Source organism: Microtus pennsylvanicus, chromosome 7 (assembly GCF_037038515.1).
Source record: "Microtus pennsylvanicus isolate mMicPen1 chromosome 7, mMicPen1.hap1, whole genome shotgun sequence".
Taxonomy (NCBI): Eukaryota; Metazoa; Chordata; class Mammalia; order Rodentia; family Cricetidae; genus Microtus; species Microtus pennsylvanicus.
In genome coordinates this window covers 54,381,488-54,668,357 of record NC_134585.1, presented here as the reverse complement: position 1 = coordinate 54,668,357, position 286,870 = coordinate 54,381,488, and the positions used below count along the sequence as shown (strand labels likewise).

Genomic DNA, 286,870 nt, shown 5'->3' with positions numbered 1-286,870 from the left:
GGGGTGTGAATGGGGATAGCTATGTGAAATGAGAAAAGACTGCATTAAAAATTCTTACATAAAAAGAAAAAATATAATTCACTGTTTTCGAAAAATTATTTTTATTTTATATTTTATTTATGCATATGTGTATATGATTACTTATATGTGCACATGTGTGTGTGCCATGACTGCAGAGGATGGAAGAGGGCTCAGACCCCCAGAGCTAGAGCTACTGCTGACCCACCCAAGGTGCTGCTGGGAATGAAACTTAGGTCCTGCAGAAGACCAGCAGAACTCTTAACCACCGAGCTCTCTTTCCAGTCCCCATATTACCGTGGTTACCACTCCATTCTTGAGGATACAAAGAAGGAGAATTATAACCAAATGGGAAAGACTGACTGCCCACAGGATGTCAGTTACTGAGATCATTCTTCTCATTGCCTGGAAGAAATGGAAGAAGAAAGTGAAACAAGTCTCCTCAGTTTGAAGAGGGAAGCTGTCACTCCAGCAGTCTGTCTTCAACTGTACCATGCTTCTGGAGTGAGCACAAAATAAGATGAAGACCCCTTGAGACAAAACTCAGAGAGAAGGCTGGAGAGGTGGCTCAGTGGTTCAGAGCACTGACTGTTCTTCCAGAGGTCCTGAGTTCAATTCTCAGCCCCACTTCCTGTGACTCTAATTCCAGATGATCTTCTGCCCTCTTCTGGCCGCCACTGGTACTGCATGCAGGTGGTTCACAGTCATACACTCAGGCACATACACATACTTGTAAATAAAATAACCTTGATAAAATTTTATAAATAGAATTTAGGGCATCGAGTTTGGGGAGATGGCTCAGTGGGCGAAGTGCTTCTTATGTAGGCAGAGGTGTGGGTATTTCTATTCCTAACACTGGAGTGGAACTGGGTGATGGTGGAGGCAGAGACAGGTGAGTGCACAGAGTTCAATGGCCATTCAGTATAGCACACAGTGAATATTGGGTTCATTGGGAAACCTTGTCTCAAAGAATAAGGGTAGCTGGGTGTGGTTGTGCACACCTTAATCCCAGCACTTAGGAGGCAGAGACAGGTGGATCCAGATCTGTGAGTTTGAGGCCAGCCTGCTCGACAAAGCGAATTGCAACACAGGACTGTTACACAGAGAAACCCTGTCTTGAAAAGAAGAAGGAGAAGGAGCAGCTCTAACTAGAGGCATGATAGCACAAGCCTCTAATCCCAGCACTCGGAAGGCAGAGGCAGGCAGCTCTCTGTGAGTTCAAGCCCAGCCTGCCCTAAAATTGAGTTCCAGGTCAAACTAGGGTACAGAGACCCAATCTCAGGAGGAGGAGGAGGAAACTAGAGCTGGCCAGAGGGCTCAGTGAATAACGGAACAAATTAAGTATTTGTTTTATTTTTTAAAAATAGGGTTTCTCTGTATAGCTCTGGCTGTCCTGGAATTCATTTTGTAGACCACATTGGTCTAGAACCCAGAGATCCACCTGCCTTTGCCTCTTGAGTACTGGGATTAAAGGTGTGTGCTACTGTGCCTGGGAAAAATTAGTTAATATTTAAATGCAATTTTTAATATGTTGCCCAATGTGTAGACAACTGCTTCCACAGAAAACTTGACAGAGCTTGGGAAGTAATTCTAGACAGAAAAGAACAGAGTTAAGCACGGCTTATTGATAGCATCACTTTCTCAGGTGGGCTCTGCTTGCCAAAGGCAAGCACTCTCATTTAAGAGGGGCTTCCTGACTCAGCTTTAGCTGCAAAAACCCTGCAGCTATTTTAAGAGGTCCTGCCACAAAACACTTAAATGGTGTTGATAAAAAGCTGATCGCATGCTTTCTGATGGTGGCAGGGATCTTGAAACGCCATAGAGTTGTGGAAATAAACATGGCTCTGGCCAGTGACTCTGCCATGAGGCTAGACTCTCAGAAAAAAAGCTAAGGAATGGGCTGGATCCAGTCATCAAAGCCATGGCTTTAATCCTAGCCATATTGCTTAGTAAATTAAAGGCGCATGTGGTCAGAAAAAGAGAGATATACAATAAAGATAGATTCAGATGAAGAAAACCTCTAAATGTTTTACAGTGTGTTTAAAAATATATGTAGGCTTGGGAGAGAAAAAAAAAGGAAATTTTTAAAAAAAGAGAGTAGTTGGGTAATTGGGTATGCTGGCACACACCTTTAATCCCAACACTTGAGAGGCAGAGGTAGACGGATCTCTGTGAGTTCAAAGACAACTTGGTCTACAGAGTGAATTCCAGGACAGCCAAAGATACACAGAGAAACCCTGTCTCAAAAAGTCAAAAACTAAAAATAAAAATAAAAGAAATAGAGTTTAAAATAAAGCCACATAAAGATGAAAAATAGACAGAGAGTCTGGATACTGTATGTTTTTGTATTGTCTTTAAATTGTTTAATAGCTGAGGAAGGAGCAAGAGCTGCTAAAATATATTTGATTATAAATGCTGCTGGGTTAATCCAACATATGTATTTTGAAAATACCTTAACTTCAAAATTTAAGTAAAAAGATTTGCTACTTTGGAGAAGAGTTTTTGTTTCCACAGGAAATGAGAGGCTGTGGGTTCATTCTAGGCTAAGAAAAATCAGGTTTAAACAAGGAAGAGCCCCCTGAGAAATCTCCATTAGGAGCAGATGGTCCAGATGATCCAACACTTCAGAGGACCCCTGTTGGAATTTCCTCTGAGTTCTTCATCCAGAACAACTTCAAGACTGCTGGCTGAGATGATCAAGCCTCACAGAACACTCCATTCAGGACTTGATCATAATTCTAAATTTTCTTTATGTCCCCATAAGATTATCACCACCCTCAATCAGCAGGAAGTATCCAGAAAAACTATGCCCACATTCCCAAAAAATGGATTATGGATGTTTGCCTTTGTTTAAATGTTGGTTACAAGTTGTTATAGGTTATGGTCAGTAGAAAAGGTAAACAAAGGAGACTAAATACAGAGTTCTTGTTTTAAAAAAAGATAAGGGGAGTGTTGTGGGACAATGATCTGTACTCTGTCACTTGTATTTTAAATAAACATTGATTGGCCAATAGCCAGGCAGGAGGTATAGGCAGAGCAACCAGGTAGGAAGCAGAGGCTGGGCAATGAGAATTCTGGGAAGAGGGAAGTTTCAGTCTGCAGTCGTCACCCAGACAAAGAGGAAGTCAGACACAGAGCAAGCAAGATGTGACTGCCTTGCTGAAAAAGGTACCAAGCCATGTGGCTAACACAGACAAGAATTATGGACTAATATAAGTAATAAGAGTTAATAAGAAGCCTGAGCTAATAGGCCCATCAGATTATAATTAATGTAGACCTCTGTGTGTTTACTTGGGACTAAACAGCTGTGGGACCTGATGGGACAAATACATCTGTCAACAATGTTCCAGACGGTAGAGGAGAAAAACTGAATTTCTTAAACAGATACAGACAATATTTAAAAGGTTCAAAGTGTGAATAATGTTAATGTTGCTTCTAAACATTCTATTTCTTTTCTTTATAGTTTTATAAGACAGGATTTTTCTGCCCATCAAAATCCCAGCAAAATTCTTCAAAGACCTCGAAAGAACAGTACTCAACTTCATTTGGAAAAGCAAAAAACTCAGGATAGCTAAAACAATCCTGGGCAATAAAAGAACTTCTGGAGGCATCACAATCCCTGATTTCAAACTCTACTACAGAGCTACAGTACCGAAAACAGCCTGGTACTGGCATAAGAACAGACAGGAGCACCAATGGAACTGAATACTTCTACTCTACCTATCTGAATACCCGGATATCAATCCACACATCTTCGAACCCCTGATATTTGATAAAGAAGCAAAAAAATATCAAGTGGAAAAAAGAAAGCATATTTAACAAGTGGTGCTGGCATAACTGGATATCAACACATAGAAAAATGAAAATAGACCCATATCTATCACCATGCACAAAACTCAAGTCCAAATGAATCAAAGACCTCAACATAAAGCCAGCCACACTGAACCTTATAGAAGAGAAAGTGGGAAGTACACTTGAACGCATTGGCACAGGCAACCACTTCCTAAACAGAACCCCAGCAGCACAGACACTGTGAGATATAATTAACAAATGGGACCTCCTGAAGCTGAAAAGCTTCTGTAAAGCAAAGGACATGGTCAACAAGACAAAATGACAGCCTACAGAATGGGAAAAGATCTTCACTAACCCCATATCAAACAATTACAAGGGAAAATATGGTGGGGAAAGGAGGCTAGGGTCATAGAACAAGGTAGGGCTAGAGGTATGGAAATTTCCCAAAACCAGCTTCTTAGTGAAGGCAAGTATGCTGATTTGCAAAGACAGTTTAAATTTGACAATCATACCTTGGCCCTAGGCCATACAACATTTTGAGTGCTTGAGACAGGGCTGAAGAATCAGGAAATAGGACCGAGTCACTTACTAAAATTATACAAGGCCCAAAAGAAGCCTTCACTGATTTGTTTTTTTACAAAGACTGACTCAACTGTAAATAGAATGATATCAGATCCAGTAGCTAGGAAAATATTAATAGAATCTTTGGCTTTTGAAAGTGTTAATTCAGAATGTAAAAGGGTGATTAGGCCTTTAAAAGCAAGATCAGCACCAATAGATGAATAGATTAGAAATACAGCTGACATTGGGTCTCACATGTATAATAATACTTGGATAGGAGAAGTGATTCCTCAAAATTTTAAGAAAAATTAAAAAGTCAGATGTTTTGATTGTGGTAAACATGGTCATCGGAAAAGGGATTGTAGGTAAGGTCTTTCTAGAAACAACGCTTTTTTAAGAGATAATCCAAATAGAAGGCCCAAGAATTCTGAACTATGCAGAAGATGTGGCAAATTCCTGCATTGGACTAATGAATACAGACCAACATGGTACAGGCAAGGTAATCTTTCACCAGTAGCAAATTGGCCAATATCAACTTTGGTTCAATAATTCCCTGCCAGCATTAAGGAAACTCCTACACACAGCAATTAAAAGAACTAATGCCTGTTTGTTGAAAACCATGCTGCTCTGGATGACAGAACAGCTTCAGTAGATAAGACAAAAATTTTAGAAGAGAACATAAAACAAGTATTTTGGCAAACTTTTATAAACGACCAAATACCAAAGCTAAAACTATGAATAAATGGCATTGTAATTAAAGGTTTGCTAGACACAAGTGCAGATGTAACAACAATTTCACCAAAATCTTGGCATACTGATTGGCCTCTTCAGGAGGTAGGTGTTCAACTGGAACTTTATCTCAGGTAAAACAAAGAACAAAATGTCTTGAATGTCTAGACCAGAAGGACAGGCAGGTAAAATAAAGCCATGTGTGGCTAATACAGCAATAAATTTATGGGGACATAATTTGTTGTAGCAATGGTAAACACAGATTAACATTCCTCCAATCTCAGAAACAAACCCTAAAAGAATGTTCCTGAGAGAAATATTAAAAGATATTACCAAGAACAGTCACAAACCACTCAGGTTGTACATAAGCAGGGCACAACAGCTGGTGGTCTTTCAAAAGTACCAACAGCCCTACCTTTAAAATGGTTAATTGACAAACCTTTGTGGGTAGAACAATGACTTTTGACATCAGAAAAATAGCCGGGGCCGGGCGGTGGTAGCGCACGCCTTTAATCCCAGCACTCGGGAGGCAGAGGCAGGCGGATCTCTGTGAGTTCGAGACCAGCCTGGTCTACAAGAGCTAGTTCCAGGACAGGCTCCAAAACCACAGAGAAACCCTGTCTCGAAAAACAAAAAAAAAAAAAAAAAGAAAGAAAAGAAAAGAAAAGAAAAAAAAAATAGCCTGTACAGGAGCAGTTAAACGCTCAATATACTGACGAATCGTCCAGTCCTTGTAATTCTCCTATATTTGTCATTAAAAAGAAAATCTGGAAATGGAGAATGGTAACAGACCTAAGAGCTGTTAATAAAGTGATACAGCCAGTGGGCACTTTACATCCTGGAATTCCCCTGCTTTCTTTATTACCTAAAGGATAATATATTATAGTGATTGATTTAAAAGACTGCTTTTTTTTACTAGAATTTTAAAAGAACAGAATAGAGAAAAATTTGCCTTCACAATGCCTATGTATAATAATTCCCAGCCCGTTAAAAGGTATCAGTGTAAAATTCTTCCATAAGGAATGTTAAACAGCCCCACTTTGTGTCGATATTTTGTATAGCAGCCATTGAAAATAATTCATAAACAGTTTCTTCCATCTACAATTTACAAGTATATGGATGATATCTTACTAGCTGATTCAGACTCAAGTACTTTAGGAAAAAAAATGTTTGATAAGGTAAAGAGATTTGCCTTGTGGGAAATTACAAATTGCTCCTGAAAAAAAAATAAAAAGAGGAGATTCTATTAATTACCTAAGGATATTAAAAAAATAAGTTTACAAAAATTCAACCACAGCAAGTACAAATCAGGAGAGATCAATTATGAACACTTAATGATTTTCAAAATTTCCTTGAGATATTAACTATCCATGGCCCAATCAAATTAACAACTCAAGAACTAAGTAATTTATTTAAAACCTTACAAGGTGATAAGGACTTAAGTAGTTCAATAAAAGTATCAGCTGAGGCTGGGAGAGAATTAGCTTTGGTAGAGGAACAATTACAGGATGCACATGTGGATCCAAACTTGATTGTATTCTGGTTATTTTACCTTCTATTCATTCCCCTGCAGGAATTCTAATGCAGAGAGAAGTAATATCTTAGAATGGCTATTTTTATCACACAAACAGTAAAAATTTAAAGACCTATGTAGAAAGATTTTCTGAATTGACCTGAAAAGAAAATTGAGAGTTCATCAATTAATAGGAATAGACACAACAGAAATTAAAATACCTTTTATTTATGCTGAAATTGCCTCATTATAGGGAGAAAATGAACAGTGGCAAAGAGCTTGTCTCTCTTGGGAGAGATTAGCAACAAATATCCAAAACGTAAGAGACTTCAGTTTATAAAAAGTACTAATTGGATTCTGTCTCACATTGTGTCAGGAGCAGCAATATCTGGAGCCCCTACATTATAGAAAGAAGTTTCTGTCTTGCCCAGTCCCACAGCCATTCAGTCCCAAATAAACACACAAAGGCTTATATTAATTATAAAGTGAATGGCCTATTTCTCAGGCTTGTTACTAAATAGCTCTTATACCTTAAATTAACCCACAGTTTTTAATCTATATTTAGCCATGTGGTATAGTATCTTTTCTCATCTTGCTTCTGTGTCTGGGTGGTGATTGTGTCTCTGCCTTTCATCTTCCCAGAATTCTCCTACTCTGGTCTACAGAGGCAGTTCCAGGACAGCCAAGACTACACAGAGAAGCCCTGTACCAAAAAACAAACAAGAAAAGCAAGAGTAGAGGATGTTCCAAGACCACCCATCACTCCCACCTGTTTTCTTAGTTAAAGGGATCTGGATTGTCTAGATTCCATGTGGGATGGGACTGCTCAAGAATAAAGGGGATTGATTACCACAGAAAAAATTATTTCCTCAGGAATAGTAAGGAGTTTTCTGACTACATTATGGTTTAATGCTTTCAAATTTTAAGATATTGAAGGCATCTATCATAGAGAAGTTTTTGAGAAGCTGGAAAAAACCTTGATCTCACACACACAAAACTACTTTAAAAAATTAATTTTGGAGGCTAGAGGGGTGGCTCAACTGTTAAGAGCACTGGCTGCTCTTCAAGAGGTCCTGAGTTCAATTCCCAGCAACCACAGGGTGGCTCACAACCATCTGTAGTGGATACGCTGCCCTCTTCTGGCATAAAATCAATAGAACATTCAAAATACATAAGAGAATCCTTAAAATAAATAAATAAATAAATAAATTTTGCTCCATGTTCCAAATCTGTTCAACTTTAAGGCATAAAGGAGGTACAGGCTCAAGGAGTTCCTGCAGCCAAGACCCTTTAAAGAATGTTACAAACAGGCCTGGCGGTGGTGGCTCATGCCTTTAATTCCAACATTCAGTAAGGCAGAGGCAGGTCTCCGAGAGTTGGAGACCAGCGTGGTCTACAGCATGATTTCAGGACATACAGCTATTATAGTGAAAAACCCATCTCAGGAAAAAAAAAACCCACAAAAACAAAAACAAAAAATTACAAACTGATTCTAAACACAATATACTAACAGGAATCCTGATGGAGGAGGGTTGTCTTTTTATCTGTTGATTTCATTGGTTAAGCAATAAAGAAACTGCTTGGCCCTCATAGGTGAAAACATAGGTGGGTGGAGTAAACAGAACAGAAGGCTGGGAGAAAGAAGCTGAGTCAAGGAGTCGCCATGATTCTCCCACTCCAGGCAGACGCGGGTTAAGATCATTCCTGGTAAGCCAGCTCATGGGCTACACAGATTATTAGAAATGGGTTAGATCAATATGTAAGAGCTAGCCAATAAGAGGCTGGAACAGGCTGGGCCAGGCAGTGTTTAAAAGAATACAGTTTCCGTGTAATTATTTTGGGTAAAGCTAGCCGTGCGGGCGGCCGGGTGCCGGGGATGCAGCCCAGCCGCTCATATTACAACAGAGTGGTGCCCAGACGTGATGGGCTAAATCCACTTAAAAACCTGAGAAGGCTTAAAAATAAGGGAGAGAGAGTTTAACACAGATTTTTGCTGTTTGTTGGTGGCGTGCTGTAGAGAGATTTCCTGATTCGGCAACAGCAGCAGAAAAAATGCTGTGTCATTTTAAAGCACAGCTTCTTGGGGCTGTGCTGCCAGTGCAAACTCTGGCTTTAAAGCATTTCAATGGATTTTATGGGACTGGATGTTTGTGTTCCCACTTGGGATCAAAAGGAGAGTGTTCTGAGACCGTGCCAATGGCTCAGCGCTCCCCGCCTGCACCTGGGCAGACTGCAGAATCAGGCTCAGGCAGGCGGCTCTGCGTGTCAGATTTGGCTGTAACTTGAATGAAAAGAATTTCTGTGCTGCACGCTCAGTCTCAGAATTAAAGTGCTGAGTGCCGCTCCTACCTGGCGGCCCCAGAGCTAGCACAAAATGGTACGTCCTCCATTTTGAAATTTTCCTGACTCAGCAGCAGGAAAAAACTGGCTGTTTTAAAATGCTGGCTTTCTGAGCTGTGCTGCCATTGCAATCTCTGTCTGGCTCCTGCTGGAGACAGAGCTTTTGAATGGAGCAATTGGAGTAAAGTGCTACGATTTGTTCGATGGCAACTAGACTGCTGTGTGCCTAAAAGAGGGACATTGCGTGCCGCAGCTCAGAGGCACAAGCAGCTCTGCCATGCTAGTGGTGCAATGTGCAAGGATCAGAGGCACGAGCGGCTCCGCCATGTTGGACTGGGCGGGGCCAGTAGGCATTACCTGTTTTTGACCTAGGAATGTCACAGCTTAGATTCTTAAGTGCCTAGTGATTTAAAGGTGCAAATCAAAAGTGCTCCTGGATAGTAAAAAATTGCAGATTCACAATAGGACAGATTCAGACCACTAAATGAGTCACACTGTTGGATGAATGTACGTAGGCTTGGGAGAGAGAAGAAAAAGAATATAGAGAATAAAGTTAATGGTTTTAAAAAAAAAAAGGTAAAGTCTTTAAAGAGACAGAGTATAGATAGTTAAGAGATTAAAAGAAATAAAGAAAAATAAGCCACGTAAAAATGGAAAATTCACAGAGAGTCACAGAAAGTACATTGTGTTTTCTTTAAAATTTTTGACTGTGAAGGAGCTAAGTACAGAGAGACATTTCATTATATGGACTGCCAAGTGTAACCAGAACAGATATCATGAGGGTATGACTTCAGAATTTGGGTCTAAGGATATGATGCTTTGGAGAGAGTCTTCTTTTGTTTCCACAGAGGATGAGACTCTATGGATTTCTTCTATCCCAATTTGGTATGATAGACCACGACCTCCCGAAAAGTTGCTGCGAACACCCTCAAAAAATTACTTCACTCAACTGCCAACTGAGATAAACCTGGCACACAGGTTATACCCTAAATGATCTGATTAACAGCGCCCCCATTCAGCAGGAAGCAGTTTGGAGAGAAAAAACTGCGTCCATGTTCCCAAAATATTGTTTATAAATGTTCTTTTACATTTAAAGGGGGAAATGATATAGGTATGAATAATTTGCATTGGTATGGATTTTAAGGTCAATTTTGTTATATGTATATGTATTTCTTGATCTTGATTAAGGTATTGTGATTGTGTAGTTCATTTAAAAATGTACTGTATAATTAAGAAATATAGGTTGTTAATGGATAATCATTGATAATAGTAAAGCTTGTAGTCATGTTAGTTAGATTTTCTAGATATACAGAGATATATTTCAGATAGGCATTCTTCATATCTCTCAAAGGCGGCAGAATATGGCATTTAAAATATTTTAATAACTTAGGACTTTTCATGACAATGAGACATGTCTGCTCCTGGTGGCACAGTCTACTTCAAGAGGAAGATGGGCATCGAAGAGGATCCTTATGGAGTCTGATAGCCATTTGGGCAAGAAACTGCTCTTGCCTGGACTGATGCATAAACTGGACACAAAGAACCCACAGAGAGAGGACTGCTGAACTTGCCTAAACGTGAGATGGTCTTTTGGGGTTCATGACTCCTGAAAGAGTCTGCGAGACATTCTGCAGGACACAGCAGATAGTGACTGAACTGTCTTTGAAATTTCCTGCTTGATGAAAATGTCTGCTGGATACTATGGGCCTGAAGGCTGAAGATGGATGCCCCAACGGTACAGAGGATATTTGGGTGACTGTACAGGCAGTGAGATGTCTCTGTCATTTCTAGAGCTTTGGATTTCTTGTTTACTTAGGTAATATTATATCCTTCTGGAGTCTTTGATGGAGTTGAAGAATGGATAGGTAGTTGTAGTTTTCCATTGTTATGATAGAAGATAAAATAGATATAAATATTGTAACTGTGATTCTTGCTTAATAACTGTTTTGCTATATGTAATTTTACTATGTTAAAGTTAAAGCCTTTTTTGTTTAAACCGAAAAAGGGGAAATGATGGAGGAGGGTCATCTTTCTATCTGTTGATTTCATTGGTTAAGCAATAAAGAAACTGCTTGGCCCTCATAGGTGAAAACATAGGTGGGTGGAGTAAACAGAACAGAAGGCTGGGAGAAAGAAGCTGAGTCAAGGAGTCGCCATGATTCTCCCACTCCAGGCAGATGCAGGTTAAGATCATTCCTGGTAAGCCAGCTCGTGGGCTACACAGATTATTAGAAATGGGTTAGGTTAATATGTAAGAGCTAGCCAGTAAGAGGCTGGAACAGGCTAGGCCAGGCAGTATTTAAAAGAATACAGTTTCCGTGTAATTATTTCAGGGCATAAGCTAGCCATGTGGGCGGCTGGGTGCGGGGGACGCAGCCCACCGCTTTTATTTCAACAGAATCCCACATACATACAACAGGACCCCTCCTAATAAAAGCTGAAGCTTGGAAGGCAACAATGTAGCAAACTCTAAATTTAAATACAATATACTCCCAGGAAGCCCAAATAGGAGCCCTCTCAGTGAAGGCCCAGGATGTGTCCTCTCTTCTCTCTCTCTCTCTCTCTCTCTCTCTCTCTCTCTCTCTCTCTCTCTCTCTCTCTCTGTCTCTCTCTCTCTCTCTCTCTCTCTCTCTCTCTCTCTCTCTCTCTGTTTCTCTCTCTCTCCCTCCCTCCCTCTCTCTCCCTCCCTGCATTACTAAGGATAGCAGACCTGCAATGCTCCTGCCTCAACCTCCCAAGTACCAAATTTCTAGGATTATAGGCCCCAAGCTCCAGACCCAGATGTAGAAGAGTCATTTCTGAGACTGATCTAAGTCTAAAAAAATTTTCTTTATTCTGTGGGTTTTAAGAAAAACCTGAGGCTGGGTGTTGAGGAGATGGGTATCAGGTCAGGACCAAGTTCTCAGGACAAAAGAGATTTATTTGCCCCAGAGGGACAAAGGGCACGGAATAAGAGAGGATGACAGGAGATAGAGGAAGAGGAGAAGGGAAGGGGGACATTTGTCTGGGGAGCCAACAACAGCCAATGGCAGTTTATAAAAGTCAACGGGGAAACCCTGTGTTAGCATGAAGTGTTTAATTTTAATTGAGGGTGTTAATTAGGTGAGCCAAAGGGGACTCCTGATGGCTGAACTTCAACACTTTGATGGCTGAACCTTGGTAGTCAGCCTCAGCAGGAGGGAGTGGTCGCATCTGGGAATAGACCTTGGGCGCTAGCTTTAGGAATGTAACCTAATGGTTTTTAGCAAGGCAGAAGGAATGGGGGAGAAGGGCAGCTAGAGCCATATTCTGGAGTGGGCTCGTGTCCCTTCACACCCCAATCCTGTTCATTTACCAGTCCCTCTGCATCCGCCCCTCACCCCCGCAGCATCTCCCCAAAAAGCAATTTTCATAAAATATTAATTAAAAACAAAACAAACAAAACACTTTGCTCCGCTCCTGTCTTTCCTGCCTCTCCATCTCTCCGTTTATCTTGGTGACCTTAAGAACTGTGGTGCGTCACAGTTGTCAGCTTGACTTGCAAACATTTGTTGCGATGAGTTGTTGTTGGTCTGGTTCAAGGCCTCTGGCTTCTGGTACACCATCAATACAGGACCCTCACCCAAACACCAAAACTCTTCTCTGATATCCTGCTGTTGCCCTGAGTCATGAGATCCTGTGGCCATGGCTCCACAGAATTCATCCCGTCAAGCACTCTGGAAGATCATGGATGGGGTAGATGTTGGTGCGGGCCAACTCAAAGTCCCGGATGTGGGTCTCGGGGGTAGCTGATTTGGTCATTCCGGGCCACTGGGGCTAGCACCACACATCCCACCCATCCCTCCACCCCATCCCCCACCCCGACCCGGGTGAGGTGAGGAGTCAGCTCTTCTGCTGTAGTGGCCAGCCAGGGGCAGGGCCAGAGGTGCAGGGCCAGCAAGGGGTGGTGCTGGCTCAGCACAGCCCTCAGACTTCTGTGGTAACAAAGGCTACAGAGATCAACACAGGCCTCAGCTGCAGCAGAACCACAGACCAAGATATGACCCTTGGCAGCAGCTTGGGTCCAGATGTCACCATGGCTCCAGTGGTAGCATGGCCGCTGGGCACCAACCTGGCCTCAGGAAAGGAAAAACAGCACCAGGAACTAGGCTCAGACGATAGAATGCTTGGCTGGTGTGCATGAAGCCTTAGGTTCGAGTCCCAGCACAGTGTAGACCAAACGGGGGTGCAGGGATCCTGTAATCACAACACTGGGGAAGCAGAGGCAGGAGGATTAGAAGTTCAAGGTCACCCTCTATCCTTAGTGAATTTGAAACCAGTCTGTGCTACAAGGGAGAGACACCAAAGAAGGTACCTGATGCTGATTTCTGGTCCACACAAGCACATGCATGAATGCACACACTCACACACACACACACACATCACACACATACACACACTCACACACATACATATCACACATCACATACACACACACACACACACACACACACACACACACACACACACACACAGGCCCTTGGCTTTGGTTTTCATTGTCTTTCTTAACCTACCCCAGAGTATGACCCGGGCTTACCAAGTCTGAGTTTGGCCCAGTAGTGGTGGCAAAGCTGAGTCACCCCTGGGAAAGAGGCCAGCCCTGTAGATGAGTAGAAACCCCAGGCTAACCCATGGCAGGATTGGAGCACCTCCCTAGGCCGGTCCCCTCCCACAGTGCTGACTCAGTTCCCTTCATAGTTGAAGACTTTAATGACATTTGTTCAGCACGTTGCTGGATGCTGATTTTATCGAGAAGCCACCAGAGAGCATCTCCTGTGCCTGGATGGCGTGCCCTTGCCCTCACCTGCTCAATGGTGTGCCCTTGCCCTCACCTGCTCAATGGTGTGCCCTTGCCCTCACCTGCTCAATGGTGTGCCCTTGCCCTCACCTGCTCGCTCGCGGCTTCTTGCAGGCTATTTTAATCCAGTGCTTAATTTTGAAGAAATCGGTAATGAATCTTGTTTAATCTCTTAATCCTCTTGCCTAATTCTCTTTTACATTAAGGGATTAAGTCCTGAATAGGAGCCGTGGCCAAACAGTGACTCACTCTTCCTTCAACACTCGGTCCCCAAAGGCAGAGACAGAGAAGGCATGGGTGGTACACACGGCTCAGTTCAGAAATCACTGGAATCTGGGACCATTTCTTCGAACGTCCCTTTCGTACAGAAGGATTAGTCTTTAAGGGGTGCTCATCCTGTTGCTGTTGCATCAGCCGTGGAATATTCTAACACGAGACTGATCTCGCTAGCACATGGTCGTCTGCGGTCTGCCCTGAGCTGCTTGGCTCCCTGTGGGATGGGCCTCTGGCCCAGTGCCCTGAGAGCCCATTCATTTGCCTGGTGATGGACCAGGATTAGTGATGAAGAAGACTCTGGGGCCCACAGAAAGGGGCTGGCACAGGTGCACTGGTATAGTATGCTGCTCCGAGCAGCTTGAAGCTGAGAAGGATGAAGAGAGTTTGTCTCCAGCCAGCAGAATCGAGCCGAGCGCGTCCTACAGACCCTGGAAACGGTCGCGTTCACGGAGTTCTACCGGCCTCGCTATCGGCCCTATCGGCCTCACTACTCCCTGTTGGGGCCTCAGCTGGTGAAGAGTCCCTGTTTGGGGACCTGCAGCTTCATTGTGTCTGAAGAGTAGAATGTGCCTTCTCTCTGACACACGGCAGCCATGTGGTCAGGACAGTAAGACAGAGTTTGACATGCCGTGATTGAGTGATGTCTGTTAAAGCCCTTTCTTGGGGCAGCCGGGGATACAGTTTACACCCATGCCGCGGGGACACCCTCCTTTGAGGCAGGGCATTGAAAGCAGGCGTCAAGCATCAAAGGCTGGGTGCTCTACCATGCGAACACACACTTAGCCTTGCAGTTCACTGGGCTGAGCTGCCTCCCTGTGGGACAGTGGACCTTGGGCAGTAGCACTGTCCAGTTGTACGGAGGCTCTAGACTGCAGACTCAGAATTTGCCTGTTTCTGCTGGGAATTCCAAGCACACCTTGGCATTTTGTATTGAAAGTACTCAAGTCGATCACCAGCCACGAGCCATGTGCCTCATCTGGTTCAGAGCTCTGCTCCTCCCACCACGAGAAAGCAAGGGTTTTAACCGTGGACGAGCAAATGTGTGGCCTCCCAAGCATAAAAGCAGGAAAAGGAAAGCAGAAGGTGTCTAAGGAATTCAGAGGAGCAGGTGATGAGTATACCTGTGTCCCCTCCAACTCCTACCAAGCTCCTCTGGCTTTCCTACACCCTCCAAATGAGCTTTGGAATGCAGCCAACATCTACAAAAAAAAAAAAAAACCAGGGGGATGCAGGGGAAGTGGAGGAGAGGAGGAATCCTTCGAATGAGGAGATGGCTCTCTCTCAGAGCACTTTTGGAAGTTCTAGCACCCATGTCGGGAGGCTCCCTTTAACCCTTACTTAGAGAATCCAGCTTCTGTGAACAACCACATGAACATCTGCTTGAGCACACACAGACACAGACACTAAAATAAAAGAAGTCTTTCTTAAAAAAAAAAAAAGGGGGGGGGGGGGAATCCCCATCAGGTGTGGTGACTCCTGCACTGTGAAGGTGGAGACAGGCAGGAAGAGCTGAAGTTCAAGGCTTTCCTTGGCTTCCTGGCAAGTTCAAGGCCAACCTGGAACGCAGAAGACTGTGTTTCAAGAACCAAAACAATCAAAAGAAGGGTAGGGCGGATGGGAGAGGAAAAGAAAAGAAAGGCAGAAATTTTCTATTAAAATTCTAAGGTCTCAAAGTGGGCAAGTTTAATTAAGATGGGTCAATATTTGTCAGGTGGTAGTGGCACATGCCTTTAATTCCAACACTTGAGGATCTCTGAGATGGAGGCCAGCCTGGTCTACAGAGTGAATTTTAAAAAAAAAAGCCAGGGCAACACATAGAAAAATCAAAAAAATTGGGTCAATTTTCACTTACAACGCCTGGCTAGAGCTGCTTTGGATCTGCAGAGAAGGGCTTAGATGGTGTTCCCTAAGGACATCCCACCTCTTCAGCCTTTCCTGACAGGCTGGAGACTGCCAAGGTATCTATACACTCCACCATCAGGTCCACACCTCCCTCCTCAAGCAGGGCCCGCCCCTCAGCTCCCCCCCCTCCTCCCAGACCACATGACACAAAATGAACTATTGTTTTGATGTCGAACTCCAAGAGTGGGGCTGGTGGAAACAAAATGGAGGACAACCCATGATTCCTTTGGATGATCTCGTAAGAGAGTCACCTAAGCAACCATCAGACGGTGTAGGAGTCTAATCTAGGGGTTGTGAGCTCCCAGAGGAGTGTTATAAGGAAGGGGGGTGCTCCAAGGGACAGAGACTTGACATTAAGCTGCAAAGGACAAAACATCCAACTACAGGGGTTTAGGTGGCAAGATATTTACTATCTCACAGATCAGAATTGTGGAGGCAAAAGAGTCAAGACTGACTGGGTTGGATGCCAATTATTTATGCATGCCTATAAAAATGTCTGCATGGGACTGGAGACATGGCTCAACAGTTAAGAGCACTAACTGTTCTCCCAGAGGACTGGGGTTCAATCCCCAGAACCTGCATGGCAACTCACAACTGTCTGACTCCAGTTCCAGGGGATCTGGCGTCCTCCGACAGGCATACATGCAGGCAAAACACCAATGTACAAAGAACAAAAATTAATTTTTTTTGAAAAAGAAGAAGGAAGTGTGCAAGTGTGAACAGGAATTTTCATTCCTTATGAACTAACCACCTCAGGTTGTTCTCTGTGTGTGTGTGCGTGTGTGTGTGTGTTTGCGCGCGCATGCGCATGTGTGTTTAAAGATCTATTTCTGTGTCTCTGTATGTATCCGTTTCAAGAACAAAAATAACAGAAGTACAGAAGGATGGGACAAGATAAAGGAAGGGCCCTCCAGGAGGGCAACAAGCACCCAACTATTCCACCAACCTTTCCACCTTGTTGTGTGAGGCAAGGTCTTTCACTGGCCTGAAACTTGTCAAGCAGACTAGTTTGACCAGCAAGGCCCAGGGACTTGCCTGCTTCTACTTACCAATGCCTGCTGCCAGGCCTGACTTCATTTTCACTTGGGTTTTGACTTGAACTCAAGTCCACATGCTTTCCCAACCGAGCGATCACCTTTATATTCTTATTTTAAATCTTCCTTTATTTTTATTCTTCTCTCATATATTACATCTCTACTGAAGTTTCCTCTTCCTCCCCTCTCCCCCAGATCCACTCCCTCTCAATTTCCCTTCAGAAAAGGCCAGGCCTCTCATGGAAATCAACTGAACACAGCATAACAAGTTGCAATAAATCTAGGCACAACCCCTCACATCAAAACTGGACAAGGCAACTGGATTGGAGGAAAATGCTTTCCAAGAGCAGGCAAGAGTCAGAGGACACTCCCATCCCACTGTTAGGAGTTCTACAAGAACACCAAGCTACACAACCATACCTATATGTAGAGAGCTTAGCTAACACCGATGCAGGCTCCTCGATGGACTGCTTCACCTTCTGTGAGCCCTTATGAGCCCTGCTTAGTTCCTGTCGTGTCATTGACCCCTCTGATTCCTATAACCCTTTCTCCTCCTTTTCCATTGGGTTCCTGGAGCTCTGCCTTATGTTTGGCTGTGAGTCTATGATGTAGGATTCCTCTCTGTATGCTACGAATACGTTTTATTACCATTGGTTAATAAAGATACTACTTTGGCATATGACAGGGCAGAATATAGCTAGGCAGGAAAACTAAACTGAATGCAGGGAGAAAGGAGGCAGAGTCAGGCAAATGCCATGTAGCCACCCAAGAAGCAAGATATGAGGTATTAAACCATGAGCCTCATGGTAAAATATAAAATAATAGAAATGGGTTAATTTAAGATGTAAGGGTTAGTTAGGAATACACCTGAGTCATTGGCTAAACAGTGTTATAATTAATAGAGATTTTGTGTGATTATTTAGGCCTGGGTGGCTGGTAAACATAAGCATAGTTTCCATTTATATAATGGCACCCAAAGTTCAGCAATGTACATCTACATAAATTCTTAAAAACTAAAAAAGGGGGGGACTTCTAGACCTACAAAAATGGGAGTCAATTAGAGCTTTTTGGTAGCTGCATATTTTCAGATAGACTGTTTGCAGGCAGCAAGCAGAGGCACAGCTTCTTTAAGAGACAGCTTCCTGGTTCATACTGGTGGCAGGAACAGCTCTGGCTCTCCTGGAAGGTCGTACTACAGAGCACTCAAATGAGGTTTATGAGCAGAGTGCTACAAGTTGTTTAATGGTGACATAGACCTGCTGTGTCCCTGGAGCTGGGGTGGTGAACATACCTCTGTCATGTAGGACAGGGTGGAGCCAACAGGCAAAGCCACAGCATTAGTCCTAGCCATGACTGCTTAGCACTAAAAAAAAATATCCTGACCAGAAAATGATTACAGATACACAATAAGACAGATTCAAACAAAAAAGACCACTGAATGGGTCATAGTATTAGATAAATGTACATGGAGTAAGGAAAGAGAGAAGAAAGAGTACAGACAGTCAAAGATTGAAGGAGCAAAAATAATAAAATATTGAAAGTAACATAATAAAAATAAGCCACATAAAGAGGGAAAACTCACAGAGAATCTGAATTATGTGTGTTATTAAGTTTTCTTTGAATTTGTTGACTGTTAATGAGTGCTGAAAAACATTTGATTCTGGGGGCTGCTAAGCTAAACCAACATATATATTTTAAAGGTATCTTGACTTCAAAATTTAAGTCAGAAAATATGTTACTTTAGAGAAGATATTTTTGTTTTTGTTTCCACAGAAAAAGAAAAGCTATGGATACCATCAAAATTAATAAAGGTTCCATCTGAGTTAAGCAGTAGTGGCACACATCTTTAATCCCAGCACTCAGGAGTCAGGGGCAGGCAGATCTTGGTGAGTTCAAAACCAGCCTGGTCTACAGAGTGAGTTCTAGGACTGGTTCCATAGCTACTGAGAAACCCTGTCTCAAAAAAAAAAAGATTTGATTTGAACATTTGAACAAGAGACACCTCTTAATTAGAAAGGATGATAGTTTATCAAACATCATGGCCTTTTAATTTGAACTAACCTATAAAAATAACAAATGCTTTTCATTTGATTAACTACAATTTGTCAAAAAAGAATCTCCCCAAAATTAAGACTGGGGAAGGGTTTTTTTCTATCTTTTCAGGATAATAAAGGGTTCAGCTAAGGAATCTGAAGACCAATGGACAAATTAGACATCTGAAGAGAAGGTACAAATCATCCATAAAAAATGTCTCAAGAAAAATAGTAAATTGGCCTATTGGTACATCACATTTCCAACAGAGGAAAATTTCATAAATCTTCAAAAATATTTGAATCTGCTATCCTTTACTACAGATATATAATATAAATGGTCTTTTTGTAGTTCCAGTCCAACTAAGGATTAAAGTTGGCTTTGGAGTTGGAGTGTGGCTCTCTCTCCTTCTCTAAACCCAAATATGCTTATTAAAGTGAAGTCCAGGGGGCTGGAGAGAAGTCTCAGTGGTTAAGAGCATTGCCTGCTCTTCGAAAGGTCCTGAGTTTAATTCCCAGCAACCACATGGTGGCTCACAATCATCTGTAATAAGATCTGGTGCCCTCTTCTGGCCTGCAGGCATACACACAGACAGAATATTGTATACATAATAAATAAATAAATAAATATTTAAAGTGAAGTCCAAAATCTGTCTCATGTCAGAAAAGCCACCTGATATGGGACAGAAGGAAGACAAAAATTTAAGGACTATTTTATTGCTACTAAGCTCATAATCCTTTGGTTTTATATTGACCCTTTGACAGCTTTTCTTAAGATATAAGATTAATATATATTATTAATCATATCATATTAATTATATGATTAATATAATTATATGTGATTATATATAATATATTATTAATATATATTAATTATATAATTATATCATATTAATATGATGTAATATAAATATATACATTAAGCTTTTTGTCATGATAAAATGGTCATATAGAGTACTAACTAATTCTAGAAAAAGGTTTCATCTACCTTCCTGTACATGATTTTGGGTTTGAGTCAATATCAGTTCTCTGCAGTGAATCATGAGCCTGCCTAACAGTCACCTTTGAAGTCTCCATAAGGAGGATGGGACCCCACAGTGACAACTCCTCCAGGACTATGATAACACTACTAGAATGAAAACACCACCTAGAGATCAGCTTTGGACTACAAACTGCTCAGAATGATTTCGAGGTGGCTGACTGAGATGATGCAGACTAACAGACTACTCTAGCCAAGTCCTGCACTTTCCCATTACACAGAGACTGAACAAAAAAATCACACAGCTACCTCTTCCAGAACTTGACAATTAACCCAAAATTTTCTTCTCAGGATCCCCTAAAGATACCATCGCTCCCAAACAGCAGGAAGTAATTTTAGAATAAGATGCCCACATTGCCAAGGTAGGGTGAGTAGTGTTTGGCCATTCAATGGATTATGGACAATTGTCATTGTTTAGGGGTTTAGTTACCAGTTATTATGGGTAATGGTCAGGAAAAAAAGTTAAACAAAGGAAATTATATTCAAGATTCTTGTTTTGAAAAGAAAAAAGGGGGTATAGATATGTTTAGATATAAAGGTAGATTGTTGAATCTACTTTTAAAAAGCAACTCCTGGGCTGGAAAGATGGATCAGTAGTTAAGAGCACTGATTGTTCTTCCCAAGGGCCTGGGTTCAATTCCCAGCACCCACATGGCAGCTCACAACTGTCTGTAACTGCAGGATCCAACACCCTCACACAGACATGCATGCAGGCAAAACACCAACGCATACAAAATAAAAATAAATAAATCATTTTTTTAAAAAAGCAACTACTATATTCCAATAAACTGGACATGAGGAGAGACTGAGTTTGCGAAGTTGCTTAAAATAAGGGCTTTTTTCTTTTACAAAAAAAAAGCAACTATTAGTTTTCAATTCATTTAACAATGTAATATAAATTTCTAGTCTTTGAAAATTATTATTATCAACTGTTTAGGATAATCAGGATATATAGGTTTGTAGTTAGTCACCTAGTATGATAGAACTCATGGTTATACTAGGTATATTTTCAAGGTCAAAGCTATATTTTAGACAGATAGGCCATCTTCAAACACTTTCAGAGATCTATATAATATGGCATTTAAGATGCTTTAACCTAGGTTCTTTCTTATGACAATGAGACAGGTCTGTTCCTGGCAACACCAATCTAATTCAGAGAAGATAATGGGTATCAAAGAAAGTTCACATGGAGTTTACCTTCTTTGTGGTAAAAGTAAGCCACTAGGCAAGAAAATGCCCTTGCCTCAACTGTTGACAGTATGCTGTTGTAGGAGCCTGCTTGTTTGTTCCTAACTGCTCAGCCCCAAAATAATCACACAGAAACCATATTATTTGTAAAACTGTTTGTTCAATAGTTCTGGCTAACTCATATCTTAAATTAACCCATCTCCATTAATCTGTGTATCACCATGAGGCTGTGGTTTACTGGGTAAAGTTTCAGTGTCTGTCTCCGGTTGGGCTACATGGCTTCTCACTGACTCTGCCTCCTTTCTCCCAGCATTCAGTTTAGTTTTCCCTGTCTAGCTCTACTCTGTTGCCCTATCATAGGCATCAAACAGCTTCTTTATTAACCTATGATATTCACAGCATACAGAGGGGAATCCCACATCACCTCTCCTTTTCTGTTTAAATAAAAAGGAAGGTTTTAGCTTTAACATAATAAAATTACATATAATAAAACAGGTATTAAACAAGAATTACAGTTACAATATTTATATCTACTTTATCTTTTATCATAACTAAGGACAACTATAACAATAACTATATATTCTTCAACTCCATCAGAGATTCCAGAAGGATATAATATTACCTAAATAAACAGGAAGTGCATTGTAGGCAACCTTCAAGTCTCTAGAATTGACAGAGACATCTCGCTGCCTGGACAGTCACCAAAAGTTCTTCTCTACTATTGAGGCATTCAGTCTTCAGCCCACAGGCACAAAGTATCAGGCAGATTTTTCCATGAAGCAGGAAATTTGAAAATCTGTTCTGCCTTCTAATGGCAAAGTCCATCAGTTACTTTCTTCTGTGTCCTGCAAAATGTCTGGCAGACTCTTTCGTGAAGCAGGATCCCTGAAGGACCATCTCACTGTTAGGCAAGTTCAGCAGTCATTTCTCTGTGGGTCCTGCTTGTCCAGTTCATATAGCATAGCATCAATCAGTCAAGGCAAGAGCAATTTCTTGCCCAAATGGCTATCAAAGTCCATAAGGAGCCTCTTCGATGTCCATCATCTTCTTGAAGTAGATTGGTACTGTCAGGAGTAGATATGTCTCATCGTCATGAAAAGTCCTAAGTTCTTAAAACATTTTAAATGCCATGATGTGGGAGTGTCATATATCAATCTGTTGATTTCATTGGCTAAGCAATAAAGAAACTGCTAGGCCCATTTGATAGGCCCACCCTTAGGTGGGTGGAGTAAACAGAACAGAACGCTGGGAGGAAGAGGAAGTGAGGTCAGACTCGACAGCTCTCCTCTCAGGAGCAGGCACCTCAGAGAGAGACGCCATGCTCCCAGCTCCCAGGCAGACGCACACTATGAAGCTCCGACCCAGGATGGACAGAGGCTGTAATCTTCCCAGTAAGCGCACCTAGGGGCGCTACACAGATGATTAGAAATGGGCTAAATTAATATGTGAGAATTAGCCTAGAAGAGGCTAGATAGAAATGGGCCAAAGCAGTGTTTAAATGAATACAGTTTGTGTGTAATTATTTCGGGTTAAGCTAGCCGAGCAGGTGGCTGGGGTGTTGGGGACGCAGCCCCGCCACTCATATTACTACAATGCCACATTCTGTTATTCTTTGAAAGATCTGAAGAATATATATCCATCTGAAATATATCTGTATACATCTAGAAAACCTAACTAACATGACTACAAGCTTGTCTATTATAGATGATAACTACTAACCTATATTTTTAGTTATACATTACATTTTTAAATGAGCTGCACAAACACAATATCATTTTTTAATATTTATTCATTTATTATGTATACAATAATCTGTCTGCATGTATGTCTGCAGGCAAGAAGAGGGCACCAGACGTCATTACAGATGGTTGTGAGCCACCATGTGGTTGCCGGGAATTGAACTCAGGACCTTTGGAAGAGCAGGCAATGCTCTTAACCACTGAGCCATCTCTCCAGCCCCCAAACACAATATCTTAATAAAGAGCAGAAATATACATATAACAAATTGACCTAAAATTTGTATCAATAGACCAGAATCCATTCCAATGCAAATCTCAATAGCATATCCCCCTTTAAATATAAATAATCGTTTATAGACAATATTTGGTAGTATGGGCATAGTTCTCTCTAAACTGCTTTCTGCTTTTTGTTGGGTGAAGTATTTTGGGGGGTGATCATGGCGACCTTTGGGGATGTCTTGGTGCAACAAACCACATTAGTCTTGAAGAATTCCACAGGTTCTCATCCTCTGTGAAGACAAAAGAAGAGCCTCTTTCCAAAGCAACAAATTCTTAGACTCAAATTCTGAAGTCAAGATACCATTATGTTGGTTTAACTTAGCAGCCCATACAATGAAATGTCTCTCTGTACTCAGCTCCCACACAGTCAACAAGTTAAAAGAAAACACAATAATACACATAATCCAGAGTCTCTGTGTAGGTTCCGTCTTCACACAGCTCATTCTTCTTTCCTCTTTTTCTTCTCTCTCCCAAGCCTACGTACATTTATCCAATACTGTGACCCATTTAGAGGTCTTTTCCATCTGGACTTGTCTTTATTGAATATCTGTAATTATATTTTGACCAGAAGTGCTTCTTAAAATGCTTAGCATCCTTACTAACACTGAGGCTGTTTTTCCTTTTGGCTCTGCCCAGACCAGAATGGTGGGGTAGACGTCTGTTTAGCTCAAGTCATGCTCACAGCCCCATTTGCAGGCACACAGCGGATCTATGCTACCATTAAGCAAATTGTAGCACTCTGTTCACAAACCACATTTAAATGCTCCATAGCCAAACCTTTCAAAAGTGTCAGAGTTCATGCTGACAGCAGTGCCCAGAAAGCTGCTGTTTCAAAACTGCGTGGTTTCTTTATTTGTTTGTTTGTTTGTTTGCTACCACTGAATCAGGAAGACCTCTCTTTTTTTGTTTGATTGCGTTTTTTTGTTTGTTTTTTCGAGACAAGGTTTCTCTGTAGCTTTGGTGCCTGTCCTGGAACTAGCTCTTGTAGACCAGGCTGGCCTCAAACTTAAGGAGATCTGCCTGCCTCTGCCTCCTGAGTGCTGGAATTAAAGGTGTGCACTACCACTTGCTAGGGAGAATTCTCTTAAAGGAGCCACAGCAAGAAAACAGAGGCCATCTGAAAAAAAAAATGTGGCTAAACTCTTTTTTTTTTTTTTTTTTTTTTTTTTTTTTTTTTTTTGTGTGTGTCTAGAATTCCTTTCCAAGCCCTTTCAGGTTTTAATGTTGATTTAGCTAGCACATGTTGGAGCACCAATTTGTTGTAGGAGCTCACATTTTTTGGAATTCACTTGCTTGTACTTTCTGTTTATTCAGTAAATATTATTTCCTTCTTGGGTCTCTAATGGAGTTGCAGACTAGATTTTTTGTTTGTTTGTTTGTTTGTTTTTTTGTTTTTCGAGACAGGGTTTCTTTGTGGTTTTGGAGCCTGTCCTAGAACTAGCTCTTGTAGACCAGGCTGGTCTCAAACTCACAGAGATCCGCCTGCCTCTGCCTCCCGAGTGCTGGGATTAAAGGCGTGCGCCACCACCCCCCGGCTGAAGACTAGATTGTATAGTTTTCCTTGTTTTCCAGGCACAGAAAGCAAATTATGATAGAAATTAAATTAGGTACGAGCCTTTGGACTCACAAAGATGGAATACATATGGAGTATTTTCTCTGAATTTGTCAAATACAAATGGAGTAGACATTGTTGATCTACTTTTGCCTGTATACATTATATATAGTTATTGTAATTACTGTATATAGTTTTCCTTATATTAGTTATAGCTTTCCTTTTTTATTTTAGACAAAAAGGGAAAATATAGGGGTATTTTATTCATGTTTTATTTAATTTTTTTTGTTTTTTTAATTTATTTATTTATTAAGGATTTCTGCCTCCTCCCCGCCACCGCCTCCCATTTCCCTCCCCCGATCAAGTCCCCCTCCCTCATCTGCTCGAAGAGCAATCAGGGTTCCCTGACCTGTGGGAAGCCCAAGGACCGCCCACCTCTATCCAGGTCTAGTAAGGTGAGCATCCAAACTGCCTAGGCTCCCCCAAAGCCAGTACGTGCAGTAGGATCAAAAACCCATTGCCATTGTTCTTGACTTCTCAGCAGTCCTCATTGTCCGCTATGTTCAGCTAGTCCGGATTTATCCCATGCTTTTTCAGACCCAGGCCAGCTGGCCTTGGTGAGTTCCCGATAGAACATCCCCATTCTCTCAGTGTGTGGGTGCACCCCTCGCTGTCCTGAGTTCCTTGCTCGTGTTCTCTCTCCTTCTGCTCCTGATTTGGATCTTGAGATTTCAGTCCAGTGCTCCAATGTGGGTCTCTGTCTCTGTCTCCTTTCATCACCTGATGAAGGTTAATATTCAGGAGAATGCCTATATGTTTTTCTTTGGGTTCTCCTTCTTATTTAGCTTCTCTAGGATCACGAATTATAGGCTCAATGTCCTTTATTTATGGCTAGAAACCAAATATGAGTGAGTACATACCATGTTCCTCTTTTGGGTCTGGCTTACCTCACTCAGGATAGTGTTTTCTATTTCCATCCATTTGCATGCAAAATTCAAGAAGTCATTGTTTTTTACTGCTGAGTAGTACTCTAATATGTATATATTCCATACTTTCTTCATCCATTCTTCCATTGAAGGGCATCTAGGTTGTTTCCAGGTTCTGGCTATTACAAACAATGCTGCTATGAACATAGTAGAGCATATACTTTTGTTGTATGATAAGGCCTCTCTTGGGTATATTCCCAAGAGTGGTATTGCTGGGTCCAGGGGTAGGTTGATCCCGAATTTCCTGAGAAACCGCCACACTGCTTTCCAAAGTGGTTGCACAAGTTTGCATTCCCACCAGCAATGGGTGAGTGTACCCCTTTCTCCACAACCTCTCCAGCAAAGGCTATCATTGGTGTTTTTGATTTTAGCCATTCTGACAGGTGTAAGATGGTATCTTAAAGTTGTCTTGATTTGCATTTCCCTGATCGCTAAGGAAGTTGAGCATGACCTTAAGTGTCTTTTGGCCATTGGAACTTCTTCTGTTGAGAGTTCTCTGTTCAGCTCAGTGCCCCATTTTATAATTGGGTTGATAAGCCTTTTACGGTCTAGTTTCTTGAGTTCTTTATATATTTTGGAGATCAAACCTTTGTCAGTTGCGGGGTTGGTGAAGATCTTCTCCCAGTCAGTGGGTTGCCTTTCTGTCTTAGTGACAGTGTCCTTTGCTTTACAGAAGCTTCTCAGTCTCAGGAGGTCCCATTTATTCAATGAGGCCCTTAATGTCTGTGCTGCTGGGGTTATACGTAGGAAGTGGCCTCCTGTGCCCATGTGTTGTAGAGTACTTCCCACTTTCTCTTCTATCAGGTTCAGTGTGTTCGGACTGATATTGAGGTCTTTAATCCACTTGGACTTGAGTTTTGTGCATGGTGATAGATATGGACCTATTTTCATTCTTCCACAGATTGACATCCAGTTTTGCCAGCACAATTTGTTGAAGACACTCTCTTTTTTCCATTGTATACTTTTAGCTCCTTTATTGAAAATCAGGTGTTCATAGGTTTGTTGGTTAAACTCAGGGTCTTCTATTCGATTCCATTGGTCGACTTCTCTGTTTTTATGCCAATACCAAGCTGTTTTCAATACTGTAGCTCTGTAATAGAGTTTGAAGTCAGGGATGGTAATGCCTCCAGACGATCCTTTATTGTATAAGATTGTTTTGGCTATCCTGGGTTTTTTGTTTTTCCATATAAAGTTGATTATTGTCTTCTCCAGATATGTGAAGAATTTTGATGGGATTTTGATGGGGATTGCACTGAATCTATAGATTGCTTTTGGTAGAATTGCCATTTTTACTATGTTGATCCTCCCAATCCAAGAGCAAGGGAGGTCCTTCCATTTTCTGGTGTCCTCTTCAATTTCTTTCTTCAAAGACTTATAGTTCTTGTCAAATAGATCTTTCACTTCCTTGGTCAGAGTTACCCCAAGATGTTTTATGCTATTTGTGGCTATCGTGAAAGGTGATGCTTCTCTGATTTCCCTCTCTGCTTCCTTATCCTTAGTGTATAGGAAGGCAACTGATTTTTTGGAGTTGATCTTGTATCCTGCCACATTACTAAAGGTGTTTATCAGCTGTAGGAGTTCTTTGGTAGAATTTTTGGGGTCACTTATGTATACTATCATATCATCTACAAATAACGAAAGCTTAACTTCTTCCTTTCCAATACGAATCCCCTTGATCTCCTTATGTTGTCTTATTGCTATTGCTAGAACTTCAAGCACTATATTGAAGAGGTATGGAGAGAGTGGACAAACTTGTCGTGTTCCTGATTTTAGTGGGATGGCTTTGAGTTTTTCTCCGTTTAATTTAAGTTAGCTGTCGGCTTGCTGTAAATAGCTTTTATTTTGTTGATCTTGTTGATTTTCTCCAAGAACCAGCTTTTTGTTTCATTGATTCTTTGGACTGTTTTCTGTGTTTCTATTTTGTTGATTTCCGCCCTCAGTTTTATTATTTCCAGTCTTCTACTTCTCCTGGGCGCGTCTGCTTCTTTTTTTTCTAGAGTTTTCAGGTGTGTTGTTAAGTCCCCAATGTATGCATTCTCCGTTTTCTTTAAGTGGGCACTTAGTGCTATGAACTTTCCTCTTAGCACTGCTTTCATTGTGTCCCATAGGTTTGAGTATGTTGTCTCTTTATTTTCATTAAATTCAAGGAAGACTTTAATTTCTTTCTTAATTTCTTCCTTGACCCAGGTGTGGTTCAGCAGTTGACTGTTCAGTTTCCATGAGTTTGTCGGCTTTCTGTGGGTAGCATTGTTGTTGCCTTCTAACTTTAATCCGTGGTGATCAGATAGGACACAGGTGGACACTGATATTTTTTTGTATCTGTGGAGGTTTCCTTTGTTTCCAAGTATGTGGTCAATTTTTGAGAAGGTTCCATGAGCTGCAGAGAAGAAGGTATATTCTTTCCTATTTGGGTGGCATGTTCTATAGATGTCTGTTAAGTCCATTTGCTTCATTACCTCCAATAATTCTCTTAATTCTCTATTAGGTTTCTGTCTGATTGACCTGTCCCTTGGAGAAAGAGGTCTGTTGAAGTCTCCTACTACTAGTGTATGTGGTTTGATGTCTGCCTTGAGTTCTAGTAATATTTCTTTTACATAAGTGGGTGCTTTTATATTAGGGGCATAGATATTCAGGATTGAGATGTCATCCTGATGAATTGTTCCTGTTATGAGTATAAAGTGACCATCTCGGTCTCTTCTGATTGATTTTAGTTTGAAGTCAGTTTTGTTAGAAATTAGTATGGCCACACCTGCTTTTTTCTTAGGACCGTTTGCTTGAAACACCTTTTCCCAACCCTTTACTCTGAGTAGGTGCCTGTCTTTGTGGTTGAGATGTGTTTCTTGCAAACAGCAGAATGTTGGATCCTGTTTTCGTATCCAATCTCTTAGCCTGTGCCTTTTTATAGGTGAATTGAGCCCATTAATATTAAGTGATATTAATGACCAGTGGTCGTTTACTCCGGTTATTCTTATTGTTTTTGGTAGTAGAGATTGTGTGTCTCCCTTCTTTGAGATGTGCTGGTGAAGGGTCGCTAGATGCCTGAGTTATTGTAGGCAGTGTTGGCAGTGTTGGATTCCTTGGGTTGCGATTTTCCTTCTATTACTTTCTGTAGGGCTGGATTTGTGGCTACATATTGTTTAAATTTGTTCTTATCCTGGAATGTCTTGTTTTCTCCATTGATAGTGAACGATAGCTTGGCTGGGTATAGTAGTTTGGGTTTGCATCCATGGTCTCTTAGCTTCTGCAGTACATCTATACAGGACCTTCTGGCTTTCATGGTTTCCATAGAGAAGTCAGGTGTAAGCCTGAAGGACCATCTCACTGTTAGGCAAGTTCAGCAGTCATTTCTCTGTGAGTCCTGCTTGTCCAGTTCATATAGCATAGCATCAATCAGTCCAGGCAAGAGCAATTTCTTGCCCAAATGGCTATCAAAGTCCATAAGGAGCCTCTTCGATGTCCATCATCCTCTTGAAGTAGATTGGTGCTGCCAGGAGTAGATATGTCTCATCGTCATGACTGGGCTAGGCACCAGTCCTTGAGTACAGCAGAACACCATTAGGAATCATTCATTGTTTCTTTCTTGTTTCTGCCAATTGTTTGGTTCTGTCCAGTCTCTGGGCCCTGACCAGTGTCAGGATGGGTTCCCTCTCATGGTGTGGGCCTCAAGTTGGCCACTCCCACAAGTTCTTCTCCACCAGTATCTCAGCACATCTTGCAGGCAGGGCAAACTATAGATTGAAGGTTTTATGGCTGGGTTAATGTCCCAGTCCCATCACTGAAAGCCTTGCCTGATTACAGAAGATGGCTGGTTCAGGTTCTGTATCCCCCATTGCTAGTGTAAGACTTTAAGACAATCCTGAAGCCATTTTTGACAATTCTGAATCCTCTCAGCCTCTGTGCCATAGTGCTTCCCCTCCTCCCCTGGGAACCAAGGACCTAACTGCTACACTCGCACGTACTCAGTTCCTGAACAATTACCCATATACGTATGCTTTGGTTCGGTCCCCTGGGAAATGGGGTCAAAATGACCTCTTACCTCATCTGATCTGGCAACAGCTCTCCAGTCAATTATTGGTAATAGCCCTTTCAAATAAGCCAATCAGAATAGTCAAAGAACAACCCCCCTTGCTTTTGTGGCCCCTTTAAAAGTAGACTGTACCCGCTATTCGAGGTCCCTCAGCTTCCCGAATGCTGGGGGACCCTGTCATGACAGAATTAATAAAATCCTCATGCTTTTACACCGGCTGTGGTGTGTAAGATGGTCTCTGGGGGCGACTCCTTCTCGGTGTTTGGACGCTAGAGTCCAACACTAGGAGTCTTCACTAGGGTCACCCTCATAGATTCAGACCTATGGAACATGTCACGACTTTGCATGGCATCCTGGTGCGGGGACCACGCTAATCTTCTCTTTACAGATCCAGTGTGAGCACGTGTGCTGCCGAAGCAGGCACCCAAGGTGAGTTTGCATTAAGCAAACATTTTATTGTTCCATCCGGCATTTCTGATCCAACAGCTCTGTAATTTTCTGGTACATAAAATATACCTCACAGTTTCTAAAATCTTCTAAAATCTAACATTTATGCCAAATCTGTTTATTTATGAGGTTCCTGTAAACCAATACCTTTCGGTTCTGCGGGTGACTCCCCTGAGACTGTGAGCACACCTTCACCACCGCTTCCAAGCCTAGAGGCGATGCTTCTCCATAGCTACTAACAAAAAGATCAAGCTGGTCGGCTCCACCTGTCTTTGACCGCTAAAGATGCGATCTTTAAAATTGCTTGTATCTGTTTGATCACACGAGTGTGGCGCATCTGTGTTAAAGAAGCAGCGGGCAGTGAAGGAGGCTGTGCAGTTCCAGGATGTGAAGAGGAGTAAATGAGGCCTCTAGGTGCTGCTGAGTATTCAACCTGAGAGGCCAGATGGGGGAGGAAAATACCCCATGAGTCTACCTTTGGCCCACAGCAAAATGTTTGGGGGACAGTATTTATTTATTTATTTATTTATTTGGCTTTTTGAGATAAGATCTCTCTACATAACCCTGGCTATCCTGTAACTCACTATGTAGACCAGGCTGGCCTGGCCTCATACTCACAGAGATCTGCCTGCCTCTGCCTCCCAAGGGCTGGGATTAAAGACATGCACTACCATACCTGGTTTAAAGAGCATTTTGCTCAGTCCTTTGCAGCCTTTCTTTATGGTATATTGAATGTTTAAATGATATTATTGTGTCTACCTGTTCCATACCTGCTTTCACCAAATAATTCATTATGAATATTTTAATTTTAAGTAGTTTTGTTTGTTTGGTTTGGGTTGGGTTTGGGTTTTGAAACGAGGTGAGCAGCCAGAGCCAACTTTAGCTGCATGAGGATCACTCTGACTCCCACAGCTCCTGCCACCCCCTCCCAATGGCTAAAATTTCAGCTGTAATAAACAGAATGCCAGCATGCTCGTGCATGGCGCACGCTTTAAATCCCAACAGAGGCAGGTGAATCTGTATGATTTCAAGGTCAGCCCTATCTATATAGTGAGTTCCAGACCAGCCAGTGTGGTAATACCCTGTCTCAAAACACAAGAACAAGCAAAAATTTATGTGGTAATTTTTATGTATCAGTCACTATCTAAACCCAAAAATATCAACTCCTGACCTTGCACCAATCTCTTTGTTTCTCAAGGTCCCTCTTCCCTCCCTGCCCTGCTGTGTGCCCTCCTGACTAGATTAAGCTCTCCAACCCCCCATGTAGCCTGACAGCCTCATGTTTGTCCATCAACAAAATGTTCTAGAAGGAATTGTTGCTTCAGCTTCGCCTCTCCCTGCATAAGGATTTGCCGTTAGAGTTCGTGGAATGGAAGTGTCTTCCATATTTTTTTATTTTAGGTTCAGCCACCTGATCTGCTTTAGCTAGTGTAACATTTGTGGTCCAGGCATGAGTGCGGACCTGGGCAGGACCAGACTGGCCAGTTTGGTTTGACTCCTGATCCATATTTTCACTCAGACAGGCCCGCGAAGCTGATCTGAACCAGCCCTAAAGCCAGAAGCAAAGCCCAGTCAGCCTGGGAGGAAGAATAAAACTTAAGCAGTTTGAACCACTTAGGTGGGGCTGCCTGCCTGCCTACCTGCCTGTCTGTCTGCCTGCCTGTCTATCTGTCTGCCTGTTTGTCTGGCAGCTACAACCATCTAAGAATAGATGTCTGAGGAGGCTGAAGGCTGAAGGCAGGCTGTTTCCCCTCCGCACTTACCTCCCCTCCCCTGCTCCCCCTCTTCTCTCCTCTTCCCTTTCCTCCCCTGCCCTCTTGTTTCTCTTTTGTCCTTTTTCTTTCTCCCTCCCTCTCTCTTTCTTCCCCCCTTCCCTCTCACATTTTCCTGTGTCTACTCACTTCCTATGTCTTCCTGTCACCCTATCCTTGGTTCCTCCCTCTACCCCTGCCATGGGTCAGGCTAGCCTTGCCCCCCTCACCCTCAGCTGTGCAGAGTCCTGTATTACCTGCCCCCCAACACACACACACACACACACACACACACACACACACACACACACACACGAACACAGTCGGAAGAGATCATTTACTTGCTATCTGAACTCTGATGAAATTCCTCGTACCTGGAGCTGAAGCGGCAGCTCTATGGTTAAGAGTGTGACTGCTGCTCCCCCACCCCAGGACCAGGGTTCAGTTCCCAGCACTCATATGGGTGCTCACAACTGTCTGTAACTCCAGTTCCAGAGGATCCAACACCCTCTTCTGACCTTGGGCACCACTCAAACACATGGTACACTTACATTGTGCAGGCAAAACATCCTATACATGTAAAAAGGCATAATGATTCAATCATTGTTTTAAATCCTCTTAACCATTCTATGGATGGCTGCCATTGTCCCCACATCACTAATGAGGATAGTAAACCAGACAGGGTCACACTCAATGGGGCCCTGCAGCTGGGGAACAAGACATGCTCACTGGGCTCTGCTGGTGTGGCTCTCTCTAGAGCATCGTTCATTTACCGGTGCCTTTGGTGGTGGCGTTTAGATGGTTTTTCTGTTTGTTATCATAAATTTTCCTTTGCTTGTCTTTCTTCTCTCTCTCTCTCTCTCTCTCTCTCTCTCTCTCTCTCTCTCTCTCTCTCTCATTTTTCATGACAGGGTTTCTTTGGAGCTTGTCCTGGAACTAGCTCTTGTAGACCCGGCCTTGAACTCACAGAGATTGACCTGCCTCTGCCTCCCAAGTGCTGGGATTAAAGGTGTGTGCCACCACCACCAGCATCTTTCTTTTCTCTTAAGAATACTGCAGGGGTGAGCTACACAGAGAAACCCTGTCTTGATAAACTGTGAATCACTGAGTGAATAAGGAAGAAAATAAAACGTCACCGCGTGTGCATCCTGTATGTGTGTGCTGGCCCCTGTGTGCACAAGTAAGGGCCCGAGGTCAATGGCAAATGCCTTTCTCTATAGTATCTGCTTTAGCTTTGCGACTGGGTCTCCTGTGGAGCCTGGAGCTAGCCATGGAGTACCTCTAGGGCCCGAGGTCAATGGCAAATGCCTTTCTCTATAGTATCTGCTTTAGCTTTGCGACTGGGTCTCCTGTGGAGCCTGGAGCTAGCCATGGAGTACCTCTAGCTCTTACGTGTGTGCTCAGGACCCAGGTCCTCGTGGATGCACAGCCCACAGGGGCTCTCTACTACTGAGGCATTTCCTAGCTCTAACCCTTTCTTTTTAAAAATGCTGCATCCTTTTGAGTAGAAATCTGACCTGGTTCAATATACAAAAATTCATATATTTCAGAAGTAAATATCAGAGGACATGGACATCTCCATGATTCAGTAGCTGTCACAGGGGACCTGAGTTCTGTTTCCAGGCTATGCTAGATAGCCTCTAACTCCAGATCCTGGGGATGTGACACCCTCTTTTGGCCTCTTTGATTAAACACACACTCACAACTCTTTAAAAAAATGAACCCATACTTACCCAGCAGGGCAGATACCATGATTACGAAGGTGGTTTTCCCAGGGCGAGGCTTATCCATTGCACTCCCCATCTGGCCCTGCTGTTTCCCTAAATACAGGAAACTCGATTGCATAATTTGTGATGGTGGGGAACTCATTTGCATTCTCCCCTGGTTAAAAAAAAAATTAAAAACTGAACCCAGATCTGGAAAGTTCCCTTTAGCAACCATTATCATTATAATCATTTTTATTAGAAAACCTATTAATGTGTGCTCTAGAAACACATAAAAGTAAAAGAGACAAGAATCATTTTAATGGAAGATCAAGCTGTGAAAGACTAAGCACAGGGTCAAATCGTATACAGTTTGGTGACCGCCTTTTCTCCTCAGTCATGAGACACTGTCGCGGCCAGGGCACAGAATCCATAACTGCTTCCTAGCCCATTAATGCAGGTCACTATCGTTTATTTAGCTGCGCTCTAGAGCTAAATGTTCAGTTACTTCAATTATTTCTTCCTTTGAACCGTAATAGCTAAAACACCTCTGGACATAATGAGAGAGAGAAAGACATCTGCACAGATCTCTGATCGCTCCCCTAGAGCACATTTCTGTAGAATCAAAAACTATGCGCACTGATAAGGTCCTTGTTTGCAGTGACAGCCAGCCTCACTCCCACTGCCCCACCAGGACAGGAGAGATGGCTCAGCAGGGACGAGCCCTGGCTCCCCTTCCAGAGGACCTGGGCTCACTCCCAGTGCCCACGTGGTAGTTCACGATCCTCCATCACTCCAGCTCTGGAAAAGCTGATGCCATCTTCTGCCCTCCTTGAGGACGGCATATGCATGCTGCATACGCACACATACAAGCCAAACATCCACACATAGAAATTAAAATCAAAACAGCTTAAAGGGAGCAGAGCTTTCTTACAATTTGTTTCCATCTGGCCCCTCAAAACATAGAATTTTTCACAATCTTGCTGGCATTTATACTTCTATGCCTTGCCCCAGTGTCTTTTTTTTTTGTTATTTTGTTTTCTTTTTTACTTATTTATTTATTAAAGATTTCTGCCTCCTCCCCGCCACCGCCTCCCATTTCCCTCCCCCTCCCCTGATCAAGTCCCCCTCCCTCATCAGCCCGAAGAGCAATCAGGGTTCCCTGACCTGTGGGAAATCCAAGGACCGCCCACCTCTATCCAGGTCTAGTAAGGTGAGCTTCCCAACTTCCTAGGTTCCCCCAAAGCCAGTACGTGCAGTAGGATCAAAAACCCATTGCCATTGTTCTTGACTTCTCAGCAGTCCTCATTGTCCGCTATGTTCAGCGAGTCCAGATTTATCCCATGCTTTTTCAGACCCAGGCCAGCTGGCCTTGGTGAGTTCCTGATAGAACATCCCCAATGTCTCAGTGTGTGGGTGCACCCCTCGCTGTCCTGAGTTCCTTGCTAGTGCTCCCTCTCCTTCTGCTCCTGATTTGGATCTTGAGATTTCAGTCCAGTGCTCCAATGTGGGTCTCTGTCTCTGTCTCCTTTCATCGCCTGATGAAGGTTAATATTCAGGAGAATGCCTATATGTTTTTCTTTGGGTTCTCCTTCTTATTTAGCTTCTCTAGGATCGCGAATTATAAGCTCAATGTCCTTTATTTATGGCTAGAAACCAAATATGAGTGAGTACATCCTATGTTCCTCTTTTTGGGTCTGGCTTACCTCACTCAGGATAGTGCCCAGTGTCTTTTTTTGTCGTGACCTTTAACCCTTCCTCTAAATGTCTATCATAGAATCAGCAAGGGTTTCCCCCATGTCCTATTTTAACTAGACTTTTTACAAATGGATTTTTTAGTAGTCATAGTTAACCTGTTTTTACCCTGACGCTATCTACCGTTTGTGTTATATTTAGAAAGACGTTTTTCACAAAAACACCATGTAAATATGCATAGGCCTGTTTGCCCACATGTGAGTCATGAGTGAGGATATTAACCTAATTTATCTTCTAGTTTCAACTTCGTCATAGGTTCTTTTTTCTTTTTTTTCCAGGGTGGATATATGAATTCAGCTTTTTGAGTATTGAAGTAGAAAGAACCATGTTTGTACCCCAAAAGCATCTGAGGCAGTAATTGGGAAGTAGAAGAGCCATGTTTGTGCCCCCAAAACTTCTGAGGCAGTGACTGGGAGGTCAGGTTTCTTCGTGGCTCTGCTGACCATCAGCACACTGGGAATCACACGTAACTACTGCCTGAATACACCTGTGGTGCACACTCACCTACAAATAGGGAAATTTTTAAGAAGTTTTTTTGGGGGGAAGGGGTCCGTCACCTGAAATTCTTTCCCTTTCTTCTGTCAAGCACCCTGCTAGCCTTTTGTCATTGTTTGTTTTGTCCATCTGTCTGTCTTGTTTTTGAAATGGGGTCTGTATCAGTTACTTTTCTGCTGCTGTGACAAGAGGCTGTGGCCGCTGAGAGCAACACAAGGCAGATTTCCTCTGTCTCTGTCCTCTGGGGCTTCCCGAGAACTGGATGTCTGCAATGGTGGGAAGGCATGAATGACAGAGGAGCCTGAGATGAGATCACATCCCAGCCACCCTGGAAGCAGAGAGAGCAAGCAGGAAGTAGGGTGAGGCTGCAAATCCCCCAAGCTCTCCCCAGTGATGTGCTTCCTTCAGCAAAGCTCCCCCTACCAGAGGCTCCTCCACCAAGGCTCCAGCAGAGGACCAAGCGTTCAGGTGCATGGCCTATGATACATTTGCGGTGATGGGAGACTCACTCAAACCACCAGAGATTACACTGGGCCGCCCAAGTTGGTCTCAAATTCCTACGCTCACACGGATCCTCTTGTCTTGTCCTCCTAAGCAGCCTGATGACCAGAGCATGCCACCAGGCCCAGCTGCCCTACTATCTTGCCAAAACTAAGTCGTTTTTTTTCTGGCTGTGGGACTTAAGAAATAAAATGGGAGACATCCAAGGTCAACTGGAACAAGGCGTCCCTGTGGCCGTCAGACTCCCCCAAATGTGTGGGAGACAAGTGCAGCTCATACAGGGATTCTGGTCTGAGGGTGGAGTAACCGTTGGTGCTCTGGTGAGGGTGTGTGTGTGCTGAAATGTCCTGTAGATCATGAAGAGAGTTTGGTTTGGGCCCTAGGAAGTTGGTTCAGCCAGTGAAGTGTTTGCCATGAAAGAGGACCTGAGTTTGGATCTCAGTCCACACATAAAGAGCCCGGCATTGCTTAGAACCACAGTCTCGCGGGTAGGGCAGAGACAGGAGGATCCGTGGGGCCCTCTGGCCAGTCAGTCAAGCCAGGTAAGCTCCAGAGTGGGGGATGGATCCTATCTGAAACTACAGGAAGGTAGGAGGCTGATGGGATGGCGTGTGTAGAAAGGTGCTTGCTACCAACTCTGATCACCTGAGTTGAATCCCTGAAACCAACCCAATTGGTGGAAGAAGACGCTGACTCTCACAAGTTCTCCTGGGAAGTGCTGTGTGGCGTGGGGGCCTACAGACATGCATGCACATTTGCACCTGCACTCTTGCACATGCACACAATAGATAAATAAAAATAAATAAGTGAATAAGTAAAGCAATTAAAGAAGACACCTGATGTCTGCCTCTGGCTTCCACATGCACACGCAGTGCACAGGTGACTATCTATCCACACATAAGAACACGTGTGCAAAGAAAGAAGGCTGCTCAAACTGAAGAGCGGAGGACTTGAACTAGACTGAAGAACTGGAAGGAATGTTATGATGTGGGGTTCCAGATCTGAAGGATCAGAGAAGTATGACAGGAAGAGATGATTGACAGCACCCAGCTACCAGCCTACTACAATAGAGTCCAGGTACCACAGAGGGAAGGGTGCTTGGCAACCAGAATCACGATAGACATAGAGCATCTACTTAGGGTATCAACCATGGAGTTTCCAAGAGTGAACAATTAGGAAAGGGAGAAGGCACTGCGAGGCTTCTCCTAAAGCCTCAGTGAGGACCACCGGCAGGGTTCTGTGGGTAAGGCATTTGCCACCAAGCCTGACGACCTGAGAAAGGAGAGAATCAACTCCCACAAGCCGTCCTCTGTACTTTGTATTCATGCACACAAAATAAATAAATCAAATTTTAAAGACCTTAAGGCACTCACAGAACAATGTGGAAATCTTGCGACCAGTGTGTTGCTCCCTCCCTTCAGCTGCCCGAGCACCAGGGCTAAATTTAGTGTTGGGGCAGTATAGAGAGGCAGCTCCCACTGACTTCTGCCGCTTCCTCCGGCTAGGCATTGTTCTTTCATTTCCTGAAATATCTTACTTTGCATTTCTTAAGAAAAAAATACTACCCCAAAGATGCATTGGGATAAAATTAGATCATGAAGAAAAATGTAAAGATGAAAGCAAAGATTCCTGCAATTGCTCTCAGTTTAACTGTCTGTTGCTTTCCTGTGTTCTCTCCCTCTCGCAGGGACCCACTGACTTTTTCTGTCTGGAAACTGAACTGTGCATGTTTTCTTTGGGGGAGGGTGAGTTATGAGGATTTCACTGTGCAGCCCAACACAGCATAGCATGGAACATGAAATCTTTCTACCTCAGCCTCTAAGTGCTGGGATCTCAGGTGTGTGCCGCCACGCCCAACTCTGAATGTACTCGTGTGTGTGTGTGTGTGTGTGTGTGTGTGTGTGTCTGTGTGTGCCGCCACACCCAACTCTGAATGTACTCGTGTGTGTGTGCCGCCATGACCAACTCTATATGTACTCGTGTGTGTATATGTGTGAGTGTGTGTGTGTGTGTGTGTGCCGCCATGCCCAACTCTGAATGTACTTGTGTGTATGTGCGTGTGCTGCCATGCCCAACCCTATATGTCTTTTCTAGTTGGTGTGTTTCATATTTTGTTTTGTCTTGAAACAGGATTTCAGAGTAATACAGTCTGGCCTCAAACTCACTATGCAGCCAAGTTAGCCTTGAACGCCTTCATCCTTTGGTCTCGGTCTCTCAAACAAGGCTTACAAAACTGTGACATCATGCCTGGCTTGCTGAATGCGTTTTTCTGAGTCAGTCAGTGAGTTAGTTGATTGGCTGGTTGGTGGTTGTTTAATTAGTTGAAGCACAGTCTTCCAAAGCCCTGCCTGCTCTCAAACTCGCTCAGTGGTTGAGGATGACCTTGAACTCCTCATCTTCCTGCCTCTACCTCACAAGCACTGGAAGCTGGCACTACAATGCCCTACCTTAATTGTTTTTAACTTAACACTTGAAAATTTTTCCACCTCAGAAAAGTGTCTATATCAGCAGTTGTAGTGGTTATAATCTGTGGTTATTAGTGTTTGATGTCAACTTGTCAGAACCTAGTCTCCTCTGACAGATAGAGCCCTGGGCATGCCTGGAAGGGATCATCTCGATTGTGTTACTCAGTGTAAGAAGACGCTTCTTAACTATTCCCTCTACCACGGATCCTGGACCATACAGGACGACAGCAAGCTGAGTGGGGTTCTGCATACTCTCTCTGTTTCTTGGCTGTGCATGGGATGAAACCAGCTGCTTCATGCTCCTGATGCCTTAACACTTCTCCATGATGGTCTGCACCCTGAACGTGAAGAATCAAAGTTTCTCCATTTTGTCCTCGGCCCCATCTTGTGCCTTGTGTAAATTATTTCCCGTAAAACATTCCAGTCCTCAGGAATAGCTAGGGGCAAAAGTAACAGGGTAGCCCTCTGGGAAGTACAGACAACTGCAGAATGTCAACTGAAAAGAAATCTTGACAAGCAACAGGCGAGGTTCAAAATAAAATTTCTGAAAAGTCCCTAGACTCGAGCCCATCAGGACTGAACCCATCTCCCCACACTCTGCTAATGTAGCCTTTCTGGTTTTAGCATTTAAATAATGCCCCCTAGAAGGGCGGGGTACCTCCTCTTGCTGCTGTGCTGATGAGGTGCCTGCCAGCTTGTATCGTGCATACAATAAACCTTGCTTTTGCAATTAGGTGAGTTGGTCTTCCTGGTGGTCCTTTGAGGTCCGCATGGTCTGGGTATAACAAACTGTGAACCAGAATAAGCCCTTTCTCCTTTAAGTGGATTTTGTCAGAGTATGTTACTACAGCAACAGGAAAAGAGACTATGATACATATTGTCTCATTTATTTGACAATCTATCAAAATAAGGGCATTGCGATTGCTCTAAGTTTCATTAGATTCTGAGTTCTGTGGTTGCCTTATCCCTTCCTTCAATAAATATAACTAATAAGACTGTGTCAGGTAAATTTATTTTTTTAATGTGTATGTGAATGTGAAGATTCCTCTGTGTGTGTTCAGTTGGAACTTCCAGCTCCCTCTTGCAAGGTCTGAGAAGTCCCATTCCTGTCTCTACAAATCCTGCCTACCCAAAGAATCTCCGAACAAAGGGAAGGCACCAAAAAGTCCAGGTCTGAAATCTTGGCAGCTACAGCAGCTCCTCCCCTAAAGTTGCCAGACACCCAAGTATACAGCGTTCAGCTTTTGACCATACTTGACCACAAACCATCATCATGCCTTACCTATAACCTGTATAATCTCCCTGCTTTAGTTCAGGTGTGTGGCTCCTCTGGCCTCCATCTCTGGGGCTGGAGAGTCTGTCTGGGAGTTTCTTTGCTCCAATAAACCTGTTGATATACATTTTCAACAGGTTTCAGGGGGACAGAAAACCTATTCGTGTGTACAGGTGACCACAGAGGCCAAAGGAGGGCATCAGATCCCCTGGGGCTGGAATTACAGAGGTTGCCATATGTGGGTGCTAGGGACCAAACTCTGGTCCTCTGTATGACCAGCAAGGGCTCTTAACTTATGAGCCCTCTTCCCTAAGTTTATTTTTAGATAACACGTTTAGATATTAAAAGGAAGGTCCCAAAGCCTGATGTGGAGATGCACGCCTTTAACCCCAACAATGGGGGGGAGGGAGGAGGCAGGTCTGTCTCTGTGAGTTTGAGGCCAGCCTGGTTTACAGAGCAAGTTCCAGGACATTGAAAGCTACTAGTGAGGCCTTGTATTAAAAAGAGAGGGTGGGGGTCCTGGAGTCCAGTTGCCTAGGTTTAAATCCTTTCTTTTCTTTTTTTGTTTTTTTGAGACAGGGTTTTTCTATTTCCTTGTGTAGCTTTGGAGCCTGTCCTGCAACTAGCTCTTGTAGACCAACCAGGCTGACCTCAAACTCCAAGATCTGCCTGCCTCTGCCTCCAGAGTGCTGGGATTAAAGGTGTGTGTCACCACTGCCCAGCTCTGCTCTGTTCTTTGCTTCTCCAAATGGTCATTTTCATCTGAAGACAGGAATGACAATGATATCTACTGGGTCAGATTGTCCAGGAGCTTCTATTTGCATACCCGAGGGGCTTGCTTTCTCCAAAACATTGGGCCAATTTTTATTCATTGGGGTAAAAATCAAGTCCCCTGCACACACATATATATACATCGGGGATATCTGATAGGATTTAACTATCTCTTACATAAGAGTTTTGAAAATGGTAACGCACTAGGCTAACAGCTATAATTTATATAATTATAAGCAATTTCTCCTGGGAACTTATTGTCCCAAGCTGTTTCTGTCCCCCCTAGTGGCCCAGAGGTTGATTGACAGTCTTGGCCAGTAAGTCTAACACTGATAGACAACAAACTTGTCCTGAAAAGGGAAACTGAGCCCTCACTCAGTCTGTTGCTCCTCGTGTGTGTGTGTGTGTGTGTGTGTGTGTGTGTGTGTGTGTGTGTAGTTGTTGTTGTTGTTGTTGTCATCGTCGTCATTGTCATTGTTGGTTTTTGAGACAGAGTCTCATATAACCAAAGTGGAATATATAACCCAGGATGACCTTGAAACTCTGATCAACACCTTGGTCACAATTGAACTTTGGGATATGGCACAATCAGGGCTTCTGGAAAGATCCAGATTGAGCTGGACATTCATAAAACTAACCATTGAGATTGTTCAAAATCCTCAGGAGATTACAGTGGTCAACAGAAGCCAAGGCCCACTAGACTACAGGAAACAGGCAGAGGTGCTCTCAAACTCGGCTTTGTGATTGGTTTGGTTTTGTTTTGAGGTAAGACCTTACTATGGCCTGGTACTTAGCATATATCCCAGGGTAGCCTCAAATCAAAGCAATCCTCCTGCCTCAGCATCCCTAGTGCTAGAATTAAAGGTGTGAGTCACCACACCTTGATCTTCACCTCATCTTAAGAACTTTTCTGTGTGACCCTCAGTGGATAACTCAAGAAAACCTTCTCCTCCTCTGTTCTCAGAAGACCAGAGTTTGGCTCACAGAACCCATTGGGGATTTTCAGATTTCCTTATTGTCTTAGAGTTTCTATTGCTGTGAAGAGACGTCGTGGCCACAGCAACTCTTGTCAAGGAAAGCATTTAATGGGGTGGCATATAGTTTCAGAGATTTAGTCCATTATCCTCATGGCATCATGGCAGCGTGTATGTAGACACGGAGCTGGAGAAAGAACTAAGAGATCTACATCTTGAACCACAGACAACAGGAAGTGAACTGTGACACTGGGCATAGCTTGAGCATAGGAGACCTCAAAGCCCACCCCCATAGTGACACACTTCCTCCAACAAGGCCATACCTCCTAATAGTGCCACTCCCTTTGGTGGCCGTTCTCTTCCAAGCCAACACACTTACTATTTTTGTTGTTGTTGGTGGTGGTGGTGTTTTATAGTGTGTGTGTGTGTGTGTGTGTGTGTGTGTGTGTGTGTGTGTGTGTGCGCGCACCATAAGCATGCCTGGGGGCTGCAGAGGTTAAGGAGTACATTGGATCTCCTAGAACTGTTATGGATGTTATGGGTGGTTGTGGGCCACCATGTTGATGCTGGAAATCATCGAATTCAAGTCTCTGCAAGAACAAGTGCTCTTAACCTCTGAGCTAGTTTTCCTTCCCCTCAAACTCACATTTAAAAAAAAAACTAGTCATAGGGTCATTTTAAAATATGTTTTAAAAGACCATTACAGAAAACCATGATTGATCGAAATGCAGACAACAAGTGATTATGGGATGCCCACCCCAACTGAAACATCTTTACCACAAGTCCTACACCTAAGACTCAGGGAACATTGTGAAAGAGGAGCAGAAAGACTGAAAGAGAAACAAGGAGGTTGCTGTGAGATTGTCTCTCCTAGAAATGTCAAAGGAGCTGCACCCAAGAAGGCTCACCAACAAGGCCGCCTAAACACGACCTGGACGAGGATGACACCAACAGACACGCTAACATGGAAAAGGGAGTTCTTCAAGGCCTCAACCCGAGAAACAGTCTTCCCCGGGGAGTACTCCAGTGGATGATCAAATACCAAGTGGTCAGTCTGGAATCGGATAATCATATACATACACATAATATTATATGGATTGTACAGGGTGTGTGTGTGTGATCAACTAAAGAAAAAGAGCCCATGCAGCAAGGAGGGTTCATGAGAGGGGCTAGGAGAGGAAAAGTGGAGGGGGAATGATGTAATTATGCCCTAATTTAAAAACATTTAAAATTGGGCGGTGGTGGCTCACAGCCGTAATCCCAGCACTCGAGGCAGAGGCAGGTGAATCTCTGTGAGTTCAATGCCAGCCTGATCTATAGATGTAGTAGTAGGAGCGGCGGGCTGAGTCCCCGCACCCAGCCGCCTGAACGGCTAGCTTTACCCGAAATAATTACACGGAAATTGTATTCTTTTAAACACTGCCTGACCCATTAGTTTCAGTTTCTTATTGGCTAGCTCTTACATATTGATCTAACCCATTTCTATTAATCTGTGTAGCCCACGAGCTGGCTTACCAGGAATGATCTTAACCTGCGTCTGTCTGGAGCGGGAGAACCATGGCGACTCCTTGACTCAGCTTCTTTCTCCCAGCATTCCATTCTGTTTACTCCGCCTACCTAAGGGTTGGCCTATCAAATGGGTCTAGGCAGTTTCTTTATTAATAAGAAATCACTCCCACATCATACAGAGCAAGTTCCAAAACAGCGAGAGCTACACAGAGAGAAACCCTGCTCAAAAAAACAAAAACAAACAAACAAAAAACAAAACAAGGTTAAGTGGGTAGTGGGTTGAGCCTCAGAAAGAACCATGGAGGCTGTCCTCTGGACACCACACACACACACACACACACACACACACACACACACACAGAGGAAAATATAGGAAAATAGTCAGAAGGGGTGGTCCGCACCTGTAATCCCAGCACTAAGCAGTGGAGGCAGGAGAATCAAATGTTTAATATCATCCTTAGATGCATAGCCTGTTGGAGGTCAGTATGGGCTTTGTGAGACCCTGTCTAAAGAACACCAAGTATATAAACAATAAATAAGTAAATAAACAAAAAAAGCACAAAGAAATTTGTGTGGGACACAGAGGAGGAAATATAAGGAAATAGGGCAAAGGAAAGGGGACAGTCATGTGGTGATTATCCACAAAGTGGCTGCCCCAACACACACACACACACACACACACACTACACACACACACACCTGCGGCTATTTGGTATGCTCTCCGGGAGTTTTGTGATGCAGAACACCAGGTCCTACCTCCTGGAGACTGGGGTTTAATTGGCCTGGTGCACCTGTGGGATTTTCTTTTACACTTTCCAGCACTATTGACACCCAAGAAAAGAACCACATTCTAAAACAATGAATCACCCAGGTCACTGTGCATACCAACCCCGTGGAGATCTAATTTCCATAAAAACTCTGGTTCAGGGAGTCTGGAGTGGGGTCCTGATTGCGTGCCTCTGTCAAGCTCCAGGGTGGTAAGGATGCTGCACCCCAGCCAGCATGCGATTAAGGTTGCACACAACGGCCCTCAAGATGGCTCAGTGTTGCCAAGCTTGGTGATGGGTTTGGTTCCTGGGATCCACATGGTGGGAGAGAGAGCCAACTCCTTCATGGTGTCGTCTTGTGTTCACAGCAGTGCCATGACACACACAAACTATTATGCCTAGATCACAGAGTCCCCAAAAATCCAACTAGGAGACCAAGTCCTAAGTAAAAGCAAAGAGCCTTTCTTCTTATTCAAGTTTGAACTCGACCTCTCTGCATGTCCAGTGACTTGCACAATCGGAGAGCCCCAGCTAAGCTGGGGTGGGGTTTTTACAATAGCAGAGACTGGCGTGAGGGATCTCTAAGGTTCAGAACCCCAGATTGGCTGACATTTGTCTAGGGGTGTCCTGGTGAAAAGCGATGGGTATGTGCTGACAGGTGATCCTATCTACAATGGTTGGAACGTTAGGAATGTCCTTTGGATGGTCTGATCTGTTCCTAGGTGGTCCCAGTTTGTGGTCTCGGAACCAGATATTGCCTCAGGGTAAACTACTGAGACTCTGGACTCTATTGAGCTTGTCATGGCTGGGTCCTATTTCCCCCTTCACAAGTGCCATGACAGGACCCAATCATGGGTCTGCCTGTCCATGGGTTTAAGGGGACAGTACTGGGACCTAAGAACCTTAGGTAACAGATTTCTAGGGCAGTGGCCATCCTCTGCTACCAGGCCCTGTAGCTCTGAACCTTGAGAACAACCAAACTGTAATTATAATCCCAAAGGGGTTCTGCATAAAGAACCTGTGTCTTATCTTTTTATAGAACCATTGTAGTTAATAAATCCATTAATTGACAAGTCTGAGCCTATTTTCCTGGTATGTCAATGGGCATCATAGGTAGCCATTTTGTCCCCCATGCCAGGGAGTTCCCCCTTGTCTCAGCCTTTCAACCTATTCTGGGCAGGAAGCATGGGATGTGTTCTTTTCTGTAACTATTGGGGCATTGTTATTAGGGCCCAAGAAGGCTGAAAGGCTAGTCAAAGGCAAGGAGGGAATTCAGGCAATGGGGCACATATCAGAGACATCTGGTTCCCTAAGAGACTGGGAGCATTCACATCAGCAGGACTGGTCCACATCAGGTTTCAGCAAGTCCAGGGCTCAACGTCATTTGGAGCAGGTTGTAGACAGCAGCTGATGCTTGAATGTATCTGTCAGCCAAGTGGAAACCTGTTGAGACAAGTTTTTTTTTGTTTTTTTTTCTTTGGTTTTTAGAGACAGGGTTTCTCTGTGGCTTTGGAGCCTGTCCTGGAACTAGCTCTGTAGACCAGGCTGGTCTCGAACTCACAGAAATCCGCTCGCCTTTGCCTCCCGAGTGCTGGGATTAAAGGCGTGCGCCACCATCGCCCAGCTGTTGAGACAAGTTTAAATGAGGAACAGCAGTTAAAATTTATGAACTTAGAGGAAAATATTACATTTGAAACTTTCAGGAAGGGGAGGAGTCCCGAGACCAGGGGAGAGAAAAATATCATCCTCAGGTGAGGACAGGTGGGAAAACTTACGCTGTGCTCATCTGGAATCCTCTGACCTGTGAGAGTGGATCCAGGTGTGCTCCTCTGGAATTCTCTGACCTGTGAGAGTGGATCCAGGTGTGCTCCTCTGGAATCCTCTGACCTGTGAGAGTGGATCCAGGTGTGCTCCTCTGGAATCCTCTGACCTGTGAGAGTGGATCCAGGTGTGCTCATCTGGAATCCTTCTGACCTGTGAGAGTGGATCCAGGTGTGCTCATCTGGATACCTTCTGACCTGTGAGAGTGGATCCAGGTGTGCTCCTCTGGAATCCTCTGACCTGTGAGAGTGGATACAGGTGTGCTCATCTGGAATCCTCTGACCTGTGAGAGTGGATCCAGGTGTGCTCATCTGGAATCCTCTGACATGTGAGAGTGGATCCAGGTGTGCTCATCTGGATACCTTCTGACCTGTGAGAGTGGATCCAGGTGTGCTCCTCTGGAATCCTCTGACCTGTGAGAGTGGATACAGGTGTGCTCATCTGGAATCCTCTGACCTGTGAGAGTGGATCCAGGTGTGCTCATCTGGAATCCTCTGACATGTGAGAGTGGATCCAGGTGTGCTCCTCTGGAATCCTTCTGACCTGTGAGAGTGGATCCAGGTGTGCTCCTCTGGAATCCTTCTGACCTGTGAGAGTGGATCCAGGTGTGCTCCTCTGGAATCCTTCTGACCTGTGAGAGTGGATCCAGGTGTGCTCATCTGGAATCCTTCTGACCTGTGAGAGTGGATACAGGTGTGCTCCTCTGGAATCCTCTGACCTGTGAGAGTGGATCCAGGTGTGCTCCTCTGGAATCCTCTGACCTGTGAGAGTGGATACAGGTGTGCTCCTCTGGAATCCTCTGACCTGTGAGAGTGGATCCAGGTGTGCTCATCTGGAATCCTTCTGACCTGTGAGAGTGGATCCAGGTGTGCTCCTCTGGAATCCTCTGACCTGTGAGAGTGGATACAGGTGTGCTCCTCTGGAATCCTCTGACCTGTGAGAGTGGATCCAGGTGTGCTCCTCTGGAATCCTCTGACCTGTGAGAGTGGATCCAGGTGTGCTCCTCTGGAATCCTCTGACCTGTGAGAGTGTATCCAGGTGTGCTCATCTGGATACCTTCTGACCTGTGAGAGTGGATCCAGGTGTGCTCCTCTGGAATCCTCTGACCTGTGAGAGTGGATACAGGTGTGCTCCTCTGGAATCCTTCTGACCTGTGAGAGTGGATCCAGGTGTGCTCCTCTGGAATCCTCTGACCTGTGAGAGTGGATCCAGGTGTGCTCCTCTGGAATCCTCTGACCTGTGAGAGTGTATCCAGGTGTGCTCCTCTGGAATCCTCTGACCTGTGAGAGTGGATCCAGGTGTGCTCCTCTGGAATCCTCTGACCTGTGAGAGTGGATCCAGGTGTGCTCCTCTGGAGTCCTCTGACCTGTGAGAGTGGATCCAGGTGTGCTCCTCTGGAATCCTTCTGACCTGTGAGAGTGGATCCAGGTGTGCTCCTCTGGAGTCCTCTGACCTGTGAGAGTGGATACAGGTGTGCTCATCTGGATACCTTCTGACCTGTGAGAGTGGATCCAGGTGTGCTCATCTGGAATCCTCTGACCTGTGAGAGTGGATCCAGGTGTGCTCCTCTGGAATCCTCTGACCTGTGAGAGTGGATCCAGGTGTGCTCCTCTGGAATCCTCTGACCTGTGAGAGTGGATCCAGGTGTGCTCATCTGGAATCCTCTGACCTGTGAGATTGGATCCAGGTGTGCTCCTCTGGAATCCTCTGACCTGTGAGAGTGGATCCAGGTGTGCTCCTCTGGAATCCTCTGACCTGTGAGAGTGGATCCAGGTGTGCTCCTCTGGAATCCTCTGACCTGTGAGAGTGGATCCAGGTGTGCTCCTCTGGAATCCTCTGACCTGTGAGAGTGGATCCAGGTGTGCTCCTCTGGAATCCTCTGACCTGTGAGAGTGGATCCAGGTGTGCTCCTCTGGAATCCTCTGACCTGTGAGAGTGGATCCAGGTGTGCTCCTCTGGAATCCTCTGACCTGTGAGAGTGGATACAGGTGTGCTCATCTGGATACCTTCTGACCTGTGAGAGTGGATCCAGGTGTGCTCCTCTGGAATCCTCTGACCTGTGAGAGTGGATCCAGGTGTGCTCATCTGGAATCCTTCTGACATGTGAGAGTGGATCCAGGTGTGCTTATCTGGAATCCTCTGACCTGTGAGAGTGGATCCAGGTGTGCTCCTCTGGAATCCTCTGACCTGTGAGAGTGGATACAGGTGTGCTCCTCTGGAATCCTCTGACCTGTGAGAGTAGATCCAGGTGTGCTCATCTGGAATCCTTCTGACCTGTGAGAGTGGATCCAGGTGTGCTCATCTGGAATCCTCCTGACCTGTGAGAGTGGATCCAGGTGTGCTCCTCTGGAATCCTCTGACCTGTGAGAGTGGATACAGGTGTGCTCATCTGGATACCTTCTGACCTGTGAGAGTGGATCCAGGTGTGCTCCTCTGGAATCCTCTGACCTGTGAGAGTGGATACAGGTGTGCTCCTCTGGAATCCTCTGACCTGTGAGAGTGGATCCAGGTGTGCTCATCTGGAATCCTCTGACCTGTGAGAGTGGATCCAGGTGTGCTCATCTGGAATCCTCTGACCTGTGAGAGTGGATCCAGGTGTGCTCCTCTGGAATCATCTGACCTGTGAGAGTGGATCCAGGTGTGCTCCTCTGGAATCCTCTGACCTGTGAGAGTGGATACAGGTGTGCTCCTCTGGAATCCTCTGACCTGTGAGAGTGGATCCAGGTGTGCTCATCTGGAATCCTTCTGACCTGTGAGAGTGGATCCAGGTGTGCTCCTCTGGAATCCTCTGACCTGTGAGAGTGTATCCAGGTGTGCTCATCTGGATACCTTCTGACCTGTGAGAGTGGATCCAGGTGTGCTCCTCTGGAATCCTCTGACCTGTGAGAGTGGATCCAGGTGTGCTCCTCTGGAATCCTCTGACCTGTGAGAGTGGATACAGGTGTGCTCCTCTGGAATCCTCTGACCTGTGAGAGTGGATCCAGGTGTGCTCCTCTGGAATCCTCTGACCTGTGAGAGTGGATCCAGGTGTGCTCATCTGGAATCCTCTGACCTGTGAGAGTGGATCCAGGTGTGCTCCTCTGGAATCCTCTGACCTGTGAGAGTGGATCCAGGTGTGCTTATCTGGAAACCTCTGACCTGTGAGAGTGGATCCAGGTGTGCTCATCTGGAATCCTCTGACCTGTGAGAGTGGATCCAGGTGTGCTCATCTGGAATCCTCTGACCTGTGAGAGTGGATCCAGGTGTGCTCCTCTGGAATCCTCTGACCTGTGAGAGTGGATACAGGTGTGCTCCTCTGGAATCCTCTGACCTGTGAGAGTGGATCCAGGTGTGCTCCTCTGGAATCCTCTGACCTGTGAGAGTGGATCCAGGTGTGCTCCTCTGGAATCCTCTGACCTGTGAGAGTGGATCCAGGTGTGCTCCTCTGGAGTCCTTCTGACCTGTGAGAGTGGATCCAGGTGTGCTCCTCTGGAGTCCTCTGACCTGTGAGAGTGGATCCAGGTGTGCTCCTCTGGAATCCTCTGACCTGTGAGAGTGGATCCAGGTGTGCTCATCTGGAATCCTCTGACCTGTGAGAGTGGATCCAGGTGTGCTCCTCTGGAGTCCTTCTGACCTGTGAGAGTGGATCCAGGTGTGCTCCTCTGGAATCCTCTGACCTGTGAGAGTGGATCCAGGTGTGCTCCTCTGGAATCCTCTGACCTGTGAGAGTGGATCCAGGTGTGCTCCTCTGGAATCCTCTGACCTGTGAGAGTGGATCCAGGTGTGCTCCTCTGGAATCCTCTGACCTGTGAGAGTGGATCCAGGTGTGCTCATCTGGAATCCTCTGACCTGTGAGATTGGATCCAGGTGTGCTCCTCTGGAATCCTCTGACCTGTGAGAGTGGATCCAGGTGTGCTCCTCTGGAATCCTCTGACCTGTGAGAGTGGATCCAGGTGTGCTCCTCTGGAATCCTCTGACCTGTGAGAGTGGATCCAGGTGTGCTCCTCTGGAATCCTCTGACCTGTGAGAGTGGATACAGGTGTGCTCATCTGGATACCTTCTGACCTGTGAGAGTGGATACAGGTGTGCTCCTCTGGAATCCTCTGACCTGTGAGAGTGGATCCAGGTGTGCTCCTCTGGAATCCTTCTGACCTGTGAGAGTGGATCCAGGTGTGCTTATCTGGAATCCTCTGACCTGTGAGAGTGGATCCAGGTGTGCTCCTCTGGAATCCTTCTGACCTGTGAGAGTGGATCCAGGTGTGCTCCTCTGGAATCCTCTGACCTGTGAGAGTGGATCCAGGTGTGCTTATCTGGAATCCTCTGACTTGTGAGAGTGGATCCAGGTGTGCTCCTCTGGAATCCTCTGACCTGTGAGAGTGGATCCAGGTGTGCTCCTCTGGAATCCTCTGACCTGTGAGAGTGTATCCAGGTGTGCTCCTCTGGAATCCTCTGACCTGTGAGAGTGGATCCAGGTGTGCTCCTCTGGAATCCTTCTGACCTGTGAGAGTGGATCCAGATGTGCTCCTCTGGAATCCTCTGACCTGTGAGAGTGGATCCAGGTGTGCTCATCTGGAATCCTCTGACCTGTGAGAGTGGATCCAGGTGTGCTCATCTGGAATCCTTCTGACCTGTGAGAGTGGATCCAGGTGTGCTCCTCTGGAATCCTTCTGACCTGTGAGAGTGGATCCAGGTGTGCTCCTCTGGAATCCTTCTGACCTGTGAGAGTGGATCCAGGTGTGCTCCTCTGGAATCCTTCTGACCTGTGAGAGTGGATCCAGGTGTGCTCATCTGGAATCCTCTGACCTGTGAGAGTGGATCCAGGTGTGCTCCTCTGGAATCCTCTGACCTGTGAGAGTGGATCCAGGTGTGCTCATCTGGAATCCTCTGACCTGTGAGAGTGGATCCAGGTGTGCTCCTCTGGAATCCTCTGACCTGTGAGAGTGGATCCAGGTGTGCTCCTCTGGAATCCTTCTGACCTGTGAGAGTGGATCCAGGTGTGCTCCTCTGGAATCCTCTGACCTGTGAGAGTGGATCCAGGTGTGCTCATCTGGAATCCTTCTGACCTGTGAGAGTGGATCCAGGTGTGCTCCTCTGGAATCCTCTGACCTGTGAGAGTGGATCCAGGTGTGCTCCTCTGGAATCCTCTGACCTGTGAGAGTGGATCCAGGTGTGCTCCTCTGGAATCCTTCTGACCTGTGAGAGTGGATCCAGGTGTGCTCATCTGGAATCCTTCTGACCTGTGAGAGTGGATCCAGGTGTGCTCATCTGGATACCTTCTGACCTGTGAGAGTGGATCCAGGTGTGCTCATCTGGATACCTTCTGACCTGTGAGAGTGGATCCAGGTGTGCTTATCTGGAATCCTCTAACCTGTGAGAGTGGATCCAGGTGTGCTCATCTGGAATCCTTCTGACCTGTGAGAGTGGATACAGGTGTGCTCCTCTGGAATCCTCTGACCTGTGAGAGTGGATCCAGGTGTGCTCATCTGGAATCCTCTGACCTGTGAGAGTGGATTCAGGTGTGCTCCTCTGGAATCCTTCTGACCTGTGAGAGTGGATCCAGGTGTGCTCATCTGGAATCCTTCTGACCTGTGAGAGTGGATCCAGGTGTGCTCATCTGGAGTCCTTCTGACATGTGAGAGTGGATTCAGGTGTGCTCCTCTGGAATCCTCTGACCTGTGAGAGTGGATCCAGGTGTGCTCATCTGGAGTCCTTCTGACCTGTGAGAGTGGATCCAGGTGTGCTCATCTGGAATCCTCTGACCTGTGAGAGTGGATCCAGGTGTGCTCCCCTGGAATCCTCTGACCTGTGAGAGTGGATCCAGGTGTGCTCATCTGGAATCCTCTGACCTGTGAGAGTGGATCCAGGTGTGCTCATCTGGAATCCTTCTGACCTGTGAGAGTGGATACAGGTGTGCTCCTCTGGAATCCTCTGACCTGTGAGAGTGGATCCAGGTGTGCTCCTCTGGAATCCTTCTGACCTGTGAGAGTGGATCCAGGTGTGCTTATCTGGAATCCTCTGACCTGTGAGAGTGGATCCAGGTGTGCTCCTCTGGAATCCTTCTGACCTGTGAGAGTGGATCCAGGTGTGCTCATCTGGAATCCTCTGACCTGTGAGAGTGGATCCAGGTGTGCTCCTCTGGAATCCTCTGACCTGTGAGAGTGGATCCAGGTGTGCTCCTCTGGAATCCTTCTGACCTGTGAGAGTGGATCCAGATGTGCTCCTCTGGAATCCTCTGACCTGTGAGAGTGGATCCAGGTGTGCTCATCTGGAATCCTTCTGACCTGTGAGAGTGGATCCAGGTGTGCTTCTCTGGAATCCTTCTGACCTGTGAGAGTAGATCCAGGTGTGCTTATCTGGAATCCTCTGACCTGTGATAGTGGATCCAGGTGTGCTCCTCTGGAATCCTTCTGACCTGTGAGAGTGGATCCAGGTGTGCTCCTCTGGAATCCTTCTGACCTGTGAGAGTGGATCCAGGTGTGCTCCTCTGGAATCCTTCTGACCTGTGAGAGTGGATCCAGGTGTGCTCCTCTGGAATCCTTCTGACCTGTGAGAGTGGATCCAGGTGTGCTCATCTGGAATCCTCTGACCTGTGAGAGTGGATCCAGGTGTGCTCATCTGGATACCTTCTGACCTGTGAGAGTGGATCCAGGTGTGCTCATCTGGATACCTTCTGACCTGTGAGAGTGGATCCAGGTGTGCTTATCTGGAATCCTCTAACCTGTGAGAGTGGATCCAGGTGTGCTCATCTGGAGTCCTTCTGACCTGTGAGAGTGGATCCAGGTGTGCTCATCTGGAATCCTCTGACCTGTGAGAGTGGATCCAGGTGTGCTCCTCTGGAATCCTCTGACCTGTGAGAGTGGATCCAGGTGTGCTCATCTGGAATCCTCTGACCTGTGAGAGTGGATCCAGGTGTGCTCATCTGGAATCCTTCTGACCTGTGAGAGTGGATACAGGTGTGCTCCTCTGGAATCCTCTGACCTGTGAGAGTGGATCCAGGTGTGCTCATCTGGAATCCTCTGACCTGTGAGAGTGGATCCAGGTGTGCTCCTCTGGAATCCTTCTGACCTGTGAGAGTGGATCCAGGTGTGCTTATCTGGAATCCTCTGACCTGTGAGAGTGGATCCAGGTGTGCTCCTCTGGAATCCTTCTGACCTGTGAGAGTGGATCCAGGTGTGCTCATCTGGAATCCTCTGACCTGTGAGAGTGGATCCAGGTGTGCTCCTCTGGAATCCTCTGACCTGTGAGAGTGGATCCAGGTGTGCTCCTCTGGAATCCTTCTGACCTGTGAGAGTGGATCCAGATGTGCTCCTCTGGAATCCTCTGACCTGTGAGAGTGGATCCAGGTGTGCTCATCTGGAATCCTTCTGACCTGTGAGAGTGGATCCAGGTGTGCTTCTCTGGAATCCTTCTGACCTGTGAGAGTAGATCCAGGTGTGCTTATCTGGAATCCTCTGACCTGTGATAGTGGATCCAGGTGTGCTCCTCTGGAATCCTCTGACCTGTGAGAGTGGATCCAGGTGTGCTCATCTGGAATCCTCTGACCTGTGAGATTGGATCCAGGTGTGCTCCTCTGGAATCCTCTGACCTGTGAGAGTGGATCCAGGTGTGCTCCTCTGGAATCCTCTGACCTGTGAGAGTGGATCCAGGTGTGCTCCTCTGGAATCCTCTGACCTGTGAGAGTGGATACAGGTGTGCTCCTCTGGAATCCTCTGACCTGTGAGAGTGGATCCAGGTGTGCTCCTCTGGAATCCTTCTGACCTGTGAGAGTGGATCCAGGTGTGCTCCTCTGGAATCCTTCTGACCTGTGAGAGTGGATCCAGGTGTGCTCCTCTGGAATCCTTCTGACCTGTGAGAGTGGATCCAGGTGTGCTCATCTGGAATCCTCTGACCTGTGAGAGTGGATCCAGGTGTGCTCCTCTGGAATCCTCTGACCTGTGAGAGTGGATCCAGGTGTGCTCATCTGGAATCCTCTGACCTGTGAGAGTGGATCCAGGTGTGCTCCTCTGGAATCCTCTGACTTGTGAGAGTGGATCCAGGTGTGCTCCTCTGGAATCCTCTGACCTGTGAGAGTGGATCCAGGTGTGCTCCTCTGGAATCCTCTGACCTGTGAGAGTGGATCCAGGTGTGCTCATCTGGAATCCTTCTGACCTGTGAGAGTGGATACAGGTGTGCTCCTCTGGAATCCTCTGACCTGTGAGAGTGGATCCAGGTGTGCTCCTCTGGAATCCTCTGACCTGTGAGAGTGGATCCAGGTGTGCTCCTCTGGAATCCTTCTGACCTGTGAGAGTGGATCCAGATGTGCTCATCTGGAATCCTTCTGACCTGTGAGAGTGGATCCAGGTGTGCTCATCTGGATACCTTCTGACCTGTGAGAGTGGATCCAGGTGTGCTCATCTGGATACCTTGTGACCTGTGAGAGTGGATACAGGTGTGCTCATCTGGAATCCTCTGACCTGTGAGAGTGGATCCAGGTGTGCTCATCTGGAATCCTCTGACCTGTGAGAGTGGATCCAGGTGTGCTCATCTGGATACCTTCTGACCTGTGAGAGTGGATCCAGGTGTGCTCATCTGGAATCCTTCTGACCTGTGAGAGTGGATCCAGGTGTGCTCATCTGGATACCTTCTGACCTGTGAGAGTGGATCCAGGTGTGCTCATCTGGATACCTTCTGACCTGTGAGAGTGGATCCAGGTGTGCTCATCTGGAATCCTCTGACCTGTGAGAGTGGATCCAGGTGTGCTCATCTGGAATCCTTCTGACCTGTGAGAGTGGATCCAGGTGTGCTCATCTGGATACCTTCTGACCTGTGAGAGTGGATCCAGGTGTGCTCATCTGGATACCTTCTGACCTGTGAGAGTGGATCCAGGTGTGCTTATCTGGAATCCTTCTGACATGTGAGAGTGGATACAGGTGTGCTCATCTGGATACCTTCTGACCTGTGAGAGTGGATCCAGGTGTGCTTATCTGGAATCCTTCTGACCTGTGAGAGTGGATTCAGGTGTGCTTCTTGGAATCCTTCTGACCTGTGAGAGTGGATCCAGCGTTGTTTTGTTTGTTTGTTTTTTAAGCCTATATAAATTTTTGTTTTACAAAGAACATAAAAGTTTTACATGTATTAGTATCAACAGTCTATACTGAAATCCACATTGCAGAAATAAGCAGGTAACGGGTTTCTGTAAAACAGCAGGAATGCATTTATTTGAGTCCTGGCAGAAACTGCAGACTTGGGTTAGAAACATGCACATTTGTCTTCTGTCCTGAGAGCCAGTATGGATTGGACAGAGATGTCTTTGGTCTGATGAGAAACACCTTTAAGTTCATATTTATATGGCAACCAAAGTGAATGTAAAACCGTGAGCCATGACCAAGCAGTAACCAGTCACTGCTCGGCCAGCTTAACAGAACTCTAGTGTATGCTAAACGCTGAACTTTTATATCATAGAAAGGAAAGACAGTCTGAAACATGTTTATGTTTTAAATTATTTACTTATATTTTATAACTTGTATTTACATCTCAAATCATTTTCTGAGACCCTTAAAACTTATTAGCTTTTATATCCTAAGACCTTTATATATATTAAAACATTTCTTGGGCTGGAGAGATGGCTCAGCAGTTAAGAGCACTGCTTGCTCTTCCTAAAGGTCCCAAGTTCAATTCCCAGCAACCACATGGTAGCTCACAACCATCTGTAATGAGATCTGGTGCCCTCTTTTGGCCTGCAGGAAGAGTACTGAGAATATTGTATACATAATAAATAAATAAATCTTTTAAAATTTTTTATTATCAAGAGACTTAGTAGCTTTAGAAAAGGCAAGGCATGATTTTTATATATAGAAAGAGCTCATTAGCTGGCTATAGCCTTGTGGCAGGATCTAGTCTGATTCTGCCAAACTGACAACGTTATAGCTAGCCTATCCATCAATACTATCAGAGATCCCAGAAGGATAAAAAAAATTATACCTGAGTACAGACCAAGCAGATTCCGAATCTATCAAAAATGACAGGGATCAGTCTATGCACAGTTAGCCACACCCAGGCCTCCATAGCATTGGGGGCGGAACTATCAGAACAGCAGTCTTTGCTAGACCCATAGGTGAGAGGGTTTTTCCCCCCATGGAAGAGGTACGTGGAAAAGACTGACCTTATTTTGTCTAGGCAAAAGTGGTACAGTCAATTCTCCAGTGTCTTGTCACTTGTTCACAGACTGGACCAAGTCCTGGCAGCAGGGATGGCACTGGGGCATCCTGCCCAGCGGTCAACATTGTCATAATCCAGGTGGAGACATCATGGTGTCCCATAATCTCTTCTGGAGACCTTGGTTCACTGCTAAGATTTGGGAGTCTCTGTCTGATATAATAAGGTTTTTGATCAACATTTTAAATGCCATATTTTTCAGTTCTCTGAAGTATTTGAGAGCTGAATAGACAACTTTGTTCCTAGTTACTTGTTTTAAACTTAATTTCTGAAAACATATCCAGAGGACTAAGTAAGGTTTATTCCTGTAATTAATGACATCAGTAGTATTTACTTAGCAAGGTTACAATTAACAAACTCGATTATTTAAAAGGATAGTTATTAACTTGTATTTTTAAATATTTTATAACAAGATAGCAGCTTTGACAAGACTAGGATTTTATACACATTTCTGTCAGGTTTAGCTTTAAAATAGTGATTTTGAATCGAAACTCTTCTTATTGAAACAAAAATTCATATGACTCAGTTTATCCAAATAGCTGAAGTTTAGCAAACTTAGCAAATATAAGAAGGCTATACTTTAAGTCTGAATATACCTTGAGTAAGGAGAGACATTTTCTAAGTCACAGGTTCTCAACTTCTTCAACGTTTGACCTTTTAATATAGTTCCCCATGTTGTGGTGACCCCCTATTACTAAATTTTTCCGTTGACATTTTACAACTGCAGTTTTATCATTGTTATGAATCTCAGTGCAAACATCTGACATGCAGGTGGTCCTAAGCTGCCCCTGTAAAAAGACTCAACGAGCTGAGAAACTGTTTCAAGCCCTTCGCCAGAGTGCTTACCTCATTGTCTTGCTGCATTACAAGAAATGAACATCCCAGTTTCTGGGTACCATTTGGTGCTCCTGAATGTGACCCTAAGTTTTAGCCTTTTACTTTAAATCCAAATATTAGCAATATAAAGCATTTTATAATCACAAATGTACCATAGTCTTATAAATTTAAATTGTTTAAAAACTGTTCTTAAAAAAATTAAAATCCCTTAAATGTCTTTCTGCAACATCAAAAATAAAGTTCTTCTTTGGCCCCACCCTCAACAGCATATACATAGCCTGTCTTTTAGATCTCAGTCTGCTCCATTCCACTGTACCTGGTGCTTCTGAGGACTATCCCCTGCCATTTCTAAAACTGTTGAGGTCCGTCCTCTTTAAGACTCTAGTGCACCATATATTTGTAAGCCTCAGCTGTTTCCTATGACCCCTTTATGTCTTTAAAACCATTGCCACCTGGGTGACTCTTAATTACAGAGTTTAGCTGGCAGAGCAAAGTACATTTTTGAGTATAAAAGCATTGAGGTGCAACTTTAATAAAGTTTAAATCTTATTTCTTATAAATCTTGTTTTTAGGACAGGACATGAATTATCAAACAAAAATGTATCCCAATCCAAGTTATCTTGGAGATTTGTTGGTGTCTCCTAGCCAGGCTCATTTTACACGGTCACTTCTAATCAAGATGGCAGGGAAATACTGTGACATCCATCTTTTTTTAACTCCAGCAAAACAGCAACCAGCCATGTAACTGACTAAAAAATGGTGGCAATTCTAATTGGAACCATGTCATATGGTTGCTTTAAAATTGTCCATTTGTAGATTTTAAACCATCAAATTTTAGAGTTACTAGTTTTAACTTTTTAAAACTAGTTTTATTTTAATTTTAGCCATATTTAACAAAATAAACCCATCAATTTTAAAGTACAGAATGTTCACATAAAAAAAATTTTTTTTGGCTGTTCTACTTTGTTTTCTTCCTGTCACTGTGTCAAAGGCTTAGATTGACAGAGTCACACACAGGAAATGTTTAAATGTGCCTGGGCCCAGCGAAGGAAGAGCCATATCCAACTCCAGAGCCAGTTGTCCAATAAAGAACAGCACAAAACAGTTTTAATGTTATCTATGTTAAAAAGGCATATGGACTCTTACTGACCCAAATACAGTGACCAGAACTCAGTGACAAAAATTTTGAGTCCTGACCATAAACGTAGTCACAGCAGCAGTAGGTGGTGACTGGTTGCTGTCAACAAAAACGTCCAAACCATTTCTGGTTCACTCAATGCTTGCAACAAAATTTATGAACACACCAGAAAACACAGTCAAACTTTTCAACAAAACAAACATACACCACTTTCTTGAGAAATAGACAAAATTTTCTATTTAGGACAATATTTTCAAACCAGAATTAACCTAATATGGTCAATTAATTAAAAAAAAACCTGTACCAGCATGAGCATCCAACCTTTTTAAATGATATTTATAACCCATGGTATCTGAATGAGCAAAGCATCCCTGTGGAGCTATAAAAGGCCCTGGATACAGCATCACAACATGGCCATAAACATAGCTTAACAAACAGGGAGACAAATTGCAGCCAGGTTTGGACAGAAGTTGAGATGGGCAACCCCCAGGGGAGGCCGCAGGAGCCCCATCCACCAACATGGAAAGGGGGCAACTCACATTCCAACTATAGCAATTAACCCCAGATTCTCTGTTTTGTTTGAAATCCTATTGGACACACCTGCCTCTTGCAAGCTGGCTGGTTGTGACTGGCAGCTTTGCTACATTGTTACAACAAGGTTACATAGCCCAGGTGCCCCACTTGCACAAGTATGCTTCCCGACAGCCCCTTGCTTGTATGGCATACCCGCCTGAGTTGCCCCACACTACAGACCAAGGCTATCTCCTTTCAGTGAGATGCTTCTGACCCTCTCCCTAAAGTCTTGTAATGATGTGGAATCCCCCTCTACATGCTTTGATTGCCATTGGCTAATAAAGAAGCTGCTCTTAGCCAATGGCTTAACAGATAAAGCCAGGTGAAAAATTCAAACAGAGACTTAGAAAGAGAGAAGGCAGAGTCAGAGAGAAGCCACATAGCTGCAGGAGGAGAAGGACACCCGCACAGTGGTACTGGTAAACTATGAGCCTTGTGGTAAAATATAAAATAACGGAAATGGGTTTATTTAAGACATAAGAGCTAGCTAGCAATACACTTAAGTGATTGGCCAAGCAGTGTTGTAATTAATATAGTTTCTGTGTGATTATTTCAGGTCTGGGTAGCCTGGAAAATGACCAAGCAGCCTCCACTTACAAAATGGCACCAATGTGGTCAACTACATCCACATAAAACCTGTGAGAGCTTGGGAAATAATTCTAGACACAAAGAACAGACTTAAGCGCAGCTCCTACAACAGTGCATATTATGAATGACCTGTCAATCATGTGGCATAGACCTTACCCGTTCTTCTAAAATGTCTAAGAAGGGACTTCACACTGGTAGGGGCCTCCATTTCTCTTGAGAGTCTCTGCCATTCTGCTGTCTGTCTGACCATCACAGTTCATCAGACAGAAATGGGATTTATAGTTTGTCTGTGAAGTACAGAGTCTATGCTCTTCATCACATGGACTGTATCGATTCTCTCAACATTCGTGACAACCAAAGGGGGTGCAGAGGTGACGAAGCTCAAGTTAGAGCTGACTAAGTGTGCTAAGACTTTTTCCTTGGGACCATCAGTTTCCCAATAAGGAGCAGAGACTTATTATTAATTATGAAAGCTCAGCCTTAACTTAGGCTTGTTTCTGGCTAGCTTTTATAACTTAAATCAACCCATTTCTATTCATTTACTTTCTGCCTTGTGGCTTTAGTATCTTGTCTCCACAGTACCCATTCTGTTTGCTCTGCATCTCCTGGAGTCTCCACTGTCTTCCTCCCAGTGTCCTCTCTGCCGGGAAATCCTGCCTAGCTATTGGCAGTTCAGCTTTTTATTTAACCAGTCAGAGTGACATATCTTCACACAGTGAAAGTAATAGTCCCCAACAAATAAGCCCATCTAAAATATGAAAATATTTCCCGGTGGTGGTGGCAGCACATGCCTTTAATCTCACGCAGCACTCAAAAGGCAGAGGCAGGCAGGTCTCTGTGAGTTCGAGGCCAGGACAGCCTGAGTTACACAGAGAAACCTTGTCTCAAAACCAAACAATCAAATGTATGGCCAAGTCTTCAAAACCCCCTCAGTACATAGATCTGTAACCTGGAGAACGATGGTGAAGTTCGGCTTCAGGAGGCATCAGTTTCCGTAGGCCACTCCGGAAGAGGAGTCCCCTTTATACCAAACTTTCTAGGACCTTTTATTTCAGTGTTTCCTCCAGCAGGAGACACCGAGAGGTGCTGGATTAGACAGCTAGATCAGGCGACTACAGTACATTAAACCTCATCTACACAAAAAAAGGGCAAGGCATTAAAGCAACATAATGCTTTGCCGTTTGTCCATGAGTGGCAACCCCAGGCCTAGGCCTTGGCCGGTAACACACAGTGGACTCCCATGGTTTCTTGGGAAAAGCATCAACAAAATTAGAGACCCAACACCGCTAGAGCAGGTCCGGGGCTTAGGATATGGAATGGCAGAAATTCCATTGGCTTTGTCCTGTTTTCTCAGCCTTGTCTGGTGGTTGAGTGGACGAAAACAAGGTCTGTTGAGCTAAATTCTTGTCCAAACCACACAATCCACTTCCTCCTCCTCCTTTTCCTTTTCCTTCTCCTCCTTTTCCGGCTCCCCAAGGCTTCTAGAAAGTAGGTTCTGCAGCTTTCTTTCAATGATAATTCTTCCTTGGGTACCTGCTGAGCGGTGGTGTTCAGTGCTGCCATCAGGTGGGTTTGCTGGTGTGGAGGCATCCCCCTCCCTGCTGGGACTGAATGTGGAGGACAACACTAGCATTTATTGGATCCCCTGCCAACTATCAATGATGTCAACATTTTCAAAAACGTAAGAGAGAAGGCAAGCTTCCTGAATCTTTTTTTTTTTAAACAAAGCCACTATTACATTGATGCCCAAATCTGAAAGCTATGGCATCTAAAAGAAAAGTACAGAGCCAGAAACAGTGGTGGTGGACGCCTTAACTCTCAGCACCTGGGAGGCGGAGGCACGTGGACCTCTCTATGAGTTCAAGGTCAGCCTGGTTTACATAGTGATTTTCAGGACAGCCAGAGCTACATTTATAATGAGACCCTGTCTTGAAAAAAAAAAACCTAAAAAGCAAACCACTTATGAATTTCACTCCTGCACATTTTTTTTTAAAGCCATAGGGAAGGAGCTGTGGATGTAGGTCAGCTGGTACGGTTCTGCCTGGCATGCATTGATTCCATTCTGAGCAGACTAGCTAGTTGACTCAGTGGGTAAGGACACTTGCAGCCAGCCTGGTGTCCCAAGTGTGAGCCCCCAGGACACACACAGCCAGAGAAGAGAATTGACTCCTGCAAATTTTCCTTAGACTTCCATTAGTGCATGCACACACGCACACACACACACACACACATTTAATAATAACTGTGAAATACTGAGAGCTAAGTTTTTAAAAACCGATAGGGGCGTTTAAAAGGTTTTGGGATAACTTCAACATTCCCTTGTAACAAGAATCTCTGAAAGAGAAGGATGCTTCCTTTCCGTAGTGGTTTAGGCAACTGAACCAGCCTCAGGTTTACTAGGGAACAAGTCAGGGAAAGAGAAGGAGGCCCACATCACCAGCTCCCATCCACAACTTACAAAGATACAGACAGACAGAAATTGGAGAAAGGATAGGAACAGGGAGTGGAAAAACATCTACGGTAGCAAGTGGTCCTGGCTTGTTTTTTTAATTTTTTTTCTTTTCTTTCTTTCTTTTTTAGTTACCTACATCAGATTAGCCTGTAGGCAACTCTGTGGGACATTTTCTTGATTAATGTCTGATATGGGAGAACTCAGACCGTACAGTTCAGTGGCAAAGCAGTGGCCTAGCATACAAGAGACTCTGTGCCCAGTCCCCAGTTCTGCAGCAGAACAAACAGAAAAAAAAGGAAGTTTTCATATTGGAAATGTTTTGCTGTGAAAATTTAGGCACATACAATAAGAAAACGTGGGGTCTAAGAGACGGCTGACAGCAAAGTGCCTGCCATGCAGCACAATAGCTGAGTTGGCGACCCGGACAGAGCAGCGTGCCCCTCCAACTCCGAGGAGCCTGAGTTTGCCACCTGGGCAGAGCAGCGTGCCCCTCCAACTCCGAGGAGCCTGAGTTTGCCCACCCGGGCAGAGCAGCGTGCCCCTCCAACTCCGAGGAGCCTGAGTTTGCCACCCGGGCAGAGCAGCGTGCCCCTCCAACTCAGAGGAGCATGAGTTTGCCACCCGGGCAGAGCAGCGTGCCCCTCCAACTCAGAGGAGCATGAGTTTGAGTCCTGAGCAGAACAGTGTGTCCCTCCAACTCCAAGGCTGGGTGAGGGTGGAGACTGGTATATGCCCAGAGCTTAGTTGATGGGCTCCAGGTTCCATGAAGGACCCTGTCTCAAAAGATAAGGGGGAGAGCTGGACAGATAGTTAAGAGCTCTCATTTCGCCTCCAGAAGACTCAGGTTTGATTCCCAGATGCCCATCAGGTGACACCCAATATTCTGCAACTCTAGTTCCAGCGCATATACTCATTAACTAAATAAATAAATACATCTTTTTTGTTTGTTTTTTGTTTGTTTGTTTTTCAAGACAGAATTTCTCTGTGTAGCTCTGGTTGTCCTGGAACTCACTTTGTAGACCAGGCTGGCCTCCAACTTACAGAGGTCTGCCTGCCTCTTCCTCCTGAGTCTGGGGTTAAAGGCATGTGCCACCACCACCTATGACTTAAATAAATCCTTTTTAAAAGAAAGCATATTTTAAATAAATAAATAAGGTGTCATGGGATCAAGTAAAGCACCCAAAGTCAATCTCTGACCTTCACAAACATATATGTGTGTGTGTTCGTACACACGTGTCCACACCCACAGGAACATGTATATACAAAAAAACAGATATACATAACATACATACAGTAAGAAAGTGTACCAGTAACAAAATGAACACACAAAATTTATATCTGGGAAGGTGAACATCCAGACTGGCTAGGCTCCCACCAAGCCAGCACATTGCGTAGGATCAAAACCACGTGCCATTGTCCTTGGCGTCTCATCAGCCCTCATTGTTCGCCATGTTCCGAGAGTCCAGTTTTATCCCATGCTTTTTTTGGTAACAGTCCAGCTGGCCTTGGTGAGCTCCCAGTAGATCATCTCCACTGTCTCAGTGGGTGGGTGCACTCTTCGTGGTCCCGACATCTTTGCTCATGTTCTCACTCCTTCTGCTCCTCATTGGGACCTTGGGAGCTCAGTCCAGTGCTCCAGTGTGGGTCTCTGTCTCTATCTCCATCCATCGCCAGATGCAAGTTCTAGGATGATATGCAAGATATTCGTCAGTATTGCTCTAGGGTAGGGTCATTTCAGGTTCCCTATCCTCAGCTGCCCAGGGAACTAACTGGGGACCTCAGCTTGGGCACCTGGGAGCCCCTCTAGGGTCAAGTCTCCTGCCCACCCTAAAGTGGGTCCCTTAACTAAGAATTGTGGTTCCGTGTTCCCCTATCCAACCTTCCTTTATCCCGATCCTCCTGTTTCCCCAAGTCCCCCCTCCTTCCCTTCTACCTTTTCTCTCCCCATCTCCCCTAACCCCCATCCCACCCCACCCCCAAGATCCCACTTTTCTCCCCGGCAATTTTGTCTACTTCCCTTATCCAAGAGGATAACTATATGTTTTTCCTTGGGTTCACCTTCTTACTTAGCTTCTTTAGCTTCGCCTATTGTAGACTCCGTGAACCCTATTTATGGCTAGAAACCAATTATGAGTGAGTACATCCATGTTCTTCTTTTTGGGTCTGGGATACCTCACTCAGGATAGTGTTTTCTATTTCCATCCATTTGGAGGGGGGAGGACCTAGGACTTACCACAGGGCAGGGAACCCTGACAGCTCTTTGGACTGGAAAGGGAGGGGGAAAGGAGTGGGGGGAAGGGGAGAGGGGTGGGAGGAGGGGGAGAAGAGTGGGAGGAGGGGGAGAAGAGTGGGAGGAGGGGGAGGGAAATGGGAGGCTGGGAGGAGGTGGGAATTTGTTTTTTTTTCTTTTCTTTATTCTCCTTTTATCAATAAAAAAAATTAAAAAAAATTATATCTGTCTTATAAGTAAATGGCTTGGAACTGAAAAAAAAAAGGGATCCTAAGACAGCAAGGAAAGTTAAAAAGCAAGCTAAGATAGAGAATTATTTTTAAAAAACAGGCCGGAGAGATGCCTCGGCTCAGTAATGGTGCTTGCTCTGCAAGCATATGACCTGAGTTCAAATCCCAGAAGCCACATAAAGGTAAAAGGAGAGAGTCAACTCCACAAAGTTATCCTCAGGCCTCCGTCCGTTGGGCATGGCACATGTGCGTGAACACACACACACACACACACACACACACACACACACACACGCACACACGCATACACATCAAGTACACAGAGTAATAGTTTTCAGTACTAGAGAAACCCCTAAAGGCTTGGGAATTGGTAGACCAGTTACCAGTGGAAGTGAAGGGGTAAAGAGAATGGGTGGAAATAATGTTTCTGTAGCACGTAAAAGGCTCAGCGTGCTGGCGTCGGGAATGTCCATCATCAGCACAAAACAGCACAAAACCTGCAAGGAAATCACCACCCTCCCCCGCACACCTCAGCCTCACCCCAACAAAAGAGCTTGAGTTTGTCCTGTTGAAGGGTAGAGCAGGAGGCGGGGCAGTGTCTGGGTCACACTGTAGCACAGGGTTGCTAAGCGGAAGAGCTGGAGAATGAGCTCTGGAGGCCGCGCCTCAATGCTGCTCCTCCACCCCTGAGCAGCTCACTAGGGAGCTGACCTTGAAGATGTAGACACCAGGGGAAACGGAGAGAATCTGATAAAAATATACTATATTAGGTTCTCAAAGAATAAATAAAACATCTTTAAAAAGGATGTGGGCATCAATGCAGCTATCCAGTTAGAACGCTGCTATGCGCGCATACACACATGCACGTAGAAGTTGTTTCTCTTCCATGATGTTGGTCTCAAGGATTGAACCTGGGTCATCAGGTTTGACAGCAAGCATCTTTACCAGCTTAGCCGTCTTGCTGGCCCTAGGATGGGGGTAGGCGAGTGTAGAATTATCGTAAGGCATTCATTGACTTAGGCAGTTTTGAAAGCTCAGAAATCTCCCGAAGTCCACTGTCACAGCTTGAAGTTGCTAAGACAACAAATGGTTTCTTGTTCAGACATTTTGTCTGTTGGGCATGTGATGGGTTCAAAGTTCCCATAAATTGCATTATATTAGCCCTATGTTGTCTGCAGGAGACCCCAATGGATACCTGATGCTCTAGATGCCCACATACTTTATATTATATTTTTCTCTATCCATGCATACGGATGATAATGTTTAATTTATAAATTACACTTATCGTAAAATTGACAATTTACATTAAAAATGGAGGCTGGAGAGATGGCTCAGCAGCAGTTACAAGCTCTTCCAGAGGGCCTAGGTTCAGTTCCCAGCACCCACATGACAGCTCACTACCACTTTTCACTCCAGTTCTAGGGGACCTGATGCCTTCTTCTGAACTCCAAGGACCTCTGAGGGCACACATGAGGCACACAGGCATACATGTAGGCAAACACCCATACATGTAAAATAAAAATAAAGAAATCTTTAAAAGAAAGAAAAAACTAAGAGCCGGAGAGGTTTAACTCTTCCCAAGTCACCGAGTTACAAATGGAGAAGACAGGGTTCAAACACACATATACTTCGATTTATGCAAGAACAGTATCTAGAAATGCAGGCCCCAACCCTTCATGGTGACTGTTTCTGTAATGATAATGAAGGTATGAACAGTGGCTCTCAACCTTCCAAATGCTGAGACCCTTTGAGACCGCTCCTCATGTCATGCAGACCTGCAGTCATAAAATTATCTTTGACTACTTCATAACTTTAATTTTACTACTGCTGTGAATCATAATGTAAATACCTGACACGCAACCCCAATGGAAGGATCATTGGGACTCAGGGGTCACAGTCCACGGGTTGAGAATCGCTGACCTAAAGTCTTTAGACTGCGTCTTCTCCTCCCGTTCAGATTACCAGATAAAACATAGGTCACTTGCTTAAATTTGAACTCCTTTTCTTCCCTTTATTTTATTTTATTTTATTTTATTTTGGGACCATAGTCTCTCTCTGAGTTCTGATTGGCTGGAATTGACTATGCAAAACATGCTGGCCTGGACTCCTAGAGCTGGCCTGCCTTCTGAGTGCTGGGGTTGAAGGTGTCCCACACTGCAAGCTTGACTTTGAACAGAACAAACTGACTTTTAGTATTTACTGAGCATTTATATCTTTTAAAAAGTGAAGCTGGGCACAGAGGCCCACACCTTTAATCCCAGCACTTGGGAGGCAGGGGCAGGTGAATTCCAGGCTAGCCTGGTCTACATAAGGAGTTCCTGTGCAGTCAAAGCTACACAGTGATGTCTCAGACAAGCAAAATGAAACGAAATGTACAAGTGTGGTGTCTGAAATTCATGTTTAACTGAGTGTGCATATTTCTGTTTGCTGAGTCAGACAGGCTTGTTTTAAGCCATTCCTTAGTTCCGTCACGATGAAATGCCAGGTTTCCGGGAATCCTGCCGCCGTCTGATAAGACTATGACCTGATTCAGACATTCAAGTTACCTCACACAGTGGTGACATATTAACTAGGACTGATTTAACAACTGTGCCTGAACCTCTGACTTTGATTTATTTTTATATTTTATTTTATTGACAGAAAAAGAAGCTCCATCAATTGGACAAAATCTATAATTTGTCTCAGAAAAATTAAACCTGTACCAGGCAGGGTTTTCGATCTCAAGCCTCCTACTACGAAAAAACAGGCATGGATCTCAACTGGCCTCCTGGCTGCTGGCATGGCTCCAAGGCCTTCCAATCTACATAGCTCGGGAGGGGAAGGACTTGGTTTCTGATGTTCTGCCCTGAGGATGTCATTTTGAATGTCACTTCCTAGCTGCTTATGAAACCTAAAATAACAAAGTGACACAGGGTATTTCTTGGCCCCCAGCTGTGCCACCAGGTCACAGCTAAACAAACGAAAGCTCCATTGTTAAAGCGAGACCGCAGGCAGAAGAAAGCTGAGCCCTACGGAAAGTCGGTTCTGCACGGGGGCCAGCCCTGGTTGGGAGCGCCCCCTGCAGGCCCCTAGCAGTATCGCGGAGAAAGCGCTTCAGAGGTTGGTTCCAAGGTCATTTGAATCATTGCCCTGGCTAGTAGTCTCTACCTGAAGGGCTACTTTGAAAGAAGGATGAGAGGTGTCATTCTAGTGAGCAGAATCAAAGGCAATGGATCGAGTTATTTGAAATCGGGCTCAACGGAGAAAACAGGGCTTTCTACTTCTGCTCAAGTTCCCCGGCAAGGTTAATGGTCAGTCAGTCACCTGGGTTAGTGACTGACATTTTGCCTGCATTGATGGAATTCTATGGATGGAATAGATGAGTAATTCTGACAGAACCCTAAAGTTTGGGTTAGGAATTTCATGATATAAAGATGTACTTGTTCTGCAGGATAAGATAAAGAGGAGAAAGGACACCGTCTTGTCATGGGTCCACAGTGCTTATCGAAGCATCCACATGCTACTTATATGGTGCCAGGGATGGAGCCCAGGACCCTGTGCTTGTGAGGCAAGGCTACCTATCAACTGACCTGCATCCCTACTGCATCCCACACACCACTTCCTTTTTAAAAATTTGTTTATCGTGTGTTCACAAGTGTGTGAGCATAGGTGCACCCAGGCCATAGGGCACGTGTGGACGTCAAAGCACAAGTCACAAATCTCTCCAACCACCTTGCGGGTTGCAAGGATAAACTCAAGTCGTCAGGCATTTACGAAAGCACCTCTACATGGTGAGCCAGCCCTATGTCCTCGATGGCGCTGTGGGTCAGCCTTTCCCTAGTCTAGTATCTGCAGGTAATGGTTTCACCAGCTGCTAACAAGTAGATTGTATTTTACTGTTGCCCATTTTATAGCTACAATGACTTAAGAATAGATTGATAGCCAGGTGGTAGTGGCACAAGCCTTTAATCCCAGCACTCAGGAGGAAAAGACAGGTGGATCTCAGTGAGTATGGGGTCAATTTGGTCTCCAAAGGGCCAAAGGGTCTCCAGGGCTGTTACACAGAGAAACTTGAAAAACCAAAAAGAAGAAGAAGAAAAGAATAGATGTGATATATTCCTTTACACTGTGTGAATATATGTTGCTGAGGTTGGTTTTAATTTTTTAATTTTAATTTTTTTTGAGGTTGGTTTTAATAAAGAAGCTGACTGGCCAATAGCTGGACCCTAGGAAGAGAAGGGCAGAGTCAGAGGAGTTGCCAGCTAGACCCAGAGAGGAAACAGAAGGTTCGGATGAGTGGTGACACCAAGTGGCAAAACGAATATTAATAGAAATGGGTTCATTTAAGTCGTAAGAGATAGCTAGAAATAAGCCTGAGCTATCAGCTGAGCATTTATAATTAATATTAAGTCTCTGTGCATCTATTTTGGAGGTGGTGGTCCTGACAAAAACTCTGCCTGCAAGTAGATTTATAACTTAACGTTCTAAGAGCTCTTTTAAGGTTGGGGTGATGGCTCACTAGATAAAAAAAGCACCTGCCAGTCAGGTGTAAGGATCTAAGTTTGAATCCTAAGACTCCTCTAGAAGCTGGGCACAGCGGCAGACACGTGTCCTCTAGAAGCTGGGCACAGCGGCAGACACGTGTCCTCTAGAAGCTGGGCACAGCGGCAGACACGTGTCCTCTAGAAGCTGGGCACAGCGGCAGACACGTGTCCTCTAGAAGCTGGGCACAGCGGCAGACACGTGTCCTCTAGAAGCTGGGCACAGCGGCAGACACGTGTCCTCTAGAAGCTGGGCACAGCGGCAGACACGTGTCCTCTAGAAGCTGGGCACAGCGGCAGACACGTGTCCTCTAGAAGCTGGGCACAGCGGCAGACACGTGTCCTCTAGAAGCTGGGCACAGTAGCATGCATGCTCACTCACAGCTCTCCTACAGAAAGCTGAGACTGGGAAACAAGAGAATAGCTAGAAGCTCGTGGGCCGGGTGGCTCGGCATATCCAGTGTCTTAACTTGCTTGATCCGGCCTCAAACAAGGTGGCAGGTGAGGGAAGGCAAACTTCCAAGGTTGTCCTCTGACCTCCATGAACAGGCCATGACACAACCTCGTCCATGCTCACAGAAAATTAAAATAAAAATCACCCTTCAAATTCGCCTGTTTTCCCAGGAAGTAAAAGAGAAGGCTCTATCCCTCATCTTGCAAATGAGAATTCTCCCTAACTCAGGGATATGAAGCTGAAAGTTCTCTAACAAACCATTCATTTGCTCCATAAGACAGGGTCTTACATAGATCTAGCTTCCCAGGTACCCGAGGCTGGCCTAAACATCGGGTCTTCCTGCTTCCACCTCCAGATGCTAGAATTACAGGTAGGCACCACCATGCCCAGCAGAAGCCATATGGTCATAAGAGAATGGCTCCCATGCTTGGTGAGATGGCTCAGAGAGTAAGGATGCTTCATGCCAAGTCCAGCAACTGAGTTTGATCCTTGGGACCCACATGGTGGGAGGAGAGAACTGACTCCCACAAGTTGTCCTCTGACCTCCATGAGCGTGTGGTGGCACAATACTCCCTCACCCATAGGTAAATCAATAGTTCAAAAACGTAATGTAAAAATACCTAATTGTCCCTCACCACACAACTCCACAGCAGCAGGACCAAAGGATGAGTGTAACGGCGTAAATGAATGCAGACAGAAATTGTAATAGATATATACAGCTTTAATTGGGAAATAGACTTACAGAACCAGAGGTTTCAGCGGAGAACAGGAAAGCAGAAAAGCCCCCCCCCCCAGCGTGCCTGCAATCTTTATAAGTAAAAAATATCCTCGGGGGACCCCGCCCTACAAGTAAGGTGATTGGCTGGGTCTCTCCTACATCTCCTCTTTTGGTCTAAATAAGATAGAGCCAAACCAAATACAACTATATACAATAGTAACAAATAATAAATATAACAAACAATATTGAGCAAGAAACATATACAAAAGTTTTGCTAAACATTCTATCTCAAGGAGTCTAAATAATGTAGAGAGTAACTACAATTATATAATCTTCAACTCCGTCAAAGATCTGAGAAGGGAGTTAATATTACTTAACAAACGAGAGATATCCAAAATGTGCAACAAATGACAGAGACAACTGAATACCTGGTCAATCACCCAAAGTCTCGTTTGTAATGTTGAGTCAACCAACTTTGGCTAAGGCCTAACATAACTGACATACCATTATTAAAGGCAAGGAACTTTTTTAGAATTATCCTACCCTGTCTTGGCAAGATAAGACAATCCTGTTTTATCCACTTATGGATATTCTGTATCTTTGTCAGTAGCTGAGGTATGTGCTTTTCTTAACCCAAAGGCCAGTTTTGCCAAGAGACAAGTTCCCAGTGGAGTGTCTTTGGTGCTCAACGTTCTCTCAGGAGTAGAGTGGTGTCGCCAGGAGTGATTGTATCTTGTTGGCACAGAATTCTAGGTTAGATTAAAGGCCATTTTTTTTTCAAATAGATATTTTATTTTTTATTTTTTTTTGGTTTTTTCGAGACAGGGTTTCTCTGTGGTTTTGGAGCCTGTCCTGGAACCAGCTCTTGTAGACCAGGCTGGTCTTGAACTCACAGAGATCCGCCTGCCTCTGCCTCCCGAGTGCTGGGATTAAAGGCGTGCACCACCACTGCCCGGCAAGGCCATTTTTTACAGCTCTTCGAAGAGGCTGAAGATTATACTATCTATACTAAATATAATCTCTATGTATCTAAAAGACCTGATTAATTTTCAATACCTATCTAACTTGAAGACTAGAGAATAAACAACTGTGCAATATATGAAGACAATGATCTTTAACTGTAAACAATGTCATTACATATCAAATGTAAACAATATTATTATATAAATATTAGAGGTAGAAATGTACATTGTAATATGGTAAATGTATCAATACAATATAGACAAAGTTATAAGCATACTCTTATACAAAAATAGAGGTAGGAACACTCACATTCAATATTCAATATATCAATATACAAGAAACAGTACCAATACAATTTTCTAAAAACAGTAATTCACAAATACCAATCATCCCATCAAACCAGTTAATCCCCCCCCCTTTTGTTTGAGCACAGATAATGGAAACCAGGTAAAAGTGTCCCAGTGGGCTAGCCCTGGGAATATCTGGACTACCACCTACAAAGTAACCTGATAGACACTGGTAAGGATTTTTCAACTCTGCGCTGATAAACAGAAACCGGGGCAGGGAGTGAGGAGAGAATTAGAAACTCTGAGAGGGCAAACACGTGAAGCCAATGACACCACTTCCATCTTTAGGCTTCACTTAATTTGTTAACTCATCTTCCTATTCATTTGTTCATGTGTGTAATATGTCTGTGTGTATATATATATACCATGTGTGTGCAGGGGCCCATGGAAACCAGAAGAGAGCGTCAGATCCCCTGGAGCTGGGGTTACAGGCAGCTGTAGGTGTTGGAAACACAACTCCAGTCCTGGGCAACAGCACAACGCACCAAACCATCTCTCTAGCCCCCTTTTGGGGTTTTATAAAATGCCACAGTCGATCTAAGGATAATTCACTGGACTTGAAACAAACGTGGTTTCACCATTCACTAGAGAGCTTAAAGTAAAAATGGGAACTCCTTTAAAGTAAGCAGATAGATTTTAAAAGCAAGCTGCTTCTCTGGGAGTCACATCATGGAAGAGGGAGAAAGGACAAAGAGATAATTGGTTCATCTTTCTTTTACCCGAATGACTGTTCTGATCCCATGCTCCCAACCCTACCCCTCCCCTCCCCTCTACTCCCACCCCCTCCATTCCCTTCTCGACTTTCCTACCCCTTCCTCCTTTCCTTTCTCCTTCTTCTTCCCTTTTCTTTTCCTTATCTCCCCCTCTCTCTTTGGCAGGGCCTCATGTAGCCCAGGCTGACTTCAAACTTACTATGTAGCCAAGGATAACCATGAACTCCTAATCCTCCTGCCTCCACCTCCTGACTGCCAGGATTAAAGGCACATGCCACCACATCTGGCTTCATCCTGAGGCTTTCGTGACAGCTTCGGTTGGTCAAAGCCCAGCCCTCAACGATGAGGTATTTTATTCCCTCAGTGGGAGGGAGCATGAAGCATAAGCAAAGGGACTTCTCATGTGTCAGTTGTGGGCAGACTGAACACAGAAGATTCAGGGAGTGTGTGTACACACACACACACACACACATGAGAGAGACATTCAGTTCTACTATAGAAGGGTCTGACTACTTTTGCCACTGGAAAAAGAAATTAATGGATTGAAGAAAATGTCAGTCATAACTGAAAAAGGAGAATGTTGGGGTTTTTTTTAATTAATAGTTTACTATTTCTCAAACCTTGAAGATACATTTTCAGGTAGAAAAGGTCCATAGAAGTTGGGGAGACAGCTTGGTGGATAAAATACTTGCTTTGCAAGTGTGAGGACCAGAATTTGGATCTCCAGTCTGCCCATAATCCAACACTGCTGATGTGGAGATAGTGGAACCCATAGTGCAAGGAGCCTGGCGAAATTAGTGGAATCTAAGAGTTCCCAGCTCCACTAGTGAGCCTGTCTCAGTAAACAGAGTGGAGAAAGACCAAGGAAGACACTTGAGATGAACCTCTGGTCTCTCCATACACATGCACACTCACCCCCAAACATACACACATGCACACTCACCCTTCCAACATACACACTTGCACACTCACCCTTCCAACATACACACTTGCACACTCACCCTTCCGACATACACAGACATGCACACTAACCCACCCATACACACATGTACACTAACCCCCCCAAACATACATACATACACACATGCACATAGGTCACAGATATGTACATATATAAAGAGAGACTGAAGAAAGGAGAGAAGGAGGGAACAAGGGTGGGGGGAAGAAGGTTCTACTTGGTTCCAGCACCAATGTAATTAACCCTTACTGAACACATCACTGTGAAAACCAGAACTTAAAGGAAAAGATGACCCTGTAGGTTTCCTGAGATAGAAAACCAGGTCAGCAGCAAAGCATCAGACATCAAAACAGCTGTGGATTTCTTGATAGTCATACCAGAAGCTACGAGAATCCTGGAATGCTTTTTCACACTGCCTTTTTTTTTTTTTTGAGCTCTACATTTTTCTCTGCTCCCCTCCCTGCCTCTCGCCTCTCCTTAAGCCCTCTCCCAAGGTCCCCATATTCCCAATTTACTCAGGAGATAGTTGTCCCAGCATTCAGGAAACTGAGACAAGATCGCCTGTTTTAAAACAAACAACCTGGGAGTATGTGGAAAATAAAATTGGACCAATAAGGTATTTAAAAAGAAGGGTATGAAGCTAGGGGTATAGGGAAATGGGGATGGCTTGGAGATGTTAGGATGAATATTATCAAAATATATATTATGAAGTTATTAAAGAATTAACAATAATGTTTTTCAAAAAGCAAGCAACAACAAAACAAACAAGAATACCACAAAAAATTTCTTCAGAATTGCCCGGAATTGATAGTAGGACCCTGAAGAGACATTGTCTTTGCTTCTAGATTGCCCAGTCTTGGCTTTACACCAGGTTCAATTGGCCATGAAGAAGCACTACGGACAGCCCATACCGCAGCTCAGAAACAGCAAAAGGGAGCCTTTGAGAGACACTTAGAGTAAGGGGAGTGGGTGTGTTCAATCTTCCTTTCAAAAGGTATTCTTATTGATTTAGAATTATTTATATGATTTAGAAATATATATATCTTTCAGTTTTACATTTATTTATTTATCTATATGTGTGTGCCACAACACACATGTAAATGTCAGAAGGAAGCATGTGGGTGTTGGCTCTCTCCTTCCTCCATGTGAAACTAGAGAACTGAACTCAGGTTGTCAGGCTTGGCAGCAAGAGCTTTTACCCAGTGACTCCACGGCCTCATCACGGCATTTTCATACATATGTACTCTGTGCATATGGTTCCCCTGTTGGGGATATTTGATCACACTGTAAACCCCAAGTTAGAATTTGCATTAATTAAATAAATTAACCTTGGGCAGGAGGCTAAGCTAACAACTAGTTGGCAGAAAGTAATTACAGAGCATCAGAGGGCATCTGGAAGACAGAGGGGGGAGGGGGAGGGGAAGAAGGAGAGAGAGAGAGAGAGAGAGAGAGAGAGAGAGAGAGAGAGAGAGAGAGAGAGAAAGTACTGGGAAGGGATTTGGAGTGGTGCAGTAAAGTAGAACATGAATAAAGTAATCCCACACTAACTCAGAATTGGGTATAAGAGGGTTCTTTTTTGGGGGAAAGACTCACAGATCACCATCCTCTGCACGAACGGGGAACAAGAACCAAATCCATCATCCAGCGAGATAGGGGAGAGAAATAGAGTGTGAGCAGGCAGATGGGCACCTTTTTGGTACCCAAGGCCACGCCCAGCCTCTCAAAGGCCATTGGCTGAAGGAGGGTCCCTATCACCTCCCCCTTTTGTCTAAATAAGAGAGTTCCAAACCCAATACAAAACTAAATACAATAAGAACAGTTATCAAGTATAAAAATTAGAATTGCAACCAACATAAACAATATCAAGCAAGAAACATATGCTAAATGTTTCAATAATTATCCTATCCTAAGGAGTATAAGTCTTGTATTAGAAATGGCTTGGCAAAATCATGAGAGGAAAGTAACTACAACATTGAAGACCTGAGAAGGGAAATAATATTACTTGAATAGGCAGGAAGTGCAATCAAGTAGCTTTCAAAATGTGTAGTAGATGACAGAGACAACTGGCTACCTGGGCAATCACCCAAAGTCTCATTTGTAACGTTGGAGCAACCAACTTTGGCTATGGCCCACAGTAACTGACAGACCATTTTCAGAGGCAGGAACATTTTCAAAACTGTCTTACACTGTCTTGGCGAGGTTTGGCAGTCTTTTCTCTTGTATCCTGCTTGTCCAGTCTGGACACCGAGCACTTGTCAGTAATCGAGGCATGGGCAGGTCCTTGCCCAAAGGCCAGTTTTGCCGAGAAGAAAACAAACTCCAAGTGGAGTGTCTTCGGTGCCCAACATACTCTCAGGAATAGATCGGTGTTGCTGGGAGCAACCGTGTCTCACGTTAACAGGACCATAAGTTATTTAAATGCCACATTCTACAGTTCTTTGAAGTGGTTGAAGATTACCTATTTATGCAGAATACAATCTCTATGTATCTGAATAGTCTAACTATAAGTGTGACAAATATGGATGACTGTTGACCTATAATTCTTTTTTTTTCTTTTTTCTTTTCTTTTTTTGGGGATTTTCGAGACAGGGTTTCTCCATAGCTTTTTGGTTCCTGTCCTGGAACTAGCTCTTGTAGACCAGGCTGGCCTCGAACTCACAGAGATCCGCCTGCCTCTGCCTCCCGAGTGCTGGGATTAAAGGCGAGCGCCACCACCACCCAGCTGACCTATAATTCTTAATACCTCTATAGATCAAAGACTAAGACTTTATATTAGAATATTATAATCTTCAAACAACTGTGCAGCAAATAAGGGCAATGGCTTCAAGATGTAAACAATATATATCTTAATCAGAGGTAGAAATGTATAATTCAATATGATAAATATATCCTAAAACTGTATCAACATACAAAATGTCTTAAACAGAGGTAGAAACATGCATACATACAATCTGACAAAATAACTTTGTTTATAATATTTGTACACCTATGCAGAAATAGGAGCATATTCAAAATAACAAATATAATTTGAACTTGTATCAATATACAAGAATCTATACCAATGTAAATTGTCTTTAAAAGCTCACAAGTATTCACTCTATTAATCAATATTATTATTAGTGTGAGTAAGCTCACAGTAATCTACCTATTATCTCATTCAATTTTCTTTTTTTTCAAGTGAGATCCCTAAGGCTACAAAACTTCCACCCCAACCCTATAACAATTATAATCACTCCCTAAATGATGTCTCTAACCCTGAGAACAACTTTGTTGGAGAAGGGACGTCATCTTCTAGAATTATTTCCAGTTATCATGGGGGGTGATGTTCTTCCTATGGGATCCTGTGAAAGTAAAAATGATGACTGTTTCAAGATTACTGTCTGGTATAATTGCAAATGGTCTCTGAGTGGTCAATAGGGTTTTTCTGAAGTTCTTATTTGGATTTCTGGCCAGAATGTTGTAAGAAGGTGCACCATTTCAGCTAACCAAGTTGAAACCATCTTGAGCAGCTGGTACTTAAAACAGCATCATGATGTCATATCAACCAGGTGAAGTCATTGTTATGGGACCCCATCTTCTTCCTGGAAACTTTAAAGATTACTGCAGGAAAATTTATTGTTCATTATGGAAGACTTAAACATTATTAACATAGACATATATTCAATAAAAGGCACACTATAGACAAAAATAGGTATGGAGAAAAGTAAAATTTATCCTAAATTTCCTCTCCCCAAACACTCTCCCTTTACCCCTCTGTTTTCATGTAGTGCACCTGTGTGCACGTGGTCATGTCTGTGTGTGCGTGGGGGGGCGTGTACTTTCTTTTAGCCCCCTACCTCCCAGACAAATCACACAGAGCCTCATTTTTACTTATGAATGCCCGGCCTTAGCTTGGCTTATTTCTAGCCAGCTTTTCTTAACTTACATTATCTCTTCTACCTTTTGCCTCTGGGTGTTTACCGTTCTCTATTTTTGGATGCCTTCCTTTCTTTCTTTCTCCATAACTGGTTGTGTAGCTGGATGACTGGCCCCTAATGTCCTCTCTCCTTCTTTTCTTGCTCCTTGATCTTCTTTTTTCTCCTTCTATTTATTCTCTCTGCCTGCCAGCCCCGCCTATCCTTTCTCCTGCCTTGCTATTGGCCATTCAGCTCTTTATTAGACCAATCAGGTGTTTTACACAGGCAAAGTTAACACAGCTTCACAGAGTTAAACAAATGCAACATTAAAGAATGTAACACATCTTTGCTCATTAAAAAAATGTTTCACAGCATAAACAAATGTAACACATCTTAAAATAATATTCCACACAGGTTTTACTAGATAGCTCTGGCTCTCCTGGAACTGTATATATAGCTGTCCTTGAACACCACAGAAATTATCCTGCCTGTCCATAGAGTACTGGGATTAGAAGTGTGTGCCATCAAGTCTGGCAATAGGTTTTCATCTTTTTAAGAGTTTGGAAACATTATAATAGGTGGCAAAACCAGAAACAAAACAAAATCAGAAACATATTCTAACCTTGGTCTTGCTTAGAAGTGTCCTATACGTAAATCAAGCCTTCCTCTGGAATAAAGTAGCATACCAGATAGGCATGCAGACAATTCTGTAGCATGTTTGATACCCAAATGTTTTCTCTGCTTAGTATATTTATGTGCCATGTGTGTGTGTTGTGCCTTAGAAGGAAAGAAGGAGACATCAGATGCCCTGGGACTCGAGCTAGGGATGGTTGTGAACTGCCATATTGGTGCTGGGAGTCAAAGCTGGGTCCTCTGCAAGAGCAACAAGCACTCTTAACCACTGAACTATGTCACTAATCCCTCATATTTTCTTTTATAAAAATTGATAACTTCATGTATGTGTAAATGTGTGCTTACGCCATGCCATATATGAAGGTCAGAGGACAGATATGAGCCTTGTTTCTCTTATTTCACCACAGTCCCGGATGGCGATTCTCTAGTTGTTAAGTTTGTATGGCAAGTTCCTTTGCCCACTGAGTGTTGTGTGATGTTTTATTCTTTTGGCTTTTGGCTTTTGGGGGACCTGCCATCCAGTTTCCAAATAAATCACACAGAGAGACTTATTCTTAGTTATGAATGCCCAGTCTTAGCTTGGCTTGTTTCTTGCCAGCTTTTCTTAAATTGTCTCAACTACCTTTTGCCTCTGAGGTTTTTTTTTCCTTTTCTTCTGTTTATCTTACTTTTACTCTTTCTCCATGGATGGCTGGGTGGCTGGCCCCTGATGTCCTCCTTCCCTTGTTCTCCCTCCTTGTTTGTGGTCCTTGTTCTATTTATTCTCTCTGCCTGCTAGCCATACCTAGCCTTGCTCCTGCTTTGCTGTGGCCATTCAGCTCTTCATTAGGACCATCAGGGTGTTTTAAACTGCAATCAAATCACAAAATTAAACAAATACAGCGTAAATAAAAGTCCCACACCTGAAAATAATGGTCCCCAACAGCTGAGGCATCTTACAAGCCCAGCAGTAATATCTTTGTTTTTGTCTTAACTAGGAAATCAAAACCAAAACCTAGTACATGGTAGGCAAAATCCATCCCCTGTCCAAGAGCAGATTTTTTTATATGCGTGAAAAGGTTTTTCTCTATTTCAAAAGTAATATTTTGGGACTGTGGACATGGGTGTTTGTGGAGGGGGCTAAAAATCTGACTAACTTGTGCTAGCTTCCTCTTTGTTGAGGGTGAAGAACTCAAGGCTTCTAAAGAATGAATGCTGTCTCAGTTACTTCTGTTCCTGTGATAAGACATCATGACCAAGGCCACTTACAGAAGAAAGGGTTTGTTGCAGCTCAGGGCTTCAGAGGGTAAGTCCACATTGTGGTGGGGAACATGGCCGCAGGCAGGCAGGCAGGCAGGCAGGCAGGCAGGCAGGCAGGCAGGCAGAGCAGCTGAGAGCTTACATCTGATCCACAAGCAACATGCAGAGATACAAGTTAACTGGGAATGGCAAGAGCTTTGGAAACACAAAAGCCCTACCATAATGATACACCTCCTCCTAACAGTTCCACCCACCGGGGAACAAGCATTCAAATATATAAGCCCCTTCAGGAGCCGGTCTCATTCAGACCACCTCAGCTGCTCTTCCAGGGCCCAGCCCAGGGGGCTAATGCCTTTTCATTCCCTAGCGTCAAAGGCATCCATTATTTTCTTCAGGCCCGGCACATATGAGGTCATGCTGATGATGCATTTGTGCTCCTCCCTTTCGCTACCAGGCTATTAAAACAAAAGACCCCAGGGAATAGGAGTCTGGTATCAACCAGAGCTTATCTCCCACAAAGAGATTTCTTACAGTTTCTATAACTTGTCAGAGCACCTTGCAGGAGAGACTGGGATCAAGACAATGATGGATCAGCGATGATTGGGACCACAGGTTGACCAGGACTGCCCTCTGCTTACACCTAAACCTCACGTCAGAGTGGGCAGGGGGGGTCGGCGGGATATAAGGTCACTCTTCCCAATGTGGCTATATCGAAAAATCTTCCTTCTCTGCTTTTTCACTATTTCCTATCTCTCTAACTGTCCTGTTAAAATCAAATACCCAAGACTAGCTTGTTAGTGCTACCAGGTTCCAAGAGCTAACCCTAACAACTCCAATTAAAAAATTTTTTAAAAAATCAGCCTCTTCCTACAGGGCAACTAGAGTCAGGTCATCCGTGAGAGCCTTAACTTCTCCACGACGATAATTTAAAAGGTATTCAAATACAGTATTCAGTGTATAGACGCCCCTAATCATTCTGCTTTTAGAGAAAAACGATGGCAAAACCCTCAGGTGCAGTCAGTATAATCTTAAAGCAACGCAGCTGGAAAATATCCAGTACCTCTTCTAATGCTTTGTGGACTGCCATTGGACCTTAAAATTTGTTGCTGTTGTTGTGGTTTGTTTGTTTTTTCCCTTCAACCTTTGAAAACCTGCAAAAAACAATGGCAGTCCCAGCTCTACACCCCGGCTCTCCCTCCGCGCAGCCGCAGGACGCAGCCGGGTTGGACGCGGAAGTAAGCGCCCACTTCCAGGGCGCTTCTCCCGGAACCCGAGAGTGGGTCTTTCTCGTTAGGCTACCTTTCTTTTGCATCAAGTCTTGAAAAAAAAAAATCTCAAGCAGAGGTCATAAATTAAATTGCTTGAGAAGTTTTAAAAAATATTTCTTAAAACTTTTCAAAACCTCGGTACTAAATATACCTCGATACTGTAAGGATGACAAGGCAAGAATAGAACGTGCGGTTCATTCATTCTTTTGACAATTGAGGGCTTGTCCGACACCAGACTTTTGACAGACAGCTGAATGTCTATCGTGCCAGGAACGGTTCTTGGTGATAGGGAGATTTTTTTTTTTATGACAAGAATAAATGGGATTGAGAGACTAAAACGACAGTTCACACGTTATTTCACTCTTCTGGCGTCAAAGTCCCTTTCACGGATTCTAAATTGTCGTTTGCCAAGCTTCCGCCAGCGGATGTACTACAACTCCCATGATGCTCGCGCGCGGCCCCTTTTTTTAGAGGCTTCGCTCGGCTCCCTGGCCGCGCAGGGAGCGACTACAGTACCCAGAATGCTCTGCTCCCCCGTCTGGGTGTTTTTGCCCCTCTCCTTGCGTTGAACGCGGTAGTGGCCATCCGGAGTGCGAGGCCTGCGGTTCTCGGTGTCCTTCCCCGGGTCACGGGCAAGGCGGCGACTTGACTTCTGGGCACTGAGCCCGGGCACGCGCGCAAGCGACCGCCGTCCCCGCTGCAGGTTCGCGTCCCGCTTTGCTCCTTGCGAGACTCGGCTCGCGGCCGCGAGGACGCCCCGGGACTGACGCCCCGGGACAGAGGCGACCGTCGCGGCTGCGGGAGCAGAAGCGAAGCCAAGGTCCGGGGAGAGGCGACAGCGGCCAGAGCGCCCGGGGAGAAGAAGAGAAGATGGCGTCGGAGATGGAGTCCGAGGTGCAGGCCATCGACCGCAGTTTGCTAGAATGTTCTGCTGAGGAGATCGCAGGGGTGAGTGCGGGAGCCCGGGAGGGCGCGGCCTGCGAGGGCCGGACGTAGCCGGACGTAGGAACAGAGTCCTGGAAATCCCGAAGCGCACCTCTGACTTCGGGTAACAGCCGCGCTGGCCCTGTCCTGTAGGGTAAAAACCCAGGAGGCCATCGAGCCTGCTCCGCGCCTTCTGTGCTAATAAGTCCCTAGACCCCCCCCCTTGTACCTGGCCACTCGATCAAGGCGCTTTCATTATCCCTCTTTACCCTCACTCTCCCATTAAGTCTACAACACTTGGGCCTTTGCCCTTTCTGCCGGCTGTTGGAAGACGGGAGGGAGGGAGCGAGCCGCTTCCTAACGTTGTCGTACGGTCGCCCTACTTTATCTTCTGATTCCATTTTTTGGGCTAGACAGAGCAGTGTCTGCGCTGAGGCTTGTTGTCCTCGTCAACTTTGTTGCTGGAGCTGCGAGCCCCACAGGCCCCCCTCAATGCTTTTTTTTTTTCTCTTAAGTTCTTTTGCACTTGTTTATTTAGTTAGATGTCAACACTGGTGCTGGTGTGCGAGGTATCGTCTTGATGCGTTTGCTGAGCATTTGAGACTGGGAGGTTTTTTCTTAAAAAAAAAAAACATTTTTCTAAAAGTTGGGAAAAGTTGGACGGAGAACAAGAAACGTTATATAACTTTGAGAAAGCAGCTTTGGTTAACAGATGCAAGCTCATTAATGATAGTTGATCACAGTGTATCAGCAGCCCTTAGGCCCTAAACTTAAGCCATTCAAACTCAGGGAGGACTAGAAATGTAATAGGAACAGTGCTGATAGAAGTAGCAAAATTATAAAGACAACGACTTCAACACATTCAGTGTCGTCCTTTGCCAGTGAGGGCAGGGGACACCTATCAGAACAGATTGTCCACAGTGACTGTGAATGGCTCAGACAATTGGAGCCCAGTCTCAAAGACCTCCAGATGAAAAAGCTAGGAATTGACTCTTCATCAGCACACTGCATGCTGGGGCCAGTATTTGGGATGTGAGGCTGTTGAGGGTTTGAAGCGGATTGATGAGACCAAGGAAGTTCAGGTGGAAGTGAGTGAGAGAGGAAAGTTTTTTAAAAATACATTGTCTTTCCAAGTTTTGTAAATTTTTTTGTAAGACTAAGGTGTGCAGCTTGTTTTCGTGAACTTTGTGTGAAATTGCACAACCCAAGGATTTTCAGCCCCCATCTGCCTTTGATTTATCAATGATATTTGGAAAAGAAAATTAAAACCCTGCTATAAGAAAAGAGGAAAATAATTAACAACACTGACTTTGTATCTTTTTCTAATGTTGTCAAATCTGTTTGTCAAAGTAGTGGGTGTTTTGGTTTGGTTTGGGTTTTTTTCTCTCGCTCTGAATTTTTGCATCTGTTGGCTCATGACACTGTGTTAGTCCGTTCTAAAATTGATGAGAGAATCCTCAGTTTGTTGAGGTTCCTGAGGAAGCCATTTAGAAAAACCCGCTGCGGAGGCTGTTGCTCCCAGCTCTTAAGTGGTAAAGTTTTCAAGCAGATGAAGTGGAGGAAAACAAGGGAAATGCAACAAACCTTTAAAAAAATTTACTTCTAGCTATGTGTACTTGTGTATGTCTGTGTCAGCTATGTGCATACAAGTGTAGATGTCTGCACCCTGGCCGCAGGCACTGAATGCCCAGTGTGGGTGCTGGGTGAAGAAGTATGTGCTCTTAACTGCTGAGCCATCTCCAGCCCCAACAGACCCTTATTAACTTGTGCTTATTTGAAACTTGTGCCTGAGCTCACGCTGCTTTCTGCTCAGTTGACTTTTCAGTGGCTTTCTTGTGTAGATTTATGAAGTTAAACTTGAGGAAATGTAGTGTGGCGGCCAAGAGAAGCCCCTCAGACAGAGCAGATGCACATAGAAGCCATGCCTGCTCCCCCAGCCCCTAGAGGGGCTTCCTGGGTCTCTTTAATCAGGACAGTAACACTTACCACTGTCCTTTCAGCCTCAGGCTCTAGCGCGGCCCTTAACCACAGCTGAAATCAATGCACGTTTTCTCTTTGGTTAAAAGTAAATTTTAGTCAGGTGTGGTGACGCACATCTTTAATTCTGAGGCAGAGGCAGGTGGATGCCAGTTTGAGGCCAGCCTGGTCGGAATAGAGTTCCAGGCCAGTCAGGGCTATAAATAAAAGCCTATCTCAAAAAGAAAATTTTAAGTAATTGTTTCAGAATTTTCACCTCTGTGATTGATAATATTCTAGGACCAATCCCATTTTAACTTGATAAATACTGATGCCTTTTGTGTCGTTATTTTGAAATGGGCTTGCTGTGTGTCCCAGGCTAGCCTTGAACTCAGAATCTCCCTGCCTTAGCCTCCTGTATGCTGGATGGCAGGCATGTGACACCACACCTGGCCTCTGAGTACCACCAAGTCTTCAACACTGTTGACACAATGTATTAGAAGGAAGACTTGTCTACTGCATCCATTTCAGCTAAACTGACTCCACACTTGTGACGCTAGAGGATCGCAGAAGCCAGCTGGTGTCAGTCTTCTCTCTCAATAGAATTGATTCAAGCATGATTATTCCAGTATGTTCTAATGGGAGATTGCCGTTTTGGAAATATACATATTGCCCCCACCCCCACCCCCAAAAAAAGAAATAAATCTAAGCTGTGTTGGGTGGTGCGCTCCCAGCTTTCAGAGGCTGAGACAGCAGAAGCATTTGGAAGTGCCAGTCCAGCCTTTGCTATATAGGGGATTCTTGTCTCCAAAAAGAAAGGAAATTTGGAGCTCGGTAGATGCCTCATTCAGTCAAATACTCTTCTTCATGTAGGCATGAGGGCTTGCGTTCTCTCACCAGCACCCACAGAGAAAGTCAAGCACAGTGGTGTGTGCCTGTGATCCCAGCACGGGGGAGCAGGAGACAAGAGGATGCCTGGGGCTTGCTAGCAAGCTAGTCTGGCTGAGTCAGATTCTGAGAGTCTTGTTTAAAATAAGGCAGTGAGAAATTGAGGAGGATTCTGATGCTCCTTCTGAGGCATCGTGCACGCACACACACAGCAATTGAGAGATTTCAAGTTTCTTTCATGAACTTGAATTTCTGTGTTTGTGTGTATGTATGCGAAGAGTGCATGCCAACCACTCTTGAGGTCGTCCTAGAACATCATGTGGAGTCTGTTCTCCCCTTCCATCTTTATGTGGGAATTAAACACAGGTCACCAGACTTGTCAAGCAAGCTCCTTTAACCAATGGACCATCTTGCCAGCACTCATTATAGAGATTTTGTGTAGAGTTTTGTGATGTGTTGATTATTTCTGTCTTTTGCATTGTGAATAGTCTGAGGGAGGCAGAGCACACACTGTATGGTTCAGGGTCTAGGAGCACTGCTAGAGTTGTATGGCTATGACTTCCCTTTTATAATCTTTTCATCATTCCCCAAAGGAATATGTCCCCCCGCCTCAGATCTCCAAACTGTAAACAATTGCTAATCTATTTTTTGTCTCCATAGATTCGTTTATTCTGAACATCTCGTCTAAATGGGACCATACAATATTTTTTACAGTTTTTCTTCTTTTCACAAATGTTCATTAGTGTTGTAGAATGCATTGATACTTTATTCCTTTTCATTACCAAACAATAGCCCCTTGTACAGATGGATATAGCACATGAATGGATATAGTTTTATCCATTCATGAATGGGTAGATATTTGGGCTTTGATGCTTTTTGGATATCCGGAATGGGCTACTGTGAATATTTGTGTAGAGATTTGTGTGTGCACACTTTGATTTCTCCTGGCCATGTCCCTAGGAGTGGAACTGCTGGGTCATATGGTAATAACTCTTTTGAGGAACTGCCAGCCTGTATCCAAAGTGCTGCAGCATTTTTATTCCTTCAGCAGTGCAGGAGGCTCCTAGCTTTCTGCACAGTTGCCAGCACTGTCTGTCTTCCTGATTATTGCCCTTGTGTTAGGTATGAAGTGCTTTCTCATGAGTTGGATTTGCATTTCTTCCGTGGTCTTGATGTTGAGCACTTGCCACGAGCTTTTGCCCATTTCTGTATCTTTCTACCTACTGGCTTAATGTATTTCCCCCAATTCTGTAGTACATTTTACTAGTGGGGATTGCTGTTGCATAGCCTTGTTCGAAAGCCAATCAGATATGCTGGAAGGATGCAGCTTTAATTGGCTATAGAATACTTAGTTGCAGTAGCAAAGAAAGCTAACCTCTAGGGAATTGTTTGTGTGTTTCTGTTTTATGTATGTTCTCAATCTCAGGGCTCAGATTTAACGTTCAATGACAGGAAAGCTGGAAATGTTGTCATAGCATGTTTACTTTAGTGGAATAAGGGGACAGTTCCTTTACTTACTTGATGGGGACTTACTTATAAGGTAGTAAATGCTCCATCCAGTCCATGTTTCTGAAATAAGGACAAATTAAAGTACAGTCAAATGCAGCAATGTTTCACATGAAAGACTCAGCTGCATTTAGCAGGGGAGAATGGGTATGAAAAGCTGCTCATTTCATTCTGTTGAGAAATCTGGGAGCAGTCATTGTGAGAGACAGTCCTAAGTTTTTCCTGCCTTATATAATGATGCATGTTAAGTTTAATCATATTAAGATGCCTGTAATAGAGTCCAAATGTCTTAGGTGGCTTTTAATATTTCACACAACAGTAATAAACTTTGTATTTGTTTACTTATTTCTGCAGTATCGGTACCTAGGGCCTTATGAGTTCTGTACTGCTGAACTACATCGTCAGCCCTGGTAGTATACTTCTAAGCAATGGGGAACATATGTCAGCCTTCTTAGCTAGGTTTTGAAGTAATAGCAGATACACTATAAAAGTAGATATTTGTTTTACTAATGATATGCTTTGTGTAAGAATAATAATAGCCTTAACTTTTTTCTTAAGATTTATTTTTAATTTTGTGTGTATGTATGTGTGTGTTCATGTGTCTGTGTGCATGTGTGCAGATGCCCTCAAGAGGCCAAAAAAGGTCATCAGATTCCCTGGATCTAGAATTACAGGTGGTTGTAAGCTGCCGTGAGTGCTGGGACTGGCTGAAGTCAGGTGCTCTGCCCCTACCGTACCGTACCTTCTCCAGTCGAAGCTTCTTTTTTTTTTTTTTTCCATAGCTTTTTGGTTCCTGTCCTGGAACTAGCTCTTGTAGACCAGGCTGGCCTCGAACTCACAGAGATCCGCCTGCCTCTGCCTCCCGAGTGCTGGGATTAAAGGTGTGCGCCACCACTGCCCGGCTGTCGAAGCCTTTTCATTGGACAAACTTTATGGGCACATTTGATACATCTGCTGACGGAACCACAATGAATACTACATAATTTCTTCTAAGAACTACCTTATTTTTGATTACAATTCTTCAAAAGTGAGGCTTTAGGAGAGATGGGAGCATAAAATACGGAAAACTAAATTTTTTCTTTATTCTTTTAAAACAGAATTCCCTGTCGCTCCAACTAACTTTCATTCCTGAAGTAGCTGAAGATGACCTTGAATTTATGATATTCCTGCTTCCACATCCCAAGTGCTGGGATTACAGGCATGCTCACATTCCCCCACCTATTTCACCATTTTAAACTTAATCTTTTTTTTTTTAATTAATGTTCTTGTCTAGGTGGTGGCTATGCCTGCCTTTAATCCAGGCACTTGGGGAGGGAGAGGCAGGCCGATCTCTTGTGGGTTCGAGGCCAGCCTGGGCTGTGAAAGGAAGTTCCAGGACAAGGTCCAAAGCTACACAGAGAAACCCAGTCTTGACTGTCTCTCTGTCTCTGTCTCTCTCTTTCTCTCTTCTTTCTCTGTCTCCCCAGGGTTTATCAGCCCAGGTTGTCCTGAAACTTGCTTTATGGGCAGACTGGCCTTGAACTCATAGAGACCTGCTGGCCACTGCCTTCCCAGTGCTGGGATTTTCATTCATTCTCTTGTGTTTGCTTTCTTACCGTAGTGGAATGTAGGTACAGGGTCTTGCTCATGCTACGCAAGTGTTCTACCCCAAGCTATATCTCCAGTCCTCTCTTTTTTGAAAAATCTATTTATTCAGGACATTTCTGGCCAGATTTGCTGCCACATGCTTTTAGTCACAGCACTCAGGTGGTGGAGGCGCGTGGATTCCTGTGAGTTCCTGCTCTACACAGGGAGTTCTGGGCTAGCCAGGGCTATAGAGTGAGACCCTGTTATCCCCCTCTGATTTTCACTTTATTTTAAAATACGTGTGTGTGTGTAAGAGAGTATGTTCACATGATTGCAGGTACCCATAATGTCCAAAAGAGAGTGCTGGATCCCTTATGCTGGATCCCGAGTTGTAGACGGGTGCTGGGAACAAACTCTGGTCCTCTGTAAGAGCAGTACATGTTTTTTTTACCCTCTTAGCTATCTCTCTAGCCCCTGAATATATTTTTTAAGTGAGTATTTATTTATTTGGTTTTTCAGGACACAGTTTCTCTGTGTAACAGTCCTGGCTGGCCTAGAACTCAGAGATCTGCCTGCCTCTGCCTCTCGAGTGGATTAAAGGCATGCATTACCATTGCCCAGCTATAATTTGTTCTTACTTGTCCTGTTGTTGGACTCTAGAGTCCAACACTGTCTCCTACTGAAAAATGCTTTTAATAAAACCTTAGTGTTGTCAGTTAAAATTGTATTCAGATTTCTTACACTTTTTCATTCACAAAATATGCATAGAATAATTTGATAACTTTTATTCTTGTCTTCGCTCACCTGACAATGAATAAACAGTTGGACATTTACCCATGGATGTGGCCAATAAAGGTGTCTTTTAAAAACTCAGTGAATGAGGTGCACTGGTGCACACCTTTAATACCAGTACTCAGGAAGTAGAAGCAAGAGGGTCTCTTAAGGGTTCAAGGCCAGGCTGGTCTATATAGAGAGTTCCAGGATATCCAGAGCTACATAGAAAAATCCTGTCTCAAAAACAAACAAACAAAAAGTACTCAATGAGTAAGATTCCACTGCTTGCCCTTTTTATAACTATAGAGCTTAAAGTGTGTGTGCGTGCCTGTGTGTGTGTGTGTGCACGTGTGAGTTCATGCTCACACATTGTGTTCCTGTATGTATAAAATTTTGATTTATAGCTACTCTTTAAAAAGGGAGAATCCTTAAAATGTTGGGATTGTCTCCTAAGAAATACTGTCATTTTAACAATAATTTGCTCCCTTCCTGCTTACATGAAGCAAACATGAAGATAATTCACTTTTACTCAAGTGGTAAAAAACTTAGGTTTGCAGTTACGGCCTTTCTTTCAGTACCAAGCCTTATGAACTAAGGTACTTAGATTTTTAGCAAGAGTTCTATGGAACATGAGATTGGCTAAAAAGTTATTTAGTTTAGTCACAAATATTTCAAATGTTGTTTGGGCTGAGGATTATACAGATAATAGCTAATGAAGGTCTTAATTGACCGACTGTCTATGAGCATTTTCTCTTGATGTACACATGTGTGGCCATGTGTATTCCTGGTGCCCTTGCAGTTGAGAAAAAGGCCCCACATACCCTGGAATTAGAGTCACAGATGGTTGTGAACCACCTCGTGGGTACTGGGAGCTGAACCTGGGGCCTCTGCAAGAGCAAAAGTGCTCTTAACCTTTGAGTCATCTCCAGCTCCGCACATTGACTTACACTCTATCTTCCTGCTTCTGGAAGTACAGGTGCACACACAGCACTCTGCCTGGCTTGGAGTCCTCCCCCAGGCTCCCTTTTTGGTTTTTCAAGGCAGGGTTTCTCTGTGTAGACTCAGCTGTCCTGGAACTCAGAGGTCCGCTTGCCTCTGCCTCCCAAGTGCTGGGATTAAAGGTGTGCAGCATCAAGCCTGGAAAGTAGAAGCCTTTCTTAACAAGACTCTGATCGCATCTTGAGTAAACCCTGGGTTTATGAGTTGTGTTAGCAGTTCACTTAGCTGCGTTGTAGTAGAAATGGTCCCTTTATTTCATGTTGTGAGGTTTCTATCTTTTTCTTGGCTTAGAGCCAATATGGCACAAAGAAGTTTAAGAGAGCGATGGCATGTGTGGCAGAGGAGGCAGGGTATGTGGCAGAAGGCCAGAAAAGGGGAGAAGGAGAGAGGAAGGGCAAGGGAGTGCTTCGAGGGGTCTTACCTAGGGCTCAGTGGCTTCAGCTTTAGACTTAACTGACCTAAGTCTAGAGGTCTGGACCTCCCCTCCCCTTTCTTTCTGGAGTGTAAACAGAATGAGTGAAAACACACTTGTAGTCGTTCACCAGTCTAACCAAGTGCTCACTGCTGCACACCTGACGAAGGGCAGGGAGGAGGGAAAGGGACTGAGAAGACACCTCCTGGGAGGAAAAGCCAGTACACTCAGAGAGTGACCAGAAACAGCCAGAAAGCAGGGCAGTAAGCCAGAAGGACTTAGCAGGCCATTTCAGGGCCTTAATCATGAACATATTGGGAAGATGTATGACATGTCCAAGTGGGGATTTGTCAAAAATTACCCCAATAGTGAGGTTAGAAAAATTTGCAGAGGGACAAAGCTGGTGGGGACCCCAAGAAGTCCATGGCCATGCTGCTCCTGGGACGGGGTGAGGGTTCTGTAGAGAGAAATGAGTGGGTGCAGGAAAGTTTTTGGGTGCCTGTCTGACGGTGAAGACAAAGTGCCGATGTTGAGTGGAGCAGAGGAAACTTTTCAAGTCTAGGTAAATGCTGACTTGGAGAAAGGAGTAACAGATTCAGATGGCGGTGGGAGGTTAGGAGTTCAGTTTGGGACAACTTGTGAGATATCCAGATATATAAGTAGATGGAAGCAAAGTCGAGGCCCAGAAAAGGGAAGTGTTTTTGATTTTTGGTTTTTTTATTTGGATTTAGTAGAGAGAGCTAAGGGGAAAGGATTTAGAGAGAGAAGCTGGTCAGAGAAAGAAGCCATAGTCAATAGGCCAGGCTCTTGTAGGATAACGTTCATGAGAGACTACACACACACACGTACACACAGTCTATCCATCCAGGCTCTTGTGGGATGACATTCATGAGAGCACGCATGCGCATACACACACACACACACACACACACACATACACACACACTCACTATCTATCCATCCGTCTGTCCCTGACATGAAAATCCCTCTCACAATTGGAATAACATTTTTTGAGCAAAGCATTAGAAGTCAAATGAACACAACAGCTGTGGTTTGAATAAGGTGTGTGTGTGTGTGTGTGTGTGTGTGTGTGTGTGTGTGTGTATGTAGAGAGAGAGAGAGAACGAGAACCTTTATGAGGGTCCTGGGGATTGAAATGAAGTCATCAGGCAAGGACTTTAACCCATCTTGCTGGCCCTGATTAAAATTTTAATGTATAACAATATAAACAAATTATTATTATTATTATTATATTTTTACCAAAAAGGAAGTTGGGTATAATTGCTCGAATTTAGTACTCAGTTGATCTTATTTAAAACTTTTTTTTTTTTTTTTTTAAAGAAATGGCTGCAAGCAACTGACCTTACCAGAGAAGTATACCAGCATTTAGCCCACTGTGTGCCCAAAATCTACTGCCGGGGTCCCAACCCTTATCCCCAGAAGGAAGACACACTTGCACAGCACATCTTGTTGGGGCCAATGGAGTGGTACATCTGTGGTGAGGACCCTGCCCTGGGCTTTCCGAAGCTTGAACAGGCGAACAAGCCTTCTCATCTCTGTGGCCGAGTGTTTAAAGTAGGCGAGCCCACGTACTCTTGCAGGTAAAATACGACAGTTCTTCTCTGAAACCTTCAGATTTTTATTTCCAAATTATGAAACCTATACATTTAAAAGTACGCACCGCCAATACATACAGTTTAATTAACTGATTTAGGAGCAAATAGTCATGAAATGTTTTTTCCAGATCAAGAGCAGCCTGTGAGCAGCACAGGAGAAGGCCTGAGTAACTTCCACCTCTGTCCTGGCCTGTTACTTCCTGACGCATCGTGCTTACAATGATTCTTTTTGATGCTCACATTGTTCCGGAGTTGGCTGTGGAACCCCGTCACACTGGCTCATTTGTTTCTCTCCTCTGCCTTCATTAGCTTTGGGGTGTTGCTTCCCTCTCTGGCATGATGAGATGCCCACAGCTTTCTGTATTTGCTGTGACCTATATGGAGAATCAGTCATTTCTCCAAGGAGTTTCTTTTTAATTGGGAATGGTGGAAATTAGGATATGTTTGCTGTATGGGCCTACTAATACAAGATGACCTTAAAAGATTGGTGAAATTGAGTCTGTGAGAGAAGACAGAAGAACGTGCCCTGACCCCTTCTCACTTCCTGTGCTGATTATCACTGCTTAACACTCTGTCCTTCCAGAAATTCTCTGTGCGTTACTAGGCAACATGCATGCATGCGTATACACAGATGTACAGACTGTCTTAACTGTATGTGCAAACATAGGGTGGCAAGATGGCTCAGTGGGTAATGGCAGCTGTGCTAAGCTTGACCAGAGTGTGATCCCAGAGACCACTCAAAAGCCCATATACATGTGACCATACACACAAAATAAATTAATGTAATGAAAAGAAATATGTAAGTCAGGTGTGGTGATGCACGCTTCCAGCACTCAGGAGGCAGAGACACGCAGATCTCTGTGAGTTCGAGGCCAGCCTGGTCTACAGAGCGAGTTCCAGGACAGGCATGGCTACATAGAGGAGCCCTGTCTCGAAACAAGTATGTATACAGAACTAAATTTTCTAAAAGTTTAGCGTCTTTCCATTCAGTTTACACAGCTAAAGAGTATGCCATCGTGCGGATATACTGTTGATAGAGGCGTTGTTCAACTTGTAAAAAATATTTTGCTGTAAAATTTGAATTAAGCTAATTAAGGTATCTGGTTTTCCATGTTATTTTTTCCTTATCAGTGTGGTCAGAGTATCACTTCTGATTGTACTGTACAGTGAAGCGCTGTAGAGCGAGTTCTTGGCCTTATAAAGACCTCTCTGAGCGTGCTGCTGCTGCTTGGGGAGTAGATGGAGTTCAACCTTGTGATTCACAGATACGGAGGCTGCACTCCAGTGGCTCCAGTGGTGTCCTCTACCCAGAAGATACAATGCCAGCCGCACATTTGTCTGCCTTTAAATCTAAAGTCTGAATTTTACCCCAGTCTACTTGATTTTCTTTTTATGATCTTGATACTTTTGAAGATTACAAACTAGTTATTTTTGAAAATGCCCTTCAAGTTGGATTTGTCTGGTAAATAGACCTTGTACCTTTGGCCAGATTGCCACAGAGATGATGAGTCCAAGCCTGGTGTGTGGCCTGTGGTCCCATTGATCCTTGATGACAGTGCTGTCCGCAGCTGTTTCTGCTATAAAGTCATTCCCGCCCCAAGTAATGAAGAGTTGTGTGGGAAAGCACTCTCATGGTGTTAGCTGTCCTTTCCTCTGAAGCTTTGAGTGTCTTTGTTTTGTTTTGTTTTGATATTTTTGTAGTGCTAGGACTTGAACCTGAGATGTATTGATCCATGACCATAACAGCTGAGGCACATACGTCAAGGCTAAAGTGCCAGCTTTGTGGAGGCTATTTCCTCCGTCCACCTTTGCAGGGGTCCTGGGGATTGAAGGGGCCATTGATCCAGCACCATTTTTTTTTTCACTTAGCCACTGTGTCCTAACTTCACACAATAGGAGCTTTTGCCGTTTTGCCGCTGTTTGCTCTTTTTTTATGCTGCTAGTGTTCTCAGAGTGCTTACTTAGTTTCTGGCACAAGATTGCTGGGCATTGGTAGCACACCTTTAATCCCAGTACTCAAGAGACAAAGGCAGGTGGATCTCTGTAAGTTCAAGGCAATCCTGGTCTAGAAAGAGAGTTCCAGAACAGCCAAGACTACACAGAGAAACCCTGTCAGAAAAACAAAAAACAAACAAAAGATGACTCGGTGACATCGTAGATTTCTCCCTGTCTGCCTTGATCAATCGTTTTCCCTAGAAATGGTTTTCTGGGTCAGGAATAGTTTTTAGCATAGGATAGCGGCTGGATGGCAGCTGTGCTCATTGCTTTGAGGTGTTAGCCCTTCTAGACCCTCTTGTGGTCTGTATTCTATCACTGTCCAAGCACTAAAATAGATATATCTGGGGTCTATAGTGATTTCTCCAGTTCTTGCCCAACCCCTCAGGGTTCTTTCTGACCCCTCCCACCCAATTCTGAAAACCCATTTTTCAGGATGGGTTGATTTGCAATTGTTATTCCTATGGCTCTCACCTTGGGTTTGATTAATTTGCCAGAAGGAATTGTATTTCTTGGGCTACTATAAAGCATATCGCAAAGGATACAGATGAAGGAATATACAGGGCAAGATCTTGGAGAACCTTCTGTGCCCTCTGGATGTGGCTCCCCCCAGGTGTTGAGCATTCTGGAAGCTCTCCATGCTGTGTCCTTTCTGGTTTTTATGGAGCATGGGTGAAGCTCAGTCATGTGGCAGTGTGTTGAACAAAAAAGGGTAAGCCCTAATGCTCATAATAGACTGGGAAAATCCACAGAACCTGTCTGTATGGATTCTTCTTGGCCTTGAGCATTCCTTTAGGTGGTTTGGGGCAGGACTGTTCCTGGAATCTCCATTAGGATCCATTTAGGAGCTACTCTGTGAGGGTTTCTCTATGGCTGTCTTCAAGACAGAAAGGCTGGGGTGACTCACGAGTAGTTCAGTTCTGGTCACATGACTTAGAGAAGGGCAAGGTAAGAGGAAGGCAGCAGAAGGTCAGAAGGAGTTTGCTTTCTAAGGCCTAGAGCACCTCAGGGTTATTCCAGCCGCTAGGAAGCACGAGCCAGAACATCTGTGTCATGTCACACCAGGCCTCTGCTTGGAAAGCCCTTTCTTTTATTCTTACATGCCAGAATGTTAGGGGTTTTCCACTCATATATAATAAAATGTGGGAAAATGGGCTGTTTTTGTATTTTTTTTTCATGCAGCTAAATTTAAATGCTTAGACCTGTACTTTGTTGTTAAAAATATATGATGGCGGCTGGAGATTGGCTCAGCAGAGGTCCCAAGTTCTGTTCCCAGCATCCATATTGGTCATCTTGTAGCTACTGGTATCCCAGTCGTAGCAGTTCTAACTCACCATTGCCCTATGCAGGCAGCTGCACTCAGGTGCACATACCCAGAAATACATAAAATTTAAAATGCTGAAAATAAATATTTGAAAACATATGATATGCTGGCAAGATAGCTCAGCAGTTAAGGGTGTTTTTCAGCAAGCCTCATACCTGAGTTAAATCCCAGGACCCACCTGGTGGAAGGAGAGAGAGAATTGTGGTACATAGGCATGTGCACTCACACACGTGAATAAATAAAATTACATGAGTTGGTGATAATAAAAGTTTATGACTATTCTTTTGTTTTTTTAATGGACTTTTCTTGTGGGCACTGAAACTCAGACATGTGGCAGCTGCTTTTGGGACTCGTCCCTGGTAAAGGCTAGGGAGTCCCTGAGATCGAGAAACAAAACAAGACCTCTACCCCGTGTCTTGGGTTTTCTGTCACCCCTTAGAGAAAAAATTCTGAGGCCAAAGGGCTTTTGATTAATTTATTACAGAGCACAAGTAGGGTATGCAGGCTTCTAGAGAGAATTGTGTTGCTGGGGTTTTAGACAGCTTGTCGTATGGGCAGACTAAATGGAAGAAAGGATTATTCATCAGTTAGGGTGAACTATTCTAAGAGTGGGTCCACTCTCTTTCTGTCCTTACATGGGGTTTTCAGGTGTGTCAGGTACGTGATGGGAACAGCTGGTCCTGTGAGACTGAAGATACGGAGAAGTTGTTCTGCTGAAGCAAGGCTAGCAGTCGTCTCTGTTGGTCCCAGCCTCTTTGGGGCAGTACTGTGTTGCAGCAGTCAAGGGAGGCCTGCTGCAACATAGCTCTGAGGTTGCATCAGCAGCTAGCCTCCCTGTAATTTGACTCTTAGTAGAAAATCAAGTTGTATTGTGGCACTACTCTCTGTTACCACAAAGTACATGGAAGTTTAGTGCATAGACAGCATGCTTGGGCTGTAGAAGGAGATGTTGGTAACTCGGAACCATGGACTTGGCCTGCACCCACATCTCCATTATCCCAGGTTAGACTGCTCTATGAGCTGCTGTTTCCCAGTTGCAGATGTGGAATATTTATCTATTTAGTGCCTCAAACATATACTGTCAGAGACCTGTGCTACTGTTCAAAATACAGGGGACAGTTGAAAGTGACATTTTACTGCTCTTTAAGTTCCTTCAATATTGCTATTAGTTGTATAAGTTGTATATTTCCAATTCTTGTTCAATGGTATTTATTTTCAACCTTTTGAGAATGTTCTTCAGATTAAGCATACAACAATTCTTCCATTCTGGGCTTTTGCAGCCTCAGACATTTCACTCTTGAACCCAGTTAGTCATAGGGCAGTTGTTGGCTTAATATGCAAGACATCTGCTCTGGCATGGTGGTGCATATGTTTATTCCTGGCACTCCGGAGGCAGAGGCAGGCAGATCTGTGTGCGTTCAAGGCCAGCCTGGTCTACTTAGTGAAATAACAAACAGAAAAGTGCTACTATCTAACAACAGGAGTTCAGTACTCACGCCTGACCTTCATTTTAGATGCCACTTCAATAGAAGGTTGTAAGCTGTGGCTGCAGGGTGCATTAGCTTAATAGATCAAGTCTTCCCAAACCTGTGGAGCAGTGGACAGACCATTCTGGTCAAGGCTGTGCTGAAAGGTTCCATCATATACTCCAGCCTGAAAACATGGGTGATTTCATTGAGCAGAGAGCTGCAGATTTGGGGACTAGCACCTCCTATTTTGACATTTCCAGAATGGTTCTGATATTGAGGGAGAGGATTAATTTTTGATACCCATTTATTCATTCTCTTTTTCTTTAACTTGACAGGGATTGTGCAGTTGACCCTACCTGTGTTTTATGCATGGAGTGCTTTTTGGGAAGTATCCACAGAGACCATCGATACAGGGTCGGTAATGCGCAAATGGCAACCACACACAGTATTGAATTCTATACTGGGTACCTTCTGTCTCATTTTAAAGATCTAATGGCTGTGAGGGCAAACTGACTACACACCATTGCTCACCATGGTTGATTTGCTGCCCTGGCTGGCTACGTGGACATTCCCTTCCTCCCTTACTGCTCCACTTGGACTCCCTCCTAAAGCAGCATGCTCAGGCCCAAGGGCAGGGCCAGTCTGCAGTGAAGGAATGTGAGCAGTGAGCCCCTTGCTAGAGCATCCAAACAAATTCTCATTTCAAAACCAAAAGATTTAGAGGTAAGGGTGGGGGGAGGGGGAATGGTTTCCAAATTGTGGGATTTTGTTTTTGTTTTTAGGAAATGTAGCTGTTAGTATAGTATTTTCCAAGCGTAGAGAAAGCCCTGGGTTCTATTCCCAGAAGGGAAGGGGAGGTGTTCAGTATAGAAAGGGCTTTGCTAAGCATGGGTAAAGCCCTTGGTTTCGTCCCAGGGGAGGGAGAAGGAGAGGGGGTAGAGATGTTCAGTATAGAACTCAAAGATTTAAGAAAGATAACATAAAAACTGGATCTTCTGTGCTAGCTGTCCACTAGATTGATCTAGTACTTTAAATGATTATTAAAGAGGCCTATACTCCTCTGTCATTCAGAGCCCACCTCTAGCCCCTAAGACTCTTGATGATTTTATTTGAGGCTCTCCCAGACCTGCTCTGTCCTCTGCTGAGTGTGGGAGGTGGAGAAGGGACTGTTGTTTGAGGAACCTTGCATGCTCCCTGGATAGACTGTAGGAAGAGCTTCAGTCCTGTTCCTAATCCCAGAGCCCAGCTGGGCCAGGGCTCTTCCATGGTTGTTGGTATTCCCTCTGCCCAGGTCTTGATAATAGAGAAGAAAGGATATATAGAATATCAGTACACACACACACACACACAAGCTGGCGAGACGCTCCCAGGTACCCTTCAGCTGCTCTGTCTGGTGTTTGGTAAACAAGCACATGTGTACACCAAGCTGTTTCCCAAGTGGCGGCCTACCATGTTTCTTGGCCATATCTGATCTCCTGTGAATAAATAGAATATGCAGAATGACACTAATTACGCTGTGACACAGAGCATACAAATGCTTGCTTTGGGTAGAGTAAAGTTGCATTTATTCAAAAATTTGTTGCATCTGAATTAACTCATTCCTAACTCTTTTTTTGTGGTAGTTTTTTAAAATTACTACTGGTATACCAATTATTAGCCTGTAGGTTTTGTCTTGCCAGACTTAGTAGCTAGTTGCTGTGGCTTAAGTAAGTGTGACTAATTCCTGAAGCCTCCAGGTGATAACAAAGTTTCAATGAGCACTTTTTACCAACCCTTTAAAGGAACGGAATTTTAGGAGTTGTTAAAGAAGAAAAGCTGTTTGCTTGAGCCTACTGTGTTACAGCATCATTAGCACAGACAGCAGCGCTCTAGCAGAACCCCAGGGGACCCTCCCCAGTCCTGTGTTTTCCTAATTAAGAAAGCAGTGTGTGCAGACACAGCCTCTCTGAAATACCTGAACTCTCCCCACTATAGCAAAGTAGCTCAGTTTTTTTAGAAATCTGTCAAAAACCTACAGGCTTACTTGCAAGAAAACATTGACAGCCCCTTTTATTTGCTATTTTTTTCTCTTCAAAGCAAGGAACACTTAAGCAGTTTTCTGTCCTAGCACTTGATATTATGTATAACCTGACATCCAGTGAATATTTACCAGATAACTGTCTTTTTTCTTCAAGATGACGACATCAGGAGGTGGAGGCTTCTGTGACTGTGGTGACACTGAAGCGTGGAAAGAGGGTCCTTACTGTCAAAAGCATGAGCTTCACAGCTCTGAAGTTGTGGAAGAGGAGGTAAAGATGCCCCCAGAGTTGTTGTGTAGGCAGAGATTAATGTTGGTTGTCTTCCTCTGTTGCTTCCCACCTTACTTTAGAGACAGAGACTCAACAGCTGACCATTGAGCTCCAGGGAATCCTCCTGTCTCCTCCCCAGAGAGGGATTCTGTTCCTGCAGAAAACGCTGCCTAGTGCATGCTGTATCGGGCCCAGCTCTTTAGAGGGATGCTGGGGACAGCTCAGGCCCTCTTGCCTATGGCAAGCTAGCTAGCCAGACTAGCAGGGTTGTTAAGCTTCAGCTTCCACAAAAGACCCCACCTCAGCACAAAGGAGAAATCGATAGAGAAAAGACACCTGACATCAACTTCTGGCCTACGATTACACATGTACACATGTGCAATGAATCATACCTACACACATACATAAACACACCATACACACATGTGCACACAGAGAAAAAATGATTAAATACTGTATTAGGTAGGAACAAAGATAGAGACATTACAAAGGGAGATTTATTAGAATCTAGGCTTGTACCGTAGGAACCGGCTCGTGCAGCAGTGGCTGTCTGCGTGCTGGAGAGACTGAGAACAGTCCACAGAGCTGGAGGACTCAGCATTCCCAGTTGGCACCGAAGCCCTGGCAGTTCCTGGAGAATCACTAATGCTCAGTTCACTTTGGAAAGCCAAATTTTTCAGAAGCTGGAGTTTGATGGCAGCAGTTATAGCTGTCCTTGCTCAGGAGTGAGGGCAGACAGGCATTTGCCTGGGACCTCCTTCCAGCTGGCTCCTGTCAGAAGGTGCTGCTGACTTTGAGGGTGGATCATCGTTGTCAGTTAAAGCTCTGTAATAACTTCATACGTAGACCCAGACTATGTCTCCTAGACAATACCAGATTCCCTCATCTTGCCAGTCAAGATTGACCATTGCAGGGCTACAGAAAGCTCACGGCTAAGAGCATTTGCTGCTCTTCTAGAGGACCCAGGTTCAATTCCCAGCACTCACATAATAACTCTCAACAATTTGTAACTCCCATTCCAGGGAATCTGACAGTCTCTTCTGGCCTCTCAAAAGCACAGGCAAGTATGTGCTGCAAGAAACACTTGTAGACAAAACATTATATCAGTAAAACTAATTTTAAAATGATCAGTGTTGCAAGTACTATCTGATTGTGGAAGAAATTTGTTGAGCAGGCATATAGACAATTGGATATGTTGTGTTAAACAGCAGTAGCATATCTCATCACTGTGACAGTTAAGAAAAGCCCCATCAAAATTCCACATGGGGGCTGGAGAGATGGCTCAGAGGTTAAGAGCACTGGCTCTTCCAGAGGTCCTAAGTTCAATTCCTAGCAACCACATGATGGTTCACAACCATCTATAATGAGATCTAGTGCCCTCTTCTGGCATGCTGGCAGAGCACTGTATAAATAAATATGTAAATAAATAAATAAATAAATCCCTTTTTAAAAATCCACATGGCAGAAGGAATGAACAGAAAGGTAGTGGGTTCAGGTACTTCTGTTTGTTGAAAGCCACAATAGACTGTGTGACATCTCCTTTGATAATTTAAGAAACTTCTCCCAGGTCTTAAATGGGGAATGACGTTTTCTCCTATGTAAATTGGATGACTGATTGTCTTTCCTTGTTTTATATGTGGTTTTTTTGCATTTGTTTAGAGTATGAGTGCTTGTACACATGTGCACACACACATACACACGCGTGTGCATGCACACACATGCATACCACAGACAGTCAGAGCACCTTGCAGGGGTCGTTTTTCTCCATCTACTGTGTAGGCTGTAGGGATCAAACTCACATGGTTAGACTTGACATCAAATACCTTCACTCAGTTCTGCAAGTTGGAGCCTCCCATACACACTGGAAAGATGGTTTGAGGTTAGAGTTTAGCGTTCCCATGCTGTTCCACAATGCTTAGTTATATGCATTAGGCATTTGAGTGTCTGAATGTTTCGACTCAGCTAATCTAAAATTGAGATCATGGGAAGAAAATGTTTTAGGAATTGTAATTTTGTGTTTTGTAACATGTACAGGATTAAATTTGTTATGTAACAAAACCTGTCACCCTTCTTGTGTTTGAGAGTTGGAGTTGGAAGGCAAAAAACAAAACACTAAGGGAGTTGTGTTTTCTGTTCTCCCTCAGGATCCTCTTGTGCATCTATCAGAAGATGTGATAGCAAGAACTTACAACATTTTTGCTATTATGTTTCAATACGCAGTAGATATACTGACCTGGGAAAAAGAAAGCGAATTGCCTGCAGACTTAGAGATAGAGTAAGTATGGCCCGTTCCTTGTATATATGGGACCTGCTAAATTTTAACGTCATTCACACAGCTAGGAGAGAACATAAGTCTTTTCTTTTAAAATTATTACTGCATCTAGCCTCCCATTTATTTGTGTATGCCATGAAGGTCAGAGGAGAACCTGCAGGAGTCGGTTCTAGCTACCAAGTGGATCCTGGAGACTGAGCTCAGGTTGCTAGAGAGCAGCAAGTAACCTAAACTGCTTGGCCACCATGCTGTCCCAGCACTTTTTTAAAAATTATTGAATTTTAGCAGAAGCTTGACTTTGATATTCCAGCTTTGCAGCTTGCATGCTGATCAGTGAAGGTTTTCCTGGGACTATTGGTTTGTAGCAGTGTTAGGTCACACAGAGCTAGCAAGACGGCTCAGCAAGTGAGGGCCTTGCTGCCAAGTCTGACAACATGAGTTCTATCCCTGACATCTCTGTCCTTTACTGTCTTTCTCTGACTGGCCTGAACTCACTGTGTAGCTGTGCTGCCCTCAAACTCACAGAGACCTGCCTGCCTCTCCTCCAAAGTGCCGGGACTAACAGTGTACACACCACACCCACTAGCCTTCTCCTTTTGATGATCTAATAAAGCTGGAAAGATGTCAGGGGATGAGCTCTTCTATATAAGTGGGTTTAGGGTTTTTATGAAATGCTCAATGCAATTTTAGCCATTTTGCTTCTAATTATAAAATATATTCAGCATTGTGCTATCTTATTGTCCATCTGCCATTTTTATTTACACTGCTGAGGTCATAAACTAGCGAGCAGACAGCTGGATTCAGCCACAGCTGTGTTAAAGGACTGGCTGCTAGCCCCTCCCTCACTTCACACAGCCTCCTCTTTTCTGAAATGTCACTCCCTGCTTATTGGATCTTTGTTCATAGCTGAGGGTGACTGGGCTGGAGATTGGACATCAGGAGGTCACCACACTAATTGGACATCAATCACCAAACGGTGACTGCTTTTTCAATGTGTTGCCGATAATTGGGGTTGTGCGTTATGCATTGGGTGGATTTTCTTCCTTCCTTCCTCCCTCCCTTCCTCTCTCTCTCATTTGTTTGTTTGTTTGGTTTTTGGTTTTTCAAGACAGGGTTTCTTTGTGTAGCCCTGGCTGTCCTGGAACTCACTCTTGTAGACCAGGACTCAAGATCCGCCTGCCTCTGCCTCCCAAGTACTGGGATTAAAGGTGTGCGCACCACCACCGCCTGGCTTTTCTTTTGTTTGTCTTGGTTTTGTTCTTGTTGTTTTGACTTTATTTTCATTTAACTGGCCTGGGCCACCAACACGGGGAACTCAGATGGGCTTCTCTTTTAATATTTGCCATTTATCAGTTACCATCTGGCTGCAAGCCTACATCCTCCAGAGCCCTTTGGCCAGCACTTGAGCTGGTTTCCCTTCTTCAGTTCTTCTGCTACTGCTCACGCCCACTCTTTACACTGCATTAATGTCAAAGTTCTCTCCCCAGAGAGAAGAGTGACACCTACTATTGCATGCTGTTTAATGACGAAGTTCACACCTATGAACAAGTCATTTATACTCTTCAAAAAGCTGTTAACTGTACACAGAAGGAAGCCATTGGCTTCGCAACTACAGTCGATCGAGATGTAAGTAATTTATCATGAGAAAGTTAACATTTCTTTGTTTGGTTTCTTTCATTTGTTTTTTGAGACAGGGTTTCTCTTTGTAGCTTTGGAGCCTGTCCTGGAACTAGCTCTGTAGATGAGGCTGGCCTTGAACTCAGAGATCCACTGCCTCTGCTTCCCGAAATTTAACTTTTTTTTTTTTTTTTTTTTGAGAAGGGGGGTCTTACTTTCTAGTCCAAGCTGGCTGGAACTTGCTGAAACTTGTCTAGACTGGCCTTGAACTTAGAAAGATCTTTATGCCTCTACTTCCCAAGGTCTAGGATTAAAGAAATAGAGCTTTTATTACAGATAAACTAGCATAGAAAAATTAGTAAAAGTGTATGTGTCTAAGCTGTTTTTCAAATTTTGTTTGACTATTGGCCCAAATATATAGTTTTAAAACTAAGCCATTACCAGGTAGAGCATTCAAAGGAAATGTACAATTGCCCTAGTTCTGCTTAGTCATTAGAAACACTGGGCCATGACAATGGAAGTTAGAGAAGCCTGCTAGAATAAGTGCTCTGTTGCCGTGTGTGTGTGTGTGTGTGTGTGTGTGTGTGTGTGTGTACACACTGGTAGTTTAAATAGTCAAGCTAAGAAAAATTTTAGTCTTGTCTTTTTTTTTTTTTTCCAAGACAAGGTTTCTCTGTGTGTCTCTGGCTGTTGTGGAACTCGCTTTGTAGACCAGGCTGGCCTTGAACTCAGAGAAATCTGCCTGCCTCTGCCCCCCAAGTGCTAGGATTAAAGGTGTGCATCACCACCACCTGGCACAATTTTAGTTTTCCATTGGTGACTAGAATAGATGTCATAAATATTAAAGGCTGACTCGGGTTGTACATTCAAGCATATTCACTGATTGACAAGCTACTCACGCTGAATGTAATGCTTTCACAGTTAGTTTTGAATGTCTTTCACAGGGGCGTAGGTCTGTTCGATACGGAGACTTCCAGTACTGTGATCAGGCAAAATCAGTCATTGTGGTAAGTAATTTAAAAACATATCTGTTATTTTTTATCAGCTTAAAACGAACTCTCTATTATTTAGCATTTATCAAGACATTTGTTTGCCTTTATAAACCCACTGTCACCTAAATTATGTTTAAAGATCTTGATTCTTAACATATTATTATTCTGGTTCTCTCAAAGCTATTTAAAATTGCTAATAGGGAAGAAATTACATATATTTTTGGCCACATCAAATTTTTAACAAAATATTACATACTTAGAGTCAAAAGACAGACAGCAGATTTGGAAAAATCTTCTGACACAGATGTGTATGATGTGTGTTTACAGAGGAAATACGCAAAGCCATATATGTATAAAAGTAGGTTATGGACATAGGGTACAGCGAGGACAAGAAATAAAAGGAAGTATTAAAAGGAAGTGTTTTAGAAGTGTAGACATTTCTCTAACAAAGGGAAACAACCAATGAGAACATGGAGACACGGACTCCACCCTAACTGGGATACCTCAGTCCTGTTGGGTGACTTCCATCCAGAACAGTAGTCAGCGGGGGTATAGGATAATTGAAACCCTTGTGTTGTGCTGATGGAAATGTAAAAGGACAGGAGCTGCTATGGGAAGCTGCATGGCTGTTCCCCTAGAAATTAAAATTAGAATGACCTTGAAATTAGGTCATACGTTAGTGTCTTCACGCTTTCTAAATAAATGATTGTGTATAAAAAAAAATAGAATGACCATATGAGCCAGGATTTTTGTTTCTGGGTATGCATGTAAATGAGAAGTTTATTGAACCCAGTGTCTGTTGACAGGTGAACAGAGAAAATGTAGCATACATGTACAGTGGAATGTCTCCCCACACTTAAGTGTGACACTGTGTATAACTCTTGACTGATGTTAAAGTAAAATGAGCAAGAAATGGATGAATCCTTGTGTGATTCCACCTGTATGAGGATGGGAGAGCAGAGTGATAGCTCAGGATGGGACAGGCACGTGTTCACTGGCTGCAAGGTTTCAGCTTGCAAAATGAAGCGTTCTTCAGACTGGAGACATAGAGGGCTCAGGGCTTAAGAGCACTGGCTACTGTTGTAGAGGACCCAGCTTCAAATCCCAGCACCCACATGGCAGCTCACAACCGTCCATTATGCTAGTTAAGGGGGATCTGATGCTCTCTATCTGCCTCCAGAGGCACTGTGCGCACCAAGTATGAGATACTTGTGGGCAAAGCACCCATACATGTAAAATTTAAAAATAACTTTGGCCGGGTGGTGGTGGTGCACGCCTTTAATCCCAGCACTCAGGAGGCAGAGGCAGGAGGATCTCTGTAAGTTTGAGGCCAGCCTGGTCTACAAGAGCTAGTTCCAGGACAGTCACCAAAACTACACAGAGAAACCCTATCTTGACAAAACAAAAGAAAAAGAGGAAGGAAGGAAGGAAGGAAGGAAGGAAGGAAGGAAGGAAGGAAGGAAGGAAGGAAGGAAGGAAGGAAGGAAGGAAAGAAAGAAGGAAAGAAAGAAGGAAAGAAAGAAGGAAAGAAGGAAGGGGAAGGAAAGAAGGAAGGGGAAGGAAAGGAAGGAAGGGGAATGGAAGGGAGGGAGGGAGGAAGGGAGGGAGGGAGGGAGGGAGGGCTGGAGAAATGGCTCAGAGGTTAAGAGCACTGGCTGCTCTTCCAGAGGTCTTGAGTTCAATTCCCAGCAGCCACATGGTGGCTCACAACCATCTGTAATGGGGTCTGGTGCCCTCTTCTGGCCTGCAGGCATGGAGGCTGAACACTGTGTACATAATTAATAAATAAATAAATAAAAAAGAAAGAAAGAAAAAAAGAAGGAAAAGAAAGAAAGAGGTTGAAGGCAGAAAGCAAGCTTTCTTGAGGATTTAAGCTATTTGTAATTGGCACTACAGATTTTCGTATATATGACCAAAGGCTCTGGTGGCTCATAAGGTGGATCCTCCTCTTACCGTTGTCACTGAATCTTTAGATCCTGTCTAGAAAATAAGCTGAGTCGGTGTGTTAAAAAAAATGGTGCTTTATTATAGACACATAGAAGTTGTGTGGGTATTGTGGTTTTATTAAGAATGCTAGTGCCTTCTGCCTCTTAAACGGCTGTTTTAAGTTAGACTTTTCTCCTCCCTGTTTCCTTAAGAGGAACACCAGCAGACAGACCAAGCCGCTCAAAGTTCAAGTCATGCACTCATCTGTTGCTGCTCATCAGAATTTTGGTTTGAAAGCTCTGTCTTGGCTGGGAAGTGTTATTGGATATTCAGGTAGGTTTGATATGTCAAGACTGTATCTAAATGACATGTCAGAAGGGACTGTTTTCAGTGACGTATCCTGTCGAACCCTTCACAGATGAAGCTGCAAAGTGCTGCTGTAATTTAATTAAATGTTAATGATAATACAATTTAATAAAATTAATTTAAATAATTTAAATGTTTGGCCTCTTACAGCTTTTGTTTATGACCAGTCCTTTGCATATCTGAAACCGTGTACATTGGAATCTACTAATTTATGTTTGCCACTCTTAGGTTTTTCTTTTCTTGACTTACATAGAAGACAATTTGTATGTACCATAATCATGAACCTCATGTCCAAAGCCAAAAATGCAAGTTGGGTTCTATTCACTAAAGGATAAATTAGGAATAGATTTATGCTACCTGTCATAAATAGGCAAAACATAATGTTACTGTAGGAAAGATCCCTTAACATTTGTATTGAAGGCTGTTAGAAAAATACTACACTGTGAGCTGATGATTAAAAACACAGACAGGACCAAACAGTGGTGGCATACACCTTTAATATCAGCATTTGGGAGACAGAGCAACTTTAGTCTACAGAGTTCAGGACAGCCAGAGCTGTTACACAGAGAGACCCTGTCTCAGGGGAGGGAAATACAGACGAGATACACCACATGCATGTATGCTGGAGAGCTTATCTAGAGCGCAGCACTTAGAAGATGTGAGAGTCTGTCCTCCAGGCCTCTCATACAGTGCTGTATTGTAGTTAAGTTTGATGGAAAATATTTTACGTAGCATTAATAAACTATATTGATACATATTGCAGTGTAAGGGCTACACATTGTTCTGTTAGCAGTTTTGTGTTGTGACTACCTCACACATAGTCTTTCTGGCTGATTTTACTAACCCTGTGTCCCTTAGCATACATACCTAGAGAACAGCATTACATCAGCAAGTTGGGGATTCTTTTTTTCCAATTAAATTCATTAGGGCAGAAAAGACTATTGCCTTTCTGACAGACATTAACTTTGACATCCTACAATTAGAGTTGTGATTTGAGGTTTCTAATGTTTTCTCCTTTTTGTAAAAATAAAATAGTTAATAAGGTTCTTCCCCAGTTTACCCTTCACTAAGACGTGGCGCTGATTGGAGCCCACACTGAAGCATACTGAAGCGTCATCTCCGTTAATATTTAAAGCTTGCCATTCCTGTTTCATGACTGTTCTTCCTTCTGTTTAAAGATGGCCTTCGCCGGATTTTGTGTCAGGTCGGATTACAAGAAGGGCCAGATGGTGAAAACTCTTCTCTGGTGGACAGACTGATGCTTAATGATTCCAGACTATGGAAAGGTGACTTGCTTATCACTTCTGAGGGTTAGTGTGTCAAAGCTGGGTATTTTTTTTTAATTTGGAAATGTTAGTAAATATATTTGTACTTTTTAAAATTACAATTATAGTGCTAGATTCAGACCCTAACAAATACACCAAACATTAGCACTGTAACCTTATTTTAAAGAAAAAAAAGTATTGTATAGGAGGCCTATGACCTAGATTAAAGAGCTTCTGTATCTTCTTACAATATCACATGTAGAGTTAGGCAAGGCAGCACATGCTGTGTTCCCAGCACTCGGGAGTCCAACACCAACCTAGACTACAGGCTAGCATGCATTTTGCACGCATTTTATTTTTAAAAACATTGCAGGATAGGAGAGATGGCTCAGTAATTAGGAGGATACACTGCACAAGCAGAGGACCCAAGTCCTGTTCCCAACGTACACATTAGGTGTTGTCCGCCTGTAACTCCGCTGTCAGGGATGTGGCACTTCTTGCCTCCATGGTCACCTGGGCAAACTCACATATGCAGACACATGTTGATAATTAAAGTAAAATCCTTTTTTTTTTTAAAAAAAAAAAGTGTTTTGTTCTGAGCAAAGCATAGAGTTTTGTCCTTGTGGTCTGAGATGCATGCAGCTATGGAAATGGAGTTCTGGTCTCTCACACTCTGCTCTTCTCCGAAGGTGCTAGGAGTGTCTACCACCAGTTGTTCATGAGCAGCCTGCTCATGGACCCCAAGTACAAGAAGCTCTTTGCTGTTCGATTTGCAAAGGTAAGTAGGATTTTTATTTTTCCAGTTAGTTATTTAAGGAATAACTATAGTATTTGGGGCTCCAAAACTATTAATGTTAACAATGAGATGTGAGGTTATCCATTTGAAATTCTAAGAAACTTAAGAATCTTCTTAGCTTTTACCAATAAAGGTGTAGAAGCTTTTACCAATAAAGGTGTAGAAACAAGACTCCCTGCCCCCCCCCCCCCATTATACATAAATACGTAGTGATTGCTGGGCAGTGGTGGCTCACGCCTTTAATTCCAGCACTCTGGAGGCAGAGGCAGGCGGATCTCTCTGAATTTAAGGCCAGCCTGGTCTTCACAGTAAGTACTAGTACAGCTAAGGCTACACAGAAAAATCCTGCCTCGATCCCTTCCCCCCCAAAAAATATAACAACATAAATATGCAGTGATTGGGATTTGAAATGATGACTTAACCTCATACCATTATAGATGGGTCTAATCCTATTAAAATCCATGGAGGCAGTGTGCCTCTCTTGGTATGATTTGGGAATGGTGAATTCCAGATGGCTGACAGAGTTGGTTTTGCTTTCAGAAGCACATGGTGACATGGTATTTAATGTATACCCCAGTGGGAACACTTAACAAAGGAAGCACATGGCAGTCATTTAGAGAGATCTTTCAGAACATCCATGTTTGTGTCCTATTCCCAAATCTATCGATGGTGACCTTGCAGGAGTCACATGATTCTGATGTGTATTCCAAAGCAATGAAAGGCTGATTTGGGGGCAGATAGTATGATGTTGCTGTGCCCAGTGAACAGTGGCACCTTTGGGTTTTAGGAGGTCTGACTCCCTATCTGGGCTGCTAAACTAGCACTGTGCTCCAGAAGAACCTATTAGCACAGCTTTCCGCAGCAAATCGGTATTGACACAACATCTAATTGGTAGTGATCTTTTGGCTTCCATGTCCTACCCATGTCCTACCCATGCCATCCCCAGCACTGAGTTTTCAGTATAACCCTTAACCGTTTGGTCACTGGACTAGAGGAATTTCCCCCTTGTTGTTTAGAATTACCAGCAGTTGCAGAGAGATTTTATGGAGGATGATCACGAGCGAGCAGTGTCGGTGACTGCTCTATCTGTCCAGTTCTTCACCGCACCTACTCTGGTGAGTAGAGTCTGCCTCTCCTCTGTAACTCATAGCCGGCACTCCTTGCCTCTTTTTGCCTTCTTATTAGAACTATGAGCGTTTGCAGAGTGATTATGTGACAGATGACCACGACAGAGAGTTTTCAGTCGCAGACCTCTCGGTTCAGATATTCACAGTTCCTTCACTTGTAAGTACTGAAAGACTAGAGAATGCTCTTGTTTTCCGTTAACAGAAGTAAAGCCTCAGATCCTGGAGGTAAGACCTGGGTGCTCCTCAATAAGCAGGTACTTCGTGTAGGAGGCAGTCAGGTTTCAGACATCACCCAGCACACACAACGTATCTTTGAATGTCAAAGTAATAATGGAGAAGAGTTGGATTTCTTAGCGGTTTTGGACTGATGAATTAACATTGAGCTAGCTGGGCAGTGGTAGTGCTCAGGCCTTTAATCCCAGCACTGGGGAGGCAGAGGCAGGTGGATCTCTAAGTTCAAGCCAGCTTGGTCTACAAGAGCTAGTTCCAGGACAAGCTCCAAAACTACAGAGAAACCCTGTCTCAAAAAAATAATAAAATAAAATTTAAAAAATTAACATTTAGCTGGTTAGTTTATCAAATATATTCCTGACAATTCGAATCAGATAACATGCCATATACCATCTTAGGTCTTGAAGAATCTTCCTCCTCAATCCTCCCCCTCATAAGGAAAGAGTAGCTAAGGCAACTGAGTCACATTGCTTGGCTTGGCTTTTACTAATGTTCTCCAGGTTGCTCTCTGACCTATTCAGGGTTACTAGTGCTGTGAAGAAACACCAGGACTAAAAGCAGCTTAGAGAGGAAAGGGGTTCTTTGGTTTACACTTCGACACTGTATTCCATCAGTGGAGGAAGTCAAGACAAGAACTCAAACAGTTCAGGAACCTGGAGGCCGGAGCTGATTCAGGGGCCATGGAGGGGTACTGCTCACTGGCTTGCTCAGCCTACCTTATAGACCCCAGAACCACCTGCCCAGGGATGGCAGCACGTCAGTCACTAAGAAAATGTCCCACAGGCTTGCCTGTAGCCAATCTTAGGAGACTCCCTCCTCTCAGATGACTTCAGCTTGTGTCAAGTTGACATAAAACCAGCCACGATGGTCCTGAAGCCTCCATCAGTTAAGTTTCATCATGTATGGTAACTAAAGATTGTACTCCATTGAACAAATTTATTACCATTTATTAGGCAAAGCTTTAAAAGTGAAATGATGAACGAAATAGATGTGACTGAAATGAGTAATGAAAACGTTCTGCCAGAGGCCCTGAGTTCAGTTCCCGGCACCCACATGGTGGCTGGAAACACCTACGACTCCAGCCCAGGGGTCTGATGTTGCCTTCTGGCCTCAGGCACCAGGCTGGAATGCAGTAAGTACATGGACATACATGAAGATAAGCAGCAATACACATTAAGTTTGCTTTCTGCAAGAGCAAATAAGGCCATAGCCCTTAGCCGGAGTCCACCTTCTGTGGAGACTGGAAGGGAGGATGTCTGCAGAGTGCGCCATGGGAAGGGTTTGCATGTGGGAGCAGCTCGGTGTACTCTGAGCTCAGAGCAAGGCTGTGGAGTTTGAAGAACAGTTTGTACTCACTTTCCTAGCAAGTACATTTTCTAGTGGGGCTGGGGAAGTCACTTCTTTTTGTTAAGAAATATTTGCTAGCTGGGCAGTGGTGGTGCACACCTTTAATCCCAGCACTCAGGAGATAGAGGCAGGCAGATCTCTGTGCATTAAATGCCAGCCTGGTCAACAGATCCAGTTCTAGAACATCCAGGACTGTTACACAGAGAGCTGTGTCTCCAAAAAATCAAAAGGAAAGTATCTAGCAAAGACTATCTTCAGTGACCTGCTCATTAATGGACGCTGCTGCAGGCCCAGTCAGGGATCGTGTGTTTATCTTAGAGCACGAGAGACACTTGGACCACTGGATTTTCACTTATCATGTGTGTGCGTGTGTGCATATGAGTACATGTGTGTGAGTGTACTCAGGGCCTCACACATGCTAGGCGAGCTCACTCTACCATTGAGCTATAGCTCCAGTCCTACACTTGTGATTTGAAAAGACTGCTATTTGCAAGATGGGGAATAAATTAGAGGAAGGCAGTAAAGCGAATCTGGAGAACTTACCTAGAACTTAATGCAGTGAGGCTGTGTAAAATGGGACGGCACAGCTGGCAAAACCGTTTGCTGCTAAGCCTGTACCTAGGGACAAGCCTGAGGCTACAGGTGGAAGGAGAAGAGACCGAGCCCTGCAGGTTGTCCACTAATCCCTGTGCACATGGTGGAGCACAGCACACACACACTCATTCATTCATTAATATTTAAAGTAAAAGAAGTTAAAGCAGCAGTCCAGAGGAGACTATGCGCTGAGCTGCAGTTCCCAGTGGATGTAGGGATTTTGAGAGCTGCCTTTTGTCACATCTGCAGACCTGGCTGAAGGACGGTGGCTTTCATGACTACTGAGATTTGGAATTGAGGGTTATGTATAAGATGGCTCTGGAGTTTCTAACTTGTAATTAAGTGGAATTTCTAGACAGATCTTTGATGTAGGTGTATGTATTTACTCCTACATCACTCAATATTAAGCCCATGATGCCTACTGGGAGGTGCGGATAAATAGGATATTCAGACTCATCACAGCCTCCACTGCCGGCTGTTGTCTGGAGCAAATCTGTGGGCCTTTTTCATTTGGTTAGCCACGACCTACTGTCTCTCTTGGCTTGGCAGACATGTCTCAGCCTGGGGCTGTCATGATTCAGGTTCTGAAATCTAGAGTCCTCGTACTTGAAGAAATTGCCTTCTTAGAATCAGCCTGGCAGGTTCAGGCACCACTTGACAGGAACATTAGAGCTAACAATGGCTCACTGGATAGAAGTGCTTGCTGTGAAAGCAGTAGGACCCAGCTTGTATCCCAGCTCTGGCTGGAGCTGGGAGGAAGATCATTGGGCCTGCCTCTGTCTCGGGAGTGCTGGGATTAAAAGTGTGAGCCTCCGCCACCCGGCCTCCAGTGACTTTCTTCACTGCCCCAGTCAGTATTCTCCTGATTGGATCCTGTGGCGTTGAGTTTAACCAGAGCATGTCCCTGAAACATTACTTTTATTCAGTCTTACAGGGGACTTTGTAGCCTATTGTGAACATGTTATAAGATGTTGGCTAACTCTGGTGGTGCAAATTTTAATATGAATTACAAAAAAATAACCAAGTTATGGAGTGATAATGTTTATAAAGCAAGTGGGATTGTAGGCCTGTGCATCAAGTGGTGGGTCTATAATCACAGTTGCAGTGGCTGTGTAGTAACCAGTGTTTAATGATGACAGCTCTCTTGGAAAGTTAGCAGCAATTTGGACAAAGTTCCAATGCAAGGACTGAAAGCATTCTCTGTAGCCTTAGAGAATGTGCCTCCTGCATTTTAGACCCAGCCGTCTCTAGCATTAGCCAGAACGACTGGTGCCTTGGCTGTGAGACTGCCCACCCCAGTGGTGTTGTGTCCACTAAGCTTCCGTTCTCACGCCTCTCGCCGGTGCTGCGCAGCCGTGTGTCGCCCGGTGGGATTGCCTCTGCTTTCCTTAACTTCCTAGTCAAGGCAGCAAGCAGGAAAAGCTCGCCTTCCTGGGAACCTGTGTGTACTTGTGGCTCCTCAGACTCGACCATAGTCTTCCCTGGAGAATTCTTTGCCGTTCTTACACCTTTAATTTTCCCTAGCTAAGTTAGAAGGTCTAAATTTACTGTGACTCCCACATTTTGACTTTACCACAGAAGATGAAGATTAAACTGTGTAGCGAGCAGTAGAGCGACTGAAAAGGCTCATGTACTGGATGGGTGTGGGGCTCGGTGAGCCTTTTCTGGGAGGAGGTTGGTGATGCTGTCAATCTTAGACTGTACTCCCTCTGGGCGATTCCACTTGCAGGGAGTTACTTTGCCATTTTACATAGTGGGTATTTGTGATGTCTTTTTTAATAGCACATACCAAAAAACTGTAAATGACAGCAGTCCAGACCTGGCTAAATGTGAGAGCAGAGTGTGCCTGATGGTGTTAAAAAGAAAGAGAAACTGTGTGAGATGCTACAGGATAATCTCTGTGTCGGTTTCTATCAAGTGAAAACTGAAGAGCAGAATGGTAGTTGATAGCATGTTCTCTGTGGTCGTATATATCCATACGTATGGATTTAACATTATCCACACTTGTGGGTAGGTAGGTATTAGATACCAGCTCTGGAAGAAGGCAGAAATCTCCTATCAGTTTGTGTTTGGATGGCAGACCTCAGGAGCTAGCAGACCTTTGATGTGGGAGTGTCATGTATCAATCTGTTGATTTCATTGGCTAAGCAATAAAGAAACTGCTAGGCCCATTGGATAGGCCCACCCTTAGGTGGGTGGAGTAAACAGAACAGAATGCCGGGAGGAAGAGGAAGTGAGGTCAGACTCGACAGCTCTCCTCTCCAGAGCAGACGCAGGAGAGACGCCATGCTACCTGCTCCAGGGAAGACGCACGCTATGAAGCTCCGACCCAGGATGGACTTAGGCTAGAATCTTCCTGGTAAGCGCACCTAGGGGCGCTACACAGATGATTAGAAATGGGCTAAATTAATATGTGAGAGTTAGCCTAGAATAGGCTAGATAGGAATGGGCCAGAGCAGTGTTTAAAAATATACAGTGTCCGTGTAATTATTTCGGGGCATAAGCCAGGCAGCCGGGAGCTGGGTTTCGGGAAGCGGCCCGCAGGTCCTTCAACAAATGGCGCCCAACGTGGGGCGCCAAAATGTAGCGGCGTAAACGAATGCAGACCGTTTGTAAAAATATATATATAGTTTTAATGTAGAAATAGACTTACAGAACCACCGTTCCCGCGGAGACCAGGAAAGTAGAAGCGACAGCTCGGAGCACGCTCGCCCAATTTATAGGCAGACATTAGCCCGAGGCGAACACGCCCCCTAAGGGGCGGGACTTATCCCTACAGACCTTACACTTCCTAAAGTCAGAAAAGCAGAAACCAATGTCAGCTGATTGAGAGAGAGAGAGAGAGAGAGAGAGAGAGAGAGAGAGAGAGAGAGAGAGAAAGTACAGTTTCATACTGAACTTGAGATAATCAGTGGTGGTGATTTTAACCTCTGGACCCCACAATAAGTACCCATACTTATTGTATAGTGTATGTAAATGTCTCATTTAAAGAAAAGTTAATGCTGTTGTGCCATCTTTTGACCTTGGACACTACTCACCCGTGCTGCACATACACAATGTGGACAAATGCTCATACACATAAACTAGAGCTAAATCTTCAGAGCGACCCGGTAGTGCACTTGAGCTGAGTTACTGGTGTTGAGCAAGTTTAAAGTGTGGGCGCTAAACTAGTAATGGCTCTTAGTTCCCTGGGGTACAGGTTTTGATTGCCATCCTCTGTGATGAACTGTTTTAGGCCCGAATGCTCATCACGGAAGAGAACCTGATGACTGTTATCATTAAGGCTTTCATGGACCATTTGAAACAACGAGATGCCCAGGGTAGATTCCAATTTGAACGCTACACTGCCCTTCAAGCCTTCAAGTTCAGGAGAGTTCAGAGCCTTATCTTAGATCTCAAGTAAGTGTTTCTTTCATTTCCACACAAATTATAGCTTGTACAATGCTGGTATTTCTGTGTTCACTGCCACTGTTGTCTATGTAGGTATGTATTGATTAGCAAACCAACTGAGTGGTCAGATGAGCTGAGGCAGAAGTTCTTAGAAGGGTTCGATGCCTTTTTGGAATTACTGAGATGCATGCAGGTATGTATAAACCGAACTTATTTCTGTGTGAACACGTTCCTGTAAGCTTCCCCATCCCTCATTTCAGTTTCAGTGGACCAGTGAGGAGGCTCAGTTTAGAGGAATGTTTATTGCAGAAGCCAGAGGGCATGAGATCTGTCCCCAGAACCCACAGCAAAAATAAGTTGTTTTCTTTTTTTTAAAAAGATGTCTTGTTTGGGGCTGGAATGATGGCTCAGCAGCACTGGCTTCTCCTCTTCCAGAGGACCAGGATCAATTCCCACCATCCATCTGCTTGACAGCTCTAAACTATCAGGAGCTCCAGTTCCAGGGGATCCGGTGCCCTCTTCTGGTCACCCTGGGCACTGCATGCACATGGTGCACCACTGTGTGCAAGCAGAACAGGCACAAAGAAGTTTTTAATTTAAAAAAAAAAAGGTGTTTGGGTTCTCATTAGTACTGCTTTTTGAGAGTTTGCAAGTCCTTTTCCGTGGTTATTTTGCTAGTGTACTTAAGTTCATTTGAAAAACTAGTGTTTTTGCATGCTTGGTGACAAACTCAGGACCCTGTGCCCAGACAGTAGGCAGGCATTCTACCACTAAGCCTAGCTCTTGATAAACTCCCAGCCTCTGATTTATTTTCTGTTGCAAAGAGGAGGTTTTTTTGGTGCGTGCGTGTGTGTGTGTGTGCACACGCACACGTACTTGCTGTGCATGGATGCCATAGCACACCTGTGGAGGTCAACAGACAGCTCATGGCAGTCAGTTCTCCTTCTACAATGTGGGTCTCAAGGTGACTCTGGTGTTCAGGTTAGTACCAGGCTCTGCTGCCCACTGAGCCGTCTCTCTGGCCTGTGTTTTATTTTCAGTGTTTCTACAGTTGCTTTTCCTCTTAGTGGGATCTGTACATAGTACAGTCCAGACCGTTTTCCTCACTGGTCTCTTTGTGTGCAAATCAGAATCTAGACGTAGAGACAAAGAGCATGGAAGCAATTCAGAGACAGGAGACTCCCTAAAACACTTCAGGAAGAGCTGTGTGAGAAGGCACTCCCTTTGAAATGTCGGAGGTGTTCTGTATTCTCTGTTAGTGATTCTTATACTCCAGGATAGCTTAGCTATTCCTTAAAAAAAAATTGCACTCTTTTTTATGAAAGGCTATTTGTTTTCATTCTGGCACTCTGAGCTTTGACTACACATTAGTGAGTATATAACCCATCTTCTCGCATAACTGTGTAGTGTAGTTGTAAGGCCTGTCAAGGGCTGAGCATGGAACGCTGCTGAAGCAAGTGCTTAGTATATGCGGCACCCTGGGTTCAGCCACCACTGGCACATAAATCCTGGAGAGGTATGGTGACAGATAGCTACAATCCCAGCATTCAAGAAGCCAAGGCAGAGTGATCATGTCTTCCAGGCCAGCCAGTCTGCTTAAGGAGACCCTGTCTCAAGCATACATGAAAAAAATGATTGAATCAATTTTAAGGAGATTTATTGAATTTCTTAAATTTTTTTCTTGACACTCCTTGCTTAAAAGCTTACATTATTTGAATAGTCTCTGTAATAAATTTATATTTCTTATGCATTGCTCCTTGGGTTTCTCTGTGAGAAAAAACACTAGTTTTTACTCTTACAAACCCTTTCTGGTTTCTAAGGGAATGGATCCGATCACGCGTCAAGTAGGACAGCACATTGAAATGGAGCCGGAGTGGGAAGCCGCCTTCACGCTGCAAATGAAGCTAACACATGTGATTTCCATGGTGCAGGATTGGTGCGCTTTGGATGTGAGTTCCTTCTGGTGGTAGAAACTGTGAGAAACAGTGGGTAGACAGACGCTTGAGTGAAAATAAGAGATTTGGAGAAATATTTGTACAGCTGAGCTCAGAAACAGCACACTTCCACTTCCACCTATACATTAAATAACTATCAAAAGCTCAAATTTTGAAGTGTATGTTAAAAAAAATCAGGAAGGTAATCGTGTATACTCTTATGTAATTATGTTCATTTTCCCCATAATCCTCCCTAGACAGTAAGTGTATAAAATAGTGGATACATTTATCCAAGAATAAGCTTACTTTTGCACATTAAGTCACATTTATCCTGTAACTTAAAATTTCAGCCTTCCCTCATCGATAAGAACCTGTGAAAGTCAGAGGGTCAGAGAGCGTCCATGAGACTTGAACATTGTATGAAAACCTGCTGGATAGAGAAAAGGGGTTTCTGATTCAGAGGCCAAATGTATCATTCTGTGTGATGAGAGGCCTAGGAGCTTTGAGAAGCTACCAGGAATCTGGAGAGGGGACAGGGACAGGGATGGGCAGGACTGCCTGATATCAGGACCTTGGAGTCTAGCTGAAGTGGGAGGCTGCTGTTTGGGTGTACCTAACAGTTACATGGTCCAGTTTGTGTCTGTAAAATTACTCTTTGTTGAGAATGGATGAATGGACCAAGAGTTGAAGCAGGGAGTTTATCAGAGAAATGGTTGCCGGTGTCTTTGAGTTACTGGAGAAGGAGAGAGCAGCTAGCTTTGAGAGAGACTGAGAAGAGAAAGCTGCCACTTTGATGATAGACTAGAAAGCATGAACTGGGGTAAAGGACATTACTGGTAACGTCTAGATTTCCACAGCTTTATTGATAAGTGATGTCATCCATTGGGCAGAGGACAGTGGCAGAAAGGGAGCCATTCTGGGAGGGACGACTGAATTTGGTTTGGTCCATATTATATTTGGTCCATATTGAGATACTTACCTGTCTTGGAATTTGAGGTGCTAAGTCAATGTTGTAGCAACTCGGTCTTTTGGGTAACTTATGTTACAAACCCTCTTTTTTAGGAAACAGTGTTAATTGAAGCTTACAAGAAATGCCTCGCTGTGTTGATGCAGTGTCATGGTGGTTTTACTGATGGGGAACAGCCAATCACACTCAGTATTTCTGGACACTCAGTGGAAACTATCAGATACTGTGTTTCCCAAGAAAAAGTTAGCATTCACCTCCCAATTTCTCGCTTGCTTGCAGGTAAAGCATCTTCCCTAAAAAAAAGAACCCTAAAGTTCTCTCAAATGACTGTGGTGTTTCTAAATACCTGTTGTGTGCTAGGCATTATCCTGAGAGTTTTACATGTGTTCGCCGATCTGGTTGTTCTGCTATGAAGCAGAAGTTATGAAACTTGGTCCATAGATGGGAGGGCTGAGGCGTAACGAGTCCTTGGTGTCCAAGATTGAAGCCAAGCTGGCGTTTTGAGGTATTTGGGCATCGCATCCCATAACATTGTACTGCAGGGCAGGCCTTACTCTGACATCACTGTGGCATCCACATCCTAGTGACTAAGCTCACAGTTCTGACAAATCATGCCAGTCACTCACTTCAAAGCCACTGCTAATAAATCAAAACCACCATAGCTTTTCTCTAAGCTCTTTCTTGCTCATTGATCAATAACCTTTTAAGCAGAATATTATAAGTGAATGCCTTTATTGATGTCAGGCTGTTTTATAAGCCACTTACAGTCACTACACTACCTAAAACAGACACCTTGCAGCATCCAGAGGCTGTGTATGCACCTAGTTCTCCTAGCGGGACCCTCACAACATTGCTTCGAGATCTCTTGATTCTGGATATCTTATCCTACTCAAACTGTTCCCTTTAGCTCATTCTTTTCTTTTTTTTATAATTTATTCTTATTTTATGTGCATTGGTGTTTTGCCTGCATAAATGTGTGTGTGAGGATGCCCGATCCCCTAGAACTGGAGTTAAAAACAGTTGTGAGCAGCCATGTGGATGCTGGGGTCCTCTGGAAGAGCATCCAGTGCTCTTAACCACTGATCCATCTCTCCAACCTCCTTTTAGTTCATTCTTAACTCAGAAAATAGTGGCTTCCTGCTTCCCATCACTGTGATTAGTGACTGTGGCCCAGCAGCGTTTTGCTGTGATGTAAGAGTGCTCTTCACTTGTTTCTGTACTTTTCAGAGAGACTGGAGGATCCGCACCATGACTTCCTTAAATGTGTGCTGAAGGGGTTATTAATTACGGAGTCAACTCCTGTGATAGATCATGGCCTTGTTGAGGGTATCCATCCCTCATTGATGATGTTCATGTCACGGGGTCAAGTACTGATGACCCCTTTCGTTCTGAAGTGCCTCTTAGGGCATCACCACATCTCTGGCTGCTAGCCCTCCACATCCTGCCAGGCTCTAGGACAGGGCCATCAGGTTGTAGGCTGAGATCACAAAACTGAGGCATGTGAGGCTTTTATTTGTAGACATTGACCAGTGAAATAGTACGGCAGCTGTGGACACTGGCTGACACCTGTGATCCCAGGACTCCGCAGAAGAGTTGCCGTGAGTTCCAGCTTAGCCTGGCCTACAGTGAGTTCAAGCCTAGCCTGCACTACAGAGTGACCCTGTGCCAAAGTAACAAGAGAGAGAAAGGGAAGGAAGAAGGGAAAGAATGAATAAAGAGAGACAGAAGGATAGAGGAGATAAAGTTCTGGTTGTAGGGGAAATTTCTCTCCTTCCTATAACTTGTTTATCCCAGGTTTGTTTTCTGCAACTGAGAACTCTTGGTTAAGTGTTAGACGAGAGGGGGGAAAACGTCGGTCCCTTCAACTCAGTGACTTACCACTTCATATCCTTCCAAAACCTGGGTATCTGGGTAGAAGCTGAGGGTAATAATTACTCCCGTGAGAAAGCTAAAAGCCCAGAAATGCACTAACTTCTGCCTATGTCTTCCCTCCCTGAAGTCTGTGCTGTGAGTATCTGGGAGCATTCATCTCCCAGTGTTACGCGAGGTCTGCCCTGGCTGTTTGTAGTCAGAATAGAAAGTAAAATAAACAGTCCATATAGCTGGCTTGGTGGCGCATGCCAGTGACCTCAGCACTTGAGAGGCAGAGGCAAGAGGACTGAGCACAGGTCTGAGACTGGGGCTACAGAGCAAGAGTCTGCTCCAAACAAAACAAAACACAGTTCCCAGACAAGGTGGAGACGGTGCTGGTGGTGCTTCAGCAGTCACTATTAACAGGTTACTAGGAACGGCCTGCAGTGAAGGAAGGCTCTCAAAGACTTGAATGGGGACTGGTAAATACTGATAAATGCTGTCTGTCAAGGGAATGGTCTAAACAGTAGCCTTTGGAATGGCCTATGAGCTAAAAGTGTTCCTCTCATGGGTAGGAAGTAAATTGGTTTTGACTCTGTGTTGGAGGGAGAGAGGCCACTTGTTGGTTCCTGACCACTTAGCCCCGAAATAATCACACAGAAATTATATTATTTAAAACTGCTTTACCAATTACTTAAGCATATTTTTAGCTAGCTCTTACATCTAGAATTAACCCATCTCCATTATTTTATATCTTACCATGAGGTTCGTGGCCTACTGGCAAGGTTCTACCATCTGTCTACAGTAGGACTACATGGCTTCTCTCTGACTCCGCCCTTCTTTCTCCCAGCATTCAGTTTAGTTTTCCCCACCTACCTAAGTTCTGCCCTATCAACAGGCCAAGGCAGGTTCTTTAATCACCAGTGTGTATTCACAGCATACAGAGGGAAATCCCATGTCAACTCTAAACTGGAAATTCTAAGGAACTTAATTCTGAGGTCAAGGTCAGCACAGACCATGGGTCAGTCAGAGCCAGTTTCTCTGTTCAGTTGCCAGAAGGATCTCAGCTTCCAGCAAGAACGAAGCCCATGGCCCAGGAGATACCTCTACATTGGCATAATGTGTATCATTGCTTTGATTGCTGTTGAGCTGTTTTGGCTGTGTCTGTACATCCAGTATTTACTTCTAAAATGTCAGCAGTATTAATGAAGATGAGTTCTAACTGCGTCTAATGTAGATTTGTTGAAAAGCTTTATTTATAGATACATTATATTTTATAATTTAATTTGCAATCTGATGCATTCCCAAACTTTTTTTTCAAAAGTTAAATAGTGAAGTTGGGTGATCATTGAGTCTAGTAAACATTAGTTTTACTATAGAAATGCGTTTCTGTTTCTTCTCCATGCAGGTTTGCATGTGTTATTAAGCAGAAGTGAAGTGGCATATAAATTCCCCGAGCTCCTGCCTCTGGTAAGTGGCTTCAACATTAATAAGAACATCTAGTTATTATATTATGTTTGAAACCAAATTGAAACAAACTTTTATTAATGTGGGTTCTCCAGAGAAGAGAAACAATAGGGGTGTGTTGAAATGTGTGTGTGTGTGTGTGTGTGTGTGTGTGTGTGCGCGCGCACGCGCGCAGGAGTAAGGAACTGTTTTAAGGGTTTGCCTCATGTATTTATAGACTTGGAAATGAGTCTCGGTGAGCATCCTGGCACAGTGGAGAGCCCAGAAGATAGTTGGCATTGTAGTCACAAGTGCAGAGTCCTTTGTGAAGTCAGAATTCCTTCTTCAAAGAGCACACTTTTGGGGCTGGGGAGGTGGCTCATTGGATGAAATGGCTTCTGTGCACAGAACGAGGACAAGCTGTTTGCATCAGTACATACAAAGACAGAAGAAACAGGGATGTGCCCAGGTCACAGCAGCCAGTAGCACCTGCCCTAGCCAAGGTGGAAGGCAAGAACTGATACCAGAGGCTTTCCTCTGACCTCCACACATGCACCGCAACGCGTGTACACCCCCACAGAGAAACCCTCCTGACAGGGTTTCTCTGTAGCTTTTGGTTCCTGTCCTGGAACTAGCTCTTGTAGGCCAGGCTGGCCTCGAACTCACAGAGATCTGCCTGCCTCTGCCTCCCGAGTGCTGGGATTAAAGGCGTGCGCCACCACCGCCTGGCAAAACCCACCTTTTCTACAGCCTCCATTTGAGATGATGGGCCCCATCCACATCAGAGAATAATTTCCCATTTTCAAACTTTACTAAAATATAAAGAATGCCTCTCAGTTCCAGCTAGATTAGGCCGGCCATAAATAATCTAGCTAAATTAACACAAAATTGTCACACAGATATATCTTAGCGTAGATATAGCATAGTATTTTGTAAGCTTTCCTGTTAACCGCCTTTCCTTATGCAAATTTTAACAAGGTGGATTTTTTTGTTTTTGTTTTTTTAACACACAGAGTGAACTGAGCCCACCCATGTTGATAGAGCATCCTCTTAGATGTCTTGTCTTATGTGCACAAGTGCATGCTGGGATGTGGAGAAGAAATGGCTTCTCATTAGTAAACCAGGTAAGTGACTTTTGTTGTTTTTTTAGTTCTGTGATGTTTTGATTCCATTCATTAACTTTTATGATAAACCTTGTATAGTTTTAAATGGACATTGAAAGTTTTGACTCTGGAGTCTAGAGAGATGGTTCAGCAGTTAAGAGTGCTTGTTGCTCTTGCAGAGGACCTGGGTTTAATCCCCAGCACCCATGACAGGTTATTCACCACCTCTGTAACTACAGCTCCAAGGGCTCTGACACCCTCTTTTTTTTTTAATTTTATTTATTTATTATGTACACAGTACTCTGCCTGCCTGTATCCCTGCAGACCAGAAGAGGGCACCAAATCTCATTACAGGTGGTTGTGAGCCACCATGTGGTTGCTGGGAATTGAACTCAGGACCTTTGGAAGAGCAGGCAATGCTCTTAACTGCTGAGCCATCTCTCCAGCCCTCTGACACCCTCTTTTGACTTATGAGTGTACCCCACACATGTACCCCCCCACACACACACACAAATAAGTCTTTTTTAAAAAAAGGGTTTAGTCTGTATTACCTGTGTTGAATTGTTAGAAAAATTCAAAGTAAGCTAAGGTTTCTTAGATGTCTTATATTTCATCAGGGAAAGTGGAAATGAGTAACAGTGGTCTTAATGTTTACTAGAAACAGTCTTTAAGGCAAAGCTGAACAGTAAAATCTAAACTGTGTTTCACTTGCTCCACTGCCCAGAGTGTGGGCAGACTCAGTGGTGAGAGCACTTGCAGCCAAACCTGGTGATCTGAGTTCAGTCCCTGACATCCACATTGGCCTAATTTGCTTTTTACTGCTGTGATAAACACCATAACCCAAAGTAGCTTTGGGTGGGTGCTCCATCATCTTACAGTTCACGAAGGGTAAGTTAGGGCAGGAACTGAATCAGCAACTCTGGAGGACACTGCTTAGCTTGATATACAACCCAAAGCCACGCAACCAACAGGGCCACTCCTTGCCGTGGCTGGGCCTTCCCACATCAATCATAATGGAGAGAACACCTACAGACTTGCCCACAGGCTAGACTTACCAAGACATTTTCTCAATTGAGGTTCCCTCTTCCCATGTGACCTTAGCTTGTGTCAGGTTGACAGGAAACCAACCTCTAGTTGGTTTATTTGTGCTAGGATAGTGATAACTAAAAACTCAGCCAGATCCATGTAAGCAGAGAGGCACACACTTGTGCTTAACAAACCCAGTGAGGCAATGATCAGGAAGCTATACCCATCAAAGTTTATTTAACTTTTATGATTAATTATTAGTTAATTAATTATATTTATAATTATTGTTTGTAGATCTATTACTACCATAATGTGAAATGCAGACGGGAGATGTTCGACAAAGACATAGTGATGCTTCAGGTAATGAGTTAAAACCCTGACTGCGGGGTGCGGTGAGTTTTGGTCTTTGCTTCCACTGAGACAGTCTCTTAAAACTCCTTCCCATACTTCTGACTCCTGCCTGCCCTGTCCTAACACTTCCCACACCAGGCCACCAGCCTGTACAGTGTTTGCACCTGATTTCCAGAGCTGTCAGGCTAAGCGTGCTAGATATGGCCTGTGTGTTCTATAGCCTCCTGCCTGTCAAGCTTACTGCCTTGGGGAATCTCCCCAGTTGCTAAAATCAGAAACCCTGGCTGGGAAGACAGCTCAGTGCTTAAGAGCTTTTCCTGTTCTTCCAAAGAACCTGGATTCTATCCCCAACACCTAGATCAGGCCCCTCACAACCACCTGCATCTAATATCTCTCTGGTCTCTGTAGGCACAACACTCACATGGCAGACACACACACAGAGAAACTTTTTTTTTTAATAAAATAGACTGGCTTAGTGACTCATACCTTTAGTCCCAGCGCTTGGGGGTCAGAGACAGGCAGATCCTTGTGAATTCAAGGCCAGCCTGATTACATAGCGAGACTTTGTCTCAAAAAGACTAATGATAGTAACAACAGCAAGAGTGTTACAGGCTGTGGAGATGGTCCAGCACTGGTTGCTCTTCCAGAGGACTCTAGTTCAGTTCCTAGCTATTGAGATTTCAGTTTGATTTAGAATTTTTTAATGGCATTAAAAGAAAATTAAATTAATATAAAAGCTTTTGTTTTGTGTAATAGAGTGCTTATCACAAAAGAGAAGGTGGGAGATTATAGATGGATTTTTCTTTGGGCCACCAGCTCAAAACAACCTGGAGACACATTAATTATGAAAGCTTGGCCTCTGGCTTAGGCTTGTTCCACTAGCTCTTACAAATTAAATTAGCCCATTTCTAATCATCTACCTGTTGCCATGTGGGCTTTTACCTCTCCTGCATGTCTTCCTCTCTCTCTGCAACCGGCTGGTGACGCCACCTTTCTCTTCCTAGAGCTCTCTCTGCCCAGAAGTCTCTGCTATATATACCTCCTGCCTCGCTCTTGGCCATTTGACTTCTTATCAATCCAATCACAGTGACACATCTTCACACAGTATAAAGGAATATTCCACAGCAGGAGGTCTCAATAGTGGTATATGTATTTACAAACTGGAAGCTTAGTTGGTATTTCTCTCAGTTCCTAGCAGGCAGTGAGCCCTGATAGGAGAGTGTCCTGTGAACTGACAGAGACTGGGATAGCTCATGCAGTTGTTGTTGGGGGGTTAGGTTATAGGGCACATTATTTGTGTAGATTGTTTGACCAACTAAATTCCTGTCCCCTCTTGTCAGCCATACCATGTAGGGTCTATGGCTAAGCAAACATCCAACTTGCCTTAGAATTGGCGGCCAAATAAGCTGTGTTTTCTTGTGCAGAGGGAAACCTCTAACAGTGAACGTCCCTTCTGACCTTCCTCTTCTCCTTTCTCCCAAACAAACAAAAAGACAGGTGTCTCCATGATGGATCCAAATCACTTCCTGATGATCATGCTGAGCCGCTTTGAACTCTACCAGATCTTCAGCACACCTGACTATGGGAAAAGGTTCAGTTCAGAGGTTACCCATAAGGTAAGAACCTTTATCACAAGACTCCACACGCTAAAGAAGCCTGTGCTGTCGGGATGTGGTCATCATCAAGGGACCGTGTTCTCACCTCTGAACTTGCCTTCCTGCAGGATGTTGTTCAGCAGAACAACACTCTGATAGAAGAGATGCTGTACCTCATCATCATGCTTGTCGGTGAGTTCTGAGAAGGGAGTGGAAGAAGAAAGGATGCAATGGCTGAAGTGGAATGACCTGAAAGACTATTGGGGGAGGGTGCTGGGCCTGTGCTATCTAGGAACTGGGTAGTAAGCAGAGCTGCTGGTGCTTAAATCTTAATTTGTTGTTTCTCTCTGTGGTTCTTGGTATAAATGGCTTCTGGACCCCGAAGGTGGTAATTGCAGTTACTAAAGACCTTGGCTCACAGACGTCCATGTCTCTAGGACCCTCCCTTATTTTCCCAGTTCTTTTATCCCTTATGCTTTGTCATTCACCTGCTGTTTCAGACCTCTTTGGTCATAAAGTAGCAAATCCAGCAGACAGGAATGAAGCTAAGGAAGAGGGCTCAAGGTGAAACCTTGCCTGGCCCTAGGCAGAAGTAGAAAGGGGGCTCCCTCCTTGCCACCAGAGAAGCATAGGGCAAAAGCCTTGACTACTGCTGAGGCCCTCTCTCTTTCTCATCCTTCTCCAAAGCAGCCAGCAACCCTCAAGTCACGTGACATTCTAGTGTGCTGGGAACTGCTCTCGCCTTTGCTCCCCACCACACCAGTCATTACTTTCCCACAGCAGAGTGACTCAGACAGGGGAGTGTATTTCGTTGCAGGAACTAAAAGCATATATCACATAAGTGTCATAGGTCTGTAAAATGTGTCCATCTGCCTTTTTGTTTTGGACAGGAGAAAGATTTAGTCCTGGGGTTGGACAGGTGAGCGCCACAGATGAAATCAAGCGGGAGATTATCCATCAGCTCAGCATCAAACCTATGGCTCACAGCGAACTGGTGAAGTCTCTGCCTGAAGATGTAAGTGCCACAGTTTTTAAAAGAAAGATAGTCAGCTTCCCCACCCACGGCGTGTGCACTTCCCCGCAGCCCTACAAGCTACAGTTCTGAGATGTGGGTAACTCCAGTGAGTGGAATTGCTAGAAGTAACTAAAAAGGAAAATATTGGGAACCCTGAGCAGAAAGCAGAGCAGAGTTAGAGTGAACACTAAAGAATATGCTTCTTAGAGCTACGTTGTTTTGTCCACTAGAGCAGGGCATTTTCCGGTCTTTCAGAACTTGCCATGGTTACACATAATACTTCCCACCTAATGTATTGATGTATTAAGGGAGGCGTGAACTCCCCGCTCACTTGAGTTGAGTAGACTCAAGTTTCTCAGAGCTTTTTCTTTCTCAGGCCCCAGAAGAGTTGTTTGTCTTTTGTTTTTGGGTTTTTTTGTTTTGTTTTCCTGACTTCGGTTTTTTTGAGGCAGAGTTTCCTTGTGTGGCCCAGGCTGGCCTCTGCCTCCCCAGAGCTGGAATTAAAGTGTGCATCCCCACAGCCTGGTGGAAGAGTCACGTCTCATTGAAGTGACTAAAGTCATGTGGACAAGGACAGTCCTAGGTTGAATTAGAATTGTTTTTCCTCCCGGGGCCATTAGTCTTCAGCCACCTAATTTTCAGCCATGGGCTTTTCAGACTTTCAGCTTCTATAGCTGAGAGGCCTTTATTTTCATTGACTCTGCTGTTTGTTTTCAAGTTTTATGGGAGTGTCTGTGTGTGTGTGTGTGTCCACCTGTGAGTGCAGGTGCCCAAAGAGCCCAGAAGAAGGTATTGGATCCCCTAGAGGTGGATGCTTGTGAACCACCTAGTGTGGGTCCTCTGGACAAACAATAGATGCTAGTAACTGCTGAACCATCTCTTGCCCCCTCTTCAGTGTGTTCTGCCAGAGTTGAAATAGGTCAAACCTTTGAACTTACTTTACACAGTCCCAGGGCTCTGCAGTTTGGGTCCTGATTGATTTGACTGGCCTTGTTCAGTCACATCATCCTGACCTTTGGTCCCTGATGGTGGTGTTGGGGACTCATACTAGACCAGGCTAGCCCACTGCCCAGAGTGCCGCAGTTGCCATCCGTCTGCTGAGCATGCTGTTTCTTGCTTCTTTAGGAAAACAAGGAGACTGGCATGGAGAGCGTCATTGAGACCGTTGCCCATTTCAAGTGAGTTTATGTCATATTTTATGAAGTTTTCATTTTTTTAACATTTATTTATTTTTTGTGCACCTGTGTTTACTTCAGCATCACATAATAGAAGTCAAAGAACAGCTTGGAAGTCAGTTCTCTTTTAGGATAAGCTTTTCTGGGATGGAACTCAGGCTGTCAGGCTTAGCGGCAAATGCCTTTTCTCGCTGAGCTGTCTTTCCAGGCTCTGTAATCACTTTTTTTTAATGTGTTTGTTTTGATGAAACAGAGGGTGAAACTGTCCCTTCAAGAGTGGCGGGCCTTTTCAAGTTTTAATTCTGGACTAGGCTTCTCATTGGTGTTTCTTAGGATCAGACCTTGCTCGGCCAGTAGAGCAGCAGAGGGGTCTCCTTGCCTCCTCTAAGGTCTTTACTGCCCAGATGTTCCTAGTATCAAAGCAGGTAGTGTGTATCGTGGGCATCTTTCTTTATCTTGACGAGCAGAGCATCTCTTTGAAGAAAGGAAAGCAAGGTGTATGTCCTGATGAACAGTTTACACTCCTGCACTTTGTCAACACTTGAATGTGTATGTACTTACTCATGTTGGGGGAAGGGAGATGGTGTTGCTTTGAACTAAACTTAGGACTTGCTGGCCTCCTCCCCCAGCCTGGTGCACTTCTATAATTCTGTATAGTAAATGGTTGGATTTGTTGCCTTGCTTCCAGTTACATTATGCAGCCAGTGAGGTAGAGTATCTTGTGTTTCTTGACTGTTTGTAGATCGTGACACCTTTGTGTAATTTCCTTCCCAGCCATCCATCCCCATCTTACTGTTTAAGCATTTTTATATATGATCGAAACATTGATTCTCACTATATTAAATATATGGCAAATACTTTCTCCCTGTTGAGTGTTCTTCCTGTAGCGTGTTATTTCACACAGATGTTTTAATGGAATTTGTCCTATAAAAGTTTTTAAACCATATTGCATGTTAAAACAGAAAAGTTAACACCGTGCGTAGTGGTGTTCAGAGGCTTAGAGATGCTTCAGCTTTGAAGCCTGTGCTGTTGGACTTGAGTCGTCTCCATCACATCACTTCTGTAGCTAGGACCAGCTCAGGGTGGAGGTGCTGGATACAGAACAGCTTCAGCTTGACACCCTAAAAAAGCAAATGTGTGAGCTCCAGTCTTACTAGGACATCTAAGGCTCCTGGTAGGTGTGGCTTTGCTAATAATGTTCTTCCCCCATAGGAAACCTGGGCTGACAGGACGAGGCATGTATGAGCTGAAGCCAGAGTGTGCCAGGGAGTTCAACCTGTATTTCTATCACTTCTCCAGGGCAGAGCAGTCCAAGGTAGGCGGGAGCTCAGTGTGGGAGGAAGTGCTGGGTCCGGTTTCCTTATAAACAGCAGGCTTCTGCTGCCTTCCATGCACTAGAAAGGCACAAGCAGCAGGGCCACTAGGCTCACATGGTCAGGTCTTCCCCACGCTGTCTGGGTGTAGGTGAGTAAGATTAACACACCTGACTTTATTTGCTTATTTATTCATCTGTCTGTGCTGGGCTTAAACCCAGGACTTCGCATGTGCTAACAAGCTCTCTACCACTGAAGTACATCCCCAGTTCATTGTTCTCGACTTCTGAAAACACATTTTCAGCTTATATCAGGATCATCTAGCCCATTTGACACATATTCACAATTGGTCCTATATGATAGGCATTTTGGCTTTTACGCAGTTTTTTTTAATCATTCCAAAGACTGACATTTTTACACTTTTTTTTTTTTTTTTTTTTGGTTTTTTCTGTGGTTTTTTTTTTTTTTTTTTTGGAGCATGTCCTGGAACTAGCTCTTGTAGACCAGGCTGGTCTCGAACTCACAGAGATCCGCCTGCCTCTGCCCAAGTGCTGGGATTAAAGGCGTGCGCCACCACCGCCCGACTGCACTTTTTTTTTTTTTTAAATGTGTATCCCAGGCTGGACTAAAACTCGTGGTCCTCCTGTCTCTGCCTCCTTCAGCAAATCCTACTAGCATGGCGTGCGTCACCACAACTGGCTTACAGTCTTCTTTTAACATACTTTTTCAATAAATGGTGTTAAAAACCAAAATTACTGTGAAGTTTTTATTCTGCTCTCATACAGTTCATAGCATTCAAGCCTAAGTTTCCAGTTTGTACCTGTTCCCCCCATCTTAAAGAACACGTGTGAGGACTCTTTTTAACTGACAAAAAGAGTTATCCGTGATACATGAGTGGTGGGGGAGGTAGAAGCCATCTATCCAGTCAGCACACAGCAGCTCCTGCCTGTGGGTCCCTAGCCTTCAAGGGACAGGGTTTGAAAACAGATGCTAATGTTCTGTATTGTAATTCTTGTCTTTCATTAGGCAGAAGAAGCCCAACGGAAACTGAAAAGACAAAACAGGGAAGATACAGGTATTTAATCTTATTTCCAAAAGTTCACATCAGTCTCTCACTAACAAAACATTGTTTTCTGTTAGCCACAGTGATCACCCTTGGCAGGGAGGGAGATGTAAGAATTAGCTTTCGTGTGACCTTTCTCCTGTTCTGAGGAAGAATGAGTGCAGTAGTGTTAAGATGGTACTCCCTCCCCAGACATCCGGAAATGACTGAGCTGGCCTGGTATACCCCATATGCCTGCAGACGCATCAGTCCTTCCTCCACTCCTTTTGTTCCGCGTGGTGCTTCTTGTGCTTTGAGAAGGGTTTCAGGGTAGGGAAGTTTTTCAGCCCTCTTCAGTCCAGTCCCTTGACCGCTTTCCTGCCTCCCAGCCATCTCAGACAGGAAGGAAAGATGACCCATGAACACAGCACATGAGTCAGCAGGCCATGCATTTACTGCACAAGCTTAAAGACCAGAGTTCAGATCTCCAGAAGACAAAAATAGACATGGGGGAATGGGGCTGGAGAGACGGCTATTCTTCCAGAGGACCCTGGTTCAATTCCCAGCATCCACATGGCAGCTCACAACTATCTGTAACCAGAGGAACCAACAAACACCCTCACACAGACCTACAAAACAAGCACGCAAAACACAAATGCACATAAAAAATAAATAAGAAGGAAGAAAACTGAGTAGATTTTGGTGGTCCACCTTACATCTCAGCAAGCAGGAGGCCAACAAAGACGGGATGCCCCAGAGCAAATCATCTAGCTAGACTAGCCAGACATCAATAGATCCTGCCGTGGTGTATAACATTTCACAAAGTAATCAAGGAAAACAACCCATATCAACCTCTGGCCTCCACACACGTGAACACACGCACCAATAGAGACGGGAGTCTGTGCCAGGTCACTGTGTAGTCAGCGGTTTTAAGGAGCTCTTAAGGCATTGCTGGATATAAGAGAACTCTGTGTACAGCTGGGGTTATGTTTTTCTTTCTTTTTTTAATATATGGCTATCCTTGTACATTTGGCTAACGTTGAGAATACAGCTAAAAGATACTTGGTAGTAAACGTCTCATAATGGAGCCCATCAAAAGTACCTAACAAACCAGGTGCGGGGGGACTCACACCTCTGTCCCATGCAGAGCAGGCCGAAGCACGGAGACTCTCTGGGTGTCAGGCTAGCCTGGTCTGCATAGCAAGTTCCAGAACAGCCAGGGCTACCTAGTGAGAAATGGTTCCTTTAAACATGTTCTACTTTGTTCCTAGCACTTCCTCCTCCGGCTTTGCCTCCATTCTGCCCCTTATTTGCAAGTCTGGTTAACCTTTTACAGTCTGATGTCATGTTATACATCATGGGAACAATACTGCGGTGGGCTATAGAGCACCATGGATCTGCCTGGTCGGAGTCTATGCTACAAAGGGTAGGTCTATGTATTTGAGTTTTCTGTAGCTAAAGAACAGTCCGTCTCAATAAAGAGAAAAATGAGGACCATGTGATGTTTTATTACCTTCTCCTTGTCTCTGATGAACTCTGTGCCTGCTGGTACTTTTATACCGGGTGGTTATGGTTAACTGGGTCCCATTAGCCAGCCTGTCTCAGTCTCCTGATCCCACCTTTTGCACAGTCTGGGACATGACAGCGTGTAGACACTGTCAGACGTTACTCATTTCAGGAACCTTTAGCTCTTCAGCATCCGTAATGCACAGATAAAGGCGCTGGGCGTGGATCCTTAGGTTCCTGTGACTAAGGTGGCCTGTGCAGAGCCAGCTCTACTTTACAGCTTTGATGACAGTCTCCAGTTAGCTGACCCACACACGCTCAATGAGCAGCTGTCGCTTTACTCATTTACACCTTTAATCCCAGCACTGGGGGGGGGGGGGGTTGGGGAACAGGCAGGTGGATCTCTGTGAGTTCAAGGCCAGCCTGGTCTACAAGACCTAGTTCCAGGACAGGCTCCAAAAGCTACAGAGAAACCCTGTCTCAAAAAAAAAAAAAAAATTACACTTCACCTCTTCCCAGCTGAAATGGGAAATTTTGTTTTTCTTTGCCAGGAATTCTCTATTAGGATATAAACTTGACCCCTTTGACTGAATAAACAATTGAGATTTGTTTTTATCATGTTTAGTGTATGGTTTGCCATTTTTCAACAGTAAATATGTTTATCCTTTTTTAAATATTTGTGTTTTGGATTTTTTGTTTTCTAAACATGAGCATTTGTGCTTCAGGTGCTGCATCTGATTGGGATGGCCCTCCAAGAGGAAAAGCAGCACCTGGAGAATGCCGTGGAAGGGCACGTGGAGACGTTCACCTTCACTCAGAAGATCTCGAGTACGTGTGGCCGCCCTGTTCCCCCTGTGCTTGCCTAGTGGCTCATAACTGCTCCAAATGGCTTGTACTGAGTTGAGATGTCGGGGGCTGCCTTGTCCGTCTGAAATGATACTATATTAGATCCCGGTGGAAAGAACTCTTTGGGACTGTGTACTAGAGATACCACATCTAGATGGTGGTGTCACTAGATCCTAACAAAAATACTTGGGGTCTGTGCATGCTAGAGTTCACAAATGTTAATTCACAGAGTTATTAACTTGAAAACTTGTGACAGTTCACTGCTCAGCCTTCTGAGGCTCACATGAACTTGATACAGAGGCTGCCAGAGGAGTCATTTACTGTGTGGTCCCTATATGAAATTGGTGTCACAGATATAATTACCTCTAGGAGAAACAAAGCATTTCATCTTTATGTTATTGCTATTAGCTTACAAAAACATGGGGGGTGGCAGTTTCTACAGCGTTCAAGATTGAAAGGTTTGCTGGAGGGGATTGGATTCTAGCTTTATATAAAGTAATTTGATTTTTTGTTGTTGCTGCTTATTTTTGAATTATGTGACTTTTTAAAAGGCCAGGGAGATGTTCTTTTGTGACTTTTTGTTTTAAAATTTTTCCAGCAATCCTGAGTTCAAGCCTCAGTAACACATACATACACTAACGGGTTTTTTTCAAGATGTGTATGTTTACATGTTAGCTGTGGTGTGATATCCATACATACACATATAATAGAAGCTGAAGGACTTGTGTAGTAACACCCATATACATACCCCTGGACTTCACCACTTAATACTTGGTATATTTGTTTTTTATGTGTATTTATTTATTTATTGAGGCAGAGGCCCACTATGTAAGCCTGACTGGTTTTGTATAGACCAGGCTGATTGGGCTGACTGGGTGGTCCAGGCTGACCGCAGACTCACAGAGACCCACCTGCTTTTGCATCCTGAGTGCTGCCGTTAATAGAGTGTACCACTGTGCCTGGTTTAATAGTTCATTTGTTTTGTTTTTTGGGGGTTTTTTTGGTTTTTTTAAGATAGGTTTTATAGTTTGTACTAGCTATTCTGGAACTTGCTTTGTAGACCAGGCTGGCCTCAAAGCACAGAGTGCTTTAATCCCAAGGGCCTGGGATTAAAGGTGTGTGCCACCACACCTGGCAATACTTCATTCCTTTCTTCCCATCTTCCTCCCCTAAACAGGGTTTCTTGGCTATCCTGTAGATCAGGCTGGCCTCAAACTCAGAGATCTGCCAGCCTCTGCCTCCCAAATGCTGAGATTAAAGGCGTGCACCTCCACTGCTTGGCCAATACTTGAAAATACATTTTTAGAATAAGCACTCATTCTGTTACTCTTGTAGGTTGCAACTATGAATCTGTATTGTTGAGGATTTTTAAAAATCTATCTTGTGGATTGTATATAGTCAGTCATGGTTTTTGGATCAGATTGTGCCATTTTCTGCCCATGGTAGCCCACACATTCAGTTTCTGTGTTTCTCTTGGCTCCCAAAGATGATCAGGCTCAACTTGTGCCTTTCCTGCCTAGCTCATCATCAGCCATTTACTAGGGTGTTTATGGGTGAACTCATGGTGCTGGGATGGGAATGTAGGAACTCTGGGTTGAAAGGACTATTTCTGTAACTTCTTTCTTTTAAATGATGGTGAGAATGTTTTATTGCTCTGCAAGAAAAGGGTAGGAAGAACCAAGAAGTGGTCCTATGTTGGTGGATATTTGATCACACAGTGAACCCCGAGTTAGCATTTGCATTAATTAAATAAAATTAACTTTGGGCCAGGAGTCTGAATTAGCAACTAGTTGATAGAAAGTAACCCTAGAGCATCAGAGGGTATCTGGAAAAGACAGAGAGATGCACCAGGAGTAATGGGGGAGGGGATTTGGAGTGGAGTGGCTTTTTTGTTTTGGCAGCGTCCAGCAAGGAGAGAGGTTAGCAGTTGCTACTCATCCTCTCTGGGCTACCAGGTTTTCATCCCAGCCTTTGATCTCAAGCTGTATTATAGCTAGAATGATAGAGATTTAGTGAGAGAGAGCATCAGAGCCATTGTGTATGGGCACAGAATTCCCATCAGGCTGCAGTGTGAGCAGCTGGGAGAGAAGCAAACCTTCTGAAGTTAACTTCAGAGTCGCAGTTGCTGGCTGAAAGAGCAGTAGATTAAGGCACAGCCAGTCCTGTTTGTCATGACACGTCTGGTTTCTTTCTTTGCTCCCATGCATGCATAAGAGCAGAGGGAGAAGCTGCCTCTGCCCACTGCATATATGCTTTGCTTTTCATAGGTACCAGCCCTTCTGCATTCTGTCTAATGGCGTTTTCCCCATGAGTTCACATCCTTCCTTCTGCCTCCTTTGGCTGTGATGCTTGTGTTTTCCAATAACCATACAAAAAAATCTCTCTGAATCCATTAATTCTCTCATTGCTATAAGGTGTCAGTTTCCAGAGGGTGGATCCCAGGGACTGGGTAGCTAGCTAGTCTAGCCAATCACTGAACTCCAGGCCCAGGATGGGAGCCTGTCTCAAAAATAAGGTAAAGAGCAACAGCAAAGCAGCTGGCCTCTGGTTTCCATGTGCACTCACAGACACGCACAGTCAGTGTGAGTATGTTAAAGGACAGGCAGCAGTGTGGTAGTCAATTCTCTTCTGCAGGAGTGAGAGCTGTCAAGTATGAGCTGGTTTTGTGCCTTCTGTTTCTTTTTCTCAGGACCTGGTGATGCACCAAATAACTCCCCAAGCATCCTAGCTATGCTGGAGACGTTGCAGAATGCTCCCTCCCTGGAAGCCCACAAAGACATGATTAGGTGGTTGCTAAAGGTAACATTTCCACATTGCTTTGCGGCTTGTGAGAAACATTAAATACTTGTTATTTGTAATAATGTCTCTTCAGGATAATAGAGGGTTTTTTTTTTTCAGATGTTTAATGCAATTAAGAAGATAAGAGAGAGTTCATCCACCAGTCCTGTGGCAGAGGCAGAAGGAACCATAATGGAAGAGGTAGTAAAAAGAAGCTAAGCCAGGTGGTGATGACGCACACCTTTAATCCCAGCACTTGGGAAGCAAAGATAGGTGGATCTCTGAGTTCTAGGCCAGCTTGGTCTACAGAGCGAGTTCCAGGACAACCAAGGATATGCAGAGAAACCCAATCTTGAAAAAAACAACCAAAAAAGCAAGTTAGAGCCAGGCATGCCAGCATATCCCATTAGCCCCAGCACTCAGGAAGCAGAAGCAGGTGAATCTCTGAGTTCGAGGCTATTCTAGTGTATGTGACTCATTCAGACCAGCCAAAGCTGAAACATATTGAAACCGTGTCTCAAAAAAAAAAAAAAAAAGATAAACTAATAATACAAAAACTTTTAGCAGGTTAGTATGAAAAAATTAGGTTTCTCTGCAATAAGGCAGTAGTTGATACCATTTATGAAAGTTAAATTCCAAAAGATGCATATATTATAACCTGTAGCAATATTCTAGTTTGTCCTTTCCCTGAGTACCTTAGATCGATTCTTGCATTTAAATAAGAAGATGATGGAGTGGCTCTTACTAAAGTACAGATGCTTTGCTTAGGGGAAAGACTGTAATCTCTGACAGACTAACTGAGCATCTTTCCAGAGCTCGAGAGACAAAGCAGAGAGGAAAAGGAAAGCAGAGATTGCTAGACTGCGCCGGGAGAAGGTCATGGCCCAGATGTCTGCGATGCAGCGGAACTTTATTGACGAGAACAAAGAACTCTTCCAGGAGACAACAGAGCTGGATGCCTCTGCCTCTGCCGCTCTTGACAGCGAGTAAGCAAAATAATGACTTAAGGACCGCAAGGGGTGCACCCACACACTGAGACAATGGGGATGTTCTTTCGGGAACTCACCAAGGCCTGCTGGCCTGGGTCTGAAAAAGCATGGGATAAATCCGGACTAGCTGAACATAGAGGACAATGAGGAATACTGAGAACTCAGGAACAATCACAGTGGGTTTTTGATCCTACTGCACGTACTGGCTTTGGGGGAGCCTAGGCAGTTTGGATGCTCACCTTAGGAGACCTGGATAGAGGTGGGCGGTCCTTGGGCTTCCCACAGGTCAGGGAACCCTGATTGCTCTTCGAGCAGATGAGGGAGGGGGACTTGATGGGGGAGGGGGAGGGAAATGGGAGGCGGTTGCGGGGAGGAGGCAGAAATCCTTAATAAATAAATTAATTAATTAATTTAAAAAAAAGACTCGATCATTAGTTGTTTGGTATGCTTTTAATCCTGTTGTGATGAAGTAGAAGACTCGATCGTTAGTTGTTTGATATGCTTTTAATCCTGTTGTAATGGAGTAGAAGTGGTGGTCTCCATTAAAAGACGTTCACTTCTAGAAACAGAAATAGCCCAAGATTAGCCAGTAACTGTGTACCAAACAAACATGGATCTGAGTTTTCTCCCAGAGCTAAAGCTGGCGCATGGTTTTGTAATCCCAGTGCTGGAGAGGTAGAAATGGGCTGTTCCTGGAGGCGATGGCCAGGCAGCCTAACCTCGTCAGCAAACCCCAGGCCAGTGAGAGGTCCTGCCACCTGGGGTTGACCTGCGGCCCCCACACACATATGCATATGCACACAAAGAAATCTCTAACTCTGGGTAATGTGTGTATCTACCTAGAGTATGTTCATGAAAGATTGAACACTGGTATGTGCTGCAGGCAGATGGCTCTAAGAGGTTGTGTTGAAGCACATGAAAGACTCTTTCTTACTACTTAGTGTTATAAAAGTCATGGGTTCAACATGTGTCTGCCCGGAATCTGTCACTAATGATTACAGAGAAACTGCTTCAACTCACTCAGTGTCCTTATAACCTTTTTATTGCAGCCCTCTGGTTTCAGATACAGCACTCACAGCATTGGGCCCAGCACAGACACAGGTTCCTGAACAGAGACAGTTGGTCACCTGCATATTGTGCCAAGAGGAGCAAGAAGTTACTATGGAAAGCAAGGCAATGGTCTTGGCAGCATTTGTTCAGAGATCAACTGTGCTGTCAAAAGACAGAACTAAATTCATTCAGGATCCAGGTAAGTTCTAGCTTTTTATTCTATTTTAACCCAGTTTCACTGACAAGATACAAGCAGCCTCCATGCCAGGCTTCATGATTCACATCTGTGATCCCTGTACTCAGAGGCTGAGGCCAGAGGATAGCTCTGAGTTCAAGGCCAGACAGGCCTATAGTATGAGACTGTGTCTTAACACATTCCTCAGAATTTCTTCTCTGAGCTCAGGGCATGAGGCATGATGGGGAACTGGAGTCTCTCAGCAACCAAAGCTTCATGATCCTTTGTTACCTAGGTGCTCAAGTCCCTGTATAAGATGGTATAGTACTAGGGAGGGAGCTGAGGGGCTGAACACTTGCTTGCTGGGAGTGCGGGTCTAGCTTTCGTCCCTCCGTTGCATTGAGGAGGGGAAACCCTGCTCAAATGCATAGGATTTGCATGCAGTCTTGGTGAATCTTCTAGTACTTGATCTCTAGATTACAGTTTTGATGCTGTGTAACGAGAGATGACGGACATAAGGAGGGTATGTGAGCCCCTGTGGAGGGTTCCCTGGACATTTTGGTCCGCCTTCTGTGAACACCACAGACACAGCTTGTGGTGTGGAGGGTTCCCTGCACGTTTTGGTCTGCCTTCTGTGAACACCACAGACACAGCTTGTGGTGTGGAGGGTTCCCTGCACGTTTTGGTCCGCCTTCTGTGAACACCACAGACACAGCTTGTGGTGTGGAGGGTTCCCTGCACGTTTTGGTCCGCCTTCTGTGAACACCACAGACACAGCTTGTGGTGTGGAGGGTTCCCTGCACGTTTTGGTCCACCTTCTATTGACACCACAGACACAGGGCTGGCTTGTGGTATGGAGGGCCAGTTATCTAATGCACTTTCAACCTCACATCACAGTCAGGGCTGTTGTCTTCCACAGGCATTGAGAATTACAAGATTCTCGATTTTTAGTTACCAGAGTCTTGCCTAGATTGGTGCTATCTAAAGTCAGAGTAAATTAGCACTTCCTCACCCAGGTCTTCACAAACCTAAGGGTCCACGTTGATCATAGAAAAGTTAAATGCTTAGAGTTTTATTTTGTTTTTTATATCTTTGTTTTGTAATGCAGAAAAATATGATCCATTATTCATGCACCCTGATCTGTCTTGCGGAACACACACTGGTAGCTGTGGACACGTTATGCATGCCCATTGTTGGCAAAGGTAATTTATATTCTTATATATTCTTATATTACTCAAGAGAAGCCATCTGAAGGCTCAGAGTTAAAGCAAAGGAAATTTCATTCTAGGGGTGGGGATAAAACTTCTATGTGTTTGCCTAATAAATAAGTACTTGCTTTGTAATGGATGTAAAGGCATAGTAAGAAACTTGAGAGCGACAGGTACATTTTAGTATAACTTTGTATCAGATCTACATCATCCCTCCAGAAAAGAGACCAGCTCTCCATTAGGTAACAAGATGGAAGGACAGAAAGATTTGGTACAGTAGGGTGAACTCTATATCATATAGGCTATACGAGTAATGCATTCTTTCTTGGGGTCCAAGGTGAACAGCTCTGAATCCCACAGGTGTTAGTGCATGCTTTGTGGCTCCCAAGGCTGTAGCGACTCTGCCGAGAGGGGGACCCCTCTCCTTGCTCTGCCCTGGTGCTTCATGTGCCCTCCAGCACTGTGCTTACTCTTAGTGTGGCCGCCCCCGACCAGTGACCACCAGCCAGACAGTGAGCAAAGGAAGTGACTCTTCCCTCTCTTGAAATGCTTATTAGATCAGTCAGGTTTTGTTGTTGTTTACGATGTTTCTGTGTTAGGACTCCAAATCCACCTTGAAGAGTAAAGTGATTCAGAAGTCATACTGCCTGTGTTTAGGACAGTTCAGTCAAGTTTTTAATTGTTTGTGAGAAAAATGACTTAGGATGTTGATGCTTGCACCTCCTGCTGACATAAAGCCCGTGGATTTTGACACCCCTGTTTTCTAATTGTGAAGGTATTTTGATTCCGTTCAAGCTAAAGAGCAGCGAAGGCAGCAGCGACTGCGCTTGCACACTAGCTATGACGTAGAGAACGGCGAGTTCCTCTGCCCCCTCTGCGAGTGCCTGAGCAACACCGTGATCCCCCTGCTGCTTCCACCCAGGACTGCTTTCGGCAGGTGAGCTCTTCCCAGCACTGTGCTGCCTCAGAGACTGGCTTTGTAGGTGATGGAGGAGGGAGACTCAGCTCTGGGTGTAATGCGACCCAGATAACCTTTTAAACATGTTATGCAGTCATCTCTTCTAGCTGATCTGTGGAGCTTGGTTGTGAGCTGTAAACGGGAACAAGCCAAAATATAACTTTTTTTATTTCCTCATAAGTGCTCCAGAAGATGTAAGCTTTGTTTATTCCTGAAAACCTGGAATTCCTTTGTTTCTAGAAGTCTTACTTTAAAGATGTTCCCTCGTTCTTCCCAAAGGCACTCATCTACTGTTGGGTGTGGTAGCGCACACCTTTCGTCCCAGCATTTGAGAAGCAGGTAGAGTTCTGAGTTCTAGTCCCGGCTGCACAGTAAGACTCTGTCTACCAAAATTAAAAAAACAAAAACAAAAAACAAAAACCTGTCTTCTGCTCCCCATGTTTCCATGGCATACAGGGCACACACACCATACACAGTGAATAAGTTCTGGAGAGATGGCCGAGCCTTAAGAACACTCCTGCTCTCCAGAGGACCCGGGTCCAAGTAAATCTTTAAAAAATAACTATGTAGGGACTGGAGAGATGGCTCAGAGGGTAAGAGCATTGCCTGCTCTTCCAAAGGTCCTGAATTCAATTCCCAGCAACCACATGGTGGCTCACAACCATCTGTAATGAAGTCTGGTGCCCTCTTCTGGCCTGCAGACGTACACACAGACAGAATATTGTAAACAAAATAAATAAATATTTTTAAAAAATAACTATGTAGGTGTTTAAGTAATAATAACTATGTAAGTTTTATGAGTATGTTACCTATTTTTCTTTTTTTGGATTCGGTTTAGAGCAGAGGTTGTCTTTCTCTTTAGTTTGGGGACTCAGAATCTGACTGTCTTTATAAAAAATATTCATAGCTGTTGTCAGGTTCTCAGTTAATCTATGCTTTCTGATCACAGAGGAGCATTATGGTGCTAACATACCCTTGTATTTGAGAAAGTATCAGCTTCGTGTGAGGAGAAATTACATTGGTTGGTTTTACCTGTGACTTTGGTGGACAAGTTTGTTTCTTTCTTATAGTTGTTAATGACGGCATAGCCATAACTGAAGAATATTGTAGAACAGTCTTTGGAATCTGACACAGTTGAGTCCACATGTCAGCTCTGCCCCCTCAGGACCTAAGTCCTTGTGTCTAACATGGGCACAGTCATACCTAGAAGCATTTGAAGGATCAGATGGGAGGCTGTGAGCATCTTACAGTAAGAGCTTTGCTAAGTTTGTCACTAAGCATGTGATGAACGTTTGTGGTTTAAGACATTCTGTCATATTCCAGTACTAAAAATGAGCAACACTTTCCGTGTTATCACTGATCAAAATATAATTTCATTTCTGTTGGCCAGTATCTCTCCTGAAATTTTTGTTTTCATTGCTCGCATTAAACCCATAATCTCACACGTGTAGGCATCCCCAGTCCATCATGTGAAAGTCAAAAGACAACTTTTGGGAGTCTGTCACCCTGTGGATTCTAGGAATTGAACTCGGGTTGTCAGCTTAGCAGCAAGCCCCTTACTGACTCAACCATCTCGTTAGAACCAGATTTTTTTGTTTTTAATACAACAGATTTTCCCTGGTCTAACTTTTGGGGTTTATTTTGTGTGTATGGGTGTCATGCATGCATGAGTGTCTATGTACCCCAGGTGAGCTTGGTGCCCACAAAAGCCAGAAGAGAGTATCGAGTCCTCTGGAATGATGGGTGCTGGGGATCAAACCCAGGTCTTCTGTAAGAACGGCCACTGCTTTTGATTAACCCCTGAGCCATCTCACCTGCCCTATAAGCTTGACTCTCAAATATTTGAAACGTGTCTAAAATGTATATATTATTCAGGAAAGCTTTTAAACTTTTTCTTTCTTTCATTTGCTTTGTTTTTTGAGATTCACCTGCCATCACCACTGGACAGCTTTTGTATCTTAATTAAACTAATCAATAAAGCATTAAGTGCTCTCTGTAATCTCTTCTAGGAGGTTAAATTTTTCAGACCAACCTGATCTGACACAGTGGATTACAACAATATCTCAGCAGATAAAAGCATTGCAGATGCTTAGGAAAGAAGAAAGTGCCCCTGGTAAGTGCTGGAAATGTGTGTGTGTGTGTGTGTGTGTGTGTGTGTGTGTGTGTGTGTGTGTTCGTTCATGCTCGTGCATACCCATGCCCATACTCCATACCGTGGTGTACATATGGAGGTCAGAAGAAACTTTTGGGAGTTGCTTCTCTCCTACCACATGGCCTACAGGGACCCAACCCACTGGGCCCTCTCACCAGCCCTGGTGACCTGTTTTCTTTTTCCTCTAAAGTATAAGTTGGTTGGAAAATGTGTCTCCAAACAAAATTGTTTTTAAAACGAGAGTCTGGAGAAATGGCTCAGTGATTCAGAGCACTTGCTGCTCTGGCAAAGGACCTGAGTTCGGTTCCTAGCACCCACATCACAGGTTTGTAGCTGCCTCTAACTCCAGGGCCTCCACCACCCTCTGCTAGCCTCTGGTACCTACATACACATCTGCCTTCACTCATAGACACACACAGAGAGAAATAAAATAAAAATCTTAAAAATATATGTAATAACAGCTGGAGAGATGGCTTGGTGGTTAAGAGCACTGGTTGCTTGCTTAAAACATCTATGTTTGCCGGGCGGTGGTGGCACACGCCTTTAATCCCAGCACTCAGGAGGCAGAGGCAGGCAGATCTCTGTGAGTTCGAGACCAGCCTGGTCTATAAGAGCTAGTTCTGGGACAGGCTCCAAAACCACAGAGAAACCCTGTCTCGAAAAACCAAAAAAAAAAAGAAAGAAAAACCAAAAAAAAAAAAAAGATCTATGTTCAATTACCAGCACCTACATGGTGGCTGTTTGTAATTTCTAGGGAATCTAACACACACTTCTGATGTCAGTGGGCACCAGTGGGCACCAGACACACATGGTGCACAAATTTACTTATAGGCAAAATACTCATACATATAAAATAAAAATAAATGTTTTAAAAAATATAAATAAGGCTGGGCATAGTTAATGCATGCCTTCAGTCCCAGCACTGGAGAGGCAGAGTCTGGCAGGTCTCTGTGAGTTTTAAGATTGGGCAGAGTGACATACTGAGACCCTATCTCAAAAAAACAAAAATAAAGTATATAAATAAATAATAAAATCTCTTTATATATTTACAAATGAAACCTTCGATCTTTAAATTTAATGTAAGCTAGTTATGATATAACACATCTGTGATCTTGGCACTGGGGAAACAGACAGGAAGATTATAAAAGGCTATCCTGGGCTACATGGCTCACCCAGGCTCAAGAGAACAATAAAAATAAGTAACCTGATTCGTTCTACTTGTCTGTGTTGCAGTAGAGTACACGTGACTCCCCTTTCTCTGAGAACACACAGCTCATGTTTATAATAGCATTTCTCTCTTGGCCGTTGACAGACTGAGTGGCGAAGGACCAGTGTTAGTTCCTGTTGGCGGGAGCAGCGTTTCGTAGGCCCTGCTCTGCTCTCTGTGCTGTAGGAAAGTGTTGTGGGCAGGAGTCTGTGGTGGTCTTCACACATGTAGAACGCCATCCTCTTGGCTTTGTTCTGTGACGTCAGTGTGAGCAACTGTAGATAACGCAGGTCAGCCACAGCTGCTCTCGTGCTTTGTGCGGACGCTTTGGCAGTTTGTAGTCATTGGAATTTTTTTCAGGTTTTTATTTGTTTGTTTGCCTACGTGGCAGAAATACATTAAGATTGTGTTCTGCTGAATAACTGTATAAAATGCCTATTTCTGCAGATGCTCCTTCTTCAGAGAATGTAGAAGACATGAGTGAAATACAGGTCCCGGAAGGCTTCAGGCCTGATTTTCAGCCTAAGTGAGTATAAAATACCCTTCCCTTTCAGTCTAGCCCTTGAAAACTTAAGCGAGCTGTTGGTGGAGCGCGTCTTGGCAGGCGTGAGGGTGGAATGTTTAATCCTGAAGTTCACGTGCTGCGTGTTGTTCATTGTAGCCGACTAGCAAAGCTGCATGTGACCCCTTGAGGGATCAAATGACCCTTTCACAGGGGACGAGTATAGATATCCTGTATATTGGATGTTTACATTATGAGTCATAACAGTTGCAAAATTAGTTATGAAGTAGCAAGGAAATAATTTTACGATTGGGACCACCCCAGAGTGAGGAACTGAGTTGAAGTGCTGCAGCATTAAGAAGGGTGAGAGCCTCTGATGTCGAGGTTTCACCCTGATCAGCGCCTGCTGCTCCACAGTGTCAACTGCCGCTGTGTCCCTGACATCATCACGGCATCTTTTTTTTTTTTTTTTTTGGTTTTTCAAGACAGGATTTCTCTGTGGTTTTGGAGCCTGTCCTGGAACTAGCTCTTGTAGGCCAGGCTGGTCTCGAACTCACAGAGATCCGCCTGTGTCTGCCTCCCAAGTGCTGGGATTAAAGGCATGCGCCACCACCGCCCGGCTCCATCACGGCATCTTAACCCAGGCCACCCAGCTCCACCAGCCTCTTTCTGATCTCCACCTTTCTCTTAGTCACCCAGACTCCTGCTTTGTTGTACCCAGGAGCCACTGCTCATTCTGTATGACTGAGCGGTTCCTTAACCTCTGTGTGCCCCACTCCCTCATCCCTGATGGGAGGGAGTTCAGGTGGTAAGGGCGAGGTGACAACAATGTAAGGCCTTTTGGGGTCTGTTCCTGTCGTGTCCTGAGTGACCCAGCAAACAGACCCGGAAGGCCTGATGTGGAGAGGCTCAGAGCCTCTGCTTCTGTGCTTCCCCGAGTCCTGGGTTTGTCTTTTCCAGTACTGATGTCCATCCATAACCTTCCTTCTGCGCTTTCTATGACCCGGTGCTGGATACTGAACTCAGGGCCCTATGAATACCAGGCATGTGCCCTACCTCTGAGCTGTATCTCCAGCCCTATTCCATGTTCTGAATTCAGTAATACCTTATTGTCAGATAAGATCATGTGGGGAGGGGTTAAATCAGTGGTCAGCCTCTGCATTGTGTGTTGAGTACTGCTCTATGTGTTGGAAGGACCTTCAGCCTGTAGCAACCGGCCTCCTGCAGCTGTGGCTCCTTGTCTTCCTAAGCTTGCTGCCCTGCAGAGTATGGCTGTTTCTGGGTGTTGCTGTGATTCTGACCCAGGCCTGGCATTTGCTTTTCCATGCCCTCAGACCTGTCAGGTACCTTCTGTCCCAGAGGCACAGCAGTCCTTGCTCCAACACACGCCCTCAGTCTTCAGCGTGGTGAGGACAGGGCACAGCAGTCCTCGCAGTTGTCCTTGGCTGTGTTTGTTTGTTTTGTTGTTTGAGATTTTGTTTATCAAGTAGACAGTGTTCTGTCTGCACGTATCCCTGCAGACCGGAAGAGGACACCAGTTCTCATTATAGACAGTTGTAAGCCACCTTGCTGGGAATTGAACTCAGGACCTCTGGAAGAACAGTCAGTGCTCTTAACCTCTGAGCCATCTTTTCAGCCCTGTTTTTTGGGGTTTGGTTTTGTTTGTTGTTTTTGAGACAGGGTCTCACTGGGTAGCCCTGGCTGGTTACATACTCATAGTGGCACCTCCCCTTTGGGAGTGGCCATGCACTACCACATGGGATTCTGTGTATCTGTTGAGAAAAAATGACATTTTGAACTCCTGTTCCTTGCCACTAGTTTGAACTCTCGACATCTTTTCTTGTCTGAGATGTTTAAAATGTCCTTCTGATATCCCTTCCTTTTATGTGACTTCTTAGTCATTGGGCAGTTTTTGTAACTCTTCCTTCTGTGTCTTTCACTGCTGAGCCTTTGTATGGTGTCTTGAGTTTCTCCCTTGGCCCTTCTTAGTCTCCTCATGGTCTCAGCAGGTGTTCTGGCCTGGCTTCCTCTGCCCACCCACCCATCCATGCTGCGAATTGAACCCAAAGCTGCGCTCACACACTAAGCCATCTCCCAGTCCACGTTTAGTTTCTGCTTGCTAACTTAAGTGAGTGTTAGGACTTTGCTTCCATATGCCTTGGCCTTGGGTAGCTATTTAACAGTAAGCCGTAGACGCTCAGCCCTGCTGAGCCAGTCAGAGCTTGCTGAGTCTCACAGCAAAGTCAGGGACTCACTGACAGCAGTGTGAGAACAGCGTTCCTCCAGGGTTCAGTTCTGGAGACTCTAGTTGTCTGCGGCTGTTGGGGAACTTGCCTGAGGCTCAGTCAGCAGTTCCATGGTACAGACAGCAGGTGACCTGCTTGCCCCTTCAATCCTGCGCCTTTCCTCTGCTCATGCCCAGAACATAATCCCTCAGTCAACACAATGGCATACAGCCCTCTCTGGATATGTTAATTGGTTTGATTGCAGCACAGGACAGAGCAATTCTATCCATGTGTGCAACTTTTGAACTAAACCTATGTGTTTACACAGGAACCCGTATTCTGATAGCATAAAAGAAATGCTCACAACATTTGGAACGGCTATGTACAAGGTGGGGCTGAAGGTTCATCCCAATGAAGAGGACCCCCGCGTGCCCATCATGTGCTGGGGGAGCTGTGCGTACACCATCCAGAGCATAGGTGAGACACTCCAGTCACAGAGCTGTGGCTTAGAAATGTGTTTAGAAGCTGGGTGTGCTGACACGCTCCTTAATCCCGAGGCTGAGGTAGGCAGGTCTCTGTGAGTTTGAAGCCACCCTGGTTTGTAGAGTTCCAGAACAGCCAGGACTTCAAAGTGAGACCCCTGCCATAAAAAAACGAAAACAGCCAGGCAGTGGTGGTGCACACCATTAATCTCAGTACTTAGGAGGCAGAGGCAGTGTAGGTCTCTATGAGTTTAAGGTCCAGGACAACCAGCGCTGCACCCAGAAACCCTGTCTTTTTAAAAAAAAAAAAAATGAGAAAAGGGAGGAACAAACAAACCAAAAAGAACAGTGCTTAGAAGAGCCGGCCTTTTGAACACCAGGTACCAGTGTGGTGCACAGATAGGCGTGCAGGGAGACACTCATTCGTAGACATTTTTAATGAATTTTTAGTATAAAGAAGTACAAAGAAGTAATAAAAAGAAAACAGGAAAGAGTTGTAAACCAGCAAAATGCTGGTCTGTTTGACAATATAAATAAGTACAGCAACGGAAAACAGATGAGATGGTGGTTATGAGTTGAGCGACCCGATAGGGTTATTTCTTAATTTTATGTGTACAAATGTTTGCCTGCATGTGCGTCTGTGTACTGTGTATGAACCTAGTACCTGAAAAAGCCAGAATTGGGCATCGGATCCCCTGAAACTAGAATTACAGATAGTTGTGAGCTACCAAGTGGGTGCTGGGAACCAAACCCAAGTCCTCCGCAAGAACAGCAAGTACACTGGGCATGGTGGCACACGGTTTAATCCCAGCACTTGGGAGGCAGAGGCAGGTGGATCTGAGTTCGAAGCCAGCCTGATCTATAGGACAAGTTATTTTTTTTCTTTCATCCAAAGTGAATTCTTGTAAAATTACTTAAAGATGGTAAAAATCTTGCTGGGCATAGTGGTACCTTTAATCCCAGCACTCAGGAGGTAGAGACAGGGTGATCTCTGCATTCAAGGCCAGCCTGATCTACAGAGCGAGTTCTCGTACAGCCAGGGATACACATAGAAACACTATGAAGGGGGGGCAGGGGGGATGATGCTAAAACCTGACAAAATTGCATTCTCTTCAGAAATAATAGAATGTATTAAAAAATGTGCAAAGAAAGTAGCTTTTAAGAAAATAAAATATACATGGCATTCAATTTACCTTCTTAACCATTTTTATCTTCAGAAAGAATTTTGAGTGATGAAGAGAAACCGCTATTTGGACCTCTGCCATGTAGACTGGTAAGAGCACTCAGGCCTCTCAGTAAGGCCCATTTCTGTACAGACGCTAGAGAACTTGTTTGTGGGCTAGCGGGACTTGCTTTTTTGTTTGTTTCATAGTATATTTTTAGAAGGGGTCTGCTCTTTCCTCTGGTAACTGTAAAGACTTCTTTCTTTCAGGACGACTGTCTGAGGTCTCTGACACGATTTGCAGCAGCACATTGGACAGTGGCGTCACTTCCCGTGGTGCAAGGACACTTCTGTAAACTCTTCGCATGTGAGTGTTCCAGTGTCTGTGACCATCTATGTTCCAGCAGCTTCTGGTCCTTGGGAATTTTATCTGTAGGAGTCTAATGTCTCCATCACAGTGAAGGGTTTGCTGCGTGTTCTTCTGTGCTGATGCTGGTGTCTGCAGTGTGCTAATGTGTCTTCTTCCATCTCTAGCCTTGGTGCCTAATGACAGCTATGAAGACCTCCCGTGCATATTAGACATCGACATGTTTCATTTACTGGTGGGTGTTTAAGTTTGCTCTGCGTGCTCTGTGTGCTCTTCACCACCCTTGGGAGGCGCTGTCATCGCGGATGTCGGTACATCAGGTCTAGTTAGGTTTTGAGGAACTTAGGTCCAGGTGTCTGGGTGTGCGTCCTCTCCTATTGGCTTTGTGCCTGAGATCTGTAATACAGCTGCCTGCTTTTAACCCACTAAGAGGTAAGAAGTAACAATGGCCGTGTGAGTGATGCTGACATCTACGCACAATCCATTTAGTGGTTTGTGCATTTCAGGAAGTCTGAACAGATCTAGCCCTGCAGTCACAATAATCAGTGACAGACTGCCTCCCTCCCTTTTTGTACTTTTTAAATTAGGGTATGTTCCTTATGCAAAACAGTAGCTTTCCCTATGATTGATTGATATATATATATATACACACACACACACACATACATACATACATATATATCACATATTTTGATCATATCCACCTCCCGCCCTCCTCGTCTCTCCTTTCTGGACCCCTCTTCTCCTTTTTATTTATTTTTTAATCTAGATACCATAGATGAAAGAAAACATGCTACACATGCTGTATCTTTCTTTCTGGTCTCATATACCTCATTTAGTATATCCCTTTCTTTGTACACAACATCACTCCATACTTTTTGTTTGTTTTTGTTTTTCAAGACAGGGTTTCTCTGTGTAGTACTGGCTGCCCTGGAACTCGCTTTGTAGACCAGGCTGGCTTAGAACTCACTTGAGATCTACATGTCTCTGCCTCCCAAGTGCTGGGATTAAAGGTGTTCACCACTGCCCGGCGTCACTTCATTCTTAATGACTGAATAATACTACCTTGCATGTTTTATTTGGCATGTGTTCACCACAACTCAAACACAGAGGTCATGTCTTCTGATCTCCACACTCTTGGATGCATACACAAACAATAAATGTTAAGAAATGAAAATACTATTTTTCTATTTTTTATCATTACCAGCAGTCTGTTCATAGGGGAATCCACTGGATAAATGAAATAACAGTAACTGGCCCTTCAGGCCTTTCAGCTCCAGTCAGCTCACTGAGCAGTCCTCGTGGGCTTTCAGATGGTGCCCTTCCTCCCTTTTAAGTTTAAGTGGAGGGCTAAGCTGGGAAGTGTGTGGCCATGAGGAGAGGACTGGGCTGATGTTCTGTTTGGTGTCTAGGTGGGCCTGGTGCTCGCGTTCCCGGCTCTGCAGTGTCAGGACTTCTCAGGAAGCAGCCTGGGCACTGGAGACCTGCACATCTTCCATCTGGTTACCATGGCACACATCGTTCAGATCTTACTTACCTCATGTACAGGTAACTCCAGCTTCATCAACCTGAGTTTCTCCTTTTCAAACAAATGTGTTTGCGGGAGAGCAGTAAATAAATCACAGTCGGGTTGCTTACTATTTCTGTCTGTCTTCCTATAAAAAGCTTTAAATTAAATTTCTTCCTCCTATGAAAATCTCCTGTTTTGCTTTTTTTCCGTTTAGTTCACTAATCTGTGAATAGCGTAAATTAAGCCCAGCTGAATGTTGTTTGAGAATACCAGTTTTGTTTTCCCTCGCGTGTTTCCTTAGCTATGCTATTCCCAGTGAGCGTGTTCTTAAGCTATGCTTCCATTCAGGCATCCTGTTTTCAAACTGTAAGACCATGTGTTGCTGCTAGTCCTCACTGGATGGTGGCTGCGACCCATTGTGCTAGTTAACACTACCCACAGTATAGTGCTGGCCAATGGTCAGATGAGATCAGTACTGCGTGCACACTTGAAAATGAAAATCCTGTGTGTTTATAAGACTATTTCCTGTAATATGTGAGTGTGTGGGTATGTGTGAGTGCTTGCTGGCACACTCAGCTGCCCTTTCAGCTCACAATAGGAGTGGAAACTACTAGTGTGCCTTTGTCTTTCAGAAGAGGATGGCATGGATCAAGAAAATCCCAGCGGGGAAGAAGAGTTAGCTGTTCTCTCTTTGCACAAAACACTTCACCAGTATACTGGAAGGTGAGACCCCAGTCTTTGATGGGTGGTACTTCCCATATGCCAGCGTGGGTCAGGAGGGGTCAGCATGAGAAAGGAACTGGCTTGTTAACCAGGGGAAGTTGCTGTGTGCTACTGTATTAATGATCTAGGAGTGACACCCCTGAGTCTGTGAGAGAAGGATAATAATGTCTGGAGCTTCGTGCTTACTTGGTGGTGAGTCCTTCATCTGCTCAGTCAGATGCCAGCTAGTGGGCAGGTGCACTCTGAAGATGCTCTCCTAAAAACATAAGTTATCAGAAATTTCAAAATGCGAATCAGATTAGCATGATGAGTTTGTCAGATGATCGAGGAGCAGCAGAAACACAGTGAGGTTACTAGGAGAGCACACACGGTGTTGCTGTGTCGTGGAACAGCAGTCTCACTTGGGTCTCTACAGTGTGAATCAAGAGCCTCCGGGAATGAGGGGAACTGCCTGCTGCATTAACTCAAGGGCTGGGTTTGAATCCCAGCACTGTGTAAAACACCCTGTGGGTGGCAGATACAGGAGGATTCCTGCTCACTGGCCTCCAGCACAACTCCAGGCTCGGGAAAAGACCCTGCCTCAAAGTAATAAAAGAAGAATGACACAGAGCAGGCATCCAACATCCCTTCTGGCCTCTGAGGGACACACATTTGGATATACCATACATATGTATATACACATTAAAGAAAAGTTCTTTGAGTTATCCCATCTGAGAATCCACACTAATGAGGTAATCTAACACAGAGAAAAACTTACAGGCATTTACAGACATATTCTGGTGTTATTTAAGCCAACAAGGAGCTGAAAGTGAGCCAGATGTTTGTGGAGGGGCATAGTTTGATGTCACTTATGATCAGTGTTTCTAAAATACGATGGCTGGGTTAAAATTATTACAGTTTGTAGAATGCTGTAGATAGCTGCAGCTGTGTAAGAAACTAGCTGGAAGCACTATGTCGGGATAGTACGTGGTGGTGTGAGGCGCTGGGACAACTGCTGGGGTTTTCTTTGTGCTTTTTGTTCGTTTTTGATTTTGCATATGTGTGGTTTTTCGAGATAGGGTTTCTCTGTGTAACAGTCCTAGCTGTCCTGTTGTTTGCTTTGTAGACCAGGCTGGCCTCGAACTCACAGAAATCCATCTGCCTCTGCCTCACGAGTGCTGGGGTTGAAGGTGTGCACCATCACACCCAGCACACCCAGTTTGGGTTTTTATTTTATAATTTTTCAGTATATGTGGCTATATTACTCTGACCCACTCCCCTCAAGTTCCTAGTGTTGGTCTTGTTTGCACCCATCTTTCCTTACTGTCTGTCTTCTTTACTCTCCGCAGTGCCTTGGAAGACGCACCCTCTGGCTGGCACCTGTGGCGGAGCGTCCGGGCTGCCATCACGCCTTTCCTCAAGTGCTCCGCCTTGTTTTTCCATTACTTAAATGGAGTTCCAACCCCACCAGACCTTCAAGGTAGGAAAGTTCATGGTCACCTGCTCCAGCCATGTAGAAGAATGCCGAGGCTGGGCATCGTGATGCCCTCTGACATCAGCACTGAGCAGAGGCGGGTGGCTATGTGAGTTCGAGACAGCCATTGCCACCTAGAGAGACCCTGTCTCAACAATGAAAGTAAAAAAAAAAAGCCAGGCGGTGGTGGCACACGCCTTTAATCCCAGCACTCGGGAGGCAGAGGCAGGTGGATCTCTGTGAGTTCGAGACCAGCCTGGTCTACAAGAGCTAGTTCCAGGACAGGCTCCAAAGCTACAGAGAAACTCTGTCTCGAAAAACCAAAAAAGAAAGTAAAAAAAAAAATAATAAAAATAAAGTGAAAAGTAGAACAAAGATAAGTTAGAAAATGTGAAATGGCTGGGGACAGAGCTCAGAGGTGATGCTTGCTCGGCACACTCAGACCTGATTCATCCCCAACACTCACAAAACAAAACAGTAAACAAATACACTTGTTTGTGCACTTACTGAGAGCATAGGTAACTGGCCTGGGAAAACATCCACCTGTAGAATGCCAGTGAACAGCTCTGCGTACATGCTCTGCCTCTGAATCCCAAGAAGCTCCTAACTGTGACAACCTCTGTTGATTGAGCATTTACACAGCGCTTTAGGTCTCAGAAATGCCTGTTCCCCACAGCACGGTTCAGTTTATCTGTTACTCATAAACTAGGTGAGGAGGTCAAGTCCAGCCTGGTCTACAGAGGGAGCCCCTGGACAGCCAGGGCTACACAGAGAAACCCTGTCTCAAAAACAAAAAGAAAAGGAAGAAATAGCTCTTTTCACTTCTGCATGGGATGCAACTGTGGGTGTTTGTGTCTCTTTTCTTCCCCATATACAGTTTCTGGAACAAGCCATTTTGAACATTTGTGTAACTACCTTTCCCTACCAACCAACCTCATGCACCTTTTTCAAGAAAACAGTGACATCATGAACTGTCTGGTTGAAAGGTAATGTTTGTTTGGACATTTTTCTGCATTCTCTAATAGTTTATGAAATAAGCCTTATCTTTTCATATTTCAGAGTTCTTCAGTGGAAAGCTACTGATCCTGATAGGATTTAGTACATAATTCAAATTATGAGAATTAGGGTGTTTTGCCAAGTGGGGTGGCGCACACCTTTAGCCCCAGCACTCAGGAGGCAGAGGTGGATCTCTGTGAGTGTAAGGGTAAGGCCAGCCTGGTCTTTATAGCAAGTTCCATACTAGCCAGGGCTATGTAGTGAGACTCTGTCTCAAAAATGAATGAATGTTTAAGAGAAAGAAGGTGGAACTTAGCTAAGGATTTGGCTGCAGGGTAAGATTGCTGCCAACCTAGTAGGTAAAGTTTGCCTGGAGGGGAAGAGGAAGTACGTGAGGAAATGTTACTTCCTTCATGGAACTGGCTGTTACAGACTGCTTCCACAGCTGTCTGTGTTACCGTGTTGCTTTGTTTGCTGATACGGGGTTTCTCTATAAGGTCCTGGCTGGCCTCAGACCTCCTGAGGGCCAGGACTGCAGGTGTGTACCCTCACACCAGTCTGACTTCATAGATCTTTAAGCTGAAGTATAAAGGTCATGACAGCCACCTGTAATCCTAGCACCTGTGAGGGAGGCTTTGTGGGCTTGCTATAATTCAAGACCAGCCTGGGGCCACATCCTGAGACCCTGTCTCAAACAAAGACAAGACAATAGCATGTGTCTGCAGGAATGGGGCAAGGCCAGGGCAGTGTTTCATGGAATAGATTTTGGTTAGAGCAGATGAGACGGGTCTGGAGATGGACGGTAATGATGCCGTTCAACAGTCTGATGTCTTGATGCCAGAGAACTATCAGTTTATAACGATTAAAATGGTCAGGCTTATCTGGGTTTCATCACGTTTTTTAATGTATGGAAAGCCAGGTATGATGTCATATGTCTGTAATCCTAGCGGGCAGGAGGGTCTGAAGTTTGAGGCCAGCCTGCACTTTATAGGGGGACCCCATATGAGCAAACAGAACAACACAGCAACATGGACAGCTGTGGAAACAGAGTCCATAACAAACCAGTCAGAGGCCTGTAGGCTACACAGTGAAACCCTGTCTCCCAAAATAAGTTCCTTCCTCTGTTTGCCTTAAAGTTGGTGCCAGAACAGTGAAGTTAAAAGCTATCTGAACGGTGAAAGAGGCGCAATAAGGTAAGTTAGAGGAGCTCGGGTATTTGGTGTGGGGTGGGTGGCGAGAAGCAACATGGGGTGAGTGCTGTGTTCCTTCAGTGCCATGGTCCTCAGGATCCAGGACTTCACAGATAGAGCATCTAGCATCAACCTGTCAGTCTCCTGCTGGAAGTCAGACAAGAACACAAATGCACTGTGCTCGTGGAAGGGGGATTGTGCTTTGGGAAACTGCTTTTAGAAGTGTAACTCTTCATCCTGGGTTTGTTAGCTGTTTTTTTCTTTTTATCCTGTCTTTCATCATGGAGAATTTCAAATTATCCAAATATCAGGGATGGTATAAGGTTCCATGGGCTGGGTGTCTCTCCTGAGATATCAACAGACCAAAGAAACAGTTCCAGCCAGTAAGTTTGGGAATTACTTGACACCTGTACGATGTGGACAAGGGTGACTGAAAAGTTCCACTCTGGCACCGGCGACTGCTCAGGAGACCTGTGTCACTGGAGTCAGAATCCCAGACTCCCCTGCCCCAGATCAAAGCTGCTGAGAGCCAGGGAGTTGGCACCTGGGTCTCAGGTGGGCCTCTGACGACCTCACCTCTCTCCTCAAGGCTGCTCGCGGCCCCCCATCAATGTGCAGGCCAGCTAAGTGCTTCTTACACTGTGAGTGTGGAGCCACCAGAATCTCTCCCTGCTCCATGTCAGCTGGGAGGAAGTCACCTCACCAGCATAGCAACCCTAGTGACTGTCCAGTCACGACCAGGTTTCTCTCATTTTTTCCCTCTGCCTCTGTGCATTGGTTGAGCTCTGGTTATGTGAAGCAAGCCTCTGGATCACACGGGTGCCTCAGTGAAAACACCTGGTCTGATGAGCTGGAACCTGTGATTCCAGTTTTCACACTGTAAATGGTTGCTTATCGCCCACCTCCGCCCTGAGCCCCCAGCATTCCTATGGGACGTGGTGTTGCTGCTGCTTTGTTGTTGTTGTTGCTTGTCAAGACAGGATTTCTCTGTGTGAAACCCTGGCTCTGCTCGAACTCACTCTGTGGACCAGACTGGCTTCTAACTCACAGAGATCCACCTGCCTCTGCCTCCCAAATGCTGGAACTAAAGGCATGCACCACCATTCCCAGTGACACAGTACCTCTTAACTTGAAGTACACCTCAGAGTAATTGGCAAACTTTGAAAATATAGAAGCCACTCCTTACAGATGTGGTTTTCTGAAGTGGGCGTTCTGGCATGCATGCTCCCTTAAAACTAGAGTTGATGGTGGTGTGACTAGCAAGCACCCCATGGGGAGGTCCACAGAGTAGACAAGTAGATAACCATACAGCATTCCTGTGCTGAGCAGCCACAGGCTGGGGTGCCGCACACTGAGAAAGAGGCCCTGAGTACTGACTTGGCTTGAAGCTCAACTCCTTCTGAGTTCCTTTGAGTCCCAGAATCAATGTGACTGAAATAAGATGGGTGTAGTCTTGTCGTGCCTTCAGCTCACCCCTCGTAAGCACACGCCTTCACCATCAGTTCCGAATTGTGTGGATGCACTCTCACACTGTGCCCAGGATAGACGCCAGGAATGAGTGCCCTCACCGGCCCTCCTCCTGCGGCCACCAAACTTTTGCTGGAAAGGGGGCAGATAAGGTGTCACTGTTGACCTCAGCACTCCTGCTGAGCATGTCTGGGACATTGCCATCACTGGGTCACTCCACCAGCACCAGCCCCAGGGGCTGCATTGACAGAATCCAGACAAGACACACACAGCATAGTGTAGAGGACAGCGATTTTGTTTTGTTTTTTACATTTTTATTTGTGTGTGAGTGTGGGTGCACGCGTGCCACAGCCTGTGTGGAGATCAGAGGACAGCTTGCAGGCATCACTGCTCCCCTTCCACCCTGTGGATTCCAGGGCGTGGACTTAGGGCCACAGGCTTGGCACCAAGCACCTCTACCACTGAGCCATCTCACCAGTGTTGGATAGAGTTACTGAACACTCTCATTTTTAGGCAGGCTGTCTACTCACTCTAATGTCTCTACTACAGACGGTTTCCCTGGGTAGGCCTTTGCTGCAAAGAAGAGTGGCAGACCCATTAGGATTTCTAATGCAGAGAATGTAGTGTGTGTCCTTTGCAAGGCCTCCAGCCAGAGTATAATCTTAGGGGTTTAACTAGTTCTCTGTTAATGGCCTTTCTGGTTCAGAATGTTCTGTCTGCCACAGCCTGAAGTTTACTCAGATCTACTTCCATAGAGTGAGAGTCCTGCAGTTTAAATCCCTAGTCCTCCAAGCCCCTGGTTACAAGGGAAGGGTTCATCCCCAAGCCTCCAGGCCTGCTGATGGCGAATGGGCTCCCAGCAGCTGGATAGTAAGTAGGCGAGAGCATCTTTAGTTGTCTTCTCTGCTTTCACCGTGGTCGGCCATCAGTTGCTTACCACTTGATTACCTCCCTTGATTACCTTAGCCAAGAATTAACCTCACATAATTGTAACATGACCGTGAATTTCCTGAGCTCTTCGTGTTTCTAATTTCTTAGCTACCCAAGAGGCTCTAACAAACTGATCGACCTTCCAGAGGACTACAGCTGCCTCATTAACCAAGCGTCCAATTTCTCGTAAGTTCTTCTCTTGATACCTTGCCCCTCAGCTCCTTACACGGACAGTCAGATGGGTTTGGTGTGGCTCTTTGTTTTGTCTGGGGAAGAGAAGTCAACAGTCCTTTCCATAGCATGGTTAGTAAATGTCTCTTGCCATGTTTCAGAGTAGGGCATGGAACGAGAGGTGGAAGGTGGCAAGAATGAAGGGTTTCTGAATAATAATTGCACTTTAATAAGAGCTTTTGTGATTCTTAATAAATTTTTAAACACTTGGTGTGCAGACAGCATGATGAGTACGCTTTTAGGCTGGAGAGATGGCTCAGCAGTTAAGAGCACTGGCTGCTCTTCCAGAAGTCCTGAGTTCAATTCCCAGCCACCCAGGTGGCTCACAACCATCTCTAGTGGGATCTGACACCCTCTTTTGGTATAAAGGCATACATGCAGAAAGAACACTCATACATAAATTAAATAAATAAATCTTGTTTTTTAAAAAAAGATAGATTTTCATAAGAAATAAAGCATTGCCAGGATAGTTGACGCCCTGGGCATCTCCTGTCTGGGCCTCACCTGAGTGTGATGTCGAGCCTCTGCCCCAGTTTACTTCATTGATAAAATACTGACGAAAACACTCACCAAAGTGGAGAGGAGAAAGGGTTTGTCTGGCTCCCAGTTCACACCCCATCACTGAGGGGCGTCAGAGCAGGAGCTCAAAGGAGGAACCTGGAGGCAGGAACTGAGCCAGAGACCATGGAAGGAGGCTGCTTACTGGCTGTCTCGACTCTCCAGAGAGCAGTGCCCACATGGGCCGTGTGCCCTACCACACCAATTAGCAATCAAGAAAATGCCCCACAGACTCGATCATGGGCTGCTCTGATGGAGGCAGGCTCTCCCTTTCCTGTGTGGCTAAGATGCTAACACGCGGTCTGGTCTTGTGTTCGGAAGCAGCAGTTGTGACTTCCCACATCTTCACTTGAGTAGCTATGTGTCCGCATGCTCTGCACACTGAGATGTGCCCGTGACGGTCCACGTCCTTCTCGCTGCTCCGCACTGCTTTGCGGCTGTGCAGGAGCACAGTCTCACCTTTCACACGGTGCTCTCATTTGCCTTCCACAGCTCCTGCTCCTCTGGGTGTTGCTGGTACGTGGTTTTGTGCATGTTCCAGTGTCCTAACACATTAAAAATTATGTTCCAGGGTTTTGTAGCCACACTCCTTCAGAGTAGTGATGTGTTCTTGTGTCTTTGTCTTGGAGGTGCCCCAAATCCGGCGGCGACAAAAGCAGAGCCCCAACTCTGTGCCTCGTGTGTGGAACTCTCCTCTGCTCTCAGAGCTACTGCTGCCAAGCTGAGCTGGAAGGGGAGGATGTTGGAGCCTGCACAGCACACACCTACTCCTGCGGCTCCGGGGCCGGCATCTTCCTAAGGTGAGCACGGCTGCTCCTAGGGCGGGCACAAGAAAATAGCGCCGCAAGTCTGAAGCCACTGTGCCACTGTGTTCTCACACTTCTGCATGGCTCCTGCTAACTCTGCAGGTTCTTCCACTAGTGCCAGATCCCGAATGTCCAGCCCAGCTCTTGGCTAACAGCTCTGCTCCCCTTTGGCCACCATAAATGTGAAGCTACCCTATCCCGGGTGTCCTCTCCAAACCCAGTTAAGAATACCCCTCCAGCCGGGCGGTGATGGTACACACCTTTAATCCCAGCACTCGGAAGGCAGAGGCAGGAGGATCTCTGAATTCGAGGCCAGAGGCCAGCCTGGTCAATAGCACGAGTTCCAGGACTGGCTCCATAGCTACTGAGAGAATCCCTGTCTCAAAGAAACAACAACAAAAAAAAACCCTCCAGGGGCTGGGGACAACAGGGCACAAGAGTGCTAGCTGCTCTTGCAGAAGACCTGGGTTTGGGTCTCAGCATCCATGTAGTGGCTCACAACTGCCTATAATTCCAGTGCCAGGGATTTGATACCTCCTTCTGCCCTGTGTGGGCTCACACACTTACCTGTAAACACAAATTAATAAACCTTTATTTAAGAAACAGCATCAACTTTTCCTTCTGTTGCACTAGGTACTGTTAGAGTTTCCATGCACAGCCACAGGCTGCTGTCAGGTGTTGTACTCAAACAAAAGAACACTTAGGAAATGTTGTGCAAAATCCCCCCTTTTTTTGTTTGTTTTTCAATACAGGGTTTCTCTGTAGCTTTGGAGCCTGTCCTGGAACTTACTCTGTAGACCAGGCTAGTGTCAAACTCATAGAGATCCTCCTGTCTCTGCCTCCCGAGTGCTGGGATTAAAGGCGTGCGCCAATACTGCCTGGCTCATGCATATTTTTCCAAATGAGTATTTTTCTGTAATTGTGATGAAATGATCAGTGGTATTTCATTTGGTTCTTTATTTTCTTACATAAAGCCTTGTTCTATTAGAAGCCTAATCAACACCTCGGTTCCTTGTATAAATACAGTGATGAATGCTCTCTCCACAGAGTTCGGGAATGTCAGGTGCTATTTTTAGCTGGCAAAACCAAAGGATGTTTTTATTCTCCTCCCTACCTTGATGACTACGGGGAGACAGACCAGGGACTCAGGTAAGCACCCAGTCTGGGGCTTAAGGAGGCTGACCCTGAGCCAGGAGGTCCTGAAGTCAGTCATACTTACACGCCTCTGCTGGAGGTGGCTTTGTTACCTGTGAACTCGTTTCCACGGAGGGCACCTGCTGCCTGCTCTATGTTCATTTCCCAGCCTGAGAATGCTGTGAGCAGTTAGGGAGATGGCTCCATTGACAAAGTGAACCCATGTGAACAGCTAGGCGTGGAGCTGCCTGCTCGTGATCCCAGTGCTGAGGAGGTGGATACGGGAGGGCTGTTAGGACTACCTGGCCAACTAGCCTCACCCAGTCCATGAGTGCCAGGCAAAAACTGATAGACCCTATCTCAGAATCAAACTGGCAAGTGACAGAGGAGGAAGATGCCTGAGGGTGACTTCTGGCCTCTGCGCGCATGTGCAAGCAGGTATAGTCACACCCACACGTGTGCAAGCGGGTGTAATCACACCCACACATGTGCAAACAGGTGCAAGCACACTCACACTTGTGCGTACAGGTGAAAGCACACCCGCACATGTGCATACAGGGGCAAACACACCCACATACTTCATTAGTATATTTTAAAATGCCTGAGGAGATGGCTCAGTAGGTAACATGCTTGCCTCAAAATCCTGGAACTTAAGGGCTGGAGAGATGGCTCAGTGGTTAAGAGCATTGCCTGCTCTTCCAAAGGTCCTGAGTTCAAATCCCAGCAACCACATGGTGGCTCACAACCATCTGTAATGGGGTCTGGTACCCTCTTCTGGCCTACAGGGATACATGCAGGCAGAATATTGTATACATTAAAAAAAAAAGATTATGCCAGGCGATGGTGGCTCACGCTTTTAATCCCAGCACTTGGGAGGCAGAGGCAGGCGGATCTCTGTGAGTTCGAGACCAGCCTGGTCTACAAGAGCTAATTCCAGGACAGGCTCCAAAACCACAGAGAAACCCTGTCTCGAAAAAACAAACAAACAAAAAAAATTCCTGGAACTTGTATTCAGATTCCCCAGCACTCTATGACCCTAGTGCAGAAGGCAGACAGCCAAAATGGTGAGCTCAGTGGAAAGACCTTGTCCAAGAGATGGGGTGGAAGGAGACAGGAAAACATTGCAGCGAGAGCCGCAGGCCTCCACGGGCAGATCACACTCTGTGCTCCTGAATACATGTGCACATGCACATAGTCATATACCACACATGCTGAAAAGAAATTTATGTTTAATGATAGACAGAAGGGCTGGTGATGGCTCAGTGTGGTAAAGGTCTGCTGGACGACCTACATAGCACACATATACATACACATCATGCACACACGATAATAATATTTTTTTTAAGACAGGGTTTCTCTATGTAGTCCTGGGTATTCTGGAACTCACTCTGCAGGCCATACTGGCCTCAAATTCAAAGATCTACCTGCCTCTGCCTCCTGAGGGCTGGAATTAAAGGTGTGCGCCACCACACCTGGCTAATTTTTTTCTCATATTATCTACTTTAAAATGTTGTTATTGCTGGGCAGTGGTGAGACACCACATACTGAGTACTGTCTCTGTTCAGTACATGACCCTGGAGAGTGTGGTGTGTGTATGTGTGTGTCCACATCCGCAGCCGTCCTCACGCACTGGGTGGAAGGGCAGAAGTAGTCCGTGCCTTTCCTAGCACAGAGGGTTGGGACATGAGGACGGACAAACAGTGCATGTGAGTGACATGTGTCTCCTTCTAGACGAGGAAATCCACTACATTTATGCCAAGAGCGGTTTCGAAAGATCCAGAAGCTATGGCAGCAGCACAGTATCACGGAAGAAATTGGACACGCGCAGGAGGCCAACCAAACCCTGGTCGGCATTGACTGGCAGCATTTATAATCACTCCTCTACCAAAAACTTGAACTTGGAGTTTTGTTACCAGCTGGCTTTTCCAGGAAGACAACAGAAAATAAGTTCAGCTGAGTCTATTTTGAAATAAGTTCTTTATTTACGCTTTTCTTCCCAGTTTTATTTTTCTAGTTTCTGGCTCCAGAGACTGACGAAAATCATTTTCCGCCAGATTTTATCCCTGTGTCCCTCAGATGTGTCCTGGCCTGAAACCCTTTTCTAGACAGAGCCGAGCTCGTTGCCTGCTTCACTTGCCAGTAGCCTGAGCCATTCCACATCACTGATGGTGTTGAACTTGTTGAGCAGAGGCCAAAGGAGCCCCTGGGGCCCATCAGATGACGCACCGTGGTACCTCAGCACTGAAATGCCGTTCACCTCTGGGGACTGGACCTCACCTCCAAGAGCAAAGCAGTTGAATTTGAAGCTGGGATTCTCTTCTCTGCATGGTCTAGAAGGCTGGGGATGCTAACAGGAGAACCTAGGGGGAGAGCAGCTGGCTTTTCACAACTGTAGATGGTTGGTTTTTATCTATTTTTGTCAAGACTTTTGGCTTACTCAATTAAAGGGCTTTTGAAATGGAAAGGACCTCCTAGGGTCTCAGATACTAACTTCTGCTCTGAGATAAACAGAGTTGTGTGTGCAGCTTCAACCGGACACTAGCAGACAGGAGAGCTCAGCTAAGTGTCAGGCTATGAGCCTGGGAGGCTGAGGCAGGAAGACCAGGAATTCAAGGCTAGCTTCAGCTATGTTATGAGCTTGACTTGAGACCGTCTCAAACCAAACAAAATCACACTCCCCCCCACTCCACGTCTCCTGGATTAGGTGTGTTGCTGCTTGTCTGCCAGTGGGTTTAGGCCCTTCCTCCGGCAGTATGCACACAAACTTCTATTCTTTTTAGGTATTATCTAAGAGGTGCCTTTCTAGAACTATAGCCGCTTGGTGCCGCAGTTAGAACTCTGGCACCCTGCACACAGCAGACGTGAAGAGAGCTCGCATACACGCGGTGACAGCAGATGCAGCAAAAAGATGAACTCCGATCTCCATGTGGGCTGAGGCCACATAAACAGAAGAGGTTATGGCTTTTCTAAGCCTTCTAACAGCCTGATCACTCAGCCTTTCAAATTCAACCACAAGTTCTGTTCTACTCAGCTGCATCCATGCCACAGCATCCCAGGAGGGTCCAAAGCCCAGACCAGAGGCTAAAAGACACATTGCTAGCACAGTCTCCAGAATCATGTGAGGAGCTGCCTCCCCTCCAAAGAATGGACTTCACTTCGCCCTTCTGCTTCCCAAGCTCAAGAGCTAAGAAGTTACACAGCAGGAAGCCCAAGTGAAATTCTTCCACGCTCTCCCTTCCTCTAGCCGTTCCCTGACATGGTCTGAATGGGCCGTGGATGTTGTACCTGATGTTTGTTTTGACCTTTGACACGGGCAGTTTCTTCAGACTTAAGTTCGGCTTCTCTAGCTTTTCCCCTTCTGCTCACCATTCTTCAGTTTAAAACGGAGACCTCTCTGGGCATGAGCCTAGTGTCAGAGCACTTGCCTAGCATGAGTAAGGTCGTGGGTTCAATGCTGGTACCAACCCAGGAAGGAGAAAAGATAATGAGCTAGGTCATCCCGACACTTCCGGGGTCAGGCCTGAGAGGGTAACTCTGCCTTTCCCTCCTGAGATGTCAGGGTCTGGGCAGTGAATTCACACCCATTTGCAGCCTGTACTGTCTGTGGCGATGTTAAGATGGTTTTTTGTTCCTACCAACACATCTGACTTTTGATTTGTTTTGCATGTTTTTTGTTGTAGAAATGTTTATATAACATGCTTTCCATATCAGGGAAAATCTTATGTTTAATAAATTGGCTATAATTTTAATATCTGTGGACAACTTGTAAAGTTTGGAATGTATCATATGTAAACAGTTTAAAGATATTCAAATAAAGGCTCTAGGTGTTGACATTACTTCAGTTGCTTCTGTCTGATGTTGTTTCACACACGTAACACCCAGCAAAGCTCCCCGTGTCACCTTGCTGCAAAAGTGGGACATTGATATTAGCCTCAAATTTAAGAGGCTTAAACTATTAGTGTCGTTTATGGCACTACCCAAGCCTCACTGACCTTCCCGGGGAGCGTGGACATTATCTCCGCTGATCAGGTTTCCTGTTGGCTAGCTGAGCGCTAGAAGTCTCCAGGGCCATTTCAGACCTCAGCTCCATAGGAAGCAGGTCTGTCTGTGTGGACTCTTGAGCGTGTGTGCTCCTGCTCGGCCTTGCCTGCTTGGTGCTTGAGATGTGTACAGAAGGGAACTTATTCAGAGCAGGGTTCTGTGTTCTCAGAATCCTCTTACCTGGACACTGCCAGAGGTTAGCCTCTCCACGGGGACACTGCCAGAGGTCAGCCTCTCCACGGGGACACTGCCAGAGGTCAGCCTCTCCACTCAGGCTCTCCATGGGGACACTGTCAGAGGTCAGCCTCTCCACGGGGACACTGCCAGAGGTCAGCCTCTCCACTCAGGCTCTCCATGGGGACACTGTCAGAGGTCAGCCTCTCCACGGGGACACTGCCAGAGGTCAGCCTCTCCACTCAGGCTCTCCATGGGGACACTGCCAGGGGTCAGCCTCTCCACGGGGACACTGTCAGAGGTCAGCCTCTCCACGGGGACACTGCCAGAGGTCAGCCTCTCCACGGGGACACTGTCAGAGGTCAGCCTTTCCACTCAGGCTCTCCATGGGGACACTGTCAGAGGTCAGCCTCTCCACTCAGGCTCTCCATGGGGACACTGTCAGAGGTCAGCCTCTCCACGGGGACACTGTCAGAGGTCAGCCTCTCCACTCAGGCTCTCCATGGGGACACTGTCAGAGGTCAGCCTCTCCACGGGGACACTGCCAGAGGTCAGCCTCTCCACTCAGGCTCTCCATGGGGACACTGCCAGAGGTCAGCCTCTCCACAGGGACACTGTCAGAGGTCAGCCTCTCCACGGGGACACTGCCAGGGGTCAGCCTCTCCACGGGGACACTGCCAGAGGTCAGCCTCTCCAAGGGGACACTGTCAGAGGTCAGCCTCTCCATGGGGACACTGCCAGGGGTCAGCCTCTCCACGGGGACACTGCCAGAGGTCAGCCTCTCCACGGGGACACTGCCAGAGGTCAGCCTCTCCACGGGGACACTGCCAGAGGTCAGCCTCTCCACTCAGGCTCTCCACGGGGACAGGCTGGCCTTGAACTCAGGGATTGCCTGGCTCTGGCCGCCAAGTGCTGAGATTAAAGGCGTGGGTCGCCACTGCCCAGATGCTCTATCCCCACTCTTAGGGAGTGGTTTTACTGAGGTCTTCTTTACAAACAGTACACAAGTAATCCTTCCTAGAAGACAGGATTGTTGTTTACATTTTGACAAATGTACGCAGTGTTTGACAAGCACGGCAACAAAGAATGAGAATGCCCCTGTCTCCCCAGAATGTCCCTCATGCCCTCCTCTCCTCCCCTGCGCTGCACTCCTTCCAGAATGTCAGGTGACTGGCCTCACGTCAGGTGCCTCCCCAGCCTGCTGTTTTGAGGACTGATACATTTTAAACCCGAAGAACATAGCTTAGCTGCCTTGCATTCACAAAGCCCTGAGTTTCATCCCAGGACAAAAACTGCTGTGGCATGTAACCTACAACACCAGCACTTAGCGAGATCAGGAGTTCAAGGTCATCTCAGGTACACAGTGAGTTTGAGGCCTGCAATATATGAGATACAGTTTATAAAATAAAAGTATTAAAAGCAAGAGTGGCCTTGGGGAAGCCAGAAATGGAATGGGACTCAGTTTTCGTGACTCGGCTCCCCAGGGCACGTCCAGCCTGTGGAGACCTTCCATGGAAGGGGGGCACAGCTAACATGGCCTCACAAGCCAGGGCACAGACATTTGAGAGTCACACAGGTCTCTGGGTGCTGGTGGAGTCCACTCTGCCGAGGTTAATGCGGTCATCATCTAAAGGACTGGGTGATTGTTGGGGAGCAGCCCGGGCTTTCAAACACTCCTGTGTGGATGCAGGTTTTTATTTCCTGATTGGCTGTGCGTTCCTTCCATTACGCTGTCCCCGTCCTCAGCCAATCCACGTCCACTGAGAAGTGGGCAAGCATCTCTCCCACTGTCTCTTCCACGGGTTCATCTCTGCCACTGACAGCAAGAACTCACCACACTGTGGGTTAGAGGACCTCATTGTTCCAGCTAAGCTGCAAACCTGCTGGCCTAGCAGGTGCCCGCCCGGCAGGAGCTCGCTAATCTTCTTAGCCCATATTGAGGTTACTTGGGGTTTACTTGTTGGTGGCTTAGTCTTGAGCTTGAAGCCATGTGGAAGGGGGTTGTGGGCTCTTATCTGAGCTGAGACTACAAACTCCAAGGAGTCCTGCCTCTCTGGGCGGTCAGCATAAGAAGCCATCAACTTGTTACTTCAGAAGTCTGGGTCAAGATAATAGTGATGCAGGCCTTTAACCCCAGCACTCAGGAGGCAGAAGCTGGCGGATCTCTGTGAGTTCAAGGCCAGTCTGGGCTATATAGAAAGTTCCAGGCCTATCAAGATTACACAGTGAGACCGCATCTCAAAAACTTAAAAAAAAAAATAAAGAGGCTGGGTTTGAGGCTAGCCTGGTTTACATAGCAAGTTCCAGACCAACTTGGGCCACAGTCTAAGCAGAACTCTGGGCTGGGGTGTGGCTCGATGGGAAAAGCCTTCATACACACAAGACAGGGTCTAACCCATCACACCACTGAAGAAGAAAGTCCATGGTTCTGTCATTACCAGTGACCCTGCCTGAGACTGGGCGGACACACCTGTTTGTGAGTTTACACAAACTTGAGGGGCCTTGTGCCGCTGTGTAACTGGGCACTGTTAGATCACCAAGTTAACCCTGTCTTCTCCGAACCACACCTGCCCATAACCTGGCCCAAGAAGGTTTATATTTACCTATTTGGGAAAACTTGTTTGTTTGTTTGTTTTAAAAGAATCCAGAATGGAAAAAAAGATTCTTTTTTGGAGAGAGGAGGCTCAAAACAGGGTTTCCCAGTATAACCTTGGCTGTCCTGAAACTCACTCTGTAGACCAGGCTGGCTTCAAACTCAGAAATCTGTCTGCTTCTGCCTCCAAAGTGCTGGGATTAAAGGTGTGCGCCACCACCACCCGGTTAAGACTTGATTTTTTAAAGTTATTATTTATGGATCTGTGGGAGGGTGCCGTGTGTGGGTGTTCATGGAGGCCAAAAAAAGACACCCGATCTGGAGCTGGAGTTGCAGTGAGTATGTACCTATGGGTGCTGGGAACCGAACATGTGTCCTCTGGAAGAATAGCAAGCACTCTTAATTACTGAGTCAATCTTTCTAGCCTCCAACCCCTCCCCTATTTATAAGACAGTCTCATGTAGCCCAGGCTAGCCTTGGAACTTTTTTTTTCTTTTCTTTTTTTTTTTTTTTTTTTTTTAGTTTTAAGAAACAGGGTTTCTCTGTAGCTTTGGGGCATGTCCTGGAACTCACTTGTAGATAAGGGTGGTCTTGAACTCGCAGAGATTCACCTGCCTCTACCTTTTGAGTGCTGGGATTAAAGGTGTGCGCCTCCGCCACCACCTGGCTGGAACTTACTTTGGAGTAGAAGAGTACGCTGAACTCCTGATCCTTCCAAATGCCAGGCTCATAGGCATGCGCTGCCAGGCCTGGCTTCTACCTTTTGGACAGGTACCGGCCAGAACTGGACATCCTGTGGTACATGCTGTTGAATGGACTAAGACAGTCACTTAACAACAGTGAGTTTCATACAATATAGCTTTTAATGTCTCTTAATACGGCTCTTGACAGCATAGTTACACATGGGTCTAAAGTAGCTTTCACCATGGTTCTCAGCCCTCCTGAAGGATGGTGGGAAACTCAGGGTCCTCACCACAGGTGCCTGCCTCAGCCTGTGGGCCAGCCCTTGCTCTGAGGGGCTCAGAAGACTACACTGAGGGCAAAATGTTGGGTGTATCAGCATCTCTGATTGGGTCTTCCCCCGGAGAGGGGTTCAAACCACACAGTGCACTCCTGTGCCAAACTGGCCACCCCCAGCCTGGGTGCCAGCAAAACTCTGCTTCGTTTCCCTTCCCCCGAGGGCTCGCCTGTCTTTCCCAGAAGAAATGGCAACTTCTGCAGGTAAATCTAGTGTGGGAAGAAAACCTGTCTCCAGCACTCCCACAACACTTTGTGGAGAGAAACAGAAGTTTCCAGAGGCTCTTACCCTCCTCTGGACAGGACTGTCCTGGCCACCTGAGCCCATGTCCCCACGCCCACCAAGGCCTGGTCCCCAAGTGGACCTTTGTTTAGTCGTTCCTCCTCTTCCACAGGACAGCAAGCTCTCTCTGTTCTTTCTCAGACGAGCCGCAGGTCACCCAGTACTTTGTGAGTGGAGGGGATGCTGGGATATGCCTGCAGCCCATGGTTCGAGCTGGAATTAGTGAAGCTAAAGAGAAGGAAGCCCCACTTTTCACCATCCCTGAATCCTATGTGGAGGTAACCCTCTGGGGGGGTCCATTGCCCCTCCCCCATTATCTAACAAGCACAACATGACTGTTAACCCTGTCTTTAAGAAAAGACAACATGGCCCTTAGGTTTTTTTAACCCTTGTGTTTATGTATCAAGTGATTGATGATTCGGATGCAGAACTTGGAACTGAGAAGAGGCGGGCACTACCGGGGCAGGGGCCTTGGTGTGGCCAGTCACCTGTGGGAGAGCTGGACTCACAGGGCGGAGATGAATCCTGGGCCGGCCGGCCCGTGAGACTGCATGTCTATGGTGAAGGGTTCACTCACGCACATGTGAACGCAGTCATTTCACAAATGTTTGTCGCATGCCCTAAGGACCCTGAACTTCAAAGCCCACTGTCAAGGAGAGTCAGTAGGTACCCAGCTTTCTTGGGAAATTCGGGCTTTCAGCTGGACAAGGGGGTATCCACATTTCCTGGAGTCCGCTAAGTGTTGATGAGGGGAGAGATCCCAAGCCATCAGCCAGCCTCTGGGGCCTGGCCTGCATCTGCGCCTTCAACCTCCACCTGATTGCTCTTGCCCAGCTTCTTAAAGCTCTCCACAAAGGCCTTCCAGGTCTCGGGCACACTTTTCTCCAGCAGCCAGCCCTCACTCTCGCACTCGGGGTCCTCGGGGTTGGACACACTTTCCAGCGCCGTGTGCAGGTAGCGGAGTCCGGCAGTAATGCTCACCTGATGGGGAGAGCCAAGACTTAGAGCAGACATGGGGCATAGCTAAGGGTTGGGCTATTAGGAAATGTGAGCGCCAGCAACACACATCTCCCCAGGTGCGGTACCAAACCTGGGTTGGTAAAGGCCGGACCCATCCCACCCTGGCCTCCCTCTCCAGTGCCCCATCCCATCCACTCCCTGCAGCTGGTAGAACATGTAATATCCTTTGCCTAGATCATTATGGCTCTCCATGGTTACCTGTTAATCCAGAGCCAACCCTGAGTGCCCTGCCGCCCCCTCCTTCCCCTTCTTCCTGCCTCCACCTTGCTGGACACACCAGCCTTCCCACCCTTTCACAGTGTGTTTCTTGGCCCATAAGAATGTCAGCAGCTGGCCGGGCGGTGGTGGCGCACGCCTTTAATCCCAGCACTTGAGAGGCAGAGGCAGGCGGATCTCTGTGAGTTCGAGACCAGCCTGGTCTACAAGAGCTAGTTCCAGGACAGGCTCCAAAACCACAGAGAAACCCTGTCTCGAAAAAAAAAAAAAGAATGTCAGCAGCTTCATGGATAGGGTCACAAAGTCACCTCCTGGTTTGGCAACCAAGGTGGCTTGACGGGTAGACATTTGCTGCCAAGAACCAACCTGAGGTTGATTCCCCATGGTGAAAGGAGACAACTGGCTACCGCAGGATGTCCTCTGACCTCCACAAGTGTGCCGTGGCACACACATGCTCAAACATACACACAAAATACAAAAAAAAACAAACATAATTTTTGAAAAAGTTACTCCTAGGTCAGGCTCAGTAACTCACACCTTGAATCCCAGTGCTGGGGAGGCAGAGGCAAATGGATCTCTGTGAGTTCAAGGCCAGCCTGGTCTACCAAAGAACTCCAGAACAGTCAGGACTATGTAGAGAGATCCTGTCTCAACCAAACAAACAAAAGAAGTCATTTCTGATCCTGGAAGAGACTAAGCAGTCAAGATCTCTTGTCAAGCATCCAGGCTTGGTTCCCTCAGCCACAGGGCAGCTCATAACTGTAACTCCACTTCTAGGGGATCCGATGGCATCTTCTGACCTCCACTGGCACCATGCATGTGCGCGATGTACAGACATACATACAGACAACACACACACAAAATAAATATGGAAAAAATTAAAGCTACCTCCTTGTCTGCAAACCCTGCAGTGTGGGGTCATCTGTTGCCATGCGTGTGGTGACTGTCTGTCACCGGCTGCTTGCATATCTGCACTAGCATCCGCTATGGCGGCCCCTAGAGCCAAAGGCGCCTGGATTGGCAGTGCAGCCTTGTACTTGCCTGACTGGGAGACTAGGAGACAATGGCTGCACCTTCTGGCTTCCAGATTTCAGTGATGGCAACCTGCAGCTCCAGGCTGCTCCCTAGGAGTAGGAGTGTCCCCCTACCCCATACACCTGGTTCATCCAGTGCCCCAGCCCAGACCACACAGGGTGGGTCAGCATCTCACCGACACAGCTGCTAGTGAGTGCACTGGGGAGAATTTAACTGTAGGAGCAGCTAATCGTAGTGACTGGCCAATCTTAGGGATTGCTGTATGTTGAAAGCTAATAACACGTTCTACAATGGGAAAAGCGACCTCCTCCTGAGAGCAGCCTGCTGCACCGTGACAGCCTCCTGCTGAAGGAGCTGCACCGTGGACTCTGCATCTGCCCTTTTGTGCATTGCATTTGCTCATCTCCTCACCTGTGATGCAAGGAGGTCATGGCCAAGGTCACAACTCAGCCAGGAGCTCTGGCAGCCCAGGGTCTATAGCAGGTCTGCTCACTAGAAGTTGGGGTGTTCAGATTCCCTGTTCCCAGTGAACCAGTCCCTGTGAGCGGGGGTCCAGCAGCAGTGACCTAGGAGACCAGGTGCTCCTCTACAGTCTTCAAGGACAGGCATCCCGTCCTGGGTTTAAACGGTGCTGACCGTCACCCTGGGGGTAGGCTGCTCCCCTCAAGCCATCATTCCCAAGACTACCTCAAAGCATCGTCAGCTAATAAATGGCCATGAGGTGCTGCCTTTGCCTCAATATCAAAAGCCTTGGATGTGGTCCAGCTGCTATGTCATTTCACGTATGGTTTAGACCTAGGTAGATACCCCCTTGTCCTCCTCCACGGACTACGTGAGAGATTCAAGGACTCGTCTCTGATAGAAGGAAACTGTCTCAGTTAATGTTTCTGTCTTGATACATTTGGATTTTGGAGCCTGGGTTTTCTGGGGCAGGAATTGCTCAGTGCAGGCACCCTGAGTCACACCTGAGTCACACCTGAGTCACACCTGAGAACCTTGTGGCCTGTTCAGCACCCGGAACAGCTCCCAGCAATGGTTGCAAATGCCCTTCCAAGGAGGAATTGGACGGGGGAGGGGATGGGGCTCCAGAGCTTCTGAAAGAGGAACTACGTATTGCGGGTGACATAAAGTGGACCCACTGACAGTTAGACCATTAGAGCAACATTGCACACAACACACGAAGCACAAGTCCACGCAGATCCTGTTGACTGAAGGGCCCAGTGACGTCACTGTCTATGTCCCCATGTGATGTCACTATAACCATCTAAGACCTCAGAACAAAAAGCAGAAGCACAAGAGGAACCCCAAGTTGATCTAAGTGAAAAGCCAAACATAAAAGGTTGCGTAGTGCAAGGGCCCAACACAGCACAGAGACGGATAGCTGCCACAGACTTGTGGTGCTGTTTCCTTGGGGGGCTATGAAGTGTTTTAGAACTAGACTGAGGGGGCAGACAGGCGTTACTATGAATACACTAAGTGGCTTGATTTTTTCAGGGCATGGTAGCGCACACCCTTAATCCCAGCACTTAGCAGGCAGGCGCAGGCTGATCTCTGAGTTTGGGGCCAGCCTGGTCTACATGGAGAGTTCTAGAACAGTCAGGACTATCTAGAGAAAGACCCTATGTCAAAAAGAAAAAAGAAGAGCTGGACAGTGGTGGCACATGCCCTTAATCCCAGCACTCGGGAGGCAGAGGCAGGCGGATCTCTGTGAGTTCAAAGCCAGCCTGGTCTACAAGAGCTAGTTCCAGGACAGGCTCCAAAGTTACAGAGAAACCCTGTCTTGAAAACAAAAAACAAAAAAAGGAAAATAAAAAAAAGTAAAATAAAGAAAAAAAGGTTAATTTTATGTTGGTTTTATCTAAATAATTTTGTAAGCAATGATGCCAGGCATGGTGGCACATACTATTGTCCCAGCTTTAGTGGGGAAGCTGAGGCTGGAGAAAGTAAGTTCAAGGCCAGCATGGGCAACATAGTAAGACTGTCTCAACAATAAAAAGAAGGCAGACATAGTGATGGACACGTTTCCTGGCACTTGGGAGGCAGTGTCAACAGGATAAGGAATTCAGGGCTAGCCTTGGCTATGTATCAAGTTCAAGACCAGCCTAGATTACATGAGACCCTGAAGGTTTGCTCCCCAGGTCTGGCTTCACCATGTACAGCCAAGTCAGGCAGGCTCCCTCTCCCTGTCCTCTGTGGCCCACCTCAAAGAGCCAGACAAGGAGTGTGACCACACCCATAGAGTTCATGAGGCCGCTGTAGTAACTCAGCAGGGAGGCCCTGCAACCCCGCAGCCAGAGGTTGAGCTCCTCGGTTTGGTGGTCATAGCTGTAGTGTGCCGAGTTGTTGGTAAGCTGGTACTGGATGCAGGGCCGTGGTGAGTTGGGGTTGCAGCAGCTGAAAGGGACGCCGTCCACCAGGTACCGCCCATCCACGTTGCTCTTGATGCGACTGGAAGAGAAACAGCCTGGTTCAGGACATCTCATGGTATCGGGGGGGGGGGGGGGGGAAGCCCGCCCACTGAAAACCGCTTTTCAGTCCTCACAGCCCACCAGCACCCACCACATAGCAGCCTCTGTGCTGGGGCTAGAGACAGAGCAGTGAGCTCTGCCCCCATCCCTGTCCTCCTGGAGTGCATGGTCCATAAGATGGAGGCAGAGGGAACACAGAAATGTACCCAGCCACCCTATGTTGCCAGGCAGGCCCCCAGCTTGCAGGGACTTCTTGGATCCACTCCAGGCCAGTAGGAATTAAGGACCTAGGATTGAGGTGACTGCTGCTATTGTTAGAATTTAACCCCTCACCCCTTCGGCAGCCATCTTTCCCCTTCACAGGCCATTCGTGAGCAAGGCCCTTTCTAGAAAGATGTTTCTGGAAGGCCTATTCTGGCCCAGGACCTGTGCAGAGGCAGGACATGAAGACTGGGGACAGACGCAGCCCCCACCTCTAACCTCACAGCAGAGAAACCTTCCTACCCACTTTGAAAGACAAGACTGAATCCTCGACTCCCGAACTGACAAGCGAGGCTCACAGCCACTCTGTGTGTCTGTGTTGGTTTCCTTAGGGTATGCTGTGCCTTCACAGGGATCCAAAATCCAAAAGGAATCTTCACGGTGATTCCTTCCCAGCTCCACAGGCTATCCGTGCCTCCTGACCAGGGGTGACAAGATTCCTCCAGCAGCTTAAGGTGTGTGTGCTCGCTGGGCACGGAGGGGCACCCTGTGGTCCCAGCCCTTGGGAGGTACAGGCAGGAGGATTAGGAGTTTAAGGGCATCCTTGGCTACATAGTGCAGTCAGGGCCAGCTCAGGTTACTTAAGATTCTGTCTCCAAAGATGCGTACATAAATAAAGGCTAAAGAGACAGCTCAGATCAGTGAAGTGCTTGACCACACAGGCAGAAGGACCCCAATTCCATCTACTGCCCTGAGGGCTTGGGCTTTAGGGAACTAAACAGATTTCTGGAAGTCACTGGCTAGCCAGCGCAACCTGCTTGACCAGCACCTGAGGACACCTAAGGTCGCCCTCAGCCCTCCACACACCCGTGCGTCCTCGTGTCCACAGACACATGAGCACACGAGCCCATGCACCCTCATACACATAAAATGAATCAAGCCTGCCTTCGCACGCTCATCTGTCAGAGCCCACATCGGGGCTGGCAAGATGGCTCAGTGGGTAAAGGGGCTTGCCAAGCTTGAAGGCTGATTCTCGTCACTAGGACCACACAGTAGGAGGAGAAAACAGTTCCACAGGGTGTCTTCTGACCTCCACGGGCATGCCACAGAACACATGCCTATAAGCACGCAACACACACACACACCAGTAATAATAATAATAATAATTGTTTTTCAAAATGGAAAGTCCACATGGTAGCTTTACATACTAGACTTAGGCGTCTTTTCGCATCTGCTGATGGAGAGTGTCCTGGATTTTGTTTTGTTTTGTTTTCTTGTTTCAGTGAGCTATATCTGTGGCAGCCTGATGTGGGGATGGACCATGTGGTCCATAGGTTTGTTTGTGTAGAATACAGACGGAGAATCTGTAGAAGTGCCCTGTGCCTATGGGTGATCCTGCCCTGTCCCCATCATCCTTCTCCCTTGAGAGGCTGTGTCACACGTCCAGTCAGTCACGGGAGATAACCTGCCCCTCCCAGCCACGCCCATGCCTCTCCCGGCTACGCCCCTCCTGGCCACGCCCACGGTAGTCCAAGCTTTGCTCCCTGCAGACCCAGTGGATGGAAACTCGCACCTTGAGTTTTGCTTTGCTTTAAGGGACTTCATCAATATCTTACTTGAGGGGACACTTATTATCGTGGGCACACGCATGTATCATGGCGCCACGTGGAGACAGATCAGAGGACAACTTGGGGGAACTGGTTTCCCCTGCCCCCCTCAGTCGATAAGCCGTCTCACTCGCAACCTTCAACTTATCTGAATTTCCGTTTTTCTCTTTCCAGGATAAGCTGAGCACCCTTGTGTGTAGACACAGCTGTGGGGCCATTTCCACGAGATGCCTGCCGCTTTCCACCCGTACTGATTAGGGCTGTGGGAAGACTGCACACGGTGGCCTGAGTTATGACGCACCTCCACCCTCCGCGTCCTTCAGCCCTGACATCTATTCGTGGGCAGGGTGCACTGCCTAAAGAATAGATGGCACTAGGTGGCGAGGGCATGAGGAGGGAAAGAGGGGACCACTGACTTTGGCTTCTGCCCTGCACAGACCCGCTACCTCAGCTGTACAACGGGGGCGACGTGAGGATCGTGCGCTTAAAGAGGGCGTGGTGCACAGGAAATGCCGAGCACACAAATGGCGCCTCACTGGGCAGAGGCTAAGTAGGAGCCATCCTGAGCACCCGGGAAGCCTCTATCGGGCTTTGAAACCAACAGACCAGAGGACCTCACGGGGACACGGTCACTTGTGAGCTAGTGGCTGTGGTGCTTGGCCTTTGAGGGCAGCTGCAGAGTAAGGCTCGCTGCCGTGGAGGAGACAGACGAGGGCTGCATAACCCTGGGCTGCCACAGGAGCCATCTGCCTGCCGGCGCCATTGCGCAGGGGACAGCATGAGCCAGGCCTCGCTTGGCTCCTAAGCTCATGGAGCTTGAATTGAGCTCAGTGCCTGTCCTATGTGGTGCTGGATCAGTGCTGGTTGGAGGGCCCTTGGTAGGGCAGGAAGACAGGTTGGAGGGGTGTTGGCAGGACCTTCAGATGTCCCTGAGTTGGGGTGAAGCCTGAACACTCGCCTCAAGTATGCCCCAAGGATATCTAAAATGAGGGTCAGAGCAGTGGTCCTAAGGCTGAGGCCGGCAGAGGTCCCCATCTGTCTACCCTTTCCCTCCTGAAGGCCAGGGGCCCTGGGAACACTGAGCAGAATTTAGTCTCTGGGATGATCTCTCCCTTCAAGCACCCCGGACCGTCAACGGACTTTACTCAAACCTGAGGGCATCCACACTTAGGTGCCGTTCGTCCTGCTTCTGACTCGCAGGCTGCCCCTTGAACCCTCTCTCCAAGCACATATATTCTCCGAAGCCATTTCTATATCCCCAGGGACTGTGGGTATGGCAAAGAACAGATCTCAGAGCCACTTGTTACTGTGAGGCCAGGCCTTCCTGGGCCTGTGTGAGGTGGCAGGAGCCATACAAGTAGCACACTGCTTCCTTGGCTTCTCTCCATCTCAGGCCTTTGAAGAGGACCTTGGAAACCACCAGATTGTTCTGGGGAGGAGGAAGTGGGGTTCTGGGCAGGACAGCTTCTCATCTAAAACCACACAGGTGATTAACAACAACCACAGCAGTTACCCGCTGACTTCCCTATTAGCCTGGAATCTACCTGCTTCCCAGGGAGCGGAGGCCTCTATCCTAGGATGGCTGGCCTTGAACTCACCAAGTATCTGAGGATGACTTTGAATTTCTGATTCCCATCTTTTCCTCCCAAGTGCTAAGATTACAGGCATGAGCAACCACATTGTATATGTGGAGCCAGCAAAGGAACCCAAGGCTTCCACCAGGCTAGGTGCACATTCTAGCATCTGAGTTCCATCCCAGCCCACTTCTGGGGGCTTCTACCTGGGGAGATTTAAGTATGAAAGAAGCGGGTGGTGATGGCAGCCAGCATGTGCCTTTGATCCCAGCACTTGGGGAAGAAAGGCAGGTGGATCTCTGTGAGTTCAAGGCCAGCCTGGTCTACAGAGCAGCTCCAGGAGAGGTTCCAAAGCTACAGAGAAACCCTGTCTCTAAAAACCAAAAACAAAAACGGAAGAAAAGGTGATCCTATATCTACTCTGTATCTCAGGACCACTGCCTCACGCCATCAACCACCCCACACCGCATCCCACACCACACCACACTGCACACCACCACACCCCACTCCACCCTACACCACCCCACACCACCCCCACACCAGCACACCCCACACCACACCACCCCACCACACCACTCCATCCCACACCACACCACCACCCCCCACCACACTACACCTCACCACACCCCACACCACCCCCACACCAGCACACCCCCCACCACTCCCCACACCACCACACCACCACACCCCATCCCACACCACACCCCCACCCCACACCCCACAACACTACACCACCACACCCCAACCCACATCACCCCAGATGTCCCCAGGCATCCCCAGCTGGAATGAAGCCAGCACACCCGCTCTCAGTGCATCTGAAGTGAGGGTCAGGTTGACAGTCTTGGGGTCAAGGCCAGCAGAGACCTAGAGTGTTCACATCTCCCCGCTTCCCCTTCCTAAACTTCAGTAAGCAAGATACCCTACTGGTGTCCACAGGATGTAGCCATGTCTCCCTAACAGAGCGCCCCTTGACAACACACATCACCGTCCGAAGTCAATTGTGCCTGACATACTCAAGAAAGAAATAAAAAAAAAAAATCAGGTACCAGAGAGGAGGGAGGAAGTGGGGCGGGAGGAAAAGAAAGCTGGTTCTAAGTCCTGGCTGGAAGCCCCGTGCCCTAAAGGGCCCCCTGCCTGGATCAACTCTCCACCAAAATGTCTTAGATTCTAGCTTTTTAGGTAGGTTATCAAAGTTCAGAAGTCAAGGGAATGGCCCTTCCCCGGCTGTCCCTCTGTGCACCGCACCTAGTAGGGTGAAGTCACAATGCGCGGGATGCCTGTGACCCTCTCCGCCTGCTTTCCTGTCTTTCCCTATGGTTTATCAATTCACCCACCAAATGACACGTTTTCCAGGAGAGTCTGCAGGATGCCCTGACAAGGCTAGATTCACCTTGCTGTGGGGGGCTAGCCTAGAACACAAGCTTTCCCTTAAGACCCTAAGGCCCAGTTCCCCCAGGCACAGTACTTCCACCGCCTGGGAAACAGATGATATAAATAGCCGGCTCAGCACCTAAGGAGCTCTGGGCCACCTGGCTGTCTTAGGAGGCCCTGATCTGTGCTTGGAAGGAGGGCAGCCGCTAAGTGAACAAGGTGATACCCCGGGTGGGGAACCAAGAGGGACCAGGAAAGTTCCACCTTGAGCTTGGCCCTTCCTCCCCCGTGCTAAACTTGATTCTTCCTTTGGGACCCAACACAGCAATCTCAGGCAAATGTGACTCTGGAAGATCTCCGTACTGGTCGCCTGTGGGAAGTGATGGTGGGATATCCCCTGGTAGCTCTGCCCAAGGTAGCACAGGTTATCCCACTATGGTATGAGGTCCTTAGAGGTGTTTCATTCCCCCAGTTGTATCGTTTGTTTGTTTGTTTTTCGAGACAGGGTTTCTTTGTGTAGCACTGACTGTCCTGGAAATAACTCCATAGACCAGATTGGCCTTGAACTCAGAGACCTGCCTGCCTCTGCCTTCTGTTATAGTTGTACCTTAACACCAGCTTTGTGCAGAAAAGTCAAACCTGGCCTTGGGGCGCTAAGAGAGCAGACAAAGGGCTGAAAGAAACCTGCTCTGGTTACAGCAATAGGGTGAGAGCAGCTAGGATCCTGCCTGAGAGTGTCCTTCTTTTTTTTAAAAAAAAATGTATTTATTATGTATACAATATTCTGTCTGTGTGTATGTCTACAGGCCAGAAGAGGGCACCAGGCCTCATTACAGATGGTTGTGACCTCTGAGCCATCTCTCCAGCCCCTGTCCTTCTTCAGGGAATAGTACACAGTGGTTAAAAAAGATCATGAGCCAGGCGGTGGTGGCACAGGCCTTTATTCCCAGCACTCAGGAGGCAGAGGCAGGCGGATCTTCATAAGTTCGAGGCCAGCTTGGTCTACAGAGCTAGTTCCAGGACAGGCTCCAAAGCTACAGAGAAACCCTGTCTCGGGGCTGGAGAGATGGCTCAGTGGTTAAGAGCACTGACTGCTCCTCCAGAGGACCCGGGTTCAATTCCCAGCACCCACATGGCAGCTCACAGCTGTCTGTAGCTCCAGTTCAAGAGAATCTGACATCGTTATACCAATGTGCATGAAATAAAGTTAAATAAAGTTTAAAAAAAAAAAAGAAACCCTGTCTCAAAAAAAAAAAAAAGTAGGGCTGGAGAGATGGCTCAGTGGTTAAGAGCACCGGCTGCTCTTCCAGAGGTCCTGAGTTCAATTCCTAGCAATCACATGGTGGCTCCCATCTGTAATGAGATCTGGTGCCCTCCTCTGGCATGTGGGCATACATGGAGGCAGACTGTTGTGTACATAATAAATAAATCTTTTTTAAAAAAAAGTAAAAATAAAAGAAAATATGAACAATACTAGAATAAAATGTAGAAAATGTAAAGCCACCTGTCAATTATGGATGAGAATCTTTCTTGAATTTTTTTATATTTTCTGGGTTTTTTTTAATTATTTATTTGATTTTTCAAGACAGGGTTTCTCTGTGTAGCCCTGGCTGTCTAGAACTTGATCTATAGACCATGCTGGCCTGCCTCTGCTAGGATACTCCGGAGTGCACTGCCGCACCCTGCTGGTTTTCTACTGCTGTGCCTCCTACCATTGCCAATGATATTTTCTGTGTGTACAATAGTGAAAATTTTTCCAGGACAATGGAATTAAGATAATTGCATCCCACTGGGCAGTGGTGGCACACATCTTTAATCCCAGCACTTGGGAAGCAGAGACAGGAAGATCTTTGTGAGTTCCAGGCCAGCTTTGGGGGGCAGCTGAAAGGACAGCACCTGCCTCCAGGTAAAGGGAGGGAGGCAGATGGGCAGGTGTGGCGTGGTCAAGCACTTGCTTAGCGTGCCCAAGGCCCTGCATCGTGCTGATCCCTAGCACTAAGTGGGGAGAGGGAAGGTTCCCTGGGGGACTTACTGTTACTGTGCTAAATGGCCGCAGTACCAAACAGCTCCTACTGACTTATTACACCGTCCACAGCGCTGTCCCTCTCCACCAGAGACGCTTCTTTTTACAGCAGTTGATGAATAACACAGAGGCTCACAACCGGCCAGTGGGCAGGGAATGCGAGACTGTTCAGCCCCAAATGGGTCGCCTGTATCACAACCCTCCTCCCCATGCGCAGGCGTCGTCTCGGGAGAAGTGGGCAGAGCATTTGCGAGCCAATGTTACAGATAAACAGTGCTTTCCAGGTGCAACAGGGCAGTTGCACACGAGATGGTAGCAGCTGTTGACCACAGGCGTCAGATCTGCACAAAATCAAGCCAGAAAGAGCCCAGCATGGATGGAAAAGCAGTCAGGAATTCCCAACTCTAACTAAGGAGCCATTAGCAACTGATGGCCCTCGGGGAGGGAGGGTCAGTTTTCCTCAGGGAGGTGGGCCCTGAAAAACTATCCACGCTCCGGCAGATGGCCAGACACCACGCTCTAACTGGACTCCATTTATTTAGGAGAGAGGAGACACACACACACACACACACACACACACACACACACAGAGAGAGAGAGAGAGAGAGAGAGAGAGAGAGAGAGAGAGAGAGAGAGAGAGAGAGAACACATGAAATTGGGGGGAAATAACAGTGAGGACTAGGGTTAGAGGGGAGGGAGTGGACCTGCTCAAAACACTTTACACAATCAATTTGAAAAGGAGAAAAAGGAAAGGTTCCCGTTCAGAGAGCACATTAGAAAGGGAAAAGAAAGAAACGCGAAAGAGATGAACGAAAGCCTTATTCATCTGATTTTACATTGGCCTCTCATAGTCCCCAGAGTTCTGCTTGGGCCTTGGCTACCCGTCCTCCTGAGGCAGCTGATGCAAATCATGCCTTCCTATCCTGTCCCCGCAGACCTGTCATCTAGAAAGGGCAGAGCTGGTCACAATCCTCTCCTTGGCTGGGGATTTGTGGCCGTAATCTCCTTCCACAGAGAAAACAACATCTCAAGCAGTGACCTTCTCTTGGGCTTCCTTCCACTTGAGAGCAAAGCCTCGTCTAAGCTATCAGCTGTCCAGGAACCTCGGGCTTCAAGCGCATTCTGCTGCTGGGTACCCATCAGTTCAGTACACCCTGAGATTTGCCAGAGTTACTCAGAGAAAAGGGCAGCTGGGCGAGGCACCGCCCTGGAACGTCAGCCCCCTCCCTGGAGAGCATCCATGGGTAAGAGCAGCCTGAGCTAAGGCCAAGGCCTGTTCTCACCAGCACCCACCCCCCACAGGACTTCATTTTCACACACGACAAAGTTTTTTTTTTTTTTTGGTTTTTCGAGACAGGGTTTCTCTGTAGCTTTGGAGCCTGTCCTGGAACTAGCTCTGTAGACCAGGCTGGTCTCGAACTCACAGAGATCTGCCTGTCTCTGCCTCCCGAGTGCTGGGATTAAAGGCGTGCGCCACCATCGCCCAGCTTGACGAAGAATATTTTGGAAAACTGTTGTGCTAAAGACTGTGAATAAAAGCACTTGCCACGCTCGCCATATGCTTGCCACACCTGACAACCAGAGTATGAACACCGGGTTCACAGTGGAGAGAAAGACCCGGCTCCCTCTGCACGTGCACTGTGGCACACTGTATACTTGCACACAGATAAAAACGCGCTGGGCATGGTTCACATGCACTTGAAAGGCAAAAATAAGCCGGGCGGTGGTGGCGCACGCCTTTAATCCCAGCACTCGGGAGGCAGAGGCAGGCGGATCTCTGTGAGTTCGAGACCAGCCTGGTCTATAGAGCTAGTGCCAGGACAGGCTCCAAAGCCACAGAGAAACCCTGTCTCGAAAAACCAAAAAAAAGAGAAAGGCAAAAATAGAAGTATCTCTCCAAGTTCAAGTCCAGCCTAGTCTACGTAAGAAGTTCCAGGCAGCCAAACTACACAGTAAGATCCTGACTCAAAACAAAAAGGAAGAAAGAAAAACAGAACAAGCGGCATTTAACTAGCACCTGCTGTATACCAGACATAGACAAATCACATATTCCAGTATCTTCCCTCGAAAGATGGAGAGAGACGTCCAGGGGTGTGCGACCTGGCTAAGGTCACAGAGCAGTTGAGAACAAAGTACAGTCCCAAGCTGATCTGTTCCGTTAAAGTCACAGGAACATGGTTTACCTCAAATTCTGCCATAACCAAGGACAGACTCTTTGCCGACACTTTGGCCTTTTCAAGTGCTGAAAACTTGGCAAACCAAGGTGCAAACCAGGAAATTCGAGGGGACAGGATAAGTACCAAGAACTGAGTCCAAGTGAGCTCTGAGGGCCCCATCTGACTGTGTGACGGGCTCCACGTTACAGCTCTCCTCCTAGTAACTCCAACTCACCTAAGCATCCTCACTTCACTCCACACCTTTCCCCACCTCGGCTAGACACGAGGCTGAGCCAGACGAAGCTGCCATCGTTGAGGGCCAGAGGGCCCAGATGCTGGCAACTGCACATGGTCCAGCATAACGCCCCCGAACCCCCTCCCCACACACACCTCAAAACCTGATTGATTCTATACCCAACAGAGAGAAAAATGCCCTGTGCAGGCTGAGCAATCAAACCTTGGGTCTCCCACCCTGGAGCAGCGGCTACTCACTCTTTGACTTCCTTGGAGGAAAAGTCCAGGTAGCGATTACTGATCCACTGAATCTCGAACCAGTCCCGGAAGCCGTTGTTGCCGCAGCACCTGAACTCGATCTGAAGCATGTCGATGGTCTTCTTCATGAAGCATCTACCTGGGGTGTCAGTGTCCCGGTAGTACTTCATCCCATTCTTGAGCCCGGAAGCCAGGGTGCTCTCCAGGGAGCCCCGCAGCAGGAAGCAGCAAAGAGCCACGAGGAAAAGGATGACATTGAAGAGGACGCAGACAGCCAGGTACGGCTTCAGCCAAGGCTTCCACTTGGCGTACTTGGCAGGGTCCAGAGCGTCATAGCAGATCTTGCCAGCCAGAGAATTGAGGACACAGGACAACACCCCCACCGCTATCAGGGAATTGGGGACAAAGTGGCTTTCAGAGTTATTCATCACTTCGCTCCTCTTGCGGAGCTCAATCTTCAGGAAGAGCCCCAGGCTGAAGAGGACGATGCCGGCCAACACGGACAGCCAGTTCATAAGCCAGAGCCCCTGGGCCAACTTGACCCGCTTCTTCTGGTCAAACTTGACTTTGAGCAGTGCCATGCTTACCAAGTGGGGTCCAGGCAGCCTCCCACAGTTCAGCTTCCACTCCTAACCCTAGTGAGGTCAGGGGCTAGACCACTTAGGGCCTTAGGAAGAGCACTATGGGCCCAAGCAGCTGGGAGTTGCCCATCTTGGGGCCTCCCTAGCCTAGGATCCTCGTTAACTCAGTAATGGTAGCAGGAGCTAGTCTAGGCCGCCGTTTCTGCAGTGTCCTTCCCAGCCCAGGAGGGACAGCCCGAACACCGCGGATTAAAAGTGGGATCCACAGTGCAGTTGTTAATCTCTTTAGCCAGGGTCATCCCATTAGAGAAAGCCATGCCGATTCAAAACATGGCTGGGAGGAGCTCCCGTGTGTGTGTGTGTGTGTGTGTGTGTGTGTGTGTGTGTGTGTGTGTGTGCGCGCGCGTGCGCGCGCTTGCCCGATCCAGCTCGGCTCAAAAGTCCAGAACCAAAAGGACTCAAGCTGGCTAGAACAGGCTGGACAGTTCCTGCAAGCCACAGTGAGGTTGTCGGGGTCGGGTCTGTGAGTCTGAGAGAAGAGAGGTTGAGCATTTGCGGCTGGAGTGGCTCAGTGATTAAGAACACTGCCCTTGCAGAGAGCTCACCCAGGATCCTAGCACCCACATAGAGGCTCACAATCATCTGTAACTCCAAGGGATCCGACACCCGCTTCTGACTTCCATGGGCCAGAATTTAAGTGGTACTTCAGGCAAAACACCCACTCACATGTGATGAGATCACAAAGAAGTAATCCCAGATGCCCTCCTCATCTTGAGGGTTGGGAGGTTTTTTATTTTGTTCTTATCTTAGACTGTGTAGCTCTGGCTGGCCTGGAACTTACTGTGTAGACTAGGCTACCTCAAACACAGAGATACGATTAAAGACACACACTTGGTTCAAAGCCAGTGTGAGCTACATGAGGCCCTATCTCAAACAAACAAACAAACAATAAAAAAACCTACCCAAACAGCAATTGCATTAAACATCTGTCACCATGGTCACAAAGATAGACATGGGACATTTAAGTGTCAGTGCACGCCTTTAATCCCAGCACCCCAGAAGCAGAGGCAGCGGCAAGCGATCTACGAGTTCAAGGCCAGCCTGGTCTACAGAATAAGTTCCAGGACAGACAGGGATACACAAAGAAACCCTGTCTGGAAAAAAAAACAAAAAGAAAAAAAGGAAGAAATGGGAAGTTTTGTTTTTGTTGTTTGTTTGTTTGTTTGTTTTGCTTTGTTTTCCCAGACAAGGTTTCTCTGTAGCTTTGGAGCCTGCACTGGAACTTGATATGTAGACCAGGCTGACCTTCAACTCACAGAGATCTGCCTGTCTCTGCCTCCTGAGTGCTGGAATTAAAGGCGGGCACCACCACTGCCCAGTAGTATGACTTTAGTGAGTCTGTAAGGATTTGTTGTTTTTTGTTACTGTCTTGGGGTTTGTTTTTCTGTCTTCTGTTTTTCATTGTTAAGACAGACTCTCTATAGCCCTTATATTGCTATGCATCCCGGACTGGCTTCAAAATTGAAGAAATTTTCTAGTCTCATCACCACTAAGCCAGCTTAGCTTATAGTTTTGTTTTGTTTTACTTTCTTCTTCTTCTTCTTCTTCTTCTTCTTCTTCTTCTTCTTCTTCTTCTTCTTCTTCCTCTTCCTCTTCCTCTTCCTCTTCCTCTTCCTCCTCTTATTTTTTCTTTCTTTTTGCTTTTTCGAGACAGGGTTTCCTTGTGTAACAGCCCTGGCTGTCCTGGAACTTGCTTTGTAGACCAAGCTGGCTTAGAACTCACAGAGATCCACCTGCCTCTACCTCCCAAGTGCTGGGATTAAAGGTGTGCACCACCACTACCTAGCTACTTATTGTTATTTCTAATTAGTAGATATTTAAAAAAGAAATTTTAGGTTTATAAAAAATTTGAACAGAAACTACAGAGTTAAACTGGGTGCAGTGGTACACGCCTTTAATTTGTTACACAGAGAAAACCTGTCTTGAAAAAACACAAAAAGAAGGAGAAGGAAGGAAGGGAGGGAGAGAGAGAAAAAAAAGAAAGCAAGAAGGAAAGAAAGAGAGGAAGGAGGGAGGAAGGAAGAAAATACAGAGTTACTATCCCAACCAGTAATATCTTACATGACTGTGTTATATTTTTGTTAAGTTTTTTTGTTTTGTTTTTGTTTTTGTTTTTCGAGACAGGGTTTCTCTGTGGCTTTGGAGCCTGTCCTGGAACTAGCTCTGTAGACCAGGCTGGTCTCGAACTCACAGAGATCCGTCTGCCTCTGCCTCCCGAGTGCTGGGATTAAAGGCGTGCGCCACCATCGCCCGGCTTATATTTTTATACTGTTTTGTTTGAGACAGTTCTTTGCCAGGTAGCCAAGGCTAGTCTTGAATTATCCCTCTTTCTGCCTCAACTGCTGGAGTATACATTTATCTATCTGTCATCTATCTATCTATCTATCTATCTATCTATCTATCTATCTATCTATCTATCTATCGGATTTCAAGACAGGGTTTCTCTGTGTAGTCCTATCTGTCCTGGAACTCACTCTGTAGACCAGGCTGGCCTTGAGCTCAGAGATCTGCCTGCTTCTGCCTCCTGAGTGCTGGGATTAAATGAGTATACATTTTTTTAAAAGATGTGTTTTTAATCACATGTGTATGTGTAAGTGTATATGGGGAAGTGTGCACATGGGTGCAGTACCTACAGAGGCCAGAAGAGGGCATTTGATCCTCTGGGGCTGAAGTTCAGGCAGGTGGGAGCTGTCTGATATAGGTTGCTAGAAATCAAACCCCAGTTCTCTGCAAGAGCAGCAAGGGCGGTCTCTCCTGCCCCAATTTTATTTTATTTTATTTTTAAATATTTATTTATTATGTATACAATATTCTGTCTGTGTGTATGCCTGCAGGCCAGAAGAGGGCACCAGACCTCATTACAGATGGTTGTGAGCCACCATGTGGTTGCTGGGAATTGAACTCAGGACCTCTGGAAGAGCAGGCAATGCTCTTAACCTCTGAGCCATCTCTCCAGCCCCCTGCCCCAATTTTAAGACAGTGTCTCTCTAGGTAGTCCTGGCTGTCCTGGAACTTACTGCCTCCTGAGTTTTGGGATTAAAGTTGGGTGCCACTATGCCCAGCAATTTTCACCAGTTTTAAGAGTATACAGTGTAGGGGTTGGAGAGATGGTTCAGTGGTTAAAAGTACTGGCTGCTCTTCCAGAGGACCTGGGTTCAATTCCCAGCACCCACATGCCAGCTCACAACGCTCTGTAATTTCAAAGTTGTGTTTTACTATCATTGTTAAACCAATTTCCAACCAGTTTACCACGGCCTATGACCATCCGGGTTTTTCTACACCTCTGTCACATTCAGCTAGTCAGCATCACCTTCTGCTTAAAAAGTCATTTCTACTGTGGTGGTGGCACGTGCCTTTAAGCTCAGCACTCAAGGGTTAAAGGCAGGCAGATCTCTGAGGTCGAGGCCAGCCTGGATTACAGAGTGAGTTCCAGGACAGTCAGGGCTACACAGAGAAACCCTGTCTGCAAAACACCCCTGCTGCACCCCCCACTCCAGAAAAAGAAGACTTTGGGATCAAGGACAATGAGATGCCCATGAGATAAAGGTGCTGCCTGCCACTCCTAACAAGCTGCGTTGGATCCCCAGGAGTCTCCTGCTGAAAGGAGAGAGCCAACGCCTAGAAGTTGTCCTCCGACTTCTACTCACACGCTGAGTGGCATGAATAGATGGATGGACACACTACAACGTTTGTTTGTTTGTGTTTTAATTTCCAGGTAACCAGAGCGCTTACTGCATGCCTGTAATCCCCGTACTATAGAGGATTGTGAGTTTGGGACCAGACATAGCCAAACCCTGTCTCCAATTTTTTTTTTAATTTTGTTTTGCTTTATTTTTCAAGACAGGGTTTCTCTGTAGTTTTGCAGCCTGTCCTGGAACTTGCTCTGTAGACCAGGCTGGCCTCGACCTCACGGAGATCCGCCTGTCTCTGCCTCCAGTGCTGGGATTAAAGGCGTGCGCCACCACTGCCCGGCTGTCTCCAATATTTTTGTTTTCAGGTCTTTAAGAAAAATCAAATCAAAATCCACAGAGGAGGTATGAAAGCAAAGCCACTAAACAAAGACTGTTTTTCCTCCAACGAAGTCACCTTAGAAAATAACCCTTGTTTCCCTGTTGGCACGAAGTGTGGGCACATGGCATCTCTGGAGGCAGACTCGGGCGTATAGGAACAGTCTCGTGTTGTTATGGTCATACAGTTTGGGCAAAGCCTTTTAGTTTTGTTTTTTACATTACCTAGGGTCCCACCTTGGCTCCTCACAACTTTGGAACTTCAGAACATTTCAAGTTTTGATCACCAGAGACATTGGAAAGAACCAATTTTGCTTACTGGAGTTGCGAGGCTTAGCGCAGACTTCCCCAACAAAGACTCTGCCTCCCTCGCTCAAGCATCTAGAAGCTGTCCTGAAACAGGATTTAGGTGGCTGTGGGAAGCTCGCAGACGCAGACGGATGAGAGAAAACAGAAGGGCACAGCAGTGGATTAGCTGCGCCAGACAGCGCTGAGCCTATGTTGCGGCTGTGTGCGCCCCCTGGTGGCCATAAGAGAAGGGCTTCAATGGATGGAAAGGAATGCTGAGGTAACCCGACTCTTGAGAGGCCAGCATCCCTGAGGTCAAATTATCAAGGAAAGCAAAAGGAAACTAGAAATGGACCCCTGAGAGGAAACATGTCACTTTCATCAGGATATCATGCTATGATTAAATATTGCTAAATGTTACCTATGTTATATTTAAAACATAAAAACATGGGGGCTGGCCCAATGGCTCCGCCAGTGAAGGCACTGAATACACAATTCTGGGTACCTGAACTTGGTGCCAGGAACCATGGAGGCATACGGCTTTTCTCAATATGTTCCTGTATGATGAACTTATGCTTACGGTTTTCATTTTTTAAAATTGTGTTTGCTTATTTTGCTTTTTGTTGTGTTGTTGTTGAGACCATATCTCACTATGCAGCCCTGCCTGGCCTTGAACTCACTCTGTAGAACACACTAACCTCCAACTCACTGAGATCTGCTGCCTCTGCCTCCCAGGTGCTGTGGCATGATCACCACACGAGACAGCTGTGTGGTTTTATTTCTTTCTGAACATATCTGTGTGTCATCCTTGTTTAGGTTTTTTTTTTTTTTTTTGCTTTTTCGAGACAGGGTTTCTCTGTGGCTTTGGAGCCTGTTCTGGAACTAGCTCTGTAGACCAGGCTGGTCTCGAACTCACAGAGATCCACCTGCCTCTGCCTCCCGAGTGCTGGGATTAAAGGCGTGTGCCACCATCGCCCAGCTCCTTGTTTAGTTTTGTTTTTGAGACCAAACCTCACTATGTAGCTCTTGCTGACCTGGAACACACTATGTGGACCAGGCTGGCCTTGAGTTTTCAGATATCTGCCTGCCTCTGCCTGAGTTCTGAGATCAGTGACTGTTTTGGGTGGCATGGGGTAGGCCCCTTCCCTCATTTTGGGTGGATCAGCTTAAACAAAGAATCAGGAGCTGAGAGATGCTTAGCTTTGGGTAGACTGTTCAATGCTAGCCTTGAGCACATCTGGCCAGCCTAGACCAGTTGATTGGAAGGGGAGCTGTGCTGGCAGGAATAAAAGCCTACCAGGCATTTGTCTCATCAGGAGGCTAGGGAAGAAAATGGAAGTTTGCTATCTCCATTAATCTACCTATCCATGGCGGCTTTGTCTGACTGTGAGGGATCTAACTCCTAGTTCTCTGGAAGCTGAGTCAGTCAACAGTCCCGTGTTCTCACAGTCAACAGTCCTGTGTTCTCACAGTCAACAGTCCCGTGTTCTCACAGTCAACAGTCCCGTGTTCTCACAGTCAACAGTCCCGTGTTCTCACAGTCAACAGTCCCGTGTTCACAGTCAACAGTCCCGTGTTCACAGTCAACAGTCCCGTGTTCACAGTCAACAGTCCCGTGTTCACAGTCAACAGTCCCGTGTTCACAGTCAACAGTCCCGTGTTCACAGTCAACAGTCCTGTGTTCTCACAGTCAACAGTCCTCTGTGTTCACAGTCAACAGTCCTGTGTTCTCAGTCAACAGTCCCGTGTTCACAGTCAACAGTCCCGTGTTCTCAGTCGACAGTCCCGTGTTCACAGTCAACAGTCCCGTGTTCACAGTCAACAGTCCTGTGTTCTCAGTCGACAGTCCCGTGTTCACAGTCAACAGTCCCGTGTTCTCACAGTCTACAGTCCCGTGTTCACAGTCAACAGTCCTGTGTTCTCAGTCGACAGTCCCGTGTTCACAGTCAACAGTCCCGTGTTCTCACAGTCAACAGTCCCGTGTTCTCACAGTCAACAGTCCGTGTTCACAGTCAACAGTCCTGTGTTCTCAGTCAACAGTCCCGTGTTCTCACAGTCAACAGTCCGTGTTCACAGTCGACAGTCCCGTGTTCTCACAGTCGACAGTCCTGTGTTCACAGTCGACAGTCCCGTGTTCTCACAGTCAACAGTCCCGTGTTCTCACAGTCGACAGTCTCGTGTTCTCACAGTCAACAGTCCCGTGTTCACAGTCAACAGTCCTGTGTTCTCAGTCGACAGTCCCGTGTTCACAGTCAACAGTCCTGTGTTCTCAGTCAACAGTCCTCTGTGTTCACAGTCAACAGTCCTGTGTTCTCAGTCAACAGTCCCGTGTTCACAGTCAACAGTCCCGTGTTCTCAGTCAACAGTCCCGTGTTCACAGTCAACAGTCCCATGTTCACAGTCGACAGTCCCATGTTCTCACAGTCAACAGTCCCGTGTTCTCACAGTCAACAGTCCCGTGTTCTCACAGTCAACAGTCCCGTGTTCTCACAGTCAACAGTCCCGTGTTCTCACAGTCAACAGTCCCGTGTTCTCACAGTCAACAGTCCTGTGTTCACAGTCAACAGTCCCGTGTTCACAGTCGACAGTCCCATGTTCTCACAGTCAACAGTCCTCTGTGTTCACAGTCAACAGTCCTGTGTTCTCAGTCAACAGTCCCGTGTTCACAGTCGACAGTCCCGTGTTCTCTCAGTCAACAGTCCTCTGTGTTCACAGTCAACAGTCCTGTGCTCTCTTTTGGAAATTTTCATTATGGTAGGACACAAACAAATTTCCCTCCCCGCAAGGGTTCAGTAACCCAGGCTAGGAAGAGGCAGTTCCTCCCCCTTTTTCATCTCCTTGCTCACAGCTAACACTGGAGGCTCTCTATTCTGTACACTGTGAACTAGATTCCTTGGAAGGAAGCTGTGTCTGAAAGGCTGATCGATTAGCACATCAGTGACGTGGAGAGGCTGGGATGTTGCAGGTTCAGAGCCACATTATCATGGGACATCATTGGCCCCTTTGATAGCCACTTAGTGCTCTCCTCTGTTCCGGATCTTTTGTGGCCACTAGATAAATTCTTTGTAATGCACGAACAGACCTCTGGCTCCACCAGTCAAAGCCGCCTGGGACAGACAGCTCGGGCCACAGCAGAGCAGTCTCTGCTTCACTGGAACTGGTATCTGACTTCTTTTTCTCTGTTACTGTATAAAACTCATGAAATCACTCCCTCGTGGACACACTGTTTTGAGGACACCTCGCTCTGTGATCCTCGGAGACAAGAACCATATTTCTGTCCAGACCCCGTAGCCGTCATTCTTCGGTCTCTCTGGGGTGTTTCTGTGATGACTCATCTTCACTGACTTTGCTGAAGTCACGTGCGAGTCCATCTGACTCAGAGGCCCATGGAGTCCAGGAAATGTTGACTGAGTTGGCCTGCACTGTCCATGTTCTTCCATTTTTTCCCCTCTGAAATCAAGCCTGCTAAACAAGCGGGTGACGCACATCTATACCCCCACCACTCTGAGTGGTCAGACAGAGGCTTCGTGAGTTGGAAGCCATTCTACCTACACAGTGAGACTTATCTCTAGGAAATAAAAGTCAAATAAGTGGGCCAGAGATGCAGCTCAGTGGGTAGAAGACCCAGCATGCAGAAGAACCTGGGCTTGAGTCCCAGGACTGCAGCAGCCAGGCACAGTGCCATGTCACTGGAATGTCAGCATAAGGGAGGTAAAGGCAGGCGATCAGGAGTTCAACATTAACCTTGGCTACAGAGCAAGTTTGAGGCCAGCCTGGGCTACATGAGATCCTGTCTCAGAGTTTTTGTTTGTTTAATGTAGCTACTAGAGAACCCAACAACTCAACCTCAGAGACTGGCTCATTCGCTTTCCTTTCTTGTCCTTGTTTGTAATGATTGTCCTGTCTCTTTAAGAGACAAGCCACGCCCACTCCCTCCCTCATCCGCTGAGGCAGGCTGATTGATCTTCAGCTTCCAGCCTGAGTTCTCTCTCTTTTTTCCGTCTCTCTTTCTCTCTCTCTCTGTCCTTCTCCCCCTTCCTTTCCATACTTCCATAACTCACTTAATAAATATCCAGCCTCACTCTGCATGGTGTGCCTTGTCTGTCTCTCACCTGCCACCCACATGAGCACCTTTGGAGACCTGTGGCATGGTCTCATGTGCAGTCCCTGCCTAGGACTGGCTGCTCTTGGGACCCCCTGCCCCCTGCCTGCCGCCAGGGATCCTGCAGCAATTTTTAATAATTTAATAATCCATTACAATATTGCCTCAGGATATAATAATTCTGGCTGGGGATGGTGGCACACAACTTTAATCTCAGCACTCTTGAAACAGAGGCAGGCAGATCTCAAGTTCAAGGTCAGTCAGAGTTAAACAGACAACACACAGACACTGTCTTAGAGCAAACAAACATTTTGATCAGCAAAGAAGCTCTGTGGTAGAGCATTTGCCTAGTGTGTGCCAAGACCCTGGTTTCCATCCCCAGCACTGCACGAAGAGTGTGTGTGTGTTTGTGTGTGTGTGTGCCTGAGCGTGCATACGCATGTGAAAGAGACAGAGAGTATGTGTGTGTACACATTGTGCTTCATTTTCAGAGACTGAGGAAAACTCAGAGGAAGTGACATTTGAGTTATACAGTGCACACGGACCCAAACTGAATGGAATTTGATGAAACAGAGCCTAAGTGATTTGGAAGAAAATCTTTGTAGCCAAATTATCTCCCATTTGCCCTCTAGATGCTGTCTTCCTTTCTCCCACCTGCCATGTGGCCTGGAAGCTGATTAATGAGAACTGAACACCGGGCAGTGGTGGTGCACGCCTTTAATCTTTTTTTTTTAAAGATTTTTTTATTTTTTTTTAAATATTTATTTATTTATTATGTATACAATATTCTGTCTGTGTGTATGTCCGCAGGCCAGAAGAGGGCACCAGACCTCATTACAGATGGTTGTGAGCCACCATGTGGTTGCTGGGAATTGAACTCAGGACCTTTGGAAGAGCAGGCAATGCTCTTAACCTCTGAGCCATCTCTCCAGCCCACGCCTTTAATCTTTAATCCCAGCACTTGGGAGGCTCTGTGAGTTCGAGATCAGCCTGGTCTACAGGGCGAGTTCCAGGACAGGCCCCAAAGCTACGGAGAAACCTTGTCTTAAAAAAATAAAAAACAGATGAGAAGCCAAGGACAATGGCACGGGGTTTTGTTCCTACTTCATGTTCTGGCTTTGTGGGAGCCTAGCCAGTTTGGATGCTCACCTTCCTAGACATGGACGGTGGGGGGAGGACCTTGGACTTTCCACAGGGCAGGGAACCCTGACTGCTCTTTGGACTGGAGAGGGAGGGGGAGAGGAGTGGGGGGAGGGGAAAAAGGGTGGGAGGAGGGGGAGGGAAATGGGAGGCTGGGAGAAGGCTGAAACTTTTTTTTTCTTTTCTCAATAAAAAAAAAATTTTTTTAAAAAAAAATAGAAAACAAAAACAAATAACCCAACCAAACCTAAAAATCCCAAGTTTTAAATAAAAATAAAAGTTTATTTAGGGCTTGAGAGATGGCTATGTCGTTAAGAGTGTTGGCTGTTCTTCCAGAGGTCTTGAGTTCAATTCCCAGCAACCACATCTCCAACCATCTGTAATGAGATCTGATGCCCTCTTCTGGCCTGCAGGCATACATGCAGGCAGAACACTGTATACATAATAAATAAATAAATCTGTAAAAAAAATGTCATTGCTCTGACATTCCCAATTGGGTCCAGTCAGTGGCAGGTAGCAAAAGATCCTGTCCCCAGGAGGCCCCCAGTTGCCTGCACCCTGATAGGCTGCATTCTCCTACAGGAACCTACAACTCTTGGTGTTCTCCCCTACTGCTTCCCGCCTCAGATAACAGCTTCAGCCCTAGGGAAGACACAGATCCCACACCATCTCATTGTGTTTCCTGAACTCTGCCTACATCTTGGTAATAGCTCCCGTGTGAAGCTCTTCCTGCCAGGGCTGCGCGCACCTGCGCGTGAGTGTGTGTGTGTGACTGATGGGTGTTAGTTCAGACAAGCTGGAACACATCATGCATGAGGAAATGACACAAGCTGTAAGAACAGGAGGCTGTGAAAAGATGGAGGAGGCAGGAGTGAGTCCCGCGAGAACAGGAGCCTAGGAAAAGTGACACAGTTTAAGAAGACCAATTTGGTAGTAGCACGGAATGACTTAAACAAGGGAGGTGGAGCGATTAGAGTTAGATTACAAGACCCAGAAGTCTGGTAGCAGACCGTGCAGCCGGAAATTAACCCCCCCGGATTCTACTGATGTCATATTCTAGATGCTCATAGCCTGTTGATTTCTGTCCTAGGTACTTAGCCTAGAGACAGAGCGGCACATTGCTGAATCATTCTTACACATGGCTATTAATTGACAACTTTTTTGTTTACTTTCAAGACAGGGTTTCTCTGTGTAGCCCTGGCTGTCCTGGAACTCGTTTTGTAGACCAGGGTAGCCTCAAACTCAGAGATCCACCTGCTTCTGCTCCCTAAGGACTGGAATTAAAGGCGTGTGCCACCGTAACCCTGCTGGTCACCTGTAAAATACGGGTGTCTTTGGTAGTGCATGTGGCGCTGTTGACAAACTTTATTGTTCATTAGACACTGATTAAGTAACCGGGGGGGTTCCCTGTGCAAACGAACACTGCATAATCATTAAAGAGCAAGATCCCACTCCCTACACTCACGAGAGACCTCCCAGTATATCCGTCACAATACCAGGGGCGTGCTTCCACTAGGACTCAGGAAGAGAAAGCTATTCAGTATAGCATGTTTATAAATGTATAGACAAAATAAAAAACCAGAGGGAGATTAATTTTACACTAATCCTTTCCCCCCTTTTATTGTATGTCTATGGGCGGTTTGCCTACATGTAAGCCTGCGCACTCTTGCAGACAGTGCCCAGGGAAGCCAGAAGAGGGCGTCAACACCACCCGTCCCCCCAGAACTGGAGTTACAGATTGTTGTAAACTGCCCCGAGGGTGCTAGGGATCCAGACTCTTGAAGAAAGACTGGAGATGCTTTTTTTCAAACTGTTCTGGTGGGGTTTGCAGTCAGGTGTGAGTAGGTGGCAAGAGGTCTGGGGGTCACTCAGAGAGGCAAGGAGGGCTTGCTGAGCAGGGACAGCTTAGCCAAGACAGCCAGCACTAACGGCTCTGTCATTCTGAGGTCTATTACATTTGCTGGTTTGTGGCTAGGTGTGTTGGTAGATACTTCTAATAGCATCGCTGGGGAGGTTGAGGCAGGGAGATCAGGAGTTCCAGGATAGCCTGGGCTATACATGAAACCGTCTGAAGGAAAAATAAGCTAAAAACTAAATGACGTTTCTAAGATCTAAGGGACCTCAAGGCATTTAGTGGATTTGGTGTGAGCTCTCCGTTGCCTGCTATGTGAAGGCCTTCCCATCCTAGTTTCTATCACAGAACCTGCGGTCTTTGTGGCTAGACTGGCTGGCCATCAGTGCCATGAGCCCCCTGATCCTCCTGTCTCCACCTCCCAGCACTGGGTTTAAAGGAAAAGGACTAGAAAGGGTTCTGAACTCAGGTCTTCAAGCTTGCTTATCAGGCTCTCTCCACACTGAGCCATCTCCCCAGCCCCAATATTTTATTTATACTTGTGTTTTTTTTCCTAGTGGTAATGGAGATCAAATCCGACCTACACAAAGACTTACCAAATGCCAGGATTTTTCTAAATTAAGTGAGCCTTTCTGTAAAAATGAGCAATCTTCAAGGCCATTAGTGTCCTCTACTGGCAGGGTGCTTCCTGCAGTATATCAGCTTGATGACCTGACACGGTGCAGATCCTGACTAGTGTTCCACTCCAAGGCTAGTGGGAAAGAAAACCTGGCTTCTGTCTGAGTGACCTGTGCTCCGTCCCACCGGCTTTTGTCACCCTGTCCAATTTCGCTTATCCTCTTGGAGTAAGACAGAACATTTTACATACTTTAAACATAAGTGTGTAAGGTATTTCTAGTATCTTAATCCTTGAGGTATAAAAATTTAAAAATAAAAGGCATGTGAAAATCTAAAAAGCATGACCTAAAACTAAGTTTCAGGTCAAGTATGATGGTGCACTGGAGAGACAGGCAGGTAATCTGTAAGGACAGCAAGAGTCAGGCCCAGGGCTACATAGTGAGACAACCAAAGTTTTACATCTAAGAATGCTGGGCCGTGGTTTCTAGAGCAGAAGACAGGCTGTACTGGAGGGTATTAGAGCAAAATGAGTGGGGAAATTAAATCTCGGCAGGATGTTTCCCTCCACTAGCAGCGTAGGACTGAGAACTGAATTTGGCCTAGATTCAGAAGCCTTCCTTCAGACTCCATGCTCAGTACGCACGTCAGCATGCTGCTAAGTGGGGTCCCACTGGGAGCGTAGCCTCAAACTCCAAAATCCTGGCAAGTAGGAGACTGAAGTGTGAGGCTCCCTATGTTCTGAGGCCAGATTACAGAGTAAGATCCAGATCAGCATGGGAGCTGGCCTTTAAGAAAATATAGGGTTGGGACTGGAGAGATGGCTCAGTGGTTAAGAGTACTGGCTGCCCTTCCAGAGGTCCTGAGTTCAATTCTCAGCAACCACATGGTGGCTCACAACCATCTGTAATGAGGTCTGGTGCCCTCTTCTGGCCTGCAGGCATATACACAGACAGAATATTGTATACATAATAAATATTTAAAAAAAGGGGGGGGGTCCATATTAGTCTCAAATTCCAGCAGTTTATCATGTGAGCTGTGACCTTAAGCCAATCACACGCTTTCTCATGTAAAACATGGTGCCAACAGTAGACTGTGAGAGTTCAGTAATGTAAGCGTACAAAATATATGTGAGTTTTGGTGTGGAGTCAGAGGCAATAACACGGAAATCTGTGAGTTCGACACCAGCCAGGGCTGCAAAAAGGAAAAAGGAAGATGGGGGTGGGGATGCACACTATCTCAGTCTTACAGCCAGAAGGTTCATATGCCTCCTGGAGTCCATTCAAAACCTCAGACCTAGCACAGCACTGGATTCCAAAGTCCAGGAAGGAGTCTTAAAAGCCCGCAGAAAAACACACAGGGCAAAGCATGAGGGAAAAGGTCAGCTCTGTTAATGGAGCTTGTGCAGGCTTGCCACTTCCATTTCCAACTGTGCCCTAACGGAGCTCTCCTGACACCCCTATTATTTATTGAAGACCTACTTTATCACACTTTGCGGTCAACCATAAGAACGGCAAATCCCGGGGGCTGGAGAGATGGCTCAGAGGTTAAGAGCACTGACTGCTCTTCCAGAGGTCCTGAGTTCAATTCCCAGCAACCACATGATGCCTCACAACCATCTGTAATGAGATCTGGCGCCCTCTTCTGGTGTGTCGGAAGCAGACTGTTGTACACATAATAAATAAATAAATTAAAAAAAAAAGAGTGTGTTCCAGGAAAACAAAAGCAAATAAACAATAACAAAAAACAAGACACACTGTTCTTTAAAAAAAAAAAAAAAAAAGAACGGCAAATCCCTCAAAGCCTAACCGTTCTTCCCCTCCTTCTTCAAACCGTCACACTCAAAGGCAGGCAAGCAAGTGTCATCGAAGTAGCAAGAGCCCCTGTCGGCTGTCATGAATTTAATGGAACTCACAAGGAGGGGAGGTTCAACTGTTTCAAGACCCTCATACCGCAAACATAAACAATGTGACGACATTAAGTAAACTGAACGGGATCTCTCTGAGCGTGGCCCGTGCTCAGTCCCACTGGATGTCCCGGTCCTCTTCAGGGAGAATACTCCAGTTCGGAGAGGCCACGTTTCGGGCCAGCCAGTTGAAATCGTCTATGTGGTTCCAGTTATTTCTGCCCCTATCTAAACCGGAGTCCTGGAAGTCCTTGTCGATCCCCTGGTAGCTCCAGGTGTACGGGGCGAACTGGATGCCGCTGCAGTCCTCCACGATGGCCCTGCTGGTCACCTGCAGGAAGATGCGCGTGTCTTTGGTGGTGTGTACGCGGAGCTGTTGGCAAGCTACGGCCAGTACGCAATCACAACAGTCCTCCAGGAACACCGAGGTGGACACCGGGCCGCAAAGGACCTTGCAGCTGCGGGCCTTTGCCAGCCGCAGGGTGTTGGGGTTGCCACGTAGTCTGACAGTGCAGTTGGTCAGGTCGCTCAAAAGGATGTCGCGCTGGTGAAGCTCGTCGGCGTTCTTCTCCAAATCTTGGGACTCCAGGTTGGAGAAGCCACAGGCCCAACTGAGGCCGGGAGCTCCCTCCTCCGTGGCCAAGGGCGGCGAAGGGGCCGCCGAAGCGCCGGGTGCGACGTCTACCTGGGTGGCCCCAGCAGCATCCTTCTTCCGCGCCTTGAAGGCGAAGCGCTTCTTGGGCTGCAGCTCCTGGCGCCGCTCGGCGAGGGCCGTCTGCAGCTGCGCCAGCGCCGCCTGGCCCTGCCGCAGATCGTAGGGCGCCAGGAAGAGAACCGAGTCGTTCAGGAGCTTCCGCAGCCCCTGCAGTCGGTTGGCCGCCTCTTCCAGCCGCTCGGCCGACGCCTCGCCCCGCAGCAGCTCCTCGGCCGCCGCGCGCTCACGAGCGAAGGTGGCGGCGAAGAAGCCGCTCTTCTCCTCCTCCACCTCCTGGTCCTGCCGCTTCTGCTTGCGCCTCTCCACCTCCATCTGCCGCTCCTGCTCGCGCCTCTGAATTCGCTCCGGCACCAGGCTCAGGTCTCGCGGGGACCCAGCGGCCGCGTCGCCCAGAGCCGCGGAGCAGCCCACACCCTCCATCTTGACTCCAGGCTTCCTCACCCGCCGCCTTTCCTCCCGGCGCCCTCCGCAAGGCCTCCCACCAACGCGCCCCGTGATTGGTCGACTGCGGTGACGTCAGGTCCCGCCGTATCCTCTTCGCCTATTGGTTTCTCCGCGCTGGAGGGGCGGGGACGAGGGCGGGGCTGTTGACAGGAGGGGGTGGGGAGACAAAGGTCCTGGTGGATGGGTGGGGTGGGAGGCAAGCGGGTGAAGCTTTTTTTTCTTCTTAAAGGGGCAGGACTTATATCCGGGATTGTGGGGTGAGTTGCAGCAGCGGCAGCTGCACATGTGGGTTTGTTTATAAGAACAAGGTTAGAAACTCGCAGGCCTCCCCCTCCCCCCAGCTCCTCCCTACTACCCCCTAACAGGCCGGAGATCTGCTCCAGGGTGGTGGGGAGGAATGTGTGCTTGTCGTGGTGGTGGGGACAGGTAGTGCGAGAAAGATGGAGGGGGGTGTTATTGCACCTCCCGGGCCGCGCCGGAGGAAGCTGCAGCTGGAACAGCTGGCCAGGGAGCCGCTTGCATGCCTCTGGTTTTTTATTCTTTTTTTTTCTTCTTTTTTTTTTCTTCTTTCCCTTTTCCCTTCCATCACCTCTTTGCTCAGCCGGTCCCTGCCGCCTCGGTAACCCTCATCCTTCCTGCCCTCCCCCAACCACTGCAGCTTCGCGCGGCCTGGGGGCGCCTGGGTCCCCGTGGGCAGTTTATTGGGGCGGGAAACTGGCGCGAAGCCCCGCTATAAGAGAGACTGAGTTCCTCGCTGGAGCGGGTTCCGGGGTTCCTGGAGGAGACTAAAAACAGATTATTATTATTATTTATTTTTGGCCCACTCCTGCAGTCGGAGGGGGGCGGGGGAGGATGACATGCCACCCCCACCCTTTCTCCCCAGTGCGGTGGCAGCCACTCCCTGCGCAGCTGGCGGCCTGTGGCTGCGCGGGGCTAAGACCCCAGGCCGGGCGCGACGCCTCTCTCTATAGGGCCGACCGTCTTTAGGAGGGCGATGGGGAAACGGTACATTATTTCTAGAGGTGGTGGGAGGGATTTGTCACCGGAAGTGAACGAGCCTAGCCTAAAGTCCGGACAAACCCGAGGTGCGAGTGGGCAGCCAAGACCGCGCAGTCCCTGGCAGAAGCCTGAGGCGGCGGCTGACGAGCACCCGGGTGGCGTCCTCGTATGCTGTCTTCAGCCACGGGGCCTTCTGGACCCGGGCAGCCCATGCCGTCTTTGATTTCAGCCTCATCTCCATCCTGATTGCCAACCTCCATTTTTGTTCTTTTAATTGGGATTTTTTTCTTAACTGCCAAAAAAACCTCACTCGAAATTTAACCCATATACCTGCGTTTTCTGCAGAAAAAGATGGGAGGAAACGAGAACCATTCAATTAGTTGGAATTAAGAATTGAGTTCCAATTCTTCACGACCCACTCGCCTCCTTTCCTAACCATTAAAAACAAAACAAAACAATACAAACCTCAAGCACAAATTCTTGATTGAAGAGAGTGCATTCCTCTACTGAGTCCAGACAGGTGTCACTGGGTGGCAAATTCCCTGCGAGGTGGAGGGCGGGAAGGGGAGTCGTGTTCGCGTGTTCATATCTGTGCACCTGATGTACCCATGCGCCCACAGAAAAGATAGGTCGATGGTCACTTAGGTTGGCCTTGTTTATGTTAGTTTTGCTTCCTGTTTTCTACTTTATTTTTTAAAGTAGTTTTATTTCACAAAAGTGTGAATTTGAGACTATTGAAATTTAGCTGATGGCTTTGTTCATGTTTCCTAGAGGAATGTAATAGCTGTTTTCTTTCGTGATAGATGTGGGGGGGGGTATTTATATTTTATGTCTATGAGTGTTTTGTGTGCACCATGAGTGTGCCATGTTCATGGAGGCCAGAAGAGGGCATCCGATCCCTGGAACTGGAGTTACAGACAGTTAATGCGCTGCTTTGTAGGTGCTGGGAAAGGGTCTTACGAAAAAAACAGCTGGTGCACCTAACCACTGATCCATCTCTCCAGCCCCGTTGAAAGATTTCACCTACCCAGATTAAAAGAAGACTGATTTTGCTACTGGAAACAGCAACAACCCTGACTTGCTTTGCTTAGGTCTCCCGTTCTAATTAAGAAAGCTGGTGGTGAAAGGCTCCTTGAGCTAGGAGTTGAGGCTGTCAGCTATGGTGAGTCTGTTAGTGGTTCGGAAGTGTGGACTTTATGCAAATAGGAGTCGGTGTTCTCAGGGTCATCTTTCTGCTGTCTATCTGACGGAAGGTGACAGAAATTGCCTGTGGTTTAGCTTAACGTTTAAGCAGAAAGGACAGAGATGGATGGTCCTGCAGCTGACTCGGTGTTTCGGGGACAGTTTGTAAAGACTAGTGTGAGGCCTGAAAGAGATCGACTTGGGGCTGCCTTGGAGCACTGGGGTGAGGTTTTCTATCCTTGGGCTGGAGTAGGTAGCCAAGGCAGTTGTCAAGCTATGTGTCTGATTTCTGAGTTAAAAGCCATAGGAAGGCTGCTAAATGCTGGCATTGCCAGACCATGTTGCTCCTCGTTCTAATGTGTGAGGGCAGTGGATTGAGAGTGCATTCCTGACAGAATCCGGCTCCACAGAGGTAAGTGGCCACCCTATTGGAAGGAGGGGCGGTGTGCAGGAGGACAAAAACAGTAGCAGAGGTCACAGTGTTAGCTCTGCACCTCTCGGGGAGGCTGCCGAATCTTGCCCACGTCTTCCAAAGTGAATGGAGATGTAGAAGCCCTGGCTGTCCTTGAAACTCGCTCTGTAGCCCAGGCTGGCCTCAAGCTCACAGAGATCCACCTGCCTCTGCTTCTTGAGTGCTGGGATTAAAGGTGTGCACTACCACTACCTGGTGGACTTTAACTTTTCTTTATTTACGAGGGGGTGGAACACACACAGGTACACACCTCACCGCAGGTGTGGAGGTCAGAGGGCAGCTTTCAGGAATTGGTTCTTTCTACCTTCATGCAGGCTCAGGCTTTAGGTAAATATTTCACCAGTTCAGCAAGCTTGTCTGCCCAGCCTTAGCCTATACTTAACAGTGGTTTGGATATTTTATGGTTCTCAATGTTGGGTTTACTTTTTTGTTTTATAGATCTCTTTTCTTTCTTCTTATGTGCACGATTGTTTGGCCTGCATCTATGTGCACCAGGAGAGGGTGGCGTTACTGAGCCACTGTGTGAGTGCTGGGAATTGAACCCAGGTCCCTGTAAGAGCAGCGTGTACTATAACCACTGAGCCATCTCTCCAGTTCCTATTTGATCTTTTAATGCCTTAAAAAGTAAATCTTATACCAGGCTTGGTGGTTCATGCTTGTAACCTCAGCATTCCGGAAGCAGAAGCAGTAGGATCAATAATTACTGCTAGCCTGGGCTACATAGCAAGATCCTGTGTTTAAAGAAGAAAAGGAAAATCTCATGTTTGTAGTATATGCCTTGGGAAATAAGCAAACGGTGAAACACTGAATGAAAGGACCCTTGGTGTGTGCCTGGACTGCACAGGAACGCGACCTCCTGCTGTGCAGTGGGGTTTGTCAGGGGTGCTGCGCAAAGGGCAGAAGCCAGATGCACCGAGGTGCACCTGAACCCTGCTTTCTAATGGTCTGTTGCCAGAGGGGACATTTGCCTGCTCATCTGTCAGCGAGCAAGCTGTGCGCGTGCATGGCTTGTGAAGTGTTCGCTGAAGAGATCTGTTCCTCTCTTATCGGAGGGGAGGCCAGTTTTCCCACCTCTAATGCTGACTTTTTTGGCACAGGGACAGTGAAGGACAGCTGTGAGAGTATGTCCTGTTCTTAAAAGGCTCCATACTTATCCGGAGGCCTGGCAGCCGCTTCCTTCTGCTGCTTCTCCTAGCTCTTTCCTCCCCCTCAACACTATTACACTAAGGAACTTTTCCCATTGTGTCTTCGGAAGACACTGCTCTCTTCCCTTATCTAGTGCCTGCTTATCAGAACTGACTGTGCTAGAGTGGAGAAAGGGTTTGCCAAGCAAGCCCAATGACAACTGAGTTGATCTCAGAAACCCATGCAGTGGTAGGAGACACACGCCATAGATTTGTCCTGTTATCAGACTTGATGGCAGGTGCCTTTGCCCACCGCTGTGTCACCAGCTCCCCCCGTTTTGGGGACTGTGTTTCAGACACACTAAGGAGCCCATGAGCTTCCAGGGCAGTTTTCCTGTCTCTACCTTCTGCCTAACCTTGCCAGTGCAAACTACCATGTCCGACTTTTTGTAGATTCAGGGATATACGGCAGTGCCTCTCTCCGCCGAGCCTCCTCGCTGAGCCCGTCGCTCTGTGTGACCTGAAGTAATCTGCGACTGCTGCTCTCGGTTTGGCCCCTTGCACGTCCCTGATCTGTCTGTCTCCTTCACAGACTTCCTCTCCTTCCTGTAGACATCTGCAGCGGAATACAGGATTCCACTCTATGTTCTGTACCTCTTCTTGTCTGTCTTGCCTTCCCATTTGGCAAGCTTACTTTTTCCAGGGACTTAAGCCCTTTTCAAGTACTAAGATTTGAATCAAGTCAGTCTGGCTCCTGCGCCCAAGCGGTCAGCATTGCCTGTCTAATCCCAATGCCACGTCTTCTTGTGCTGCCACCACAGACAGGACATCAGAGTCATCCGCAGCACGTCCCTCTCTAACAGCTCCAACTGCAAGCACTGCAAACACGGTGCATCTTATCTCGGGCCCCTGTCAGGTTCTGTCTCTCTCTACCTCTCTGTTCTGGCTCCCTCTCCCCTTCTGGTGCCTTAGCTCCCTCTGGTCTTCCCTGTGCTGCCCTAAGTGCCTGCGGTCGTCCATGCTAATGCAAGCTGATCAAGTCACTCTCCTTAGACCTCCCCTGGCTGATTGTTCAGTGTCCAGCCTCCTTGTGTGGCCACAAAGCCTTTCATAAGCATGGGCAGTGTGCCTCTCCAGCCTCATTTCCCACCATTGCCCCTAACCACACTGTCACCCTCCTTGGCCAGCTCTCCACATCTGTCTGTATACATCTGAGTATCCTGCTGCACTTTTTAACTCATTGCTCGCTGTACTGGCCACCCTGCTAGGCATGCAGGCATAGGGGAACGCGGAGGCAGGTCTCCTGTCGAGCATGTGGCTAAGAGAAGACTGGAGTCAGTGCCAGGTGAAGGGCTAGCTGGGTGAGAGGAAGAACAGTTTTCTACTCCTCTGCCTCTTCGCTGGTGGCAAATATTTCATTCCAGTGCTGGGTGCTGGGAACATAGCAGTGGACAAGAGAGGTCAGGAAGTCTGGCTTCATGGCCAGAAGTGGACAGCGTTAGTGTTCCTAGCAACAGACAGCAAGTGCAGGGAACCCGTATCTGCGGGAAAGACGAGCCAGTCCATAGCAGGATTCTCAGCCCTGCCGTGTTACGTGGTGACTTAATGACATCATGATGCCAGGTATTTCCCAGGGGACATTAACCCTGGATCTTTTGGAGCGAGGTCTGAGCACATAAGTGTTGCTAGGGGCGAGGGCCAGGGTCTTGTACATGGCAGACAGGTGTTCTATTGTGGAAATGCACAACCCATTCATCAGTGGTTTGGTTTTTTTTTCTGAGACAAGCTCTCATGTAGCCCAGGCTGGCTTCAAACTTGCTGCGTAGCACACTGTCTGTGATCTCCTCATCCCAGGGTTCCAGGTGTGTCCTTCACACCAGCAGTGCTGCAGCGCCTCTCAGGAGTCTAAGTCCCCGGGCCCAATGTGAAGGTTGGAGTAAGGTTTGGGGGTGAGCAGAGTCCCACCACCCTGGGTTTTAGAAATCACAGGGGACACTTTGCACTTCACGCTCAAGGTGCTGGAGCCCCTGGAGGATTTCAGCTGAATAATAAAAGCTCCATTATCTCCCCCTTCGCACCCTAACACAGGGTCAGGCTGGAAGCCCCAGGCAGCCCCATTCAGGCCTGAGCCAGAGCAAATAGTTGTCAGTTCAGAGACTATTGCAGGAGCTGAGGGAATGGTGGGAGAGGGGACTAGACCCCACACAGTGATAATGGGAAGCTTCTACTGGGGGAGTTGAGTCTGTGAGGATCATGATGCTTGAAGCTGTGAATCAGGAGGCAGAGATTTTGAGAGAGCCAGCAGGTTCATGTTGGACATGCGTGCTCCTATGTCCCTCTACTGGGACAGCATGACTTACCTTCCCCACGTGACAAGACACTTGCCTTCTATGTGACCTGTCATGAACCTCGTTTCTGGAGAGACTGTGTTCAGCCTTCTTTGTCACTGGTGTGTGTCAGTAGGGAAGCCACTGTCTGCATGTAGTTATCATTTCCCCATGTATATGTATATGTGGTATGCATGCTTGCGTGTATGCACATTTGTATTGGTGTGGTTGCATATGTGTTTTCATCTGTATTTGGAAGTTGGCATCAGGAGTCTTCTGGGATAGCTCTCCACTTTATTCTTTGAGGCAGGGTCTCTCAGAAAGGGCTGGCCTGGTTAATCAGCTTGCCCTAGGGATTCCTGACACCAGTTTTGAGATCTAGAATTACAGGCAGGCTGACATGCCCACTAAGCAGACCTGGGTTCAGTTTCCAGCACCCACATGGTGGTTCACAGCTGTAACTCCAACTCCTGGCATTCAAGGACACAGACACACATGTTGCAAAAACATATACATAGCAAACACACTTGCACATAAAATAAAATAAATCGTTCTTTTTGTTTGTTTGTTTTTTCGAGACAAGGTTTCTCTGTGTAGCCCTAGCTGTCCTGGAATGCATTCTAAGTTGAATTCACAGAGATCCTCCTGCCTCTGCCTCCTGAATGCTGGGATTAAAGGTGTGTGCCACCACAGCCCAACTGTGTTTCTTTGTATAGGTTATCATATGAAAAAAAGTTTGTCTAAGGCTTAATAGTCAGACACTTAGTTCAAGCCCCTGGCACCAAAAGAAAGAAGGGGAAAGGAAAGAAGGGAGGGATGCAACAGGCATGTGACAAAAGTCTGATTCCTTGGGAACTTGAGAGGGTAGCCATGCCCCGCCATGTCCTTTTGTGTGTGCATGTGTGTCCAGGCCAGAGCTCAGTATCAGGTGAATTCCTCAGTACTGTCTGCCTTTTTTTTTATTTATTTCCCCCCAGGCTTTATTTTTCTGTTTTAATGATGTGTAATTGTGCCCCTGCTTGTGGGTGCAGGAGCACACAGACGAGATCAGATCCCCGGGAGGAGCCTAAGTTCCAGGGAGTTGACATAGGGCTGGGAACTGAACTCAGGTCTTCTGCAAGAGCCATCTCTTCAGCCCTTTTCCTCCCTTTCCCCACCCTCCCTCCCTCTCTTCTTTCCTTCCTTTCAGTATTTACTGTGGTGGGGGGCATCCACGCAGAGGTCAGAGGGCAACTTTCAGGTTGAGGTGGGGTCTTTTGTTTCTGTTGCTGAGCACTGCAGGCTAGCTGACCAGGGGCTGTACTTGGTATTTCTCCTGCCTCTGCCTCTAGCCTTTTCTGTAGGAATTCTAGGGTTAGAGGTGGTTTGCCTCCACACTGAGCTTTTTTTTTTTTGATTTATTTATCTTTATTTTATGTGCATTGGTGTGAAGGTGCCAAATCTCGTGGAACTGCATTTTCAGACAGTTGTGAGCTGCCATGTGGGTGCTGGGAATCGAACCCAGGCCCTCTGGAAGAGCAGTCAGTGCTTTTAACCACTGAGCCATCATCTCTCCAGCCCCCACACTGGGCCTTTTACATGATTCTGGAGATCAAACTCGGTCCCACCTGCTTGACTAACTTTTGCTTACTGAGCCATCTCCCAGGCCCTACCGTATTCTTAGAGACAATCTCACTAGGATCAGAGGCTGCTTAACTCTGCTTCCAGAGAGCCCGAGGGCCCTTCAGCCTCAGCAGTGCAGCAATGGTGCGCATGCGCGTCCATACTTGGCTTTTTATGTGAGTGCTGGGAGTCAAACCGAGGTCCTCACGCTTGTGTCTCGAGCCCTTTACTGTCTGAGCTATGTCCCACCCACCCCGTTTCTGTTACAGTTCTCTCTGTGTGACTCGGGTTGTCCTCCATCTTGTTAGCCTCTGACTTGGCTCCCCACCCACTTAGGACCAAGGTGAGCCTGTCATAGCATATTCTTTGCTGCTCTTTTAGAACACGAGGAGTTAGCATTGATTGAGGCAGTGTTAGTTTATTGCACAGGCTATGCAAGGTATAGTGTATACAGATCTTCTTCTGCAGGGCTGGAGAGATGGCTCAGCAGTTAAGAGCACTGACTGTTCTTCCAGAGGACCCAGGTTCAACTCCCAGCACCCACATGGCAGCTCACAACTGCCTGTAAACTTGTTCCAAGCGATCTGACCCCATCACACAGGCATACATGTAGGCAGTGCATCAATATATGTAAAATTAAAATAAATTGAAAAAAAATCTTTGCTTAACAAGAGGCAGAAACAGGGCTGGCGAGATGACTCAGTGGGTAAGGGAGCTTTTGCTGTCGAGCTTGATGACATAGTTCAGTTCCTAGAGCCCCATGGTAAGAGGTAAAAGCTAGAACCCATTCCCAGAAGTTACAGCACCTGCAGGCGCACACACACGCACACACGCGCACACGCACACACCGTGAGTAAGCGTGTAAGCGAGAAAGAGGCAAGACCAAATATCGTAAGGGATGGGCGCTTGTTTTCTGTTTATAATGCCAGTACTTCTGTGTTGGTCAGGGCTCTCTAGAGTAACCAAACCTATAGAATAAGTGTGTGTGTGTGTGTGTGTGTGTGTGTGTGTGTGTGTGTGTGTGTGTAACAGTATTTGCTAGAAAGGCTTACAGGCTGAGGTCCAGCCAATCCATCAACGGCACCCTATGAATGGAAGGCCCAGGAATCCAGTAGTTGTTCAGTACACCAGGTGTCCCAGCTGTCTTCAAGTATGTTCCAGAATCTTGAAGAAGTAGGCTCTAATGCCAGGGATGGACGTGCTAGGAAGACAGGCGAGAACAAGCGGGCAGAGAGTAGAGCTTCCTTCTTCCCTGTCCTTATGTAGGCTTCCAGCAGAAGGTGTGGTCCAAGTTAAAGGAGGATCTTCCCCCTCAGGAGATCTGAGTTAAAGTGAGTCTTCCTGCTTCAAATGATTGAATTAAGAAAAAAATCCTTCCCAGGTATGCCCATCCATTTATTTGGGTTTTAGTTGGTTCCAGATATGGTCAAGTTGACAACCAAGAACAGCCAGCGTCTTCTTTAAATCATTTCTCTTTATTTTAAAATTTGTATTACGTTGTTTTATTTGTTCGTGTCTGTTGGAGTGGGAGGGCTTATGTGCTGTGCAAACATGAAGAACTGAGTTCGAGTTATAGAAAAGAAGAGGGGGCGGGGCTTGTCATGGTAGTCCACACTTAAAATCCCAGCGCTGGGAAGGCAGGGGTAGTGGATGCCTAGACCTTGCTGACTGGCCAGCCTAGCCTACCTGGTGAGTCCTGGCCTGTGGGAAATCACATCTCAAACGACAAGGTGGGTGGGGGTCCCTGAGAAACAACACCTGTGGCTGTCCTCTGAATACTTCCAGACACAATCTGATGATGTGTATCTACGCACACACCTGTTCCTGTGTACACACACACAAACGCACCCATGGTGGATGGTGCCTGAGGAGGAGTGACACTTGGCATTGCCTTTTCCTCTCCACCCCACAAACTAGTCAGGTTCACGCTTGGAACTCCAGTGTTTTAGAGGCTGAGGCAGGGGAATTAAGAGTTTGAGACCAGCCTGAGTTACAGAGTGAAACTCTGTTTGTTGTTCTTTGTTTATTTTATTTTATTTTATTTGGTTTTTCGAGACAGGGTTTCTCTGTAGCTTTGGAGCCTGTCCTGGAACTCCCTTTGTAGACCAGGCTGGTCTCGAACTCACAGAGATCCGCCTGCCTCTGCCTCCCGAGTGCTAGGATTACAGGCGTGCACCACCACCGCCCGGCACTTTTGTTTATTTTTTTTTAAGATTTATTTTATTATGTATACGGTGTTCTGTCTGCATGTGTGCCTGCAGACCAGAGGAGGGCACCAGATCTCATTACAGATGGTTGTGGGTCACCATGTGGTTGCTGGGAATTGAACTCAAGACCTGGAAGAACAGCCAGTGCTCTTAACCACTGGGCAATCTCTCCAGTGTTTTTTTCTTTTAAACAGTTATACAAGGAGGGAGAAAAACAGTTATGAAGAGGAAAAGAAGAGAACTGTGTTAGTTGGGATATAAGACATGCCTCAATTAAAAACATTATTTATTTTCTGTGTGTGTACGGGTAGCCATGCCACAGCAGTTATGTGGAAGTCTGAGTTCTGCTTGTCTGTCGTACTCCTTCCCTGTGGGTTCCGGGGATCAAATTCAGGACTACAGGCCTGCTGGCAAGCAACTCTGCCGCTGAGCCATCTTGTCGACCCTATGCCTCAGTTTTTTGGGGGAGGGGTGAAACAGGAACATTGAAATAATTCAGGCATTGCTCCTGTAGGCTGCCACCATGAGCCTGCTTGCGTTCTCACTCGCCTGAACATCCTAAGACAAGAGAGCACTTTGATGTCCCTTTTGTCAGGGACATGTTAAGTATCTGCTACCTCCAGCACCAGCCAGGTGCCTTGGCACAACATAGACTCAATAAATGGCCACTTAGCGTACCCATGCAAGATGCCGTGTCTGTCCCTGGGGAGATGGGGAGGTATAAAAATAGACCAAGTCTGGTCTCTCAGAGGCTCGCAGTCCGGGGATAAACATGACTAATTATGAGTCACGCGAGGCAGTGTGTGTTATCAAAGAATAGGAAGTTGTTTGGACACGCAAAGGAAAGAGGAGTGAGGGGAGGGCAGGCAGGGGAGGTGCAGGAGGAAATGAGTGTCACAAAAGAGGAGGGGCTGGAACAGTGCTGGCACCAAGAATCCTGCAGGCTTCCTGGGGGCTCTGGAGAGCTGACAGGGTTTTCAGCAGGAGCTCCTGGCATCTGTGTTCAGGAAGGGGAAGAGAAGGGTTGGAGCTGGGTAGTGCCTGGGAAAGGCTGCCGCCCTGAATCCCTGGATAGACGACCCCGCCAAACAGAGGGCAGTGGAAATGAAATGGAGGCCACTTAAGAATGATTGGTGCTCCAGATTCACAGGCCAATCTGTGAATTTATAGTAGACACAAACTTCCCCAACCTCTGTTGGGGAAAAATAAATAAATTTTTAAATATTTATTTATTTATTATGTATACAATATTCTGTCTGTGTGTATGCCTGCAGGCCAGAAGAGGGCACCAGACCTTATTACAGATGGTTGTGAGCCACCATGTTGTTGTTGGGAACTCAACTCAGGACCTTTGGAAGAGCAGACACAAGTTTTAAAACTGAACCGCATAACCAAAGGATTGCTCGGTGGGCAAAGCAGTGAGGTGACAGAAATGGGATGATCCAAGAGGCATTTTACTCAGTCCCTGGGCGCTTCTGCACAGTTCCACAAATGAAGCTGCTCCCCAGTGAGCTGTCACTCCCCTGCAGAGATGCGCGGCTGCTTAGACTTGCACTGGAGAGGCCAGCGTGCTTGAGTGAGAAAAGGTCAAATTCGTTGTGTGTGATCATGCAAGCTTGTAATCCCAGCACCTGGAAGGTGGAGGCAGAAGGATTCCCACAAGTTCAAGCCCAGCCTGGGCTATATCTTGAGACTCTAGCTTCATCTAAAAATAAATAATTTTAAAAAGAAAGAGAGAGAATGAGGTGTGGCTCGGTGAGTAAGAGCACTAGCTGCTCTTGCAGAGGACCCGGGTTGGATTCCCTGTACCTACATGATGGCTCACAATTGTGTAACTCCTGTTCCAGGGGATGTGACACCCTCTTCTGGCCTCCTCCAATACCAAACATAAACAATAGTACACATACATACGTGCAGGACAAACGCTTGTAAGATAAAAATAAGTCTTAAAAAGAGAGAGGGAACTTAGAGGCGTGAGAATAAGGCTCAGTCCCCAACTCACAGCTAGAAAGGCGGGCAGGCCCAGAGAGCCTGGTGTGCCACTGTGGAGTGCCACTGGGCACAGTATTTTTCTGTCCCCCTTCTACACTCAGGATCTGCCTCTTCTCTGCTCTAAGATGGTGGCCTTGTCCCCTACTCTGTGTGCTCTTGTGTTCATGTGGTGACCAGAGGTCGGCAGAGGTGTCTTCCTCATTTGCTCTTGACCTTTTTGAAGGACAAATTCCACAGATATTTACTTATGTGTGTGCATACATGCCAAATGGCACATGCGTGGAGGGAACTCGGGAAAACGTACCGGAGTCAGTTTTCTCACGTGGGGGTCCTGGGGATTGAACTCAGGTCCCTAGGCTTGGGACAAGCATCTTTTACTGGGTGAGCTATCTTGCCCAACCCAGTTTATTTATATCTTATTTTATGTGTTGGGGGGCATGTGGAGGTCAGAGAGCAACTTTGGTATATTGTCTCCTGCCACCTTTACTTGGGCTCAAGGGGCCAGACTCAAGCTGCAGGTGTGTGTAGTGGGCGTCTTTACCTATGGAGCTGCCTTGCTGGCCTTCTTCACTTTATTTTTTTATTTTAAGTATGTATAATGTGTTGGGGGATGATTCACTTGTGTGCGGGTGTGTGCAGGTGCCCAGGGAGATGGAGGCAGTGGATGTTTTGAAGCTGTTGTTACAGATGTTGTTACAGATGTGAGCCACTCAGTGTGCACGGTGGGGACAGAGCTCAGGTCCTCCGCAAGAGCATCACACTGTCTGTGTATTTATTGGTCTCGCTGTGGTGCTCTAGATAGCCCCAGAACTCACTGTGTAGATCAGACTGGGCTTGAACTCACAAAAATCTTCCTGCCTTTTCATCCTAAGAGTTGGGATTAAAGGCGTACACAACCACACCTCCTACACACAAGAGCAACAGGCTGTTAACTGCTTAGCCATCTCTCCAGGCTGAACTTTATTTTTGAGACAAGATCCCACATTGAACCTGGAACTCATTGATTTGGCTAGCCTAGCTGGTTAGGTATCTTTCTGTCTCTACCTCCCCAGAACCGGGTTTACAGGCCTGTGCCGAGACCTGGTTGTTTTTACATGTGTACTGTAGATCTGAACCCAGGTCCCCAGGCTTACAAAGCAAGTACTTTCCATTTCCCCAGCCTCTGGATTTTTTCATAACCACCTGTCGCAGTCTCTTGATCTCACAAGGTTCCACATTATCATGAGTGCAAGGAGTGTAGACCCACGTTTGCAGCTCAGAGATTCCCCAGACTGCCTGCCAGCACCCCAATCCTCTCTCCACCCAGACTGCCTGCCAGCACCCCATCCTCTCTCCACCCAGCACTTGCTATAGTTCCTCCTTTTCTAGGGTCTGCCTCCCCTCCCAGGGGCCTCTAGCCGACATGCTCCCTTCCTTTCCTATTGTCATCTTTTAAACCCACCCTTGGGACTGGAGGGATGGCTAAGCGGTTAAGAGTATCTGAAGACTTGAGTTTGGATCTTAGCACCCACTTGGTGGCTCAGAACCATTCATAACTCCAGTTCCAGGGAATCCAGCTCCCTCTACTGACCTCTGAGAGGACTAGGCATGAATGTGGTGCTCATACATACATGTAGTCAAAACAGTCATACACATAAGATAAAATAAGCAAAATTTTCAGTCTGGTCTACAAAGTGAGTTCCAGGATAGCCAGAGCTATACACAGAAACCCTGTCCCAAAACCAAAAAAAGGGATCCGGAGAATTGGCTCAGCCGTTAAGAGCTGAGTTGGTTGCCCTGCCAGAGGCCCTGAGTTCAATCCCCAGCAAATACATGGTGACTCACAGCCATCCCAGATGAGATCTGGTGCCCTCTTTTGGCCTGCAGGCATGCATGCAGGCAGAACACTGTACACATAATAAAATAAATCTTGAAAAGAAAAGAAAAGGAGGAAGAAAACCCCAGCTTTAAGCTTTTTCCTGCCACCTGCCTGCCTGCACAGAATGCCTCCCTCTCCCCTGGTACCCAGAGCATCACACTGGGAGCCTCCTTCAAGCCCCATATATTGTTTTCCTGTTGTTTTTCATCAGAACATTTGTAAGGACGTTGCGCAGAGCAGGTGGTACAAATGACGGTGCTGAAGATGAGTGGTGTGGAGAGCTGGCGGTGTTAGCAGGCGCGCTTCCTGTCTGTGGAGCTGCCCCCCTCCCCAAGACCACATCCATCTGCCGTCCGTCCGTCCGTCCATCCATCACAGGTACCCAGAACTGGCCACAAACTTCACTGTTGCGGTTCCCTTAGGCTGCTCTCGTTTCTTCCCCATTTCTCACTCATTTGTTTTGGTGATGGGGCAGCGTAATGACAGTAGATCTTTCATCAGCACAGCAGAGAGGCTTTGGCCGCACCCGCCCAGGGGGGCTTCCTTTCTGAAGTGGCAGGAAGGAGGTTTTGAGGTTTTTGAATATTGCTTCTAAGGATGTGAGCGAAAGATTGCTTGCCCACATTTGTGATATCTTGGCAAGCTAGCAACCTCAGAAGATGCTCTCTGGTTGGCTTTGTGTGTGGTTTTTACTTTTAAGGGGAGAAGAATTTATGCCATGGTGAAATTATGCTGAGCAAGAGTCCTTCTTTTCGTCTTTATTATTATTTTTTTTAATTTTTAAAAACTTACTGTGGCCGGGCGGTGGTGGCGCACGCCTTTAATCCCAGCACTCGGGAGGCAGAGGCAGGTGGATCTCTGTGAGTTCAAGACCAGCCTGGTCTACAGAGCTAGTTCCAGGACAGGCTCCAAAACCACAGAGAAACCCTGTCTCAAAAAAACAAAAAACAAAAAAAAAAAAAACAAAAAAAAACACAAAAACTTACTGTGAAGGAGCTGGAGAGCTGGAGAGATGGCCCACGGTGGAAAGTCCTGGCTGCTCTTCCAAAGGATCCAGCTTCAGTCCCTAGCACTACTCAGCCGCTCATAACCACCTGCAACTCCAGTCCTAGTACATCTAACTTCCTCTCCTGGCCGCCACAGGAACCAGGCATGCACACAATGCACAGACACACATGCAGGGAAATACCCATACCACACATAAAAATAATCTTTAAAAAATTGCTGTTAACCTCAGGGTTTAATCTAATATAACACTCAGATAACTGGAGAGTTGTCAATATGCTGTAACCAGGAAAAAAATATGCACACACACTCACACTTCATACAAGCAGAAACAAAGTATCCCTTTTCCAATAGTTTCACTTCTGCAGCTGTTAACAGCTGTGTAAGGACCGGAGGCTGGAGGCTGTGCAGTTGCATTAGGGGGCAGGTGTAACAGATTGTTGCCATAGGCTGTAGAGTATATGTAAATGTCAGGTGGATACAGAAAAGTCATTATTAATATTTGTCATTGTATTTTTTGTTTGTTTATTTGAGATAGACTCTCCTGTAGCTCAGGCTGGCCCAGACCTCACTATGTATCTGAGGCTGACCTTCAACTCCTTCCTCTACTTCCCAAGTACTGGAATTACTGTGTCTGCCACACCGACCCTCAGTTACTGTAGCACAAATAATAAAAACCCAGAGACAGATATTAGGGTTAAGGCTGAAGATCAGAAAAGCAAAGCAGCCAAGCCACTAGAGAGTTCTTGACCCTATCAAGGCTCAGACAAACTAAAGGGCGATCCTGCCCTCAGGGTGACTGCAGACTGCACTGAGCTCCTGTCTCCTCCTGCCTTCTATTCCTCTCTCTACCCAGCCACGGCACTCCTGTCTCCACCTCCCTGGTGCTGGGATTAAAGTCACCTGTGCAGGAACTCTGTTTCTCTTTTAAACAGATTCAATCTCCTGTAGCCCAGGGTGGCTAGAGTCCTGGGATTAAAGGTGTGAGCCACCACTCCCTGGCCTCTCGTGGCCTAGGTCTGCACTCTCATCTTCAGGCAAGCTTTATTTATTAAAAACACAAATAAAATATCACTACAAGTTACTGATTTCTTCTAATTTATTTATTTTTATTTTATTGTTGTTTTGCCTGTTTGTATGTCTATGTGAGGGTGTTGGATCCTGAAATTACAGATAGTTGTGAGCTGCCATGTGGATACTGGGAATTGAACCTGGGTATCTCTGGAAGAGCAGTCAGTGTTGTTAACCGCTGAGCCATCCTCCAGCCTCCTCAGTTGCTGACTTGAAGCAGCGTTTTCCAAATGAGAGTGACCTTCATCAGTGACTTTGAAACCCTTTCACAGACACCTGACAGGCTGTGTAGAAGTGACCTCCCGTTCTGTTCCCCTGAAACTCGCTCTGGCCATTGATGACACTGAAGGTCCTGTTATTCCCCTTCCTCATCCTCCATTTGTTGTTTGTTTGTTTGTTTTGAGACATGTAGCCCAGGCTGACCTAAGACTTTCTATACTGAAGATGAACTTACAGACAGAAGCCTAAACTGGCCTTGGGTTTAGGCACCTGTATCATCATTATGGCCTGCTAGGGGCTGGAGCCAGGCCCAGCAGGAGCCTGCACTGAGCTGCACCCCAGCTAGGGAGTTTGTGTTTTTAGCAACTCTGGCTAGTGAGGGGCTGGTGGAAGTGGGACACATTCAGCTTTGAGATTTAGAGAGGAGGCTGTACATTTAGATACAAGACTGGTGAGATACAGAGCAAGAGGCGGAGGTCTGAATGTCTGTGGAGAGGAGGGGCTGGCTTTGGGGGTGGCCTGGGGTGGGCTCGTCCTTTGGAGGAAAGAATGGGTCAAGGTGGAAGGTTTGAACTGCAAATGTGAAGACTGGAGAGAAAGAACAAACTCGGAAGCGATGGCTCCTTGAGTCCTGGCACTTCCTGCTTGTGGTGGGTAGGATTATCTCATCAGCTTGTGTGCCAGGCCCATGTGAACACCCATGCCCTTTGCCGTGTCGACTTCTGAGCAGCCTCCTGGTTGTGTTAGATATGACTCACGTTAACTCAGCTCACAAGGAGCTGACACATACAGCCAGCTGGTATCTGATTGGTGAGATTCATAAAGAGTAAGTGCAAGCCTTGTGAGGTGTGAGGGTATTTGTACCTTTGCTCGCAAGGTCGTCCAGCGATGCCTGGTTAACTATTCTGTTCCAATAATGATGGGCCTTTTTACCATGTGGCTTTTAATGGTCATGGATATTAGACAGGCAGTGCCTCTTCTTGGTTTCTCTCTTTTTATTTTTGTGCATGTATGTGTGTGTCCATGAGTACATGTGTGTGCACACACGTGTGCACATACACATAGAGGTCAGAAGACAACCTTGTGTGTCATTTGTCAGATGCTGCCATGCTTGCTTTTTGAGACAAGGTCTTTCTCACTGTGCTGGAACTTATTAAATAGGCTAGCCTAGCTGGTCTCCTAATTCTGCTTTAGGCCTAGTGCTAGGTTACAAGCTCATGCCACCAACACCTGGGTGTTTTGTTTTGTTTTGTTTTTTGGCTTTGGTTTTTTTGAGACAGGATTTCTCTGTGTAGCAGTCCTAGCTGTCCGTGAACTCACTTTGTAGACCAGGCTGGCCTCAAACTCAAGATGCCCCTGCCTCTGCCTCCCAGGTGCTGGGTTTAAAGGTGTGCGTCATTTAACACCTGTCTTCTTAACGCAGCTCCTGGGAACGGAATGCAGGTCCTTACGCTTGTGTATGCAGCCGCCTCAGTTTTCTCGTGACTGTTGCGAGTGTGTCTCCCAGGCTTGTTCACACTCTTGTCCTCTTTCCCGTTTCTAACAGACTGATAGTCTCCTTTCAGCCGTCTCAGTTCTGTGCTGTTGTGTTTTCATATTTGTTTTGTCTTTTAAATATTTATTTATTTATTTATTATGTATACAATATTCTGTCTGCATGTATGCCTGCAGGCCAGAAGAGGGCACCAGACCCCATTACAGATGGTTGTGTTGCTGGGAATTGAACTCAGGCCCTTTGGAAGCAGGCAATGCTATTAACCGCTGAGCCATCTCTCCAACCCCCAAATATTTCTTATTGTTTATTTACTTTATTTTATGTGCATTGGTGTGAAGGTGTCAGATCCCCTGAAACTGGATCTTCAGACAGTTGTGAGCTGCCATGTGGGTTCTGGGAACTGAACCTGGATCCTCTGGAAGAGCAGTCAGTGCTCTTAACCACTGAGCCATCTCTCTAGCCCTTGTTTTGTCTTTTTTTTTTTTTTTGGTTTTTCGAGACAGGGTTTCTCTGTGGCTTTGGAGCCTGTCCTGGAACTAGCTCTGTAGACCAGGCTGGTCTCGAACTCACAGAGATCCGCCTACCTCTGCCTCCCGAGTGCTGGGATTAAAGGCGTGCGCCACCATCGCCCGGCCCTTGTTTTGTCTTGAGACAAGGTCTTGCCACTTAGCCCTGGCATGCCTGGACTTGCTCTGTAGACCAGACTGGCCCAGAGCTCTCAGAGCTCCTCCTGCCTTAGACTCCAAGTGCTGAGACGAAAGGTGGGAACTACTGTGCCTGGCTATCTTAGGTCTTTTTTGTTTTCATTTTCTTTTTAATTTTTAAGTGTTTTGCTGGCATATGTGTCGGTACCAGGTGTGTGTCTGGTGCCTGAGGAGGCAGAAGAGGATGTTAGATCCCCTGGAACTAGAGTTAAATACAGGTGAGCTGCCATGTGGGTTCTGAAGAAGGAACCCAGGTCCTCTGGAAGAGCAGAGGAACAATAAATTTGGTTTACAGCCAAGATTTACACCAACTTGTAAATCTCCAGTGCTCTTAATCTCTGAGCCACCTCTCCAGCCCCTTGTTTTAGTTTTTGAGATAGGGTCTTGAGATAGCGCCCTGGCTTTTCTCGAACATGTAACAGCCTTCCTGCCTCTGCCACTGGTATCTCAGGCATGCGCTCCCACGCTCAGCTTTGTCAGGCTTACTAGTCTCATTTTCACAAGGGCACGATGATTGGGCCAGCCCCTTGACGTGGACACCCTCCCTTTTTCTCTTCTTCACAACAAAGTCCTGTGTAACCCAGGCTGTCCTTGAACTCACTGCGTAGCAACCCTACTGTATGGCATTCTGCCTCTAGCTCCAAATCCCCCAAGTGCGGGGCTCACCTGCCACCAGGCCTGGCTGCTGCTGGCTGCCGACATTTTCCCTTCAGAGCAGCATTGTATACCGTCTGGCCTTATCCTCTTTCTGCCATCCCCATCCTCTTGGGTGCCTGGAGTTGAAGACTCTGCTTAAGAGAGGTAGGGCATGCGGGGCCTGAGCACTGAGAGGTGTCTGTCTTCCAGCAGCATGTGATAGCCCCTACCCCAGTGCCGTCCTCCCCCTCGTTTTCTCTGTGGGGAAACAGGCTGGGAGTGTGAGACGGGAGACAGTGGAGTGGGAGTGCTCGTCAGCTCGTCTGGGTTCTGTTATTACTGGTCTTTGGACTAGAAGCTTCTAGGAGTTTAGACTGTTTTTGAAAAGTCTGTCAAGGAAAACGACCAGCTTGAAAACTATGGCATGACTTAAATAGCCTGAGCATCTAGAAGGTGCTTTAAAGTGTTCATAGCCATTCACTTCACAGAGTGCTAACGTAGGCAAGACGGTGGAAGCGCTGCCAGTGTCCCAGTAAGTTGCTTATTTATTACTTTTTTTTTGGGGGGGGGTCCTGGGACCTAGGACCTTCAGCGTGCTTAGTAGGTGCTCTGTCAATTTGCCACACCACAGGCCTTTCACTGTGTATTTTTATTTTTCACTCATTTGATTATTCAGTCACCCCATCTATCTATCTATCTATCTATCTATCTATCTATCTATCTATCTATCTATCTATCTATCTATCTATCTATCTCTAGTTTTACAAGACAGGGTTTCTCTGTGTAACCCTGGCTGTCCTGGAAATTGCTTTGTAGACCAGGTTGGACTCGAACTCACAGAGATCCACCTGTCTCTGCCTCCTGAGCGCTGGGATTAAAGACGTGCGCCACCTCTGCCCATCTTGTTTTGTTTATTGATATTTTTTTTAATTTATTTATTATGTATACGATGTTCTGTCTGTGTGTATGCCTGTAGGCCAGAAGAGGGCACCAGACCCCATTACAGATGGTTGTGAGCCACCATGTGGTTGCTGGGAATTGAACTCAGGACCTTTGGAAGAGCAGGCAATGCTCTTAACCTCTGAGCCATCTCTCCAGCCCCCTGTTTATTGATATTTATTGAGCTCTACATTTTTCTCTGCTCCCCTTCCTGCCTCTCCCCTCCCTCCTTCAACCCTCCCCCAAGGTCCCCATGCTCCCAGTTTACTCAGGAGATCTTGTCTTTTTATACTTTCTACTTCCCATGTAGATTAGATCTATGTAAGTCTCTCTTAGTGTCCACATTGTTGTCTAAGTTCTCTGGGATTGTGGTTTGTAGGCTGGCTTTCTTTGCTTTATATTTAAAAACACCTATGAGGGGCTGGAGAGATGGCTCAGAGGTTAAGAGCATTGCCTGCTCTTCCAAAGGTCCTGAGTTCAATTCCCAGCAACCACATGGTGGCTCACAACCATCTGTAATGAGGTCTGGTGCCCTCTTCTGGCCTGCAGGCATACACACAGATAGAATATTGTATACATAATAAATAAATAAATATTAAAAAAACACCTATGAGTGAGTACATGTGATAATTATCTTTCTTTTATTTTTAAAACTCACATAGCAACCTCAGAGACATGTTTTGCTTATCTCATTTTTTACAGGCAGGAAACTGAGAAACATTTAAAAGGCTGGCCAAGGGGTCAGTGAGCCTGCTCAGCAGGTAGAGAAAGCACTTGCTGCCAAGCCTAATGCGTGTCACGTGCCTGTGCACACACCCACAAACACATATGCACCAAGATGTGGAAAAGGCGGGGAAAGGTAGGATGAGATGGCGTGTGCCTTTAATACCAGCACTCTGGAGGCACAGAGAGGCAGATCTCTGAGTTCCTGGTTAGCCTGGCCTATATAGTAAGTTCTATGCTAACCAGGGCTACATAGATCCTGTTTCAGCATCACCCCCAAAAGTCACATGTATAAAAAGTAACAGTGGCCCGCACAGTGACCCATATGTTTTATCCCAGCACTCAGGAGGCAGAGGCAGGCAGATCTTGTGAGGCCAGCCTAGTCTTCATAGAGAGTTCCAGGTCAGCTAGGGATACATAATGAGATCCTGTCTCAAACAAATAAGGTAGACTTAAATCACACCATAAGCAATAGAAGACTGTCCCTGGCTGCTCACACAGGAAGAGTTGTACAGGCTTATCTGGTTCCTAGTGCCCTGCTAAAACATCCTTCATGCACTAGTTTGTCACGCCCTAAAATAACCCTCAGGGGTGAACACTATAATTAGCCTCATTTTATAGAAGAGGGAGTTGAGCTCTGAAGGGAGGATGACCTGCCAAGTGCCTCCCTTTGTGAGCCATAGAGGTGGAATCTGAGCCCACTCGGACTGACTGATGACAGAGCTCTCAAATATTTATGAATAAGGATATGAACCTTATTGATACATGTTGAGAATTTAAATTAATATTATTATTATTTTGTTTTTTCAAGACAGGATTTCTCTTTTCAATAGTCCTGGCTGTTCTGGAACTCAATTTGTAGACCAGGCTAGCCTCAATCTCACAAGAGATCCTCCACCTGCTTCTGCCTCCAGAGTGCTGGGATTAAAGGCATGCACCACCACAGACCAGCTAAAATTTTACTTTAATTACATTTATTTATTTTTATGTGTGTGCATGTATTTATATTGGGCACACACATGCTGGGGCACACTTGTGAAGGCCAGATGACAACTTGTGGGAGTCAGTTCTCTCCTTCACCATGAGAAGTGTTGTCATCAGGCTTGGTGGCAGATGCCTTTCCCTGGAGCCATCTGCCAGTCTGAGAATTTAGAATGGTTCCTGCACACTCGCTGCCTTTCTTGGTGGTGCCCCTGTACCCTGCAGTGGGCACATCTGGCCATCATACTCACATGCACAGTGCTGCATAGCTCCACCATTTGCATCTTCTTTTCTTAACTATGCTTGTGTGTGTGTGTGTGTGTGTGTGTGTGTTAACATGTCATGGGGTCAGAGGCATTTCTGGTTTTTTCCTTCCATCATGTGGGCACCAGAAACTAACTTAGGTCCTGAGACCTGGTGGATAGCCCAGCTACCAACTGAGCCATCTCTCTGGCCTGTATCTCTTCTAAGAAAAGCCAGCTAGGCAATGGTTCACTGTTTTTTTCTTCTAGTGATAGGGTTTATATTAGGTTGAGCTATATTCCCGACCTTTCGCTCTTAGCTGTTATAGCTATTATGTGAACCCCCACACACACCTGTCCAATTTCCCTTGTTTATAGCAGCTTACACAGAAGGGAATCTGTGTGCAGGACTAAGTTGTTAATAGTACAATCAAGGTCATTAACATATAGTTAAGCCATTTTAAGAATGTTCTACCAGGGGACTGGAGAGATGGCTCAATGGTTAAGAGCACTGGCTGCTCTTCCAGAGGACCCAGATTCAAGTCCCAGCACCCACATGGCAGCTCACAACTGTCTGTAACTCCAGTTCCAGGGACTCTGACACCTTCACACCAATGCACATGAAATAAAATAAATTTTAAAAGAATAAAGAATGTTCTAGCACCAGACAGTGGTGGCACACCCCTTTAATCCCAGAGGTGGGTGAATCTCTGAGTTCAAGGCCATCCTGGGCTACAGAGCGAGTTCTAGGACAGGGTGAGGTCCTCAAGAAACCCTTTCTCTAACCCCACACCACAGAAATGAAAAGGTCCTGGGGTTTCTGCTCAGAGGTGAGGAGCACCTGCTACCCTTGCAGAGGACCCAGGTTTGGTTCCCAGCACCCTTATGGAGACAATCAGCCATCTGTAATTCCTTTCCAGAGGATCCAGTGGCTTCCTCGAGCTCGAGGCACACCCACGTTGTAGGCGTGCGTGCAGGCAAACATGCAAGCAAACACCCATGTGCATAAAATAAAACATTTTAAAAAATGGTTCTTCTTGAAAAAAAAATGAAGTCCTCTTAAAAGGCTTCCTAATCTTCATTCAGATTCCAAACCCTACAACTGGGTTTTTAATGTTTTTTGCAAAAGCACGCCCCTTATTTAAGTTGCTTTCAAAGTCCTATGGGGAAGAGCTTGAAAAGCTGCCTCTGTTTCTCCGCACTCAGTTTCTTCAGTTGTCTGGAGCCTGACATTCACCCCACTGCTGTCCCAGTATTTTGCAAACCCCTCCCCCAGATTTAAAATTAGATTTGACAACTGGCAGTCTCTGGGTAGGTCTTGACCAATTAAAGGGTTGCCCCTTGGCCTGTGCCTCTCCTCTGGCCTGTGGCATGCATGACATCGCCACAGCAAGACTGCAGGTTCCCAAGATACTTGTCAGGCTCTGCAGAGGGTAAGTTCTGGAACCCACCAGCCAGGGTTTCTTCTGTCAGCCCTTATTAGACTAATGCCTTCAGACAAATCTTAGAAAGCCAGAGAGCCTGTCTGCAAAATCAGGGTCATTAAACCTTAGGTTCCAGGGAAGGTCTTGGGATGGACCACGTGATTAAATACCATGGTGCCTGGAGCCCCCTAGCCACTCTGCATAGTTCTTATACTAAAAGACTGCGGTGCCCTAGGTCACTGTTTTAAAAATTAATCTTGTTCTCGAAGGCTACATAATCAATGCATAATTTATGAGGTGCAATATGTTTATATATTATACACTCATTGTGTAATGATCAAATCAGGGCAATGGTAGGTCAGATCTAAAATGAGATTTCGGATTTCCTTGGGATTTTGGCCAATGAGGAGGGCTGTCTTTCTGAAATCCATTGGTGTTTCATTGGCGCCGTGAGCACCAGCTGCAAGGCTTGCTATGCCCTGGTGGCAATGCATCATCCATGGACTCTTCGGAAATGCTTCTCTTCCAAATGGGTGTTCTAATTAAATTCCCACCAATCCAAAGGCACTTTAAAACATGTTAAAATTTTCCCAAGCCAATTAGAAAACTGGTTGGCCTAACCGGCAAGTATAGAGAAATATGCCAATTTATGCAAGGACTCCTGGTCCAGGAGGGCCTCAGATGAATAGAAAGCAGATAAATAAATAAAAGGCTTCTAAGAAAAATCCAGCCCAGTGATAGCTACTGTGTGACACTACTGAGTGTGTCTTCCAGTCAGGTCTCAATACAAAGACACATTATATAGAGCGGTCGAGTGGCGATTGCTGACACATGGGGTGACTTGCTTTTGAAAAAGATGGTGAATATGGCAGCTCTGACACATTTATTTTGTGAAGTGTAGTTTAATTACATGCTTATTATTAGTAAGCAAGGTATTTGTGTGGGTGTGGGTGTGCGCGCGCGCGCGCGCGCGTATGTGTTAGGTCACACATTCGTAGAACATGTTCTTGCTTTACCACTCCCAGGCCCCAATTCTGCCATTAAGGTTTATATGTGTTTTGTACTAAAGGATATAGAAACCAGACAATATTTTAAAGAATTTAAATATGGGGATAATTTTATTTAGAACTCACATATTTATCAACAAGACCTCACCAACTTCAGATATCCTTAGAAGACTTTGTAGGCTTAAATCTGTATCTTTAAGCTTGAATTACATTCACATAGAATTCATATCTCACCCATTTCTGATATTTAAAACAAGTGACCCCCCCCCCCGCTATATTTTGTGGGTATTGGTAATTAGGGCTACAAAGAACTCTTATGGAACGGTTATTTAAATGCTTTTCTTACTACTAGGTGGTTTAAGAAGTCTCAACAATTTGAAATTTAAAACAGGTGGTAATTATGGTTGGGCCAAGGGGTGCTAAAGGGTTCTTAGCTGTAGACTTCCCAAACATGGAGATAAAAGACAGCCACATAAATAAAGCGGGCGGAGGGGGTACTCAGCTTCTCTCCATAGGCACTAGTTTTGTTTTCCTTTTAATCTCAGGGTTTCACAGATAAGATTTCACAGCATTGCAGAGTGGGAAGGGGTATTATAAAGTTAGTAGTACATGAGAAACTTAAGGCTAACCCAGTTATCTGCCAAGTAACTAAGGGAGGCTTTAGTTTTTAAAAATATGCAATTTTTTTTTAAAAAACTGTGACTGGCGCTAACTGAAGTTATAAACCAATTTTTATTTTTTCCTTACCCTCCCCTCCAAGTTAAGCTAAAACGTGTGTGTGTGTGTGTTTTGTGTGTACAGGGCCCCTGAGGAGAATCAGCTCACATCTTGTAGATGGGGGAGGAGGGCGGGTACACAAATAAATGTTTCTTAAATAAACCCCCAATACATTCCAATACCCCCCCCAAAAAAAAATCCAAAAGAAACAGAAATCACCAGGCTGGGAGTTTGTGTTTTTTGGTTTGGTTTTGTTGATTTTGAAAAAAAAAAATAAAATTTTTAATTAAAGAAATCCTCATCTTTGCTTTTTTTTTTTCTTTCCTTCACTAGGCAAGAACCGAAGTTTGAGGTAGACGAGCAGGCGAGCCGTTTGCCCGGGCGCAGAGCATGAAGGCCGGGCGGGCGCGGGGAGCGGGCGCCCGCCGCCCGGCGCGGGGGTGAGCGAGAGAGAGAGCGGAGCGCGTGTGGCCGGCGCCGCTCGGCCTGGAGCTCCCGCGCCCGCGCCCCGCGCCCCGCGCCCGCCGCCGCCGCCGCCGCCCCTGGTGCGATGGCGCAGAAACCCCGTTGACAAGGCACTGCTTTTTCATGACGGTGAGTTTCCCTTTGAGTGTATTATAATTTTGTGATAAAAATTTCAAGGAGAAAAAAAAACACAACCTCCTTCCTCTGCCTCTTTTTTCCTTCGGGGAGGGGAGAAGCGAGGGAAGAAGGAGAAGTGGGGGGAGCTGGAGATAGATCTCCAGCCAGACAGAAAAGAAAGAGGAGCAAATTAAACACCGAGTTGCCAAAACCAGGATATTAGGTTTCAGCCCAGAGAGCTATTGGCTAAGGCTGTGTTTTTTTTTGGGGGGGGGGTGGGTTTGTGGGTGGGTGATGGTGGTGGTGGGTGGATGTTTAATGGACACGGAGAAAAGGGGAATATAGTGTGGATGCTTCTCCCAGCGCCGCCGGGGCCCTGGGAAGACCAAGTTCAGTGTCTCGGGCGGGGGCGCGGGTGGACCGGGGGCGGCGGCGCCGGGCCGGGGGGCGCCGCGGCCGCGTGGGGGGCCTGGCGCCTGCCTTTTTTTTTTTTCCCTTCCTTTTTCTTCCTTTTTTTTTCCTATCCGCGGATGCAAATTTCTGGAGCGGGGAGTGGGAGAGCTCGGGAAGGGGGGGTGTGTGGGATAAAAAAAGGAGGGGAGGTGGCGGCGTGGCGGTTGGCGGTGGGGAGGGGAGGGGAGGGAAGCCTTTTAATGACTCATTGATTGAGCCGCTTTCAAATTAGTTGTGTGCGCCGAGTGTGTGCGAGTGTGTTTATTCCGCCCCCCGGAGCCGCCCGGGAGCCGCGGAGGAGGGAGCGGGGCTCGGCGGGGCCGCGAGCAGGGGGCGAGGGAGGGCCTGGCGTGACGGCGGCCGAGCAAGAAAAATCAGCTTTCCCAATCTCCTCCCCTCGCTTCTTCACACACCCCTGCGGTCCCTTCTCTCCCACTCCCTTCCTCGGAAGCTCTTGGGTGTGAATCGCCTTTTCTTGCTTCTCAGCAAAATGGGGCCGGCGTCGGCCGAGGCGCGGGGAGGGAGGCGCCGGGGACGCCGGGGACGGCCAGGAGCCGGCTACATTATCAGCCGGGAGGCTCCCTCCCTTCCACGGCATCTGCGCGCGGGAGAGGCCGGGGTCGAGGCCCGGCCCGGCACAGCGCGGGCCGCCCTGCCTCCTGGGCCTCATCCCCGGCGTGGGCCGCGGCGCCAGCCCGCACTCGGTCGCCGGCGGCCGGCGAGGCATTGCCGGGAACCCGGGGACCCGCGGCCCCGAGCCGGGACGAGCCTCCCCTCCGCGCTCGCTCGGCCGTGCGGGGCCACTTGAGGCCGGTGTCAGCCGGCGGGCCGAGAGACGAAGGACCGAGGCGGACGGTGGCGGTTGAGAGTGGCTTTTTGCTTAATTTTTTTGTTCTTGTCTTTGGTCTTATTTTTAACTTTTTTAGCCGAGAGGTCTTCGCGCCCCCCCCTTCCCGAGTCACCCCGACAGCGGCTTCTCAGGGTGGGGGCGGCGGGCTGGAGGGCGCTAAGATGGCGCTGGGCCTGGCCTGCGGCCAGGGCTGGTGGCGCAGTTGCTCGGCGGCCGCCATCTTCCCTCGCGACGGGCGGCGCCCTGTGTGCCGGAGGCAGGCCGGGCCCGGCGCCGCCGAGCCGGAGCCCCGGAGCCACGCGCTGGCCGCCGGGTCCTGTGGATGGAGCCCGCGCGGCCACCGCGACCCCAGACCCAAAGGCTGGCTCGCTGGGTTGGGCGCAAAGGGGCGGCGGCGCCTTGCTTTCCATCTCAGGTCGAAAACAGTGGGAAGCGGTCGGCTTCCGGGGTGCACGGGCTCCTGCCCTGACGCCCTGCAGCCTGCTGGGTTTTTCTCCTTTGACCTCGGGCTGGACGGTTTAGTCTTCCAGGCCCCGGCCGAGGGCAGGGTTTTGAGACCTCTTACTCTGTCCCCTGGATTATTGGGGTTAGGGTCCCAGTTTATAAAGCCAAGGACAGGGCCGGTGCGCCTTTCATTCTCCTCCTGGACTCTTCATTTTATCCGTTTATGTTTAGTTGGTTGTATTGTAAAACAGTCCGGAGAATACCTGGTTCAGATTGTGGGAACGTGACGGTTGCAAGTAATTTCTGGTTTGGGCCTTTATAGTACTCCAAAAATAAGTCACTTTTAAACTGCCGTGAAGAAATTCAAATGCACTTTTTCACTTTCTAAAAGACAAAGATTGTTTCCTTATATAGATATACCGGGAGGAGTGTAGCCTTCTTAAATTGTTACAGGAGCGTAGTCTGGAAAGGTCAGGAGTACTCAGAGGTGGAAATAGTTAATTTTCTAATGGGTAAAGGCAACATAGTGGCCTTGGTTTCTTTGTGTTTCCGAATACAATCGTGTAGGTGGTGGATGGTAGGGGCCCAGCCACAAGTCCTGCCACATAGTTAACACTGCTATTCCAGGGACTGTTTGGTTCTTTAAATACGTCCTGTTTGTTCTTTCATCCCAAAGTACTGCTTTACTAATCTAGTTGTCCAGGGTTGTGCCATTTTAAGCAGCAAAATTTGCATTCCACAAAAACCCCCACACCTATGATTTCTGCATCTTTACTATGAAAATTAACTGGGAGATGTTTCAAATTACAGATTTGCCATCTCTGTTGTTTGCCCAGACCAGCTGTGTCCTTCAGTAATGTGGTAGGCAGCTTGAGTTTGAACGTGCTACTTCCACCTCCAGGACTGAAATTCAGGCGTACTCACCAGGGAATAGTCTGAATAAGGGTCCATTGTCCAGAGCCCCGCGGAGAGCCTAGCACAGTGCAGATTTGGAGCATCCTGTAAGGAGACTACACTGTGTTGCTTTGTTTTATTGGGGAGGTGGGGTGTGTTGCAACATCACAATTGAGGTCCATATTATTTTAGTTTGTTACTGCTTATTTTTCTCTTCCTGCCATTTATTTTAATTAATTAATTAATTAGTCATTGAAAACATGTCCTTGTAGAAAGCAAGCTTAGATATCCTGAGACTTTAAAATCTTATGACTAGAGCTGGCTTCTGAGTTTTGTTACCGGAGGGTTTTTTTGTATGTGTGTAGGATCATGTATGTGAAGTGCAGGCATGGAGGGCAGAGGAAGTCCCCTCCTTCCACCATGTGGGTTCTGAGGATTGAGCTCAGGTTGTCAGGCTTAGCAACAGATTCCCTTTTCCTTCAGCCTCTCAGCAGCCCTGTTACTGAAGTTCTTAGGGCAAAAGCCTGGCAGTCCCAACACACTAGCCTCTTGGACGCCAATAAAAGAGACAGTGGCAGTGAAAACGTATTCCTTGTGACCATGAACTCCATTTTCCAGGTGCTGACACCGCCCACTGAGCTCCACCCACCCCTGCCAGCAAGGTTTGAGGTTAAACAGGAAGAACTGGGTCAGGAAAGCAAGAGGTGGGGGTAGAATTACAGAGATCTGGTCAGGTTGTTGTCTGGTTCTGAAGAGAGGAGTTTCTTCTGCTTCAGGTAGCTGCCTCCCACCACAGTCACTGGCTTTAGGCAGACCTACACTGCTTTTCGGGGAGTTGGGGGCCCAACCACAAAGATGGTTGTCAGTGGGTCTCTTTGTTCCTGGGGCTCAAGGCAACTCCAGAGGAAAGATAAGAATGTCACAGATCCAGAGAGAAACCAGAGAAAGTTAGGCCAGCACTTGCCCCCCTTCAAGTCAGGACAGGCCAAACAGGCAAGATACCCATGCCACCGAGAAAACAGCAAGACTTAAACAAAAAGCCAGAAGAAGCCAGGCCTGGTGGTGCACTCCTTTAATCCCAGCAGAGGCAGGTGGATCTCTGAGGTCCAGGACAGCCAGAGCTGTTGCACAGAGAAACCCTGCCTCAAAAAACAAAAAGCCAAAAGTATGTAAACAGATTTGCTTCAGAGTGACTCTAGTCTTCGGCAGAAATTCAGTGAAGCTTTAAAACAGTGGTTTCTCTAAACCAACTATCTCCTAGGGAAAGAGCAGTTACTTTTAGAGCAGTCTTAGTGGGCTACAGCCAGCGGCAGGAGACAGCCCTGACAGAGGAATTGGAGATGACCATTTTCTCCAGTAGAGATGATGTGAACATCTGAATGAGCTCTTGTTAGCTGGGTTGACATTCCCCACCTATGTGGAGGGCAGAGTGTTACACTGAGTCCAGTGAGGAAAAGGAGAACATTGCAAAGCTGCTTTGGGGCCTTGATTAGGCCATATGGGAAATTTTCAGAGTTTTGTCCTAATGGCAGTGAGAAGCTATTGTTTTAACTACAGCAGGGGTGTGTGGGGTGGGATGGGGATTTGAACTCAGGGCTTCATGCATGCTAGAGAGCATTCCACTACTGTGCTACATACCAAATCCTTGACTTTTGTTTTTTTGTTTGTTTGTTTTTGGAGACAAGGTTCCTCTGTGTAAAAGCCTGGATATCCTGGAACTCACTCTGTAGATCAGGCTGGCCTTGAACTCAGATGCCTCTCAAGTGCTGAGATTAAAGGTTTAGACGCCCAGTTTGTTTTTGTTTTGAGACAAGGTTTCACAGTATTGTTGTAATATTTAGATGGTCTCAAACTCCTGTGATCACGTGATCCTCCTGCCTCAGCTTCCTTGCTGTGTCCTGGTGCAAAGAGGCTCAGGTCTTTATAGACACCATTGGCTGCTGTGCACAAGGCAGAGTTAGAAAGGCTTGCATCACAGGCTGGCTCTGGAGTGCCTTCATTTTGGGGCTTGACTCTGGGGTGACTGACGGTGCCACTTAAAGAGGACTAGACGGGGTGGTAGCGAGGATTCTGTGGAACCTGTAGTGTTCCTAGCTGTTGAGAGTCACTAGCTTTTATAGGTGGTGGGTGTGTCCTGGGACTAGCCAAGTTCATCTGTGGTCACAGCACTTTCTAAGACCTAAATTTTACAGGATGGAGAGAGCGCTTAGTGGGAGAAAGTCCAGCAGCGCCTGGGGAAAGAAGGGCTGGAAGAAGAGAGTGTGCAGGGTGTAAATGGTGGGAGGTCGAGTTACGTTCTTGTGTGTACGTGGTAAGAGGAGAGAACACTTGGACCATGGTGGGGGGAGTGGGTGTGGAGGTCAGAGGCAGTTCTCCCTCCACCTTTAACGTGGTCCTGGGGATCAAACCCATCATCAGGCTTGGGCAGCAGCACTTGTCCTCCTGAACCATCCTGCCGACCCAGAAGTTCTCTTCACATAAGCTTAGAGTATCTACCAGAAAGGGGAAGAGTTAATAAAGAAAAATAAGCAAGTCCAATAAAAGGTCAGAACAAAGAATTCCCAACCTAAGAGCTGGCTTGTGGGCATGGGAGGCAGACAGCAGAGTGGAAGGCAGAAAAGTGAGCACAGATTAAAGGCTGCCTGGGTAGCAAGGGCTGTTGTGTCCTCTTGGGTTTCTATGTGAGAAAGTGAAAACGAGTGACTGGCTCCAGAAGGAAATCTGTTGGTCATCTCAGGCTTTGTGTTGCTGGGAGAGTCAGCTGTGTGACAGGCCTGGAGCTGTGAGTCTGACAGTGACGTGCTCTGGATTGCTGTGCCATCTCTCCAGCCCCATGTTTGACTCTATCTTTGTGCAGTCACACTAGGGGGAAGAGTGGTGTGGTGAAAAAATTAGTATCTGAAGGTAGCAAGGGAGATGTGTGAAACCCCTTAACTTTTTGCTTTCTCTTGAGTCAGCTGTTGTTAATTTTTCTTCAGGTTCCTGTCCCCTGAAGTGGCTACAAAATAATAGTAGAGGGGCCGGGCGGTGGTGGCGCATGCCTTTAATCCCAGCACTCGGGATGCAGAGGCAGGCGGATCTCTGTGAGTTTGAGACCAGCCTGGTCTACAAGAGCTAGTTCCAGGACAGGCACCAAAAACTACAGAGAAATCCTGTCTCGAAAATCCAAAAAATAAAAATAATAGTAGAGGGAAATTAGGAGGGAAATGTCTTAACCAGTTCTTTAAAGTCTTGATTTGTGGCCGGGTGGTGGTGGCGCACGCCTTTAATCCCAGCACTCAGGAGGCAGAGGCAGGCGGATCTCTGTGAGTTCGAGACCAGCCTGGTCTACAAGAGCTAGTTCCAGGACAGGCTCCAAAACCACAGAGAAACCCTGTCTCAAAAAACAAAAAATAAATAAATAAATAAAATAAAGTCTTGATTTGTTTAATTATCAGTTTCTTAATAAAGTTGTAAATTGAACACTTCCTGTTCTTGTGGCTTCTTTGGCTCACTGGCTGCAAACACATAAACACTGAATTAGCAGAAACCAAAGCGCAGAAGTCTGTTGCATCGACGTGACTTATTTCAGGTCCACCAAAATCCAACTTCCGTAAATAATCAGGAACTCAACTTTGTTCCCGGCTAGAACTTAAACGTTTCACGAGAGAGCCAGAAACATGGTTTGTTAGACTTTACTCCAGCCTCTCGCCTGTTAATAGATGCTCCCGTGGCTGGGTATGGCGGCACATCCCTCTGATCCCAGCTCTGCAAGGCACAAGCAGGAGGATCTTTGAGTTTGAGGCTAGTGTAGAGGCTGGAGAGATGGCTCAGAGGTTAGGAGCACTGGCTGCTCTTCCAGAGGTCCTGAGTTTAGTTCCCAGCAACCACATGGTGGCTCACAACCCTCTGTAGTTAGATCTATCATGCAGATAGAACACTGTATACATAATAAATAAGAGAGAGATATGAGGCTAGTGTGATTGTCCTACAATGTGGGTGCTAGGCCTGTCTCAAAAACATACATTGCTAAGGTCTCACAAGAGCACTGGGGTTCTGTCCCCAGTTCCTACATTGTGAAAGGACAAGTGGCTTGCCTGAGGCCCCTGCATTACTACATTTTGCCATTCATGTTAAACTGCTTAATCTAGACCTAGAGCTAGTAACTGAGAATTTTCAGGTCTTACAAATTAAAATTGACCTTAACCAGGCCTGTGGTACTGGATGCTTGGGCGATTGAAGTAGGAGGACCACTTGAGACCAAGAATTTCAGTCCAGCCTGGGCAAGAGTTTAAAAAAAAAAAAGTAAAATCAAGGCTGCTGAGATGGTTCCGTGGTGAAACCAGTTACCATGCAAACCTGATCCCTTCGTAGATGCCAGGGTGGAAGGGGACAGCTGAGCCCAGCTTCAGCACACATGCCACAGTAGGCTCTCATGGGATAATAATGACGGTTTATGTCCCGAGCTCTTAGGAGTCAGTTCTCCCCGACAGAGAGTCACCGACACAGAGTACTGGTGCCGGGCATCACCCAGGGCGTTAGGCATGCTTGTCACATTCATTCCCAGCCTTATTTTATTGCTTTTAGACAGGGTCTCACTATGTAGCTCCGGCTGGCCTAGAGCTCATTTCCTACCAGAGACTGGACTCAAACTCACAGAAGTCCTGCCCCAGCTTCCTGAATGCTGGGATTGCTTTTGACTGAAATTCTATCTTGGTTTTGTGGTTCTGTTTTGTTTTTAGGTTTTATTTTAATCTTTTTTTTTATTTTAATCATAAGTGTATAGATATTTTGCCTGCATTTATGTATGCGCACCACATTCATACAGTGCCCTTTGGAGGCCAGAAAGTTCATCAGATCCTTTGAAACTGGAGTCACAGGCATTTGTGAACTGCCAGGTGGATGCAGCCAGAGCTCTTAACCACTGAGCCATCTCTCCAGCCTGGTTTTCTGGTTTTGATTTGAAGTTACTTTTAGCATTTAATAAATGAAGCAAACTACATTTATATTTTTCTTTGAACTCAGGAATTTCCTAGAAGTGCAAATACGCATACTTAGAAATAGGCTAATTAATTCTTCCCTGCCTTGATGTTCTGATTCTGCAGACCTGTGAACACGTAACTTCAGAATTGTGGGAGTCCAGCCTGGGTTCCTCTAGGTGTGATCACAGGTGAGAAAAAGGCTCACCACCGAGGTGTGTGGAGCGGTGTCTGCTCTCCATCCTCTCTTTGCCGTTTTTCTTTGAGAGTCTGTCCTGCTAGGCTGCCCTTGAGCCATTGGCAACCCTGCCTGAGCCCCAAGGGCTGGGATCACAAGCATGTGCCAGCGCACCTGGCTTTCCAGATAGCTTCCCCCCCTCCCCGTCTCTCTCTTTTAAGCTGGGCATGGTGGCACACACTTTTAATCCCAGTACTTAGGGAGGCAGAGGCAGTCAGATCTCTGTAAATTTGAGGCCAGCTTGGTCTACATAGTAGTTCCCGGACAGCCAGGACTGTTACACAGATAAACCCTGTCCTAAAAAATGATTTTTTAAAAAAATGCTATTTTACTTTAGAGGTCTGCTTCTCTTTACAAGGTGGACTTTTAGGCAGTTGTAGTGGCACACACCTGTGCCCCAGCATGCAGGCAGAGGCCAGCCTGGTCTACATGACAAGTTCCAGATTCGCTAAGACTATAAACCCTGCCTCAAGAAAAAAAGTCAAGAATTTTTGTGTTGCATAACGTGCACAGCTTTCATTTTCTGTTAGAGCATATGTGATGTACATAAAACAATTTACCAGGGAATGGAAAGAATAATACCAAGAAAAATGGGGTAACCACGATGGTTGAAAAAGAAGCTTGGCTGAATGTAAAACTGCAAGATCGTGTCACATCCTTTAATGCGCTATCACTTAAAACAGACTGAGGGAACGGGTAGGTGGATACACTGCTTGCTGCCCAAATAGGTCAGCCAGAGTTCAGATCCTCAGAACCAAGCAAATGCTGGGTTCTCATGGTTCTACTTGTTGGAAGGTGAGCAGCCTGCTAGCTAGAAGACTACGTTCTTGAGCGCTCAGCTCAGTTGAGACCCTGCTTCAGTGAATAAGGTAGAGAGCAGGAAGACTCCAGTGTTGAATTCCACATGCATGCACACATTCATAGCACACATAGAACACCTGCAAAAAGACACTAGCTTATCTTTGATATTTGAGAAACTTTATAAAGTCAGCTTATCCATATGGCTTCAACTGCTGTGGGAAATAATTCAGGAAACAATCCCACGGACTCATCCTCTTTTAAGGAATACAGTGTAACAACTGTTTACATAACAGTTACACTGTGTTTGAATTTGTAAGCTGTCTAGAGCTAAGGTTTGTAGGGTAAAGGACTGAGGCTGCGGTTGAGCGGGTGGAGTGCTGGTGGAGTGCACGAAGCTCTGAAGCTCTGGACAGATGCTGTCTCAAGCAGTGCATTAGCTGCGTCTGGTGGTCACACCATCTCCGATCAAGGCAATGAATTTGATTTTATATATATTCATCTTCAAGTATTTTTAGCAAATGCCTTTAACCCCGGCATTTGGAAGGCCAATGCAGGAGGGCATCTGTGAGATTAAGCCCAGCTTGATACCCTTCTGGAAAAAAATACTTTTCATCCTTTTAAGTTTAATTCTAAATAACCTAACTTTTGTACATTATTCTGTGGGTTTTGATTTCTTAGTTGGTTGGTTGGTTACCAAGGATCAAACCATTGTCAGGAAAGTGTTATACCACCAAGCTCTAACCCCAGCCCCAGCCCCAGCCTCATCAGGTACTTATTTATTGGAATTTTTTTTATAAGTTTATTTTTTTATGTGCATTGGGTTTTGCCATGGGTGTCTCCCCATCTCCCCTCACGCCCAGCTCAGCCTGGTCATGTCCACTCTGGACTCTCCCAGATGTCCCTAACTTTGGCTGTGCTCTCTCTCCCTTTTATCTGTAACAAACTTTCTCCTCCGCCATACCTAGGAGCAGTCATGTGCTTGCTTTCCTTCTTTCTTTCTTTCTTTCTTTCTTTCTTTCTTTCTTTCTTTCTTTCTTTCGGTGCTGAAACCCAGGAAGAAAAAAAATAAAAAAAGAAAAGAACATAGCTAGTCCTGGCTGTCAGCACCAGATGAATGAAAAGGCTCAAAGGGAAGGAAAGCACACAAGTGCTCCTGGGTGTGGCGAAGGAGAAAGTTATTACAGCTAAAAGGGGGAGTGAGCACAGCCAGAGGCAGGGACATCTGGGAGAGTCCAGAGTGGACATGAGCAGACTGAGCTGTGCCTTATGAAGAGAGGGAGAGGGGAAGAGAGAGGGCAGAGAGGGGAACTAGATACAGCGGCCAGGAGGCGGGTATGCCAGCCAGGAGGGGCCTGTGACAGCAAGGACCGAGGGAAGCTGGGAGAACCTGGCAGCCAGTATCTGCTTTGATACATTAAATAGGCACCTCAGCCATTGACCCAGGTTTGAAGCCTAACTGGAGGCAGGTGCCTTTACCCATCTATCTCATGAGATAGTATTGGGGTCACAGACAGCCTGGAGGGTGAGAGCTCCAGTCAGGAACATAACCAGGGGTACATGGCTAAGTGGTGGCACAGGTGGGGACAAAGAGAAACCGCCTTCATTAAGGTGGCACGGGAGCATCCATCTGCTCACTCACTCATTCAGCAAACGTTAAACAGGTTTACCAGGTACTCTTGTGGGCTTTCAGGGTGTTTCCATGAATCACTACCTACATCTTTTGCTCTCAGGGGAGAAGCAGAAGAACCTGAGTTTAAAAAATATATGTAGTGTGCTGTGGGGGGAGATAGAGGCAGAGGATGTAAGAGCTGGACCAGCTAGGAGTGGACTCGCAACTCTGGAGAATGGCGGGCCAGGCAGACAATGTGGACTACAGGGCCTGAGTGAAGTGCATGCCTGGTGAGTCCTGGCTTGGTGGGGAGAAGGATGCACAAAGCATCTGTGTAGGTCATCACAGACATGTGTGGCTGAGCGTGAGAAAGCTAGGCTGGCTTTCAGAGGAAGGAGAATGGAGTTTCTTTGGGGGAAGGTTGTTTTAGAGGGGCACTCTATAGGTGAGACAAAGGGAAGAGACAGAGGCAGAGGGACCTTTATCTATTTTCTTTTTTTTTTTTTTTTGAGACAGGGTTTCTCTGTGGTTTTGGAGCCTGTCCTGGAACTAGCTCTTGTAGACCAGGCTGGTCTCGAACTCACAGAGATCCGTCTGCCTCTGCCTCTCGAGTGCTGGGATTAAAGGCGTGCGCCACCACTGCCCGGCATCTATTTTCACCTGAGAGATGGAAATAACTTTTGTCAGAGATGTGTCAGTGGTGGCGGCCATGCCTTAGAGCGCTAGCCAGGAGCATCCTCAGTGGGTAGCCCAGTATAACAAGGAACAGTCAGGAGGAAGGTTTTGGGTTTTTGGATTTTTGGGTTTTTCTGCTTTGCTTTTTGTTCTCTCGTTTTTGTTTTTGTTTTAACAGACAGGGTTTCACTGTGTAGCTCTGGTTGTCTTAGAACTCACTATGCAGACCAGGCTGGCCTCAAACTCACAGAGATCCCCCTGCCTCTGCCTCCTGAGTGCTGGGATTAAAGATGTGCACCACCACCTGGCAGGAGGAGGGTTTTGTTAACCAGAACAGATGATGGCGCATGCAGGGGAACGTAGATGGGGAAACCAAAATGAGCTGGAGAGAGCCTGAAAGAGGCAGGGGGAGTGAACGTCTTTGGGTGAAGGTGAAGGGAAAGGTCTGCAGGAGAGAGGAGGCTGGGAAGGCCGGTCAGTCACAATCCTTGTGAAGCAAGCTAAACATAAGGGCAAAGGTTAACTGTGCTTGCCTGTCACAAAATGTTTTCAAGCAAGGCAGTCCTTGGGGGCTCTAAACAAAACCAGTATAGTCAGCAGCAGGTCTCAGTCCGCCCACCGTATCGCCTCTCTGAACGAATGTGTCTCCTTTATGCGTTACAAGCTTTCTGCCGTGTTAAGTAGAATGCAGTGTAGATTTCACACACACACACACACCCACCCCCAAGTCAGATTCATGGCTGATGAGATGGCTCCACGAATTAAGCACTCACTGCGCTAGCAAGGACTCAGCTTGGGGATCCCCAGCACCCAAATAAAAGCCAGGCAGGCTGGCAGCTGCCTGTGATCCCACACCCAGGAGGCAGGGACAGTTACCAGAGCAAGCTGGCTAGCTGCTTCAACTTTGGGTTCAACTACCTCTAATAGTAAAAGTGGCTATCAATGAAGGAAGACATCTGAATAATAACTTCACACTCCACACATGCATGCACACGCACCGTCTTCCACACATGCATACACTCAAATGTGAACACAGCCATACATATGCAAACCTCAAACACAGAGAGCACAAAATCAAACTCAGGGCTCAAGAGGTTGCTCAGTGCTTTCCTAGTATTCTCGGAGCCTTGGGTTCAGTCCCCAGCATGGCATAAATTGGGTGTGGTGGTGCATCCCTATAATCCTCGTGCCCAGGAAGTAGAGGCAGGAGGATTCTAAATTAAAGGTCATCCTTGGTAATTTAGCAAGTTCCAGGCCAGTCGATGGGGAGCATTGAGGTGGCACAGACCAGACAAAACAGCTCTAGAGTTGGGCACACTGCAGATGCTAGTTCTGTGATGGCTGAATGGTTCTCTGACTTGACCTGGCTTCAGGGCCCCTGGAAACCATTTAGAGATGGAGTTTCAATGGCAGAGAACATATTAGCACACACGAGGCCTTGGGTTCAGTGTGCAGGAGCAACACGAAGTGATTCAGGTAAATACTGTTCATCCTCACCTCCTTGCAGTTGAAGGGTTGGAACTCAGGATCTTGTGCTTGCCAGACGGTGCTGTGCACTATGCTGGGCCCGCCACCCTTTGCTATGCCCAGCAACAAGTCCCCTCCTCCCTGCCTCCTCTTCCCCTTTTTATTTTAGATTTATTTTATGTGTATGAATGTTTTGCCTACATGTATGTGTGTGCCACATTTTCATGTCTGCTGACCATGGAGGCCAGTAGAGGGTTCCACCCTTGGAACTGGAGTTACGGATGGTTGTGAACTGCCGTGTGGGTGCTGGGAACCAAACCCAGATCCTCTGCAAGAACAACAAGTTAAGAGTAACCACTGAGCCATCTCTCCAGGCCCTCCTCCTCTTGAGGTAGGGTCTCACTGTGTAGCCCAGGCTAGCCTTGAACCTCACTCTCCTTTGTGAGCCTCCTATGTTGCTGGCCTGTGACACCATGCTCGGCTCAATTCTTCAATCTTATAGAAGATTTCTTAGGTATTAGGAGATAATACCTAAGCCAATATTTTCTTTTTGATTCGTTGTTGTTGATTTTGAGACAGAGTTTCTCTGTGTATCCCTGGCAATTCTGGAACTTACTCTGTAGACCAGGATGGCCTCAAACTCACAGAGATCTGCCTGCCTCTGCCTCCCAAATATTGAGATTAAGAGCATGTGCCACCACTGCCCAGCCCAATAGTTTCTTAAACCAGATTCTCTGAGTTTCTAGGCCTAAATTTTAATGTGGTAGCCAGTAGTTACATGAGGCTGTTGCACTGAAATGTGGTTGATACCACTTTCCAAGTCTAAAGTCCACACAAGAGTTTGAAGACTATATGAAAACCAAGAATGCAAAGTATCTTGTTAATATGTCAGTTACATGTTCTAACTAGTATCTTAGATATGCTGGGCTATTTATAATAAAGTTAGTTATACTTTTAAAAATTTGGGGCACTGAACCTAGGAGGTGGCTCAGTGTAAAACCACTGAGCTTGCTGCCTGAACCCATGTACAAAGCCAGATGTGGTGGCTTGCATCTGTAGTCCTAGCAGTCCAGGGGGAAGGTGGGACATGAACAGGAGAACAGGACAGAAACTCACAGGTCAGCTAGCCTGGAGTCTGCAGGGCAGCAGCATGCTGGGTGAAGGCGATAACCGACTCCTGCCTCCCACAGACAGCATGATGTCTGTGTGCACGTCTGTGCACGTCTGTGTGCATGTCTGTGTGCATATGCACTTGTATAGCGCGCTCTCTACACCCTTCCCTCTCTCGATAGACTTAAAAGGGGACACTAATAGGTGATTCCGAGCAGGCCATGTGCGTAGCATGCTTACTCCTGGGTTTGACCCCAGCACACACACAAAATGGCTGCTAGAAAGTTTAAATTGATACATGCAGCTCTCACTTGTAACATTTCTGTTGGAAAGGAGGGCTACCCTAGGCCTTCTGGGAGCAGACAGGTGAGAAAGTGGAGTTGGAGAGAGGCAGGCTAAGGTAGAGATGAATTTTTGTTTGTTTTTGTTTCTCTGTAGCTTTGGGGACTGTCCTGGAACTAGCTCTTGTAGACCAGGCTGGCCTCAAACTCACAGAAATCTGCCTGTTTCTGCCTCCCAGGTGCTGGGATTAAAGGCTTGCACTTTGAATTATATTTTTATTTTCAGATACTTTCATTTATTTATCTTTACTTATTTATTTTGTTGCACGTAGTCGGGAAGTTGGAAGATAGCAGGAAGGAGCCCTCTACCGTGTGGGTCTTTGAGATTGAACTCACGTGGTCAAGCTTGTAAGCAAGCACATCCGTCTGCTGCCCACTGCCCCATGATTTTAGATTCGTTTGCTTATTTTGAGGTAGGGTCTCGCTGTGTCGGGGGGGGGCATATCTGCAGAGGGACATCTGCCAAGGCAGGAAGGCAGTTGGGTTCAATATGACTAAGTAGCCACAATGTTGGTTCAAACTCTGGAGTCTGATCCCCAGTGGTTTATTTTAGGCATATTTAAGCACAGCCCAATTTGGTGAAGAATTCCTGATGGTAAATAACTCAGTCCTGCGTGCACAGTAAAGCTTAATACACAACTCCATCAAAACTCTTTGGAGCCGGGTGGTGGTGGCGCACGCCTTTAATCCCAGCACTTGGGAGGCAGAGGCAGGAGGATCTCTGTGAGTTCGAGACCAGCCTGGTCTACAAGAGCTAGTTCCAGGACAGGCTCAAAAACCACAGAGAAACCCTGTCTCGAAAAACCAAAAAAAAACCCAAAAACAAAAAACAAAACAAAAAAAAAACTCTTTGGAGAGCACGCGTGACATCTATAGATTGACTGCATGCGACCCCATCCTTAAACACGGGTTCTGTAGGTGGACAAGCTCATGGTAAGGGTCTGGGGGGAATCCAGTGTGTTCTCTGCCACATAGATAGTGCAAAGGTCACCAGACTGCTAACCACGCCTGCTCCCAGCCTTCAGGATGGACAACGGGCTCTACGCCCTTTTCTTTGACGGGACAAGCCTAGTGCTTCTGTATGACCAGAAGGGCCATAGCTTCCACAGGCCTGCCTGGACTGGAGCTCCCTACACAGTCCAGGTTGTCCTTGAACTCTCTCTCTCAGAGGTGCTTCTGCCTCCTGAATGCTGGAATTAAAGGTGTAGCTACCAGGCTCAGCCTGTTCTTTATTTAAAGCAGATTATCACTGTACAACACAGGTTAGCCCGGAACTCATAACCGTTATCCTGGCCTCTGTCATGCTACATTACAAGCGTACTAAATCATTGAAATAAAAAAAATTAAGTCCTTTTATGTTTCTTTTGCCCCACATTGTCCTTAGTCTGCCTTCGGGAAGGGAATCTTTGGCAGCGCCTTTCTAGAGTGGAATTCTGTCTGTTAGCGTTTCTGCTTGTTTTCATAGGACTTGTTTTTCTTGGAACATACTGCAAAGCCAAAATATTTTACATATTACTCATTGACAAGGAGCACTGGGATTGAAGATTTTGCATAACCAACCAGCTCCTTAAACAAAGACTCGTGATGGGAATCAGTGTTGTTTATATGGTTCCCATTGCTAGCCTTCTCCCTCCTGAGGCAGGGTCTCGAGCCCAGACTGGCCTCGAACTGCCAATCCTCCTGCCTCTGCCTCCCAAGTGTTAGAATTATTTTTTTAATAACCAATTTTCTATTTTCCCCCATTTTATTTTATGTGTATGGATGTTTTGCCTTCGGGTATTTTTGTACACTCTGTGCGTGTAGTGGCCACAGTTCAGAAGAGGGCTTCAGGTCCCTGGGACTGGCATGACTGCGCTATTGAACCTGGGTCCTCTGCAAGAGCAGCCAGCACTCTTAACTCTCTAGCCCCTAATTATTTTGTGTGTATGTGCATGTAGTGTATGCCCACGTATATACATACGTGGGCATGTGCACCCTTGGGTGCATGTGCAGAGACCAGCGGATGCGGGCTAGTAAACAGGCTGTCTCTGAAACCCGAAGTTTCAGGTTTGTTTACTGGCCAACAAACTCCAGGTATCTACATTTTTTTGTTTGATAGTTTGTTTTGTTTTGTTTTTCTGAGGTTTCTCTGTGTAACAACCCTGGCTGTCCTGGAACTCACTCTGTAGACCAGGCTGGTCTTGAACTCACAGAGATCCGCCTGCCTCTGTCTTTGCTGGAATTAAAGGCCTATGCCACCATCACTCTGGAATTATCCTAACAACTTAGTTTTGACAGTGTTTCAGTGAACTTAGGCTCAGCTGAATAGGGATGCTGATGACTATTTCCCTCCCTTTTCCTGCTTAGGACTGACATCACATACAAGTGTCTGTCCCCATGTTTTTTTAAGTATGAAAACTGGAGCTGATGAGATGACTCACTTAGGAAGGGCTCCTGCCACCAAGCCAGCCAACTTTGAGTCCATCACCTAGGTCCTAAATGGTAGGAGGACAGAACTGACTCCCTTAGATTATCCTCTGACCGCCACATATGCGCTCTGGTTCTTGTACAGGTGTGTGCGTGCATGCGTCCATGTGCATGCATGAGCACAGGGTCTCTTCTGTAGGGAGACAGTGAGATTCTGGAAGTATGTGCTGCTGTATCTAGTTTTCATGGGGGCTCTGGGGATTTGCTCGAGGCATTGGGCTTATAAGGGAAGCGCTTTTCCTGCTGTCTTGGTTACTGTTCTGCTTGGTTACTGTGAGGCGATAGTCTGACCAAGGCAACTCTTAGGAAAGGAAGCATTTAATTTCTTACTTATCGTTTCAGAGGTTCAGTCCATCATCATGTTGGCAGGGAATATGGCAGCACTCGTGGTGCTGGAGCAGTAGCCGAGAGCTACATCCTCGTCCACAAGCCAAGAGAGGCTGGGCTTAGCATGGACTTTTAAAACCTCAAAGCCCACCCCAAGTGACACACTTCCTCCAACAAAGCCACACTCTAATCCTTATAATTTTTTCAAGTAGTGCCACTCCCTGGTGACTAAGCATTCAAATCTGTGAGCCTATAGGGCCATTCTTATCCCAGCCACCGCACCTCCCAAGTCACCTCTCCTGCCCTAACGCTTTCATTTTATTTATTTACTCATTTGTTTATTTATTTTTTTGTTTGATTTTTGATTTTTTTTTCAAGATAGGGTTTCTCTGTGGAGCCCCGGCTGTTCCTTTGAGCCTTTGTAGACCAGGCTGGCCTTGAACTCAGAGATCTGCCTGCCTCTGCCTCCTGAGTGTTGGAATTAAAGGCATGTGCTCCACCACCTGGCCTTATTTTTCCTTTCTACTACAGAAGACTATAATTTTGAAAATATAAACCATGTTATTTTCTAACTTACATAATGCTATTATTTCACGAAAGCCAGTAGTGAGTTTGAAGTAGAAGGAGGTAGGAAATACCAGCTACCAGATACTGATTTATTGCTGTACTTAGTGACTTAGACTACCTATTTGCCAAGCATGGCTTCACTTAGCCTGGAATGGGATGACCTAGAGAAACAGCTGGGACAATGAGCTGTTGCCGTCACCAACCTACAGACTACCTCCTAAGCTTCTGTAAGATCCTGCTTGCTTGCCCGCCCCCTCGTGGTTTTAGAGTGTAAGATGAGAATATGCACTAGGCCCTGGATGGAAGCCTCTCGGGAGCTGTCCTGACCATCTACCCTCCCCACCTACTGATAGAGTGCTTAGACCAGAGGCTCGCAGCAGTTCGCTGGGAAAGCGAGGGAAGCACAGCTGAGAAGAGGAACACATATATTACTGCTAGTGTTGGTATGCGCGCCTGAACGGGTGGCATGCCTGCGACAGTGCCAGTGTGGAGGCCAGAGGACAGCTATGTGGAGTTGGCTCGCCTGCCTCCTGCTGACTCTGGAGATTGAATTCAGGTTGCTAGGCATGTGAGGTAAGCACCTTTACCCACTGAACCATCTTGCCTGCTTCGGTAATGAGTCCCTGCGTGTTCCTCGTCCCAAAGGCAATGAGTTCCTTAGAACGAGCTTCCCAGAAGGTGAAGTCCTGCAGTTACAGACCCACCATATAGCAAGGGAGTACGATGACAGCGGTTTATCCTAAGCAACATGAAAGTGCTGCTTATCCTGATGCTGGGATGGTGGGAACGCCCTTGGTCATAGCACTCAGGAGGCAGAGGAGGTGGATCTCTGTGAGTTCAAGACCAACCTGATCTACATAGTGAGTTCCAGAACAGCTAGGGCAATATAGAGACCCTGTCTCAAAAAAAAAAAGTTTGTCTTAGGATTCTATTGCAGTGTTGCAGTGAAGAGACACCATGACCACAGCAATGCTTATAAGGAAAACATTGAGCTGGGGTTAGCTTACACCTTCAGAGTTTAATCCATCGTTGCCCATGCGGGAAGCAAGGCAGCATGCATGAAGATTGCAGTACTAGAGAAGGAGCCCAGAGTTCTTACACCTTGATGCACAGGCAACAGGAAATGGTCTGAGACACTGGACATGACTTTAGCATAGGAGACCTCCACGGTGGCACACTTCCTTCAGGAGGAGGGAACTGCTCCTACTGTGGAGGTTTCAGGCTGGCAGCCAATACCTCACCTGCTGAGGGAGGGGTCAGAGGTCACTAGCTTCCATTTGTTTCTTTGAGACAAACTCATTTCTAGGTAACCCAGGCTGATCCCAAATTCTAGACAAGTCTCCTGCCTTGGCCTCCCAAGTGTGGGGATTGTACATAGGAGCAACTCAGCACGTCTAGCCCTGTATACTTTTCCCTTGAAGTGTTTTTTTTTCCCCATTGAAACCTTAAAATTGAACTCAGGGATAGAGAGCTGAGAGATCTTAGTGGATAAGAGCACTTACTGTGCAAACATGAGGACCTGAGTTCAAATCCCCAGCACACATGTAAGTGTTATGCATGTGGCAGAATGGAGACAGGCCGATCCTGGAAGCTCAGCCAGCCATCCTCGCCCAAATGACAAGCTCCTAATTCTAGTGAGAGACCCATCTTAAATATGGTGGAGAGACGTGAAGAAATCTGTTGTTCTCTGTAGTAATATGGGCGGTGGCAGGGTTGCGTCCCCAAACACCCCAGCCGCCTGCCCGGCTCGGCTAGCTTATGCCCCGAAATAATTACACAGACACTGTATTCTTTTCATCACTGCTTGGCCCTTAGCTCTGGCCCTTACTGGCTAATTCTGATATCCCAATCAACCCATCTCTAATAATCTGTGAGCACCGGTCTTACCGGGAAAGATTCAGCATGTCTGACCTGGCGGCTTGCTTCATTGCGTGCGCCCGCCTGGGAGAGCGGAGCATGGCCTCTCTTCTGCTCCCGAGAGGAGAGCTGTGGAGTCTGACCTCACTTCCTCTTCCTCCTGGCATTCTGTTCTGTCTACTCCTCCCACCTATCTTCTAACCAATGAAATGGGCCGAGGCAGTTCCTTTATTGCTTAGCCAATGAAATCAACAGATTGATATATGACACTCCCACATCAGTTCTCTAGTTTCAAGTGTGTACAAATTCATGCACACTTTTATGTGTGTACCACACATACCCCCAAAAGACAGATAAAGTATTAAAAAATTAAGAGAACAAAACTGCAGTGCCTTGGTGTCTTTATCTAACTACATAAGAAACAGTTAAAATTTGGGCAAAATCGAGCTAGCATGATGGCTTAGTCATTATAGGTGCTTGCCGCCAAGCCTGAATCCTTGAGTTCAGTCTCCCCCATCTGCGTGGTAGAAGGAGTGAACTGAGTCTTACAATGCTGAGTCTGACCTCTCAGCATTGGGTGTGGTGTGTACACGCGCACACGCACACACGTATAAGTTAATGTAATTCTTTACCGGACATAGTCTATGAAACAATGGATTCTAGACACTGGATGTGAGGCAGCACAGGGCAGTGATCCCAAGGGGGGCATGAATGTGATGAGGCCGTCGGTGCCCGGCACTACTCAGCCACAGCGCAGGGGGACGGCTGCCGTCCACAGGGCTGCACAGGGCAGTGATCCCAAGGGGGGCATGAATGTGATGAGGCCGTCGGTGCCCGGCACTACTCAGCCACAGCGCAGGGGGATGGCTGCCGTCCACAGGGCTGCACAGGGCAGTGATCCCAAGGGGGGCATGAGTGTGATGAGGCCGTCAGTGCCCCGCACTACTCAGCCACAGCGCAGGGGGATGGCTGCCGTCCACAGGGCTGCACAGGGCGCACACTGCACATCTGCGGTGCCTTTTTCTTTTCTTTTTTCCTTTTTTTTTTAAAAAAAAGAATTATTTATTTTTATTTTTTGTGCATTGGTGTTTTGCCAGTATGCATGTCTGTGTAAGGGTGTCAGATCCTCTGTAACTGGAGTTACAGACAGTTGTGAGCTGCCATGTGGGTGCTGGGGATTGAACATAGAGGCTCCTAATACATCCGGGCAAACGATCTTCCGCTGAGCAGCCAGCCCGTCAGTTCCTGTCTGTTGGAAAATCCCCCACACGTCTTAAGAGCCCCAAAAGGATTAAAGCTCACTCAGGGCACAAGGAAAATGTGAAATTCATTGGGCATCAAGTGAAGCACTCAGAAGGGCCTCAGTATTAGGTTGGAATTAACCTTTTCTTAAATTTAACAGTAACTGGTGCCTACCTGCCACCCATCCCAGCATCCGCACAGTGGGGAAGAAAGTGGATTCCCCAGGCTGTCCCCGACCTCTACACACACAGGAAAATAAATAAGGAACTAAGTAAGAATTAAGAAAACAAATAGGTTAAAATGAAGAAAGCTTGAGCTGAGAGTGTGGCTCAGTTAGGAGAGAGACTGACTAGCATGCGTAAAACCCTGGGCTGGGTCCCCAGCACCTCGTGAACCAGGTGTGGAGGCGCACACCTGTCATCCCAGTACTTTGGAGGTAGAGACAGGAAAAGCAGGAAGTCAAGACCATCCTCAGCTTCAAAGCAAATTCAAGATCACCTTAGTTTACACGAGGCCTTTAAAAAAATGGGGGGTAGGAAGGAAAAGAGCTCAATAGGATGGGTGCCTTCCAATCAACCGTGCAAGCCTGAAGACCTAAGAGTGATCCCCAGAATCCACTTACAGGTAGAAGGAATGAGCAAACTTCCACAAAGTTATTCTCTGACCTCCACATAAATGCCATGACCTACACATGTCTACATACATCACACACATACAGTTGAAAAATGTAAAAGTAGTCAGATATGGTGGTGCATGCCTTTAAACCTAGCACTCTGTAAGAGAGACCGGTAGATCTCTGTAAGCACAAGAACAGCCTGGTCTACATACTGAGTTCTAGGACCCTGTCTCAAAAGACAAAAGCAAAGCTGGGCAGTGGTGGCGCACCCTGTAATCCCAGCAGAGACAGGTGGACCTCTGTGAGTTTAAGGCCAGCCTATCTACCAGGACAGTCAGGGCTATTACACAGAGAAACACTATCTCGAAAAAAAAGCAAAAATTAAAAAAAAAGCAAAATAAATAAAAATTAAGGATCAAGATGTTTTTAAGTAAAATTATTATATCCTAGACCAAAAAATATGGATATGGATATAAAAATACCCAGCACCAGGGGCTGGAGAGATAACTCAATGGTTAGGAGCAGTGGTTGTTCTTGCAGAGGACCCAGGTTTAGTTCTCAGCACCCAAATGATGGCTCACAACCATCTGAGCTGCATCAGATGTCCCTGTGGCCTGCTCTAGTACCAGACACTCTTGACAAACAATGCACAAGGCAAAACACCCATACACAAAAACACCCATACACAAAAACAGTGCTTTAATTACAAATCGCTCAGCACCTGGTAATATAAATTTAATGTATACATCTGAGGTGGTCATTGCCTGTAGTCCCAGCCAATCAGAAGACTGGGGCAGGAAGATAATTTGAGTTTGAGGACAGGCTGGATACTAGAGACCGTGTATTTAAAAATAGTAATAGAAACAAGTGTCTGAGTTGGGCGGTGGTGGCACACACCTTTATCCCAGCACTCCCAGCAGAGGCAGGTGGGTCTCTGTGAGTTTGAGGCCAGCCTGGTCTACAGATCAAGTTCCCGAGTTCCCGTACAGGCTGTAAAACTACACAGAAACAGTCTCAAAAAAAACAAAAAAAAAAAAAAAGAAGAAGAAGAAAAAAAAGAACCAGGTGTCTGGCATCCAGGCAAGGGTCAACAGAAGTCAAAGTAGCAGGAAATGTCTCTCTCATAATGAGCAGACTGTAAATGGCAGAATTTGTGGAGGGAAGTGGTCACTATTTTACATAAACCACAGCCTAGAGGAGGGGCCTGGATACAGCTCAGTGACAGAGCAAGTGCTTCAAGTATGAGGCCATGGTTTCTATCTGCAGCACCACAGTGGGGTGGGGACCACAGAGGGACAATGAAGGTTTAGGCCAGGCAGTGGTGGCGCATGCCTTTAATCCCAGTACTAGGGAGGCAGAGACAGGTGGATCTCTGTGAGTTCAAGGCCAGCCTGGTCTACAGAGCTAGTTCCAGGACAGGCTGCAAAGCTATAGAGAAATCCTGTTAAGAAAAACCAAAAATAAGAAAGAAAGGAAGGTTGGTTTAATAAAAAGACCTAGTGCAAACAAGGACCTGAGTTACATCTTCAATGCACGACCCCTAAAAAAGCCAACCACAGTGGCTCACACTTATAATCATAGCCCTAGAGAGGCAGAAACAGGCAGATCCCTGAGACTTCTCCAGCCAGCCTAACTGCTTGGCCAGCCTTAGGACAGTGAAAGATGCTATCAAAATAAATAAAAGCAGACAATAGTATCTAAGGAACAATACCTGAGGTTATCCTCTGGCCTACACGCACTCATGCACACACGCATGAACCCTTCCATACACACACAGCTCTAAACTAGAGATGAAAACAAAATGTTTGAAAAGGCCGGGAACGTAGCTCAGTTGGTGGAATGCCTGTCACGAGGCCCCGCAGTCCATCCCCAGCACCGATGAGCCAGTTACGAGGGTGCACCAGTAATCCCAGCTCTTCGCAAGGGGAGGCAGTAGGATCAGAAGCCCAGGTCACCCTGGGTTACAAACTGCATCTGAGTCCAGCCTGGTCTACATGACACTTTGTCTCATGAAAAGAGAGAAGGCAAAAAAGGAAGAAAACAAGAGAAGCCATTGGGTGAGACTAGCAGCTGAGACACACAAAAGAAGAAAGAAATGACCCAGGGTTTGAAGTGTGATTCCCTGGCACAACCAGTAACAAAACCACCACAACAACAATAGGCTGTGGTGGTTCACGCCTGTAACCCCAGTCCTGGAAAGTCTGAAACAGGATGATTGCTAGGAATTTGAGGCCAGCCTGCTCTACACAGTGAGATCCTATCTCAAAACAACAGCAGGTGCTAGAGAGACAACTCAGTGGTTGCTTGTGCAGAGGACCCAGGTTTGATTCCCAGCACACCAGACCATCCCAGCAAGCAGCATTGATTGTAATCAGCGAATTAATATATGCATACATACACACACATATAGATGAAGATAGGAGTGAGGAAGTCTTGAGGGAGTGAAAAGGAGGAGTTGAGGTAGATATAATCAAGATATATGCATTATGAAATTATCAAAGTAAATAAAAGATAGTAAAAAAAAAAAAAGGTGGGCCAGTGGTTAAACTTGCTTTTTGGCAGAGGACCCTGGTTTGGTTCCCAGCATCCACGTGGTAACTCACAACCATCTGTTGCTCCAGTTCCAAGGGTTCTGATGTGCTCTTCTAACCTCCATGGGATTCTGATCACATATGGCACACGCATACATGCATACATATATACACACACAAACAAGCAAATAAATAAGCCCCTTAAGGGCTTAGCATTTAAGAGGATCCAAGTTTGGTTCCCAGCACCCACATGGTGGTTCACAACTGCCTAGAACTCCAGTCCCAGGGAATCTGATGCTGCCTTCTGAGCTCTTTTTTTTTTTTTAAAGACAAAGTTTCTCTGTGTGGCCTGGGCTGGCCTCATAACTCCCTAGTGTTGAGATGCATGTGCCACCAATGCCGGCTTCTTCTCAGCTCTTGGGGCACATGTCACTACATGGTGCACACACATACATACAGGCAAAGGAATTTTAGACATAAAATAATGGTAATAATTTTTAAAACCTTCAAAATATTTTTAAAGACAGGCTGTGGTGGCGCACGGCTCTAATCCCAGCACTCCGGAAACAGAGGCTCTAATCCCAGCACTCCGGAAACAGAGGCAGGCAGATCTCTGTTAGTTCAAGGCCAGCCTGTTCTACGTACAGATCAGGTTCCGTGGCAGTCAAGGCTACATAGAGAGACCCTGTCTCAAATTGGAAGAGGGGGGGGGCGCGGGAGGGGGGGAAGGGGATTAGAAATGGCATCTGATTGGTTTTTTGTTTGTTTTGCTCTTGTTTTGTTTTTGTGAGTTTGACACAAGCTAGAATGTCTGGGAAGAGGGGCCTCAGTTAAGAAGAGTTCCCCATCAGGTTGTAGGTATTTTCTTGGTTAATGATTGATGTGGGAGGGCTAGGCACTCCGCTGTGGATACTGTCACTCCAGGTTGGTGCTGATTGAGCGAGCCACTAGGGGGCAAGCTACTGACCACACTCCTCCATGGCTTCTTCAGCTCCTGTCTCCAGAGTCCTGCCTTGAGTTTCTGCTCTCAGTGACGTGGGATGTGGAAGTGTAGGCCGACAGAAGCCCGAGGTGCTTTTGGTCACGGTCTTTACCACAGCTGCGACAACCCTGAGGCTGTGGGTAAACATTGCAAGCTGAGAAACCTGATCTGAAGACTCGGGTCCTGCCAGTTTGCAACCTAGCAAGGTCTCTCAGTGGCGCCACCTGCTGCCATTCAGGCAGTGCCAGAGGTGAGCCAGGGAACTGAACTCCCTGCTTTGACGGGCTATAGCCTGCTGTGCTGGCTCTGTGGTGGTCTTTTGATGTCACCATCTCTACGAGGTATTTTTGGAAGAAGGAAAAGAGAACTGGGTGTGGTGGCTTGAGGTGGAGTCAGGAAGACCAGGAGTTCAGATTCACCTTGGCTCCATGGCAAATTCAAAGACAGCCAGGGCAGCCTGAGACCCTGTCACCAAAAAAACAAAACAAAACAAAAAAATCAAAAAACATCACCAGGCAGAGTAAGATAAGGGAGGGAAACAGTTCCACTCATCTTTACAAAGTTCACCTGGTGAAGAAGTTGAAATTTGTAGCCTTCCAAGGTTAAATACTATTTGACTGCCATTAGATAGACTCTCAAGCACACGGGTCTGGTGCGCTCCACTAGTTGACTTGAAACTCGTGGATCTGGTGCACTCACTAGTGGGTTTGAAACTCGTGGGCCTGGTGCACTTGCTAGTGGGCTTGAAACTCATGGGTCTGGTGCACTCGCTAGTGGGCCTGAAACTCGTGGGCCTGGTGCACTCGCTAGTGGGCTTGAAACTCGTGGATCTGGTGCACTCGCTAGTGGGTTTGAAACTCGTGGGCCTGATGCACTCGCTAGTGGGCTTGAAACTCGTGGGTCTGGTGCACTCGCTAGTGGACTTAAAACTCATGGGTCTGGTGCACTCGCTACTGGGCTTGAAACTCGTGGGTCTGGTGCACTCGCTAGTGGGCTTGAAACTCGTTGGTCTGGTGCACTCGCTAGTGGGCTTGAAATGCTGCTTTGCTGTTGTTTTGAGACTGAGCCTGTGGTAGCCAGGCTGACCTTAAACTTGTTATGTAGCCAACTTTGTAAGAGCTTCTGCCTCTGCCTCTGCCTCCCCCTCCCTGCTTCCTCCTAGGACCAGTCCTGCCACTTAGAGCTGCTGGCACCGAGACTTTGTCGTGCCCTGTCACCTGTCCTGGGCTAAGAAATAGTCTCCAGTCAGTGGTCTGGGAGTCTCCCCTAGAGATGGTTCCATCTTTCACACAACACAGTCTTACAGAATTCACATGGTGTCAGCAGCCCGTCCTGTCACCGTGGGGCCGTACATACGGGAAGAAAGACCTCAACAGAAGTACAGAAGCCAAGGAAGAATCCAAAGGGAGTGAGCCCAGCGGATGGTCCTGGGGTGGGTGGCTCAATGGGTCAAGGCCCTTCTGCTAAGCCTGATGTTTGATCCCTTGATTCACATGGTGGGAGGCAAGAACCACACATAAGTCATAGCATGCACACACTATACATACACAATACTAAACAAATACATTCATGGGCTGGAGAGATGGCTCAGTGGTTAAGAGCACTGCCTACTCTTCCAAAAAGGTCCCGAGTTCAATTCCCAGCAACCACATGGTGGCTCACAGACATCTATAATGAGATCTGGTGCCCTCTTCTGGCCTGCAGGCATACATGTAGGCAGAGTACTGAGAATATTGTATACATAATAAATAAATCTTTAAAAAAATACATTCACGCCGGGCGGTGGTGGCGCACGCCTTTAATCCCAGCACTCGGGAGGCAGCGGCAGGCGGATCTCTGTGAGTTCGAGGCCAGCCTGGTCTACTAGTGCCAGGACAGGCTCCAAAACTACAGAGAAACCCTGTCTCGAAAAACTAAAAAAAAAAAAAAAAAAATACATTCACTAATTAAAAAATTAAATTGGGGGTGGGGCTGGAGAGATGGCTCAGTGGTTAAGAGCATTGACTACTCTTCCAGAGGACCTATGTTCAATTCCCAGCACCTACGTGGCAGCTCGCAGCTGTCTGTAACTCCAGTTCCAGGAGACCTGACACCCATGGCAAAACACCAATGCACATAAAAAAAATTTAGTTGGGGAGCTACAGAGATGGTTCAGCACTCAAGAGTGCTCGCTGCTCTTTCAGAGAGCCCAGGTTCAATTCCTAGCACTTACATGACAACTAAAAACCGTCTGTCAGGGGCTGGAGAGATGGTTTAGCAATTAAGAACACAGACTGCTCTTCCAGAGGACCAGAGTTCAATGCCCAGACCCCACATGGCGGGTAACAACTGTCTGTAACTCCATAATCTGACACCTTCACACAGACATACATGGAGGCAAAACACCAATGCAAATAAAATAAAAATAAAATTATTTTTTAAAAAAATCTTTAATTTCAGTTCCAAGGAATCCAACACCCTCTTCTGGTTGTCCAGGAATCGTGCACATATGTGGTACACATGCAGGTATACTTGTAGGGGAACATTCATACATATAAATCTTCAGTTGGGAAAAAGCTCTGTTTTGTTTTTATTTGGGGAGTGCACAGAAAGGTCAGAGGACAGCTGCATGGAGTCAGCTCTCCCTTCCACCTTTGTGTGTTGTGTGAATCAAACTCAGGCCACCAGGCTTGGGACAGATGCCTCAACCCACTGAGACGTCCCTCAAGCCCTTCTTTTGCATTGTTTGAGATAGGATCTCTGTGTTGCTCAGACTGGCCTTGAACTCACAGAGATCCACCTGAGTCTGCCTTGAAAGTGCTGGGAGCACAGGTGTGGGCCACTGTTCCCAGCCACTGACCTTTACACAGTAGAATTCTCAGGGTTCCCTGGCTGTGAAAGCTCATAGCATTCTATCCACAGGGTGAGCCAGAGAGGCTGCCTGCCTGCTTGGCAGTGTTTGATGAACCCCATTGGTTTTGTAAGGGAGAATATACAATGAGCTGGGGTAGGGTGCTTGCTCAGCACATTTGAGATCCCCTGGTTTCATCCTGATTATCAGCTTGTGCTCCTGGTGCTGGTGGGAGTGACCCCTATGGTTCACCTTAGGACCAAGTTACCCACACAGTGTCTTTCAAGTAGAGGAGCTGGATAAGGGTGTCAACAGGGAGGCAGAGAAACTGGGAAAGGGATGGACTTGCTTTGGGGAGGTAGGTTTTTCTCATAGTGTGTGTGTGTGTGTGTGTGTGTGTGTGTGTGTGTGTGTGTGTGTGTATGTGTGTGTGTGTGTGTAGTCGTCCACTTTATTTTTTGAGACAGGGTCTCTCACTGGGACCTGGAGTGTGCCATCATGTCCAGCTTGTTATGTGGGTGTCAAGAATAAAACTCTTGCCAGCTGAGCCGTCTCTCAGCCCCCTCATTCACAGTTTGCATTTGTACAGACAGAGCCTTAGACACTTCATTTTTTTGTGATGCTGAGAACAAACCTTAGCATCTCGTGTGCTTCTCATGTGCTGTCCCACTGAGGCCTGTTCTCAGCCTTACAGATTAAGTTTAGAAGAACCATACGTGATATGTATTTAACCTCAGCACTCTGAGGCGAAGGCCAAGTGGAGTTCGAGGCCAACCTGGTCTACATATTGAGTTCTAAACCAGCCAGGGATACAGTGAGAGATCTGTCTCAAAACAAACAAAAAAACTAAACACAAGGATAATAAAATAATTGGACAGTTTAGTCCATGTGGTAGTGATGTCTGGGAAATGAGGTGTGGTTTATGATATGAGCTGATGCATGTTTGATGTCAGGATGTATTATGGATCTCTTTGGTGTGTATGTTTTCTGTTTTGTGGTTTTTATGAGCCGTGGCTGTCCTGGTATTCATTAAGTAGACCAGGTTGTCCTTCAGCTTGCGTTACGTCTGCTGCCTCTGCCTGCCAAGTGCTTAGAATACCGATGTGTGCTACCATGCCTTGCTCGTGTGCCAGACTGGCATATCCCTTTGATGATAGTTTTCCTGTTTCCAGAAGTCGTGTGTTCAGGAACATTCGTGCCAGCGTGACCTCAAATAACTTGAGCCCGGGTGCCAAAGAGCCCATTTCCCATGGCTGTTGTTAGTTTCAGCCATCGGCGCTGAACTCCAGGACAGATCTCCCACTCTCCTTCCTTCCTTCTTCCCTCTCACTCTCCTCACCCTGGATTCTGCTCAGCTGGCGTAATCAGTCCAGCAACCCAGCAACCCAGCAAACCCAGCAAACCCAGGCAGGGCCCTCATCAGGAGTACTTACCCTTCCGTGCTCTTCCAGAAAAAGAGAAAGTACCCTTCCCTGGGGCGGGAGGGAAATCTGCCTCTGTGAGGCCGTGTGATTGATCTGGGGGAACCAAAGGGAGAAGGGAGTTTGAACAGGGAAAAAAAACTCCCTGTAGGACTCTTCCTTCCTCTGCTGTGGCTGGGCATGCCCCTCCTCTGGGCATCTCTTCAGGATTTCATTCCTCCGTCCAACTGCCGTTCACAACTGCCCTTTCCAACCGCTCCAGAATTCTTGGCCCTGGCGTTCTGTGATGTAAATTATTCCACGCATGGCTTGAAATGGGTGAGAAGCAGGGTTGCCAGGTGTCGGATCACTAGTGTAAGTTGACTGGCCCTCGGGGGAGAACCGCTCCTGGAATTTGTTCAGTTGTTACTGTCTGGGCCAGAGCTGTGCTGGCCATGCTTGGGGCTGCTGCAGGCAGGGAGAGGAAGCTCTGGGCTGGGGTGAACTGCTGGAGATTTTCTGCTTTAAGCATTCTCAGCCCCGCTATGGATTATTCAGCATTGAACCTAGACAGTGTTGCTGCACTGGGAAGCACCCAGGCCCCATGGCCAGAGCCAGTATCACCGTCCACTGTACAGGGCCTCTTGTTCTGTCTCCAAAAGTGGGGAGAAGCCGCTTCCTGCCTTCCTAGAGATCACCAAAATATGTTGAGAAATCTAGATTGCGCTCCGTGTTTAGCAGCATCTAAACGGAAAGACTCAGAGTCTGTGAGAGCTTTACTAAAGCAAATTTGCCCTCCCACCGTGTTCATTCTACACTTGATGGAGTCATTCTTTATCCCTTACAGTCCGGTAGGGAAGCCGCATGTGCGAGGTCGCTGCCAGCTAGCTTAGACTTTTCTAGACTCCTTTTACCCATAAGTTGAAAACTATAGAAAAAGCAATTTCAGTCAAAAACTTGTTCAAGTAACTGTAAATTTTATATATCTTACCTTTATTTTTATTGGCTTTGTTTTTGAGATAGGGTCACATGTAGCCCAGCCTGGCCTTCACCTCCTGATCCTTTCTCTACTTCCCAGCTTCTGGGGTCACAGGTGTACACCATGCCTGACTTGCTGGCTTGTTTACTTTTCATTTATTTCTGAGCTGGGGTCTTGTTGTTGCCCAGGCTGGCCTTGAACTCAAGTTCCCCTCTCTCCTCAGTCTTATCTGAGTAGCTGCGACTCCTGGCACAAGGCCCACCGACCCCAGCATTTTTCAAATGACATAGTGCTAGTTGGCTAAAGGAAAGCTCACAGCGTGCCAGTTCCTCTGACTGCGTCCTCACTGCTGGGCGCCCACTCCTCAGACTGACCCTGTCCCTTGCCTTGCAGTTGTCATGGACGATGATGATGACTCGTGTCTCCTCGATCTTATTGGGTAAGATGCTGACTCTGAACCCATGGTGGCCCTGGGGGGCGGGGGCTGAGGCACAGAACAGTGCCATGGGGATTTTGAAAGCTCCTGGGCTTTTCACATAAAAGATAAGAATTAATTGTGGTTATAGCAGAGGGGCAAAACAGATAGTTTCACATATGCATCATAATTCAGTAATCTACTCCCGTTTTGTTTTAAGTCCCAAGATGCCAGGTCTGGGTGTTTCTTACAGCTAGAGGACTCGCCTGCACAAACCAGGTCCTGAGTTCAGTCCCGGGGGCTGAAGCAGAGGTTGATTCCAGGAGGCATAAATGAAGAAATTACTTAAAATAGAGAGATTTGCTAGAGCTAAAAATGTCATTTGTTTTTTGCCTTCTCCTTCTTTCTTTTTTTTTTTTTTTTTTTTTTTTTGGTTTTTCGAGACAGGGTTTTTCTGTGGTTTTGGAGCCTGTCCTGGAACTAGCTCTTGTAGACCAGGCTGGTCTCGAACTCACAGAGATCCGCCTGCCTCTGCCTCCCAAGTGCTGGGATTGAAGGCGTGCACCACCACCGCCCGGCTATCAACAACATATTTAAATATAAGTAGTAGTATTTATTTGTTTTCCCTTCTTTTCTTTCTGTCCTAGAGACCCACAAGCATTGAATTATTTTCTGCACGGACCTAGTAATAAATCTGTAAGTGTTTCTCAAGTGTCTCACAGACATGGCTTCTGTTCCTCCAGCCCTGCCAGTAACCAGCATGTTGACTTCTCCCCTTTGCAGAGCAGCGATGACCTGACGAGCACAGGCTATCCTGCAGCTAATTCAAATTCAATTTTCGCCAACTCCACGGTGAGTATTAGAAATAGCCAAAGCTTTCTGTCTCAGAGAATCTGTGTGCACGGAGAATCATTGCCTTCCTAGCGTAAAAGAATCAGTGCCTTGGCCAGCGGTGGTGGCGCAGGCCTTTAATCCCAACACTCGGGAGACAGAGGCAGATGGATCTCTGTGAGTTCAAAGCCAGCATGGTCTTCAGAGCAAGTCCCAGGACAGACTACACAAAGCTACACAGAGAAATCCTGTCTCGAAAATTAGAGAAAAAAAATCATCACCTCTCATTGTAATTTACAGGAGAGGAAAAATCTGTTAATTACGTCAGTGTTTTCTTTGGTTATATAAGTCAGGCTTATATAATAACCAAATTTCTTTTATTATTTTTTTACCAATTTCTTTTTTTAACATTTTTTATGTATGTATGTTGGGGAGGGGTTATACGTGAGCCCATATGTACATGCAGAGATCAGAAGGACACCAACCTTGAATCGGTTCTCTCATTCTGCCATGTGGGTCCCAGGGATCGAACTCAGTTCTTCAGGCGAGGCAGCAGTTCACCCCCAGAACCGTCTCTCTGGGCCTACATTTCAGTTTCCTAAACTTTCAGGCCTCTGAAATGGCCCCGGTGTTGTATATGAAGAAGGCATAGTAGGATGGCAGCTTCAGGACACTTTTTCATTATAATTACTTACAAATAATTTTAACCTGAAGCAAGAAGACAGTGATAACTAACGCTTATTGAGGGTATAGCGTGTGCCTGTCACTGAGGACTTGTATGAACTGCACTGAACGCTCACAGTACCTCCAGGAAGAAGTTTTACCATTGGTTCAGTTTTGTAGGCAAGGAGGCTAAGGCACAGAGAGGTTTTTACTCGGTCTAAAATTGCACAGCTATGAAGTCCATAGCTGGAGCCTATGCTGTTAAGCTCTAGGAGAATTTCGACAGGGTGGGAACTGAGGGGTTTTGCAGCCTGGGGAGCCGGCTCAGTAGGTGAGAGTGCATGCTGTGCCAGAGTAAGGACCTGAGTTCAAATCCCCAGGACCCACAGAAAAAGCCAGACTTGGCTGTAGAAGTGCCAATAACCCCAGTGCTGAGGTTGCTGAGACTTCCTGGTGCCAGCTGGGCTCCAGCTTCAGAGAGAGACTCCCATTCAAGGCAGTGAGGCAGAGGGCACTAGAGCAGGACAGCAGGCATCTTCTGTTGTTCATGCACACCTGGCCCACGTGTCCTTTGTGCTGCACACGCCACGCACACACACAGAAGGGGAGTCACTTTTTACACGCCTCACACACACACAGAAGGGGAATCACTGTTTATACGTCACACACACGTGCAGAAAGGGAGTCACTGTTTACATGCCTCACACACGCACAGAAGGGGAATCACTGTTTACACACCACACACACGTGCAGAAGGGGAGTCACTGTTTAAACTTTATCACCTTGGTCTTTTCCATTCCATTCTTCTGCTCCAGGTGACGGTGTGCTGTGAGACTGCCCATGTCTGTCCTGTGCCACTCCTCGGTCCTGTTCTTCTCAGTAGGAAGCGCAGTGACAGACTGTCTCACAGCGGTCCCTGTAGTCAGCAGACAGGCTTGTTCCATCATCACAGTCTTTCTGTCCCTCATCTAGAGAACCCCGGTGGCATGCAGAGTCGTGGGCATGCCCAGGTCTTCAGGTCTCTTGGGGTATTAGCTGATGCCATCATGCAAGACCCCTTGACCCGCTCTGGTGGCAACAAGGCCTCACAGCTCATGTACTGGAAGACTTGTGACTACGTGACCTTTTGATTTTTCCTGTGGTACTAGGGATTCAATCCAGGACGTCATGTGTGCTAGGCACACGCTCTCCCCACTGAGTTACACCCCAACCCCTCTTTTTGGCTGAGGTTGATTTCATCCTGCGCTCCTGCAGGACCTCAGCAGCTCTCTGCCCTTCGTCTTCTGCATGCTAGAGCCACGGGTGCCAGCCACGCTGCTCCACTTGGGCTTTGATGTTGCTCTCACTTGCTGCCCCCGTGATTTGTGAAGATTCCCTGTGAGGTGGCCCCTAACACCTCATTAGCCAAGGACTCAGAATTGTTAACATTTTGCAAATCAAAATACTTTTTTTTTTATTGTTTGTTTGCTTGTTTGTTTGAGACAGGGTCTCTATTCACAGTCCTGGCTTTCCTGGAACTGGCTATGTCAATCAGGCTGACTTTGAACTCACAGACATCTGCTAGCCTCTGCCTCCCAAGGACTGGGATTAAAGGCGTGCACCATCACACCCAAGAATACTTGTTTTTGATCAAATTATTTTTTTTAATATTTAATTTTTTATTTTATGTGCACATTTGTCTGTGTGAGGGTGTTGGATACCTGGAACTGGAGTTGCAGACAGCTGTGAGCTGCCATGTGGATGCTGGGAATTGAACCCAGGTCCTCTGGAAGAGCAGTCAGGTACTCTTAACCTCTGAGCCATGTCTCCAGCCCGATCAAATTATTTTTTAACTTTCTATTATTAGTAGTATTAGTATTAGTATTATAGTATAGTACACGCAGCAGGGTTACTTCCTAAAGCTGAGGGGTAGCTCAGTGATAGAGCACTTACTTGCCTTCATGCATGAGGCCCTGGGTTCCATCCCCAAAGCAGCAAATTAACATGAATAAATATATTAATTACTGTCTTAACTCTCTGTGTGTATGCATTTCATATTTTTTCTTATTTAAGTGGCTATTCCCTCACAGCTTTTTCCCATCTGTCCCACAGAAGACGACTGGCCATAGTCGGTGTCTTCAGCTTCTCCTCCTGGGTCTGCATTGCAATCTCTATGTAGATTGCTTGTTCCCAGGGGTTCCTTGAGGACAAAACTAACACAAACATACATATCTTGAAAATGACAGCTTTTACTTGAGCTAACTGGGTTTGTTTTTGTTTGTTCATTTGTTTTTAGTTTGAGATAATTTTGCTTACTACTTGAATGTTGATAAGTAAATATTTACAGGAAATGAAGCCAGCACCCATGTCACGTTGAACTAACGTTGGTCTGGTCTGATCTTCTGGGGCTGTGGTGGGTACCTTAGACCGCAAGCAGAGCGACACCAGAGCTGCTCAAGCCCCTTTGCCATCATCATGGGATCTGGGGCTAAGTCCCACTCAGGTCTTAGTCTGGGAATAATCTCAAAAACAAAGTTTCCTGGAACTGCATATAATACCATGAGGTCCTAGGTTCACTCTTTAGCACACCCACACCAAAAAGAAAGCCAGCTGGGTGTAGTGGTGCACTCCTTAAATCCAGCACTTAGGCAGAGGCAGGTGGATGTCTGAGTTCAAGAACAGCCAGGGTGGGCTGGAGAGATGGCTCAGAGGTTAAGAGCACTGACTGCTCTTCCGGAGGTCCTGAGCTCAATTCCCAGCAACCACATGGTGGCTCACAACCATCTGTACTAAGATCTGGCGCCCTCCTCTGGCGTGCAGGCATACATCGAGGCACAATGTTGTATACATAATAAATAAATAAATCTTTTTTTAAAAAAAAAAAAGAACAGCCAGGGCTACACAGAGCAACTCTGTCTTGAAAAAAACCAGAAAAAAAAATAAAAGTAAAAACATTTAAAAAAAATGGAAAGAAAAGTATGATGCCGTAGCTCAGAAACATTAAGGTGATGGCCACGATGTCTTGTTGTTATCTCTGTCCACGCGTCTGCATCTGTTTTTGTTGTGTTTTTGAGGCGAGTCTTACTCTCTATAGTCCTGGCTGACCTGGAACTCACTGATGGGACAGGCTGACCTTGAAGTTTCCTCCAGGGTGCTGGGATTAAAGGCCTGTGCCACCACCAGGTTTTCTTGATGTGTGAGACAGTCTCACAATTTAGCCCCAGTTAGCCTCCCACTTGCTAACATAGTCCAAGCTGACCTCAAATCTTGGCAGTCCTGAGCTTTGGTTCTGAGACTGCAAGTGTGATTTGCCACACCTCATCCTGCTTCTTATATGTTCCCTATAAAATAATCTGTCAAAGCAACGAAGTAAAATAGGAAAGACAGGGCAGGCAGTTTGGAGAGAGTTGGTCTTACAGGAGAACTGCCGGTTCGAGGCCAGCCTAAGACCTGTTTAAAAGTGACAGCAAACGAAAACGTGGTGTACCTTGACCGCCTCTCATTAAGCTGTATTTACATTCATTCCTGCGTGAGATTTGTGTGCTTGCTTCTGAAGGTTCCATGTGTTTTGTGACACATTGCTTCCGCTTTTCAGAACGCTGACCCTAAGTCGTCCCTCAAAGGTGTAAGTGACCAGCTTGGAGAAGGGCCCAGTGATGGACTGCCACTTTCAAGTAGCCTTCAGTTTCTTGAAGATGAACTTGAGTCTTCTCCTCTTCCTGATCTCGGCGAGGACCAACCCTTTGACATTCTTCAGAAGTCCTTGCAGGAGGCAAATATCACTGAGCAGACGCTGGCCCAAGAGGCATACCTGGATGCCAGCGTAGGCTCAAGCCAGCAGTTTGCACAAGCTCAGCTTCATCCTTCTTCATCAGCATCCTTTACTCAGGCTTCTAACGTTTCTAATTACTCAGGTCAGACTCTGCAGCCTATCGGGGTGACACATGTGCCTGTGGGACCGTCGTTTGCAAGCAATACAGTGGGCGTGCAGCATGGCTTCATGCAGCACGTGGGTATCAGCGTGCCCAGCCAGCACTTGCCTAACAGCAGCCAGATCGGCGGCTCTGGGCAAATACAGTTGATCGGGTCATTTGGTAATCAGCCTTCCATGATGACAATTAATAATCTAGATGGCTCACAGATCATATTAAAAGGCAGTGGGCAGCAAACCCCAAGCAATGTGAGCGGAGGACTTCTGGTTCACAGACAGACTCCTAACGGCAACTCGTTGTTTGGGAACTCCACTTCCAGTCCGGTAGCACAGCCTGTCACCGTTCCATTTAACAGCACAAATTTTCAGGCATCTTTACCTGTGCATAACATCATTATTCAAAGGGGTCTCACACCAAATTCAAATAAAGTCCCAATTAATATCCAGCCAAAGCCGATCCAGATGGGTCAGCAGAGTACGTACAATGTGAACAGCCTGGGAATTCAGCAGCACCATGTCCAGCAAGGGGTCTCCTTCGCCTCCGCAAGCTCGCCCCAGGGCTCCGTGGTTGGTCCACACATGTCTGTGAACATTGTCAACCAACAGAACACGAGGAAGCCTGTCACCTCCCAGGCCGTGAGTAGTGCAGGGGGCAGTATCGTCATTCATTCCCCCATGGGCCAGCCTCACACCCCCCAAAGTCAGTTCCTTATACCTACAAGCCTTTCCGTCAGCTCCAACTCGGTACACCACGTCCAGACCATAAACGGGCAACTTCTTCAGACTCAGCCCTCGCAGCTCATCTCTGGCCAAGTGGCCTCCGAGCATGTCATGTTGAATAGGAGTTCTTCTAACATGCTCAGGACCAACCAACCGTACTCTGGACAGATGCTTAACAACCAGAACACTGCCGTGCAGCTGGTGTCTGGGCAGACTTTTGCCACCTCTGGCAGTCCTGTGATCGTCAATCATGCGTCCCCTCAGATGGCCGGAGGGCAGATGCCCTTGCAGCGGTCCTCGCCAACTGTATTGCACCTGTCCCCAGGGCAGAGCAGCGCTTCCCAAGGAAGACCAGGCTTTCCCGCCATGCCCTCGGTGACCAGCATGGCAGGGTCTACCCGGTTCCCTGCTGTCAGCTCGGCCAGCACTGCGCATCCCAGTCTTGGGTCCACAGTGCAGTCTGGGACATCAGGATCAAACTTTACGGGAGACCAGCTGACACAACAAAACAGGACTTCGGTACCCGTCAGTGTGCCCCATCGTCTTCCCGTCTCTTCTTCCAAACCTACCAGCACTTTCAGCAACACACCGGGAGCTCAGCCGCAGTTCTTCTGTCAGGTTAGTGTCTGCCACAGCATGGAGACAGAAAAACAGAATTCTGTCGTATTCACTCAAGTGCTGCTTCACCTTAGGTGAAATTTACCTATTAACTTCAGTTTTACAGTTTATGGTTGATTGATTGTTCATGTTCACCTTTTTTCATTTTTCGAGACAGGGTTTCTCTGTAGCTTTGGAGCCTGTCCTGGAGCTAGCTCTTGTAGACCAGGCTGGTCTCGAACTCACAGAGATCCACCTGCCTCTGCTTCCCGAGTGCTAGGATTAAAGGCGTGCGCCACCACTGCCCGGATATTGAGATAGGGGCAGCGGGCCGCTTTTTGCCATCTGGCTAGCTTTATCTGAAATAATTATATAGAAATTGTATTTTTTTAAAATATTGTTTGGCCCATTAGTTTTAGCCTCTTATTGGCTAGCTTTTATATATTGATCTAATCCACTTTTAATAATCTGTGTAGCCCATGAGGTGGCGTACCAGGGAAGATCTTAATCTGCATCTGTCTGGAGTGGGAGAATCATGGCGATTTTGATTCGGCTTTTTTCTCCCAGCATTCTGTTTTTTTTTTCTCTGCCTACCTAAGGGTTGGCCTATCAAATGGGCCTAGGCAGTTCCTTTATTAATAAGAAATCATTCACATACCATTTCAAAATGTTGTCGGCGTAATAACCAGGCTAGCTTAATATGAAACAGCAAATTTTAATGAAGGAATAGCTTACAACACCAGGGATCCAGTGATGAGCAGGAGATACAAAAAAAAAGAGAGCAGAGGGGCTCATGCCGCCAGATTTATATGTAAACATTAGCCCGAGGCGAACATGCCCCCCATTGGGTGGAGTTTCCCCCACACCTGGCTGTTTTTCCTTCTTAAGGAGAGTCTCCCAGCCAGTGGGGCATTGCAGTATAGAGTGAAGACCCTAGGATCCTGGGGTTTGGGGCCAGTGAGATGGGTCAGCCTGACAACCACAGCATAGAAGGAGAGAACTGCCTCGCAAAGTCACCCCCTGATGTTGACACACAGTGCTGACTTACCATCTGTTGCTGAGATGACACCAGGACCAAAGGCAGCCTGAGGAGGAAACAGTTTATTCAGCTCACCTTTCCCTGTCATGTCCATCCCTGAGGGAAGTCAGTGTTATAATTCAAAGCAGAAACCTGGAAACTGGAATCAGTGCAGAGGCCATGGAGGAATGCTGCTTATTGGCGTGCTCCCCATGGCCCACTCAGCTTCCTCCATCCCTCCTTCCCTTCCTTTCTTTCTTTTTATTTTTTCTTTCTTTCTTTGTTTGTTTGTTTGTTTTGAGACATGGTTTCACTACATAGCTCTTGCTGTCCTGGAACTGACTATGGAGACCAGGCTGGCCTCAAACTCATAGAGATCCACTTGCTTCTGCCACCAGGGTTCTGGGATTAAAGGTTTTTTAGCTAGTTTCCTATATGCCCAGAACCACATGCCCAGGGATGGCATCCCCCACAGTGGGCTGGGCCCTTCTACATAATTTAACAATTAAGAAAATGTCCCACAGATATGCCATAGGCATCTGACAGAGGCAGTTCCTCAAGTGAGGCGCCCACTTCCCAGATGACTCCAGCTTGTGTTGAGTTGACATAAAAGTACTACAAGGATGCACTTGTATACACACACACATGTATAAACATACAAATAAATGCACTTGTACACACATGTATAAACACATGCAAATAAATGCACTTGTACACACACATACATAAACATACAAATAAATGCACTTGTACACACACATATATAAACATACAAATAAATGCACTTGTACACACATGTATAAACACATACAAATAAATGCACTTGTACACACACATATATAAACATACAAATAAATGCACTTGTACACACACATATATAAACATACAAATAAATGCACTTGTACACACACATATATAAACATACAAATAAATGCACTTGTACACACACATAAACACACAAATAAATGCGGTATGTGTATTTTTCAATTCTTGAATTTGAATCTAGACTTTATGAGATGTATGACATGCAGCCAGTAGAGTCATGCTGCAGACTTCGTTTTCGTGAGTGAAATGGGATAATTATAAATTCGCCATACCATGGAGTTACTGGGAGACAAGCGGTATCTTCCCCGAGCACTGTCCTGAGACTCCCAGTGATCCCATCAGATTATGAATCCATCAAGGGTTAATCCATTGGGCAGAGCAGAACCTTCAGGATCATCAGCTGGCAACCACGCCATCACTGTATGAACGTTTCAGCTGGATGAACGTGGTTGCTGCTTGTGAGCCACCTGGACGCTCAGGGACTCTGTCTCTCAGAAATGGTCACTGGCCCTGCCTGGAGGGAGGCATGGGGGTGGTCAGGAGCACTCTCCTTTGACCGGTACCTGAGCCTGCACAGTTGGTAAAGCCATACAGAGATTGTTCCTGAAACACTTTGATGTGATCCTCAGCTCTTGTCCTCTCTTTAGCAGGCTTTTTACCTTTCTTCTCCTCCTCATTTCCTCAGTCAGACACAAAACTCAGTGAGAGTGCGCTTTACCTGGCTCAGTTCCTGGGTTCCTGCCTCAGCACAGCAACTGTAGAGCATGCTCACATGATCATCACAGCAGGCCCTCCTCCCACCCACACACCCACCCCCATCACATCTCCACAGCCTTCTCTACCTGCAAAAGGTTCTGGAATGTACATTTCTATATTAGTATATTCAGTGTCAATCTTTTAAATGTACAGATACCGATCTGTATATCTCAGGTGTACAAATCCATACACAGGCACACACAGAGTTTAAAATCATAAAAATAAGAGCTGGGGAGATGGCTCAACAGTTAAGAACACTGACTGCTTTTGCAAAGGACTGGAGTTCAGTTCCCAACACCTGCCTGGCAGCTCCCAGGTCGGGAAAGAAGCCTGGTCATGCAGGCTGTGTTCACAGTTGGTCCCACTTCTCAGCAACACCCCTGATAGTGAAGGGAGGGAAAACCATTTCATTGTGGTGTGTGTAGTCTAAGACAGTGGCTCATCTCACTGCATGCTTTAAAACCTACAAGAGTCTCATGTCTTCGCTGCTGGTGTTTGTACCTGTTTGTTTCTTATCATTCATTTATCTTGGGATGTGGGACACACATAAGTTACCATAAGTTACAGAGCACCCGTGGAGTTCAAGGGAAAACTGTGGGAGTCTCCCCCTTACCCACTGGGGCTCAGGCTTGGCAGCAAGTACCTTAACTGGCTGAGCCATCTCACCAACTCTGGTTTTTATTAGATGTATTTATTCCTGTGAGAGAGAGAGAGAGGGAGAGAGAGAGAGAGAGAGAGAGAGAGAGAGAGAGAGAGAGAGAGAGAGTGTGTGTGTGTGTGTCGGGGGCAGTCAGAGGACAGTTTGCAGGAGTCAGTTCTCTCCTTCCACCATATGAATTCTGGGAATTCAGTTCGGGTCATCGAGTCCTGGTAGGCAAGCCCCTTCAGCTGCCGAGTCATTTATTTATGTGTGTGGTGTTTGCCTCTGTGACTGTGCACCACAGACATGGCTGGTGCCCAGTGAGGCCACAAGAGGATATTGGCATCTGGAATTGGAGTCACATATGGTCATGAGCCACCATGTGGGTGCTAGGAACCAGACCCTGGTCTTCTGCGAGAGCAGTAAAAGCTCTTAAGTATTGAGCCATCTCTCCAGCGTCAAGCAGAACTTTCTTGCTGAGCCCGTGTTTTGTGTTAAGACAGAGGCTCACATGGTAGCCTAGACTGGCCTGAAATTTTCTATGTAACTCAGACTGGCCTTAGATTTGAGCAGTCCTGTTTCTGCCTCCTAAGTACTGGAGTACTGGGATTATAGGCATAGGCCACCACGTCCCTCCCCAATCGTTCTTTGTCCTTGTGTTTTGGAAAGCTATGAAACAGTTTTTTTGTGTATGTGTGTGATTGTGTGTGCGTGCGTGTGTGTGTGAAGAGGGGGCAAGACAGGGTTTCAGTGTGTAGCAGCCCTATCTGTCCTGGAACTTGCTTTTTTGTTTTTTTTGTTTTGTTTTTTTTTTTTTTGGTTTTTTGAGACAGGGTTTCTCTGTGGTTTTGGAGCTTGGAGCCTGTCCTGGAACTAGCTCTTGTAGATCAGGCTGGTCTCGAACTCACAGAGATCCGCCTACCTCTGCCTCCCGAGTGCTGGGATTAAAGGCGTGCGCCACCACCACCGCCCGGCTGAGACAGGGTTTCTCTGTAGCTTTGGAGCCTGTCCTGGAACTGGTTCTTGCAGAACATGCTGGCCTCAAACTCACAGAGATCCTCCTGTCTCTGTCTCCCGAGTACTGGGATTAAAGGCATGCACCACCACCACTCGGCCCTGGAACTTGCTTTATGGACCAGGCTGACCTAGAACTCACAGAGTTCTTGAATGCCCACTGCCCAGCAGAGGCAGTGTTTTTAATGGCCCTGGGTTTGGATTGCTATGAGTAAACTCGGGGTACATTTTCAGAGTTGTCAGATGCCGGGTGCTCCCAACTCTTAGTGTGATTGGTCCTGTCCCTCGTACCGTGAACTCTGAACACTGGGTGTTCACTACGTTCCCCCATTGTGTTTCCTTCTTCTGGGTGTGGTGGTGCACGCTGTGATCAGTACTTGGCAGATGGAGACAGGAGGATCTATCAGGAGTTCAAAACTAGCCGTGGCTACATAGTGAGCTTGAGGCCACCCACCCTCGGCTACCCCAGATCCTGATTTTCACAAAACAGAAATACTCGAGACTCTGAAGATACACAGGTTCTGTTCAGATTGTCTCCACTAGCCTGAGCTGCCAGAGGCAGTTCCTGACTTACAACAGTTTCCCCAGGTGGTTCAGTGTACCCAGCGTCCCTAGTACCCATCCCTAGCTGCCCCGCACTGACGAGTGATTGTACTCTGGGTGGTTTCCCGTCTCCTCTGGTGGTGTTTTACACAGTGGGCACAGACGCTGGTGCTGCTGCCGCCTTTATCTCAGGCTCACCCAGATCCTGCTGATGGTTCCCTCCACGTTGTCTGCCATGCCTTCTGCCGTATGTCCTTCATGATTAGAGTGCTCTTCAACTTCTGACAAAACACTCCTTTCTTGTTCTTGTTCGTTGTTTGCTTCCTCTGCCCCTTCCCTGGAATCAGCACTTTGTTTTCTGTGAGAGAAGGTCTCACGTAGCCCAGGCTGACTTCAAACTTGTATGTAGTACGGTCAAGATAGCCCTGAGTTCCTGATCCTCCTCCAAGCCCTGCTTCCCAAGTGCTGGGCTTATAAACTGGTATCTCCATACCGGACTGGATTTTTTTTTTTTAAAGGAGAATCCTAACCCGATGGAGACAGTGTAGCTAAAAACCGACATCTGGAGCTGGGAGTAGATGCAGCGGCAGAGTGCTTGTCAAGCGGGCTGGAGTTCTGGGCTTGGTGACCAGCACTGTGCACACATATGGCATAGTTGATACTTTGGTTGCGGGAGTGTGGTAGACATGTGTGTGCATGCGTGTGGAGAGGTGGAGTGTAGCTTGGTTGTACATGCCTGCCTAGCCTGCAGAAGGCCCTTGGTTCCATCTCCAGCCCCGCCGAGCAAACTGAGCAGTGTGTATGTTCACGCTGCTGGTGTTCTCTGAGCTGGGAAATGGCGGCTGTGCACATGTAAGGATAAGTCAGCTCCATTCCCTGTAGCTGCACATGGATTTCTCTGTTTGTATCATGGGAAAGTTTGTATGTATACTTTTCAGGTCTAGCCCACAAGGCCGCCATCTTTTCCAGGCTTTCATTCCGTTCCTATTAGCCAGAATCCCAGTGCCACAGTGCATTGATTGTTCAACCCCGGCATTTACAGAAACCAATCTTATAGTTACTCACCGTGTTCTCACCATTGTGAAGACAAGCGTGCTCGTTAGACCTGATGCTGGTCTACTTAACAGTGCACGTCAGCCATGCACACACAGTGGGACCCCACTCAAGATACGGAAATCATTTGGTTTGCCCCATCCCCTTGGTGTTGAAGTACAATTTAGTTTACTTGTTTCTGCTTGTATCTCATTGCTGGCCACAGTGGGCACTGCACAGACAGAGACCTGGGTACTTCCTAAAACCCCCGAGATTCACACCTTCCCTTTCTCACTCAGAGTGAGGTTCCGACAGCGTGTCCTTTGTTTTTAGGCTGTTGTATGTTTGTTTCTTCATTTGTTTTAGGATTTTTATATGTGCCTCAGTGTTTTGTCTGCATGTGTGTCTGTACACTGTATATGTGCCTGGTGCCCTCAGTGGCCAGAAGATGGCTCCAGATCCCCTGCAACTAGGGTTACAAATGGGCGTGAGTCACTACGTGGGTGCTGGGAATCAAACCAGTATCCTCTTGAAGGATGCCAGTGTTCTTAACTGCTGAGCCTTATCTCCAGCCGTGTTTTAAAGTTCTTTGTTTTTGTTTTTGAGACAAGATCTCACTATATCCAGGGCTGGTCTGAAACTTGCCCTGGTCCTCCTCCCTCAGCTTCCTAAGCCTGAGGTTGTAAGTGTGTAAGTGTGTACCTCGGGCCCTGCTCTTCCTTCACTAGCAAAAACGTTTGCTAAGAATCCCAAATATCAATTGTACAGAAAGGGGTTGGACATTTTGAAATAATATGTAGCCATTCAAATGTTTCTAGAATTATGATGGGGTAAACATATCTTTAATTCCAGCATTCTCAAGGCAGAGGCAGGCAGATCTTAGACTACTTAGTGAATTCCAGGTCAGCCAGGCTTCCTAGTAAGACCCTGTGTCAAAATAAAATAAGATAAAAATTTTAAGAAATAAAGTGGTTTCCAAAAGTTTCAGAGAAAGCTGATAATTTTCAGTGAAAATGTTTGTATGAATGTAGACTCTTTAGACAGTATGATGAGCTAGAAACAGAGTCCCCTCCTGCTGATGAAGCCGGTGGTGGGACTGAAGTCAGCCTCATCCCCTCTCAGCTCTAGGAACTTGTCCCCTCATCCCAGAAGTGGTGATGTCTGGGAGCGGCTATTACAGCAACCTCTACCCTGCTAAGAGAGTAGTGGGTGGGGCTGGAGAGATGGCTCAGTGGTTAAGAGCATTGCCTGCTCTTCCAAAGGTCCTGAGTTCAATTCCCAGCAACCACATGGTGGCTCACAACCGTCTGTAAAGAGGTCTGGCGCCCTCTTCTGGCCTTCAGGCATACACACAGAATATTGTATACATAATAAATAAATAAATATTTAAAAAAAAAAAGAGAGAGTAGTGGGTGCTCCAAGTTCAAGACCACCTGACCCCTTCTCAGGTCTAAACAAGCAAACAGGAGCTGTGCAACCAATCCTTCATTCCCCAGCCTCCTGAGGCTCTTAGATTCCCTGTGACGCGACCTCTGCGCATAAAAGCCAGACGCCATGAATAGACAGGCTGTTCATAACACTGTGGACACTTTACTATCATGTATGATCAGCTTTTTTTGTTTTTTGTTTGTTTGATTGCTTGTTTTTCCTTTGGGTTTTTTGTTTGTTTGTGTTTTTCAAGACAGGTTTTCTCTGTGCAACAGTCCTGGTTGTCCTGGAACTCAGTAGACCAGGCTGGCCTCGAACTCACAGGCTGAACTCGAACTGCCTCTGCTCCCGAGTGCTGGGATTAAAGGCGTGCGCCACCACTACCTGGCCATAATAGTTTTTTGTGACTTTTTATGCAGGAAGATGAGGGAAGTAGGTCATTGGTGTGGTTCCCAGGCTGTTCCTGCCATCAGTTTCCAGGAACTCCATCTGGAGGAAGGAATAAGGACGTGGCTTTGGAGGCGGCAGACACTACAGGGTAGTATGTAGGTCACCTGCCAGATGTATGCGCAGAACCAAGAGTGACTTCTACTTTATAAATGCACTGTAAATTTCCTGTGGAAATCATGGGCAGTTATAATGAACCAAAATATCATTATTCAAGCATATAGTGTTTATATTAGTGAAAATTTAAATTTGGCAAGTATTTTTTTTTAGAGATTTATTCTTATTGTTTTTAATTCTGTGCATGCTTGAGTCTGTGTGGGCACATGAGCACCAGTACCTGAGGAAGAAGGGTATTGGTCCCCTAGAGCTGGAGCCAAGGCAGTTGTGAGCCAGCCAGGGTCGGTGCTAAGAACTGAACCCAGGTCCTCTTCAAAAGCAGTAAGTGCTCTTAACTGCGGAGCCTCTCTCCAGCCCCATAATCCAAAATTTTAATAATATAAATGGTTAATATTATGGGCAGTGAGAGCTCAGCAGTTAAATACTTACTGAGCAAGCCCGGCAACCTGGAAAGGGCCCACTCTGCAAAGGTGTCCTCTCGCCTCCACACACACGTGCACACTCACACACGTGCACACACACTTAACATTCGAGAGGACTGGCTTTCTCGGCATTGTATTTAAGTAGCTTGGTCGCAGGCACTCACCTAGAACCGGGAGGTGTCCTTTCCTCCCCTCTCTCCAGCCACCACTTGCCCCGGGTGACCAGTGGAGCCGACTTCCTGGGCTTCGAGCCTCACTCCCACTCTCCTTAATGGGGACACTCGAGAGCCACAGAAGCTGGAAGGCCGCAGCAGCCGTTCACCTGGTTCCCCTGAAGCCTCTGTCTGCAGTATTTGTTTGGTGTACTGTGTCCGTGTGCCTGTGAGGTGTGCACACATGCACATACAAACACGGCTTTTCCTCTGAACCATCTCAGAGTCCTCTATAAACACTGTGACTGTTCTCCTGTCCCTTCTTCAGCAGGCGTCTGCCAAGAGAGGACATGCTGCCGTTCTGTGTTGTCATAATAGTTTTCACTCAAAATTCAATCAGAAAACATTATTTGCAAGACAGGGTTTCTCTGTGTAACAGCCCTAGCTTCCCTGGAACTAGCTCTTGTAGACCAGGCTGGCCTGGAACTCACAGAGATCCGCCTGCCTCTGCCTCCTGTATGCTCGGACTAAAGGGTGCACCACCGCCCAGCACTCTTGCTGCTTTTGCAGAGGAACTGAGTTCAGCTCCCAGCACTCACATGGGACAACTCACAACTGTCTGTAACTCCAGCTCCAGGGAGCTCTGGCACTTCTGGCCTATGTGGGCACCTGCACTGACATGCACACAGACACACATATATACATAATTTAAAACAATAAAAATTGCCAGGCGGTGGTGGCGCCCACCATTAATTTCAGCACTCAGGAGACATAGGCAGGCAGATCTCTGTGAGTTCAAGACCAGCCTGGTCTACAGAGCTACTTCCAAGACAGGCTCCAAAGGTACAGAGAAACCCTGTCTCAAAAAACAAAACAATAATATAATAGTAATCAACATTTTATAAAAACCTTAAGGACCTGCAAGATGGCTTAGCAGGTAAAGTTGCTTGTCGCCAGGCTAAACTCAATCTCTGGACCTCATGCGATAGAAAGAGAACCCAGTCCCATGGGTTGTCCTCTGATCTCCACGTGTGCACTGTGGCATGAGATCCTCGTCCCTCCACAAGTGTAAAAGAAGAAAGATAAAGCAAATTCTTGAACAAAGTAGGCGAAATATTGTAATGAGCCTGACTCTTCAGTCAGCTAGCTATTGGCTGTGGCCCAGTAACCTCAAGGCTGCCTCTCCTGTTCGCTGTCACCCATTTGACAGCTGCGCGTGCACACGCACGCGCACACACCCACCCACACCGCCTTGCTCTTTTGAAGCTAATTTGCAGTCTAGTGTGCATCTCCAGTCTGGTTGTGTTTCTTCCTACTTAGCGTGCTTTCCTTTTATTTCTTAAAGATTTATTATATATACAATACAACCATAACAGAAGAGTGCGCCCCCATATCAATAGAAATGGTTGTGAGCCAGTATGTGATTGCTGGGAATTGAACTCAGGACCTCTGGAAGAGCGGTCAGTGCTCTTAACCTCTGAGTTCTCTCTCCAGCCCGCTTTCCTTCTTTTTGATGCTCAAATTGTCCTGAGTTTGTGTGGAGCCAGTTCAAGCCAGGTCCTCTGCTCCTGAGGTTCCCATGGCTAAGCACTTCTTCCTTTGCAGGCTTGGTTGAGAATGCCAGACCTCAAACAGACCCAGGTCTCCTTCATGGAGCTCTGTGAACTGGAGGCTTAAGCCAGGACTAACTCCAAAGCTTTTCACTGTCTTGTGAATGGATCAGAAATGAAGTCAGTGATTAAACAGATGACTTTTATGAGACATTAACTTGTCAGACAAAACTGTGATGGGTCTAAATCTCCTCAGTGCTCCAAAAGATTTAGTAGTAGGTTTAAAATTCCTTGAGAACCAAAGCCAGCATGTCCCCTCTTGGTCTTGTCTATGAGCGTGCAGGTGTGAGCGAGCTGATTTGTCTGTTGAGGTCTCCAGCTGCGCTTCTGTGGTTCCCACCCTCTCCTGCCTTACTGTGTCTGCAGATATCCAGCACCGTGGCCTTGCTTTATTCCCCCATACTTTTAATAAGTCACCAAACCCTATAAAAAAACATTTTTATCTGGGCGGTGATGTCTCACACCTTTAATCCCAGCACTCAGGAGGCAGAGGCAGGCGGATCTCTGAATTTGAAGCCAGCCTGGTCTACATACAGAGAAACTCTGTCTTGAAAAAGTTTTTAAACAAAAAATAATTTTTTGAGCTGGGCAGTGGTGGCGCACGCCTTTAATCCCAGCACTCGGGAGGCAGAGGCAGGCGGATCTCTGTGAGTTCGAGACCAGCCTGGTCTACAAGAGCTAGTTCCAGGACAGGCTCCAAAACCACAGAGAAACCTTGTTTCAAAAAACCAAAAAAAAAAAATAATAATTTTTTGAGACAGGGTCTCTCACTATGTAGCTCTGACTGGCCTCAGACTCACAGAAATCTCCCTGCCTCTGCTTCCCCAATGCTAAAAAGTATACCACCATACTCAGCTTTAAATTCTTCTTTGAAAATGTCTCATGCATTCACTCCATGAATGTTGGAAATATTGACAGGAACCAGGACAGTGCCGGGCCTTAACCAGATTATTTTTGGTCCTTTCTTGGAGGTGCACACGGCGCTCCTGTGGCAGCCCCACGGTAGGCAGTGTGGGCTCACACAGGCCGCCACACTGTACTTTCCTCCCTCCTTTTCTGTATTCATTCTCTGCGGCAGGCTGTAGGGCACCTTCTCCAGGAAAGTGGAGTTCTGTGAGGAAGCCCAGCTGAGTCGTCCTTGCCTGTGTCCTGTCAGCGAGTGGCGTGTGGTCTCTGTCCGTCTTTAGTTTTCTCGTCTGAAAAATTGGGTCATCTAGGGAGCTTCTAAAACTGTTGATGCCTGGACCTTATCCCCATAAATTGTGATCTAAGTGGCCTGGAGCAAGGACCTCAGGCACCAGTGTTTACAGAACTCTCAAGTGACTGTGAAATGCAGTTGAGGGAGAAGGGCACAGGGCTGGCCGATGCTCACAGCCCTTACGGCCCTAATGTCGGCTCTTTAGACACGGCTTTCCCATCAGAATGATTGATGTGCCTTTAGCCCCTCCTTCACAGCATGTTTCCAGAACTCCAATCCTAAAACATTGGCCCGGTGACCTGAGCTTTCCACTCCTAGGAGGAAGCATACATGGCCTGCACTCGGGGTCTCCAGTCTCCCACAGGTACTTTTGAACCCACACTGGTGGTAACCGCAGCCTGCCCTTTTCCACCGTGCTTCAGTTGCTCACTTCTTCAGGCTCCCGTCCAAAAGCCTAGAAGCTCACAGGCTCCTTGCTTTCCTCCCTGATGTCTTTGTGTGTCTGTCTTTCCATCTGTTCTGAGCACCAAGTGTGTAGCCCAGTCTGTGTGAGGTGTTTACTTCAATCAACACTCAGCACTGAGTATTGTCACACAGCAGTCCCTGGAGGATAAAACCCTGTTGCAGGAACCCAGAGAAGCAAGTGTTCACATACACTGTTTCAGAAACGTGTGTGTGTGTGTGCGTGTGGCCACACGTGTCCCAGCATGAGCATGCAGGTTGGAGGAGCTGGTTCTCTTCCTCCGTGTGGGTCGCACTCAGGCTTGGCAGCAGGAGCCTTACCCGCTAAGCCATCTCACTGGCTGCCGATCTAAAGGAAGGAAGGGGTAACAAGACAAAGGGTCCAGAAAAGCCCGGGAGAGAAGATAGCATGCACCATAGGGAAAGGAAAGCAGGCCTAGGTGCTCGGAGGAGGATGTTGGTGGGAAAGGTATGTGGTGTGTGTCCGAGTCTTAGTCTTGGGCATGTTAAGAGCCATGTTGTTGTGCCAAGCGTGTGCCTTTATTTATTTTTTTAGGTTGTTTTTTTTTTTTTGCTTATTTATTATGTATACAGTGTTCCTTCTGCATGTATGCCTGTAGGCCAGAAGAGGGCACCAGATCTCAGATTACAGATGGTTGTGGTTGCTGGGAGTTGAACTCAAGACCTCTGGAATAGCAGCAAGTGCTCTTAACCACCGAGCTATCTCTCCAGTCCCGGTTCGCCTTAAATCTCAGCACTTGGGAAGCCGAGGCAGGCAGATTTCTGGTAGTTCAAGGCCAGTCAGGGCTACAGGAGAACCTGTCACAAAAAACAAAACAAAGCTGGCAGTGGGCAAGCAGAGGCAGTCGAGTCTCCTAAGTTCAAGGTCAGCCAGGTCTACAGAGCGAGTTCCATGACAGGCTGCGCAAACCTACACAGAAAAACCCTGTCTTGAAAAAGCAAATTAAATAAATAAATAAATAAATCCTAAATAAATAAATAAAAATAAAAATAGAGCCTTGTTGCTGGGTGTTCTGACACACACCTTCATTCCCAGCACTACACAGGCAGTGACAATACGATATTGGTGAGTTTGAGGCCAGCCTGTTCTACGTAGTGAGTTCCAGAACAACCAGAGCTACATAGTGAGATCCTGTCTCAAAAAACAAACAAGAAAGTCAGTGTCATAGTCCAGGCATGGACACGCACCTGTACATGGTCCAGGCATAGTGTTAACCTAAATGTGAAATAGTGAAGACTCGTGTGTCCTATGGTGGGAAGTACATGGATTTTTTTTTTCTTTTGAAAACACATTTTATTGTAACCAACACAGAAATAAATAGAAAGTTAGAACAATACTATATTTATAGACAAGTTGATTTTGGAGCGACTTTGAAGCCTGAATATCTTCAGAACTATTTTCTAATGTTTCAGGAAATACAAAGGTGAACTTTATAAAAACCTTTTTCAAGAAATGGAAGTGGGAACATTCCCATCACATTTCATGAGACTAGAATAATCTTGATGTCGACCAATTGATGAATATTTGGTTCTGTTTCTCTGGACCTGTGGTGAGGGAACAAAATTGTTTACATCATGATCAAGAAGCAAAATAAAGGAGGGACATGGATCAAGTACATGGATTTAAAACGAAGCTAGAACCTGTGATTGGCTGCCGTGGTGGAGACTAAGAACGACATAAGATGCCGACAGCAGCAGAAACAGGGAGGGGAGTTTTTACTTGTAAAGGAAGCTGCCGAGTTTCAGGTGTGGTCATCAAGTCTGAGGCAGCCTAGGACAGCTGGGTGTTAGAGGACCGAAAGGCCATTGACTGAGCAGCACGGCTGCGAGGGAGCAAGGAGAGAACGGGCAGAGAAGGGAAGTCAGCAGGGAAGCTGCAGTCTCAGCATGGTAGAGGGAGCACACACACAAGTCAGAGAGGGAAGCTAGCCTGCAATGGGGCTATCCTGGGGAGCTGTGCAGTGCGATGGGGCTAGCCTGGGGAGCTGTGCAGTGCGATGGGGCTATCCTGGGGAGCTGTGCAGTGCGATGGGGCTATCCTGGGGAGCTGTGCAGTGCGATGGGGCTATCCTGGGGAGCTGTGCAGTGCGATGGGGCTATCCTGGGAAGCTGTGCAGTGCGATGGGGCTAGCCTGGGAGCTGTGCAGTGCGATGGGGCTATCCTGGGGAGCTGTGCAGTGCGATGGGGCTATCCTGGGAAGCTGTGCAGTGCGATGGGGCTATCCTGGGGAGCTGTGCAGTGCGATGGGGCTATCCTGGGGAGCTGTGCAGTGCGATGGGGCTATCCTGGGAAGCTGTGCAGTGCGATGGGGCTAGCCTGGGAGCTGTGCAGTGCGATGGGGCTATCCTGGGGAGCTGTGCAGTGCGATGGGGCTAGCCTGGGAGCTGTGCAGTGCAATGGGGCTATCCTGGGAAGCTGTGCAGTGCAATGGGGCTAGCCTGGGAGCTGTGCAGTGCGATGGGGCTAGCCTGGGAGCTGTGCAGTGCGATGGGGCTAGCCTGGGAAGCTGTGCAGTGCGATGGGGCTATCCTGGGAAGCTGTGCAGTGCGATGGGGCTATCCTGGGGAGCTGTGCAGTGCGATGGGGCTAGCCTGGGAGCTGTGCAGTGCGATGGGGCTAGCCTGGGAGCTGTGCAGTGCGATGGGGCTAGCCTGGGAGCTGTGCAGTGCAGAGTCACTTGCAATAGACTAAGAGCTGGGTGTAGTCGGTTGTGGCTGTAATCCCAGCACTTGGAAGACTGAGGCAGGGGTCTGCTGTGAGTTCAAGGACAGCCTAGGCTCTAAAATAAGACCTTCTCTGAAGCCCGGCGATGGTGGCACACGCCTTTAATCCCAGCACTCGGGAGGCAGAGGCAGGAGGATCTCTGAGAGTTCGAGACCAGCCTGATCTACAGAGCTAGTTCCAGGACAGGCTCCAAAAAAAAAAAAAAAACCACAAAAAACAAACAAACAAAAAAAAAAGACCTTCTCTGAAGAAAACAGAAGGAGGGAGAATTGGCTCAGTGGTTAAGAGTACTTGCTATACAAAACTGAGAACTGGATTTAGAATCTTGGTACCCAAGTAACAAGTCTAGTGTCTGTCACATGCTGTGACGTTAAAGGAGATTGCTCCCTTGTAGCCTGGAAAATTCTAGCTTTGAGGCAACAGGCAGAAAGGACACCTGCTGCCCTCTTCTGGCTGCTGAGTACATGCACAGGTTTACACACTGCATGCTCACACATGTGTACACGTAACACACTGACATATACAGTAGAAGTAAATAGTTTTTTGGTGTTTTTTGTTGTTGTTGTTTGTTCGTTTTATTTTGTTTTTAAAGTTTTTAACTTTTCAAGGCAGGGTCTCTCCATACAGCACTGCTCTCCTGTAGACCAGGCTAGTCTAGAAGGCTCTGCCGGGGTTAACAGCTTGTGCCACCACATCCTGCAACCACCCCCAGCAACACACTTCCTCCAGCAAGGCCATGCCTCCCACATACTCCCTGGGGTCCAAGGATCCAGATCTCTGAGCCTATGGGGACCATTCTTATTCAAACCACACAGTTTTAAATGCCTAGCCCCACTTGAGCAGGCTGAGTGCTAGTCCCTGTCTGTAGCTGAGACAGAATGCTACGGTTAAGGCAGATTATAGGAGGGAGCGCGAGAGAGGCCATTATGGCCGGGAGGCCTGACACAGGCGTAGCAACACGGCTGAGAGACCACAGCCTCAACCAAAAGCATGCAGCAGAGAGTGAAGGAATTAAGCCAAAGAGGCTGTGAATTTGAGAGAACAAAGAGGCAGGAGCATGAGAGGGACTGGAGGGCGGGGAGGTGATGCAGTTGTAGTTAAATCTCAAAAAACTTGAAGAGAGAAACAGGGCGGAGATGAGTGACCTGAGGCGAGCGTAGTACTTCTGGGGCGCAGGCAGTGGGTGAGGTCATTCTCACAGCTGGGGCGCAGGCAGTGGGTGAGGTCATTCTCACAGCTGGGGCATACGCAGTGGGTGAAGTCATTCTTACAACTGGGAGCAAACTTGTTTTTAAAAAAATTTTTAAAATGGCATCCCCCAGCTTCGTCTCCTACCATACTGACTAGACAGGACCTGGGGTCTCCTGGCTGACAGACAGATGACACGGAGGGAAGGAGAACTGTGACGAAAGCGCAGTGGGGTCTGCACGGGAGCCAGGAGCCAGCGCTGCCTGTACATTATTGTCAGATCATGAGGAGAGTTAAATCATGAAATACGGAGCACACCAACCTTTGTGTGTGTGCGTGTGCGTGCGTGTTTGTGACTGTGTTCGCATGCATGCAAGTATGCAGGAGAGAAGAGGCATGTTGTACACATACACATAAATTTAAAAATAATAAAAAATAGCCAATTGTCGTGGAGCACTTCTTTAATCCCAGGACGAGGGAGGGCAGGCAGATCTCTTGAGTTCAAGGCCAACCTGGTCTACACAGTGAATTCCAAGATAGTCAGAGCTACACAATAGGACCCTCTCTTAGAAAACCAAAAATAAGCTGGCTGGTGGTGGCTCACACTGATCCCAGAGGCAGGGGGATCTCTATGAATTCAAGGCCAGCCTTGTCTACAGAGTGAGTTCCAGAACTGGCTCCGCTCCATAGCTACAGAGAAATCCTATCTCAGAAAACCAAAAAAAGCCGGGCAATGGTGGCGCACTCCTTTAATCCCAGCACTCGGAAGTCAGAGGCAGGCGGATCTCTGTGAATTCGAGACCAGCCTGGTCTACAAGAGCTAGTTCCAGGACAGGCTCCAAAACCACAGAAAAACCCTGTCTCGAAACCAATACATCTCAACACATGCACACAGCAGAGCCCTCTTCCACATTAAATACATCTCAAGAAAGAAGCAATCTCTTTCTACTTTTAACAGCGAAACTAACATTTTTCTTGGTTTTTTGGTCTACAGGCTCAGAAAAAGTGTTTGAACCAGACCTCCCCCATTCCCTCGTCCAAGACCACAGATGGCTTGAGGCCAACGCAGATCCCTGGGCTCTCAAGCACAGCACTGCCAGGTCAGGAGCCTTTGCGAAAGTTTGCCGGAGTCTGTCCCATCCTCCCAGTGCCTGAAACATGAGCTGCTGCCTCCCTCTGTCTTCACAGAGTCTTTCTTCTGAGTCTCCCTGAACTGGAATTTGCCCTGTCATCCCCTTCCTCTGTCCCCTTCCACCCAAAGCGAAGGGCACTTCTGAGAAGGGAGAGCTCTGGGTTTGATGAGCAAGGCACACAGAACCTTGTCATTAGCCCCATGTCGCGATGTGCATGCATGTTCAGAAGCCCCACCCCCAAACTGGAGACCTGTAGGTTGCATCCTGTCTTACGGTGCTTAACAGTAGCTTCTCGACTCCTCTCGTGCTAAGGCAAAGCAGCCTTTGCCCACAGCTGTGCGCATAGTAACCATTCTTGCCAGCTCAGTGCATAATCAAATATAGGAGCTTGAGCATCCTTCAGAATCCCCTCTGGGCCTCCTTCCTGCAGGTGTAGTTTGGAGTTCTGAAGTACTGACTGCAGGCTGAGGCCTCGTTCTCAGACCACAGACACTGGAAACTACATATGCATGTGCAGTTCTGTTTATTCTCGTAGATTAAGTTGCTCTATTGATTCCTACTCAGAGTTGAATAGCACCTATCTCTGTCTCCATAGCTGATAGATCAGAGTGTCCTGCTCCTTTCCTCCCCACAGGTTTTATCAAGAAATCCCTTTTAGGCTGGGGGTGGTGTCCACACCTCTAATCCCAGCACTCTGGAGGCAGAAGCAGGGTAATCACTGCACAGTCAAGACCAGTCTGGTCTACTTAGCAAGTTTCAGGTCAGCCAGGGCTACAAAGTGAGACCTTGCCTCAAAATAAGAAAAAAGAAAGAAGAAAGAAGCCCTTTCATGCACATGCTGGACCTGACTGTCCTCTGCGTTCATCCTAATAGGACAGGATTCTGGAAGCAAAATGATGCCAGCATCCTTGGGGACTACACAGCCACAGCAGGAAAACTCGGTTGGATCATCCCCTAGCCAGACAGCTGTACAGGTAGGCGACCGTCTGGTGTTTGCGTGCCCTCGCGGCTTTAAAGGAATGAGTGTACAGTCTCCAGAGGCACTGTGCACACAGCTAGTCTCCAAGTGCTGCAACACCACACTGAAGGTTTCCCAGGAGGCCAGGCTGGCCACATTCATGTTTCCAGAATGAATCTTTCTTAGCTGTTCCTGACATGCACGCCCACACACACACCCCCCACACACACACCGGCGGCCAACATATGCTAGACACTTAAAAAGCTGCACTTGTAGGGTTGGGGTTGTAGTTCTTTTGTCATTCATGGGACAAAGCAACTTAAGGGAGGAGGGGTTTGGGGCTCACACTTTGAAAGCACAGTCCCTTGGGGAAGAACGTCGTCGTCGTAGCGGAGTGTGAAAGAGTTGTTTCTGCGGTCAGGAAACAGGACGATTGCTGGTGCTCAGCTCCCGTCCTCCTCATTCATCCAGAACCCTAGGCCATGGGGCAGGGCCTGCCCTCACACCTCAGCCCGGTCTCCTCACTCCCTCCCACATGTGCCGAGAGGTTTCTTTCCAGAGGGATGTCAGATCCTCTCCAGTTAACAGTTGAGAGTGACCATTACAGGGATGTCACTCAGTAGCTAGCGTTTGCACAAGGGCCAGGGCTCAATCCCCAACACTGCAGAGGGGAAATCACAACAGTCTTGTCAGAGGTGGTTCTGTCCCCACAAATCTATGAGTTCCAGGGCAGCCAGGGTTCATAGCAAGACTCAGAAACCAAGCAAAGTGGGTCTGTTCATGGCGAACATGGAGATTTGTTTTGTTCTGTTTGTATATGAGGATCAACTATGAATCCGTGAAACAGCTGTTTCCCTGGTCCTTTGACTCACCTTGTACCTGTAAATCTCAAGGCTTTTTAAACTACTGGTCTCATGAAGGAAGGGAAGCTGTTTTGTGTCTAGCTCTCTAAGGCCTTGGTTTAGTCCCCAAAGCTGCTGGAAGCTTCTGTGCTGTACAGCTTCCTGTAGACTTAGCCCTGGTGCTCTTGGCTACAAAGAAGCTGGCCACGCTGGCTTGTTTGGGTTTTCAGCAGGACACATTTCAAAGTCTTATTTGTTGATAGATAACAGGAAGCTCTTGGAGCACAGCAGCCTTGATCTCTAGATCTGTTTTGTGACTTTTCCTGTGGTTTATTTTAGGTGGATGGTCATTCAGGACAGAAGAGGCCCGCCACCAAACAGCTGACTAAAGGAGCTTTGTAAGTCATGCTTCTAAAGGAAAACTTCTCGGGTTTTCTCAGGGTATCTTAGGGTCCCTTGTTTTCTCTAAATACACCCCCACACCCTACTATAATGGTGAGTCTGTTATTGTTAGCCTTTCTAAACGGGCTTTGAAGGACTCACACCTTGAATCCCAGCATGTGGTCTCTGGGTTTCTGTGAGTTAAAGGCCAACCTGGTCTCCACAGTGAGCTCTAGACCAGCCTGGTCCTCACAGTGAGCTAGCTCTAGAACAGCCTGGTCCTCACAGTGAGCTAGCTCTAGACCAGCCTGGTCCTCACAGTGAGCTAGCTCTAGACCAGCCTGGTCCTCACAGTGAGCTAGCTCTAGACCAGCCTGGTCCTCACAGTGAGCTAGCTCTAGACCAGCCTGGTCCTCACAGTGAGCTAGCTCTAGACCAGCCTGGTCCTCACAGTGAGCTAGCTCTAGACCAGCCTGGTCCTCACAGTGAGCTAGCTCTAGACCAGCCTGGTCCTCACAGTGAGCTAGCTCTAGACCAGCCTGGTCCTCACAGTGAGCTAGCTCTAGACCAGCCTGGTCCTCACAGTGAGCTAGCTCTAGACCAGCCTGGTCCTCACAGTGAGAGCCGGGGAGATGGCCTAGTTGTCAAAGTGCTTGCTCTGCAAGCATGAGGATGAGGGTTCACTCCCTGACCCGTGTAAACCAAGCCAGTCACAGCAGCCAGCCCTCTGATCCCATACTGGGAGGCAAAGCCAGGTGGACCCCTAGGAATCTCTGGCTGGCCAGTTTAGCCTGCTTAGCCAGCTGTTAGCAACTGAGAGAACCAGTCTCAAAAAGGCAAGGTCAGGGCCCCATGAGATGTCTCAGCAAGGGAAAGGTGCTTGTCACCACACCTGGTGGTCTGAGTTTGGTCTCTAGAGCCCACACAGCAGAAAGAGAGATGTGAGGTTGTCCTCTGACCTCTGCCTGTGTGCCTGGATGCGTGTGCACACTTACACCAGGGAGTGGGGCATGTTGATTACTTTGAAAATCATTTCCTACAGTTTGCTTTCGTCAGGGTCAGTAAACAGATCAGATGAAGCACACTGTTTGCTCTTTTTGCTCTGAGCAACCGCACACTGATCCTGGTGCATACGTTGTGTTTCTGAGGTTAGGGTCATAGAAATAGTGTACAGGATACAGGGTGGAAAATGCATAGCCACTCTACTGTAGAAATGGCTTTGCTGCCGGGCAGTGGTGGCGCATGCCTTTAATCCTAGCACTCGGGAGGCAGAGGCAGGTGGATCTCTGTGACTTCAAGGCCAGCCTGATCTGTAAGAGCTAGTTCCAGGACAGCTAAGGCTGTTACACAGAGAAATACTGTCTTGGGATAAAAAAAAAAAAGAAAAGGAAGGAAGGAAGGAAGGAAAGAACTAGCATTGCTAATAAATGGTTTGACTAATGCTCTCCTGATGTGACCTCACCTGAACCCGCTGTCTCCTCTGAAAGCATCCTCCAACAGTTGCAGAGGGACCAAGCCCATGCCGTGACCCCTGACAAAAGCCAGTTCCAATCACTAAGTGACACAGTGCAGAGACTGCTGTCCTACCACGTGTGCCAGGGCTCCATGCCCACGGAGGAAGACCTGCGGAAAGGTGAGCCGCCGCTGCCCGCCCACAGCACCCCTGTCGGTAGCCCAGGGGCTCTTGCCACGGTGTAGCTTGTTTGCTGTGTACTCAGTGCCCCAGCCCCTGGGTAGGGCTGTGACTGGTCCAAAGGGGCGCATGGTGAGGCTGCTGGCTGTAAATGAGGTGGCTTTCTTCCAGGTACTTTGCAGTGCACATGAACTTGACTCTTGCTGTTGTACCAGACCCAAGAATTAGTTACTTCCCTGAGGTCCCGAAGCAAATCTAAGTCATTGTATGGGTTTCAGGAAACTGACAAGGTTGGGACAGGGACCCTTCTCCAACCCAAGAACCCCACTCATTCTGGCCTGTACCTGTTGTCTGTCTAAGTCCAATAGCAGGGATTTGGTAGCACCCCACTTTCCCTCCCCCTCTCCATGACATCGTCTTCCTCCACTGCCACTGGTCTGGATCCAGGGCTTCTGACCTCAGAGTAAGATTCTGTCTCCAGACCCACTGGGGCTTCCAGGGAGGTCTGATGCATGGCTTTCTGCTCAGCAGTAAAGAACTGTGAAGATTCTGAGACAGAAGGAATTGGAAAATGGGACATTTCTTGAGACTAAAAGTCAAAACCCAGAGCCACAGATCATGACCTGCAAGGGGTCATGGACTGGTTTGTGTCCCCCCCAGCCAGACAGATGGACTTTATTTGTCCATCGTTCTGTCCACCCTGCTTCTGAGAAGGGACAGAGCTGAGGGAACCAGTTCATCGGCTCTGTGCAGTGCCCTTCCTTCCTGGGCTTCTTAGAGCAGTGGTAATAAGCTGTTGGTTTCCCAGGCTGTGTTAGCCTGAGTTCCTCACCGCACAGTGCAGGATGCGTGAGCAGAGAAGGCTAATCCAAGGGGGGTGTCTGTAGCACGTCCTTGCTGCGGGTGGGTAGGCTGTGGGAATGAGTCCATGCCGCCAGTCTCAGGAAACAGACCAGTCTCTCTTACTGTGTTTTTCTCTTTTCAATTTTTCTTTTTTAAAGTGGACAATGAATTTGAAGAAGTTGCCACTCAGCTCCTCAAAAGGACCCAAGTGATGCTGAACAAATACCGATTCCTGCTCCTAGAAGACGCCATGGTAAAAGTGTGCTCCCAGCATGGCTGCCTGAGTGGGTCTGCCAGGCCAAGGCGCAGAGAGAGGGTTCAGGGACTTCCACACCCAGAGCGTAGTTTATAAAGCAGGGATGTGTGAGGTTGGAGGACAGCTTCCCAGTTAGCCATCACTGAGGGTGACAGTGGCAGAAGCCACCAACAACCATTTCTGATGAGAGAGAGAGAGAGAGAGAGAGAGAGAGAGAGAGAGAGAGAGAGACTTAGTCTGAGCCATCTTAATAAGACTGCCTCACCAGGCACACTTTTAATCCCAACTCTCAGAGGCAGAGGCAGGCAGATCTCTGTGAGTTTGAAGCTGGCCAGGCTTACAAATTGAAACCCTAGCTCTAAAAACCAGGTCTAGCCAGGTCTGCCAGTTCCAGGACAGCCAGGGCTACACAGAGAAACTGTCTCCAGGGGGAAGGGAGGAAGCTGAGGCAGGATGATCACCCCAAGTTTGAGGCTAGCCTAGGCTACATGGGACCTTGTCTTCAAACAGCAGCAAATGTAATAGCTTCTCGTGCGTAGCACATGTGGAGCACCAAACTCACTTCTTGGTGCTTCATTCCCTTGATCAAAGCACCCAAAGTGACTGGCTCTCTCCTCCTCAGAGAATCAACCCCTCTGCCGAGACTGTAATGATCGACAGGATGTTCAACCAGGAGGAAAGAGCTTCCCTGTCTCGGGACAAGCGTCTGGCGCTCGTGGATCCTGGTAAGAAACATGGGGGGGGGGGGCTAATAGTCCCTGAGCAGTGTGGCCTTTGGGGGTCTGAGTGACTCAACCTGCGGTGAATTCTGGGAAGGGAAAACCAACAGTTAATTTTTTTAATGGTTTCCCCTATTAAACTTCAAAACCTGTTGTTCTAGTCTTTGAGAGCTAAATTAAACCAGAGGCTTCTCCGCCTGTAAGGGAATGAAAGGCACAGTTAGGAAACCATCAGTGAGGCAGGGCCCCAGGCCCGAGCCAGAAGCCCTAGTGCCCCACGCAGAGGCTTTTCTCTGTCCCACTTCCTACATGCAGTCCAGAGTTTCCCCAAACCTGAGCTCCCCTCACCACCTCGTTCTTGCTTTTGTTTGCTGAGACAAGGTCTCATTGTGTAGCTCTGGCTGTCCTGGAACTCACTGTATAGACCAGGCTGGCCTCAAGCTCACAGGGTCTATCTCTGCTGAGGTTAAAGGTGTGAGCCATTACACCCAGCTTCAAATCTGTCCTTTTTAAATTAGATTTAATTTTTTTCTCTTTTTCAGGATTTTATTTTTATTTTTAATTAGGGAGTGGGGCATATATGTTTATGTTATGCAAGTGCGGGTATACTCAGAGGCCAGAAATGGTGTTGGATTTTTTGGGGTTGGAGTCAGAAACAGTATGACCTCCCCTGAGACAGCTGCTGGGAAACGAACTCAGGTCCTCTGGAAGAGCAGTACACACTCTTACCTACTGAGCCATCTTTCCAGACCCTTAATTTTCAGTTGTGTTTATGTGTGTGCCTGTGTGGATATGTGTGCTTGAGTTATAAGGTGCCTGGAGGCCAGAGGTGTTGGGTCCCTGGAGCAGGAGTTACAGGCAGTTGTGAGCCACCAAACATGGCTTCAGGAAAATGTACTCGGGTCCTCTGACCAGTAGTACATGGTCTTAACTGCTGAGCCGTATCTCCATCCCACTCCTCTTTTTTTTTTTTTTTTTTTTTAAAGATTTATTTATTATTATGTATACAACATTCCTTCCATGTGTGCCTGCAGGCCAGAAGAGGGCACCAGATCTCATTATAGATGGTTGTGAGCCACCATGTGGTTGCTGGGAATTGAACTCAGGACCTCTGGAAGAGCAGCCAGTGCTCTTAACCACTGAGCCATCTCTCCAGCCCCCCCACTCCTCTTTTTAAAGATAGGAGTCTCGCTAATATGTAGTCCTGGCTAGCTTGGGATTCACTTTGTTGATCACACTGGCCCCAAACTCCCAGCAGTGGGAGGTGTAGGCAGGCAGAAAGATTACAAATTTTTAGCCACCTTGGGCTATGAGTGAAACTTTGTCTCAAACAAAAAGTACTGAGAGAGGAGGGTCCCAAAGGAAGAGAACTCCATCCTCCTGCCTCTGCCTCTGCCTCCATGTGCTGGGATTATAGGACCATACTACCACACTCCGCTCAAAAGCATTTTAAAATAGACCAAAAGGTCTGGGCAGTGGTGGTGTACACCTTTAACCCCAGTACTTGGAGGCAGAGGCAGGGAGATCTCTGAGTTCGAGGTCACCCTGGTCTATAAAGTGAGTTCTAGAAGAGATAGGACGACATAGAGAATCCCTGTCTCAAAATAAAATAAATAGAGCAAGCAGTTTTCTTTTTTTAAGTTTAATTTTTCTGGTTATAGAAGTAATGTATTGTCTCTCTTTTTTAATGGTTTATTTAACTTATTTTATGTGCATTGGTGTGAAGGTGTCAGATCCCCTGGGACTGGATCTTCAGACAGTTGTGAGCTGCCATGTGGGTGCTGGGAATTGAACCCGGGTCCTCTGGAAGAGCAGTCAGTGCTCTTAACCACTGAGCCATCTCTCCAGCCCCACAAGCAGTTTTCTTTTTCAAAACACATTATTGTAAATATTTGTGTATGGCTGTGTGGCTAGACACACCCAGGACACAGCGCCCGTGTGGGGTCACAGGAGAGCTTTTGGGTGTCACTTCTCTCCGTTCTCTGTGAGATCCATGGTTGGACTCGGGATGGCAGGTGTGCGACAAATACTTCAGCCTCTGAGCCGTCTCACCAGCCTGAGCTCTAACACTTTGTTCTGCCTTGCTTAGGTGCCCAAGTTGATCTCAAGTTCATGTGTCTAAAGCGATGCTCCTGCCTCAGTCCCGAGTAGCTGAGATTCGAAATTGTAAATCATAAACACCATAGTCCATGGAACATAAGTGTTTATACCATCTATAAAAGTTATTTTAGAATCACATGCTGGGCTGGAAAGATGGATCAGTGGTTAAGAGCACTGGCTGCTCTTCCAAAGGACCCGGGTTCAATTCCCAGCAACCACATGGTGGCTCACAACCATCTGTAATGAGGTCTGGTGCCCTCTTCTGGCCTGCAGGCATACACACAGACAGAATATATGTATTATAAACAAATATCTTTTTAAAAAAAAATTTAAAAAATCAGTTAACAAAAGAAAAATGGGGGATAGGCGTGTGGCTCTCTTGGTAAATAGAGGACCTCCTTTGCATGCACAAAACCCAGGTTAAGCTTCCCACATGGAAGCTGGCCCCATAGCCTTGGCTACTTTGAGAAGATGCCCCTCATTAGATTGTTTCTGCGTGTTTCTGTGAAGTGGTCCTGTGGGGTGTGCTGGTGGGAGGATGAGCAGAGGGGAAGAGGCGCGGCCTAGCCAGGGTTGATTAGGAGGGTTTGACATGGGCTGGTCCTCACTCTGACCATTTCATCTCTTTCTGCTCTCATTTCCAGAGGGTTTTCAGGCCGATTTCTGTTGTTCCTTCAAACTTGACGAGGCTGTACCTGAGACACCACTTGACAGGAGTGACCAGCATCGCAGCAAAACCAGCTCGCTCCATCAGGCGCCCAGGGCCCAAAGCAGAGACCGAGCCAAGCCAGGCGTGGCAGAAGCAACGAATCATGACCAGTTTCATCTAGTGCCTAACCACATCGTGGTCTCTGCGGAGGGAAACGTTTCGAAAAAGTCGGAAGGCCACGGTAGAACACTGAAATATGACAAAGGGGGCTTAGGCCAATACCGGGGTGTACCTGAGGACAAGGGCACCCGGAGGGACCCCGCCAATGCCAGCGGGTGCTCTCCAGGCCCCGACGGCCACCGCAAGACTATGGCCAGGCCGGATCATGACGCCGAGAGCAAGCTCCCGGGCATCCTGGCCAGCTCGCACCTGGAGATGCCATGCCTCGACTCCTTCCAGGACAAAACCCTGAGAAATTCCCCAAAGAATGAGGTTTTACACACAGACATCATGAAAGGGTCGGGTGAGCCCCAGCCGGATCTCCAGCTCACCAAGAGCCTAGAGAAAACCTTTAAGAACATTCTGGAGCTCAAGAAGGCGGGGCGGCCACAGAGTGACCCCGCAGCCAGCGGCGCCGTGGACCTTGACTTCCCCAGCTTTTCTCCAATGGCTTCGCAAGAAAACTGCCTGGAAAAGTTCATGCCGGACCACAGTGAAGGCGTCGTGGAGACGGACTCCATTTTAGAAGCAGCTGTAAATAGTATCCTTGAGTGTTAGTAGCAGCCGCCCTCCCCGACCCCGGACCAGTTACATTCGCTCCCTGCAAAGCCAATGGAAACATCTCCTGTCTCCAGCCTGCTTGGTCCTCCGTCACAGGTTATTCTTTCTAATCTCCACCCTGTTCTTTTGAAGAGCAATACACGTCGTCGTGGCTGCAGGGAGACCCTCAGTCAACCCATCTCTCTAGAAAGCAGTCCGATAGGCACCACACATTTCAAGTGTTCCGAAAGCGTTTATGGCCATTGTTGTTCGTTTGTTTCGTGGTTTGTTTGTTTTTAGCGCTGTCACTCGACGAGACCACAGTACACTTGACCCTGGGTAAAATTTTGACAATCATAGGTCATTTCAAAAGAACAGACTTATTAAAGAAAAATCAAACAGGACTTATAGAAGCTACTTTTTTACAGAATTCTCACTGCAGCTCCAAACTAGTGGTTTTGTTTTTGTTTGGGGGAAAGGGTATTTGTGAAGGGAAGTCGGCATGACTTTCCCCAGGGCTCAGTGCTCTCTGAGCAGTGGGTAGCCAGTTGCTCTGCCTGGAACCCCACAGCCCTGGCCCAGACGTCCATAGCATCTACACAGACCGTTTGTAGGCCTGCCTTCCCTCCCGAACAGCCGAGTGTTTACGTCATGCTGCTGCTGAAGAAGCAAAATTTTTTTTTTCTTTTTTAATTTTAGCGTATCCATGTTGAATTGTGTCTGAGAACGCTCTGTTCTTAGCCCCAGGTATGCAGCTTGAAAGTTCACCCAAGCTCAGTAGGGAACACCGGGAACCAGTTCAAGGACAGTGGGCTAGGGAGGCTGCTGGAGCCGCCAGGGTCAGTGTGCAACTTAAAAGAATTTTGCATTTTATAATCGGGTGAAGTCAACGCACCCTGTGCTTTTGATTGTTGCTGAATTCTGTTTTGCTTAACCTTTGTCTCCCTGCCCTCAGCAAACAGCCCAGCAGTGAGTGCTGTCACTGGAAACTGCTTCCTTTATCAGTTTAGACTTTGGGAAGGGGACTTTAGCCTTGTTTGTGCTTCCTGTTTCTGAGACCAGTAGTCAACACTGGCATTGATCATTCCCAGCACAGAAAACCGAGGGAGGGCAGCAGCCAGATGTCACCACCAGAAAGAGGGGGACCCCCACGGGTGGCCCATGTTTGAGTTAGCAAGCCTTCCTCTTTATTTATGTCCTTTCTGGGGAAGGCTGCCCAGTTTTCTCTCCTTGTGGGCCTGGCCCAGGGCCCAGTGTTTCTGATACTTCTCGCATTCTTTACATCATGGAAACCATTGCCGAGAAAGCCAGGTCCTGGTGCTCCTGCACCCCGCCCACCTGTCTGACCCTCTGGGATCTGGGGTTTGTTTGTGTTTTTGTGAAGGTTTGCTCCCTCTGTTCGTCCCCCTGGCTGTAGAAATGCATCCATTGGTTTCTACTTCACTAGATCCCAGAATGGAGTGGCCCCTACAGTCATCATGTTGAGCGTTTCTTTTCCAGATGGAAAGGAAGGCTTCTGATTTTTTCTTTTCAAACAGCAGAGCAAAAATCTAGGCATGTTGGCACACACCTGTAATCCCAGCAGTCAGGTGGCTGAACCAAGAGAGTCAAGAGTTCAAGGCCAGCTTGGGCTACATAAGTCACCCCTGTCTTAAAATCAAAACAAAAGAAACTGAGCAACAGCAGACTGTATGTCCCTTCCACCCCACTGTCCACTACAGGAAGAAGCCCTGTGAGACAGCCAGTCTTCAGCAGAGCAGTGTCCTTCTCCCAGTCCACGGCCCAGCCAATCGAATAGGAGAATCTGGGCTGTCTTAGAGTTACCTTTTTTCCTGATTTGTGCCAATGTCCAAGTTGCTGACTTCCCTCCTGTATTATAACACGTTAGAAATATGAGTTGTTTGCCAGTTAGATTCTGTTTGGGCCACCCTGGGCTAACAGCCTGCCCTTATCCCTCTGATGTCACAGACTCTTCTCATAGCCTCCTGGTTGCCTAAGTCACGATGGCCCCTGGATGCCTGCACATGGCTACAATGAATTACAGTAATTATTGCAAATCAGTGGAATTCTTGAGACGAGCAAAGTCTCGTGTATATTTGTTACCTCTTTCTTCCTCCCGACCCCCAGCTTTTCTCTCTGTCAAATCGCAGGGCTTCTGAGCCCTCACATTGCTCCCACAATGGAAAGCCTAACATACCAAAATGAAACTTGTAAATTTTGTGTCCTTATATGTAAGTTCGCTTTCACGGAGGAAAGACTCGAGATAATGGCAGATGAAGATTATAGAATGTGTTTTACCCTGTGATTAGGTTCCACCACGTGGGTCATAGCTCATGTACGAGCCCCCTCTGGTGAAGGCACGCACCCTGCCTCAGTGGCCAGCCCTTGGTGGTTCAGGTTCATTAGTCAGTTGAGTCCTCGCGCTCAGTAACAAAAATCACCTTTTCTTCCCTTTGTTTTTAATCTGTTTGTTGTTGTGGCAAAGTATGGATTTGTTATTACGCATTGATTTTCTGTGTCCTTAAGTACTGCCTAAAGATGAAGCAAAATTGGAACTGGCAATTACGAGAAGGAAATCCTTTAGCTCTGCAGAACTTAGTAGACTCTGTTAGGTTAGGGAGGCCTCACAGGCTGGCCGGCTCAGAGGACGGTCACTCGCTGTCAGTGTGGTGTGGGCTTTATTTGCTTAAATACCTTCATTTGTATAGTACGTCTCACTTGAAATTGCTTTGTATACATTTTGTAAAAATATTTATAAAACGTTTTGTAAAAAAAAAGTATAACAAATTGCAGTTTATTTTGTTATGTTGGATAAATACTGTTAAAGCAGTCAGTACCTATATTGTTAATCCATGGTTAGGAAATGTTCAGTTGGAGATCACAAAATGAAACAAGCATTGCAATACAGCCAAAGATTTGGGAAAATGTGTAACTGTGATTGTCGTGATTTTGCTGCAACTAGGAACGGCTCCTGTTCCCAGGAGAGGGTAAGTGTCCAGTGGGAATTCTGTGTATGTTTAACATGATCGAAAAAGCCTGCGGAGAGAGGACAGGATCTCAGCTGGTCTCTTCTCCACAGATTAAACACACTTGGTGAGTGAAGTTGGTCACGTACTGTGTGGTTACAGTCTACCCTGAGGTCATGTTTCTCTGCATGGCAAGTGTATGTGTGTACTCAGCGTCACACCATGGCTCCTGGTCAGCCCCTTTGCATCAGGCATCGCCCCAGAAACGAGGCTTTGGAAAGGAAGACTAGAGACTGGAGAGACGCTCAGCAGTTTAAAGCACTGGCTGCTCTTCCAGAGGTCCCCAGTTCAATTCCAAGCACCTGTGTTGGGTAGTGCACGCTCATTTGTGACTCCAGCTGTAGGGATTTGATGCTGTCTAACCACAGGCACTATACACACATACACACACACACGAGTAAATAAAAACAAACGTTAGAGCATGTTGACAGGGGTCTAACCTCCACAGGCACTATATACACGTGCACACACATAAATAAAAACAGACCATTAAAGCCAGGCAGTGGTGGTGCACACCTTTAGTCCCAGCACTTGAGAGGCAGAGGCAGGCGGATCTTTGTAAGTTTGAGACCAGCCAGGTCTACAGAGCAAGTTCAAGCCAACAACAACAACAAAATATTTAGAAAATTAATAATACAGGACTAAAGAGAGGGCTCAACAAATAT

General features: G+C 46.5%; 4 protein-coding genes and 2 non-coding genes across 9 annotated transcripts; 3 read left to right on the top strand and 3 right to left on the bottom strand.

Annotated features, from left to right (window-relative positions):
• Positions 1-30,138: 30,138 nt before the first annotated feature.
• LOC142855158 (U6 spliceosomal RNA) lies at positions 30,139-30,245 on the bottom strand. Its single transcript, XR_012911427.1, has one exon. It is a non-coding gene; the product is annotated as a U6 spliceosomal RNA (small nuclear RNA).
• Positions 30,246-33,744: 3,499 nt separating this feature from the next.
• On the top strand, positions 33,745-33,902 carry LOC142855222 (U1 spliceosomal RNA). The gene has a single exon (XR_012911482.1). It is a non-coding gene; the product is annotated as a U1 spliceosomal RNA (small nuclear RNA).
• Positions 33,903-80,556: 46,654 nt separating this feature from the next.
• Positions 80,557-160,882, top strand: Ubr2 (ubiquitin protein ligase E3 component n-recognin 2). 2 transcript variants are annotated; one of them, XM_075980825.1, is made up of 47 exons: positions 80,557-80,931; positions 90,350-90,609; positions 95,748-95,826; positions 97,587-97,700; positions 99,845-99,975; positions 101,460-101,598; positions 102,534-102,596; positions 104,720-104,840; positions 106,052-106,159; positions 106,828-106,916; positions 107,951-108,049; positions 113,469-113,632; positions 113,717-113,816; positions 115,444-115,572; positions 116,620-116,803; positions 119,784-119,845; positions 120,835-120,945; positions 122,245-122,310; positions 123,795-123,917; positions 124,025-124,088; positions 124,787-124,911; positions 126,037-126,089; positions 127,299-127,401; positions 128,426-128,474; positions 129,713-129,867; positions 130,673-130,775; positions 133,483-133,592; positions 133,692-133,772; positions 134,385-134,557; positions 135,610-135,809; positions 136,894-136,987; positions 137,769-137,930; positions 139,961-140,064; positions 141,758-141,836; positions 144,366-144,514; positions 145,737-145,792; positions 145,952-146,048; positions 146,216-146,283; positions 147,461-147,596; positions 148,191-148,281; positions 149,610-149,740; positions 150,612-150,720; positions 151,867-151,923; positions 154,426-154,503; positions 155,736-155,906; positions 156,960-157,061; positions 158,778-160,882. In XM_075980825.1, exons 1-47 carry the CDS (start codon positions 80,854-80,856, stop codon positions 158,917-158,919), a joined length of 5,262 nt encoding a protein of 1,753 aa, XP_075836940.1. In that variant the 5' UTR covers positions 80,557-80,853; the 3' UTR covers positions 158,920-160,882. The 2 variants fall into 2 exon arrangements, with proteins under 2 accessions (XP_075836940.1, XP_075836941.1); XM_075980826.1 differs by lacking the exon at positions 107,951-108,049 and adding an exon at positions 108,120-108,218 and having other exon boundaries at positions 80,649-80,931.
• A 3,715-nt stretch (positions 160,883-164,597) lies between these two features.
• Prph2 (peripherin 2) lies at positions 164,598-180,121 on the bottom strand. Its single transcript, XM_075980831.1, has 3 exons — positions 179,318-180,121; positions 169,627-169,873; positions 164,598-166,135 (listed from the first exon to the last, which is right to left on the bottom strand). Exons 1-3 carry the CDS (start codon positions 179,896-179,898, stop codon positions 165,923-165,925), a joined length of 1,041 nt encoding a protein of 346 aa, XP_075836946.1. The 5' UTR covers positions 179,899-180,121; the 3' UTR covers positions 164,598-165,922.
• A 10,724-nt stretch (positions 180,122-190,845) lies between these two features.
• Tbcc (tubulin folding cofactor C) lies at positions 190,846-195,057 on the bottom strand. The gene has a single exon (XM_075980824.1). It carries the CDS (start codon positions 195,001-195,003, stop codon positions 193,981-193,983), a length of 1,023 nt encoding a protein of 340 aa, XP_075836939.1. The 5' UTR covers positions 195,004-195,057; the 3' UTR covers positions 190,846-193,980.
• Positions 195,058-195,246: 189 nt separating this feature from the next.
• Bicral (BICRA like chromatin remodeling complex associated protein) lies at positions 195,247-286,104 on the top strand. Of its 3 annotated transcripts, none has more exons than XM_075980829.1 (13): positions 195,247-195,284; positions 220,287-220,547; positions 250,566-250,611; positions 251,235-251,283; positions 251,371-251,439; positions 255,656-257,329; positions 273,901-274,006; positions 274,913-275,013; positions 276,179-276,237; positions 277,708-277,853; positions 278,855-278,949; positions 279,575-279,677; positions 282,416-286,104. In XM_075980829.1, the coding sequence occupies exons 3-13, from the start codon at positions 250,571-250,573 to the stop codon at positions 283,195-283,197; spliced, it is 3,225 nt and encodes a 1,074-aa protein (XP_075836944.1). In that variant the 5' UTR covers positions 195,247-195,284; positions 220,287-220,547; positions 250,566-250,570; the 3' UTR covers positions 283,198-286,104. The 3 variants fall into 3 exon arrangements, with proteins under 3 accessions (XP_075836944.1, XP_075836942.1, XP_075836945.1); XM_075980827.1 differs by lacking the exon at positions 195,247-195,284 and adding an exon at positions 208,586-209,168; XM_075980830.1 differs by lacking the exons at positions 195,247-195,284; positions 220,287-220,547 and adding an exon at positions 245,131-245,213.
• Positions 286,105-286,870: the final 766 nt, after the last annotated feature.

Coding starts and splice junctions, on each gene's coding strand:
- Bicral (XM_075980829.1), top strand. CDS start 250,571: ATGGACGATGATGATGACTCGTGTCTCCTCGATCTTATTGG. Junction 274,007..274,912: donor CTCAAGCACAGCACTGCCAG/GTCAGGAGCCTT, acceptor TCATCCTAATAG/GACAGGATTCTGGAAGCAAA. Junction 278,950..279,574: donor TGCTCCTAGAAGACGCCATG/GTAAAAGTGTGC, acceptor TCTCCTCCTCAG/AGAATCAACCCCTCTGCCGA.
- Ubr2 (XM_075980825.1), top strand. CDS start 80,854: ATGGCGTCGGAGATGGAGTCCGAGGTGCAGGCCATCGACCGCAGTTTG. Junction 141,837..144,365: donor AGGCCTGATTTTCAGCCTAA/GTGAGTATAAAA, acceptor GTGTTTACACAG/GAACCCGTATTCTGATAGCA. Junction 148,282..149,609: donor CTTCACCAGTATACTGGAAG/GTGAGACCCCAG, acceptor TACTCTCCGCAG/TGCCTTGGAAGACGCACCCT.
- Tbcc (XM_075980824.1), bottom strand. CDS start 195,003: ATGGAGGGTGTGGGCTGCTCCGCGGCTCTGGGCGACGCGGCCGCTGGG.
- Prph2 (XM_075980831.1), bottom strand. CDS start 179,898: ATGGCACTGCTCAAAGTCAAGTTTGACCAGAAGAAGCGGGTCAAGTTG. Junction 169,874..179,317: donor TCCTCCAAGGAAGTCAAAGA/GTGAGTAGCCGC, acceptor TTTCTCTTCCAG/TCGCATCAAGAGCAACGTGG. Junction 166,136..169,626: donor TCCTTGTCTGGCTCTTTGAG/GTGGGCCACAGA, acceptor TCTCCCCATCAG/GTGAGCATTACTGCCGGACT.